At 44.4% G+C, this 235,469-nt stretch overlaps 1 protein-coding gene and 1 long non-coding RNA gene across 2 annotated transcripts; one reads left to right on the plus strand and one right to left on the minus strand.

Moving 5' to 3' along the window:
• Positions 1-18,484: 18,484 nt before the first annotated feature.
• Positions 18,485-49,645, minus strand: LOC141259367 (uncharacterized). The gene is made up of 3 exons (XR_012318409.1): positions 49,516-49,645; positions 24,198-24,402; positions 18,485-19,385 (listed from the first exon to the last, which is right to left on the minus strand). It is a non-coding gene; the product is annotated as an uncharacterized lncRNA (long non-coding RNA).
• Positions 47,954-167,876, plus strand: ECEL1 (endothelin converting enzyme like 1). The gene is made up of 18 exons (XM_073675251.1): positions 47,954-48,138; positions 64,060-64,989; positions 87,663-87,731; positions 89,167-89,277; positions 89,464-89,556; positions 103,299-103,423; positions 122,789-123,011; positions 123,870-123,968; positions 124,151-124,225; positions 142,057-142,160; positions 145,594-145,652; positions 145,818-145,869; positions 148,266-148,333; positions 150,255-150,379; positions 161,295-161,360; positions 161,756-161,851; positions 163,815-163,891; positions 167,019-167,876. Exons 2-18 carry the CDS (start codon positions 64,240-64,242, stop codon positions 167,116-167,118), a joined length of 2,292 nt encoding a protein of 763 aa, XP_073531352.1. The 5' UTR covers positions 47,954-48,138; positions 64,060-64,239; the 3' UTR covers positions 167,119-167,876.
• The last annotated feature ends 67,593 nt before the right edge of the window (positions 167,877-235,469 follow it).

A 235,469-nucleotide genomic window follows, 5' to 3' on the forward strand; every position in this document is an offset into this window, starting at 1 on the left:
TATAGGTGTGCAGCAATGTTGATATAACCCCCAACGGGAGAGGTATGGCCTCAGGGCAGCGGATGTGGGTGATGTTGGGAGTGATGGTGTGGATGTCCCAGCACTAACGGTGCGACAAGGAAGCACGGAGACGCGAGGGTACAGTTCAGGGCCTTTACTGATGGTACAAGGCAAATTCCCCCGGGAGTACTGGCTAGTAGTTGGGGCCTGGTTAGTCTGCGAGTAAGCCGGAGTTCCCCTGGCCAGGTGGAGTTGTAGGCCTTCCCGTTAGTCTGTACCCTTCCTGGCTACCCTGCTTTCAGCGGTTACAAGTAGCCTGGGGCCTCCTGTTAGCCTCCGCTCCGGGATGGCGGTGCTGGTCCCTTCGTTGTGACTGAGCCTCCGGGCTTTTATGGCCAGAGGACCTGGAATCCCCTGCCGGATGGATTCTGCTGCTGGGTATATCTTAGTCCCCACAGCCTCGGACTCCTGTGTCCGGTTTTAGTACCTTCTCCCAGGGCGAGCTCTGCACGGCTCCAGCCCCTGGCGCTTCTCCTTGGCTCCTACAGAGCTCCTGATGTCTATCTGTCCCTGTTTCTGCGTGTCCAGACCAGACTCCGTCTCTGTCTGGAACTCCTCTCTCTAACCCTGCCTCAGCCCCAGTTTATGTAGGGGAAGTTCTTCCCCTCCCAGGACTGGGCAGGAGGTGTGGCATGCTTAGGATTCCTGCCCAGGAGACCTCCCACCTGCTCACAGACGTAAAACTGCTATTACTGTGGAAACCAGACCCCTGGGGTGCCACAGAAGCAAAGCTGAACTTTGGGATTCTGAAAAACGCAGAAAAAAATGTAGCAAGAAAAGCAGCAAAAAAAGCAAGCAAAACCTGTTTTTTGTCTGCTGCTTTTTTTATTGCCAAAAGATCAGCTTTTGGCTGCAGAAAAAAAGCAGCAATAAAGCAACGTGTGAACATACCCTACATAAAAATAGATTCACCCTGGTGTTGAAAGTAAGGATAATAGGAGAAGTCAGTGGTTTTTCAGTCAACCCTTCGTGTTCTGTGAAAAGCCAAAACATTGGATAGAAAGTATGAACTTGAACAAGATTGGAACTGGACACCTCTCAGACAAGCATGGCCACCCCTCCATTAGGCCGGGTTCAGATGTCTATAATTCACAGTACATACATGGACCACAATGCCCGGACAGATTACGGGTCTCTTGACTGAAACTTGCCGCCTAATAGACGTACAGTGTATCAGACTATAACTTAAAGCCTGGGGATTGTGGTTTGTATGCAGACAGTGAATCAAAATGGGGAGCCTTATTATTAGAGTCCCAGAGATTAGACTGGTATTTATTAGCCATATCATGTGAATATGCCATAAATGCCTAAAATAGGATTACCACTACAAGTATAACGTAACATAAAGTATATGTGATTTATCCTAAATATACTATATTCCTGATCGGAAACACAGTTGGTCTCCCATGGTCCTTTAGCCCTCCGCTGCTCCGGCGGTAAATAAATTAGAGTGTTTTTTCTATTTAATCCAGATAAAATATTGTATGTTCAGTAACAAATTTACCAGGCAGTGTATTTAATTTTCTTTTTTCATGAAAACTGTTAGAAAATTGAGGATATTGGCTCCTATAATATAATGACCCTGAAAAGTGAAATTAGTTATAAGTCAGTGGGCTACGGCACATTAAAAGAAATCTTTTTATTTAATTAAAAGCATGTGGTTTCAATCATTTTCATCTATACTCGCTCAATATCTAGCCTTGTGAGCCAGAACTTATTTATTCTCGTCATCAATTCCAGTCTGAATAACCCTGTATCCTACTAAAGGAAATGATATACACGTGGGCTGCTCCTTCAAGCCTCTCTTAAGAGCAAACAAACCCAGGGACGTATAGCATTATACCCGTCTCTCAACATTCAGCCTCCAAAGACCTCCTATCCTGGTAACCAGTATGGACCACAGGCAGGTCATCTAGAAGTAAGATGCACAAGGAAATGACAATGATAAACGTAATGGCAGTGGTTACAAGTGCTAATGTCATGTCCTGTAACATTACATAGCTGCCCAGCTATGGTGTTAGGCTTCAGGGCTGAAGTAGTTAATAGGAGCCACTCGGTAAGATGTACGCCCTGCACATTTATTGCTGCTGATGTCACTCTGCTAAAAGCCTGCACATTTCTGCTATTAATATGTGACTCATACCACAACGTATCTCTCCCATACCTTACCGAGCACGATTAGAGGTCCTGAAGCTCGTATTGTAGAACATGCGCGATGCTTATTATGATTGACAATCTGTCTATATTAAGGGATGTGCTACCTTATGGAAAAAGCATACCATATTGCATCTTCTCACCTTGTATATGTCGTTTTACAGGGTTTTTCTATGAATCTTTATTCAAATGCTTAAACTTATTGCAGCAGATTTACTAATTCTATCTAATATTTAGTGAAATCTCAGACAAGACAGCCTGAAAATGTGCCAATGTCATCAGAGTGGATCATGCAGGATGATAAACTTGGCATATCTTTAGGCTACGTTCACACACTGCGTATTTGCTGCTTTTTTTTACGCGCGGGTATTTTCCTGCAGTTTTTACCTGCATTTTTTTTCGCAGGTAAAAAAAACACCTCCATTCACACACTGCGTTTTTTGCTGCGTTTTTTTACGCATGCGTTTTTTTCTGCAGTGTACACTACAAAGACAGACAAAGTTTGTTGAAAAAAAAAAAAGTGTCATTGATGTCATTTCCTGTCTTCTCTACTGAGAAGAGATTATACACTGGAGTATACAGCATGGCTAATCTGGCAGCTGCAATGGCCTTGAGTCAAAGACGCCTCAGCAGGAAACACAGCAGGCAAACCTTACTCCTTTCCTCTACATGTCAGCTGGTCATCCATGCAACTCGGGTGTGAGTGTGAGGGAAACCTTCGCTAACTATTTTGTGAGTCCCGAAGGTGCCGTGTCCTGGCAATACTCCTGTGTCGGTGTTGAGCAGCTGGACACGCAGAGAGCCCTTGAAGAAAATACCACACCCAATACATAGGACTTCAAGTCTCGGCAGTGGTGAATATGTTGGTGACATTTTGCCCCGGTGGACAAAGAAAAAAAGCAGACAACATTGTAGTTCAAATTTTTTATATTTCTGGAACTGTTTTTACTTGCAAAAGTATTTCTTCTGGTTTTCAAAAATGTTATAAAAAATGTTTCATCTACATAAATTGGTTTGATTTTTTCTTGTAAACTTTAACATGTTAACATAAAGTGCAAAGCACCAAAAAGTGGTGCGAACATTTTAAACCCACATGGATGTCCAACTCCACTCATCAATGGCCGCCAAGAGGGTATGCTTCCTGCTTTCATTAGTATTGCCCAAGGTCCTTTACTCGTCACCACTGACGGTGAGTCATTCAGCACTTGGGCAACACTAATCAAAGCCGGAATCATGCCCTCTTGGCGGCAACTGAGGAGTGAACTTGGACATCATGGCATTGTAACACCATACAAACTGTCTTTAAAGGCAAGACTTGGAAAGTGATCTCTAGACTGTGCTGCTACTCTGGCACCATTTGAACCTGCAGTAGCATTGGGTACAGATGTCATAGATCTCAATGCTGCTGTAGGTGCAGTACAACTTGCTGGCTCAGGCTGCAACAAGTCCTCTAACGAGGACACAACTTTTGTCAAGGAGGGCTTGCGGTTAGGGTGTTCTGCATAGTATGTCACCACCATCGATAAAAATGACATGCAGGACTCTCTATTGTCAGGGGTTAAATTCCTTACATGTCCGGCTAGCGAGCTCCCAAAGGTGCTATACTCATCATCCTCTGGCTGTTGTTGGATCAAGGCCATAGCCCGTGCCAGAGCCACCTTTTCCTCCTCCTGCGCTGGTGACTACCTCTTGAAGCTCATCAAGAGAATGCCAAGAGTGTGCAAAGCAGTCATCAAAGCAAAAGGTGGCTACTTTGAAGAACCTAGAATATAAGACATATTTTCAGTTGTTTCACACTTTTTTGTTAAGTATATAATTCCACTTGTGTTAATTCATAGTTTTGATGCCTTCAGTGTGAATGTATAATATTCATAGTCAAGAAAATACAGAAAAATCTTTAAATGAGAAGGTGTGTCCAAACTTTTGGTATGTACTGTACATATACTTACCGCCTCGATGAGGACACCGACATTGATGGACATTCTGTTGAAGGTGTCCATGCTCATCACACGTGAGCAGCGGCGGGGAACCAGGAACAAAGAATCCCAAAATAGTGGGATTTTCGGTTCCTGTTTTCCCTAGGGCTGCCCCCGTGTGACGTCACATCCTTCATTTCTCCTGCACCTCCATAAAAAAGCGCTGGAATTACGCAGTGTGCGAACACCGCTGCGTAATTCCATCGCTTATAATGGGCACAATATGGGAGAAAGCGCAGGCCGCGGTGCGTAAAGAATTGACATGTCAATTCTTTACGCAGCTGCGCTTTCGCGCTGCGTAAAATTACACAGTGTCTGAACGGCAAAGTGAATTTCCCATTCACTTTGCCGGCAGACACAAGGCACATTGCGTATTTTGAAAAAGCGCGCGCAAAAAAACGCGCAAAAATACGCAGTGTGTGAACGTAACCTTAGACACTTTTCTTTAACTCTACACTACCTATGGGTTGGCTCCTTTGGGGTATGGCTCACATTATGATATATCAGAATTCCTCTATGGTATTAGTAGAGATTAAAGGGGTTGTCCGGTCAACAGTGATAAGTCTGCACTAACTCTGTGTGACTTGTGAATTCCCCCAGCGCAGGCACTGTGCGCTGCGGGGATTCGCTGGTTTCAGACAACCCCCGGCCAGTCGGCGCGTCCTCACTACTTACACTTGTATGGAGCGAGGCCGCGCCCTGTCTAGTGACTTGGAAGGCCAGTGGGCGCGTCCGACTAGAAGGCGCGGCCTCGCTCAATACAAGTGTATGGAGAGCGAGGCTGCGCCCACTTGCTGGGGGTATGTATAACACATATGTGACACCCCAGGGGTCTGGTTGCCACAGTGACAGAGATGTTATGTCTGAGAGCAGGTGGGAGGTCCTTTGGTCAGGGATCCTGTGCATGCCACACCTCCTGCCCAGTCTTGGGAGGGGAAGAACTTCCCCTATATAAACCCGGGGCTGAAGCAGGGTTAGGAGTCCAGGAGAGTAGAGACAAGAGACAGTCATAGGAAGAAACAGCTGGAGCTCAGTGGGAGCAATACTACTACGAGTCAGGGGCTGGCAGCTGCAGAGCTCGCCCTGACTGAGAAGCTTTCTTACCGGACCCGGCGTCCGAGGCTGTGGGGGCTAACTCTTACCCAGCAGCAGAAGCCGACCGGCAGGGGATTTCAGGTCCTCAGGCCCAGAAACCCGAAGGCACGGTCACACGTGTGGGACCAGCACCGCCATCGTGGAGCGGAAGCCAATAGAAGGCCCCGAGTCACTGGCCATATGGGTGAGCACCACACGGTACACTCAGGGACGTGGGCTACTTATATCCGCTTCTAGCAAGGTAGCCAGAAGAGTACAGTCAGTTTGGGAGGCCTACAACTCCGCCTGGCCAGGGGAGATCCCATCTGCTCAAGGACTGACCAGGCCCCGTTCGCTAGCAAGTACTCCGGGAGGGTCTATCGTTGTTACCAGTAAAGACCCTGAATTACACCGCACCGTCTCTGAGTGGTTCCTGCTACCCCCATCTTCCACGTCGGCTGCCCTGAGGCCATACCCCTCCCGTTGGGGGTTATACTATCACGCTGCACAATTCTACACCGGCCTCAGCAGTCTGCCCTGCAGCGGCAGCTCCATAGCTGCAAATCAACGGGTGGCGTAGTCGACACTCAAATAACATCTATCAAGACTGCCACACACTGAGTCTGACCCCCTGGGCACGGACCGGGTCCCCGCCACTCGGAGACTACAACCCTCATCTGATCCGGTTCCGGGTAAGCCCCCGTGCGCGAGACGCTGCGCGACACAGCAGGCCCAGGGGCGCGTCAACTTTGGCGTAGTCGGCAGGATTTCGTGCCCGCAACCACCGGGTACTGCGTGCCTGAAAAGCAAAGACTGTTCAAACTTACCAGTGGTGAGGTTTCCCGCCATCCGGCGCCATCTTCTGCCTTCTTCCCGCCATCCGCGAAGTTTTCCCGCCATCCGGCGCCATCTTCGGCCTTCTTCCCGCCATCCGTGGAGTTTTCCCGCCATTGGACGCCATCTTGAGGACGCCGCGCGGGAAGAAGAGGGGCGTGGACTTCGAAAGCGCGCGAGAACTGAAGCCCCGCCTCACGTCCGGACGTTGCGTAAGGTCCTGGAAGGAGCCCAGCAGACGCCGACGTCACCGGAGCGCGACGGAAGGTCCTCAACCCTGACGATCTACTGCGGAGCCGCGGCCTACGGAACAGGATCATCGCAAGGTAGGCCACGGTCCACTAGGGGGGAGGAAGATGTCGGATACGGAGGAGAGCTTCACTGCCTCAACCCCCGCCAGCGCCACCGCTGCTGCAGTTATGCCCTTCACCATGCCCTATATCCCGGGAGCAGCTTGGCTACCCCAGTACTCAGGGGAGTCACATACCCTGCATGACTTTAGAGAAAAGCTGGATAGCCTCTTCCAGGTGTACCCCCTCACAGAAGAGCAAAAAGTGAGCATCCTGGTGGCCCAACTAATCGGGGCAGCTAAAAGGGAAATAAAATCCTGGCCACCTGGGAGGAAGACTGTCGCAGGGATACTAACCCGGCTGAAGGATACCTTTGATACCCGCACCTCAGCCGAGATTAAGCTTAGATTCTACGGGTGCAAGCAGCGAGCGCATGAGAGTATAAGGGACTATGCACTAAACCTACAAGAGGCCCTGAGGGCCATTAAGCAGACCGACCCTGATGGAGTGGGAAACGAGGACAGGCTGTTGACTGAACAATTTATAGAGGGACTGTATTGTAATGCCCACCAAACCCAGTTGCGGGCGATGGCCTTACAGGATCCCCATCTGGGCTTTGCACAGTTCAAGGACAGAGCCATCCGGGTGCTCCGAGAACCGGCACCGGGTGGCGTTATGACCCACAGGTGCCCAGCTATTACTTACCACCAGGAGGCGGCGCCCTTGTCGGCAGGGCCTGTGGGAGCTGATGCGCAGGCTTTGGACAATGACCCGGCTCCAGACCTACACCATCAGGTCCAAGAGCTAGCTAAGAGCGTTGCTGCGCTAACCCGAACTGTGCAGTCTTTACAGGTTTCCACCCCAGGGAAGATCCAGCTGGCATCCGGACCGGAGGACATCCCGTGGCGTCGACCAAGGAGGACCCCACCGGCCAGAGGAAGACCCAGTGACCGATACAGCGAGGACGGACGACCCATCTGCCGCCGCTGCAATCAACCCGGACATATGGCAAGGTACTGTTCTTTAAACGGGCACAACCTGGGGTAGAGGGCCAACCCCCAGGAAAAAGATCACCAGGCCCATCGAACTGGTGCGACAGATATGTGGGAGGACGTCCAGTCTTGCCTGTGGTACTGGATGGCATTCCCATGAGTGCCCTACTGGACACCGGGTCACAGGTCACCACCATCCCGTACGTGCTCTTTAAGCAGTACTGGAATGACTCGGATATTACCCGCTACCCTGACGACGACTTGAGTATCATCGCCAGCAATGGCCAGCCCGTGCCACAGATCGGATTTAAAGAGGTGACCATCAAAATCGGTAGAGTCGAACTGGCAGCACAGGGACTGATCATTGTAGATATTGACAAACATGAGAGTCACCCAAAAATAACTCTAGGAACTAATGTAATTGAAAATTGTCTTGCAGAGGTGATTTTCCTTTTGCAGCAGGTTGCCAAGAACGCCAGCTCCGGCGAGCAGCGGGTGCTCCAGAAAGAGATCCGGGCACTGATGCGACGGCAACAGGTGGAACTCTCCGGCGGTGAGATTGGTAGCGTAAGAATGTGTGACCCTTTTCCTATTGTCATGCCCCCAAAAAGTGAAATGATGATTTGGTGCCGGGCAGCTATTGGTCTGAGAGGTAGGGATTACCAGGCAATGGTAGAACCAGTTTACTCAGACAGTAGGCCCACCATTTTGACAGCACGGGGGGTGGTTGATGTACGCCATGGGAGGGTGCCCGTTCGCATAATAAATATCGGGGAGAGGGAAGTGTACCTGCCCCGGTATGCCACGCTAGCCAAATTATATACCATTAACCAAAATTCTATACAATCTGTGGAACCCTTGCCTCCATCTCACCCGGAGGAAGGTAACGGCTCTAAGAAAAATATGGAGGACTGGTGTCAGCAACTACATCTGGGTACTGACTCCACTCCCTCACACCAGAAACAAGGAGTCTATCGGGTGGTTCAGGAGTACGAGAGAGTGTTCAGTAAACACCCGTTAGACTTCGGGCGAGTCAAGGGGGTAGAACACCACATCCCCACGGGAGACCATCCTCCTATAAAAGAGAGGTATCGACCCGTACCCCCTGCCCACTACCAACACGCCAAGGGGATGCTTAGAGACATGAAGGAGGCTGGGGTGATCAGGGATAGCTGTAGCCCCTGGGCAGCTCCACTAGTCTTAGTCAGAAAAAAAGACAACACCATGAGGATGTGTGTAGATTACCGGAAAATCAACCGTATCACACACAAGGATGCGTACCCCTTACCAAGGATAGAGGAGTCATTGGCTGCTTTAAGATCTGCTAACTTCTTCTCTACCTTGGATCTCACTAGCGGGTACTGGCAGGTTCCTGTAGCAGAGGCGGACCGGGAGAAGACCGCATTCACCACCCCGATGGGACTTAGCGAGTTCACCTGCATGCCGTTCGGACTCTGCAACGCACCAGGAACCTTCCAACGACTAATGGAGTGTTGTCTGGGCCACAGAAACTTCGAGACGGTCTTGTTGTACCTGGACGATGTCATCGTATATTCCAAGACGTATGAGGACCACCTGAAACACCTGGCGGAAGTGTTCGAAGCTCTGGCGAGTTACGGCCTAAAGGTGAAACCCTCCAAGTGTCACCTCCTGAAACCAAAGGTGCAGTACCTGGGACACGTGGTGAGCGCTGACGGAGTGGCTCCCGACCCTGATAAGATCACCGCAATTAAGGAATGGCCAAGCCCCTCCAGCGTAAAAGAAGTGCGGCAGTTCCTCGGGTTGGTAGGCTACTACCGAAGGTTTATTCCCGGTTTCACCAAAAAGGCAGCACCTATGCAGGACCTCCTGATAGGCCAGTCCCGGAAGGCCAAGAACCAGAAGCCGCCCTTCAAATGGGAGGAGTTGGAAGAAGAGTCCTTCCGCCAGCTGAAGATGGCCCTCACGGGGGACGAAATCCTGGCGTACCCGGATTATAGCCAGCCCTTTATCCTCTACACCGACGCCAGTAACATCGGGCTAGGAGCCGTACTGTCCCAGATCCAGCAGGGGAAGGAACGAGTAATCGCCTACGCCAGCCGAAAACTGCGACCCACCGAACGGAACCCCGAGAATTACAGCTCATTTAAGCTAGAGTTCCTGGCCGTAGTATGGGCAGTTACCGAGCGCTTTAAGCATTACCTCGCTTCTTCCCGGTTCACCGTGTACACGGATAACAACCCGTTGACACACCTGGACACGGCAAGACTCGGTGCCCTGGAGCAGAGGTGGATGGCCCGTCTGTCCAACTACGAGTTCACAATCAAATACCGGGCCGGACGCTCCAATACCAACGCGGATGCCCTGTCCAGGATGCCCAACCTGCCGGACGAAGGAGAAGATCCGGAGGGACTGGAAGAAGTTGAACTCCTTGCGTTCCACCGTCATGGGACTATCCAGTATTCCCACCGGGTAAGGAGCAAGCAGGCTGCTACGTTGAACCCCTTACCTCACTGCAACTGGGCGGAAACGCAAGACAGCGACCCTGCCGTCCGACTGGTGAAGGAGATGCTGACTCGCCCGGAGGCTTGCCTTGAACCAGACGCTCCGGAGGAAGCCAAACAACTATGGGCAGAGAAGAGTCGACTGTTCCTTTACAAGGGGAAGTTGTGCCGCAGAATGGTTAACTCCCGGACGCATGAACTACTCTGGCAAGTAGTGGTGCCACGAAGAGACGCAGCCATGGTGATGGAGGCATACCACGACGGAGCTGGACACTTCGGGTGGAAGAAGCTGGAGTTCCTGCTGCGCGAGCGATTCCACTGGGTAGGCATGAGGGGAACCATTGAGAAGTGGTGCAGAGACTGTGGCCCGTGCAACCTGAGGAGGAAGGACCGTGCCAGCCAGAAGACTCCCCTGCAGTCCATCGTCACCCGGCAACCGTTGGAACTGGTAGCCTTGGATCATGTAAAACTGACCCCAAGCAGAAGTGGCTACGTCTACGCGTTAACCATCGTGGATCATTACTCCCGGTTCTTGGTTGTCGTCCCCGTCAAGGACTTAACGGCTCAAACAGCAGCTAGAGCCTTCCAGCAGCACTTTTGCCATCCACACGGGTACCCGGACCAAGTGCTGACGGACCAGGGACCTGCCTTTGAAGCGGAGGTCTTCCAGGAATTCTGCAATCTGTATGGCTGCCGGAAGATAAGGACGACACCCTACCATCCGCAAACTAATGGACTTTGTGAGAAAATGAACCAGGTGGTAATGGATCTTTTAAAAACGTTGCCCCTGGAAGAACGCAGTCTGTGGCCTGAGAAGTTGCCCGATCTGGTGGACCTATACAACCACATCCCGGTAGGTTCCACCAACTGTACCCCAGCTTACCTAATGAGGGAAAGACCTGGTAAGTTACCTGTTGACCTGGAAATGGGAGTCCTGACACCCGAGGACACTTCACCAGAAACAGACTGGGACACGGAGAGGCAGCAGCAGTACCGGAGAGTACAGGAGAGCGTGGAGCGAAGTCTCTGTCAGGCTAGGGAAAGACAAGAGAAAACTTACAACCAGTATGCTCCCGCTGTTCCCTTGGTACCCGGAGAGCAGGTCTTGAAGAGGAAGAGACGGCTCGCTCCACAAGTTGGACGACCAGTGGGAAAAGGACCCGTACACCGTACTGCCCTCAAACCACGAGAACCCGAAGGTTTGTACCATCAGTAAAGACGGAGGGGAAACCACAGCTATTGTATCCCGGGACCACCTGAAGAAGTGTCCCGAACAACTGAGGAACCCTGAAGAGGAACAAGAAGACCATCGACCCGTAGAGGAAAGGGAAGATATGGTTAGTACTGTGCTCGGGGACTTTCCTCGGTCTTGGACTCAAGTCAATGGTGCAGTTGTGGTACCCGTACTCACCTTCCTCCAACCAGCATCCCAAGCACCTACGGAGCAACAGGTAGAGCTGGAAGAACAGCCGGTCCAGGAGGCAGAAGACCCCACACCCGCAGACCAGGAGGATCAACCCTCTGCTTGCAGTGAGCCTGCCATATCCCTAGTGAGCCAAAGAGCCGGTAGACAGCTGCCCAGTTTACCCTTGACAGCTCCTACACCCTGTAGTTCAGGGCTAGGCAGTCAGCTCCGTAGGTCCACTAGGGCCACTAGAGGCCAGTTACCCGCACAGTGGAGGATTTGAAGTGTATAAATTGTTTTATTTATGTTTACCTGTGTATTGTTGCTTGTGTATAATTTTGTGTTTCTAGTTATTTGTAGGAGTCCTTGGTGGATTTACCGGGAATCCTTGTACATAGTTGGAGCGTAACCCAGGACGGACTAAAGACTGTTAAGGACTCGGGGTAGGACAAACCCCTACCTGGTTACGTCTCCCTGTTTTGGTGAAATGGACACCTTGCTTTTCTTCAAAGACTGCACCCGGTTACGGACATGCCGTAACCATCTTTATATGTTTTTCTTATTGTATTATTATTGTTTTTATCTTGTTATGTTTTTCTAAAATATGTTTAGTCCCGGAGTACTAAATTTCACTAGCGGGGAATGTGACACCCCAGGGGTCTGGTTGCCACAGTGACAGAGATGTTATGTCTGAGAGCAGGTGGGAGGTCCTTTGGTCAGGGATCCTGTGCATGCCACACCTCCTGCCCAGTCTTGGGAGGGGAAGAACTTCCCCTATATAAACCCGGGGCTGAAGCAGGGTTAGGAGTCCAGGAGAGTAGAGACAAGAGACAGTCATAGGAAGAAACAGCTGGAGCTCAGTGGGAGCAATACTACTACGAGTCAGGGGCTGGCAGCTGCAGAGCTCGCCCTGACTGAGAAGCTTTCTTACCGGACCCGGCGTCCGAGGCTGTGGGGACTAACTCTTACCCAGCAGCAGAAGCCGACCGGCAGGGGATTTCAGGTCCTCAGGCCCAGAAACCCGAAGGCACGGTCACACGTGTGGGACCAGCACCGCCATCGTGGAGCGGAAGCCAATAGAAGGCCCCGAGTCACCGGCCATACGGGTGAGCACCACACGGTACACTCAGGGACGTGGGCTACTTATATCCGCTTCTAGCAAGGTAGCCAGAAGAGTACAGTCAGTTTGGGAGGCCTACAACTCCGCCTGGCCAGGGGAGATCCCATCTGCTCAAGGACTGACCAGGCCCCGTTCGCTAGCAAGTACTCCGGGAGGGTCTATCGTTGTTACCAGTAAAGACCCTGAATTATACCGCACCGTCTCTGAGTGGTTCCTGCTACCCCCATCTTCCACGTCGGCTGCCCTGAGGCCATACCCCTCCCGTTGGGGGTTATACTATCACGCTGCACAATTCTACACCGGCCTCAGCGGTCTGCCCTGCAGCGGCAGCTCCATAGCTGCAAATCAACGGGTGGCGTAGTCGACACTCAAATAACATCTATCAAGACTGCCACACACTGAGTCTGACCCCCTGGGCACGGACCGGGTCCCCGCCACTCGGAGACTACAACCCTCAACTGATCCGGTTCCGGGTAAGCCCCCGTGCGCGAGACGCTGCGCGACACAGCAGGCCCAGGGGCGCGTCACATACATACCCTCCGCTACCGGGTCTGCAACCGGCGAATCCCCACAGAGCACAGTGCCTGCGCTGTGGGGATTCATAAGTCTGCAGTCACACAATTTAGTCCAACTAACAATTTAATCCAATGCCCAAAGGCCAATAAATACTATTCTAACCAAATCAAAATAAAACATTATTTTTAATTAAGTCATGCAAAAATATATACGTATAATGCAAATCATTTGTTAAAGTGATCCTATCATGTCCGATAACGCTATTAGTCTGCAGATATGGGGTTAATCTACAGGTTAATAACATTATGAAGGTGCTCAGCCACTGTACTGAAAGTGCGGCACCCAAGAGAAAATGAACTTTATTTTTTCCAGGAGCCGCCGGCTTTCTGTCATGCAGGCATGCTGAAGCAATTACAGTCACCGCTCACAGCGCTGAGAGAAGCAGCTATAAGCATACCCCGACAGTCAATGACAGTTGGCTCTACATTGCATAGAGCAGACCCAGATGTCAGATAAAACCAGGGCAAGCTTACAGCCGCCACTCTCAGCACTATGAGTGGTGACAGTAGCCACGGCAGCACAACTACATGACTGAAAGCCGGCGCCTCCCAGGAAAAATAAAGTTAATTTTTTCTCGGGTGCCACACTTTCAGTACAATGGCCAAGCACCTTCATAATACTATTAACCTGCAGATTAACCTCATATCTGCTGGTAAATAGCCTTATCAAACAGGACAGGTTCCCTTTAAGGTGCACAAATAAAATGCATTTAATGCCTAAGAAGTAATATTACTTATCACTATTGGGAATAGATATATGATTAATTTCCCATTAGATGTTTAGCTGAATTCCCAACAAGTAAGACGCTAATAATTAATTTTATATTGAAAAATGATCAGTTATTACTGCAAGATGTAGTCGGGTCCAACAGTTTATTGCTACATTGCTATTAGCAAGTGAATCTATTTAGTCTACTGAATTAAGTAACAGAATTAGCAACCAATATTAGATCACAATTAAAACAGTATTTGTATATGGACTTCTAGTGCAACCATCACAAAGACAAGTGTCATGTAACAGAAAACCGTCATCTGTTTAGTCAAGAATTATTACTATTATTATTATTCAGAACACTTATTGTGGTGTTTTAACAATTGAGTTGAAGCATTAGTTAAAAACTCAAAAGAGCCTCCCCGGATAGGATTTATTGGCCTTTGGGCTAATGGATTAAATTGTTGATTAATCTCTACCAATTGATTCAACTGTGGCCATACAGCGGTGTGGGACTGACAACATCACATGGACTGTAGAGTTACATCTTGATATGAATTAATTAATTTCATTGGGACTTTTTGCTATATTTTGACAGATATTATTCTGCATATGCACTTTATTCACATTTTGGCATATCAATTAACAGTTCATATTGCACTTGCACTTTATCTGAGTTTAAATGTCGTACCAGAGCCTTTATCAAGTGAAAAAAAAATGGGTGACATTTGTTTTTTTCACTTGATAAAGACACCGGTGCGGCGTTGAAACGCGTTGCAAATAAAAAACATTTTCTCATTATCATTGTTGAAGAATCGATTTACTCCAGTAGCGCAGCCCACCCTACGTTTTTCATTCAACTGGATACAACATGAACTAATATGATGACACTATAAGCTAAAATAAAGTATAAAGAGTATAAGGCAATTAATTATGATAGGTCTACCATACAAAAACAGAATCCCAAGTCTTAAACAGTAAATTAATACATTAATAAATAAATAACATGCATGTGCCATTATTGTCGTTGTGAGTAAAAAAAAAGCATTTTATCATCATAATTTCTGAAGAATTGATTTACCCCAGGAGTGCTGCTCACGCTACATGTTTCATCCAACTGAACACAATAATTCCTGGAGGATTTATCCATCAGTCACGGGGCAGCAGCTGGTTTTCTTCATGCCTACATAGGAGATGTGCCTGTCACAACTCCACCAGGTGAGCCTAAACAGCCCTTACCCACTCTCCCTCCATTACCCTATTGTGCGCTCTGTCCCCACATCTACATTTATTTATCATATTAGTTCAAGCATTTACATTCATAGTGGTATCATATTTATTATATTGGTAATTATATTTTTTACTTACCTTCTGGTGTTTCTCCTCTGGTCCCTGTTGTTGTTGTTCACATAGCGCTTCTTTGTCTTTTTTTTCTATACTCATTTTATTCATGTTTTTACTTCATTACATTCAATAAAGATTGTTGAATTATACTTTGGTGCATTAGAACTCTTTTCACCCTGTTTTGCCTATTGTATTTTTGACTTTGCATCTGTTGCTACATTCATGAATTATGTACAAGTACTCCCATACTTTTCCTATTCTGACATTTATTGTACATTGATTGTTTACTTTTGCTTTTATTAATTATACCAAATGTTACAAAAATGCCTGCAAAATGCACAAAGGAATTAGCCAGTAAGAAACAATACAGTGCACTCATAGTTAGAAGTCAGCTGTATGTAATCTGTCTGCCTCTCTGTAACATGGTCATCTTGCTGCCCTTATCAGTGATTGACAGCCGTGATGTATACAGGTGAATCCAACCTCAGCTGTCAATCATCGATGAGAAAGGGGGAGCGCTGGGATCAGCAGACTTATGATTTTGTATAGTCTCAATTTTAGCTGCTATTATACAAATAGCGCAATATAATTTTTGTTACATTAGCCCAGATGACCTGCCATTATAATATACTGTATGTCCCTTAATAGGTCGGCATATTCTGATTACAGATTTACTTTGACATTTGCACTTGTAACAGCATGGTTTATCATTACCATCCACCCAAAGCTCAGATTCTTAACAGGCTGACAAGGCTTGTCCACCATAATCCGAATAGTCAACTACAACATTAGAACGATAGCACTGACAGATTCATTATGTACTCGTCTTGTTTTGGGGTTCTGATTTTTATTATGGCTTGGACAGAATGATTAAAACTACAAGCAAGAAAATTATCAGTGGGAAAAAGATTATTAAGTAATTGCCACAAGAATGAAAGATTGAGATCATTAAAACTCAAGTTACCTTTTTCTGGTTTTCACAAACAACAAAGAAATAATAGAGTTTCCATGCCTGGAAAGGAGTTATAGTCTGCTGATCAAGTCCACCTCTCATTAAAGGTCTGGAGAGAAAATACTGGGGCACTGAGCATGCACCAGTCGCCAATTTTCTTAGTTGTGTTATGGACTCACTTTGGCTGTCACCTCAGGATACTGTCCCAGGTTCTATCAAGGAAGCATTTTTGGTAGTTGGCTCTGTTATCTTTGGCTCTGCTCAAATATCCGCTCAGATATTGCATTTGTCTATTCCATTTTAGGAAAAGAAAAATTGTGATCTGTTGCAGTATGCTTCTATTTCCAATTGTCTTTGTAACTGTCCGAGGTGTAGGAGATGTGGAAGAGACTGCTTTGATAGAGACTATTCCCCTGAAAGCAAATAAGAGCTGGGTAAAGAGGGTAAATCCATGCTGCTTGAAGGAGCAGACCTGAGAGAGTACAAGTGCGTGCCACTTGAAGCAGCTTTGACAGCCAAAAACCAAGTGGGAAAAACTGTAGACGGAAGATAACTGTACTTCCAATGCAGAGAAAGCCACTACAGGTATGAAGGCCTGAGGTGCAAATCAGCATCCAGAGGAACCATCCACTTATTCAAGTGGGCACTGTGAGGGCAAAGGCCTGTAGCACATTAAGAGAGAACCACAGGTTGTTCAAGGAAACACTTTAAGTAGAAGGGTTTGGAGCACATGTCAGGAGAGGACCATGGATGTGGAAATGGCTACTGTGAGGGCTGAAGCGCAGATGTAGCATGCCGGAGTGCAGGGCCGAGGCCCCCCAGTATGCCGGGCAAAGGTCGGATCCTCTCTGCAGTCCTCCGTCGCAAGGTCGGTGGTGGCCATGCCCAACGTCTGGCACTGCGGAGGCACATTAACTCTAGAACGCATACCTGGGGCCTCGCAGGCCCGCCCTGTTAATTGTTTTCTATTTTCAGCAAGATTTCTTTAGTTAGAATTTTGAAACTCTAGGTATTCCTCAGCTATATAGTTGTTTGTCATTTCCAGTTGGTCATTTATTTATTATTTGCACACGGGCCTAAAAGGCCCCAGGTATGTGAAAGTGTAGATTTTTATGGTCATGAGTTCTAGGGTTAAATGTGAGGCACGCAGCTGCGGGTGCGCTGGGGTTAAACGTCGTTGCTACTGTCCCCTCAAGGTGGTGTGCGATGTGGTCGATGTTCCCCATGGTGTTTTGGTGAGGAGGGAGACAGGGATTAGGAAGAGGTCAGAGGGAGAGAGATATTGAAGCCAGGAGACTTTGGTAATGGTAAAACAGATGGTAAGCTTTTACTCGTTCGCAGTCCAACAGGGGTTCACAGCCAAAGAGAAGTACAGTACAGTCAAGCACGTGGTGCTAATGGTAAAACAGTTCCACATTGCAGACAACATCTGGCAGCGGAGGCAGAGTAATGGCTAACAAGTGAGGAGCGATTTCAGTAAGCCCCTCCAGGTGTCTAATGCCTGGTGTCCAGTACTGATGCTGTAGAGTTTCCCTTTTAGGTTCTCTGTCCATATGTGGCCTCCTTCATTAGCTATCATATAGCATGAAGTGCCATCGAGTAACGTGATCCCCATAGTCTTCTATGAGTAACCACCACCTGGCCGAATGTTGTTCCTAAGTTCTGGGCACACTTGCAACAGCAATAGACTGGTGTGTGCTCTGTAGAACCAGGCGATCACTCACCCCAACTGGCAGACTTTGTTGCTACCTCATGCTTTCCCTCAAGTTAGGTGCTCCATTTGCAGCCTGATAGGAACACAGGGGAGAGGTCCCCTACATGCTTGACTGTGGCTGTGGCTGTAGTTGGTTCTCACTGATCTTCTCCACTAAACTTCCATTGTGGACTTGTAATGACCGGAGGTCCGAGAGGAATCCAGTGAGTCATAAACTGAGACAGAGACAGAAATAAAGAACACTTTCTTTACTAAAACAGGAATTAGACTAAAATTCAGTATTAAAGAAAAAACTATCATTCCCGAATCTCTAATATAAACAACAATGTGTCTCAAAGAGCAGGGAATTGAATAAAATGTGGAGTCAGTTTATGCAAAAGTGATATATTTTATTTTTTATTAAGACATAATCACAAAGACTAAAAGACAGTGTCAAAAACAGGTTTGGAAGAAGAAGAACTGTTAAAATAGTAAAATGAAGGGTAAAGAGATCTCTATAATACCCAAAGGATCAAAGAGACACAATGAGTCCCTGCCACCGGAGACAGAGCATTAAAGGTGTAAATGCGGGGCATAGATAAAAATACGTTATAGTCACGTTATAGTCACACGACTAGTTTATCATGCCAAAAAGTGAACACAATACAGAAAATATATATAAGAGCATGATACATAGCCGAATATGTATGACCAGATGAAACCCCTCTATGTTAGAAATGCGGAACCAGCCAAAATGATAAATTGCCGGCATTACCTTGAGTCATAGTGCTCCGATGGAGAAGGGAACCCACGTGCAGCCTCGACGCGCATTTCACCTTCCGGCTTCGTCAGGAGGCGTGGTGTGAATAAAAGAATGAGGGCCATTATATATGAATGGAGCAGGGACTAAAGCGAATCGACGCGCTACACGTCATGATGTCCCGCCCCGGGGCGCAGCCAGCCGGCGGTCACAGGAAGTGACGGAGGGGAGGACAGACGCCATCCCCCCCGTCTCCCCGGCAACCCGCCCGGCAAGCGACGCCGCAGGACACGGACAGCGCATGATCGGGTGCGCGTCTGCGCTGAGAGAGTGCAATGAAACAGGTAAATAGAAATGGTGCATGTGCCTGATCTATGAGATGTAGGCATTCTACATGGAAGCAAGGGGGGATAGTGGTGACTGAAAGGTGGCCATCAGATCCCCCACTAGTTACAGTGTATTTCCCCATAAAATGAATCCAATACAGATAGCCAAATATGTACATTACAATTGCTCAAAAAATAGACGAGTATATATAGCATTTAGCCCAAGTCATTACATTTTGCATAACCATATTAACTTCGCACATATGGGATAATACATATATTAGAAGAAACATGTGCCATAGTATATCCCGATTATATTAACCGACTCTCTTTCTGCAGTCGTGCAAGAATGCTTGCAAAAAAACATATTATAAGAGGGTATACTATATCAATACTGCCCAGTAAAAATAAGAAGGTCCAAACATAAGGACATAATTAGGTCATGCATACAGGGCAAAGTAGTATGTCGAATTCTTCCCAAAAACGTGCAGAGAGAGAAAGTCCTTTTTATGTATGCTCATCTTTTATGGGCTGTTCAGACATGTAGACGGATCCAAAGGCTCATGCGTTCTTTCATTAAATAGATCTTACTCCCCCGACGACGATAGAAAGTATCACAGCATAAAGTGCCAGCTCTAAAGAAGATAAGATAGACATAATCAAAATCCAAAATAGGACACTAGACACACCTAAAACAAAAGGTTAAAAACATATGACCCCCATGATAAAAACACAAAAGCACTGAAGAGGAGTTTACAAAAAAGATTTGAAACTAATTGCCTCACTGAGGCCATTGGGGACACCCGTATCCAAAACAACCATCCACTTAGTTTCCTTTTGGAGGAGTTTCTGCCTGACGTTCCCGCCCCTAATCCCCATATAGACGCGATCTATACCACAGGCCTTAAGGCCCTTAGGGTTGGAATTGTGGTAATCAAAAAAGTGTCTGAGGATGGTCTTTAATATCTGGGGTTCCTTGCAATTAACAGCATTCTTTATGTCACGGATGTGTTCTTGAATCCTAATTTTTAGGGCCCTAGTGGTCATACCTATATATAGGAGACCACAGGGGCATCTAATTAGATAGATCACAGCTTCCGTATCACATGTGATGTGATGAACGATTTTAAAATCTTTATCGTGTTTAGAATTGGAGAAAGATTTTGTTCTCTGAATGTATTGGCACACTGAACATTTCCCACAGGAGAAGCAGCCCCAAGGTGGACCTGGGCCATCAAAAAGAAACTTACTTCTAGGCGGAATGTAATGACTTCTGCAGAGTATGTCACCCAGTGTACGTGACTTGCGCCATGTAATGGAAGGGTATTTAGGGAGTTCATATTGTAAACACCTGTCTGTCCGCAATATCGACCAGTGTTTTGATAGAATGTCTTGTATTTCCTTCCATTTTGAATTGAAGGTGGTAATAAATCGTGGGGGGACAGACTTTGCAGGGGATTTTTTCTTATTTTGACCTATGATAAGTGTCTTTCTGTCGGTTCCTTTGGCGCGATTGAAGCCCCTACAGATATCCCGTTGTTTATACCCCCTATCCTTAAATCTAGTGCATAGCTCCTGAGCTTGTTCGCAAAATCTTAGATCGTCAGAGCAGATACGACGTGCTCTTAGATACTGACTAATTGGAATAGATTTCTTCAGATTGGGTGGATGCGAGGATTCGAAATGTAGGAGGGAATTAGCTGATGTCTCTTTTCTGAAAATGTCAGTATTAATGGTGCCATCCAGAGACTTGGTAATCAATAGGTCCAAGAAATCAATCCGTGTCTTGCTATATTTCCAAGTAAGCTTCACATTGATGTCATTAATATTGAGCAGGTCAAGGAAGTTGTCAAGCTGCGGCGCGGAGCCCTGCCAAATGAATAGTATATCATCGATATACCGCGACCATGAGATCACATGATCATGACCAGGTGTACCGATGACCACATCTCTCTCCCACAGCCCCAGGAAGAGATTGGCGTATGAGGGCGCACAAGTGGCCCCCATCGCCGTCCCCTGGAGCTGAAGGAAGGGGCGGTCCTTAAATACAAAAAAATTATGTGTCAAAACAAATTGTAGAAGTGAAACAATGAAAGTGATCAGATCGGGCTCCAAATTAGTCATACTCAAATAGATTCTAGCGGCCCTGATCCCATGGTCGTGGCATATCGACGCATAGAGGGACTCCACGTCGCAGGTGACTAACCACATATCATCATCCAATGTGACCCCCTCCAATCTCCTCAATACATCGGTAGTGTCTCTAACAAATGAAGGCAGGGTTTCTACACATTTTTGCAGATAGAAATCAATGAATTGACAGGCGGGTTCACAAAGACCCCCAATCCCAGATACTATGGGTCTGCTGGGTGGGCGTAGGGGGTCTTTGTGAACTTTGGGAAGTAGATAAAAAGTCGGTATAACCGGGAATACCGGTAGTAGCCCCTCTCCCATCTTGGCAGAGATGATGGAGAGGTCTACTCCCTCATGAATTAAATCAGAAAGTTGCTGTTGGAATGTGCATAATGGAATGGAGTCTAATTTCTGGTACCAGTCTTTTCTATTTAGTTGTTTAAAAGCTTCAGCTTCTTATAGATCAACAGGCCATAGAACCACATTGCCACCCTTATCTGCTCTTTTGATGACAATGTCTCTAAGTTTCTTTAAGTCCTGTATAGCTTTCCTACATGGCCGTGAAAGGTTATCATGAATGATGCCTGTGTCTAATTGAAGAAAATCCTCCTTGACAAGTTTGACAAAAATGTCTACCGATGGACAGGTAGACAGAGGGGGAAACGATTGTGATTTTGGATATAGGAATGTGGGCATAGAAGGGTTCGCAGAAAATGTATTTTCTGCTGCCAGTGACTCCAGGTCATGTAGGGCTTGGAACTCTGTATCCGTGGTAAATGATGCCAAGTCTGGGCAAAAATGTTTTCTATTTTCTGCAAGATTTCTTTAGTTAGAATTTTGAAACTCTAGGTATTCCTCAGGTATATAGTTGTTTGTCATTTCCAGTTGGTCATTTATTTATTATTTGCACACGGGCCTAAAAGGCCCCAGGTATGTGAAAGTGTAGATTTTTATGGTCATGCGTTCCAGGGTTAAATGTGAGGCACGCGGCTGCGGGTGCGCTGGGGTTAAACGTCGTTGCTACTGTCCCCTCAAGGTGGAGTGCGATGTGGTCGATGTTCCCCATGGTGTTTTGGTGAGGAGCGAGACAGGGATTAGGAAGAGGTCAGAGAGAGAGAGATATTGAAGCCAGGAGACTTTGGTAATGGTAAAACAGATGGTAAGCTTTTACTCGTTCGCAGTCCAACAGGGGTTCACAGCCAAAGAGAAGTACAGTACAGTCAAGCACGTGGTGCTGATGGTAAAACAGTTCCACATTGCAGAAAACATCTGGCAGCGGAGGCAGAGTAATGGCTAACAAGTGAGGAGCGATTTCAGTAAGCCCCTCCAGGTGTCTAATGCCTGGTGTCCAGTACTGATGCTGTAGAGTTTCCCTTTTAGGTTCTCTGTCCATATGTGGCCTCCTTCATTAGCTATCATATAGCATGAAGTGTGTAACATACCTGGCGGCGTCCTTGCATAGTGGTCCATCTCCCACTGTGCAAGAGCGCGCACTTGATCTCCAGTCCAGTCTGCTAGCCTGGCTTCCCTCCATGCTGTCTGCTTGCCTCTGTTTCTGCAGCTTAAGGGCGGCACCCGATCACTTCCTGTTTCTTGTACCTGCTGCAGACACACCCCTGATGCGTCCTCAGCCTATTGCTGTCTGTCATCTGGTATTTAACCCAGCTCCTCCCAAGAAACCCTGCCTGAGCATTGTGTTTCATTCAGTGTGCTCTTTCACTCTGAATGTGCCAGGTCCCTTTCTGTGTTTGCTTGCCTGCCTTTCCTGGAGGCTGTATTTCCAGGCCTGTCTGAACTCGCTCCTAGCCAGTTCCTTCCGCCCTCTAGGGGCTGCATACCTAGACCCGCTCCTGTATCTCGTCTGTCCTGTCTGAACACGCTCCTAGCCTGTTCCTTCCGCCTTCTAGGGGCTGCATACCTAGACACGCTCCTGTATCTTGCTACTGTGTCTGTTCTTGTCTGAATACTCTTCTAGCCTGTTTCCTGTTTTTCTCTATGTCCGTACCTTTCCTTTTTCTGCAGAGTCTGTACTCGTACCTAACTCCTACTCGTTGTCCCTGTACTCCCGTTTGTGAGTTTGTGGTCCACTCTCTACTTCACTGCAAGTACCCTGTGGGTATCTGGTTCTGCCTTTCCCTTCCTGTCTGTTCCGTGTGAACAGAGCCCTGTCCCCCCTGCTCTGCCTTGCTCACCGCTCCGGCGGTTCTTGCCTGCTCTGCCTTGCTCACCGCTCCGGCGGTTCTAGCCTGATCTGCCTTTGCTCACCGCTCCGGCGGTTCTGGCCTGCTCTGACGCTTTGCTCGCTGCTCCGGCAGTCTCGCTCTGCTCTGACCCTTTGCTCGCTGCTCCGGCAATCTCGCTCTGCTCTGACCCTTTGCTCGCTGCTCCGGCAGTCTCGCTCTGCTCTGACCCTTTGCTCGCTGCTCCGGCAGTCTCGCTCTGCTCTGACCCTTTGCTCGCTGCTCCGGCAGTCTCGCTCTGCTCTGACCCTTTGCTCGCTGCTCCTGCAGTCTCGTTCTGCTCTGACCCTTTGCTCGCTGCTCTGGCAGTCTCGCTCTGCTCTGACCCTTTGCTCGCTGCTCCGGCAGTCTCGCTCTGCTCCGACCCTTTGCGCGCTGCTTCGGCAGTCTCGTCCTGCTCCTCTCTCGCTCACCGCTCCAGGCGGCCTTGTCCTGCTCTTCTCTCGCTCACCGCTCCAGGCGGTCTCGTCTTGTTCTGCTCTTGCTCGCCACTCTGGGCGGCCTCACCCTGCTGTTTGTCCACCGCGTCTGCGGTTCTGTTCCTGAGTCCCAGTCTGAACTGGGTCCTATCCACTCTGTGCTCCAACCTGTCATACTAGCCAGTACCTCCTTGCCTGCATACCAGTCGTGCTCGCCAGCATCCACCCATCTGTATTCCAGCCGTGTCTGCCTATACCCACCAGTCGGTGTGCCAGCCTAACCTGCCTGTTCCAGTATTCCCCTGTGTGGGTCAACAGCCGTGTCCGGGGTCTGAACTGGAGTAGCACCTGGTCCCTCTGCCCGGTTCCTCCCTGGTGCACTGGCGTCGTATGCCGCCGTGCGACCTTGGTCGGATCGGGCAGATACTTAGTTACGCCCCTCCAGGCACTCTCCGGTTCATGGCACAGTGGAATCATTAAACACGCACACGCCAGTCAGTCCGGGCGTGTGCATTACAAAGTGCCATCGAGTAACGTGATCCCCATAGTCTTCTATGAGTAACCACCACCTGGCCGAATGTTGTTCCTAAGTTCTGGGCCCACTTGCAACAGCAATAGACTGGTGTGTGCTCTGTAGAACCAGGCGATCACTCACCCCAACTGGCAGACTTTGTTGCTACCTCATGCTTTCCCTCAAGTTAGGCGCTCCATTTGCAGCCTGATAGGAACACAGGGGAGAGGTCCCCTACATGCTTGACTGTGGCTGTGGCTGTAGTTGGTGCTCACTGATCTTCTCCACTAAACTTCCATTGTGGACTTGTAATGACAGGAGGTCCGAGAGGAATCCAGTGAGTCAGAAACTGAGACAGAGACAGAAATAAAGAACACTTTCTTTACTAAAACAGGAATTAGACTAAAATTCAGTATTGCATGAATCAGTCTCAGGTTCTACCTGGGACACTGTCTGTACTAAATACACACAATCAGCAAAAGCTGAAATCAATGTGCCAATCTCAAGGTTTCCAGTTTATGTGAATTATTCTAAAGATCTGGAACAATTTTACCTAAACACTGTGTTAATCTTGTGAGGGTGTTCTATAGGGACCCCTGAGATGGCACACTGAGTACAATCCTACCACTATTAACAATAACAATGCATGAAACTATACCAATTGCTCTTATTCCCCTAGTATAGGGATACCCGGGTATCTTAAAGTTACGGTACCGTTAACCTCAGATGTGGTTTATCACAGGCCTGTGAATCGCGGTGGCTGCAGTTAGTCCCGGAAAACTTTGCCGCCAAATAAAAAGCAACGTTCACAAAACAGCAAAGGTTCCTTGTCTTGTCGGCCGATGCCGAGCCCACACGCCGGGGACGTTAGTCCTGTAGCCTCAGGTCAAGGTCTGGGAAGAACTCTTCACAAGGCTTGTCAGTATCTCAATGTGAATGGCACCCGACCCCTTCTCTCCTCTCCCAGTCACTCACTGTTTTCCAGACCACCGACCACACGCTCCGTCACAGAGATGATATCCTAAGTCTCTTTCCCTCTCACTCGACACCTTCAGCACAAAGTCTCTAGTCCACTCCGCATGGACTTCCACAAAACTCCAAAGAGCCACACAGCTTTCCCCAGCTCAGCACATGTTCTTAAGCAGGGACACAGCTTCACCAGGGCCAGGGGTTATCAACCCCCACAGGAAAGCTTGTAAAGAGAGAGTCTTATTGCAGTTCAGTCCTTGCAGTTCTCCTCAGACGCCCCATCCAGCGTCTTACACAGCAGACACCCTTAGAACACACAGGGTCTCCTGCTCTGCCCCTGCTCTGAGCTCATCTAGGCAAAACTCACAGGGTCCTAATGCTCTCCTGCTGCTATCACAGTTCACACTCTCACAGACTCTCTCTTCCTCCTCCCTTCTCCGTATTCTCTACATCTTCTTCTCTCTCAGACCAAACTGTATTCTACTACTTCCCTAGACAGACTAAACTAAGCAACTATAATATGTGTCTTACTTTTGTACACTAAAACCCCACCCACCAACTGTTCTCTACCTTGGTGAGTATATTAAAAAAGTTGTCCACTACTTTGACATTGATGCCCTATCCAATTTATGATTGGTCGGGGTCTCAAATGCGGCACCCCCGCTGATCAGCGGTCATCGGTGCCGGGGGCAACGTTCGCGGACCAAAAGTCCTTGCCTGCGGTGCCTGGCCTTCAAGTTATGGTGGCCGCCGCTTGTAACTGCACATCCGCCTCCCATTCAATTGAATGTGCAGTTACAAGCGGTGGCCACTACAACTTGACTGTCAGGCACCGCAGGTAAGTGTGGCGCTCCTGAGGGTTCAGTCGCCACAGAGGTACTGCACCTCACCCAGAGGTGTGGTGTCTCCTTCTCTCAGGTAAGGAGGGAGTGCTGCCCGGAACCCCAACACCTGCATCCAACACTACACTGCTCCAGGCCAGCTGGAAGGGCAAGACGCAATGTAGGTTTCTGCTGAGCCCTGCCCCTGGCTGGAGTGGGGGGAACCCAGAGGTAGGGGGAACCAGTAGTGGGTGTGGGTGGAGGAAGTAGTTAGGGGGAGCACTTTGGTAGGAGATATAAATAGGGAAGTCATCTTAGGGTGGTAGGAACAGTAGTGAGAGGACAGTTCAGAAGAACAGTCTGGGAGCAGAGTCTCAGTAGGAGCTCTGCTCCACAACTAGGGCCTAGTGTTAGAGGCCCAGGAGGTGAGCAGGGAGTAGGCTCCGTTCTGTTGAAGGGATCCTAGGGGGTACGGCGAGTGTGGGACGGCACCCGTACCCCCGAATCTGTCAGAAGACAGAGGGATCGTAGGCCGTAAGAAGGGGACCAGCCCCTGGCCCAGTCATGTACTTCAAGTCCCAGCTGGAAAAACCGGAGGCTTCTGGCTTATATAGTCAGTTGCCGAAACTGCATTCTAATCCCCGTGAGGGTCAAGCAGGTCTGTGAACTCCGACGGACAGGAGGGACTTCAGAGCATCCGAGCAAGTGTGGCGCCCCTGAGGGTTCAGTCGCCACAGGGGTACTGCACCTCAGATAGAGGTGTGGTATTTCCTCTTCCAGGTAAGGATGGAGCATCAGGGTCGAGGAAACACTTACAGGAAGCACTTATAGAATCATTTATAATAGGTGGCCATCTTAAGTTCAAGGTCCTTTGATTGTAGTCTTCGGTCAGGGTTCAGCAAGAGTCTGTAGCTGGCTGAAGATTCACGGTCCTCGTTCTCAGGCCTTGAGACGAGGAGCGGGTCAGAGTTAACCAGTGTCTCTGCCCGGTCAGAGTCCCGTTCTAAGAAGGCCTTGAAGGGGAGCAGAGGAGATAGGCTCCACAGGCAAAAGGATCCCAGGGGGATACGGACGGAGCAGAGTCGCCACCTGTATTCTTCATTCTGGCCTAGCCAGAGGGATTCCTGCAGCAAGAGGGGTGACCGGCCCCCGATATCTGACTGTGTACTTCACGTCACTGTTGGAAAAGCCTGGCGGCTTAGTGGATCCCAGGGAGGGACACAAGCAGGAGGAGAAGGAGAAGGAGATGAACACACCAACGGGGTCTTGACAGGTGCTCCTGGTCTACCTGGGAAGTGCTGAACCCCCTTCCTGGTGGCCGCAGGGTGCCACGAGAAGCAGAGAGAAGCTTTGCAGCTGCTACTTCACCAAAGTGAGTAAAGCTTGGATGACTTCACTTACTGCCTCCGTTTGTTCATTCCTGCGCGGCACTGCACCCACCACTACTCTCCAGATCTAACACTGCCCTGAGGCCTACTCCGCCTGTGGGGAGTAGTACCAACCAAGCTGCCAGAACATCGGCCTCGGAGGACTGTTGCGGCGCTGGTGGCCTTCACCGGAAACCACAGGTGACGTAGTTGAACAACCACTCAACCAAAAGCCCATTTTTTTTATGTGACAGCCCTGGGCACGGACCGGGTCACGGCCGCGACGACATCCCACACCACCACCATACATTGGCCCGCCACCGAGTAAAACCCCAACGCTCAGGGAGGGCGTCACAAAACTGGCGTAGTCGGCAGGATTGCGTGCCCGCAGCAACGGAAGAAGATAATCCCCATTTCTGCCGGGTACTGCGCGCCTTTCACAAAAGACTGTCGTTACACACTCAATGTGGCGCCCACCCAAGAAGAACGGACGCCATTATGTGCAAAAACAACAGCAACCTAAGACCTCCCATCGTGGGCCTGGCTCCCCAATGGCGCCAAAAGTGCTGACCGCCCCCTCCAGCAGAGACTGTCCGCATAGTAGTGTCCGTCAAGACGGATGGGACGTCCCAAGGAGTGCCCGTCAGCCAGCCGCCCTGGAGCCGCCCCGAAAAGAGGAGGAGAAGCAGACCGCACCCTGCAGCAGAGATGGACGCAGCCAAGGAGATGCCCTCCGTCACTGGCCCACCAGCTGCTACCTCCCTCAATATGGATGGAATCCACCTGACCGCGGAGGAGGCCGAGTTCCTCCACGGTGAAACGCAGGATCTTACCCGGAGGGTCGAAGAGGCCCAACGACTGGCCGCCACTGGTTGGAGGGAAGAGATGCTGTGGAAGATTAAAGCCCGCCGCCAGAGCTCGTCGCACCTGAATATGGAGGCCTCAGCCCAGGTGGAGGAAGCCCAGGAGGCCCTGTGCAGCCCAAGAGTGGGTAAGGACGAAACCCCTATCCCGGGCGTGGGACGCACCGAGGCCCTCCTAGATCTCCTGCCGTCACCCCTCTCTCCGGGCGCCCTCGTTTGGGAGCAACTCTTGACTCCGGAAGCCCAAGCCCAAGCCACCGACACACCTGGAGGCCTGCTACGCCTCCTGACTCCTGACCCGGAGAACCATGCACTCACCTGGGTGTACACCTGCCCCAACCCGGACTGGTCTGCACCAGTAGAGGGCCCGCAACGACCCCCACTATTGCCGCTTCCCGCACCTCCGGTCGCCTGCCCGGCGGCAGAAGAGTTTGCCTGGGACAACCAGGGGGGCGACTTGATGGGCTTCCCCCAGGAGACCCAGTCCGAAGCGTGGAGGCGGGAGGAGTTCTGCCGTAAGGAGCTCCTCCAGCTCGACAAAGAGCGGCGAGGGAGGAGGATCCGCTGCGAGCGCCTGGAGGTGCGCACCAAGGCTACCAAGTCACAGGCCCGTCAGGCGGAGGTCACCCATCCAAGCCCCCTGGAAGAAGGCCTTATTGTGCGCTTCCACCAGGAGGCAGGATGGGGCTTCATTCGTAGCCCACAGTTCAGCTGGGACATCTTTGTCAACCGGCGGGACGTTGAGCCGTGGCTGGAGCAGGGCCACACTGGCCGGAACCTCTACCCGGGGGATCTCGTGTCTTACACCCGCCACCACAGGGAGCGTGGGTGGTATGCCCTGGATGTGCATAGGGTATTCAAGGAGGATGCCCTCACCACCTACATACAGAAGACCGTTCAGGCTCCGTTGGAAAGAATGAGCCTTTTCCCCGGTGGGGATACCACTGTTAAGCAGCCCCGGAGGATGCACCTCCCTTTTGTGTGAACGTTTTCTTTGTTTTCTAGTTTCCTTTTTTGCACCCGGTTATCTACAAACATTTGTCCCTGCGGATGCTGAGCATGAGACAGACTCACGTTGTAAATAGTTTGCACCTATTTAGGTGCCCCTTATTGGTTTTATGCAGAACCACTTCTACTTCTACCTCTGACCTCAGAAGCAAAACCTGTCTGGTGTGGCTCTACTGGAGGTCCAACTCGGGATCTCCATGCCCTGCAGCCACCCCAGGGCCTACGTGTAGGGTTTTGGGCAGGTCCCTCATGCTGCTGAACTAGCACTTTCTACAGTATTTTCTACATGCATAATGCCTTCTTAATGTTTTATATATTTATACAATATATATCTTGCAACATTAAAAGTGTCCAAACCTCCCATAAAGGGAAGATTGTTTTATTGTTTACAAGAACATTTAAAATTCTGAATGTCTGTACCAATACTTTGCTCTATTGCAGCCCGCGGACGTGCTGTGTTTCACCATGGGGGAATGTGGCACCCCTGAGGGTTCAGTCGCCACAGGGGTACTGCACCTCAGACAGAGGTGTGGTATCTCCTCTTTCAGGTAAGGATGGACCCCACTACCCCACTTCACACTCAACACTACACCACTCCTGTCCTGCAGGGGGCCTAAATGCACCAGGGTGCTGCCCCGGTCCGGGATAGAGGAGATGGGGGGAACCAAAGATAGGGGGAACCAAGTAGTGGGTGAAGGTGGAGGAAATACTTACAGGAAGCACTTATAGAATCATTTATAATAGGTGGCCAGCTTAAGTTCAAGGTCCTTTGATTGTAGTCTTCGGTCAGGGTCCAGCAAGAGTCCGTAGCTGGCTGAAGATTCACGGTCCTCGTTCTCAGGCCTTGGGACGAGGAGCGGGTCAGAGTTAACCAGTGTCTCTGCCCGGTCAAGGTCCCGTTCTAAGAAGGCCTTGGAGGGGAGCAGAGGAGATAGGCTCCACAGGCAAAAGGATCCCAGGGGGATACGGACGGAGCGGAGTCGCCACCTGTATTCTTCACTCTGGCCTAGCCAGAGGGATTCCTGCAGCAAGAGGGGTGACCGACCCCCGATATCTGACTGTGTACTTCACGTCACTGTTGGAAAAGCCCGGCTGCTTAGTGGATCCCAGGGAGGGACACAAGCAGGAGGAGAAGGAGAAGGAGAGGAACACACCAATGGGGTCTTGACAGGTGCTCCTGGTCTACCTGGGAAGTGCTGAACCCCCCTTCCTGGTGGCCGCAGCGCGCCACGAGAAGCAGAGAGAAGCTTTGCTGCTGCTACTTCACCAAAGTGAGTAAAGCTTGAATGACTTCACTTACTGCCTCCGTTTGTTCATTCCTGCGCGGCACTGCACCCACCACTACTCTCCAGATCTAACACTGCCCTGAGGCCTACTCCGCCTGTGGGGAGTAGTACCAACCAAGCTGCCAGAACATCGGCCTCGGAGGACTGTTGCGGCGCTGGTGGCCTTCACCTGAAACCACAGGTGACGTAGTCGAACAACCACTCAACCAAAAGCCCATTTTTTTTATGTGACAGCCCTGGGCACGGACCGGGTCACGGCCATGACGACATCCCACACCACCACCATACATTGGTCCGGCACCGAGTAAAACCCCAACGCTCAGGGAGGGCGTCACACAAGATTGAGAGTGGGCAGCGCAGGGCAGGAGGGAGAAAGACCCAGCGTAAAGTCGGTCTAGCTAGGAACACAAGAAAGTGGGGTTCTGTCAGGTACTCCTAATCTGCCTGAGGAAGAACTGAATCCCTGCCTGGTGAACGCAGCTCGACGCGGGAGGCTGTAAGCTGACAGTGCACCCTGAGGAACTAAAGAACTGTGAGTAAAGACTCGGATGACTGCACCGCACTACCTCTGTCCATTATTTCGTCTGCGCCATCTTTCCCCCTGCAGTACAACGCCCAGTGCAACCTTCACTGCCTTACACTGCCCTGGAGCTAGCTCTACCTGTGGAGAGCCACACCATCCCTGCTACCGTAACACCAGCTCCAGAGGACTGCTGCGCAGCGCCGGCTCCCTTTGGCCGCATTCCACAGGTGGCGTCACGAACAATCCCAAAAACCCCATATAAAAATAGCCCCTTTTTTTGCACTGACCGCCCTGGGTCACGGACCGGGCCAGCCACCGTGATATCCCCCAACCGGCATCGAGGGGCCCGGCTGCCGAGTACCCCACGGCCCTGGGGGCGCGTCATAAGAACTTCTGGCTGGTGGCCACTGCCGACGGCACCAATGCCAGCTGATCGGCGGGTGTGCCGCGTGCGACATCAATGTCAAAGTAGTGGACAACCCCTTTAATTGTTTCCTTACAACTAACATAATAATTGCTGAGTCACAATAAAATTAATATACATTTAACCTTGTGGCAAGCGACTTGCTCAGCTCTCCGGAGGCAGACATAGGTCACACGGTTTGGGTAAACTTCCTGTGGGTTTATTGTGTGGTATAAACTCCAGCAGCATCCCATAAAAATAAACAGTCCCTCTTGGGGTTAACGGGAAAACAAAAGATGAAATATAACAGAGTCCTCTAGCCAGCAAGGCCTTTGCCGGCTGCAGATAGTCCTGTGAAGTTTCAGCAACACCAGTCCTCCGGTGTTGCTCTCTGGCATCAGCCACACACAGCCTGGAGACTTCAATCTCCAGACCACACACTCCACACAGGAAAACAAACTGACTGAACATTTAAACCCTGTTCAGCCACACCCTGAGGGGGAGGTATGGGGAATGACTTCCCTTCCATCTCTATGTCATTCCTATAAAACCACACCCTTTTAAAGAGGTAACCCCCAGCATATAACATGCTGGCAGAAATTCCGTAGGTCTTAGTTCAGACAGGAGAGCATCCTAAGTGACACATACCTCTCCTCGCATATAAAACCAGTGTCTCTGTCACAACCTATACAGAGTTTTCTAGGAATGCCCAACTCTGGGGTATTACACCGAGACATAGAGAGCAATTGATGTAAAGAGCATTCACAAATACCAGTGTAAGTGTGAGCTTCACCGGAACCAGAAAAGAATTGGTGCCTGTGACCGATTGGGTAGATTAGGTGTGCCAGTAAAGGTGGAGAGACCAGAGACTGCATATATTTTTAGAAAAGTTCTCACGTTGTGTAACATAAAGAGTATAAGTACCTCTATATTGGATGAATGTAAAAATGCCAGGTTAAAGGGCATTTGTCAGTAGGATCAAATCTCCTCCTGTCTACATGAGCATGCAGGTCATAGAAAGTTAAAGGGAACCTGTCATGTCAGTTGGAGCATGTAAACTGCCCCCAGGTTGTTGTTAGTGATGAAATGTGCATCACTAACACGCTTTTTTCATTAAAATTGGCGCTATAATCTTTTCTAAAAAAGCACTTTATGTACTTATACCATACCTGCGCGTTTAGTCATAGGGGTGTTCTTCACTTCATTCAGTCCGGCTTGTCACCGCCCACTGCCGACGTCATATGAATATACCTGTTGAAATCCCGCGCTGTGTACTGTCAGCCACGATTGCGCAACATGTATTTTAAAGACGCGCTTGCTCATTCTTGATTGGCGATCTGCGTGTGCACTGTGACGAGCGGCTCCCGCTCATTGAAGCTGGGGACTAAACACAGCTTGACTGTGCACGCGCAGGAGCCGCTCATCACAGCGCAAAGTGCTTTTTACAAAAGATTATAGTGCTGATTTTAATGAAAAAATTGTGTTAGTGATGCACATTGCATCACTAACAACTTGGGGGCAGTTTATATGCTCCAACTGACATGACACGTTCCCTTTAAATAAAATAATACGTTGACATATGTGATCTGATGTTTTATTCCCGAGAAATCCACATTTTTGTTATATGCAAATGGGCCAGACACTGATGTGCATGAAAATCTGCCTCTAGATTATTTTACATGAAGGGGGAGTTACCTGTGTGATGAGCAATGGGCGCTCTCTGCTCTCCTGATCTCACTGCAGAGCTGTGTGTGATTATACCTGACACATCTACAGATTCCTCTCAGCTTCAGCTTCTATCTCACAGGCCAACAGGGTTGCATTACAGCAGAGCTGTGAGAGCTGCAGCTACAAATGTGCTCAGTTCTACTGTTCTGTGTTAGTTATATGTCTCACACTGCTAGCTCCTTTAATTTAAAACAAGCTCTGGAGGCAGATTCTCATACAGATGGGTGTCCAGCCCATAGATCTTAACAGCACATTTACATATAAGAAAAATGTGAATTTCCCTGGAATAAGACATCAGATTACAGATATCAAGTATAGTTTTTTCAGATTCCTATGACCTGCAGGCCCATATAGATGACTTAGGAGGGTTGATCCTACTGACAGATTCCCTTTAAGCTGTTCCTATAGTTTGATTTCTGTTTGGGCCGTCAGTGTGTGCTTGGTATACACCACAGACACTACAGAGAATGCAGTAACTTTCGGCTTGCCCCTCTTACAATCACATTGTTAATAATTGTTTAGTTGCATTGGGAATATATCATTAGCCTTTTATTATAACATAATGAAATTGATATGTAATTATTTTCATTACAGCAGTAATCTCACTGTCGCCTCTTACTTATGAAAAATGCAATTGAGCAACTAAAGATTTACTGTATAGCATCAATACATTTCTTATGCTCCTTGTAGGTCCTATTCAATTTAATATTCTCTGCACAAGAAATATGGTTGCTGCATATTTAATTATTTTCTCTACACCCTTAAGTAACATCAAAGGTTAAAATGTAATACATAATGAATTAATGATTCGAAAATCAGCCCATCCTTATAATGTTAACGGTTCCATATGATTGTGAGAATAAAAGACATTTCAGCATCAGGTGCCTCTTCAATTACCCTCCAATCTTCCCTCATTTAGTTCCAGTGCCCTCTTCTCTGCCCTGTGCTTGCAAGCCGGCAGATGTATTAATACTCACTAGATTTATACAGGAGGTGGAGTGAACATTTATAGTAATTGATGAACGATAAATCTGGAATGTGCTCACCCCCTGGTGACAGGAGCACACAGTACTATTTATGTTTATATTCCTCTGCAATGCAGTTTAGCATGGCCGTGGATTATAGAGCAGTTTACATTCATGTGTGTATTGGGAATATACAGAACGAAAGTTAATGTTGGTGTGAAAGATCTACACAGTGCGAATATAGCTCCAGGGGAGAGGGCTACTTATGTATCCTGGGCACAAGCTCATCGGAGAGAGGACACTTGTGACTAGGAATTGACATAAAGCTGCGTTAACCGCAGGGCACAAAACTACTCTGCCAAGTCTACTTGCAGAATAGCCCAATAGGTGTCTGAGGAGTTGTTAACTAACTTCTTACCTATCTGTAATATTTGTATTCTCTCTATCGCAATAATTGAACATTGTACTCGGTGATAAACACATCTAATAATTCATCCTGGCAAGTTTACTTGACAACCACATCTCTACCTCAAACCACATTGACGCACAATAGAAGATGCGCTCTATAAGTCAGCACCATTGCGCCGTTACTTTTTTCAATTCCAAAAGTTAATAGCATTACTCTCATTTTACACTATTAATATTTCTATGACTCAAATAATATAATTCAGGTAAATAAATGCTTTAAAAAAACATTTATAATGTCCCTGTTTCCTGTGCTAATGAAGGCTTTGACTAGTCGATGGGGCGCTAGTTGCCCCAGACAAGTCAGCCCTCTTTCCATGTTATCACGCCCCTGTGGGCATGATAACATAATTTGCACGAGCCGTCCTCATCGCCAGCTCATGCAAATCTAGGCATACTGTGCATGACCAGAAGCCATCTTCTGAACTTCCGGTCATGAACAGTGTGTCTCTGAAGCTGGGAAGCGTACATCCGGCTTCACAGACGCATTGACGCTGCCGAAATGAGCTGTGCGCATCCAGATGTAGCTGAGTTGGGATCTTTGTTGGACAAATGGATTATTGGCGGACAGGTGAGGAATATGGTGTTTTATTATTTTTTATACAGTAATAAATGGTAAAAGAGGGTGGGGAGTATTTATTTCAAATAAAGGACTTTACTCTGTGTCTTTATTACATTTGACTATGGGGTTAGTAATGGGGGTGCCTTATAGATGCCTCTCCATTACTAACCACTGGGCTTAATGTCAGCGGCCATAAAACAGCTGACATCAACCTCACAACTATTATCCCACATGTCACTGCAAGTGGGAAGAGCGGAGGCTAAGTGCCAGAATTGGTGCATCTGATGGATGCGGGCTGATGGCTGAGGGCTGATGTCTTTAGTCTGGGAGGGGGCCAATATCCATCGCCCCTTCCTAGGCTATTAATATCAGCCCACAGCTGTCTGCCTAGACTTAGCTGGTTATTAAAAATAGGGGGGCCGCTAGCCATTTTTTTGCTGGGTCACCCCTTTTTAATAACCAGTAAAAGCTAAGTGGACAGCTGTGAGCTGATAATAATAGCCTAGGAAGCTTTATGTTTATTGCCCCCTTCCCAGACTATAAACATCAGCCCCCAGCTGTCCGCTTTCCTCCAGCTGGTTAAGAAAATTAAGGGGGACCCTACACAATTTTTTTCTTTTAATTCTTTAATTATTAGCTACAGTAAATACATGAACAGTAAGCTACACACACTGCAATGATGATATATCTCACTGACATATTATTTTCTTTATCTATCTATCTATCTATCTATCCATCCATTATCTACCTATCTATATCTGTATAAAATACTGTTTTCTTAGTTAGAAAACTAGCTTTAAATGACAGAAAATTACTGTATGTAAAAGCTGATGTTAAAAACGCATTGCATACGTATTGCATGTCACACAGATGTCATACGGATGGTAGGTGAGAAAAATCACATGACACTCGCATGACACTCGTCCTACTTTTCAGGAACAACATCGAACCGATTTTATTTATGCTGATGAGTATGAGCTTTAAGCCTAGTAAACCTGCTGCTATGTAGTCCTCCATATTCATGATCTCTCTAAAACCCACTACCGATTGGCAATTTTCAGCCTATGCACAGTGTACACAGACAGCTGCCAATCTGGTGTGGGCGGGATTATACAGCACTCAGTATTCAGAGAACTGGTAGATCTGCAGCAGATAAAATAATGATTTTATCAAAACTGCAGCAAACAGCCCAGTAAGTGATTCATCGCTGAAATTACGATCTCTTCCCCTACAACATGTTGCTCACAGATGGAGTAGCGAAAACCTGCTAACACATTCCCTTTAAAGGAAATGAGCAGCAGAATTGTTTCTGTATCTCTCTATCTAAAGATTCTCGATATTGTGCTAAGATCACGGATGTTCAGTCATGTACACTACTCTACTGTGATCACTTTTGGCAGCAAGAGAGTTTAGGGCTTTAAGAGCTTATGGTTAGTTTTTTTTGGCTCTGTCCTCAGTGCCTTTTTCCTTTTCCTTGGTCTGCCAGTGATCTACATTTATTCCCATATCCATTCAGTAAAAATTGCCCAAGTAATTCATATTTTTGATGTGCTAAGCACATTTGCTAATTATGACAGTATATCCAGTCTGCAGGCAGGTCCATAAGCCACATACCAATAGCGCTGAATTTTTGTGTAGAACTTGAATGCATATGTGGCGCCCCTGAGGGTTCAGTCACCACAGGGGTACTGCACCTCAGATAGAGGTGTGGTATCTCCTTTTCCAGGTAAGGATGGAGCATCACCCAGGACCCCACTTCACACTCAACACTACACCACTCCTGTCCTGCAGGGGGCTTAAATGCACCAGGGTGCTGCCCCATTCCGGGATAGAGTAGATGGGGGGGGACCAAAGATAGGGGTAACCAAGTAGTGGGTGAGGGTGGAGGAAACACTTACAGGAAGCACTTATAGAATCATTTATAATAGGTGGCCATCTTAAGTTCAAGGTCCTTTGATTGTGGTCTTCTGTCAGGGTCCAGCAAGAGTCTGTAGCTGGCTGAGGAGCGGGTCAGAGTTAACCAGTGTCTCTGCCCGGTCAGGGTCCCGTTCTAAGAAGGCCTTGGAGGGGAGCAGAGGAGATAGGCTCCACAGGCAAAATGATCCCAGGGGGATACGGACGGAGCGGAGTCGCCACCTGTATTCTTCACTCTGGCCTAGCCAGAGGGATTCCTGCTGCAAGAGGGGTGACCGGCCCCTGATATCTGACTGTGTACTTCACGTCACTGTTGGAAAAGCCCGGTGGCTTAGTGGATCCCAGAGTGTGACACAAGCGGGAGGAGAAGGAGAAGGAGAAGGAGAGGAACACACCAACGGGGTCTTGACAGGTGCTCCTGATCTACCTGGGAAGTGCTGAACCCCCTTACTGGTGGCCGCAGCGCGCCACGAGAAGCAGGGAGAAGCTTTGCAGCTGCTACTTCACCAAAGTAAGTAAAGCTTGGATGACTTCACTTACTGCCTCCGTTTGTTCATTCCTGCGCGGCACTGCACCCACCACACTCCCCAGAGCCCACTCACTGCCCTGAGGCCTACTCCGCCTGTGGGGAGTAGTACCAACCAAGCTGCCAGAACACCGGCCTCGGAGGACTGTTGCAGTGCTGGTGGCCTTCACCAGAAACCACAGGTGGCGTAGTCGAACAACCACTCAACCAAAAGCCCATTTTTAATGTGACAGCCCAGGGCACGGACCGGGTCACGGCCACAACAACATCCCACACCACCACCATACATTGGCCCGGCACCGAGTAAAACCCCAACGCTCAGGGAGGGCGTCACACATACTGTGAGGAGCTGACGTTGTTCTAAAGACTACTGGATCAATGGACGTAGAGCGGAGTCCGCGGCACTAAAGGATGCAGGGTTTTTCCAGCCCTGAGCACCGGTTACGTCAATCTTATTGTTGTGTTTTATTAGAGATATGGTTGGTCTTTAGAACAGCCTCAGGAATCAATGTTTCCATTCAGTGACAGTAAGCAGAGGAAGACGTGCAGGCTGGATCTTATGCATACATAAGGACAGACCCAAGATTGGTAATCAAGGAAAGCAATCATTCCATAAATCTCGTTGGATACACCCGTGAGTACTGCAGGAATTAAGTAATGTCATAGATAGACCATTATTTTTAATCTTTAAAGATTCCATAATAACAGGGCATGTACCACAGGACTGGCGTATAGCAAATGTGGTGCCAATATTCAAAAAGGGGACAAAAACTGAACTTGGAAATTATAGGCCGGTAAGCTTAACCTCTACTGTGGGTAAAATCCTGGAGGGTTTCCTAAGAGATGCTATGATAGAGTATCTGAAGAAGAATAACCTCATGACCCAATATCAACATGGGTTTACGAGGGACCGTTCCTGTTAGACTAATCTGATCAGTTTTTATGAGGAGGCAAGTTCTGGACTGGACCAAGGAAATGCAGTGGATGTTGTGTATATGGACTTTTCAAAAGCTTTTGATACGGTTCCACACAAAAGGTTGATACATAAAATGAGAACAATGGGGATAGGGGAAAATATATGTATGTGGGTTAAGAATTGGCTCAGTGATAGGAAACAAAGGGTGGTTATTAATGGAAAACACTCAGACTGGGTCTCAGTTAACAGTGGGGTACCACAGGGGTCAGTATTGGGCCCCCTTCTTTTTAACATATTTATTAATGACCTTGTAGGGGGCATACAGAGTAATATTTCAATATTTGCAGATGACACTAAACTCTGCAGGGTAATCAATACAGAGGAGGACAATTTTATATTACAGGAGGATCTATGTAAACTAGAAGCTTGGGCTGATAAATGGCAAATGAGCTTTAATGGGGATAAATGTACGGTAATGCACTTGGGCAGAGGAAATAAAATGTATAATTATATGCTTAATTGTAAAACACTGGGCAAAACTGTAACTGAAAAAGCCCTGCGTGTATTGGTGGACGACAAGCTCACGTTTAGTGGCCAGTGTCACGCTGCTGCTGCAAAGGCAAATAAAATAATGGGATGCATTAAAAGAGGCATAGATGCTCATGAGGAGAACATAATTTTACCTCTATACAAGTCATTAGTGCGACCACACTTAGAATACTGTGTACAGTTCTGGTCTCCGGTGTATAAGAAAGACATACCTGAACTAGAGCGGGTGCAGAGAAGAGCGACCAAGGTTATTAGAGGACTGGGGGGTCTGCAATACCAAGACAGGTTATTACACTTGGGGTTATTTACTGTGGAAAAAAGAAGGCTTAGGGGTGATCTTATTACTATGTACAAGTATATGAGGGGACAGTACAAAGACCTTTCTACTGATCTTTTTACTCTGAGGCCTGAGACGGGGACAAGGGGGCATCTTCTACGTCTGGAGGAAAGAAGGTTTAATCATAATCACAGACGGGGATTCTTTACTGTAAGAGCAGTGAGACTATGGAACTCTCTGCCGCATGATGTTGTAATGAGTGATTCACTGTTAAAATTTAAGAAGGGCATGGATGCCTTTCTTGAAAAGTATAATATTACAGGTTATAAATACTAGATTCCTTGATAGGGCGTTGATCCAGGGAACTAGTCTGATTGTCGTATGGAGTCGGGAAGGAATTTTTTTCCCCAATGTGGAGCTTAGTGTTTGCCACATGTTTTTTTTTTGCCTTCCTCTGGATCAACAAGTTAGGCTATGGGTTGAACTAGATGGACTTAGTCTTCCTTCAACCTTAAAAACTATGTTACTATAAAAACTATGTTACAATCTCAGGGGCCTCAAGCCATTATTCTCCCAGGGACTAGTCTCATTGTGTGGATGGGGATAGTAGATCCAGCGGAGCTGTCACCACAGGAGGTCTCACATGGAGTCGCAGGTGATGGGTTCCACCAATGCTCAGTAAGCTTTGGGGGGGGAGAGTGTGAACACTTCTGCCCATTAAGGGGGCTGATCCCAGGGAGGGAGAACAATTAAGCCACGTGTTTATTGAAGAGTTGATGGAGTGATGTTAAGGGACGAGGATCTAGGCTGAGGTCTGGTGCCCTTGAATGGATGGCCTATGAAGTTTTGGAGATCAGTTGCCGGCTGGGCTGCTTCCCCCTGCTACTGTTGAGGGATCTGTCTTCTGGATTTGAGGAACTTTCTTAAGGAATGTTGCTGCTGGATACATGGACTTCTGTCGTGTTATCTGTCGTCTAATTGTGGCTAATTCTTATTTGAGGCACGTTGACTACCATTCTTGGGACAGATGTAGTCAGTCACACTGATTTTCTATTATTTCCTGTTGATAATCCATAAAACTTTATGTAAGGGAAAATCCATTGGCACTAAGCAGCAAGTGAAACTCTCATATGGTTGGGGTTGCTATGCATGAGCATACTTAATGAAGGCTACTCGCTACCAAACTGTCAAATTTGATCGGCAAGGTATTCCTCTCAGCAGTGGGGTAAATAAAGTAGACGTTGTACTGAAATGCAGAAAGAATGTCTTGGAAATAAAGCAGAGCATAGAGGTTTTTATGTACAACAAAATAAGCAATCGATTAATTCTGTAATGCCAATTCAAAGCATACTTCACCACAAAACCTTCTAAAGAGTATGGTCTTGCTACCTTCATCCACCACAGCAAGTTTAAAATGTTATTATGCACATCCCTATCTAATATTCCAGGAACTATCCAGATTCTCATGCTGTGTAACTTGTCATCTACTCTTTTTGAGTGAGAAGTTCCTCCTCATCACCATTCTGACAGAACTATAGGTGCTAGAACTTTCTTTCTGCTCAATTTCCAGCAAGCATTGTGACTTCCAATGTCCAATTGACTACGTGCCCTAAACTGAAAGCCCTCTTCTCTGCTATACTTGTATGCAGGTTGACACTGAGGAGAACAGGAACAGATAAATAAAGATCTGTCATCATTTCCTGCAATCTGTCTCATGATCTCTGTTGCTAAAGATGGATTATACTTGACAACAGGCAGTGGAATCAAGTTAGACAGGAGAGAGATATCTTGCAACCAGAACTTTGGTGTGGTGTTGTTTTTTGGGGCTAAAACAAAATTTGGGGATATTTCTGAAGTTCCCTGCACAACGATTATGGGATTAACTTGTACATTTTTCTGCAAACCTTGCTTTGGCAAAAATGTACTATTTTTTGCCCCTTTTGCTTAGTGGGAGAGGCGACACCGGTGGTCCGATACATTTTTTATAATTTACCGTAGAATCTGGGGAACATTATAGTGGATAACTATAACGGTTTGTCGTGGCTTGCCAAAATGCAACAAATCTATTACAAGGCATTTTACCCAGTGGTCTACAGGGAATATGACCAGTAAATGAAAAGCAAATGTGCAACAACATTTTTAAATAAAGTAATTTGTAAACTGCCTGGTTATAGCATGCTTTCTAAGGGGATCGAATTGTCAAAATGTACAATGTCCATCTAAAATGCAAGGAAGCAATCCATGCAAACAAAACAACATATAAAAGGAAAGTTGCAGGAATGTGTATGCAAGCTAAAAAAATCCTTTACTAATATGATATGTATCTGAAGCAACATTTACTATATAATAAAGCCAGTCATGTGTGGCCTGGACACAGTTCTCACTGTCTGGAACTGAAATGTGATGTACAGGCAAGATAATGAAAGGAAGCAAAAATATGCAGAGTTCAAAAAGAACAAAGTGTATGCAAGAAAGAAGGGGAAATACATTTGGAAGGAAACATTTCATTTTAGTTTAGGATTGATGTCATTAAATAGTACACTTACAGACTATGAATCCGATTATTATCATTATTAATGCTTACAAAGCAAACATGAGGTGCTATGGAGTGTGACAGACTATTGGCCAGGCTTATTCTCACAATTACATAAATGTAACAATTAGAAGGCTCTATATAGTAGGAGGGAAAACAGCCAAAAATGTGGAGTACACTTATTTGGTAAGGTTAGAGTTCTTTGACACCATCAATATCCTATGACATAAAGAAGAGAGAAAATCAGAAATCATGAAGCTGTGCATGAGAAGTGTTGCAGAGAGAGATGATCATTAGAAGAGAAAAAGTTTCTTTAGGCAGACTACTTGCCAAGAAGAAAGAAGATATTGTGCTAGTCTCTCAGTGAATGACTTTTGGAAGAGCCTTAATCATGCTGGATAATCAATTTTGTAATATTATGTAAGAGAAAGGGAGATATAGGAAATATGGTATTCAACTGCAATACTTGAAACATAGTGTCTGACTACAAACTGACATTTTCTTCACCGGCGTTTTTTGGAGGTTACGGTTTTAGGTAGAATTCTGTACTCAAAAGTTTGAATTCTTTGTTGCCAACCTCAACGATGGTGACATCTACAGTGACATCGCTGGCAACAGCATAAAATATTATCCGAAATTGTTGCCCCGAGCTCTTCATCTACAGACGAGCATCACAATTAATAGTATCCATATTCCAAAGGGCATAGAACCATGTCTGCTCTCTTAAAGGAAATCTGTCAGCAGGATTTTGCTATGTAATCTGAGGATATCATGAGGTAGGGGTTAAAACACTGAACTCGCCAATGTGTCACATGTATATTTGTGTGCTGTTGTTTACTTACACTGAAGCTTTAATCACCTAGTGATTTTCATTGCTTGGACTACAGCAACTACAGCAGTGCATGAGCCCTAGTCTGACTCCGCCCCCTGCTGTGATAAGCAGCTCACTTTTTATAGCTATATACATACAGAGCCTGGTGGGGGCGGGGTTAGCTTTCTCAACTCTGCTTCATTCTAAATCTAAAAACTCAGAATGTGTCAGAACAGCAGCACCCAGTAATCTAAGTGATACATTTTTGGATTCAGGGTCTCTTTGCCTCTGATCTCAGATGAGGTAGCAAAAACTTGCTGACAGATTCCCTTTAAGCATCCTGGACTTACTCAGAAAATCAAGTTACATCTATCGAGGTGAAGACATGGTGAACTGCGAGATCATGGAGGAATCAGATTACACTAACCATTGAAATCAATAGAAAAGGGAGGGTCAAGGAGGAAGTATCAGAGTGAGAGAAAAGAAAAACTAACAAAAAGTCACTTTCTAGTAGGTTTTTAGCTTACCCCATAGTTGGATACAGTTACACTGCTCAGTACCATTCTATAATGTCATCCATGCTGTTGCTCACCGCACCGGGCCCTGCCTCCGCCCGTTAGCACCTGCACTGCCCGGCCGCCTGCACAAAATGATGGAGGTTGAAGCGTCTGCTGATGCTCCCTCCTCCATCATCATTGCTCGCACTGGCGGTTGGAAGGGGGTCCCAGTGCGAACAATGATGATGGAGAAGGGAGTGTCAGCAGACGCTTCCACCCCATCATTCTTCCTCTGCGTCTGACGTCTCACGCGATGATGTCATTACAGGGTGCCCGCTGCTCTGAGATGTAAGGCGCTTCACACTGCATTCTGAGGAGAACCAGGAAAGGTGAGTATTGTACTTATTTTTTTAAAATCAGTGACCAGTGGCCATAATACAGTATGGGTGGTGCATTATATTGTGTGGAGGACCATGGGGGGTGCATTAGACTCTATGAAGGACTATGGGGGTGCATTATACTGTATGGTGGACCATGGGGGTGCATTATATCGTATGGAGGATGATGGGGGTGCATTATACTGTATGAAGGACCATGGGGGTGCTTTAGACTGTATGAAGGACTATGGGGGTGCATTATACTGTATGGGGAACCATGGGTGTGCATTATACTGTATGGAGGACAATAGGGGTGCATTATACTGTATTGAGGACAATGGGGGTGCATTATTCTGTATGGAGGACCATGGAGGTGCATTATACTGTATGGGGGACCATGGGGGTGCATCATACTGTATGGAGGACCATGAGGGTACATTATTCTGTATGGAGGGTCATGGTGCATTATGCTGTATGGAGAACGATGGGGTGCATTATCCTGTATGGAGGACCATGGGGGTGCATTATACTATATGGAGGACCATGGGGGTGCATTATGTTGTATGGAGGACCATGGGGGTGCATTATCGTGTATGGAGGACCATGGAGGTGCATTATATTGTATAGAGGAATATGGGGAGTGCACTATATTTTATGGAGGACCATGGGGAGTGCATATTGTTATATGGAGGACCATGGGGAGAGCATTTTATTATATGGAGGACCAAGGGAAGTGCATTACATTCTATGGAGGACTATGGGGAGTGCACTATATTTTATGGAGGACCATGGTGAGTGCATTATACTATATGGAGGATTATGAGGGGCGCATTATACTATATAGAAGGCTATGTGGGACCATTATAATATGTGGGGGTACATTGTACTGTATGCAGGCAATTATAAAGTGTGAAGGTTTGTGTGGGTCCCTCATACTGTGTGGGGGCCATTATACTATATGTATGGCCATTATACTGCATGGAGGGCTGTGTGGGGGTCACAGTTGGGGGATTATACTGTGTTGGGGTCAACATACTTTGCCTTGGGAGTTGAGGTGGGGTACAGTAGGGTAATTATACTGTGCATGTGGAGGAATTCACCATGGGGGTATCATACTGTATTTGGGGGCACTTTTGTTTGCATAATACTTTATGGAGGCAATGAAAGAGGAATCTAGGACTGCAGCAGGAGGAAAATAACTATGCGAGGGTATGTGCACACGATGCAGAAATGAAGCAGAAAATTTCTGCATCATTTCTGCATCTCCCTGGCAGAAAAAACGCATGCAGATTGTGCATGCGTTTTTCCTGCAGAATACATGCGGATCCACATGCAGATTCACATGCGTTTCCGCATGCAGATTGACAAGCGCTTTCCAGGCGATTTTAGCATCACCTGGAAAGTGCTTGACAACTAGGTCACACTATATAAATCCATGCAAACAGCATGGATTTATATAGTGTGACCCGAGAGAGTGTATATACTTACCTCCGATGGCCCGCGCTGTCCTGCTTTACACTCCGTTCTCCCGGCTGCCGGCAACTTTGAATTGAAAGACCTGCCGACGTCAGCGTCACGTGACCCGTCACATGACTCTGACGTCAGCGCAGGTCCTACAACTCACTGCAAGTGCCGGGAACCAAGCGGGAGCGCTGTGCGGGCCGACAGAAGGTAAGAATACATTTATTTTTTATTTTATTCTTTTTTTACAGCTTTTTTAATGGTACCTGGGTGTGGATGAGACTCTCCTCTCCTCCACACTCGGGTACCATCCGCATATTAGAACGCGCCAATAGCGCAAGTACAGATGCTGTCTTGCGGAATTGGAGCGTTCTAATGCAAGTCAATGGCGGCGAAATTGCCGCGTTTCCGCAAAATTAATTGACATGCTGCGGATTTTTGACCGCAGCGTTCACGCTGGGGAAAAATCCGCATCATTTGCACAGCACATGCGGATTTCCATTGGGGAACATTGCTTCCCTTCTACCATGCGTTTTTCATGCGTTTCCGCGGCGTTTACGCAACAGCAAAAACGCCACGGAAAAGCATGAAATACGCATCGTGTGAACTCAGCCTGAAGGCTGGAAAGTTGTGAGATCTGCTCTTCTGTGACCCTGACAATTATTTTATTTTTTTTTTGGGGGGGGGGCAATTGGAACATCTGCTATGGGGCCCCATGATTTCTATGTAAGCCCCTGTTTGTGTGGGCTCTGTATGGAAGATATCATCTAGTCCTCCACCCAACAACTGAAAATTAGAGATAGAGCCTGCAGATTGGAAAACTGGTGAAAAATACAGGATAAAAATCAAACAAAAGCATGAACTAGTATTATTCCTCATGTACATGTACAGTACATACACCACCTTTTAGTTCTAGAGGTTTTAATTTTAGCAGAAAGCAAACTAATAACTTTACTATTACTCAAAACTCGCATTGTTAAAAGTTAGGTGGTAGAACATTTTGTAAGATTGTGCCCAAATGTGCAATTATTCTGGGGAAAAAGTGCCAAGGTGCCAACAAGGCTGCTACTGCATAGCAGTAAGTTAAAGTACAAGAGGACCTTGCAGTCTTTACAATGGGGATGATAAGAATAATCAGTCACAGGACCCCCCTAACATTGGTAACGAAAAAAAATACAGCTTGAATGATACTGTCATGTGTCAGTAAAATTATCATCCAGTTATTACCCACTGGTAATGAAAGATTTTGGATGAGAAAAACTTTTTTGCTTTTCTCATCCAAAATTACAGAATTACAGAGCTGGGTTAACCTGTTTTGCAGATCCCACCAAATACCTGGAGAAAATGCTGAATTGTTTTATTTTTCTGAGAATGGTCAGACAAGAATGAAGAGGCTAAAAAGGGTTTAGATTAGGAGGATAGAGAAAAACGTTCCACAGGTTGCATGTGGTATTGCCTCTCAGACCCATTCATTTAGAGATAAGCTGCAAGACACCAGATACCAGATGTTTCTCTGTAAATTGGTTCTTTTAGCGAAACTAGACTGGAGAGAAGAAAGATGTGCAGGAAAAAAATATTTTTTGGTCAAACTCTAGTTTTGTTGAAAAAGAATTAAAGACATTTTTCATTGAATGAACTTGCGGAAATCCTGAAATCCAAGAAAAGGGAGAATTCTAGTTTAGTCCATGATCTGTCATATGGCAAATTCTGAAACATACTACCACCTGAAATGGCACAATAACTTCCTCGCGTATTTGTGTGCTGCTATCTAGACTTTGATGAAGAAAAGTTTAGTTCTCCCTCTCTTCTCTTCTGCACATTGTCATCATGGGAGTGAATAACCTTTCACTATGCTCAGAAAATGAGACCTTTGAGCCTCTTGGGTAGAAGAAACCCAGGTGGCCAACTTGCAAGGTCACTTGTCTCTTCACAGCAGCAGGCAAGCGGGAAGAGATACAGGATGTGGAGATAAGAAGAGATGATGGGAGACAAGGAACCTCTCAGCAAGAGGCATCATTAACCTAATTATTTCCAATAATTGTGGGAGGAAGAATGTTTTTCTCTATGTTCCCATTAACGGAAATTATATGGGACAAAGCAGAACAAAAGAGGCAGCTTGATTATTCTCATTGAACGCACACAATGGATGATCATGGTCCTGATGTTGGATTTTATTGTCACTGGGCAGAAATTGATGGCCGTCATCTGTTATATAAAAAAGGGCACAATTTATTGCTTGTGCAATTTATGAAATTGACTCCTAACATAAAACACTGAGCTCTAAAAGTATGGACGTATGAATTCCCCATGCACAGATATTGGAGAAGTTTACATATGGTCTGAAATCTAGACTCTAGATGGTAAATATATTAGTGATATACTGTGCAATGTATAAATTATAGAGTAACATAAGGTTTTTTTTGTGTATTTCATACATAATAATAATAATAATTTTTATGTAGCGCCAACATATTCCGCAGTACTTTACAATTAAGCAGGGACATGTACAGACAATAAATTCAATACAAGGTAAGACCGTTTAAACAGTTACATTAGGGGTGAGGGTCCTGCTCGCAAGCTTACAATCTACAAGGAAATGGGGGGACACAATACATAGAAAATTATTTCAAAACACAAATGTAGACATGAAAACTTTATAAGAAACGTAACACAGTGTCATCACGCCATTAATTTTACATTTAAATTCATGGTCTAGAAACGAATAATAATAATATATTCTAAAACTACTAGATTGGGGTCATTTTTTTGCAACTATTTAGATGCTGACTGGTGGAGGCTAGCAATAATATAGCATTATTAACCAACTCAGCTCTAGTGAGATCAGATGTTCCTTAGTGCATTAACGTCTCAGATGATGCCCTTCTTAAAAAACAAGTCATTCCCCAAGGTTGGACTATGAGGTAAGACTACTTGGAGCCCACAAACAAAGATTAGCATAATGGGAATAATAGGAATAATCTGCTTTAGTGCTGGTGTAGACTGCAGGGACAGAAAGTGAGTTATGTGCCGACATTGTCCCACCTCCCTATGTCCCCCTCCCCTCCACTTCTCTACTATGATCCCAAGGCTCCTATGTGCTGCAGCACAGCACACAAAGGCAGTGTAGTGACAGGTACAGCAGAGCAGAGCGCAGCTCCAATACAGAGCGCAGTCTGCATGGAGCACTAGTGCCTTCCACAGACTCCGCACCGCACCAGCATCAGTGGAGGAGAGGAGCTGCCTGACACCATCACTCCTACCAGGGTAAGGCAGAACTTTTAATCCTGTCTGTGATATCTGATTTCTGACATACGTCTTATCTGGAGTCACCATTTAGCATTTCAGGGAAAACTGGCATCAGGGAGGGAGCAATACATCTATACAAGCAAGTACTCTGTAGTTTAATAAGTAGAATCGCCTACATGTAAGTGCATGCAGTTTTATCCATCGTAGAAATATATATAGGATATATATGGTCATTCCTTGTTATACGCTCAGCACTCTATATTGAATACATATAGAGGATATGTTACGTCCATGTAATAAGATTAATTGCTTTCAAGTCTATAAACTATAGAGGATGACAAGCCAGAAACATTCCCCATCCAGGAAGCCGGATACCATAATTAATGTCATATATGAGTATAGGCGGTAATGACAGATGATCTGGAAGGACATCATACACTGAGGTTACAATGTGGATGCGAAGGGAATAAAGTCAGTGTTTTGCATATGAAAAGTTTCAGGATAGGTAAAGCAGAACTGTGACAGATATTGTTACTTATGGCCGATCTTCATAACACTTAAAGCTAAGCACCCTGTGATCTCATTGTATATGGTATTTAAACTTATTAATGAATCTGAGATCTGATACATCCGCAATGGTTGAACTCACTGAGCGTACACTAGTGTCTAAGACATGGTGGGGGTGAGCAAAAACTTTTTCCTTCCTCCATAACACAATTGTAGCTTCAGTATGGGCACTTTGTATTGCAAGGGTGTAACTTTTATTCTGGAACCAACAGTGCCCTGGAATTTAGCAAGAAAAAGGCGAAACAAAAATGTAAGTATTTTTTTAAGAAAAAAACTGCAGTGAGATCTGCTGGTAACATAGTAATAAAAATATTTCTTTATGGAAATGTATCATATATATATATACATATATATTTATATATATGATATAATTTGCGAAAAGCTATTTTAATTACTATGTTACCAGCGGATCTCAAATATATTATATATGTGTATACTGTATAGATTACAGTATATACTAACATTATACAGTTATACATTAATTAGGTATAGGGGCAGGGCAAGCCCTTTCTCATAACTTGTTCCTCGCCAGTCCCCACAATGGAAGAATCAGTATCCAGTGTTTGCTTTTTGAGAAATGTATAAATTGCTGCCATATAAATTCATGTTACTCTTCACAAGAAATAATGGTTTTGTTGTCCCCTGGGTAAACGGCGCTTTACAGTTCCTATAGAGGAATTAAACATAGTTGAATCCTGAATAAAGTTATTGCTTGTCTGACTCCAGGCGTTGTGTAAAAGTATTATACATTGCTCCCTCAACCTCCTATGAGATGTATGACTTGTGCGAATGCTGGATGGGAACTCAGGGGAATGAACATTTACTTACCAAGCTGGCAGGCGAAAATATTGATTTATCATTTACTCTTGCAGCCAATGTCCCTACCAGTTGTATAAAACCATGGTCACTGAAGAGTAACCGTCACACATTGTGATAGGAGGTGCCACTAGTGGACTAAATATTCAGCCAACCAATATAACCAGAAATAGTGACATAAGTAAGATTTGATGTCATTGCCACTGAGTGAGGTGATAGGCTGGTAGTCTTGTGAATATAGAAAATGTCAACTAACCAGCATCTCCCATTATGAGAATAAGCTAAACTGCTCCTCTGATCCCACTGAAGACTTCAATTCTGTTGAATGTAACAATAAAATGATGTACTCTTTAAAAGTGTCTCTAAACCTAAACCTTCTGAATGAAAAGCTTACAAAAACACAGCTACATCCATGTATACGTAAGAATGTAAGCTACATCCATGTATACGTAAGGTTGTAAGCTATATCCATGTATACGTAAGGTTATAAGCTATATCCATGTATACGTAAGGTTGTAAGCTATATCCATGTATACGTAAGGTTGTAAGCTATATCCATGTATACGTAAGGTTGTAAGTAAATCACAAGGTAGGTGGCCTAATAAAGGACAATCTCAATCACCAACCATCTACAATCAGCCAATCTCCTGCAATGTAGTGATACAGACCAACAGGTTGCTGACATTGATCAACCTTAGCGTTCCTCTAAGCCTTCTGACATAATATTGATTTAACAATTATGCAAAATATGTGAACAAATACTATCAGAACCAGTGAGATTTCATTATGTCAAAAGTGGGGGAGTGATAAAATGCAAGAGAGTATTAACTCCCTGCGAGGGGGGAATTCTACTATACTTCAGTGCAGGGAAAGGAGCAGACAAGAGCTTTGTTCCAGTGGTCAATGTATGGTGCAGAAAGCGTCTGGCAGTCACTATTCCATATTTTAAATGTTATTTTATGATTAGTACTATACTTATGGATCTAATACATATCATTCCAAGATCAAATATACTATATTTTTTTTACCAGATAATCACTTCATGTGTGAAAATTGCCACAACTGACTAGTGTGCTTAACCTAAGGGTATAAAAATTTCATGCCAGTTATCCCCATGGTGCACATCAGATCTATGTCCAGTTATCCCCATGGTGCACATCAGATCTATGTCCAGTTATCCCCATGGTGCACATCAGATCTATGTCCAGTTATCCCCATGGTGTACATCAGATCTATGTCCAGTTATCCCCATGGTGCACATCAGATCTATGTCCAGTTATCCCCATGGTGCACATCAGATCTATGTCCAGTTATCCCCATGGTGCACATCAGATCTATGTCCAGTTATCCCCATGGTGCACATCAGATCTATGTCCAGTTATCCCCATGGTGCACATCAGATCTATGTCCAGTTATCCCCATGGTGCACATCAGATCTATGTCCAGTTATCCCCATGGTGCACATCAGATCTATGTCCAGTTATCCCCATGGTGCACATCAGATCTATGTCCAGTTATCCCCATGGTGCACATCAGATCTATGTCCAGTTATCCCCATGGTGCACATCAGATCTATGTCCAGTTATCCCCATGGTGCACAACAGATCTATGTCCAGTTATGTTAATTCTATCTATACAGACAAGAAACAATTTCCAATAAAGGAGAATACGTCTATAGTGCTGCTTCCAAAAAACCCACTAACTTTTTTTCCCCATTTTTCAGCTTTTCTGAATATGAAAAAACTTGACTCATTGTTACTTTAGCTTTTCTTTGGTTGAGGACAGTGCAAGGTGTCACATTGTCAAAGTGATATGATCTTCCTCCTGCCTTTCCCTCCTTGGGAGACAAAAAATTAATAAAAACCGTGTTTCCCAATCCCAGCCTTATAATATTATTACAATTGGCCATAAGCTCTTAAATCCAAAGGCAAATATTGCAACATAAAAGATAAAGACTGCATTAGCATTAGCTTTCCCCAAATCCAGCGAATGACCTATTACCAGCATGTCCGCTACCAGTCCAGACTCCATCGTAAATCTTTAGGATAAAGAAGGCACTATTATACTGATAAATAATTTCTCACTACCTATTTCTTGGAAATATACTTAAGGGCACAGTGCTCAACCATAAAATGATTTTTAATGAAAACGATATGTTTTTATATTAAAATACATTGAAAAAACTCTTCCAAGCTGAGCCCTTTAAATAAACCATTGTTGGCTTCGACTCATTACTTGTAATATATGTGTCACTTGTTCTCACTTCTTGTATTATTGATTTTCTTGTAATTCACTGAAAAATCTTTTATTTGAAGATGTCCCTAAAACAGAAATTCACATTATTACTGCCAATAAAACGCCCACCAGTGGGAACAAAGGGAACATTACATACAAATAATTTAATAAAGACACAAAGCAGCAAATATCATTTCACGTTTTCTGTTGCACCCATAACAAATATGTATACAAATTTATTACAACAATGATTTAATTTTGCTCTGAAGGTGCAAAAACTTATGGGGAAAGCTCTATGAGTCTATACATATTAAGTGTACAATCATGCAATAGTCTGCTTTCCTGTGGAGCATAATGGGTTAAGGTTAATTTTCATTAACCCTCTCAAGAAGACCACATTGATATTCTGGCAGCCATCTGCAGCTCTGTCTTCTTGGGAAGGGCCGTGAGGTTATTCTATTTCGGTGCGAGTGCCCGGGAATGTTACATATTTATAGGAGGAACAGGAACAGCATAAAGTGAAATGATGTGAGAGTATTATTACTGATATAAATCAGGGATGTGCACAGCTCTAGTCAGCTCAGCCAGACTGCCTGTGACCGGGTCTATGGAGAGCACGGCTGGGCTACGGGAAAGGACGCTAGCCCTGGGACCAGCCATATGTGACCTCACATTATGATGCCAATAGCATGTAGATTAGATCTTCATAGTAAGAGAAAACTCATCTGACAATAGAGTTTTTTTCCTTTTCTTGTAATATCTTTCCTCTCTCTGTATCTCCATCTCCCACTATAACCACTTAACACATGTAGAGATATGAAGGATTGTCCGGTATATTTTCCAAGGATGTAAACATTTTTCTTTCAAGGACTTTTCGGAAAATCTTCATCTCAGGCTGCAGTTTGTTCTAAGAAAAACAAACCACTTTTTGCTCACTGTCTCTGGTGCTGCTCCTGGTGTATGGTATTGGCTGCAGTGCTGACGTCCTGTCACAGCGCGGCAGCCAATCAGTTATCTCAGCAGATCTAAAGGGGACGTTTTGTCTACAGCGGCAGACCGCTGAGCTCAGTGATTGGCTACCAACATGATGTCAGCACACCTTAGCCAATAACTAGAGAAATGCAAGAGGGTCTTATCCACATTCAAAAGTTGATAATTACAGGTAGAACCACTCACCTTATATGATTGTGTGAGACACAACACTTATAAAGCCTTAAAACCAGATGCAGCAGCTTTCATGGACAAAGTAAGTTTAAATAGCAGGATTGGAAGTGTTTCTGCGCTCTCCAGAGTATGACACAAATAGTGGTGAATAGTGATGAGCGAGCGTGTTCTGTTAACTCTTTCCACGAGCATGCTCGGGTGCTCGGCAAGTATTTGCAGCATGCTCGAATGTTATGTTTAAGTCACTGTTCGTGCATGATTTGCCATTGTTTGACAGCTTTAATACATGTGAGGAATGCCTAACAAACAGGCATTCCTCACATGTATTAAAGCTGTCAAACAGTCGCAAATCATGCACACGGAGTGACTCAAACATAACATTCGAGCACACCGAAGAGACTCGGAAAACACTCGAGCATGCTCGTAAATCTCGAGTAACGAGCATGCAAACTCATCACTGGTGGTGAATAAAATTGTAGGTTTATTGTCAACGCATTTCAGAGTCCACTGACTCCTTCTTCAGGACAATGATACATAAATAAGGTTGTATTTATGTATGGTTGTCCTGAAGAAGGAGTCAGTGGATTCTGAAACGTGATGACAATAACCCTACAATTTTATTCACCACTATTTGTGTCATACTCCGGAAAGCGCAGAAACACTTCCAATCCTGCTATTTAAACCCATAGCCAATAATGGACAACTGAAAGCAGTGGCAGAGACTTAGCACTGGACATGGGGGAGGTGCAGCCGGTGGCAAATATTTTCTGAAAGGGGACAACTTCTTTACATGGCTATACACAACTTTTAAAGGTATCATCACCTAGACACAACACTAAGCGTTTTCTAGCAATCCCATAGAAAATGAAAGGAGCGAAGCCCATTATTAGGATGAGTGGGGTTCCCAGCAATCGGATAACTACTAATCCTGCAGATAATAACTAAATATTGGCTATTATAACTTTCAACAGAAAGAGCTTTAGTTCCACTGTACTGACATTTTCGGTTCATAGAGTCATATGGCACGAACATACTATCATGCTTTTATTATGGAGCTGGGAAGATCGGCTATAAAACTGAAAGTCATCAGATTTTTACATCAGTGATGTAATAATGACTAGTTATTGGGCTTCGCCTACTGATTTGTGCCTTATTTCTATGATTTGCTGTGTGTTATAGATACACTAGAGATGAGCGGATCTGGAACAATTTGAATTCTCCAAATCGCAAGGATTTTAATGGAAAATTTGATTTGCCGCAAAATTATTTTGTACAATTTGAATGTTCCTTATAATATTCTGTGATCTCTACAGAACCCAGAGCATAATAAACGTAGCATGTAAAAAAAACAAAAAACGAAATAGCTAACTATTAATAATAAAAAAAAATAATACTTCTCGGTTCACCTGTCCCAGCACCCCCACTGCGATGATCGGGATTCGGAGGTCAGAGCATGTTCACCTAAAGAAGTGTGTCCATTACTTTAGCTCACAGGTGTCCAGTAAGCCTCCTCTGGAGTATATGGATGATGCAGTTGACATGAACTTCCAAACAGCAGCCAGCACACTGTCCTTCAGTTACAATCATTCCATATTTATGTTCTTTATATTAAAATCAAAACTTCATACAGTACAAGCAGCATATGATAAAGCATGGCAGAATTCAATGAAACGCTATAACTGCAGTTTGTTTCAGAACTACATGGTCTCTGTCTCAACTGGACTCATTGGCTGCAACTAATGTTTGACATTCAGGACCTGGAATGACAGACAGAGACAACCATAGTTAGGGATCAGATGTGATTTCTGTTGTGGAACCTATGCTCCGACCCTCTCTTACAATGAAGTACCTTCCATATTTACTGTATATCAATGAGTTCCATAGAATATTTTGTAGCGCAGTAGAAAAGCAGAACATGCTTAACTTCTTCTGCCTTTTTTGACCCATCTCCCTACAGCACGAGTGTGTGGCTCCTATGTTGTTCCGTAGAGATCATTGATCTCTATGTAATCTATATGCAAGTATTCCTCTCCCCTCTTTGCCCTTGTCAAGAAATAGAAAAAAAAAGGAAGACGGTCCACAGAGTACTCTTATGAATAAAGGCTTAAAGTTGCTGCTTGTTGTTCTAAAATAGACAGCATAAGACCTCTGTCAATATTGCAGTCTTTTGGTACATTATCAGAATGTGTGCATACATTTCCTGTTAATACCTCATTCATTAGAGCCTGTGGCAGCCCTTGAGACGGGAATGTCAGATATGCTCAGTAAAATGGCGTGAGGAATAAATTGCACAGCTCTTCATAAGTGAAATTGGTCAAACATTAGAACATTGGTCCCTGAGCTATCAGAATACTCGCAGTAATGCATGAAGGAGCTCAGTACTGCATGATCACCAGCGATAAAACGTGAAGCTGATGGGCTTCGGAGAAAAATCTCAAACAGGAACCCCAACTATTACAGGACTTTAGTAGTATTAGCCTTCTCATACGAGCCAAAGGGTATTTACACCATCCATAGACTTCAGGAACCGGGTGTGACTACAACATCTCACATCCCTGATAGTCACTGTTATGAAGTGGGTACAATAATTTTAATGAAACTGAAAATGACTAGCTTGGGATGGAAGAATTAGAAGGAAGTAACTAAATCCAACACAATTGCACCATTGGATCTTATACTATAACTGCACAAATCTCTGGTTTTATTGATTCTCAAAACCTAAGATAAAAACAAAATGAGCATATCCCTGCAGTAAGTAAATAAAAAGTAATAGTAAATGTAAATAACATAGGTTACTTAGTTTACACTGTTTTGATCCAAAAAGCGTAAAAGCCATCCCAAAGCGACAAGGTGTACCCAATTGGGATGGTCCTATATCTATTATTAAATCCTGTTAGCAGGATTGTGCTCAGTAAACCACATACACTGTCAGGTTGGCGACATTACACTGATTAAAATGATACCTGGGTTGATGAAATCCGTCCTGTGGTTCTTGTGTAATCTTTACTTTTAGTTTGGAGATAATGATATGCCCGTGCTCTGGGGCGGCCTGTGGGGGGCGTTCTATCTGGTGCTCTGCTTACATATTCATCTGTATGCTCTTATGACAGCTCACTGTGCTTTCAGTGACCTGCCTCCTATTTTAAATACTGTTCTTGCACAGTTCATATTGTAGTCTTTTGAAAAATGATAACCCCAGCAAAATGGCTCCGCGTAGTAGCAGATATTGCTTGCTGATAGATGTTACTGCGCACACGCTGTGGCCATTTTGCTGGAGCCAAATTTTTTTTTTGCTCCAACAAAATGAAGCGATAGATACTACTGTGCATGCGTGGGCGCCAGAGCCATTTTGCTGGGGTTACATTTTTTTAAAAAAGACTACAATACGAACTGCGCAAACGCAGTATTTAAAATAGGAGACAGGTCACTGGAGAATTAGTGACCTGTCATTTAAGCCACAATAATGAAGATAATGCCAGAGCACCAACGAAAGCCCCGGCCACAGGCCGCCCCAGAGCACGAGCATATCATTATCTCCAAACTGCAAATAAAGATTACACAAGAACCACAGGACGAATTTCATCAACCCAGATATCATTTTAATCAGTATAACGGCGCCAACCTGACAGTGTATGTAGTTTACTTACAATCCTGATGACAGGTGTGCTTTAAACCTCACCCAGTGTTAGCAGACATCAATGTAGATTGGAGCAGAGTATGACCCAGGCCCGACTGTTCAGACACCTTCCCGTTGGAAGCTATATGTACACAAAATGCACAGCCAAAAAAGGGGGGAGCCACAGCCCTGTTTGTACAAGGTACAAAAAATCTAAAGCAAAACCAAAGAAATGAGCCAGAACATATGTTGGTGTAAGTGCAACGTCTAGGTACACGTTCACACTGTCGCCACCTAACAGACAAAACAGATTCTCAACATAACTAAAGATTTCAAGGGATCTGCAGTACCTTGCTGTAACTTTTGCTAAGGACTCCAAATTACCATCATGCAAATTCACTATTGCAACATGCAAGCAAAACACTGAGACTTCAATCTACATCACAGCCATTGGGTGGCGAAACACAGACACATGTAGTGTAAATATCTCCCTGAGGTATATGACAAACTCATGTTTTTTCATAGCTGATGATCTCACACCACTCATCCAGGAATATATCAAGGCAAGATTATGTAAGAGTAAGGTAAGGAATATATATCTATACGTCTGCATTAGGAGTATGTAGGTATGTTTCTTACATTAAGCAGGACAAGAATAATAATCAGATTACATTTGGCTGAGTTAAAGGGGTTTTTGACTTTCAGAAAAATGGGCCCCAAAGATTGTAAAATACCTAAAATAATAAACAGAGAATGTACTCACCTTCCCTGGGTCCAGCACCAGCCTAACACCACTGCTCAGGTCTGCATCAGTGACGTCCTGTTGGCGTTGAGCATCACCGCTGTAGCCAATCACTAAGCTCGGTTGCTCGAGCTGTCTACCTCGGCATGGCCACTGAGCTCAGTGAATAGGTACAGCAATAATACTGTCTATCGATGTGACATTACTACTGAAGCCAACATACTGAGACCACTACCATGGAATCTGATACCATTATTCTGGTCCTGATTAACCTAAGGAACATTCCTTACCTTACTCTTACATGGCCTTGGCTTTATACATTCCTAGATGAGTGATACGAGATATGGGTAAAATAAATAAATACTTATAGAGTTATTAAGACTCTCAAGGTGCAGTTACACTACACAATTATCGGTATCGCTTGTTCCTGATAATCGTGCGGAGTAAACAAGCTGCCGATCAACCGATAAATGAACAAAATGCTAAATGTTGGGAGAAATGATCTTCTGGTTTACCTAAACCTTTCATTGTACTATCCACCTTCCCAAACACCGACTTTTATTAGCGTGAATCACTAAATTTTCAACATGATAATGAAGCTTTTTGTGTAAATGGCCTCATTAAAGACACCACATTCCAATATATAACCTCACACAGGACACAACGCATTAAAGCTATAAAACATTGTCACAGCATTACTGCATGTAGAATGCACCCATAAATCCAAGTCTAAAATGCTCCGCACATTAGGAATTCATTCAACACTGATCTGTCACATGAAAAGTAACAATGAAAATATATTTTTCTGGTATTTCACTCCAAAGGTTTTTCTCATTATGGGGATTTTTTAAAGAAATCAATAGAAACACAAATAATACCTTAATAGTAAATGTCTCCATTTATCCCTTTATCATGACAGTCATGTAAAAAAGTATCCGGTGAGATGAGATGAGAACTGTTTTCCACTGTAACTTAAATCGAACCTGTCAGTAATATTTTCACAAAAAAATAGAAATATTGCAGGATGACATAGGATGAAACATCTCCAATGATATTTATATCGTCGTCCTCCTGTGCTGCATAGCACCGAAATTTTATAAGAAAAGGGAGGAGAAAGGAGTATATGGTATAATAGAATTTTTTATTAAATACAATGAAGACAGTCACATAAAATGACACAATTTAAGAACAGACATCTCCCCTTGAAAAAGCGACAGTTCATCCACACAAAACGCGCGTCGGGGTTTAGTGGGGGTTCCTCCCCACCCAGTTCTGTTTCTGTCCAGTCTACACTTGGGTAAAAATGTCTTGCTACTTCTTTGAAAGGCCACTGGGCATGTTAGTATTGATTAAATGGCATTATGTCTTTTGAAGCATTATTGCCCCTGTGGTTGGTTCACCAGTACACTTTCTAGTCCATATCTATTACAGACCTAGCCAATGGTCTGGCTAGGAATTTTATACTTTCTGCACTTCATTGAGCTTCACAGCTCAAACCACTAGGGAAACTGGTAAGCCTTCAATGGCTGGTTCGCATTTCTATCTGTCCTGTTCTTAAATTGTGTTATTTTATGTGATTATCTTCATTGTATTTAATAAAAATGTTCTATTATACCATATAATCCTTTCTCCTCCCTTTTCTTATACAATGTTTTGGAGTGGTATTTCTCTATGGGTCGCGGTCCGCATAGTGATGCTGCGGACCCATAATCATGTTACCTATGGGTTTCTTGTTTTTCATAGCACCAGAATTTGTCTATTATTCATATGAAAACTATCTTTGCAAGTGCACAGGTGGGCATATCAGTGCACTTGCAGTCTATGACTCCTCTTAGCTTCTCCCCACCAGCACTGCCGACATTATTGATTAACAGAGAGCCAAGGTTACGCCATGCAGCATAGCTTCTGTCTCCACTATCAATCAAGATGTAGGGATGGTGCCAGCGGGAAGAAGCTAAGAAGAGCCGAGGACTGTAAGTGCACGGATACGCCCATTAATGCACTTGCAAGCTTAATTTGCATATGAATAATAGACAAATTTCGTAAAAATGCAGCACTGGTTGGCAACTAAAGGCAATCTGTCAGCAAGCTTTTGCTATGTAATCTGAGGACAGCATGAGGTAGGTGTTAAAACACAGAATTCAACAATGTGTCACTTATCAGGTTGTGTGCTGTTGCTTATTTACAATGAAGGTTTTATCACCAGGTGACTATCATTGCTGGGACTACATGGCATGTGCTTGCTAGTCTGACCACGCCACCTCCTGTAATAGGCAGCTCACTCTCAATAGCATTGCACATAGAGAGCCTGGTGGGGGCGGGGTTAGCTGTGGTGTGGGCGGGGTTAGCTTTCTCAGCTCTGCTACTTGCTGCATCTAAGAACTAAGATTGTGTCACAACTGCTGAACCCAGTAAACTTAGTGATACATCTCTGGAATCAGGGTCTCTTTGCCTACATCATGCTGCTCTGAGATGAGGTAGCAAAAACCTTCTGACAGATTCCCTTTAAATGGGTATTGTTGAGGGTGTTTCACCCTGCCATAGCCTGGTCAACACTGATATCTTAGTGAAGGTTTTACTGAGAGATTCCCTTGAAACCCCAATGTCCACATCACTGGCGTTATCACTGGTCTTATTTTCTTAATTCATTTAGATATTTGGTTACTTCCTTCTAACCACAATGCCATCAAATGTATATCTGCAAAATATACCACTAGTCATCTGGATAATCCTTTGTGTTTACGACCACAACTTTGAAAATTGAGCAAAAAAAAAAAAAAGTGGAATAATTGAAAGCTACAGTCCTGTTTAATATAGGGTTATACAATACAAGGAATGCTTATAACTATAACACTGAAGCAGCTGGAGAAAGACTGATTGGCTATGCCTTAATAATATCTAAATCTAAATTATTCATATAAATGTTCACATTACATTTTGCGCTCTTATAGAAGTTGCATTAATTTACTTATTGGCCAAAATGACACCAAAAGGTCCAAAATGCGGAGAGCATACAAAGCAGCAAACCGATGAAACTGATATTACGCAGCACCTACAGCTATCTGCACCACTCCGCTCACCCCACTAAAATACTAGCTCTTGATGACGAGCTGCTGTCTATGAGCCTGACATGCCAGATATAAAGGTGCTATGGGGTGGAATCAGTATAATTATAATTTTTATGCAATTTTTGTATGAATATTGTCTCTATCCAGAGGTATCTGTCACTGTAAGATACATCACAAAGAGTTATATAGAATTTATATGATAAATATTTCCGGTTCAGGTTATAAACGGTCAGGCTTGATATGGGAGTTGACATACTGCCGACCAAGCAGTACTCATTCAGGGACTCTTATTTATACAGATTGGCCCAGACTTGCACCCACTGTCTGTCATTTGCCGTCATCTTGTTCACTGTTAAACACAGAGACAGACGATTTCGTAATGATACAAATCAGTGATATGAGGCCGTGATTCTACGCCATTCACCTAGCAGCTCATCCCACATTGGGAAGAGCAGCCAGAATCCATAGAACAGTCCGCAGCCCTTGTGATCGAGTCTTTGGTGCTATTCTAAGAACAATCCATGTCCCCATAACTGACACCGTGTGCAGTGCTAAGTACAGTTTTTAGCCAGTCACCAGGTGAAACCATAAAGTATAGCATTTTCTGCTGCACTTACTGCTGGTATGGTGTCTGTGCTGACTGTGACTATGAATGAGATTTACATATCTCCTCACTACAGTTTTCCATGAAATAGTAGTATAACCTCCATTAATTGAAAACTGCGCCAGAAAGATTTCTTCTACCTGTCATAGCATTTCACAGCCCACAATCGTGTGAGACTCTTTATTAAATCAGCCAATGTGATAAAGGACGCAGTTTACACATCTGGATATAAACCATTGTATGCTGCAGTGCACATTGTATTCTAGACTCCCATACTTGTCAGCTGTTTCTTGGAGACGTTACTGCACTGTATATGGTCAGAGATTGCTTGCAAACCGCTCCCGGGTCTTCATAGTGCCTCTTTTTGTGTCTAAGTCACAGGTACTGGTTTAAAGGGAACCTGTTATTGGGTTTTCTTGTTGTAAATGGATGTTGTATTGTGATAGTAACGCTGTTCTAACACATTTTTACATTACTACTGCTGCCCTGTATACCCAAAATAATGGCAGTGATTCACTAATGTGCTTTTGCCAGAAATCTGCCACCAACAAGTAATTAGTTGTAATATTTGTGCGCAAAAATATTGCAACTTTTAGCATTTACCCGCCAGTCCCACGGCAGCTATGCCAACATGGGCATGGTGTTTGCGAGACATGGGAGGAGTAGGACGTGGTTATGCTCATCGGTCAAATTCATCATAAGTTACGGCACAGTGGGGTAACTTACTCCACAAATGTTCTCCAGACTCCAGACGTACATCTCTGATGGTGGCACACATTGAGCACCAAACACACTTTGATTCATTAGGCGGTGAATGGCGATTGATGAATCTGGTCAGTGCACTCCAGTGAGCGCTTCATTAAGACTGGCGTGCACTATGCCAGTCTTAATCAATCAACCCCAAAGTGTTTGGCTCTTATTCATCATTGCTGTTCTGTAGTTTTCTGGAGTAATTTGCTCCTTTTTAGTGGCTTTAGAATTTGCGCTTCACGCGTTTTGTGCCACTTCTTAAAGAGAACTTGACATATGATGCATGCTGTCCAATCCGTGGGCAGCATACATCAAATATTGGCTGTGGCATTTCAGAGAACATCATACTTCTCCCTGCCTGCGGCCCTGGACTGACAGGTTTCTGCCTATAAACGCACTTAGGCAGAGACCTGTCACTCCAGGGCAGTGGGCGGTGGAGAACCTCCAGGGACCCGCCCGTCCGACTAGTCTACAGTGCAGTCTTGGTTCCTGGTGGCTTTTAAGGTTTGATTCTGTCTGCAACACTGCAACTTTCCAGAGTCAAACATACCTAGCTAAGATAATACAGCCAGTGCCTGATACAAGATGCCCACGGCTTGGGTAGCATGTATCAGCTATCAGGTTCACTTGTTATTCTTTTTTAAAGGGGTTTTCCCACGAACAAAAGTTCATTTTAAGTCATGGCTGTGTCTGACCGAGTACGGAACATGGTCTGATCATACCACAGCTCCTGGGCAGGAGAAAAAGCAAAAGACAATACAGATATTACAGCAGGGGATCACAGAGGATTCATTTTGTGAGGTGAAATATTGTTTAAAAACAGGCAGTGAAATGTTTTACCTCACAAAATGATTCCTCTGCGATCCCCTGCTGTAATGTCTGTATTGTCTTTTGCTTCCTCCCTTGTCCAGGAGATGTGGTATGTTCTGTACACGGTCAGACACAGACAATTATTAAAATGAACTTTTGTTCGTGGGAAAACCCCTTTAAGTCTTTTTTGATTTTTCCTTAACAACTTTACTTATCCAGATGTTTTACACAAATTCATGACTTCTACAAATGTTGCATTTTTTGGCACTTCTCACTCCAGTCCATGCTTGGAGAAAGGTTCTGGATCAATTTGCAATTTTGGTGACTTTTCAAAAGATTTGCGACTTTTAGTGCTGAAAAGTCGAAAAAAATAGTTGAAGAAAAAATGAAAGCGCATTTTTGATATGACACTGAATTCATGAACTGAGTGCACGATTTAGAAGAATTTGCCACAAAAAACACTAGCGAATAACACAATGCAAAACAAGAAAAGTGACTTTAATAAATTGCAAATGATGAATCGGGCCCTGAATCCGCATCATATGTTAATTGCTGCCAAGTGGTCTGATGGGCGGCACCGGATGCCCCCATGCTTTTATTGATGTCATCCACATTGGGTTGTCTACCTTGCAATTTTGTTAACTCCTCAATAACAATGCATACACATTGTCAGATGCACATGAGGTATAAGAAAAAGTGCATCAGTCTGATGTGGATGGCGCAGGGACATTATACACATCAATCAAAGCAAGGTGGCTGAATTATAAAAGATTGCGGGAGGTACCGAGGATGATCTGGGGCCGCTTCTCAGAGTGTTTTTTTTTTTTATGATATGCTAGACTTCGATAGTGTGGTACAAATATTTAATATATAAGGGCATCACAAAAACCTCACTGCAGTGGGGCCAATTATAACAGGGTAAGCTTGTTAACAGGTTCCCTTTCATTCAGATTCATGCACTTATTGGCATATTAGGAGAATATGTTTAGTCTCTCAAGTGCAAGTATCTAGTACACATTGGTCGCCAGTTGAATGCTAAAATGGATCTGTTACCAGATTTAATAATAGAAACAGTAAAAATTATTAAATATATTTCTTACACCTGGTGAGACTGGTGTAATTACATTGAAAGTGCATATCAGAATGGCTATATAATTATAAAATTACTATGCAAGAGATTTAATAGTAAGGAGGGAAATTTTCAAGGGTTATAAAGCCGTATAAATCAGAGCGAGATCTGAACGCAGTGCACGGACTGGCCGGCGGCTATCCCAACCTGAGCATGACAGCTGCATAGAAATACATGAAGCTGTCAGGTTCAGGTCGAGAGAGCTGCCGGCCAGTCCGTGCACTGGGTTCAGATCTCGCTCCGATTTATTCATTCCGTCTGACTGTGGCCCTATATGGATTCTGAAGGTAAGTATACCAGCCTTATCAGGTGTATAAGATCTGTTTAATAATGTATACTGCTTGTATTTTAAAATATGGTGACTGATTACAATTGTATTCATGAATAAGTGTGTGAAATAATGCAAATAATAATAATAATAGTAATGTATTTTTACAGGTCTCTACCCCTGGATTTGAGGAACACCAAATCAACATTTCAAAACAGTTGCATTAGATTCTCTTACTCTCATCTTTTTTCAGTGACTTAACAGTGATATGAACTTTGACCCCTCATTAATCTTGAGGTGTGTCTGTAATATTATTCTCTCCTTATACTGATACGTAAGTCTTCAGAGACATGGAAAAGACGTATTCTCTGACAGCCCACTATGATGAGTTCCAGGAAGTCAAATATGTTAGCAAGTACAATAGTAGCAGCACACTTTCCAATGGCTTCAACATCCAAGTAAGCTCCAAAAAGCAGTCAAAAGGGATACCACGCTGGAGCAGGAGGGAAACTTGTCTACTTTCTGGACTGGTCTTTGCAGCTGGTCTTTGTGTCATTTTAGGGTGCATGTTGGTGTTAAAGTATCTGTCTATGGACCAGGATGGACAGTGCTTGGAAGAGTGCCAAGAAAGAAAAGCTTTTATGAGGGCTTCTAAATTTATCAGCAACAATATAGATCCAACTATTCCCCCTTGTACAGACTTCTACTCATTTGCTTGTGGAGGTTGGCTAAGAAGGCACCGGATACCAGAGGAGAAGCTGATTTATGGCACTATAGCAGCTATTGGAGAACAGAATGAAGAAAAGTTGCAGCATCTTCTTTTACAACCTGTCAGGAGGAAGCATCGGGGATCTTCTGAGAGGAAGGTGAAAGAGTTCTTTAGGTCATGTCTCAATATGAAAGAAATTGACCGTTTGGGGGTATACCCAATGCTGCAAGTTCTTGAGGATTGTGGAGGTTGGGATCTGCCAGAACACTCCAAACACAAGTGGGACTTTAATGAACTGCTTTATAAGACACAAGGAGTGTACAGCACAGCTGTCTTCTTCTCACTGACGGTAAACTTAGATGACAAAAACTCCTCCAGATATGTCATCAGGGTAAGTCTATGGATGGAAAGCTCTTATCTGACAAATCCACTTGTAAAGTTTTTGAACACTGATTTCTACTCTTGTGATCGGTTGCGCTGAAGCCACTATCAGGTCTAGTTCAGTAAATATGTAAAAACTGTCTTTCTTAAAATGTTTCGTTTATTGAGTTAGCAAAAATTTAACCAGTCTAACGCTTGTAGCCTTTGAAATACCTATAGTAAACTCCCGTGCTATCTACCAGGAGATAATAAGGTCATAAGGAATATTTTTAGGTGCAATAATCATTTGTTCTCTTTCAAGTTAGTCATATTCCATTACTCCGTTTAAGACTAAAGAATCAAGATATATTGATGATCTAACCCTCATTTAATTGCATTCAAAGCCTAGTCTGCTATGTGACCTTCAAAGTGATGAATGTTCCCAGTACTAAGTACTTTTCTGTGGAATTGATCATTTAGTTATTTATTGAGGTTATCTGAACTGATTTATTTAATTTTAAATACAGTATCCTATCAGTTATCATTGAAAATATAACAAGTACAATGATATACTAGATATTTTGCACTAAGAACAGTCTTCTTGTGTGAAGTTCTAATATGATGATAAAGATTATACCAAAATGAAAAGTTTATCAATTCTGAAAATTATCTTTGAGGGGTACAGTCAGGATGAGCACATAAAAAATATATTTTCTTTAATTAGTTTTTTAAGGCCTCCCAAAAAAAATTCTTCTACAGTATGTGTGAATTAGCGAGGTGATATACCTAGAGAAACGAAGACTTCAGGATAAGGAATTCTGAAATTATTAATTTGTAAAGCTTGAGTCATGGTGTATATTGAATTAAGATGTTACAACGAGTCGGCTGATGTGTTAAATTAGAATTTTTCTCTACAACTTCCATTTCCAGATGAATCTTTAACCTGCTTCTATTAAATCACAGGAGTTGTATGGTAAAAGCAATGTAGACAGTAGCACAGGGAAATAGAGTAACTCTGCCTCAGAAATATGCAGTTCCCGAATGAGCAATGTTCAGTTCAACCAGCAAAGCCACTGGCACAAGCCACCACACCCATCCGGTCATGCCAACTCTGGAGCTATTCTCCTTTTTGTCGTGCTTCATGACTGTTATAATCTGGCTACCCAGTAGTATATCCTCTATATATACAAGTATAAGTAAACTTCGTTCATGCAATGCTTTAGCTTTCTACTGTACAAATGATTGCACTTAGTACTTGGGCTCAGCATGTAGCTTAGACCAGTGTTCCCCAACTCCGGTCCTCAAGGTCCACCAACTGGTCATGTTTTCAGGATTTCCTTAGTATTGCACAGGTGATAATTCCATCACCAGCACAGGCAATAATTCTATCACCTGTGCAATACTAAGGAAATCCTGAAAACATGACCTGTTGGTGGACCTTGAGGACTGGAGTTGGGGAACCCTGCCTTAGACCATAATCGAATGTATCATATATTTCTTATTGAAAAGTGACACGTTTGCCACAGACAGTTTTTGGAATAAAGCATCTGGCTGCCTTTTTTTTCCTAATTTGCTACAAATTAATACAAAACTTTTTAAGCCAAAAACATGTCATCCAACCTAAAGCAGATTAGACCATACATAAATTGTATAAGAGATTTCTAAAGGGTAGAACTTGTTTATATCCTATATGATACATAAGTTAAAGGGGTTTTCTGGTGAAAACTAGCTATTATCACCTATGAACAGGATTTATTTATTTATTTTACTCACTTATACAGTGCCATTAATTCCACAGTGCTTCACAGACATTATTGGCACTGTCCCCATTGGGGGCAATCTAAATTCCCTATCAGTATGTCTTTGGAGTGTGGGAGGAAACCAGAGAACCTGGAGGAAACCCACACAGACATGGGGAGAACATACAAACTCCTTGCAGATGTTTCCTTGGTGGGATTTGAACCCAGGACCCCAGCGCTGCAAGGCTGCAGTGATAATCACTGAGCCACCATACTGCCCAGGATAAATGATAACTTGTTGATCATTGGATGTCCGACTACTGGGATCCCACTGATCGGCAGAACAGGAAACTTTTGTCCCAATAGGACAGTTTTATCATAAGAAATTGAGCAGCAATCTTTAAAATTGAGCAGCAATGCGCATATATGACCAGTGCTTCATTCATCATCTATGGGGTTGCAGGGAAAAAGCCAAGTACGACACTCGGCGGCACCAAAGGGAACACTGGTTGACCATGCAAACTCTAGATGGGATAAAGTGCCCCTTTCTGTTGATTGGTAGATGTTGGATTCCCAAAAATCAATAAGTTCTCTGGATAGGTGATAACTTGTTCTCACTGGAGAACCTCTTTAATAATATTGTGCGTTCTATAAGACATCTCAGAGATTCCTGATTCAAAGCTTTTCACCTAATATCAAAATATCTTTCTTCAGATTGAATGAAATTGTAACAATTGTTGTTTATTATTATAACACGTATTAATTATTTTCTGTGCATAGTTTTCATATCTGCAGAGTTAAAAAAAATGTAATAACATAAGCCTAGAATATCTTTTCTAATATATGACTACATTTTATATTTCAATATTATTATTCCTTAAAGAGAACCTGTCACTTCCAGAAACTCTATTTATATGCCGATATAGTGGAAATCTATAAGAAAAATAGCGTTTAAATAATGCATGGCTGCCTTACTGTAGAAGTGACTACTGGGAGAAAATTAAGTTATATCCTCCCTGCAGCCACTTGCTTCCAGTCATTGAGGCAGTGCAGGGAGCGGTTACATTCACCACAGATAGTGCACTGTAGATACTCACTGGCACAATGATTGACTGTCTTGCAGTGTGTGTGCAGAGCAAGCTGTCAATCAAAGTGCTGGGGAGGAATTATAGTGCACGTGGTGACTTTAACAGATCACTGGATGTGAGCTGCTGCAGGGAGGATATAACTTTATTTTATCCCTGTGGCTGCTGCTCCACTAAGGTAGCCATGCATTAATTAAATGCTATTTGCCTGCAGATTGCCACTATATCTGCAAGTAAAATTTTGTGGAAATGACAGGTTTCCTTGAAATAGGTTTTCCTATTTTAGAAAATTAAGTCCAAAAGATCAGATAGTAGTAAAAAACAGATATTACTCACCCACCCTCAGTCCAGCACTGGTTCCCCGACGCTCCATCGGTGTCTGTGTTTTGGCTTTAGCCGTGACGTCACAACTACAACATGCATCACCACTATGGCCATACACTGAGCTCAGTGGCTCGGCTGTTGTTAAAGAAGCACTCCCATTATGTTTTTTATTCATTGAAGGGGATATCTGGGACTTTGTGAAAAACAAAAAATCTGCCTAGGCACTAACAGGCCGGTAGTTGCTACCTACTTGCCTGTTGTGCCTGCCTCCTGCCAGATATCCAGCTGCCTCTGCTGATGTCACGTCAACAGAGCAGCGGCTTCTTTTGAGCTCCGCTCTGTTAATGGGGCGTGGCTTCTGACGTCATTCTGATTGACAGTTGGCTCCCCCAGTTAGGCAGCAGGTATCCGGCTGTTAATCAGAATGACATCGAAGTCCCACCCCTTCAACAGATTGGCGTGGTAAAGAAGCTGCCGGCCTGTTGACGTGATGTCAGCACAGGCAGCTGAATCGCCTGCAGGAGCAGTCTGTGCCCGCTCTGTGCCAGGGAAGAACGGCGCCATGCACAGCAGGAAGGTAAGTAGCAACTACCTGCCTGTTAGTGCTTAGAGACATATTTTGTTTTTCACAAAGTCCCAGATATCCCCTTTAAATGTATGTATATATGCATGTAATGTAGTGTGAGTGTGTTGATACACTCACCTACTGCAGCTCTCTTTGGGATCCAGTGCCGTTCTGCTCTTCTTCTCAGTGACTTGACCACAATTGAGACTGGTTGGCTCATCTATGCTCTATGTGTGAGATGGAAGTCTCTTTTACAATGTAAGCCAGTGGAGCCTTGTTCTGATGCCCCATAGCCTTACATTGTAAAAACCACTTCTGGGTCATGCAGAGTGCAGTGTGACCCGGAGAATCTGCAAAGAGATGACATCACTCAGAAGAGAAGAAGAACGGAGCTGGACACAGGAGAGAGCAGCGCTAGGTGAATATATTATTACTCTCACACTTCACTACATGCATATATACACACATTTAATGAATAAAAAATGTAATGGGTGTGCTTCTTTAATGGTACTAGCTTCCCAGCTTAAAGGGGTTTTCCCACAAACAAAAGTTGATTTTAATCAATAGTTCTTGGAATAATTATAACTTCCACAATTGGATGTGTTTAAATAAAATGTCCCTGTGCTGATATAATCTTATAAATGTGCCCCTGCTGTGTACTGTGTAATGGCTGTGTCTGACTGTGCATGAAACATGGTCTGATCATACCACATCTCCTGGGCAGGGGAGGAAGCAAAAGAGTATACAGACATTACAGCACGGGATCACAAATGATTCTTTGAAGTAAAACATTGTTTAAAATCAGGCAGTGAAATGTTTTACCTCACAAACAGAATCAGCTGCAATCCCGTGCTGTAATGTCTGTATACTCTCCTGCGTCCCCCCTGCCCAGGAGATGTGGTATGATCAGGCCATGTCCCTGCAAGTTCAGACACAGCCATTACACAGTACACAGCAGGGGCACATTTATAAGATTATCTCAGCACAGGAACATTTTATTTAAACATATCCAATTGTGAAAGTTATAATTATTCCAAGAACTATTAATTAAAATCAACTTTTGTTCATGGGAAAACCCCTTTAATGATTAGCTGCAGTGCTGATACAAGCTGTTGTCATGATGTCATCATGTTGTCATTGGGCAAGAATGAGCACTATCTTTTTTGTTTTTTACTAGGGTCCACTTTTCTAAATGTGGAAAACACTTTTAATTCATTTAGAAATTGTCCTTATTACCTAGACTATAGCAATGTTCAGTATTCGCACTTAAGAATTTCACAGAAAAGAATGGCATCTCCACCTTGTGACCTGAAGCAGTATTACACAAGGTTAAATCACATTAATTTTTTCTCCTAGGACACTCTCCGTCAGCAAATAGTTGCGGATTAACAATTAATATTAAAGTTTTTTTCGGTTCATTAAACTTTTTGGCCAATCTGTAGGATAGACCGTCTGACTATCACCTATTTGAAGGACCTGAAGAACTTGTAGTGGTTGATATCATTGTTTATTAGGCACGACTTTTTTTTAAAGTGGAAACATATGGCCAGAGTCAATATGGGCATATAACATACACGAGATGAGAAATTTTCAGAAAAGAGATGCTGCCAGACTCCTCTGGTGGCGGGTTATCTTTCCGAGAACAAAAAGATCAGTAGTCCAAAATCGGACATGCTGAATCCCTCATTATTATAACTGGGGGAGAATCAGGTGACTCCCAAACACATTAATCTGTTGGCTAAGCCTGTCGATATCAACCAGTTTGGCCACTACTAGCCTAATGTGTATGGGGTCCTTTATAGTGTCTCTGCTGTGCTTCCAATGCATTTCATCTTGCCCCACACATGCCACAGACTCACCAGTGTGGAGTAAACCTTGCCTTAGGGAATGCACAGAAATATTATTACTATATACTGTAGTTTAAATTTGTGCTGCCATTAGTGAAATGCACATGGAGACACGGTTATGCTCTTGTGTCAACTGTACCTGATATTACAGCTTTTTGGAATAATAATAATAATGTTTTTTAAATTATTTAGTGCCCACATATTCTGCAACACTTTACAATCAAAAGGGAACTTGTACAAACAAGATAAGACATTACGGTGTAACACATAGTTTAATACATACTAAGAGGAGTGAGGGTCCTGCTCGTAAGCTAACAATCTATGAGGGGATGGGTAGGGACACAAAAGGTAAAAAGAAAAGTGCTTGTATTGTATGGTCCATTCATCAATCTAATATATAGGGGTATTCAAATAACGCTGTATGAACCAGTCTTCAGCCAATATGTGTACAAGTACAAATACAAGGTGCTTTTCAGTGCAAGGAAGGGAGAACAGGGAATACTTAGATTAGTGAGGTGAAGTGATAGGTCAGTCTAAAGAAATGTGTTTTTAGGGCTTGCTTACAACTGTGGATACTGGGAATTAACTGGATTGTCTGGAGTAGTGCATTCCAGAAAACTAGTGCAGCATGAGAGAAGTCCTGGAATAAACCGCAATACCGAGAACAGCCACTACTAATGTATAGAGCTGTATCGATCAGTGTAAATATTGAAGGTGATGTCGTGCTCCTTTAAGATAATTGGTGTGCTGCCAAAAAGTTAGATCTCCACCCATTGGAGCAGGAAATGGATTATAAGGGTGTTCTACAGTATATGACCACAATCTGTTTATACACAGATAGGATCGCTCCTGATTTCTTGTGACTGCCAAGAGAGTAGAGTCACAAGGGAATGAAATTCCATACAACTGCTCTGTTGGCGCCATCAACTAAATATGACTCAGGCCATAAATTTGTCTGGATATTAATTGAAACTTCTCCAAAACTCTCTGAGAAGATGACCCATTTATTTAGACAAGATTTTGTGACCGATTTTCATTTTACTCATATCCTATGTATATAGACCCACTTCTTTGAGAGGACCACCCCTCTTGATGAGGAGTGGTGTCTCAAAGTCACAATGGCGACTGAACATAATGTAAAATCACAAGGTCCTAATCATATAATATAGCATTTAGACTCCTTTGTTGGCTGGAGACCCTCATGAGGGCCACATGAAATACAGGGATGTATGGGCATGCATGTAGTCACTCTCATTTTTGGAAGGTACAGGGATTTCTGATAATACTTTCTTTCTGCTTTGACGTTCGATGTGAACCTCTTAGCAGCTAAGCTCTGAATTTCAGAGTCCTATTGTAAAATATCAGAGACACTAAATAATGGAACTGTAACGTTACAGTGACAGCCACTTGCGACATTTCCATGCCTCATAAATGTCCAGCGAGGTCAAGACTGAGTCACGGAGAATTTAGGGCTCCCCGAGGTGACGGCAACAGTAAATGTGTATAGTAAGGCGTCATACTGACTACCTATACTGCCATCACCCTGAACATACAAGAAATGGCAACGCAGCCACTAGTGTGCCATAGGAGGACATTAACCCCTTAAAAACAAGGTGAACTGTGCTGCACATCCTTCATTACCGCATAGTGCTGCCTGTGCACGTGTTGGATTGAATGTTTAGCACTAATTGCCTCTTCAAGCTGAAGTGACATTACAGCCGATGGCAGTTTATTTCCATAGCAAATGGTGGATCCATCAGGGACCTGGAAATGGCTCTTAATGTGCAAATTTACATGACTGATACTAGGAGGAAGTTAGAAAAACCTGTTTTGATCTGTGTAATTGTGCAATTTTAGCACAGAAAGCAGAGTAAATTATTGCCAGTTGGAGACAGGAAAAATAGAGGGGAAACGGGTAAAGGAAATAGATAATGAAAGAAACTGTGAGGTGAGGGAATTCATTACTGTCTGATGGTTCTCCAAAGCCCACTTGTCATTGCCTTAAAGAGAAATGCAAAGTTTCTGCATTAATAATGCCTACGTTCTGTGGTGCTTGTATCACAGTCGTCCATGTCCTGTACATGTGTTATATGATGATGTCCACAGAAATGTTCAATGGCAAAATGTTTACATGAGGCAAAAAGAGCCATATTCATCCTTAGTGTCGCTGGATCCTTAGGAATTGATGGGAGCAAGCACATGAATTCTCATCATCACAAAGAGCTGCCTATGATAACCTTGCAGTGTACTTTGACTGAAACGAGGTGCGGACCCCCATTACAGCTGGTATCCACTATCAGATTAATTGGTGGATTACTTATTTAATGAACGTTATGAAAATTAATTACATATTTGCCACTTTTGCTCTATTTTTGTTACACTCATTTTAGAGAAGGAAATATTTTTATTACACTTTTTATATAGTTGGTTCCCTCTTTTTCTTTCATTAACCCCTTTACGACCTTGGGTTTTCCACTTTTGCATTTTCGTTTTTTGCTCCCCTTGTTCCCAGAGCCATAGCGTTTTTATTTTTTGGTCAATATGGCCGTGTGCAGGGCTTATTTTTTGCGGGACGAGTTGTACTTTTAAACACCATTACTAGTTTTACCATATCGTGTACGGGAAAACGGGAAAAAAATTCTAAGTGCGGTGAAATTGCAAAAAAAATGCAATTCCACAGTTGTTGTTTTTTTTTTTTCTTACCATGTTCACTGGATGCTAAATCTGACCTTCCATCATTATTCTCCAGGTCATTACGAATTCGTAGACACCAAACACGTATAGGTTCTCTTTTATGTAAGTGGTGAAAAAAAATCCAAAGTTTGCTAAAAAAAAAAAATAAAAAAAAAGATGCCATTTTCTAAGACCCGTAGCGTCTCCATTTTTCGGGATCTGGGGCCGGGTGAGGGCTTGTTTTTTGCGTGCCGGGCTGATGTTTTTATTGATATCATTTTGGGGTAGATACAATGTTTTGATCGCCTGTTATTCCATTTTATTGCAATGTTGTGCAACCAAAAAAACGTAATTCTGGCGTTTGGAATTTTTTTGTTGTTATGCGGTTTACCGATCGGATTAATTCTTTTTTTAAATTGATAGATCGGGCTATTCTGAATGCGGCAATACCAAATATGTGTATGTGGGGTTTATTTTTTATTATTTTATTTTGAATGGGGCAAAAGGGGGGTGATTTAAACTTTTATACTTTTTAAATTTTTTTAAAAACATTTTTTTTACACTTTTTGCATGCTTCTATAGTCTCCATAGGAGACTAAAAGCAGCAACTGTCTGATCGCCTCGGCTACATAGAGGTGATGAGCAGATCACCTCTATGTAGCAGAAATGCTCCTGTACTATGAGCGCCAACCACTAGGTGGCGCTCATAGCGATCTTTACATGACAGCGACTGGGGTCTGCTGCAGACCCAGGGTTGTCATGACCACCCATCAGTGACCCGTGATCACATGATGGGGTCACCGATGGGCAGGGTAAGTGACGCGCTTCCGGCGCGGCGCTGTTAAATGCCGCTGTAAGAGATTGACAGCAGAATTTAACTGGTTAACAGCCGCGGGTGGATCGCGATTCCTCACGCGGCTGTTGCGGGCTCATGTCAGCTGTAAGAATCAGCTGACATATGCCCGGTTCAGTGCAGGCTCAGCGCCGGAGCCCATGCTGAACCGGGGGTGATGGCCTGGGGCGTACCAATACGCCCCAGGCAAGTAAGGGGTTAAGGGCTCATTCAGATGTTCATGATCATCGGTCCGATGTCAGACTCAACCCAATCATGACAGCTTCATATATTTCTATGAGGCTGTCACCCTCGGTTCGGAAGATATGCGGTCAGTCAGTGCATTACCATCTGAGATCGGACAAATGATCATGGACGTCTGAAAGAGCCATAAAGGGAACCTGACAGGTGATACATGCTGCACTATGCATCAAGTATCAGACACTGGCTGTATGATTTCAGACATGTATGTTTGACTCTGAAACGCTGCAGCAAAGACGGCCAAGGACCAAGACTCACAGGTGCATGTATAGGGTTATTATATATTGTAGCTTGCGAGCAGCACCCTCGCTCCTCCTGTAACTGGTGAACTATGTGTTACTTTATGATGTCTTTATTGTCTGTACATGTCACCTCTCTATTGTAAAGTGCTGTGGAATATATTGGCGCTATAGAAATAAAATTATTATTATTATTACCTGTCAGTCATTGCAGCAGATGGGGATCGCAGCTTGGTCCTGGGCTGGTATTTAAAGAAAGTTTTCTTCAAAAACGCTGCAGCATTTCAGAATCAAATATACATGGCAGAAACTATGCAACCAGTATCTGATACATGCAGCCTGTGGTTTGGGCAGCATGTGTCCGCTGTTAGGTGACCTTTAAATATCTTAAAATGTATCTGGAATATAAATATAGTGAACTTATTTATATACTTTTAGTTAGTTTATTAGTATGGTCCTGGGTCCCGACAACTGTACTTCCTATATCTGCACGGCACAGGAGAGCATTTCCTTTATGAGGTGTAATCATAGGCGGATTATAATGAGGGCAATCTGGGCTACCTCCCGGGGCCCGGGCTCCGGGGGGCCCATGGCCAGATGGCCAGATTGCCCTCATTATAATATGTGGGCGCCAATGCGGCACATAACGGCAGGCAGAGGCGGGGGGGACTCGGACTGCTCCCCCAGCAGCGGCGCACGGCCGCTGCTTCTTCTTCGGCCGGGCCAGCACTGCACCTGTTAACTTGCCTCTGTGCTGGCCCGGCCGCGTCACAGCTAGGAGACATGGCCCTGTGCGCGGCACTGCTGCACCGGAGAGGAGCTGGACGACTGGAGCCGAGCCAGGGGATGGTGAGTGAGTGAGTGTGTGAGTGATTGAGTGTGTGATTGAGTGTGTGTGAGTGTGTGATTGAGTGTGTGTGTGTGTGTGAGTGTGTGTGTGAGTGTGTGTGTGAGTGATTGAGTGTGAGTGATTGAGTATGTGATTGAGTGAGTGTGTGTCTGTGCAGGCAGTATCATTGTGTGATGTCTGTTTATATGTATTTTTGTGTTTCAAATGTGTTTATGCATGTATGTATATGTCTGTGTGTATATGTATGTATGTATATATAGGAGTATATGTTTGTGTGTGTGTGTGGCCTCCCGCTGTGTATAGATGGCTACGTGCGGCCTCCCGCTGTGTATAGATGGCTGTGTGCGGCCTCCCGCTGTGTATAGATGGCGTCGTGCAGCCCCCTGCTGTGTATAGATGGGTGCGCGCGGCCTCCCGCTGTGTATAGATGGCACCGTGCGGCCTCCCGCTGTGTATAGATGGCACCGTGCGGCCTCCCGCTGTGTATAGATGGCGCCGTGCGGCCCCTGCTGTGTATAGATGGCTATGTGCGGCCTCACGCTGTGTATAGATGGATACGTGCGGCCTCCTGCTGTGTATAGATGGCTACGTGCAGCCTCCCGCTGTGTATAGATGGCTACGTGCGGCCTCCCGTTGTGTATAGATGGCTACGTGCGGCCTCCCGCTGTGTATAGATGGCTACGTGCTGCCTCTCGCTGTGTATAGATGGCTACGTGCGGCCTCCCTCTGTGTATACATGGCTACGTGCGGCCTCCCGCTGTGTGTAGATGGTGCCGTGAGGCCCCCTGCTGTGTATAGATGGCTACGTGTAGCCTCCAGCTGTGTATAGATGGCGACGTGCGGCCTCCTGCTGTGTATAGATGGCTACGTGTGGCCTCCTGCTGTGTATAGGAGGGTTGTGGCAGCTCATATTGTTTGTAGCGTCTCATACTGTATATAGGGGATGTAAGCATACTTAATTGTGCTTAATATTAAGTCATACAATTAATATAACAAAAATTATTATAATTAATATATTAATATTGTGCCAAATTAATTTCACATGAACTATCACATGATCTATCACAGGGGATCATGTGACATGTCACGTGATACATCAGGTGTTTGTGTGCGTGTGTCTGTGTGTGTGTGGGGGGGTGCGCCTTCTAAACTGCCCGAGGCCCTTGCTACTCTTAATCCACCCCTGGGTGTAATGTGAAGTGGCTGGCTGACCAGTTCATTCCAATAGCTAGCCAGCCCCCTTCTCAATCACAGTGGATGCCTAAACGAAGATGAGCCACCTATTGTCACGGGTGTGTCAGATGTGACAGACAGTCGCTCTGCAGTTGGTTGCAGAAGATCTCTTCATTTGGCATTACAGACACCTTCTTAGATCTGTATCACTCTAGGACCCAGCAGCTACCTCCCTCCTTCAAATTGACACCCAGGCCTATACTTTCTGTTTGCTACAGGGAGGCGCCAGTGATATTCACATGTTTCCTTGTTAAGGCTTGGAGCTACTGCAGTCTGTTTTCTTCCTCTCTGGTGCTAGGAGGACGTGTAGTGTAATCTCTTTGAAGTCGGCTCAAGCTAAGTTACTATTCCCCCGTGTTTGTCTCACTTGTTGTCTTTAGTTGTTAGTGGCGACTGACCCTATCCAGGGCCAAGCTCCAGGTAAATACATGGTTTAGGTTCCTGTGCGGCGATTGGTGAGGAACCAATATAGGGACGTTAGGGGAGACATTAGAAGTTAGGGGTGATATCAGATCAGCCTAGGAGGTTTCCTCTCCCCCTTTCCCTAGAGTCTGGACTCCCTTCCCCTCATCCCTTCGTGTTACACTTAGTCTTTCCCACACCTTCCGTGACACCAGGGCCGGCTCCAGGTTTTTGTGGGCCCCGGGCGAAAGAGTCTAAGTGGGCCCCTTTAACGGATACCACGATTCATGATGCACAGATACGGCGAAGAAATATTTATATACAACACAGGGCCCAGGCTGTCCCCTCATCCTTCACATATGCAGACATGCACATGGTATGCAGACATTCACGCACACACAGTACGCAAACATGCACGCACACACCGTATGTATACATGCACGCACACACAGAATGCAGACATGCACGCACACACAGTACACAGACATGCACGCACACACAGTACGCAGACATGCACGCACACATGCACACAGTACGCAGACATGCACACACACATGCACACAGCACGCAGACATGCACACACATACGCACGGTACGCAGACATGCACGCACATGCAGATATGCGTGCACACACATACGCAGCACACAAATATGCACACATACATTACGCAGACGCACATACACAAACATATACCCAGGTATGTGCACATACAGACATACATACATATTTGAACATAAATGCTTAAAAACACATATAAAACAGACATAAATGTATATACACAGTCAAGCATGCACACACACGTTAGAAATATATTTAATATAGGGATTGGGGAAGCTGGCAACAAGCCTCACTTACCTGCCCAGGCCTGTGTCCCGTCCAGCCCTGCAGGGCCGCAGGCAAGTCTTTGGCCATCAGAGACATGGCCCTGGATCATCGGGGGGGCCCAGTCGCCGTCAGGGCCCGGGCGCTGCTCCCAGAGGATCTCTGCAGGACTGCCGGTGCTGCTGCTTGATTGTCGCACTTCCCCAGACATGGTTGCATGCAGTGCGTTGTGCGGCTGTGTCTGGTAGTAATGTTACGGCAAGGGTGACACACAAGCACATCAGCCACATCATTACTACCAGACACAGCTGCACAGCACACTGCACGCAACCATGTCTGGGGAAGTGCCGGCAATTAAGCAGCAGTGCCGGAGAGAGGTCCTGCAGAGATCCTGGGGAAGCGGCGTCTGGGCCACTATTGCGAGTGGGTCCCCCTGATGGCCCAGGGCCTCGGCACTTGCCCGGATACGCTGGGTGCTGACGCCAGCCCTGCGTGACACCTATCTTACATGCTCTCCTCTGTCAAGCACAATGTAGAATTGGAGTTGCCAGAGCTGAAGATTGAAGCACGTTTGAGATGAAAAGTATGGTAGTAAGTTCAATATATTTATAACACAAACACATTTTAAGATAATTTTAGTACCTACTCCTTTAAGTATAGTTTAAAGTAAATTAAAGATACAAACTTCAGAATTACAGAGCACAATATTGGTGCCCATTTCTGGTATAAGCAGAAGTAAATAGCCCCCCAGAAGTCCTCTTTGCCACTGGCATAAGATAATTAGGAGTAAATGAGCTGAACACTAAATGAAGTGAACATTGAAGACTCACAGCTGTTCAGAGATACATAAGTGGAGCATAAAGATGTAGAGGACATGTGGCCTCCCAAAGTCCCAGGACACCTCTCTTCAGACTCAGATGTGCACTGACTATTCATCAATTTCCTTATAGAAACACATTACTGAATATATTGATACATACATTAAAGATTAGCTCATTAAAATGAATGCAACATAAGGATGATTAAGTTGTCTGCTAGAAGTGATTGAAACATTAGACAGTGGTGACCTTAGGAGCAAACAGAACATTTTGAAGATATGTTCCCTTAAAGTATTAGGATTATCGGGATGTTTTCCTGTTGGTTATCACAGCATGCTGGGACCATTGTGCCATATGGAGTAGCAATCAGCTGCCTATCAATTAGGCAGGCATTAAACTGCCACTGGCTTGGCCTTCTGCCCTAGAATAATGTATCTAGGACAGCCAGGGGAACAAGGTTATCTGCTTGGCTGGAGCTGGATAGTAATTTGGCATCTTTTAATATACCAGTTCCAAATGAAATTATTGCAAACAAGTGATTAACTAAGATAATACTACAGATCTTGAGCTGTGCTTATGAAATACACATCTAATTATTAGACATCGTTATGTCATATATTATGTGCTATAGTCATAATGAATACTCAGGTATTCATTATGCAATGTATTGAGGAACTATGGACATTAAAAGTATAAGGTGGTGCTTTATATTGCGTTGACTGATGTTTCATCCACCAAACATAAAGGGGCTGTGAGTGACCAAGAGGCTGTCAATTCCTGGCCTAGGTCTATGTAGAAGTAATGCCAGGGGTACTCTAGGTATCATGCCCCTTGCATTGCCAATGAATCTAGCTTCTGCCCTCACTGTGCCTTTTTCCTCCCCATCAATCCCACTATTTCAAGAATTTGTTGACACTCATTTATGGACCTATACACAAGTAAAAAAACACTAAAAGTAGGGTTTATCCCGAACGGCTACTCTGTCACATCACGTTGTGGCATAGTGTGGTCCTAGCTGCCCTTGCTCTATGTCACACAGTCAGTCATAGCTGTTAATGATGACTTTCTGGGCGCTTGCAGCCATCACTGGGGGTGCTCGTTGCATATGGATTTCTACAGCTACTATTCCAACTAATGGGAGCTGGAAAAGTCTCATTGCTGGGAGCTCTATTTAGTTGTGGCGGCAGATAAACACTAGGGCCTGATTCATCAAGGTGTTTACGCCCGAATTCTGTCGTAAAACAACTTGAAATGTCACAAAATTTTTGCACATCTTGTAGTTGAGCAAAAAAATTGCTACATTTGTTGTTTTAACACTGATGCTGACCAGCTTCACCAAAGTGGTGACTGGAGAGGAGTAACATTTCTGGTGGAGGAAAATGTTAGTTGTAACATGGACTATGTAGAACAGCCAGGTGAGAATTAATAAAACGTAGCTTTTAATAATGAATATATCAAAAGAGCTACGGTAATATGAAATGAAAATGCCTACCGTTTTACTGAGATATAGAATAAATTAAACAGACAGCCACAGTAGTGTGCAAAAAATTTGTATATGTATAACAGACCTGTAGAGTGATACTCCACAAACATTACCTGAGAATGACAGTGGTCATATACAGTATATATGAAGTGCACAAGGAAATCTCTCACCCCATAACTCCTTACAAGGGCAGCCCACAGCTTTCCCTCAGCTGGACTTGTCCAATATATCCCTGCGTGCCTCCCGACGCGTTTCTCCTAATACATCATCAGGGGAGGACATATGCACGCATTGTATAAGATCAAGGCTGAGTGTCCACTGCTCACCCTGCTGTTTGCTAAGTTTTATTCTTTCTCACCTAGCTGCTATATATTTCCATTATTTTGTGAGTTTGGGAAATACAGACATCCCCTTTATCCTGTGCTATTTCTAACATGGAGTATGCACAATTGCCTCTTCAAAGAGGAAGAGGAGGCTTGTTAAAGAGTCAATATTGACTTTTAGGATTGCTACTTCCTATAGGTGGCACTAGAGTTCTAGTCCCCTTCATCTCTGAAGAGGCAATTTGCATATTTAATTTCCCAGAGGAGCATGCATGGCGTATAAGTCTCCTCACTCTGACTTACCAGGCCTTGCTTGTCACTCTCCACAAGGAGAAACCTTATCCCTTAGATCAGGGGTGGGTAAACTGCGGCCTGCGGGATACATCCGGCCCCCTGGCTGTTACAGTCCGGCCCGCGGGCTGCACCGTGCACAGCGCAGATCATGACTGCAACCAATCACTGAGCTCAGCGGCTCAACCTGTTTACATTGGCACAGCCGCTGAGCTCAGTGAATGACTGCAGCAGTGATGTGTGCTGTAGTCCTGCACTTGTAGTCACCACTGCAGCCAGTAAACATAGACTGTGGCAGCGTTGATCACAGGGGAGAATGAGTAATATCTGATTTCATTTTTACAATTTTAACCCAATGCTTGCCAAAGTCCAGATAGCTACAAGGAGGAAACCTATCCAGTATAAGTGTCGCTTGAAGCTACATGACCTTTCTGCAAAATTAGATCAGGACCCAGTTGTATGCAGTAACTTCATGTAGCATCTATCCATAAGTTCAAAAATGGTAGTATCTACTGTACAGTAACATCTCAGGCTCTACGGCCCAGGTACAAATACTACAACTGCACCTCTGTAGCTATGCCCCTGGTTATTACATTATCATGATGAAAAGCCATCACACAATAGGGCAGAATTTGATCCAAGCACTGAGGCCCCATGTGTGACTGCAATCACTGCACCAACATACTGTATATAGCCACACCACTGCCAGGTACTACAGGGTTAAATGCAGACAAGTATGACAGTCTGGGAAATGATGTATTGATTTTTGCTGCAGATATAATTTGTGAGGTCGGTACTCTGTCCCCAGAATTAGTTTAAACATGATGTTCCTCCCCATCACTATAAATGTCATACTGGACTTACTGGAATTTGCAGAAAGGACGTACTTCCCAGCTGAAAGCTTTTCTGTATGATGCAGATACAGTGCTAAAACATGAGCATTTACATTTCCCAGTGACAAGAAAATGCATGCATCTCCAGCTATTAGTGTCCTTCCTAAGAGGAATGTAAGAAGATGTAATATATTAATGGCCTGCAGTTTTAACATTGGTAGCCTGTCCAGGGTAAATTATTAACTACATAAATACGTTCAAGAATATGCTTTATAATTGCTGATTACAATATGAGGCATCATGAAATTAATGCTGGAATACAACAGTTTATTAAATTGTTCTGTGTGACTGAGACATGGATAGATAACATGGATACACATATACAGTACATAGTGACCACAGTGTCCACGGTCATGTCACTGACCTGCTGTGTAAAAGCTGAAAAACTTATTAAACTGAAGATACAATGAAAGAACTGGCTCCTCGCTGCCAGGTCCAAGAAGTAAGAAGGGAGGAGAAATATAAAGTAGAGCCAATTGAGAGGGGGTGTTCTGGCACACTCCCCAAAGGTCATCATGACCTTCAGAATCACTTTATAGATTATCTTTTTTCATACTGTATAATTTGTTCTAATGTCTTGGCTGGCTTCCCTCATGATCGCAGGCCAAGTAGTAAAGAAGAGATGTGGGAAGGGGACGATTGTTTCAGATTGTGAGAGAAGTGGTTTGAGAGAGTAATGACCACAGAGGAATCTGAAAAACTCCAAGGTAATCTTACCATATACGAAAGCACTCACAACCATTCACTTATATGGGATCATGACATTCCCTATTACACGACCAACATTCTATTATTGGTGTCCTAGTTCAATATCAGCTGACAGCAGTCCCAGATACTATAAGCTTTGATATTCTTATTACCAGATGCCATGGTATAGGGTTTTATTTTCTTTTATATTACTCCATCTTTTGCTATTGTGACTTTTTTTCTACCATACCTTTTTACTACACTAAAATTAACTCTTATTTTTTGAATCACAATTTCCCCCTTTCCAAAAAAGAGTAATCAAAAAAATGATAGATAAATGCCAAAATAATAACAGCATCAACAGGCTGCAGTATTTTTATGGCATGTATGTGTGCCGCCGGCCACTGCAGTCATGGTACTGGTGCACAGTAGTCCAAGTGCTCATGAAGTCCGACCAAGGGGCGCACGCCAGTCTTTGCCAATGGTGAACTTAATAATAAAATAATTAAAAGGTTTGTGACGCCAGTTGGGATGTTCGTCCTGGTATGGCCGGGCACTGATGAAGGTCCCTGGGAGTTAGGTGATGATCAGTGCCAGATGATTAACCCTTCCCAACCAGGGGGGTTGGAACAGGAATGATGCAGCAGAGAAGAATCAGCATTAGACGGGGTAATAATCAGTTTGTACCTTTTACTGAAGTTCTGCAAACCGTTCCAGAAGATTCCATACAACTGACACAAAGGGTTTTTGGTCAGATCTGCACAGTGAGGGTTCAGTTTCTCTGCTGTGAGGTAATGTAGCCTTCCTGCTGCTAATCATATCTCTGGTAAAAGACTCCTTGGACCCCAGGGATCCAAGGTGAATAATTACTGGGTCCGTGATTCCTTCCAGCGAGCAGGCAGCTTGAATCCTGTGGAAAACACTTACTTTCTCTTGCAGCAGCGTGACTGATTTTATTTGCTACTGAGCTCCTGGGCAAAGTAATTCACTGCTCATTATATGAAGACCGAGCAGTCTCTCAGTTTCACCACAGACTCTGGAAGTCTCTGTGCCTCTAGGGATTCACACCCTGCCTCTTGCAGCTTGTCCTTGAAGAGAGCACGCTGCTCCTCTTCATCCGGACCTCCATGTTGCTACTTCTCCTCACATCTTCACTACTCAGAAGCACCTACTCCCCCCTGAGGGATCGTGCACACTTTCTGGTTTAGGCAAAAGTGCATAGTCCCTCAGTAAGGGATTGGGTAGCAATGTGTGGATGCAATTATAACAGCAGAGAGATTAGCCCTCACCATAGCTGGCAATACAGATAAATTATATTACACTTGCAGGCATTTTGTGGTGCTATAGACACGGGCGCCACATATGTACATCAAAATTAGACTAATAAAACAGATGTGCAAAAAAATCAGTAATATGCAAATAGACTCTTCAAAGAGAAAGAGGACTGGAACTATACTGTCACATATTGGAAATAGCAGTCCTAAAAGTCAGTATCGGCCACATGACTTAGGATAACAAGGTAAACTAGAAACTTAATTTGGAGAAACATGTTTCAGTGTGTTTGCCTCTTATCAGTGCAAACCAGGAGAGCTAATTTAGCTGGGTGAGAGGGTTCTAACAGGTGTTCTAAGGGGTAACGTTTCTGGGGATTGCCAAGTCTACATTAGGAGATTTATAAGCGATGCAATGCTCCTTTGGAAATTTAAATATACATATAGCCTCTTCAGAGAGGAAGAGGACAGGAGCTCCAGTGCACCTATTAGAAGTAGCAATTAGAGATGGTAGAATCGATTCACTTCACAAGACTCTGGTCCATCGGATGGGTCAGTACTCCTTGATCACTGGAAATGCCTGCAAATCTCCTTACCTCACAGCATTCCCAACTTTTCATTTGATTAGCTAGTCTGGCGCGATGTTGTGTGTACGTCCTTCAGCAATGATGACAGGTAAGGAGATTCGCTGGGCTCCCATCCAGCGGTCACAGGCTACTGATCTGGCCGGTGGACCAAAATCCTGTGAATTGGTTCTCCTATCTCTAGTATCCCTTTAAAGAAACTTGCCATGAGACTTAGAATAAGAAGACAAACCAGTCACTCCATTTGCAGACACGTGTTTCAGAGTGAAGTGTGCAAATTGTCTCTTCAGAGGGTGAAGTGTGTGACACACTATTTGTTAGGCAGTGACAGTTAAATGACTATACTTTGTATTTTTATTTCTCTTTTGTATTTTTAACACAATTATTGCAATTCTCAATCCAAAAAAGAAGAAACCAAGAAATGCTAGGGAAATACCCATAAATAACTGTATTAACAGGACACAGGTAGCAATGTTGGTGTGGTGTGTGCATATGTCAAATTAGACTACAGGTTTGTAAAGAATCAGTACTGTGTGTGACCTTCACACTTTACCTGCCTCACAGTCTTGATCTGCTCTCCTTTCTTTCTCCCTATCAATCTAATCTGTATTATTCTTTTTTCCTCACACACTAATCTTCTTCATAGCTGTACTGTCACACACTGTCTGTACAGTTTCTTTAGTGTTTTATAGCTTTCTCTCCCTATATCTATGGCTAAGCTGTGATCTGTGACGTCCTCTCACTGTTCAGGTTCACCATCAAATGGCTGATGCATATCCTACTTCTGCTTTTTTTACAGACTTTAATAGTCCGTCCTGACTGGCTGTGCTATACCAAGTCATGTGATAGCTGCAAGACATTATGGGAAAGCCCACACCAAAGAGCTTGTGTTTCTTGTATGGCTGATGCAGTTTTCTGCAATGTGTAAAATGTCGACGGCCAATTTAGGAAGTTTCCACTAAACAAATTGACTACTGTTTGAATTTGCTGGCTTTAATGGATTTATTTATTGTTCTTGTTTATATAGCACCATTAATTCCACAGTTATTATCATCCTTGTCCCACTTGGGATTCACAATCTACATTCCCTATCAGTATGTCTTTGGAGTGTGGGAGGAAACCGGGGAACCCGGAGGAAACCCACACAAACACGGAGAGAACATGCAAACTCCTTGCAGATGTTCTTCTTGGTGGAATTTGAACCCAGGACCAAGCGCGGCAAGGCTGCAGTGCTAACCACTGAGTCACAATGAAATCGATGCAATTAGCTCTAATGTTGGTGGCATCCATAGTCCCAAAATGGTCATGCATCCAGGTACATGTGCCATGAGCTCTGCCTATAATCCTGTACTGACCATACAAGATCATATTTTTTCAAATAGTCTGTTCCTGACATAGAAGCTCATTTAGTTGTTTATTCACAGTCCAAACATGTCTTCCAGCGCTGGAAATAATAGGATCATTGTGCTCTCCAAAATGCTTTTTGAAATGATACAGCACAAACATTTGTGATAAAATGAAGGTAGTATAAAAGAGAACGATGTAACAGTGTGCACTGTGTTCCAGTAAAATAAAATCTCACAATAAGTTCTATAAATATACCTGTGCAGAATTCAGATAGAGCCCGCCAAATATTCAGCATACGACTTCTCCTTCCTGTGGTTTTCCTATAAGACTTTTCTGTCTGGACACTAACTTTAATATCTTAGCTTCTCTTTAAGATTTTTTTTTTATTGCTGCCGGTAATTTCTTTCACCAACTGCTGCTGTTCCTGGTTCCCCGCTGTTTGCAAAGCATTCTGGGTCAATTAGGCACCAGCAGGGAAATATGAGAAGCAGCAGCAGGAAAAGGAAAAGAACAGCCCAAAATCCAACCACAAAGTATTTGTTCAGGAGGAGTTTACGAGAGAATCCGCGGCGATTCAACCTATTTACAATTTATTCATCTATTTCTAAGACTGAATTATAGAAAGGAATATTTCACGGCTTCGTTAGTTTGCAGTTTTTATCCAGTGACTTTTATACACTAAATAATGATGTAGTCCGGGAGCAGTAAAAATATACAATCTATTCTGCCAGGCAAATTTCAGGAAGTAAAAACAGTCAAAAGATATCATAATGAATTAAGCTATACATTTCTATTCAGTGGCCTTTAGATCTTTAAATCTGCGACGCATTGCTTCGCAAATTTATGCATTTACTATTTTCAATAATATTCAAATAAAAATGATTTAAAAAAAATGTTACAAAAAATGACATGCTTGTGGATTCATTTGCAAAGATCATGTATATTGTGATACATGAAGTCCCCTGGATCCAGCCATAGACACTTCATGGGCGCCAAATGGTTCTTCCATGAGACACCCTATTCTCCATTACATGATATGATGGAATATGTCAGGATTTTTCAAGGATGGTGTATAAATCAGGAAAAAATACAAGCTGCCTATGTATAAACTCACACACATGTAAAGGTGCTGTATTGGTCCATACCCATACATTATGGACCCATGGGCTTTGTGTTAGGGATCTGTGCAATGCTAATTCATATCATCGGCATGTGCATGGGCCCACATTGTGTTGGAAAAAGTTTCAGACATAAGTATTTAAAAAGGTTATCGAGTTTAATTATTTTTTACTCCGATGGCTTCCTGTACTTAAAAAAGCACATCTGATCAACGTTTTTATCCTCTTAATATATTGCAGTCATCATATTATATAGCACTGTGTACTTACAATTGCTCATTTTGACTTTCTACCCAGTTAATCATTCTCTTTTCCATTAGGTCTATGATCACGTGATTTAAAACTGTCTAGCTGAATCCTTCTAAGCTCTATGAGCAAACAGGAGGTCACTTTTCCCTGCATGACTCACAAGTCACTGCAAAAGTCCCTGGTAGTGAGGCAGGGGGAGCAGTTAGGTCAGGAGTTGAAGAGGGGAATGATTTCTGCAGGGAAAAGAGACTTCCTGTTTCTACATAGAGCAGAGAAAAGAGAAGAATTAGCTGGGTAGAAAGGCAAAAAAGAGCAATTGTAAGTACACAATGCTATATACTGTAATATGATGACTGCAATATATTAGGAGGATACAATCTATGATCGGAGTGCACATACATTTATTCAAGTTGCACATGTAAATTCTCATAATTTGATAATGCATATCTGTGTGAAAATGTAAAATTTACCACTTAAATTTGTTTTCTGATTAATTTGTTTGTTTTATTCTCTAACATTTATTAGCATTTTTTGTTTTATGGTGACATTTTTGTAAAATCAACAACAAGAGCAGCAGCCATATTGATATCACCTTAAAAGTTACCTAACAGCTGATACATGCTGCCCGATCCATAGCCACCATGTATCAGGCACTGGCTGTATAATCTCAGTCATGTATATTTGAAGCATTGAGTAAAATATTTTATGTTTTTGGGCCATTAAAGCCTCTAAAATTCATTTCTCTTTGCTTTGTCCTAAATTTACAGATTGATCAAGATGGCTTGACTCTGCCAGAGCGTACACTTTACTTGGGTCAGGATGAAGATAGTGAAAAGGTATAACCCTCACCAAAGTGTTTGTCACTATGAATTAAAAAATTAACAGGATAAACATTTCAGTTTGTGAATTGTGACAACAGTTGTACTATGGAATATGTTGATATCATATCAGCAACAAATCTGCTTACAGGGAATCTGTCACCAGGTTTTTGTTCCTGTGACATGCAGAAGTAGTGCTGTTGCAGAGTGTGACATGCAGAAGTAGTGCTGTTGCTTTAGAAGCATTCAGCAACTATTAGAAGTAACACAAGCACAGGAGACAGGAAGTGTTATGCTTCAGAAGCATCCAGCAACTAGAGGGGTTAACTCACAGGAGAAGGGGAGTGTTTTTAGCAGAGCCCCAGGGGGATTGTGGGGAAGTTGTTTACTGTCTGGCCGGAGCCGAAGAGAAAGGTGGCTTATGATCTGTATCTCACAGAAGTCAAGGGAACCAAATTCAGGTCAGGAGGGAAGCTAAGCAAAGGTCAGTTAGACTCCCTGAGCTAACAGTGTGGAGTATTATTGGCCAGGAAGATAAGGACTGGAAGGAAGCCTGTCACAGAGATCATCTCCCTCATCACACTCTTCCCCCCCTCCATCTCCATGCAGGATAAAGAATGCTGTGTACTATTGAGTCCTTGTGAAGGAAAAGCCTTTGGTTGTGTATGCATTAAAACTGTGCTGTACTATGCTACCGGATAATAGACTGTGTACTGCTGTGCTGCAAAGGAGACTGTACTTTTATTACTGGAGCCTGTTGCTCAAAGAGACATTTGCATTGCACTAGCCGTGCCTCATTAAATGTTACTGTTCTACCGTTTATGAAGACTCTTGTCTGATGTGTCTGGTCAGCAACTGAATCTATTGTGTGCCTGAGAGAAGCTGCAGCCTATGGTCGCCCTGAGTAATGGTTCCCCCAGGATTCCAACGAATTCATGTAACCGGTCTCGCCCCTATCTGAACTTAGGCGGCGTGCGTATAACATTACCTTAACTCAGAGTAGCATAATGTATAGGCAGAGACCCTGATTCCAGCTATGCATCACCTTCTGCGCTACCAGTTGTCTGAATGCTGAGCTCTGTATAACCCCGCCCACACCACTGATTGACAACTGTCTGTGTACATTGTGCATAGCCAGAAAGATGACAATCAGTAGTGTGGGAGGTATTATACAGAATTTATAAATATGGAGAACTACATGGCAGCAGATTTACTAGTCCTCTAGTGATAATCTCCTGCTGATAAAATAGTGATTTTATCAAAACTACAGCAAGCAGCCCAGCAAGTGATATATTGCTGGAATCAAGGTCTCTACATTATGCTGCTTTTAGATTAAGCGGCAAAAACCTGGTGACAGATTCCCTTTAAGCATTTGGTCTGATATTCATTATTAACAATGGAGGATTGAAAAGTAAACTTGAGTCTAAAAAAACATTTATATTACTGTCCACAGATTTTGGTAGCTTACAAAGAGTTCATGCAGAAAATCCTCAGCCTTCTGGGTGTCGAGAACGCGCAAAAAAAGGCACAGGAAATACTACTACTAGAACAGGATCTCGCCAATGTAAGAATCCGTGCCATTATGACTTGACATTGCAACTGTCCCAATATTGCTTGCTGCTTAGATTGTAGCTCACTGTTCTTGATGACTAAATATACTATAAAAAAGGTTTATTCTAACAGTTTGTCTTACCAGCTATTGAAAGAAATCGTCTGTTCCATTATTATTTACTGTTTTTGAACATTTTAGATCACAATCTCGGAATTTGATGACATCCGACGTGACATTAGCACTATGTACAATAAAGTCACCATATCCCAACTGCAGCAAATTGCCCCATATGTGAGTATGTCTTCTTTAAACATATTTTGCCGTGAGTTTTAAGTTTTAGGACTTGCTTAATGCATGATGTAAGGATTTCCAGTATTTCCAAGTCTTTTATTCAGCATGCGAAAATGATTTTCAAGGAAAAGCTGGTCATACATAAACTGTACAGTAAGATACCTTTTGAGATTATTTCCTGAAACCCATATAAAGGGCTCAATCACAACACCATATAAATCAGTCAAATGCTATCCGATTCTTTCAATGGATAGCAGTGGAGTTGACCAATTTGTCTCACTGACAGAATCTGTTTCTTAAAAAAATCGCAGCATGCTGAGATTTCACTCCGAAATAAGATGGGTGCGAGAATAACATCGGATGCTGTATGGAGACACAGCACAGCATCCAATTTTTACAGATACATTACAAGTCTGTAACATAGGAAACTGTAAATGGTTGTGTAAATGATTAATAGTTGCTGCTGTAAAAAAAACAGATTGCATACACACCCACCATAGTACATTTAAAGGAAAACTCCTTTAAACATGCAACTCTAACTCTTCAGTGTATGCGTTTTTCGGGGATTTAATTCTTGAAAAGATTTGTTCAAAAGGAGTACGTTTTTGTGCAGCTTACCAAATCCTAATGTGATATGCAGAAGTAATGTTGTTGCTTCCAAAGCTTCCAGCAACTGTGACAAATAACAGAAGCACAGGAGACAGGAAGTGTTGTGCTTCAGAAGCATCTAGCAACTAGAGGGGTTAACACAGTCACAGGAGACAGGGAGTGTTTTAGCAGAGCCCCAGGGGGATTGTGGAGAACTTGTTATTGTAATCTGGCTGAAGCCAAAGAGAAAGGTGGTGTGTTATCTGGATCTGACAGAAGGCAACAGAACAGGATTCAGATCAGGAGAGAAATTAAACACAGGTCAGATAAACTCCCTGAACTAACAGTGCAGAGTATTATCAGGCAGGAGGATAAGGACTGGAAGGAATTGTGTCACAGGGATCATCTCTCTCATCAAACCCTCCCCCCTCCATCTCCATGCAAGATAAAGAATTCTGTGTACTATTGTGTCCTTGTGAAGGAAAAGCCTGTGGTTGTGTATGCATAGAAGTGTGCTGCTAAGAGATCTAATCTATGCTGAATTATGCTACTGAAGAGACTGAAATACTGTGCCTTGTGAAGAAACTACTGTATTTTTACTGGAGCCGGTTTCTCAAGAAACTCAGACTGTACTGTAATGAAGATTGTTGCTGTAATATTCCTGAATTGCACTGGCCGTGCTTCAGTTTAAATTCCACTGTTAAACTGTTGAAAAAGACTCTTGTCAGATGTGTCTGGTCACCAATTGAATCTATGCCTGAGAGAAGCTGCAACCTATGGTTGCCCTGAGTAACGGTTCCCCCAGAATGCCAAAGAATTCATGAAACCCGTCTCACCTTATCTGAACCTAGCGGCGTGCGTGTAACATTGGTGGCCCGTACGGGGAATCCTGAGCAGGAATTAGCATGTAGAGGGAGAAGAGGAAAAGGTGTCTGGGAAAACACAGCAGCACAGCACCTCAATTCAACTCTGCTACACCAGTTAAAGGGGACCAGCCCTAAAGAAAACTCACTAGCAGCAATGGATGTGGAAATACAAATGGACAGAATTAGTAAGCTGCTTCTTCAGTTAACCTGTGAAGAATTGAGAACAGTAGCAGAACATATAAAGATGTCAGAAGAACAGAAGCACACAACCGCAGGCAACTGTTAGCTGCCATTAATTTAAAAATGGATGAGCTAAAGATGTCATGGGAACGTTACTCCAGGAGCTAACACAGTTTCTAACCAGGTTGAAGTTGGAGGATGGAGGGGCGGCACCAATTACCAAAAGCGGGAATTTCCATCCGCAGACAGAACTACAGAAATTGAAAGAACAATTCAAAGCCCTAACAACAGCCCTGCAGGAATCAACCAAAACCTCTGAACAGGTGACAGACTGAGACAGAACCTTTACTCTGCTCAGGTTAGATAAATCAGGAAGACAGTCCTCACTAACACCACAAATCACCATAAGGAAAGAATTCAAGATCCTGGGACAGATTGGAGAGTGTGAACAAAAAGAGAAACTGTCTTATATGAACTTGTTGCACCAGATCGATGCAGGCTTACAGAAAGGCTACCAGCCAGATGAGATCATCGAGGGGGTGGTGAAAGCGATCAGCCCAGGACTGAACCTCTGTAGTATGCTAGAAATGAAGAGTCAACTGACCTTGCAACAGCTGAAGATGATTTTAAAAGGGCACTATAAAGAAGAGAGTCCTTCAGAATTGTTCCACTGACTCATTAACCTCTCACAGAAAAATAATGAATCACCTCAAAGTTTCTTGATCAGAGCAATTGAACTGAAGGATAGACTGTTGTTTACTTCCAGAGATGTAGAAGAGGAGGTGAAGTTTGATGCTGGACTAATCCAGAAAAAGTTCTTGAGATCATTGGAAACGAGTTTAATCAGAAAAAACATCAAGTTGCAGCTGAAACAGTACCTAGAAGATCCTGGCATTCTTGGAGACCCCCGGTGGCCAGTCCGAAGATCATCATGGAGTCCCTCCGGTGCCACCTCCAAGAGGGAACCTTAAATCATCAACAAAAGAGAGGACCGCCAGCGCTGACTGTGAGGAGGTATTAGGAGAACTGCGAGCCGAGTTGATTGAGGTGAAAAAGTTGATTAATTCCAGGCCAGAACCTGTATCCCTCAAACCCAGGCGTGGGTTCAAAAACAGAAGATACCAGGCTTGTGAAGCGTGCCGTTCATCAAATCAGAGTACGGTGTGTGTCCACTGTCTAAGATGTGGTGAGGAAGGACATTATTCCAAGGAATGCCAATGGTCACAGTCGTTTGGGTTAAAAGACAGGAGGTTGCCAGTGCAGGGCGACTGGTAACCGCGACACGGAGGAGGCCCCAGAAGCAAATCCAAATCTCGCCAAACCCCAGAGCGGCGTGAGGTAAAACGGCTGCGTCAGTACTATCCCCAAGTGTGTTCCCGTCTACAACAGCTGCAAGAGAGACAGTGGCATCAGTTACTTAATGCCCAGTGCGGAGGTCAAACGATGTACTCCTGGTAGGAGGATTCCTCTGTCAGTAAAGATAGCCTCATCAGCCTAATCGGTGAAAGGTGCTTTATACATTGCCAGCTAGATGGACTCCTGGTAAAAGCACTGTGAGCCACAGGAGCCCAAGCGAGCCTTTTAAATGAAGAATGGAGAAGGCGCTACCTGCCACATACCTGCCTTCGGTCGCTAAAAGAACTCTTAGAAGTGGAACTCCACGGCAAAGCTGTCAACCAGACCGAAATCCCTTTCATAGGCTGGGTGGAAGTGACTTTCCAACTGAGGGCCACGAAAAACAGCAACACCATTGAGCTTTTGGTACCTTTTCTCGTGACCAGTGATCAGAACGTGGCAGAGGATCCTATCCTGGGTTATAATGTAATCAGGGAGGTCATCATGAAACACAAGTCAGGGACGCTGTTGGTGGATGCAATTGCCAGATCACTTGCCATACCCAACGCCGTGGCGGAAAATGTGATTCATAGAGTAAAGAAAGCAAAGAATACAATGGACCTAAAAGAATTCAATGTAGGTTGGCGCCCAAGCATTATCTCTGCAAACCAAATGGTGGGGGTGAGGTGTGGAGTCCGGGTAGAACCGGAAAGAAAAGTCCAGAAAAGACTGTTCGTGCCAAAAGACTCCTCAGAACTTCCAGAAAGCCTAGTTCAAGGTGAGACTGTGCTTACGATTCCTACTGGTGGGTTTGCTTGAGTGACAGTACCGGTGATGATTACTATGAAACACAAAATTAGACTGGATCCAAAGACTGTGTTAGGTCGCATTGAAACCATTAAAACTGTATCTCCAGCCAGTGTGAGACCCACCCAGGGGTCTACCGTGAATTCAGTCTCCCCACCAAGGAACAGGAGTTGCCCAGGGGAGGAAATTGTACGACCCAGCTCAGGGTCCTAGGATCCCCCAGTATTCCTGGAACACTTGTGTGCTGAAGATATAGCAATAGCAAAACAGATGCTGAGAGAAGAGTGTCATGCATTCTCTAAAGATGACTCTGATATAGGCTGTATCCCGTCGTTGCAGTTGAAAATCAATTTGAAAGACACGACCCCAGTAACCAGAAGTTACATGTCTGTGCCGACACCATTACACCGTGAAGTGAAAGAGTATTTACAAGATCTAATCAACAGAGGTTGATCCAAAAGTCGAAGACGTCTTATTCCTCTCCTATTGTTTGTCTTAGGAAGAAGGGCGGTACATTGAGACTGCTGTGATTACCAGGAACTAAACCAAAAGTCAGTACCTGATCGGCACCCGATACCAAAGATTCAAAATATGCTGGATAGTCTATCAGGAAGTACTTGGTTCGGAAATGGAAGGAACGGATGGCAGATGCATACAACATAGCGTCCAAAGTGGTTACGCAAGGACAGAGCAAGAGTAAGGAGTACTATGATCGAAAATGTTATGGAGCAGAATTGGTACCGGGAAGCCGGGTGCTAATCAAGAACGTACTTGAGAAAGGTGGTCCAGGAAAATTTCGTTCGCACTGGGAAGACAAGGTGTATGTGATCATAATGAGGAAAGCCGATGACAGTCCAGTGCATGAAATCCGATTGGAAAGAGAGGACAAGAACACCAGAATAGTCCATCGGAATTTATTACTACCCTGAGATTATCTCCTACCATAACAAGACTTCTGGTAAGGTGTTCTATGTGCATATACTATCCATGGGCACATCTTAATGTGGTGACTGACAGCAGTCTTACAAATATATATTGGTATCTGCCCTTAGGTTGATGTTTATTCACATTTTCACTTTTATTTAGGCTTCCCCAACCCACTGTGTATTTATCAGCTGTGCGTATGGGGTTGTAAGCTGCTTGGTGCTGGATTCTCCTGATCCTGGGTGTCTCTGTTTGTCTGTGCTGTGTCCGAACTATTTATTGTACTAAAAGTATTTAATAAAGATTATTATTTTTTACCGTATTGCTCCTTAGCTTTTCCTCCTTCTTGACATAACAAGACTTCACAGAAGCGGACCGACATAGACTGAGATCGACTAAGGGACCACCACAGGCTGAAGCTCTGGAGGTGGATAGTGACCTTGAGAGCTCGGATGAAGAACAGCATGCTGTTCTCTTTCTTGGACTGGCAAAAAGAGGGATGTACCATCCTCAGGAGAGTGAACTAAGTCCCAAAGCACCAGAGTACCAGAGTTTGTACCAAGGAATACAGATGAAATCCAATCCAGATCTGACGATCGAACACCGGTCATTGAAGAGACCAATCGACACTTAGCAGAATTACCAGACCAGGTGCAAACGGACGATTCAAGAGAAGTACAGGAAATTACAGAGGCAGTTCCAAGACCATCTGACGACGTACGAGTAATGAGTGCGGCAGAAGAAACTCCTATAACCAAAGAACCCGTGGTATCTGAGGAACAACCCACCAGGAAGATGTCGGCTCGAGAAGTCAGGAGGCTTGTGATGCTGACGTACGAGACACTTGGAGAACCGAGTCAAGTGCCAAGGGCTGTCGACTGGAAACAGGTATCTCTCCCTGCGGACCAGGTAAGCCCACTTGAGTGGTATTCACCACCGAGAGACAGTATGGACAGTGCTACCTGGTGGAAAGACTTGTTTTGGCCTAGTGAGAGAGAGAGCTGGTTGAAGACGTACGAAAAGCTCCAGCGGAAGAGATGCTGATTGTTTTAATTGTGTTAATTGTTTATTTTTTACAGGAGTCCTACAAGAAAAAGGTCGTAAGAATAGGTTGCTATCAATGTTTATAAATGTTATACCAATTTGGCAATGACAAATTTATCATGCAAATTTAAGCTTTCACCACTATCTCAGAATTGGTCAGATTGACCAATTAAGACGAATGTCGAGGACGACATTCAAAAAGGAGGGAAGACATGCAGAAGTAGTGCTGTTGCTTCCAAAGCATCCAGTAACTGTTACTAATAACACAAGTACAGGAGACAGGAAGTGTTGTGCTTCAGAAGCATCCAGCAACTAGAGGGGTTAACACAGTCACAGGAGACAGGGAGTGTTTTAGCAGAGCCCCAGGGGGATTGTGGAGAACTTGTTATTGTAATCTGGCTGAAGCCAAAGAGAAAGGTGGTGTGTTATCTGGATCTAACAGAAGGCAACTGAACAGGATTCAGATCAGGAGAGAAACTAAACACAGGTCAGATAAACTCCCTGAACTAACGGTGCAGAGTATTATCATGCAGGAAGATAAGGACTGGAAGGAATTGTGTCATAGGGATCATCTCCCTCCAACTCCACGCAGGATAAAGAATGCTGTGTACTATTGTGTCCTTGTGAAAGAAAAGCCTGTGATTGTGTAAACATAGAAACGTGCTGCTAAGAGATCTAATCTATGCTGAATTATGCTACTGAAGAGACTTCAGATTAAATTCCACTGTTCAACTGTTGAAAAAGACTCTTGTCAGATGTGTCTGGTCAGCAATTGAATCTATCGTGTGCCTGAGAGAAGCAGCAACCTATGGTTGCCCTGAGTAACGGTTCCCCCAGGATTCCAAAGAATTCATGAAATTCATCTCGCCCTATCTGAACCTAGCGGCGTGCGTGTAACACTAACAGTGTGCAGTGTACACACCATTAGGATTCGGCTCCAGTTGGCAACTTAAGCGGTCATCATGCACTGCAAGTTTGCAAATCGTTTACTTGTAGTCGTGTGATGACAGCTGGAACAAGTGGAGTCCAACGCCTTTAATGACCAAGGAATCTTCCATTTTTGCTCTTTAATTTTTTTTCCCTCTCCTTTTTCCAATAGCCATAAGTTTTTTTATTTTTCCTTTGACATTTTGTAATTTTGAAAAGTTAACATTCATTTTCCCACACAATGTACTGGAGAATGGAAAAAATGAGAATAAGAATGCAATTCCGCAATTGTTTTTTGGGCTATGTTTTTACTGTGTTTATTGTGTGGTAAAGAATGATTATGGTTATACTAAACTTGTCCAATTTTTTGAAATTATATTAGTAGTGAGATTTTTATTGATATTATTTTGGGGTACATATTCCATTTTTATAGCTTTATATTGCACTTTTTGTGGGGAAGTGCAGCAATTAAAAAATGGCAATTCTATCATTATGATTTTTTATTTCTTTTCAACATTTAACTTACATTTTAAATAATTTTATAATTTGATAGAACAGACTGTTTTAGATGTGATGAAACCTAATAAAAAATTAACTTAATTTCTTCCTTTTTGAAGAAAAAAAGGAAGGGATGATATATACTGTATGTACAGTACAGACCAAAAGTTTGGACACACCTTCTCATTTAAAGATTTTTTGTATTTTCATGACTTTGAAAATTGTACATTTACACTGAAGGCATCAAAACTATGAATTAACACATGTGGAGTTATATACTTAACAAAAAAGTGTGAAACAACTGAAAATATGTCTTATATTCTAGGTTCTTCAAAGTAGCCACCTTTTGCTTTGATGACTGCTTTGCACAATCTTGGCATTCTCTTGATGAGCTTCAAGAGGTAGTCACTGGAAATGGGGTTGGGACCATCAGTTGTGTTGTGCAGAAGTCAGGTGGATACACAGCTGATAGTCCTAATGAATAGACTGTTAGAATTTGTATTATGGCAAGAAAAAAGCAGCTAAGTAAAGAAAAACGAGAGGCCATCATTACTTTAAGAAATGAAGGTCAGTCAGTCTGAAAAATTGGGCAAACTTTGAAAGTGTCCCCAAGTGCAGTTGCAAAAACCATCAAGCGCTACAAAGAAACTGGCTCACATGAGGACCGCCCCAGGAAAGGAAAACCAAGAGTCACCTCTACTTCTGAGGATAAGTTTATCAGAGTCACCAGCCTCAGAAATCGCAGGTTAACAGCAGCTCAGATTAGAGACCAGGTCAATGCCACACAGAGTTCTAGCAGCAGACACATCTCTACAACAACTGTTAAGAGTAGACTTTGTGCAGCAGGCCTTCATGGTAAAATAGCTGCTAGGAAACCACTGCTAAGGACAGGCAACAAGCAGAAGAGACTTGTTTGGGCTAAAGAACACAAGGAATGGACATTAGACCAGTGGAAATCTGTGCTTTGGTCTGATGAGTCCAAATTTGAGATCTTTGGTTCCAACCACTGTGTCTTTGTGCGACGTAGAAAAGGTGAACGGATGGACTCTACATGCCTGGTTCCCACCGTGAAGCATGGAGGAGGAGGTGTGATGGTGTGGGGGTGTTTTGCTGGTGACACTGTTTGGGATTTATTCAAAATTGAAGGCATACTGAACCAGCATGGCTACCACAGCATCTTGCAGCGGCATGCTATTCCATCCGGTTTGCGTTTAGTTGGACCATCATTTATTTTTCAACAGGACAATGACCCCAAACACACCTCCAGGCTGTGTAAGTGCTATTTGACCAAGATGGAGAGTGATGGGGTGCTATGCCAGATGACCTGGCCTCCACAGTCACCAGACCTGAACCCAATCGAGATGGTTTGGGGTGAGCTGGACCGCAGAGTGAAGGCAAAAGGGCCAACAAGTGCTAAGCATCTCTGGGAACTCCTTCAAGATTGTTGGAAGACCATTTCCGGTGACTACCTCTTGAAGCTCATCAAGAGAATGCCAAGAGTGTGCAAAGCAGTCATCAAAGCAAAAGGTGGCTACTTTGAAGAACCTAGAATATAAGACATATTTTCAGTTGTTTCACACTTTTTTGTTAAGTATATAATTCCACATGTGTTAATTCATAGTTTTGATGTCTTCAGTGTGAATGTATAATTTTCATAGTCATGAAAATACAGAAAAATCTTTAAATAAGAAGGTGTGTCCAAACTTTTGGTCTGTACTGTATATTATTTTTTATTTCTTTTACTTTACTTTATTTTTAGTCCCCGTATGGGATTTGAACATGCGATTATTTGATCGCTTGTGATGCATTCTGCAATAACCGAGTATTGCAGTATATAGCATAATTACTGGTCTCCTATGAAGCCCAGCCTATGACTGGGCTTCTCAGCAGAATGAAATGTCAGTTATGGCGGCCTTTGGTAGGCTCCCGTCTGCCATGGTAGCCCATTGTTTGTTCCCTATGAATATAACTGGTATTATTTACAGAGATACAAGCAGAGGGCAACAGAGCAGGAAGCCTGTGCAGTACAGCTTCAGCCAAAAGCTACAGAGCACAGAGGGATGTTAGGGAAGGGCGCAGATTGGGCACATAGTCCTGTACAGTCCCATAACATGCACCTCTGTTATTATTTTATGTGTAATTAATGATTTATTATCTACAGATCACCTTGGAAATCTGAATTTAATAGACTAGAATGAAACAATTGAAATGTTAAATGAACCAAGTAGCAATTTGTACTGATTATTTTACAAAATTAGAAAATGTACTCAAAGTTTTTCATTGTACACAAATTCAGTGGGTGAAAAAAGTATTGAAAACGTCACCAATCTCTAAGTAAATATATTTCTAAAGATTCACATGAAATTCTCACCAGATGTCAGTAACAACCCATCCAATCCACACAGGCAAACAAATCGAATCATAGATGTCCATAAATTATGTATAATAATGAGAAGTATTGAACACGCTTACTGAAATTTAATTAATATTTCTTACAAAAACCTTTGTTGGTGATGGCACTTCAAGACACCTCCTGTACGGAGAAACTAGTTGCTCAGGTGTGATTTTGGTTCATTCTTCTACATAAATATTCTTCAAATCCTGAAGGTTCCGTGGGCTCCTTCTATAAACTCTGAGCTTTAGGTCCTTCTTAAATTTTCTACTGGACTCAGGTCAGGTGATTGGCTGGGCCATTCTAGCAGCTTTATTTTCTTTCTCTGAAATCAATTGAGAGTTTCCTAGGCTGTGTGTTTGGAATCATTATCTTGCTGAAATGTCCACCCTCGTTTCATCTTCATCATCCTGATAGGTGGCAGCAGATTTTTATCAAGAATGTCTCAGTACATTTGTCCATTTATCTTTCCTTCAATTATATGAAGTTTTCCAGTGCTGTATGCTGAAAAACATCCCAACCCCATGATGTTCCCAGCTCCAAATTTCACTGTTGGCATGGTGTTTATGGGGTGATATGCAGTGCCTTTTTGGCCTCCAAACATGGTGCTGATTTATGGCATCCAAAGAGTTCAATTTTGGTCTCATCTGACCAGACTATTTTCTCCCAGTATTTGTTAGGCTTGTCTAAATGTTATTGAGCAAACTTGAAGAGTGCTTGAACATGCCTTTTGTTCAGCAATGGAGTCTTGCATGGTGAATGTGCACACAGGCCATGGAGGTTGAGTGCATTATTTATTGTTTTCTTTAAAACAATTTTACCTGCTGATTCCAGGTCTTTCTGTGGATCTCCACAGGTCGTCCTTGGCTCTTGGACAACTCTTCTGATGATTCTTTTCATTCCTGTCTGAAATCTTGTGGGGAACACCTGGTCGTGGCTGGTTTATGGTGCAATGATGTTCTTTCCAGTTCCAGATAATGGCCCAAACAGTGCTCACTGGAACCTTCAGTAGTTTAGAAATTCATCTGTATACAATGCCATCAGAATGTTTTGCAACACTAAGGTTGCGAAGGTCTTGAGACAGCTTACTTGTTTTTACCCATCATGAGATGTTTCTTGTGTGGCACCATGTTAAAGAGACACCTTTTTAAAGGCCATCAGTTGAACCAGCTGATTTTATTTTTCAATAAGTGCCAGGATTGCTTTCTAATTACTGATAGATTTTATCTGGTGTCATGACTTTCCATGGCTTTTTGCACCTCTCTTTCTTCAGGTGTTCAATACGTTTTGCCTGAGTCATTTCTCATTATTACACATAACTTAATTTATGGACATCTATGGTTTGATGTCTTTCCCTGTGTGGATCGGATGGGTTGTTTCTGACATCTGGTGAGGATTTAATGTCAATAGCACCTTTAGAAATATATTTACTTAGGAAATTGGTGACGTGTTCAATATTTATTTCACCCGCTGTATATCAATCTTAGATATTAATGTAATTTAAAAGGAACCTGTCACATTGGATAACATTATTAACCTTCAGATATAGTGTTAATCTGCAGATTAATAGAGTTAGGAAGGTGCCTGGCTGCAGAACTGAAAGTGCAGCACCCAGGTGAAAATGAAAATGATTTCTTTATTTCATTCGGGAGCTGTCAGCTTTTAGTTATATGGGTGTGTCAACGCAGCTACAGTCATCGCTCACAGCACACCCCGACACTTTGACTGATGGCCGGCTCTGCAGTGCATCTGTGTAAAGTGAGCTGTCAGGGCATGTTTACAGTGCTGTGAGCTAAGACTGTATTCACACCGGCACGCCCGTATAACTGACAGCCAGCGGCTCCCGGGAGGAATAAAGTTCATTTTTCTCCTGAGTGACGCACTTTCGGTACAGTAACCGTGCACCTTCATAACATTATTAACCTGCAGATCAACCCTATATCTGCAGGTTAATAGTGTTATCCAACACGACAGGTTCCCTATAACAGTGAAATGAAGAAGACTAAGGCCTCCAAAAGTAATAAATAGTTCTGACTGTTCTTAAAACAACCTACGAAAACTGCCTAGTAGGATCTGCAGCTAAGATTTGTTCCGATCCATTACATACAAATAACTCGGGTATTCCTCCACTTTTCTCAGTCTACAGTTACCAAAACTTTGTAAAAAGAGATATTTCAAAATAGTAACAATTCACCAGTTTAGCAGGAAAATGATTTGCCATCACCCTTCAGTGTTATGGAATCTGCTAAAGTCTAAAGAAAATCTATTTGAAAGAAGTAGTATGGAAGATCCTTCAAAGCTACAGCTTAGAATATTTCAGGAACTGACATATATAACATTTTCTGTAAATGACCAAGATACATATTGGCATTAATAATAGTCCAGTAAGAGACTAGCTAGCTGAGAAGCTACGGGGAACCCTTGCAATCAAATGTCATTTTCTCCAGAGAGAAATGCTCTATGTAACTGCTTTTCACTTCTGGTAATTGATGGACATTACTATTGATGGACCCCCCTCTAGAATACCCTAATAGGGCATTTAATAATGGTTTTTGTAAACAAGACAACGCCTTTTAACGTGCCATAAAAATGTGAACTTTCCTTTGAAGTTGATTAATATATGGTGGCTGCCAGGTTCCCACACACGGCTGAGGTGCGCTTGCATCCTGACAGTCACAGCCTCCGTGAAAAGGTTCAAGGGGAAATTAGTTCAAATTAACATAGTAGTTGAGTAATCAATTATACTCATGTCTCTATAATACTTCATAGGCTATGTGCCCACGATGCAGAAATGCTCCGGATTTTTCCTGAGCGTTTCTACATCTCCCTGGCAGAAAAAACGCATGCGGATTATACATGGGGATTGTACATGCGGATTGTACATGCGTTTTTCCTGCCAGGGACATGCAGATGTGAAGCGTTCTTCACATGCATTTCCGCATGCGGGTTGTCAAGAGCTTTCCAAGCAATTTTAGCATCACTTGGAAAGTGCTTGACAACTTGGTCACACTATATAAATCCATTCAACCGCATGGATTTCTATAATATGACTGTAAAGAATGGTAAAAAATAAATATTATACATACCTTCTGATGGCCCCCTGTGTCTTTATCCGATGCGTCTTGGCTTGCTGGCAACTCGTGGTAGACTAAAGGACCTGTCGACGTCAGCGGTCGCATGACCCGTCACATGACTAAATGACATCATGGCAGGTCCTTGAGTCCACCGCCAGCTGCCAGCAAGCCGAGACAAAGACACCGGGGGCCATCAGAAGGTAAGTATAATGTATATTTTTTATTTTATTATTCTTTTTTTTACAGATACTATGGTACCCGGGTCCGAAGGAGAGTCTCCTCCTCTCCAAACCAGGGTACCATCCGCACATTGAAAAGCATGGATTCCGCATGTACAGATGTAGTCATGTGGATGTTATGCGGTCCAATGCAAGTCAATGGCGGCGAAAACGCTGCGCTTCCGTAAAATAATAGGTAATGCTGCGTATTTTTCCGCAATGATAATCTGCAGCGGAAATTTCTGTAGCATGTGCACAGCACATGCGGATTATCATTGGGGAATATGGCAGACCTTCTACCAAGCGTTTTTTAAGCGTTTCTGCAGCGGAATTGCCGCTGCAGAAATGCTTAAAAAACGCATAGTGGGCACACAGCCTTACAGACACTACAACTGTCCTCACTTCAGCCAAGGCTGGCTTTGTACCACCACTATTGTATGTTCTCCCTGTTTTTGCGTGGGTTTCCTCTGGGTTCTCCGGTTTCCTCCCACACTCCAAAGACATAATGATAGGGAATCTAGATTGTGAGCCCCAATGGGAACAGTGATGATAATGTCTGTAAAGCGCTGTGGAATATGATTGTGCTATATAAGCAAAGTATAATAAATAATGTAGGGCCAGAAACAAAGCTTGTCAGGATACATACTGGTTGGTTGACAGGGATTCCTAAACTATTGTATTTAGCAAGAGGCAATTAAAATCAATTATTTTATTGGTTAATATAATTGAAATTTCTGGTACTTATTATTACTATTCTTAATTTTTTCAATCATTTTTAGAATAGGTTCTATGAGGTTTACGAATGAATATGTGGGTGTGTGTGCAAAATTTGCAGGCAAAAAAATAACATATTTTCTTCTACCATGTCCAATTTTATTGCTCATTTTAGATTAAATGGAAACGCCTCCTGGACAGAATATTTCATGAAAACTTTTCTGAAGATGAAGAAGTTGTGGTGTTGGCCACAGATTACATGCAGAAGGTATCTGATATGATACACACTACACCAACAAGGTAACACCAATGCTGTTTACTGCTTTATCTGCTTTTTGTATAAGCTAGGTATATAGAAAAGAACATTTCTGATAGGCAGGATTGTATGGTAATATTGGATTGTTTAGGTTAGCTCACAATTGGCACTCACCTGGAATGCTATAAGCATAGCACAAAATACTCTTGGATGACTGCTCCTTTCTCCGGCAAATAAAGTGGGTGTAGCATCTGTGCCGATTTCTGCTTCAGCCGCTTGGCAGCTCTGCTCCTTTGTTGCGGGTGATGCTTGACTGCATAAATCTTATAATATTTCTGGGACTTATGGCTCTGGCCGGTCCAAAAGCTATGGGGTTAATCTGGTTCATTTGTTTCTATTGTTTGGTTTCTATCAACTGTCAGCACTGGGTGGGGCTGTTGCTATATAAACCCCTGAGAGACAGTTCTCACTGCCAGTCAATGTCTGTGCTTCCTGGTTTACCTACTGTATGCGCTGTGCACCTGGTGTTTCTTCCTAACTTAACCTGTTCCCTGACCTTGGCTAGTTTATTGATACTTCTCCTGCCTGATGATTTTGTACCTACCGTACCTCCTGGATCTGACCCGGCTATCTGACTTTCTTCCCAGCTTGTGTCATCGAACAGCAGCTGACTCTGTGGCCCTTACCCAGAGACCCCTGTGTAAGTCCAGGTCCCTGTAAGGCCAGGGCAACCTCTGGGTTCTGAGAAACGGAGTAGCTTGCGTGGCACCCCAGGGGTCCGGTTGCCACAGTGGCATTGCCTCCCTCACAAGAGGTGATGCCATGCCTGGAAGCAAGCAAGGGTCCCCTAGTCGGGTATACTAGCATGCAACACTTTCCTGGTTCCAAGCCAGCAAGGGGAGCTCCTCCCCTTAGCAACTGGAATATGGAGGCGGGGTTAGTTAGGGTTAGTGAAAGGAGTTGAAGTCAGGACTAGTGTTGAGCCACCCCCGTAGTGTTCGAGTTCGGTTCGGTTCGTCGAACACCCGTATGTTCGCCGAACTGTTCGTCGAACTGTTCGTCGAACACCTTCGAACACTGTTAAAACCAATGGCAGGCAAACAAAAACACATAGAAACACATAGAAAACACCTTCAAATGTGTCCAAAAGCTGACAAACTGCTCAGAAGACACAACTAACACATGGAAAAGTGACAAGTACATATAGTCATGCGAAAAGAAAAGAGGTGGAGGAGTAAAAGGAGGGGGAGACCCAGATATAGGCATGTCATGCCCTTCTAAAACCAAAAAAGTGCGAAGCCGACACGGCCAGTCCGTTCCTGCCCGTGCGACCTCCGTGTCGCCGGCTTTGTGCCAGAGCTGCGGTGGACCCTGATGGCCAGCCCCCCTCTCCCAATACTGGTGCCTGTCCGCTGGTGGGTCGAGCGAGCCCCCCTGTGGTGGAGGCAGGTCTAAGCTTTTTAATTTAAATTGTCTCTCTAATTTGAATGAATACACTTTAAATCCTTTTACAAGGATCTATTGGAGGGCAAGTCTCATGCCAGCAGCCGCGTAATTCCAGCTCCAGTAGCGTCCACTAAAGCTGCTGCAGTAAAAAAGCTTTTATAAGGATCGAGCTCGGCGGTCCACCGCAAGACGTCCTACCGCCAGTCCCAGCCCCTATGCCTAGGGGTGCCTCCTGATGCTCTTCACTGAGTATCCCGGGGTCCCGAAGCATTTCCTTTGAAAAAATTAAGTGTCCAAACTACAGGTGGTGTAGCTTGCTTAACAGCTGGGATAATCCGCTGACTAGCAGACACTGCTACTAGGCACAAAGTATTTCCTGGGCTAGATGCAGTTAAAAATTTGTAATTAGATACTCTCGTTGGATGCTGAGAAAGCATTCCATAGAGTCTCCTGGCACGCCATATATTATTCTCTTAAAAAGCTTGGGGTAGGGGTCTAGGGGACCCTTTTATAGCCAAAATCACGGCCCTGTATCGCAATACGTCACCTAGGCTGAAGATAAATGAAACTGTAGCACCCCGAGGGCTCGGTTTCTACAGAGGTATTGCACCTCACCCAGAGGTGTGATATCTCACTCTCAGGTAAGGATGGAGTGTGGATCAGGACCCCGACACCTGCATGCATTATACCACATTGCCGTGGGGCAGGGCGACCAACATGCCCCTGAGATGGGCACGACAGTCCCTGTCCCTGGCTGGAGTGGGGGGAGGGAACACCGAGGAAGGGGAACCCTGTAGTGCAGGAGCAGGGAGGAAGCAGTTCCTGGGTGCATTGAGAAGGGAGTATAAAAGGTGGGCACCATCTTAGTTCAGTACAGAGAAGTCTGAGCAGAAGTGACAGGGAGCAGGGGCTCTGCATGAGCTCTGCTCCGGAGGCGGGCCTAGTAACAGAGGCCCAGGCCTGTTAGAGGGAAAGGAAGGAAGAGGAGCGGAGAAGGCTCCAGGAACGAGGAACGAAGGGATCCCAGGGGTGCGGACGGGCGAGTCGCCACCGCACGCCCGAATCCACCTGCGTGGAGGGGTCAGGCCAAAGGGGGAGACCGGTCCCCGAAACTAGTGGAGGCGGGAAACTACCCTCAGCTAGAAACCGGAGGCTGTGACATTTTATGTGGCGCAGCCCCTCGCTACACCCGCTAGGAAGGCACCACATAGGGTCAGGGAAACTAGCGCCAAGTTTACCAAGAGGAGGCCCGAGGCAGCCGGACAGAAGCATTGGTAAGAAAGGCCAGACAAAGGACACACAAAGGGGGTCCTGTGAAGCGCTCCAAAGTTATCTGGGAGTTGTCTGAGCCCCTCACCTGGTGAGCACAGTACGACGTGGGCAGCCATTACCTGCAGAAGTGGTCTGGATAATAAGAACTGTGAGTAAAGGCCCTGGACTGCATCACTGACTCCGTGTCGTTACTGCTGCTGCCCTGCACCATCACCCCCATCCTCCGCATACACTACCCTGAGGCTATAATCCTCCCATGGGGAGTTATACTACGCTCTGCTGCACCCACAACACCAGCCTCAGCGGTCTGCCCTGCAGCGGCGGTTCACTCTGACCGCAATCCACGGGTGGCGTAGTCGGACATTTAAACATCAAAACCACATAAATAGTTCCGCCACTGGTTTGACTGCCCTGAGCCACGGAACCGGGTCGTCGCCACGGAGACTACAACCACCAGCATCCACCAAAAAGGGTCCGGCTTCGGGTGTCCCAAGGCCCAGGGGGTGCGTCAGAACATTTTCATCACCTTTCATAATCACCAATGGAACAAGGCAGGGATGTCCTCTGTCCCCTCTCTTATACATCCTAGTGACGGAGCACCTGCTCTCATCAATTCGCCATAACCCCAATATTAGGTGGATTGAGGTGGGAGGCACCGAGTACAAGTGCCCTGCATTTGCTGATGATGTCCTAGTATATATCACTCAATCACATATATCCATCCCTGCTGTTATGGCTGAAATAGATCACTTTGTTACATGGTCAAATTTTTAAATCAATGCAGCGAAGTCTGAGGCCCTCGATGTCTCCCTCCCCAAATCCATACAGGATTCCATCCAGTCCAACTTTCCCTTTGCCTGGCCCTCACAGGGTATCAAATACTTAGGAATTCCTGTTCATAGAGACCTCTCCCGTCTATGTTATCTTAATTTTGGGCCCTTTATTGAACAACTCCATACAGACCACGGTTGGCAAGTTAGAACTGTAAGATTCACTACGTGAACCACTGGTGTATTGTGGAAAAGCACATGTACACTGTGTTCCAAATTATTATGCAAAAAGTGTTTAGGAGTGATAAGGGAAGAATTTGTTTGTTTGTCAGTTAAACTCATTGATGGTGATGTGTGTCAGGGCTCTTTATATCACTGTAAGCAATTGCAGACACCTGTGCTAATTAGTTTGGCAGGTGTGTCCAATGAAAGGCAAGACTACTTAAGAAGGCTGTCCCACATTATTAAGCAGCCTACATTTTCTGCCAAAATGGGAAAGAAAAAGGATGTGTCGGCTGCTGAGAAGCAACAAATTGTGGAGTGTTTAGGTCAAGGCATGACTACAATCAACATTGCCAAGACACTTCATCCTGATCATCGCACAATCAATAAGTATGTATCTGATTCACAGTACACATGTGTGCGTGCTGATAAGGTAAAATTTAGGACTCTTTCCTGCAGGCAATTACGTCAGGTTAAAAGAGCAGCGGCAAAAAAGCCTTGTCATAGCAGCAGACAAGTTTTTGAAGCTGCTGGTGCCTCCAACGTCCCCCGAACAACAAGATGCAGAGTCCTTCAGAGGTTTGCAGCTGTGCGTAAGCCATCCTGTCGACCTCCTCTATCCACTGCACACAAGCAGAATCGGCTCCAGTGGGCCAAACAATACATGAAGACTGACTTCAAAACTGTTTAGTTCACCGATGAGTGCCGTGCAACGCTCGATGGTCCAGATGGATGGAGTGGAGGACGGCTGGTTGATGGACACCCCACGCAAACACGGCTACAGCGCCAACAAGGAGGAGGTGGAGTAATGTTTTGGGCTGGAATCATGGGGAGAGAGATTGTCGGCCCCTTTAGGATCCCTGAAGGGGTAAAGATGAACTCCATAATGTATGTGGAGTTTTTCAAACAGCACTTCCTGCCATGGTTCAAGAAGAAGAACCGTGTATTCCACAGCAAGATCATTTTCATGCATGATAATGCACCGTCTCATGCTGCAGATAACACATCTGCATCTCTGGCTGATATGGGCATAAAAAGGGACAAACTTATGGTGTGACCCCCATGCTCCGCTGACCTCAACCCCATTCAGAAGCTCTGGAGCATCATCAAAAGGAGTGTCTATGATGGCGGGAGGCAGTTCACATTTAAGCAACAGCTCTGGGACAAATTTGACAAATTCAATGGACGAGACAGTTCAGAAGCTCCTTTCGAACAAGGGGTCCTATGTGCAAATGTAACATCACCTAGAATAAAGTTTTGAGTTGAAAACTGTTTGATTTCAGTTTCTAATAACCTGCTAATGCTTATAATTTCAAAAATGACCATTTTTTGTTCTTTATTAAAATGAAAAGGTTGATCGAAGAGTGTGGGGGATCTAAGAGTGTGGCAACCCAGTAGTCAGGATTACTTCGAATTCTGACAATCTGAGGGTCATGTTGCAGATAGTGCAGCAAGAAGGCACTCATGTGTCTTGCGCATCTAGGAGACCCAAAATTATTTTCCGGGCTAGATGCAGCTAAAAATTATTATTAATTTGAAAGCTCGTGGAGCTTAGTATAGATGGCCTAATAGAATCAGTACTACACACTGCTAGAAAGCCCAAATTATTTTCCAGCCAAGATACAGATAAACATGATTAGTAATTTTAAATCTGGTGAAGCTTAGTATAGATGGCCTAATAGAATCAGTACTGCACACTGCTACAAAGCCCAAATTATTTTCCAGCCAAGATACAGATAAACATGATTAGTAATTTTAAAGCTTAAAATGGTTCATGAGGTGATTTTAACAAATCATCAAGCTTTTACTCTCCCCAGGATGACACAGGGGTAGAAAAGTCGTTTCGGATCCATGATTTGTTCATCTTTATGAACGTGAGTCTGTCTATATTATCAGTGGAGAGCCGCGTGTGCTTATCTGTCAGAACACCACCAGCAGCGATGAATACACGATCAGACAGAACGCTGGCTGCGGGGCATAACAAGATCTCCAAGGCGTAAGTGGCGAGCTCCGGCCATTTATTCAGATTGGAAGCCCAAAAAGAGCAAGGGTCTAGTGACACAGTCATGGCTTCAATGTTTACTTGGAGATACTCCTGTACCATCGTCTCTAGGCGTTGACTATGTGTCAGACTTCTTGTCTCCTGTGGCCTTGCAAAGGATGGGCTAAAAAAGTGGTGAAATGATTCCGCAAAATTGATGTTACCAGCAGATACTGTGTTTCTGTTACGGTTTGAGTGCTGAACACTCGACGGTCCCACGGTTGGCAAGTTGGAACTGTGAGATTCACCACTGGTGTTTTGTGGAAAAGCACATGTAAGATTCTGCAACAGTCTCTGCTGATACTCCTGCATGCGTGCATCCCTTTCTATGGCAGGAATAATTTCTGCAAATTTACTTTTGTACCGGGGATCTAACATTGTGGCAACCCAGTAGTCAGGATTATTTCTAATTCTCACAATTCGAGGGTCATGTTGCAGGTAGTGCAGCAAGAAGGCACTCATGTGTTTTGCGCATCCAGGAGCACCAAGTCCCTGTTGTGTTGGTGGCGAGGTAACAATCATGCTTCCTTCCTCTGTCCTCTCCCCCCAACCTCGCACAACAGAAATGTGATCAAGGTCTCCCTCATCTGATGAGTCTTCCATCAGTTCGTCCTCCACTTCTTCCTGGGCTCCTGCACCTTCCTCACTAGTTTAGCTGCTACCATGCGCCCTGGTAAAACCATCTCCCCCACCCTCACATGCCTGCCGCCTTGGTGCTACCGACCGTCTGGACCTTGCAGATGTTAGCCCTTCCGCATACAACTCCTCCTCCTCTACTTCCTCCACCTCCTCTTGTGCCACCACCTGACTCCGAATTCTGTTTAACATGTGCTCCAGCATGTAAATCACCGGAATAGTCATGCTGATAATGGCATCGTCAGCACTAAACATCTTCGTCGCCATTTCAAAACTGTGCAGAAGGGTGCATAGGTCCCTGATCTGAGACCACTCCTCCAGCGTGATTTGCCCCACCTCTGGATCTCGTTGGCCCAGGCTATACGTCACAACGTATTGCACCAGGGCTTGTCGGTGCTGCCACAGTCGCTGCAACATGTGCAGAGTTGAATTCCACCGGGTAGGCACATCGCATTTTAGCCGGTGAAGTGGCAGGCCCAACGACTTCTGTAGAGATGTAAGTCGCTGAGCTGTGGGATGCGAACGGCGGAAGTGAGCACACAGCGACCGTGCCCTCTGCAGAAGGCCATCTAGTCCGGGATAGTGGGCTAAAAATTGCTGGACAACCAGGTTCAACACGTGAGCCATACAAGGCACGTGTGTGACGTTGCCCTGGAGAAGGGCCGCACCCAGGTTTGCAGCATTGTCGCACACGGCCTTCCCTGGTTTCAGGTCCAGTGGAGACAACCATTCATGAAACTGGGTCTCCAGAGCTGACCACAACTCCTCAGCTGTGTGACGCACATTTCCCAGACATTTCAAAGTAAAAACCGCCTGATGACGTTGAGCCCTGCCAGCATAGTAAGGAGGTGTGCAGGATCCCTTTTGCGCAGTTAGAAAGCTTGTGGCATGACCAGACAGGCTTTGGGTGCAGGTGGAGGACCGAGAGGAGGTTGAGGAGGCAGAAGCAGTGGAGGAACTTTGAGATAAAGAGGATTGACCCACAACTCGTGGGGACAGCAAGACTTGGACAGCAGCCCCTTGTCCTGCTGTCACCATAGTTACCCAGTGCCCAGTCAGCGACATGTAATGCCCCTGTCCATGCCTACTCGTCCAAGTGTCTGTGGTGAAATGCACCCTGTCACACACAGAGTTTCTCAAAGAAGCGGTGATGTTGTGTGTGACATGCTGGTGGAGCGCCGGCACACCTTTCTTTGAGAAGTAGTGCCGACTGGGCATCTGGTACTGGGGCACTGCGACGGACATAAGGTCTCGAAAATCCTCTGTGTCCACCAGGCGGAAAGGCAGCATTTCTGTAGCCAAGAGCTTGCAGATGGTGAAATTCAACCTCTTATCTTTCTCATGGCTAGGAGTAAATGGTCTTTTACTTGTCCACTCAGCAGCACATAGGGCCCAGCACCGCCACGTGGGAGCGACACTCCAGGAAGGCTCGAGCTGCCTGCTATACGGGTGAGCACAAAGACGTTTTACTCAGGGACGAGGGCCACAGCATAGCTACAAGCAGCAGGGCCAAAGAGATTAGCGCAAAGGGAAGGCCTACAACTTCACCTGGCGAGGTGGATTCCCAACTTGCTTCCAGGCTGCCCGGACCTCTACTACCAGCTAGTACCCGTGCCCCGGTCTGCCTAACCACCGCAAGTAAAGATAAGAGGAAACCGCCATTAAGTTGCGGACTCATTATTAACTGCGCCATCCCCTGTACTACACTGCACAGCAACATCTATAAAATCACCACTTCCTGCCCCGGAGCTAAGCTCTGCCTGTGGAGAGCTGAACCAACTCTGCTGCGTCATCATCAGCTCCAGAGGTTCTGCACCGCAGCGGCGGCTCCATATAGCCACATACCACAGGTGGCGTCATGAACATTATATAAAAACTATATTCCCTTTTCTTTATTCCCCTTTTATTGACCGCCCTGGGTCATGGACCGGGTCACCGCCACTGTGACATCTCCCAGCTTCGACCGGCCCGGCTACCGAGTACCCCACGGCCCAGGGGGCGCGTCACTTGCAACAAGCCTGATCATGGCAGCCATTTTGGAGCTGCCAGGTGACTACGAACAGTGCTCGAGTGATAGAAGGGAACTTTCTTGTGGAAATGGAAATTACAGATAAGCAACAGCGAGAGATTCTAGTTTATGCCACTGTCAATGGTATTGTAACAAAAGCCTCATTCCAAGTTGTAGATATAATATATTTCTTTTTAAATGAAACCAGTTTTCAGCCCTGAACCAGTAGCTTCATTATGTGCAAAACATGCATAACACAAGCGACCTAGTGTAGCACAATCTAGTGTCCTCAGGAGCTTCATTACTGATGACTTTATTAAGAGAAACCACACTCTTTTCTATGAAAGCTACTTCCTTCAAGGGGACATATCTGATGAAACGCTCTTCTACTCACTTGACCGCTGCAGCCAATCACAGGCTTCAGCAGTCCAGCAGTGACTTCCTAAAAGGAACAGGCGTCACTTCTAAGCCAGAACAGACCTCCAGAGCAGCCTGCACTGGATCCACAGGGCTGCTGGTAGGTGAGTATGCCTTTGTTCTCTATTTTATGAGCATTCTTGCTAAAAAAAACTCCAAACCTCTTTTAAAAAGTTTGAAATAAAATATACACTATCAGCGTTCAAATGTTAGTATGCTGAGGTGAGCTATGAGCTTTCATATTCTACAGTTTCAGAACCTACGCAGTTCTACTGAAACACATTTAGGTCACCATTGAATTTAACAGTAATCTACATTTAATTAATTAAATCAAGGAGGTGTCCAAATATTGGTCTATGGCTGGGATTCCTGGGACGTCAGAGTACGCATTTGAGGTGAGGATGTTTTGCATGGAGTACATGTCTGAGGTGAGGCTGCTAAGAAGTCGATTCCTAAAACTCTTCTTGCAGTTTCTCCAAAATCATATAGCCACTAACAATAGTCAAGGGCCAGGCCTTTGTCTCATCTTTTGTCATTTTCTATTTATGTCTTGGGATTTTATGAACCGCTATCCAGATGACATCACCACAATATAAATGGTTTATTATTTTTACTCTTATTATGCCTGTCCTATATTTATTAAAAACTAGATCCCCTTAAAGACAGAATTTATGCATTATACAATTTGACACTCATAAATTAATAGCAATGACTATATAAACCCGAAGCCTATACTTAAGATTCTGTTCTATTTAGTATAGTATTTCCTTTATTTAATTACTATTATATTTCTATCTGCTGTTATTTGGCTTGCAGCACTCTACATGGCTTGGTAATAAAAATTCTCTGTGCCTGCTTTGACAAAAACAACTAAAAAAAATACAAGATTAAATCTGGAGCTAGAAAGGATAGCGCAGCAACATATTTGTGCCTTCTGGCATTACCTATGTGTGGAGATGCAGACTGATTTGTACACAGTCATAGGAGCAAGATGTAGGCAATGAGTGAAGGACATAATTTCTATCCACAGACAGCTGTTTTTCTCTTATTAGATGTTCACATGGTTTTGGGCCTTTTAGAGGCAGGTCCTCCAATTTAATATAAAAATAAGTTATGTTATACTGTAATATGAGAAGTACAACTTTACAACATATTTAATTTTAAGTTCCAAAAAATCAAAGGGGTACTTAAAAATTGTGAAGACTTTCTACAGTAAATTGCTTGTCTAGTCATGCCCAACCATAAAACTTAAAATGCTACATAAGATGGCTGCAGCATAGGAGACGTCCTGGAGGCAAGAGTGGGGAAAATAGCTGTAGGTCACTGGCTGAATAAAAGAGTATCTGTAAGTTAGTAAGCAGAGATGAGAGAGGAAGCTTAATAAGATGCCGCTTTGGAGGCAAGTAACAGAATCCTGACTTTTATTGAAGAAGAGGAAGGTATCAGTGCAACCAAAGACATAACCTAAAGTCCCCGATATACAAAATCTATAACGGGTTCCCAATAAAGATATGGAATTTATTACACTGGTGTCTTCTTATGTGGCAGAGAGAACTTTGGGGTCCTACAGCCACCAGGACCTACATTGCCTTCTACCTCAGCACCACCTACAAAAGTGGTGGGGAACCTCAGGCCCTTGGGCCATTTACGGATCTTATATTCGGCCCCAGGCAGATTCTGCGATGCCCTCCCAGGGCTATGGGGGATACTCGGAGCCGGGCCTTCCGGATGTTGTGGGGGAAAGCAGTCGTGGCCTTGACCCGTTCCGTGCCCAGGGCTGTCACATAAAAAAGAGTTGGGCTTTTGAGGTTGAGTGGTTATTCGACTACGCCACCTGCGGTTCCTGATGATGGCCACCAGCGTTGCGACAGTCCTCTGAGGCCGGTGTTCTAGCAGCACAGTTGGTACTACTCCCCACAGGCGGAGTAGGTCTCAGGGCAGTGGGTTGGAGGACTATGTGGAAGTATGGTGGGTGCAGTGCCGCGCAAGAATAAACAAGCGGAGGCAGTGTATGAAGTCATCCGGGTCTTTACTCACTTCAGATGAACTTTCAGCCGCAAAGCTTCTCCTTCTCCTCCCGCTTGTGTTCCTCCTTGGGATCCACTAAGCTGCCAGGCTTTTCCAATAGTGACGTGAAGTACACAGTCAGATATCGGGGGTCAGTCACCCCTCTTGCAGCAGGAATCCCTCTGGCTATGCCAGAGTGAAGAATACAGGTGGCACTCCGCTCCGTCCGTATCCCCCTGGGATCCTTTTGCCTGTGGAGCCTATCTCCTCTGCTCCCCTCCAAGGCCTTCTTAGAACAGGACCCTGACCGGGCCGAGACATTGGTTAACTCTGACCCGCTCCTCGTCTCAAGGCCAGAGTACGAGGACCGTGTATCTTCAGCTAGCTGCAGACTCTTGCTGGACCCTGACAGAAGACCACAATCAAAAGACCTTGAACTTAAGATGGCCGTGAATTATATAGATTCTATACGTGCTTCCTGTAAGTGTGTCCTCCACCCTCACCCACTACCTGGTTCCCCCTATCTTTGGTTCCCCCCCCCGATCTCCTCTATCCCGGGCCGGAGCCGCACCCTGGTGCATTTAGGCCCCAATCAGGATAGGAGTGATGTAGTGTTGAGTGGTGAAGTGGGGTCCTGTGAGATGCTCCATCCTTACCTGGAAGAGGAGATACCACACCTCTATCTGAGGTGCAGTACCCCTGTGGCGACTGAACCCTCAGGGGCGCCACAATTCTGAGGGACCACAGTACTTGGGCTGGCAGCTGTATTTTGCTGGCCACCAGCCCATAAATTTCTTCTTGCTCTGTGTGCACGTGCACGCAGTGTTCATTACTGAATGCGGAGGTGCATATAGTGAAAGTTTATGTCCTGACATCAGTGCTAGCGTCAGGATGTACTTTGTGGGAGAAGTTAGAGCGCAATTTGTACGGCCCCCGAAGGATGGTATAAATATTCAAATGGCCCTTGGCAGAAAAAAGATTCCCCACCCCTGACCTACAGTATGCCACTGGGTATAGCGACTAACTGAGAGCAGAGGTGTTAAAATAATCATTGCAGAGAGAGAGATCAACAGGGGGCAGACATACCATTGGTTCAACCCGTGCAGCCAAACAGGGGTCCAAGAAGTAAGGGGGACCACTTCCACATGAAATTGTGCATTACGGTGAGATATTGGACTGTAAAGGGCCCATACATGGTGGCTCAGTGGTTAGCACTGTAGCCTTGCAGCACTGGTGTCCTGGGTTTAAATCCCACCAAGGACAACATTTGCAAGTAGTTTGTATGTTTTCCTCGTGTTTACATGGGTTTCCTCGGGGTTCTCCAGCTTCCTCCCACACTCCAAAGACATACTGATAGGGAATGTAGATTGTGAGCCCCAATGGGGACAGTGCCGATAATGTCTGTAAAGCGCTGTGGAATTAATGGCGATATATAAGTGAGTATAATAATAATATATTGTTCTTCTGTCTATATCAGCACCCAATCACAAGCTGATCTCTCTGTAAATTATTTTCATTGTAAGGCTGTGTGCCCACGATGCGTTTTTTAAGCATTTCCGCAGCGGCAAAAACGCTGCAGAAATGCTTAAAAAACGCATTGTAGAAGGCTTGCCATGTTCCCCAATGATAATCCGCATGTGTTGTGCACATGCTGCGGAAATTTCCGCTGCGAGTTATCATTGAAGAAAAAAAACAGCACTACCAATTATTTTGCGGAAGTGCTCCGTTTTCGCCACCATTGACTTTCATTGGAACGCATGGATTACGCATCACTGGATCTGTACATGCGGAATCCAAGCGTTTCAATGTGCGGATGGTACCCGGGTGTGGAGGAAAGGAGACTCTCCTCCGGACCCGGGTACCATAGAACCTGTAAAAAAAAGAATAAAATAAAAAATAAATATTAGATTTGCCTTCTGATGGCCCGCGGTCTCCTTGTCTTCACTTGCTGGCAGATCTCGGTGGACTCAAGGACCTGCGCTGACGTCAAAGTCATGTGACGGCAGGTCCTTCAGTGTAGTGTACCGCAAGCTGCCGGCAAGCCAGGACGGAGCGAAGCAAGACTGCGGGGGCCATCGGAAGGTAAGTATAGATTTTTATTTTTTTTTTACCATTCTTTCGGTCATACTATATAAATCCATGCAGTTTGCATGGATTTATATAGCGTGACCAAGTTGTCAAGCACTTTCCAAGTGATGCTAAAATCGCTTGGAAAGTGCTTGTCAACCCGCATGCAGAAATGCATGTGAAGAACGCTTCACTTCCGCATGTCCCTGGCAGGAAAAACGCATGTACAATCCGCATGTACAATCCGCATGTACAATCCGCATGTACAATCCGCATGTACAATCCGCATGTACAATCCCCATGCGTTTTTTCTGCCAGGGAGATGCAGAAACGCTCAGGAAAAAATCCTGAGCATTTCTGCATCGTGGGCACATAGCCTAAAAGTTTTTTCAAAATCATGTACACAAAAACAATTGATTTCCCAGTTTCGAAACAGTGACAAATGAAAGACTCTTGTCTAGTGACATCCTTGTGTCCTTGAGAAGATAAAGCATAGTGTTTGCGAAAGGGAATCTGTCAGCCCAAACTAATAGTGTAAGCTAAGCACATAGCCTTGTAGGGGCAATAGCTCGTGTAAAAATTTCACATTTAGGGTATGTTCACACATCACGTTTTTGACATGTTTTCTTGTGTTTTTTCCACATGTTGTTGCATGAAAAAAAGCAGTATTTTACTGTCCCAACAAATGAAATGTGATTTTTCATGCACATGTTGTTTTTTTTACCTTCCAGATTTGAAGCAGTTTCAAACCTGCAGCATATAAATTCTTTCAGCCTTTTTGAGCCATTTAAATGAATCAGAAAAACGGAACAACAAAAAGCATCAAAATCTTCCTGACAAGAGACACGATTTTGATGCAGAAATGTCTGCAGCAAATATTTAAATTTAAACTGTCACCAGGTTTTTGCTATGTAATCTGAGAGCACCAAGATGTGGGATCTGAGACCCTGATTAAAGTGATCTTTCACTTACTAGGCTGTGTTTTGCTGTTTCAATACAATCAGTGTTTTATCAGCAGGAGATTTTCACTACATGACGAGTGGCCTCGTGCATCCTAGTCCAACCAAGACCTCACCACTGATTAGCAGCTCTCTATCACTATACAATATACACAGAAAGCTGGGGTGTGAGTGAGGTTACACACAGCTCAACAAGCTGAGCTGTGCTAGAACTGCAGCAGAGAAAACTGAGACTCTATCATAACCCAAGAAATTAGGAGATACATCACTGGATTCAGGGTCTCTGACCCTATATCATGCTGCTGTCAGATTCCATAGCAAAAACCTGCAAAAAAAATTCCATGTAGGCGGTGCGTTTTTGGTGCATTTTCGCAACGTTTTTTCAGCGCGGAATTGGGCCAAAAACGCTAGGGAATCCTTCTGACAGCTAATTCAATGACAATGCTGAAGTGCTGTACACATGATCAGGAATTTTCCTGTCAGGATTTACAGTGTGTTTAAATCTCCAGCATGTCAATTTTTTGTGCGGTTTTGCCGTGTTTTCCACCCATTGACTTCAATTGAGTGAGTCAAAACCGCAGCAAAAATGCAGGTGTAAAAATGTTTGTGGATTTTCTGTGGATTTTTGCTGCGGATTTGACTGACTTCTTTTTTCAACTATCTTTATTTAGATCCAAAAAGCATTAATTGCTGTACAAATACGCATCAAAAAATGCATGCAAAAACGCACCAAAATTGCTTGTTTTTTCCACAGCATTTTTGCTGCCAAGAAATGCAGAAACCTTGCAGAAATTTCTGCAATCAAATATTCAACATGCACACATAGCCTTAAAGTATGCGCACATACCCTTGGTCTTCTAATTGCATCTGTTCTGCAGAAACTAAACTTTAATCAAACACTCTAATTAGGGTGTTCGGTGCACCTATGGCATGGTCAGGAGGCTAAATGCACTGTAACGCCCGCTGGTTTTGCATGCCGCCGCCTTCCTTACTGGTAATTGACTGCGCTAACTTGCCTGGAGTGAGCATTATGCGGAGAGAGCTCAGGCAACTTAGCACTATCGATCACCAAGGGAGGTGAGGATAGGTAAAGCCAGTGGGTGGAGTAGTGCATTAAGAGTTAGCACTCTAATTAGCAAATTTTGTTAAACTTCAGTTTCTACAGAGCAGAGACAGTGAATAATATACTAATGGTATGATTTTAGAGGGGCTATGTGATTAAGGTTAAAATATCAATTTGTGACTTCCCCTTACATGCCCCCTTACACAAACTGCTGATTGTTAAGGATCTTGGTTGTGAGAACCTCAAAAAAGGTCTACTGCTCAGGAAGCTCAACCACTCAGCTACTGCATGCAGTGTGAGCACAGAGCAGTGTACAGTAGAAACTCCATGGATCTATACACTGCTCTGTGCATGGGCTCATTGACATTCTGCTGAGCCTGTATGCATCTATGTGAACATGCTGCATGCAAGACTTGAGCGCTTCAGCCTCTTTAGCAATGTACTTCAGAATTGTTTTTTAAACGATTGGTTTTCAGGACCTAGACCCCAATAAGCAGCAGCAGCAACCATGTTTTAGGGGGCATAACATTTTAAGAAAAAAAAACAAATGATAAATAGACTTTAATGATTATCATACTGAAGCTAGTCATCCAACAAACTTCATATCTTCTCTGCTTTCTGGAGATGCTCATGACAAAGTCACTTTAATAGTCCAACATTTAAAGACGGCTTATTTGTCATAATCATGGCATGTATTTACCCTGTGTGAATGTCACTGTTCTCTTGAATATGGAGCTGTTTTTCTTTTTGTTCCTTTACCTCTCTGTTCTTCTGTTCCTGGGATATGGACCATTCGTCCCTGTATGTAAATCTGGTTTTGTTAGCCAAGTGGATGTGGCTATCAACTCTTCTCTGTGGATGTCTTCATGAGGCTAAAAGACTATTGTTATGAACGTGTACACACACAGTAATGGAAAAAGGGAAGTTTAACCACAGGGAGATGCCTCACCTATACCCAACTGGTCCATGTATAGACTAGAAAGGCCCTAGCCGCACAACTAAAAACACCACCTCGGATGTAACTCCCTAAAATGTCGTCCAGGGATTGCTCATACCTCCTGAGTTGCCAGAGGGGAAGCCACAACACACTGGAAACAAAGGAAAAGGAAAGTGTGAAGGAAGATACAAAAACCCAGGGTGAGAAACTAAAACATGTTCATATTGAATAGAGAGGGAAAACTAAGGAGAACCAAAATTAAAGGAACAAATAACCTCCTGGAAACCTAACAGTGGTGAAAGAAGGAAACAGTGGTGGAAAAAAAGCAAAGAAACTCACTGCAGGAAAACAACAGGAGTTTAGCAAACAAGGTAAACCCCTTAGCTGAAGAGCTGAAACACCAGAACACACATCCACCAAGAGGTATAGCCAGTAAGGAAGTGCAGTGAAGGGTGAACATATAAAACCCCACCCAGAATGTGAGAGGGCAAAACCAAAATGGGAACATAAGAAACACCTGGAGAAGAGAAAACCAAGAAGAAAACAAAAGACAATAGAAACCATCAGCATTTGGACAGGGAACAAAGGGCAATAGCTCAGCAGACAGAGAAACTGGCCATGCAGCAACAGGTCACTGGATCGAGTCCCCAAACAGAGCCATGACTATAAGATTTAAATACAGGGAAGTGGGGGCCAAGTCTCAGGAATGGAGAAATGCAGGAATAAAAGTAACATCAGTGACAGATTCAGGAGAGAAGCAGCATTTACACCAATTTAAAAATTTATAAATTTATGTGAAGTGACAGGTTCTCTTTAAGACAGCAAATGAGAGCACACATTGAGGTTAAAAGAATGGGCTAGCCTACTTTTCTTAGAATATTAGTCACTGCATCCTGTCAATATATTTAATTTCTGAAAAGTAGACTTGTTCTGCATAGAAGCTGAAGAAATTATTTGTTTTCTAAAGTTTGGTCATTTATGGTATGAACTTTTATTCATTTATTTTGGGGAGGGGTCTCTTAATTCACATAATTTTCTCTTGTCCTCAACCATGTCATTTAAATATATTCCCCTTTTTTTCTGTTTTACAATCGATTCCCTCAGCATTCACGTTTCGCTGGTGACCTGCGTCTTTTGCTTTCCAGCCCCCATCTCAATCATTATTCCTCTCTGTATCTTCTTCCTTCCCTTTAATGTCACACACAGCCCTGGGCTGACTCATATCTGACATGCCACAGCCTTTTCCAGACTGGACTCTATGGATGGAGCATTAAGCTAATGGTCATTGATCTAGTGAGGGTTTGCTGTGTTCTGAATGTCAATGTTTTGAGTTTCATAATAATTGTCTGAGCAGAGGAGCTACACAATATGCCTGTACTCAGTGCAAGTGCTGGAATTGTAATGCAGCAAGAAAAATAATTACATTACTTTATGTATAGCTCTACTGTATATTCCTGCAGAAGTAGAAATAAGACAATGCTGTATTTATGATGTGCAGCCATGGAATAATGTATAAGGAATCTTCTTATAACAGCTCTTTGTGATGTAAGGTGCACTGTCTTATACAAATCAGTGAAATAATACAAGTTTCATTTGAAGAAAGTGCTGTCTAGGGTTTTCTATGAAAATCTTTCTATTCCATGTGGAATCTTTCTCATTACTATCATGCACATATGCAACTGTGTTTGTAAATGCTGAACAAAGCTCCCAGAGTCTGGAGAATGTGTTTATTAGGAAACTGGAAATTACTCATACATCATTGTAATTACTAGGATTATAAAGGTTCTAATTAATTTGTTGATTGAATATGCCAAACGGCTAGCTCCAAGGGGCTCATGAAAATGAGTCTGTAACGCTGGTGGGTGTGGACCACTGTGCTTCTGGCTTTGAGGGGCGCAACTAAGGTGATTAAGTGGCTACTTGGCCTTCACTAGCGCCTCTGATGGTGAGGTTAGACTTGGGCCGCAGGATAGTCACCATGTGCCACTCCAGGGCAGTGTCCTGACCTGCAGCAGCTGACTCACGGGTCAGAGCAGATATGCGAGGTACATCCCTATGCAAAACAGAAGAGTAGTCAGATGGTCCGGGGTGGGGGCAGGCAGCACAAGTTCACAAACAAAGCCGGGGTCAGGAACGGAGAGATCAGAACAGATGAGTAGACAAGCCGGGATGATAACAGAGAAGACTAAACAGAGGTACACCTTTGTAAAGTGGCCAAGAGCGGTAGTCATGACCATGCTGCTGTCCTGTTACGCTCTGGCACTTTACAGAAAAACAGTGTCCCAGTCCCAGTGTGCAGTTAGGTTAGGAGTGCATCATACTCACTTGTAGGCTCCAGGCCTCCATCTTCAGGAGCCACAGCACACAACTCAGGGGACACCAAGTTCATTGCAGCAAGCACACGTTTATTGGTCAGTTCAAATTCATCAGGTTGTAACATGTGGGATAGGGCACAACACGTAATATTTCTTACTTCCTTAGTACAACATCTCTTCAGTATCTCAACCACTCATTCGTTCTGGACTATCCCTAAGCCCACTGACTCCGTCAGCCTCACGAATTTCCTGTCCACCTCAGCAATGCACTCGGAATTCATTACCTTCTGTCTGCATGGGTCCCCATCCATCTTCATCTGTACGCCAGAGGACACGTTGTGCCCGGCAGCCCCTATGCTAGACCTTGGGCTCCGCACGTGACAGGAGCGTTCGCTCAGGATTCCAGTATGGCCTCCCACTGCTTCGAACAACTGGTACATGCCAGCCATAGCAGCCCACTGTACTTGACCTTGTCAATGCACTTCCTTATCTCCCTTACTACAAGGAAGTGCCCCCTTTTTACCATCACTAGTCCCTACCCACTGTGGGCTAGTCCTGTACATTAACTGTATCTTATCTTTCTAACATCAACTAACTACCATCAATGTACACTAAGCATCTTGTCACTATGTTGTGTCTATGTCTAATCCTATTCTTACCCTGCACTATACACTACTCACATTGTACATTAACACGTTACATTACTTGTACTCTGTACATTACCATAACACAATATAAGAGACACACATCACTATTCACATTACATGTAAAACCGCATGACACTGCACACATGGCGCGATTGTTGTCTTCAGGGGCAGGAACTTAGCAGAACAGTCCACCACTCTTGCACCTTAGAACCTAAGCTCAGGCAAGGTCTGGAGGGCAGCGCTGCCTGATATAGCACCTGCTGGTTGGTGATTGGCTGGGGAATCTAAACCCTGTAGGACGCAGCAGGGTTAAATTCCTTTAGGATCTGGTCGTGCCCCCCTATAGCCATGTGTAAACATCAGGAATATACAGCAAAGTTGGAAGTGCGAGGTGGCCTGACATGAGGATAAGCAGAGCTGTGAACGCAACGAGTAGCAGGGTGCTGGGAACACGTGTGAGTTACCGCCGTGACAGAGTCACTTTCAATGAATATTTGTCCAAAATCAGTAGTTGTGTAAAATTTTATCTTCAGTAATACTTTGACCTTCATAGTCTAGGAGGTATCAACCTTGTTCTTTATTTGATGCTATGTTCCTTGCAGTGTCCTACACAATTACATGCTATGGCGACTTGTAGTAGTCCTGAGTGAGCATCTTTCCACTCCTTTCCGAGATGCACTTCATGAGTTGTCTAAGGAGATGGAGGGTTCGGAGAAGCAGCTGGAGCTGGGAAAAGTCTGCCTTACACAAGCCAATAAACATTTTGGGATGGCACTGGGAGCCCTGTTTGTAGAAGAGTATTTCTCATCATCCAGCAAAACTAAGGTAACTAAACTTGATTATATTTGACCACAAAAATGGTAACAGAAAAAAAAAAAACTGGAGAGCTTACAATATGTGTTAATGTGGTTACCTGATCCTGATTACCAGATACATCAAAATAATAATGGAGCAGCAGGGCGCATGCATTGCCTGCCACTCCATTCAACTACTTCTGCCCAGGGTCTTTTGGCCAGGCTAGAAGGGTAGAAAAAAAATCCAATGGAAAGGTAATCATTTATGCAGACTGGAATAGGGTTAAAAGTATTAGGTTTGGGCCGGGTCACACGAGTGATGATTCTCTCTTCTGAGAGAATCAGATTGAATATGGTAATGACATTCTGCTCAAACTCTGATCCGGTTTTGAGCTGAGGGTCAGTTTACTGTGATACGATTCTATTGGATGAGAGAATCATATCCTAGGTGCAGGGAAGGCGGAGAACTTAATTTCTCCATCTTCTCCACTGTCTGAGTCCACGTAATCGGACAGCACTCGGATTACATCCGAGTGCAGTCTGATGTTTTACACACACCCATAGACTTGTATGGGTGCGTGTGATTCAAATTGCGGAGCCACTCGCAGCATACTGCAATTCTTTCCACAGACCAATTCAGTCTGTAGAAAAAAACGCAGATCCGCACTGCCCCATAGTAAAACATTGGTCCGAGTGCTATCCGAAAAAACATAGCTAGCACTCGTCCAAATTATACGCCAGTGTGAGCAAGCCCTTGTATGGGTTGTTTGAAGCTATAATCATCCTTCTCTAGGTCTGGCTTTCTGTTTTTCCACCTCCATTATGTTCTATAAAACAATCTTGCAGATTGAGGTTTAATACAGGATTATGTCATTTTTCCTTTGTGCAGGTACAACAGCTTGTTGAAGACATTAAATATATACTAGACAACAGGCTGGATGAGTTAGACTGGATGGACAAAGAGACCAAAGAAGCTGCAAGGGCCAAGGTAAACGGCAAAATCCCAGAGTACATATTGCCATATTTATCACAGCTGGGAGTTTGCACCACTTTATCCAGTCTCGACATTGCTCTGTTAACTAAACCATGCACAAATCTCTCCTGTGCCCTGGAAGTTTCGCTGCAATATATCAGTGTACTGTAGGTAACAAATGTCGTTTCACCTTGCAGCTGAAGCACATGCTGGTGATGATTGGATACCCTGACTTTCTGCTCAAGCCAGACACAATGGATAAAGAATATGAAGTAAGCTTTATCCTCTAATCCATGGGATTCCCATGGACTTTTAGCAACACACCATCAGCTCACAGGCTTTTCACATCTTAATTGACGTGCCACTTTCCAACAAGAAAAGCCAGTGAATCTTCACTTCGGGATCATGATCCCGGGGCTATTATTGCCTAACAGCATTCATCTACCTCATGCTAGCAAAGATATAGCAGAGGGAATTGAGCGCTGTCAGTGTTTGTTGCGAAGAAATAGATTAAAGCCTAATATTTGGTCTATTAGACAATCCATCAGTGTAGGCTATGTGTGCACAATCAGGAGCTGCTTGCAGAAATTTCTGCAGCGTTTCTACACCTCTTGGCAGCAAAAATTCTGCGGAAAATCCGGAGCATTTTTGATGCGTTTTCATGTGTTTTTTGTTCGTTTTTGCCTGTGGATTTGCCATGCGTTTTTTTCAATGCATTGTATAGGAAAAACGCAGGCAAAAAAAAAAAAAGAATTGACATGCTGCTTCTTTTTCTGTACATGAAATTCTGTAAGGAAAATTCCTGATCATGTGCACAGATCTTGCCAAATCTCAAAGGAAATGCTGGGATAAGGTTTGCAATGCGTTTTTGGGGCCAAATCCGCTCAGATTTGCCGCATCAAAAACACATAAAAAATGCACTGTGTGCACATAGCCTAAGGCCTCATTCAGACTTCCGTTTTATTTGGTAAAAGCAAACAAAATGATACGAGTGTCGTCGGTGTTTTGGTCCAATTTTCATCAGTGTTTGGTCAGTGTGTCAGTTTTTACAATTAGGATTGGATTAGTATTTGTGTGTCATCAGTGCTTCATCAAAGATTTTCACATTTGGATAAATAAATAAATGACAAAGCTTTTCCTATCCTTTGCAATGTTACGGACAGCACACTGATTGTACACTGATGCCATCCGTGAGCTGTCCGTGATTTTCACAGACTCATTGACTTGTATTGGGACTTTTCATCCATGATGCCAGTAGAAAACAGATATATGATTTTTACAGTCCACAAAAAAAACAGGGACCTGTGAGCAGCCCCTTAGGCTATAATGGGTACATATTCTATCCATGAAAATCATGATATAATACACTGTTCAAAAAAATAAAGGGAACACTCAAATAACACATCCTAGATCTGAATGAATGAAATATTCTCATTGAATACTTTGTTCTGTACAAAGTTGAATGTGCTGACAACAAAATCTCACAAAAATCATCAATGAAAATAAAATTTATTAACCAATGGAAGCCTGGATTTGCAGTCACCCCCAAAATTAAAGTGGAAAAACACACTACAGGCTGATCCAACTTTGATGTAATGTCCTTAAAACAAGTCAAAATGAGGCTCAGTATTGTGTGTGGCCTGCACGTGCCTGTATGACCTCCCTACAACGCCTGGGCATGCCCCTGATGAGGTTGCGGATGGTCTCCTGTGGGATCTCCTCCCAGACCTGGACTAAAGCATCCGCCGACTTCTGGATTCCTGTGGTGCAACGTGACGTTGGTGGATGGAGCGAGACATGATGTCCCAGATGTGCTCAATCGGATTCAGGTCTGGGGAACGGGCGGGCCAGTCCATAGCTTCAATGCCTTCATCTTGCAGGAACTGCTGACACACTGCAGCAACATGAGGTCTGGCATTGTCCTGCATTAGGAGGAACCCAGGGCCAACCGCACCAGCATATGGTCTCACAAGGGGTCTGAGGATCTCATCTCGGTACCTAATGGCAGTCAGGCTACCTCTGACGAGCACATGGAGGGCTGTGCGGCCCTCCAAAGAAATGCCACCCCACACCATTACTGACCCACTGCCAAACCGGTCATGCTGAAGGATGTTGCAGGCAGCAGATCGCTCTCCACGGCGTCTCCAGACTCTGTCACGTCTGTCACATGTGCTCAGTGTGAACCTGCTTTCATCTGTGAAGAGCACAGGGCGCCAGTGGAGACTTTGCCAATCCTGGTGTTCTGTGGCAAATGCAAAGCGTCTTGCACGGTGTTGGGCTGTGAGCACAACCCCCATCTGTGGACGTCAGGCCCTCATACCACCCTCATGGAGTCAGTTTCTAACCGTTTGTGCAGACACATGCACATTTGTGGCCTGCTGGAGGTCATTTTGCATGGCTCTGGCAGTGCTGCTCCTGGTCCTCCTTGCACAAAGGCGGAGGTAGCAGTCCTGCTGCTGGGTTGTTCCCCTCCTACGGCCCCCTTCACGTCTCCTGGTGCACTGGCCTGTCTCCTGGTAGCTCCTCCAGCCTCTGGACACTACGCTGACAGACACAGCAAACCTGCTTGCCACAGCTCGCATTGATGTGCCATCCTGGATGAGCTGCACTACCTGAGCAACTTCTGTGGGTTGTAGAGTCCGTCTCATGCTACCACGAGTGTGAAAGCACAACCAACATTCAAAAGTGACCAAAACATCAGTCAGAAAGCATTGGTACTGAGATGTAGTCTGTGGTCCCCACCTGCAGAACCACTCCCTTATTGAGGGTGTCTTGATAATTGCCTATAATTTCCATCTATTGTCTGTTCCATTTGCACAACAGCATGTGAAATTGATTGTCAATCAGTGTTGCTTCCTAAGTGGACAGTTTGATTTCACAGAAGTTTGATTTACTTGGAGTTATATTCTGTTGTTTAAGTGTTCCCTTTATTTTTTTTGAGCAGTGTACATTATGTGGAAAAATGAATGTCTGAACGAGGTCTAACACTGACAGGCTTGATCATGCTCTGCACTACATGAGTAGTACAGGGTGTTATCAATGTGATCAAAGGATCGCATGTTCAAGTTCCCTTATGTGACTAATAAATATTGTAAAAATAATAAAAGAAAAAAATGTTTTTAAGTGTTTTAAAGTAATTCAATTTTTCAGAATAAAAAGTTTTATCAAATTAAAGACAAATGACAAAAATACACATCTGGTATGACCAAATCCATAATGACCAGTACAATAAAAATACATCATTATTTATCCCACTTGGTGAAAAAAAGTAAAAAAAAAAATGATGATAGAATTGTCATTAATTAAAACAAATATCAAAAAGTTAAATGTATCCCAATATGGTACCAATCAAAACTAAACCTTGTATGTAAAAATAAAGCCCACATTAAGCCCTGTACTCAGAAAATGAAAATGTTAAAGCTCTCAGAATGTGATGCAAACAAATAATTATTCAAAAAGTGATATTTTTTTTATGCAAAAGTAGTTAAACATAAAAAGTGTTATAAATTGGGTATCACTGTAATTGTATTGACCAGTACTGTAAAACTATATTGTATTATTTATCCCAAACAGGAAACTCAGTAAAAAAGTACAAAAAATACTATTGTAGTTTTTTGTTCATCTTGCTTACAAAAAAATGTAATAAAAAGTCATATGTACCCAAAAATGGGTAACAGTGAAATAAACACTTTGTCCTGCAAAAAAATAAACCCCCCAAAAGCCTGTACATGAAAAATATAAACGTTATGAGCCTAAGAAGATGGTGACCAAAACAAATTATTTTTTTTGAGGGGGGAGCAAAAGAAGTAAAAGATTAAAAAACTAAATCAATGGGGTATTTTCATTATTGTATTGCCCTGCAGAAAAAAAGTGACATATTAAAGAATCACTCCAAACTTTTTATTGCTTAAACCTGTGTAAATGTTCTTATAGTGTAGTTGCAGTAATACTCACTGACATCCGTCTTACTTGGTTTCCAGCGCCCCCTCAGGACCTCTTCTGAGTCCCGTGACAGTTATTCCGACTCACCCGATCACACATGGCTCTATATGTGAGCCGGAAGTCGCTTTTACAGTACAAGTGTGTATGGAGCTTGAGAACGAGGTCCATAGACTTACAAGACGATCATCAGTTAGTATGTTACTGCACCCACACTGCATTACATATACAGTACATTTACACAGGTTTTGGCAATAAAAAGTTTATCGGGAGAGCTTCTTTAATTACTAAATGGTGAACAGTGTTTAAAAATAAAACAAAAAATCTAGAATTGCTGTTTTTTTGTTAATTGCACTTCCCGAAAAGTATAATAAAAAGTGATCAATAAATCATATATACCATTGAAACTCTACATTTTCTAATGCAAAAAAAATAAGCCCTCAGAAAGCTCCAGTGCTGGAAAAGTATTAAACTTATATTCAGAATATGGCGACAAAAAATGTTTTTTCTTTTTCAAAATCCTATTTTTGAATAAAAGTAATAATAACACATAAATTAAACTACATCAATTTGGGGTAGAAAAGGCATTTAAATTTAAAATGTAAAAAAAAAAAAAATTGTGTTTCTTCTTCTATTTCTTTCCATGAAGAGTTAGTAAACGTTAGGTATTAGATTGTATGAACCCCTAAGTCATGCCACTGGCAAATACAACACATCCTGCAAAAAACAAGCCATAATATAGCTACATGTACAAAAACTAACAAGGTTATGGCTCCTTCAAACTCCTTCAACAGGACAATTGAAAAATGAAAAAAATGTGTGTACATTGAAGCAAAATTAAGCCTGGTTCTTAGGAGGTTAAAGGGGTCGTCCACTGCTCAGACAATCCCTTTTCAATTACTATATTCTCCTGTGTAAAATAAAAATAGCCTAAACTCACCTCCGGTGCCAATGCCATCCAGCGATGTGTGCGCCGAGGCCCTAGATGTTATGCCTCATGAGACACAGGGTTTCCCACAATATAGGCTTCACCATCATCTTTACACAGTCCAGCTCCTGACCAGAAGCTGCCAAAGTCGAGTGAACCACATAAGTAGGTCGGGAGTGGCAATATATACATAACAAAATCTAAAGGGCTCCTATTCTTCACCAGCATTGTAGCCCCTTAATTTTACTGTGGGTCCCAGTGGTCCGGACACAATAATTAGTAAGTTTTGGCATATAATGCTTACATTACAGTATATGCCATATGTATATACAGTTATATGAAAAAGTTTGGGCACCCCTATTAATCTTAAGCTTAATGTTTTCTTAAAATTGGTGTTTTTGCAACAGCTATTTCAGTTTGATATATGTAATAACTGTTGGACACAGTAATGTTTCTGCCTTGAAATGAGGTTTATTGTACTAACAGAAAATGTGCAATCTGCATTCAAATAAAATTTGACAGGTGCATAAGTATGGGCACCTCACCAGAAAAGTGACATTAATATTTAGTAGATCCTCCTTTTGCAAAAATAACAGCCTCTAGTCGCTTCCTGTAGCTTTTAATGAGTTCCTGGATCCTGGATGAAGGTATTTTTGACCATTCCTCTTTACAAAACAATTCCAGTTCAGTTAAGTTTGATGGTCGCCGAGCATGGACAGCCCTCTTCAAATGATCCCACAGATGTTCAATGATACTCTGGTCTGGGGACTGGGATGGCCATTCCAGAACATTGTAATTGTTCCTCTGCATGAATGCCTGAGTTGATTTGGAGCGGTGTTTTGGATCATTGTCTTGCTGAAAGATCCATCCCCTGCATAACTTCAACTTTATCACTGATTCTTGAACATTATTGTCAAGAATCTGCTGATACTGAGTGGAATCCATGCGTCCCTCAACTTTAACAAGATTCCGGTTGCCGGCATTGGTCACACAGCCCCAAAGCATGATGGAACCTCCACCAAATTTTACTGTGGGTAGCAAGTGTTTTTCTTGGAATGCTGTGTTTTTTTGACGCCATGCATAGCGCCTTTTTATATGACCAAACAACTCAATCTTGGTTTCATCAGTCCACAGGACCTTCTTCCAAAAATAAATTGGCTTCTCCAAATGTGCTTTTGCATACCTCAGCCGACTCTGTTTGTGGCGTGCTTGCAGAAACGGCTTCTTTCGCATCACTCTCCCATACAGCTTCTCCTTGTGCAAAGTGCGTTGTATAGTTGACCGATGCACAGTGACACCATCTGCAGCAAGTTGATGCTGCAGCTCTCTGGAGGTGGTCTGAGGATTGTCCTTGACTGATCTCACCATTCTTCTTCTCTGCCTTTCTGATGTTTTTCTTGGCCTGACACTTCTGGCCTTAACAAGAACTGTCCCTGTGTTCTTCCATTTCCTTACTATGTTCCTCACAGTGGAAACTGACAGGTTAAATCTCTGAGACAGCTTTTTGTATCCTTCCCCTGAACAACTATGTTGAATAATCTTTGTTTTCAGATCATTTGACAGTTGTTTTGAGGAGCCCATGATGCCACTCTTCAGAGGAGATTCAAACAGGAGAACAACTTGCAAGTGGCCACTTTAAGTAGCTTTTCTCATGATTGCATACACCTGGCTGTGAAGTTCAAAGCTCAATGAGGTTACAAAACCAAAAAAAGTGCTTTAGTAAGTCAGTAAAAAGTAGGTAGGAGTATTTAAAACAAGAAAATGATAAGGGTGCCCATACTTATGCAAATTTTGTTTGAATGCAGATTGCACATTTTCTGTTAGTACAATAAACCTCATTTCAAGGCAGAAACATTACTGTGTCCAACAGTTATTACATATATCAAACTGAAATAGCTGTTGCAAAAACACCAATTTTAAGAAAACATTAAGCTTAAGATTAATAGGGGTGCCCAAACTTTTTCATATAACTGTACCTCTATAGTAAAAACACTTAAAGGGTATCTGTCACCAGGATATTGCTACCTCATATGAGAGCAGCATAATGTAGGAGCTGAGACCCTGATTCCAGCGATGTGTCATTTACTTGGCTACTTGCTACAGTTTTGATAAAATCACTGTTTTATCTGCTGCAGTTCTCTGAATGCTGAGCTCTGTATAACCCCGCGCACACCACTGATTGGCATAGGCAGAAGGCGGTCAATCCCAAAATGTAGTAGCTGTAATAATACTATTAGCAAATAACTCCAATTAGAAATGTAGTATAGTTCTTCTGATTCGCTATATCGCTTACCTCATGTGCGGGGCATTGCAGTAGCTTAGGTATCCATGGTTACGACCTCTGATATAGTGACAGTTAGTTAGTTAGATAGTTGCTAGTGGTTGTAACCATGGATACCTAAGCTACTGCAATGCCCTGCACATGGGGTAAGCAACATAGCGAATCAGAAGAACTATACTATATTTCTAACTGAAGGTATTTGATCATTTTATTATTATTACACCTACTACATATTGGGATATCATCTTGGAGATAGGAATACCCCTTTAAGTCTGCAGACTCAGTGATCCCCACAGAACAGTGTATCCTGCACTTTTAGCATGGCTGGTGCCCAGACTGAAGAAAAGGAACGGCAGAGGTACATAGTGAACTCCTGACATCTTCCACCGTGATGGAGCTGTAAATAATACTGAGCAGCACAGAGATAAGTCAGGAAAAGAGGCAGAGATGCATGCATCTTTGCTTATCTTCCTGCACTCCTCCTGCCCGGCCATTCCACTGCACAGTGCTTTCTACAGCTCTATTGTGGAGTGTAGGAGTGCCGTGTCTCTTCTGTCTGGACGCTGCAATGCCAATTGACATTTTCAGCTACTTTGCAGTCACTGCAGCGGAGGTCGAGAGGGCATTGTGTATCTCCGCTCTACCTCTTCTGCAGTCGGTTTCTTCATACTGTGTGGAGGGCTGTGGGGGCATCATACTCAGTTGAGAGATTATATTGTTTAGGAGCCATCATACTGCATGTGCGTTGGTGTGGGGCCATCCTACTGTGTGTGGTGGGTTGTGTATGTATCTTACTGTTAGGGGGCCACCATAATATCTGGGGTCATCAAACTGTGGGGGGCCATCATACTGAGTGGGGGGCTGTGGGAGCATGATACAGTGTGGGGGCTTTGGGGGCATCATACTGTTTGGTGGTCAGTCATACTGAATGAGGATCTGTGGCGGCATCATACTGTGTGGGCACCATCATGCTGAGTGTGGTGGCCATCATAGTGTGTGGGGGGCTTTGGGGCATCATATTGTACGGTGGTCAGGAGTAACATCATACTATGTGGGTTCCTATGAGGGCTTTGCATTGAGTAGGGGGGAGTTATGGGGGCATCGTACTCTGAGAGTGGCTGTGGCCTGTGGGGTCATCAGACTTTTCTGGGAGCACTGTGGGATCATCATACCTTGCGTGTGAGTGTAACTATGGGAGATCACTGTAGGGGTATAATATTGTGTGTGTGGGGACATTTTTGTGGCTATCACATTCTTTCCTATGTAGGTGCCGCAACACATGTCCCTCACCCTGCCTTTAAAATTTTGAAGGTATGCTCTTCTGTGACTGTGCTTACTCCTCCAAATATTTTTTGGATGGGTAGAGGAGGGAATAATTATGACTTTTGCTATGGGTCACAACGATTTCTGTGTACACCCCTGCAGCAGATGACAAGGGAAACTAACGTATGCGCAGTGCAGTGCACAATGTTGTTCAATTATTTTTTGTATGTTGGTTTTAAGGCATTCACCATGTGGTATAAATGACATATTACCTTTATTCTGTTGGTTACTGTGCTTCTGGCTGTACTGAAATTATCTAGAAATGTTATTTTTTTATTGTTTTATTACTTTAGTCATAACTTTTTGATTTTTCCATTCAAGGCTGTATGAAGGATTCTTTTTTGTGGGATGCATTGTTCTTTTTATTGGTAGATTTTTTTTTTCAAATTTGTTAATTTACTTATGTCCTTGTTTGTTTAATTTGTGGTGATCATCTTATGGGTTAACGCCTTAACGACCACCGTAACGCATTTTTACGGCGGCAGTTAAGGGTACTTATGGCTCAACAACGCTCTTTCACAGCCATGAGGAATAAGTGAATAGCGCCGCCCGGCGGAGGCGGTTCCCGCGGGTGCCAGCCTTCCGGGTATCGATGCCGATCGGGGCTGATTAACCCCTTAAATACCACTTTCAATCGTGAAAGCGCTATTTAAGTAGTTACAAGGGGGTTGCAAGACCCCCTTAGTAACCATCGGATCCCCTCAATGAGAATCTCTGGTCTCAATGATTACCATGGTACCCTGAGATCATGTGATGATCCCAGGGTACGGTGGCCTGTGAGATCCAGCAATAAACTGGGTCTCACAGGCACAGTCAGGCTGAGTCGGTGACTCCCTGACAGATCTCATGCACTGCAATACATGAGTACTGTATATGAGACCAACGATCAAAGTGAAAATTACACATGTCCCACAGTGAGACTTGGTAAAGTAAAAAGAAGTGCCATAAAATATGTAAAGTAAAAAAAGGACAATAAACTATGTAAAAAAGTAAAAAAAAACTAACAAAAAGTGCACACAAATCACTAAAATCCATTTCGCTGTTCAAAATGCAGCGTTTGTGATAAAACAAAAATAAATGAAAAAACGTACACATAATTAGTATCACCGCATCCGGAACGACTGGTTCTATAAAACTGTCACATTATTTATTCCTTTTGGCGAACACACCAAAAATGACATTTTTTCATCATACTGATTCACAAGTCGTACGTAAAAAATATTATATGAATAAAAACTCCAAACCATCCCGAAAAAAACAAGCCATAATATGGCTCACACGGCAAAAAAAATAAAAAATTTACAGCTCTCAGAATATGACAATGCAAAATCAAATTCTTTTTTGTAAAATACTGTTTTTAGTGTGTAAAAATAGCAAAGCATAAAAAAAATATATAAATCTGGTATCGCGGTAATCGTGCTGATCCAACGAACAAATCAGTCTCATCACTTTTACCGCACAGTGAACGGCGCAAAAAATAAAAACAATTACTGAATTGCTGGTTTTTGTTCATTCTGTGTCTGAAAAATCTGAATAAAAAGCGATCAAAAATCACTATGTGCCCCATAAAATTTGGACCCGTTGAAGCACCAGCTAGGTGCGAAACGGCGGTCGTCCATTAAGGATTCCCGCTTCCCCAGCTCCAGGTTTTAATGTGTGAATAAGGACTAAAGGTTCTTCATTTGAAATTGCTTTCTGGAATACCGCCTTTTGCCTACTTACAAAATATTCTATCAGATCTATGCGCCAAAAGCCAAATAGTGTTCCATCCTTCTCAATACTGACACGTGGCCTAACAGTAATTTTTGATGACATATGGGGCATTATCGCATTCGGGAGAAATAGCATAACAAATTATGTGGTCTGTTTTCTCTTATTATCCATTGTAAAAATTACATATTTGGGACTAAAACGACATTTTCGTGAAAAAAATGAAAATTTTCAATAGGACAACCTAATGTTATCAAATTCTGTGCAGTACCTGTGGGTTCAAAATGCTCACTATACCCTGGATAAAATCCTTGAGGGGTGTAGTTTCCAAAATGGGGTAACTTGTCGGAGTTTTCCACTGTTTAGGCACATCAGGGGCTCTCCAAATGTGACATGAGATCTGCAGACCATTCCATCAAAGTCTGCCTTCAAAAAGTCAAACTGTGCTCCTTCCCTTCCGAGAGCTGCCATGCACCCAAACATACCTATGAGGTATCGGCATGCTCAGGATAAATTGCACAACAAATTTCATGATCCATTTTCTCTCGTTACCCTTGTGATAATAAAAAAATTGAGTCTGAAGTAAACATTTTGTGAAAAAAATGTTCATTTTTTCCTTCCACTTTGCTTCAGTTCCTGTGAAGCAACTGAAGGGTTAATAAACTTCTTGAATGTGGTTTTGACCACTTTGAGGGTTGCAGTTTTTAGAATGGTGTCACTTTTGGGTATTTTCTGTCATATAGACCCCTCAAAGTCACTTTAAATGTTATGTGGTCCGTAAAAATATGGTTTTGTAAATTTTGTTGGAAAAATGAAAAATTGCTGGGCAACTTTTAACCTTTATAACTTCCTAATAAAAAAAATTGTTTGTGTGACATATCTCTCTGATTTAAGGGCATAAGAATTCAAAGTTTGAAAATTGCAAAAGTTTCAAAATTTTTGCCAAATTTCCGTTTTTTTTTCAAAAATAAACACAAGTCATGTTGAAGAAATTTTACCACTATCATGAAGTACAATATGTCACGAAAAAACAGTCTCAGAATCAATGGGATCCGTTGAAGTGTTCCAGAGTAATTACCTCATAAAGAGACAGTGGTCAGAATTGTAAAAATTGGCCTGGTCATTAAGAACATAATTGGCTGTCAATAACATTGTTGTCATATAGTTCTAGTAAAAAGACCGATTATGTTTTTTTTTCTTTTTTACTTAATGATAAAGCGAGGATTTTACATTGTGATTACCTTTATGACAATAGCAAGTGGTGAGTGAGGACACCAGAGGAGCTGTGCTTTTAGTTTTCTAACTAGTTATAGCCTACAAAGAACAGAGCTTTCTGATTACATTCTAATTCTTGGACGGCGATTTGGTCCTTTCCTGCTTTGTGTGGTTTCTTAGAAACTTACAGATTGTCACAAGCCAAATATCCATTTCAATGCACTGAATTGTTTGTAAAGATTTTGATGGTGCAGTATATCAGAATATAGAGACACAGTTTGTCTAACGGATCACTCGCACTGGCGTATAATACGGAGGAGAGCAATGCGAGAAAACATCGCAGTGCACTCTGACCAACGTTAGAAAATGACCCAGTGCTCATCTGCAAGTTTTTTCTCAGCTCGAATCAGACTGAGGAAAAAAACGCAGCATGTTGCGATTGTCTACGAGAATTGGATCGCACTCTCCAATGCAAGTCAATGGGTGTGAGAGAAAAAAAATCGCATGGCGCACTGACCATAGTACAGTAAATTCACAGCCAGAACTGTTAGAATAGAATAGATAGACAGATAGATAGACAGACAGATAGAGAGATAGTGGATAAATAGATAGCTACAGTGGCATATAAAAGTTTGGACACCCCTGGTCAAAATTACTGTTAAGCATGGGAAACATTTCACGGGTAGAGGGAAGAATGGATTCAATGAAATTTCAACAAATTTTTGATGCAAACATAACACCATCTGTAAAAAAGCTGAAGTTGAAAAGAGGATGGCTTCTACAAATGGATAATGATCTTAAAGACACATCAAAATCCACAGTAGACTACCTCAAAAGGCGCAAGCTGAAGGTTTTACAATGGCCCTCACAGTCCACTGATCTGAACATCATTGAAAATCTGTGGTTAGACCTCAGAATAGCAGTGCATGCAAGACGACCCAGAAATCTCACAGAACTGGAAGAATTTTCCAAGTAAGAATGGATGAAAATCCTTCAAGCGAGAATTGAAAGACTCTTGTCTGGCTACAAAAAGTGTTTACAATCTGTGATACTTTCAAAAGGGGGTGCTACTAGGTACTAACCATACAGGGTGCCCAAACTTTTGCATTGGCCCATTTTCCTTTTTGTAATTTTTAAAATGTAAAAGGTGAAAATATACCGTATACAGTTATATGAAAAAGTTTGGGCACCCCTATGAATCTTAAGCTTAATGTTTTATAAAAATTTGTGTTTTTGCAACAGCTATTTCAGTTTGATATATGTAATAACTGTTGGACACAGTAATGTTTCTGCCTTGAAATGAGGTTTATTGTACTAACAGAAAATGTGCAATCTGCATTCAAACAAAATTTGACCGATGCATAAGTATGGGCAACCTTATCATTTTCTTGTTTTAAATACTCCTACCTACTTTTTACTGACTTACTAAAGCACTTTTTTTGGTTTTGTAACCTCATTGAGCTTTGAACTTCATAGCCAGGTGTATGCAATCATGAGAAAAGCTACTTAAAGTGGCCACTTGCAAGTTGTTCTCCTGTTTGAATCTCCTCTGAAGAGTGGCATCATGGGCTCCTCAAAACAACTGTCAAATGATCTGAAAACAAAGATTATTCAACATAGTTGTTCAGGCGAAGGATACAAAAAGCTGTCTCAGAGATTTAACCTGTCAGTTTCCACTGTGAGGAACATAGTAAGGAAATGGAAGAACACAGGGACAGTTCTTGTTAAGGCCAGAAGTGGAAGGCCAAGAAAAACATCTGAAAGGCAGAGAAGAAGAATGGTGAGATCAGTCAAGGACAATCCTCAGACCACCTCCAGAGAGCTGCAGCATCAACTTGCTGCAGATGGTGTCACTGTGCATCGGTCAACTATACAACGCACTTTGCACAAGGAGAAGCTGTATGGGAGAGTGATGCGAAAGAAGCCGTTTCTGCAAGCACGCCACAAACAGAATCGGCTGAGGTATGCAAAAGCACATTTGGAGAAGCCAATTTCTTTTTGGAAGAAGGTCCTGTGGACTGATGAAACCAAGATTGAGTTGTTTGGTCATACAAAAAGGCGTTATGCATGGCGGCAAAAAAACACAGCATTCCAAGAAAAACACTTGCTACCCACAGTAAAATTTGGTGGAGGTTCCATCATACTTTGGGGCTGTGTGGCCAATGGCGGAACCGGGAATCTTGTTAAAGTTAAGGGACGCATGGATTCCACTCAGTATCAGCAGATTCTTGACAATAATGTTCAAGAATCAGTGACAAAGTTGAAGTTACGCAGGGGATGGATCTTTCAGCAAGACAATGATCCAAAACACCGCTCCAAATCTACTCAGGCATTCATGCAGAGGAACAATTACAATGTTCTGGAATGGCCATCCCAGTCCCCAGACCTGAATATCATTGAACATCTGTGGGATCATTTGAAGAGGGCTGTCCATGCTCGGCGACCATCAAACTTAACTGAACTGGAATTGTTTTGTAAAGAGGAATGGTCAAAAATACCTTCATCCAGGATCCAGGAAATCATTCAAAGCTACAGGAAGCGACTAGAGGCTGTTCGTTTTGCAAAAGGAGGATCTACTAAATATTAATGTCACTTTTCTGGTGAGGTGCCCATACTTACGCACCTGTCAAATTTTGTTTGAATGCAGATTGCACATTTTCTGTTAGTACAATAAATCTCATTTCAAGGCAGAAACATTACTGTGTCCAACAATTATTACATATATCAAACTGAAATAGCTGTTGCAAAAACACCAATTATTATAAAACATTAAGCTTAAGATTAATAGGGGTGCCCAAACTTTTTCATATAACTGTATATACAGTACAGATCAAAAGTTTGGACACACCTTCTCATTTAAAGATTTTTCTGTATTTTCATGACTTTGAAAATTGCACATTCACACTGAAGGCATCAAAACTATGAATTAACACATGTGGAATTATATACTTAACAAAAAAGTGTGAAACAACTGAAAATTCAAGAGAATGCCAAGAGTGTGCAAAGCAGTCATCAAAGCAAAAGGTGGCTACTTTGAAGAACCTAGAATATAAGACATATTTTCAGTTGTTTCACACTTTTTTGTTAAGTATATAATTCCACATGTGTTAATTCATAGTTTTGATGCCTTCAGTGTGAATGTACAATTTTCATAGTCATGAAAACACAGAAAAATCTTTAAATGAAAAGGTGTGTCCAAACTTTTGGTCTGTACTGCATATATATACATATATATATATATATATATATATATATATATATATATATATATATATATATATATATATATATATATATATATTTATATATACTAGATGGTGGCCCGATTCTAAAGCATCAGGTATTCTAGAATATGTATGCGGCCGACCGGGCGCAATCAGCAGAACGTTTAAATTTGGCGCCAAAATCACTGATTGGTCGCGGCCGGCAACCGCGACTAATCAGCAAAACGGTGTTTAAATTTGGCGGCAATATCGGTGATTGGTCACGGGTGGCGGCCGCGACCAATCAGCGAACTATGTTAGTGAGGACCGGAGAGCTTGTTTAAATTTGGCGATAAAATCGACCAATCAGCAGAGCGTTGTTTAAATTTGGCGGCAATCTTGTTTTTGCCGCCCATCTCGCTGATTGGTCGCGGTTGGCCACCGCGACCAATCAGCAGAGCGGCGTTTAAATTTGCCGCCCATCTCGATCATTGGTCGCGGCTGGCCACCGTGACCAATCAGCACAGCGGCGTTTAAATTTGCCGCCCATCTCGCTGATTGGTCACGGCCGGCCTCCACGACCAATCAGCACAGCGGCGTTTAAATTTGCCGCTCATCTCACTGATTGGTCGCGGCCGGCCACCGCGACCAATCAGCAGAGCGGCGTTTAAATTTGCCGCCCATCTCGCTGATTGGTCGCGGTCGGCCACCGCGACCAATCAGCACAGCGGCGTTTAAATTTGCCGCCCATCTCGCTCATTGGTCGCGGTGGCCGGCCGCGATTATTCAGCAGAGCGGCGTTTAAATTTGCAGGCCATCTCGCTGATTGGTCGCGGCCGGCCACCGCGACCAATCAGCAGAGCGGCGTTTAAATTTGCCGCCCATCTCGCTAATTGGTCGCGGTCGGCCGGTCACCACGACCAATCAGCAGAGCGGCGTTTAAATTTGCCGCCCATCTCGCTGATTGGTCGCGGTGGCCGGCCGCTACCAATCAGCAGAGCGGCGTTTAAATTTGCCGCCCATCTCGCTGATTGGTCGCGGCCGGCCACCGCGACCAATCAGCGTCGTATTAGTGTGTGCCCGGGAGCGGCGCTGCTTGTGTGGCTCCGTATTAGCGAGGACCGGGGAGCGGCGCTGCCTGTGCGGCTCCTTCTGCTGCGAGAAGCCGGGAGATGAGCGGCTGCTCGCAGCAGAAGCATCCCGACTGGCGGCGCCGCTCCCCGGTCCTCCGTTCACACTTGCTGTCGGGAGATCAGCGGGCCAAGCCGCTGATCTTCCGACGTTAGCCACATGGAGATCAGCGGCGCCGGTCGGGGTAGTTGTGCTGCTAGCCCCGCTCATCTCCCCGCTGCATCGCCGCTGACCTCCGTCCGCCAGATGAGCCGCTAACGGCCGCCATCTTTTTTCAGAAATCCCACAGCGCTGATTGGCCGCTGCCGGACCAATGAGATACGCGGGATTTCCAGGACAGACAGACAGAAAGACAGACAGATAGGCAGACAGACAGACAGACGGGATAAGACAATTATATAGTAGATATATTTATATATGTATATATATATGTGTGTTTTGCCTAAAATACAAAGGAAATGTGTCATTTTTAACTTTAGGCCTTTTAGATCATTTCATCTTCAACTTGCTTAACTGTTCACAATAACAAACTTTTACATGCCACTGTAGTATTTGCAGATAGTAGGAAGTATGATCACACTAGTTATTTAACCTGGTAAGGGAGGTTTCACTTGTAGAATTTAAGTCCTTCACGCCATGGCCATTTTCCTTTTTTTTTCAATTTTTCCTCCCCTTCTTCCCAGAGCCATAACTTTTTTTATATTTCGTTGGTCGTATCAGGGCTTGTGTTTTGTGGGACGAGTTGTACTTTTGAATGGCACCATTGATTTTACCATATAATGTACTGGAATATGGGAAAAAAATCCAAATGCAGAGAAATTGCAAAAAAAAGTGCAATTCCACAATTATTTTTTGTGCTTTTAATTTACCATGTTCACTATATGGTAAAACTTACCTGACATTATGATTCTCCAGGTCAGTATGAGTACGCAGATACCAAACAAATGTAGTTTAATTTTAGTAAAGTAGTGAAAAAAATTCAGAAATTTATCTAAAAAAATGTTTTTGTCGCCATTTTCCAAAAAACATAGCCTTTTTTATTTTTTGGGACCTGGGGCTGGGTGAGGGCTTATTTTTTGCACGCCAAGCTAACGTTTTTATTTATACCATTTTATGTTACATAAGATGTTTTGATTGCCTCTTATTGCATTTTATTGCAATGTTGCAGCGGTAAAAAACATAATTCTGGCGTTTTGATTTTTTTTTCTCATTACGCCATTTACTGATCTGATTAATTTAATTATATTTTGATAGATCGGACATTTCTGAATGCAGCGATACCAAATATGTGTATTTTTTAAAACAGTTTTATTTTGAATGGGGCTTTACTTTTTACTGTCTTCAATAGTCCCCATAGGAGATTTGAAGCACTGCGATGTATAGCAGAAATCGCAATTTCCTATGAACGCTGTCCATGAGTCGGCATTCGCAGGTGTATCATAATGACAGGCACGGAGGTCTTCAGCAGACCTCCAGCTGTCATGATAACCTATTGGCGCCCCCGATCATGTGACTGGGGCACTGATGGGCGGGATTAATGTCGTGCTTCTGGCTGGCGCGTGTTAAATTTGACTGGTTAATGGCCACAGGTAGAGCTCTGATCCTCCCGCGGCTGTTAAAGGCACATGACAGCTGAGTCATCAGACACAACATATGACGTGAACATACGTTATATGTCGTGAAGGGATTAAAAAAAAATGACATGATTTTTGCAGCATTTTTCCTGGTGTTTTTTGCAGCATTTTTTGCCACCAGGTGTTAGCATAAAGTTAAAGATGAAATAGCTGATAGATGAAAACTAGAAACAATGCAGTGTTCTTGTGCCTTTTGTTTATGGTATGGCATTTTTACAAGGTAAAAATAAAAAAGAAAGCATAAAAGCTGGAAAATTCTAAGATTTTTTTCAGATTGCCTTCTAATAGTAAGTGAACAAACACATATATATTGGTCATCAACATGAGTTAATGAGATTTCTGTTTACCATGAACACCAAATGTTTGATTAATAGAATATATAAATGACCTAATGACTCACTAAGTACAAGACTAGTGAGTAATTCAGCCAGGGATTTGTTAATAAGTTACATTAAATCTATGATGTGCGTTCTCTCAAAGTAAAAACAGGTAAATGCCACCAAGGAAATGTAATTTATATCACACCTACAGACAAGCGTCTCATATCTTTCATGTCTCCTGCAGAATGTGTAATACTTTAATGATGCTAATATTTTCTGTATTTTTATTCTACTCATTATTGTCTGCTTTGATCAGCTCAGTACACTGTATCATTCCTTAAGTTTTATGGTCAGTTATGTTATCATCTTTATTTCCTGGAGACTGATTCTCTATTTTCTGTTTTCTTTCAACCCATTAGTTTGAGGTTCATGAGAAGACATATTTCAAGAACATTCTGAGCAGTATTAGATTTAGTATCAAACAGTCAGTAAAGAAGATCCGTCAGGAAGTGGATAAGTCCGCGTATGTATACCCGTCGTTATATTATAGAATAGTCACTTTGCCATTTTAAATCCATTTTTAAAAAAATAAACACAAAACCCGCTCTAATTTCAAGACATGTAGAAATAAATTGAAGGAAAACCAACATAATATATCTGTTTGCTCTCAAGAGTTTACTAAACCCCACTAATCTAGAAATGTATTTTTGTGCAAATGCTACATCACGGATACAAAAAATATTCTGCACATAAACTTGTGAGAATGTCAAAAATAATGGCTTCATACAATAAAAACGTATCGATGAAGGCACATTCTGTATATTAGACTCGTCGATTACAGCACTTGATTAGACTGATGGCGGGGAAGTTGGTAAATTATCACATATCTAATCCACTTCTAATAAAACTTTCCCCAAAAAAGGATGTTGATTATTTTTTTTTTACAATGTAGTTGTCAAGTTCAGCTTCTAAATTGTCCAGTAAAGTTGTGACTGGCCGAACATTTTCTGTGCTGTGGCCACACTGAGTAAATGTTTGATCACAGGCCGACTATTCTAATATAGTGGGCACAGAAAGTATTCAGACCCCTTTACATTTTTCACTCTTTATTTCAATGCAGCCATTTGGTAAATTCTAAAAAAATCATATTTTTTCTCGTTAAAGTACACTCTGCACCTCATCTTGACTGAAAAAAAACAGAAACGTAAAAATTTTTGCAAATTTATTAAAAAAGAAAAACTGAAATATCACATCGTGATAAGTATTTACACCCTTTACTCAGTATTCAGTAGAAGCACCCTTTTGAGCTAGTACAGCTATGAGTCTTCTTGGGAATGATGCAACAAGTTTTTCACACCTGGATTTGGGGATCCTGTGCCATTCTTCCTTGCAGATCCTCTCCAGTTCCGTCAGGTTGGATGGTGAGAGTTGGAGGACAGCCATTTTCAGTTCTCTCCAGAGATGCTCAATTGGGTTTAGGTCAGGGCTCTGGCTGAGCTAGTCAAGAATGGTCACAGAGTTGTTCTTAAGACACTCCTTTGTTATTTTAGCTGTGTGCTTAGGGTCATTGTCTTGTTGGAAGGTGAACCTTCGGCCAAGTCTGAGGTCCAGAGCACTCTGGAAGAGGTTTTCATCCAGGATATCTCTGTACTTGGCCGCATTCATGTTTCCTTCAATTGCAACCAGTCGTCCTGTCCCTGCAGCGGAAAAACACCCCCATATCGTGATGATGCCACCACCATGTTTCACTATTGGGATTGTATTGGGCAAGTGATGAGCAGTGCCTGGTTTTCTCCACACATACAGCTTAAAATTATCACCAAAAAGTTCTATCTTCGTCTCATCAGACCAGAGAATCTTATTGCTCATAGTCTGGGAGTCCTTCATGTGTTCTCAAGTAAACTCTATCCGGGCTTTCATATGTCTTGCACAGAGGAGAGGCTTCCGTCGGGCCACTCTGCCATAAAGGCCCGACTGGTGGAGGGCTGCAGTGATAGTTGACTTTGTGGAACTTTCCTCCATCTACCTACCGAGGCTCTTCTCCCACGATTGCTCAGTTTGGTCTGATGGCCAGGTCTAGGAAGACTTCTGGTGGTCCCAAACTTCTTCCATTTAAGGATTATGGAGGCCACTGTGCTCTTAGGAACCTTGAGTAATGCAGAAATTCTTTTGTAACCTTGGCCAGATCTGTGCTTTGCCACAATTCTGTCTCTGAGCTCCTTGGACAGTTCCTTTGAGCTCATGATTCTCATTTGGTCTGACATGCGCTGTGAGGTCTTATATAGACAGGTGTGTGCCTTTCCAAATCAAGTCCTATCAGTTTAATTAATCACAGCTGGACTTCAGTGACTGGACAGCATGTGACTTAAATATGAGTGTCTGAGCAAAGGTTCTGAATACTTATGACCATGTGATATTTCAGTTTTTCTTTTTTAAAAAATTTGCAAAAATTTCTACATTTCTGTTTTTTTTCAGTCAAGATGGGGTGCAGAGTGTACTTTAATGAGAAAAAAAATGAACTTTTTAGAATTTACCAAATGGCTGTAATGAAACAAAGAGTGAAAAATGTAAATGGGTCTGAATACTTTCCGCACCCACTGTATATAGCCAAACATTTAAGGGCTCATTGAGACGTCCGTGAAACTCGGTCCGAGCACTGGCCGCAATCCACGGACTGGTTACAAGTATCTTGACCCGAATTCAGAAGCCAAATCTAAACATAAGAGGCTGCTAAGTTCAGGTCAGCGGACCCGCGGCCAGTGCATGGTTTGCGGTCCGTGCTTGGACTGAGCTTTACGGACGTCCGAATGAGACCCGTTTTGTGGCTTAGCAAAATCTAGGAGTCTGAGCAGGCAAAACGTTTTAATATCAAATGAATAAAGATTATCTTATCTTATTAGAACAGTACAGGATTTGTTAAAGCATCGCCCAGTTTAGCATGGTTTTAGTTGAAGCATTTGAATGGGAGAACAATGTTATTCATTGTATTATTGTTATCTTTCCCTGTACACGTTCTCTGTTTTACCCAACTTTATGCTAAAATGAACAGCTAACTATGTTAATGTTCATTCTTTAGAGATCTAATACAAGCCAAGCAATGGACACATTCATTAAAAAAGCACAACCAAACTGTAATTTGCAAAAAGGTTTCTAAAATAGCAAGACAGATTTAAAGGGGTTGTCTCAACTTATCAAATGGGCAAAATTGCAAAGTGCTTGTAAAAACTATTTTTCAACTTAGCTAATTAAAAGTCCTCTCAAGAATGGAGGGATTTTAAACGTATAGTTTGCAGCTTGTTGTTTAGGTTCCCAGCCACCTTTGTAGTCTATCAGGAGTGTCCACTACAGCTTGCAAGCGCAGGACAGATCCCCCTGTGCTCCCACAATGCTGCAAAGACAAAGCTTCCTCTGCTTGCAGCATGGGAGAGCGCAAAGTTTTGACCAGCAGCGCGACCATGATGCTGGTCTGCACTGTCAATCTACAGGAGTGCACCAACCACAGACAGGCAGGAAGCAGGGAGGCTGGGGAGTATTGTGCTCCTGAAGAAAGAAGGTTAGACAATCCGTTTAAACAAGTAGTAAACACAGCCATTATTGTACAGACTGAATTTTGCTAAAATTTGCAAAAATTGTGTTTTAATTATTAACAATGAAGAAGTGAATAAAGTGATGGCTGAGCATAGGCATTACTGTATTAGTCACACATTTTGGGATCACCTAGAATCAGTGGGGGTTTCAGCTGTCGGTCCCCCAGGGACCATGCATTTATTACGTAACCTGTGGATCCTGAATCCTGTACAATTATAAGTAAATGAACAAAAATGACTTATAATATTCTTCACAACATGATGACTGAGAAGTAAAATTTCTTGTTAGTGTATATATATACCTATTCTCTAATTTTAGCAACTTTTCTTGAACAAGATGTATTTATTTAACCCTACTTTTCCTAACAGGTGGTTGCTCCCTCCACAAGCCCTTAATGCCTACTATCTTCCAAACAAGAACCAAATGGGTGAGTACTAAGGAGCCTCATCTGCTGCTTTTTTAATGGAATTTCCACACAAATATGTAAAGTATTGTATAACATGTGTATCTGTCTGTGTGTGTATGTACCTGTATATGTTCAATTATTTTAACAACCTTAAAGATTATGTTATGGCACCTTTATCATCCACAGTATTTCCTGCGGGTATTCTGCAACCTACGCTCTATGATCCAGATTTTCCCCAGTAAGTTTTAGAGAAATCAAATGAATGTTTAGTATATTTCTGTTGTGCTCTCAGAAACAGCCCCCACAAGGACCCTTCCTTACATTGCTTGTTATTTTTCAGAAACTTTTTCTCCATATGACAAATGATAGTACTAACAGTGAGGTTTCTTTATCAAGACTAGTGTTGAGCGAATTTGTTCGGCATTTCAAATTCGGGTTCGTGTTCATGGGTTCCGGCTTGTTCGTGCCAAAAAATTGGCTCCACCCATGAACATCCCAGATTTGCCACACTGTCACGCAGATGTTATCTGTTAAAAACTAGTGACTGCCTCTGAAGGAAATAATATTCTTAAAGTCGCCATAGGTGTAAAGATTAAAAAGGAAACTTTTTAATCATGGACCTTTACTGTCTCAATCAATGGAAATGATCATTTATAAAACCATACACATAAGGAAAATCATTAACAGTTGGCAAATTTTACAGATCATTAATCACAATCAACATGTCTATGGCTAGCACTATAGGATAATTTTTTGCTCCAATTGTTTGTGTTCAATTTTTAATAGCACAAGAGCTGTCAGACAAATGTGAATCTCCTCCAGCTCCACTGAAATAATATCCACAAGTGGGACACATGTTAACAGAGAGACTCAAGAATTAAAACTGGGGCCCCTAGTCATTAGGACAGGCATTGTACATGCCAGTCTTAGGCTATGTGCCCACGATGCAGAAATGCTGCATATTTTTTCCGCTTCTCCCTGGCAAGAAAAACGCATGCGGTTTTTACATATGTTTTTCCCGCCAGGTAGAAGCGTTTGTCAAGCGTTTTTGCATGCATTTCTGCATGCGGGTTATCAAGCGCTTTCCAAGCGATTTTAGCATCACTTGGAAAAGTGCTTGACAACTTGGTCACACTATATAAATCCATGCAACCGGCATGGATTTATAGTAGTGTGACCAAGTTAGTTAAAAAAAAAGAATAAGAATAGTAAAAATAAAAAAAAAAGATTATACTCATCTTCCGATGGCCTCCCGGTGTTTTCTCCGCTGCGTCCGGTGTTTTGGGCGGCTCGCAGTGGTATGAAGGACCTGCGGTGACGTCATTGAGTCATGTGACAGGTCACATGACTCAATGACGTCATGGCAGGTCCTTCACAACCCCGAGACCCATGCAGCAGACCAGACGGAGGGGATAAAACACCGGGAGGACATCGGAAGGTAAGTATAATCTTTATTTTTTATTTTAAATTCTTTTTTTTACAGTTTCTATGGTACCCAGGTCTGGATGAGAGTCTCTTCTTCTCCAGACCCGGGTACCATCCGCACATTAAACCGTGTGATATCCGCTTGTGCAGATGCAGTGAGGTCCACGAGGTCCAATGCAAGTCAATGGTGGCGATTACGCTGCGTGTCCGCAAAATTAATGGACATGCTGCGGATTTTTCCGCAATGATAATCCGCAGCGGAAATTTTCGCAGCATGTGCACAGCACATGCGGACTATCATTGGGGACCATGGGGCACATATTACCAAGCGTTTTTTAAGCATTTTCGCTGCGGAAATTCCGCTGCAAAAACGCTTGAAAAACGCATAGTGGGCACGCAGCCCTATTGAATGGCGTCATGAAGTAAGAGGAGTGTGATTCTTTAAGAGGCCACGCCACTTAAGGAATCATGTGCATCTTACAAGTGGCATATCCGTTGCCAGAAATCTGACTCCAGTTAGGGACCGGAGCAACATTTCTGTCGAAAGGTGCGCCATATCTAGTCATGAAATAGACGGCTGGGCATTACCAATTCCACTAATCACATAAGAGAAAGAGGTGTGGACAACCACAAAAGGATATGGATTAATACTATCACATTTTATTAGAAATAATAAAAAAATCACATAATCAGTCAGCCAGTGGTTGGCATCAACTATCAGCAGAGATAACAATGTAAACAGGAAGTGTGTCCATGATTTCTGTATATAAATATGCATAATGGCTAAGTAGCATAGGATAATATATGGCAAGTAGTCTCCCAATAAGGTACAGAAAATCATAAAAACATAATCCAACAATGTGCAGTATATAGTAGTTACTAGAGCATAGAGAGTGATGTCAGCGTCCCCTACGCGCCTTTCAGCGCTAGAGCCGTCTTCCAATTTCACGTCCAGCCAGGACACTAAAGAACTAGTCAGGACTCCAAAAGTCAAATCATTTTGTTACTTTTCAAAGTGTTTCACATCATGAAACTGGCACAAGAACTTTCATGTATCGACCCCTTTATGAACTGTATGGCCATCATAAAAAATTAGACTTTCCTGAACAAATCGAGATATTGACATTTGTAGGTATCTATTGTTTTGGAGGAATGTTTCTGTTAGTGGCACTAGTCTCTGCAGCATATAACATGTTAATATATCTACAGATCTTTGAACTATGGCGGCATTGGCACCATCATCGGGCATGAGCTCACACATGGATATGATGACTGGGGTAAATATTATCGTCAGTGGTGGACTGTAGTACATGATCTTTTCAATGTCATACCTGTAACATTTTAAAGGCGCAATAGTAAAATATGATTGGTTAGTAATGCAGCCATTATTCTGCAGTGATAGCGTATATAGTGTATGCAGTTCAATATGTGATCATAGTGAATGCCGTCTAGTGCTCAATTGGTGGTTTATATCACAATCGTTACACAGGATGACAAAATCAGCAAATGGAATAAAGAAGCTTTCTGAAGCTTCTACAAGAAGACAGTGCAGAAAATCTAACTTCAGATGTAAAAGTCCAACATTTCTTATGTAGTTAGAAGGGTTGTCCACTACTATTCAAAATAGCCCAATGTATTTTTATGATGAAAAGAAGCAGAGGGAGGTAATTAGAAAGAAGCTTCTATTTATCATTAAGGCTGTGAGCCCACGATGCGTTTTTTAAGCGTTTCCGCAGCGGCAATAGCGCTGCAGAAACACTTAAAAAACGCATGGTAGAAGGCCTGCCACGTTCCCCAATGATAATCCACATGTGCTGTGCACATGCTGCGGAAATTTCCGCTGCGGATTATCATTGCGGAAAAAAACGCAGCACTACCAATTATTTTGTGGAAGCGCTGCGTTTTTGCCGCCATTGACTTGCGTTGGAACGCTTGGATTCCGCATCAATGAATCTGTACATGCGTATTCCATGTGTTCCAATGTGCGGATGGTACCCGGGTGTGGAGGAGAGGAGACTCTCCTCCGGACCCGGGTACCATAGAATCTGTGAAAAAAAGAATAAAATTAAAAATAAATGTTATATTTACCTTCTGACGGCCCCCGCTGCGCTCGTCCTCCCATGCCGGCAGATCGCGGCGGACTGAAGGACCTGCGCTGACGTCATAGTCATGTGACGGGTCACGCGACGCTGACGTCGGCAGGTCCTTCAGTGTAGTGTACCGAGATCTGCCGGCAGCCAGGACGGAGCGAAGCAAGACACCGGGGGCCATCGGAAGGTAGGTATAGATTTATTTTTTTATTTTTAACCATTCTTTGGGGTCACACTATATAAATCCATGCCGTTTGCATGGATTTATATAGTGTGACCAAGTTAACAAGCACTTTCCAAGTGATTCTAAAATCGCTTGGAAAGCGCTTGTCAACCCGCGGAAATGCATGTGAAGAACGCTTCACATTCGCATGTCCCTGGCAGGAAAAACGCATGTACAATCCGCATGTACAATCCGCATGCGTTTTTTCTGCCAGGGAGATGCAGAAACGCTCAGGAAAAATCCAGAGCATTTCTGCATCGTGGGCACATAGCCTAAAACACATTGGCATATTTTGGATAGTAGTGGACAACTCCTTTAAATGGTTCATCAGTAGTTTACAATGAATGAAAGCGTACAGCAGCCTCTACTCTGCAAGTACAGGTTATTCTCTGTTTATACAGGAACTGTACTTTACAGAATTACTACAGTTCGTTATAATAAGTATTATGATAAGAATTTAAGCCTGGATACTACTAAATACCTGGTTAAGTGATTTGTCAATATAAGGCTAGGGCTACACTGTGACTTTGGCCACAACACAGGACGCACGGCAACAATTGCTGGGTAGCTCAAAAAAAAGTGAATGAAGCCACATTGTTACCCTGATGGTACCACAACTGCATCAAGCAAATCTACAAAAATCTGATCCGGTTACATTTCTTGCTGGCTTGTCTCTTGACGCTCAGGGTTGCAATGTCACCTTATTCACTTGTATTGATCTGCGATATAGCAGTGACACTTAGCAATCTCTGGCCGAGCGATCTGTGTTGCAGCTAAATTCGCCATGTAGCCCTAACTTTAATGTTTTATATTTCCTATTAATCTATTTGGTACTTTCATATTTTATATTATATTTATTTAATAACTCTTTTTTTTTAACTGTAGGGGGTCAATATGACTCCTTTGGCAACCTGATCCACTGGTGGACTGAGGAATCCTACAGCAAATTCCTAAAGAAAGCAGAATGCATTGTAGATCTGTATGAAAACTTCACTGTGTACAACCAGCGGGTGAGAAAACCATATGTAATGGCTGGAGGGTTTCATGGTTTCAGCCTGGACTGTCATGAAATATGTGAAATTTGTTTACCCCAATGTAGAAATACACTGCTCAAAAAAATAAAGGGAACACTTAAACAACAGAATACACTGTGTGCAGAATTATTAGGCAAGTTGTATTTTAGAGGATTATTTTTATTATTGATCAACCCAAAAGACTCATAAATATCCAAGCTTAATATTTTTGGAAGTTGGAGTGGGCTTTCTTTAGATTTGGCTATCTTAGGAGGATATCTGTTTGTGCAGGTAACTATTACTGTGCAGAATTATTAGGCAACTTAATAAAAAACAAATATAATCCCATCTCACTTGTTTATTTTCACCAGGTAAACCAATATCAGTGCACACAATTTAGAAATAAACATTTCTGACATGCAAAAACAAAAACAAAAAAAATTAGTGATCAGTATAGCCACCTTTCTTTATGATGACACTCAACAGCCTTCCATCCATAGATTCTGTCAGTTGCTTGATCTGTTTTCGATCAACATTGCGTGCAGCAGCCACCACAGCATCCCAGACACAGTTCCGAGAGGTGTACAGTTTTCCCTCCCTGTAGATCTCACATTTTATGATGGACCACAGGTTCTCTATGGGGTTCAGATCAGGTGAACAAGGGGGTCATGTCATTATTTTTTCTTCTTTTAGACCTTTACTGGCCAGCCACGCTGTGGAGTAGTTGGATGCATGTGATGGAGCATTGTCCTGCATGAAAATCATGTTTTTCTTGAACGATACTGACTTCTTCCTGTACCACTGCTTAAAGAAGTTGTCTTCCAGAAACTGGCAGTAGGTCTGGGAGTTGAGCTTCACTCCATCCTCAACCCAAAAAGGTCCCTCAAGTTCATCTTTGATGATACCAGCCCAAAACAGTACCCCACCTCCACCTTGCTGGCGTCTGAGTCGAAGTGGAGCTCTCTGCCCTTTACAGATCCAGCCTCTGGCCCATCCATCTGGCCCATCAAGAGTCACTCTCATTTCATCTATATATATAATCGTCTTATCCCGTCTGTCTGTCTGTCTGTCTGTGTGTCTGTGTGTCTGTCTGTCCAGGAAATCCCGTGTCGCTCATTGGTCCGGCAGCGGCCAATCAGCGCCGGGGGATTTCTAAAAAAAGATGGCGGCCGTTAGCGGCTCATCTGCGGGACGGAGCTGAGCGGCTATGCAGTCGGGAGATGACCGGCGCGAGGCGCTCATCTCCCGGCCGGCAACAGCAGAAGGAACCCGACCGCCAGACCCATCTGCGGGACGGAGATGCAGCCGGGAGATGAGCGGCGCGAGGCGCTCATCTCCCAGCCGGTAGCAGCGGAAGGACCGCCGGCGCCGCTGACCTCCATGCGGAAGGGAGGACCGGGGAGCGGCGCTGCGGGTCGGGATACTTCTGCTGCGAGCGCCCGCTATGTCCCCGGTTATCGCTGCGGAAGTATCCGCACAGGCAGCGGCGCTCCTCGGTCCTCACCAAGACGATTCGATGATTGGTCGCGGTCTTCGGACCCGACCAATCACTGATCTTAGCGCAAAACTTAAACACTATTGTGCTGATTGGTCGCGGACGCTGACCGCGACCAATCACCGATTTGGGCGCAAAATTTAAATATCGGCCGCGACCAATCACCGATTTGTGCCCCAAATTTAAATATCGGCCGCGACCAATCACCGATTTGGGCCCCAAATTTAAATATCGGCCGCGACCAATCACCGATTTGGGCCCCAAATTTAAATATCGGCCGCGACCAATCACCACAGTGGTGTTTAAATGTGGAGCCAAGATCGGTGATTGGTCGCGGCCGATATTTAAATTTGGCGCCCACATCGGTGATTGGTCGCGGCCGATATTTAAATTTTGCGCCCAAATCGGTGATTGGTCGCGGTCAGCGTCCGCGACCAATCAGCACAATAGTGTTTAACTTTGGCGCCAAGATCAGTCATTGGTCGCGGGCCAAGACAGCGACCAATCACCGATTTGTGCGGCAATTTTAAATAGCGTCCGCGACCAATTGGATGTCAGCGCCGCTGCCTGTCCGGATACTTACGCTGCAAGAACCAGGGACATGAGCGGGCGCTCGCAGCAGAAGTATCCCGACCCGCAGCGCCGCTCCCCGGTCCTCCCTTCACACCCTAGCCGCTGATGTCCCCACAGTATCTGCATGGTGTTACAAAGGTCCGGACATTTGTGTTAAAAATCGCTGATTGGTCGCTGGCGCTGCCCGCGACCAGTCGCCTATTTGGGCGCCAAATTTAAATATCGGCCGCGACCAATCAGCACAGCGGTGTTTAAATGTGGAGCCAAGATTGGTGAATGGTCGCGGCCGATATTTAAATTTGGCGCCCAAATCGGTGATTGGTCGCTGGCAGCGTCCACGACCAATCTTCACAGTAGTGTTTAACTTTGGCCGCAAGATCAGTGATTGGTCGCGGGCCAAGTCCGCGACCAATCAACGATTTGTGCGGCACATTTAAATAGCGGCCGCGACCAATTGGACCTGCAGCGCCGCTCCCCGGTCCTCCCTTCACGCCCTAGCCGCATGGATGTCAGCGGCGCTGCCTGTGCGGATACTTCCGCTCCGAGAACCCGGGACATGAGCGGGCGCTCGGAGCAGAAGTATCCCGACCCGCAGCGCCGCTCCCCGGTCCTCCCTTCACACCCTAGCCGCTGATGTCGCCACAGTATCTGCATGGTGTTACAAAGGTCCGGACATTTGTGTTAAAAAACGCTGATTGGTCGCTGGCGCTGCCCGCGATCAATCACCGATTTCGGCGCCAAATTTAAATATCGGCCGCGACCAATCACCGATCTTGGCTCCACATTTAAACACCGCTGTACTGATTGGTCGCGGACGCTATTTAAATGTGCCGCCCAAATCGGTGATTGGTCGCGCACAGCGTCGGCGACCAATCAGCACAGCAGTGTTTAACTTTAGCGCCAAGATCACTGATTGGTCGCGTGCGGAGAGCGCGACCAATCAGCGAATCGTATTGGTGAGCGGGGAGCGGAATCGTATTAGTGAGGACCGGGGAGCGCCGCTGCCTGTGCGGCTACTTCCACTCCGAGAAGCCGGGAGATGAGCGACTGCTCGCAGCAGAAGTATCCCGACCCGCAGTGCCGCTCCCCGGTCCTCCCTTCACACCCTAGCCGCTGATGTCCCCACAGTATCCGCATGGTGTTACAAAGGTCCAGACATTTGTGTTATAAATCGCTGATTGGTCGCAGGCGCTGCCCGCGACCAATCACCGATTTGGGCGCCAAATTCAAATATCGGCCGCGACCAATCAGCACAGCGGTGTTTAAATGTGGAGCCAAGATCGGTGATTGGTCGCGGCCGATATTTAAATTTGGCGCCCAAATCGGTGATTGGTCGCGGGCAGCGCCAGCGACCAATCAGCGATTTTTCACACAAATGTCCGGACCTTTGTAACACTATACGGATACTGTGGAGACATCAGCAGCTAGGGTGTGAAGGGAGGATCGGGGAGCGGCGCTGCGGGTCGGGATACTTCTGCTGCGAGCAGTCGCTCATCTCCCGGCTTCTCGAAGTGGAAGTATCCGCACAGGCAGCGGCGCTCCCCGTTCCCGCACTAATACGATTCCGCTCCCCGCTCCTCACCAATACGATTCGCTGATTGGTCGTGCTCTCCGCACGAGACCAATCAGTGATCTTGGCGCTAAAGTTAAACACCGCTCTGCTGACTGGTCGCGGCCGCTGCCGCTCAACAACCTGGTTCTTCCTTTCTGTCTTGCCATTAGACTCAGGATGATATCCAGATGAAAACGACAAATGGACTCCCAACCTGTCACAAAAGGCACGCCAAAAACGAGCCACAAACTGAAGTCCCCTATCAGAAACAATGTCAGTAGGAACACCATGGAGTCTGACAATCTCCTTGACAAAGGCCTTAGCGAGTGTCTTAGCACAGGGCAGTTTGATGAAGGGAACCAAGTGACACATCTTGCTAAAACGGTCCACGACCACCCAGATGACCATGAAACCCTCAGAGGGGGGAAGGTCAGTAATAAAGTCCATAGCCAGATGTGTCCAAGGTGCACTAGGAACCTCCAGAGGGCAAAGCAACCCCGCAGCAGGAGTATGTGAAGACTTAGATCTAGCACACACAGTACATTGACGCACCCACTTAATGACTTCCTTCTGCCATCCAGGCCACCAAAAACTGCGACCCACAAGTCTCTTGGTCTCAGAAATTCCAGGATGACCTGCCAACCGAGACTCATGACACTCAACAAACAAATCTCTCCTAAAGGTCCTAGGCACAAACAACCTCCCATGGGGAGTGTTGGATGGGGCATTCTCCTGTGCTTTAAGAATCTCATCTTCCAAAACGGAGTCCAATGCAGCAATCACAACACCTTCTTGTAAAATGCTCTCCTCCTCCTCAGCACTGACCATGGGAGAAAAGCTGCGAGACAAAGCATCAGCTTTAACATTCTTGGTAGCCGGGATGTAAGTAACGGAAAAATTAAACCGCGAAAAAAAAAGTGCCCACCTAGCCTGACGGGCATTCAAGCGCTTGGCAGCATCAAGATAGATCAGATTTTTATGATCAGTGAAAACCTGAATGGGAAAATCAGCACCTTCCAAGAGATGACGCCAGTGTTCAAATGCGAGTTTAATAGCCAGCAATTCCCGATTACCAATATCGTAATTAAGTTCAGTCTCAGAAAATTTTTTTGAAAAAAAAGCACAGGGATGTACTCCATCCTTGTTTTTCTGAGACAACACCGCACCGACCCCCACAGAAGAAGCATCAACCTCAACCAAAAACGGCTTAGTTACATCAGGCTGCATAAGGATGGGGGCAGAGCTGAACCTCTCCTTTAGAAACACAAACGCTTCAATGGCCTCAGTAGTCCACTGAACCGTATTAGAACCTTTCCTGGTGAGATCGGTCAGTGGTTTAAAAATAATAGAAAATTTTTTAATGAATTTTCGGTAATAATTGGTGAAACCCAAAAACCTCTGTATCGATTTCAAACCAATAGGCCTAGGCCATTCCTGCACAGCTTGAACTTTCACCGGGTCCATCTCAAAGCCCTCGCTGGAGATAATGTAGCCCAAAAAACGAATTCTCTGTACAGCGAACTCACATTTCTCCAGCTTAGCAAAAAGCGAATTGTCAATCAATAACTGCAATACCTCACGTACGCTCCGCCAATGAGACTCCAGGTCAGGTGAGTAAATCAAAATGTCATCCAAATACACAACCACATTTTTGCTGATCAAAGGTCTAAGGATGTCATTAATAAGATTCTGAAAAAATGCTGGTGCATTGGTAAGACCAAAAGGCATAACCAAATTCTCAAAATGACCCACAGGAGTGTTAAAAGCAGTCTTCCATTCATCACCCTCTTTCATGCACAACAAATTGTATGACCCCCGGAGATCAAGTTTAGAGAACCACTTGGCCCCCACTAACTGGTTAAACAAATCAGGAATCAATGGCAGTGGGTAGGGATTGTGTACAGTAATTTTATTAATCTCGCGAAAGTCCAAACAAGGACGTAAACCGCCGTCCTTTTTTTTAACAAAAAAAAATCCAACAGCCACAGGTGACTTAGAGGGTCTGATATGACCGGCGGCCAAGCTCGTCTGTATGTATTCCTCCAAAGCCTTTCTCTCAGGAATAGTCAGATTAAATAAACGACTTTTAGGAAGAGTCGCTCCAGGGACAAATTCAATGGTACAATCGTAGTCTCTATGGGGAGGCAAAATTTGCGACTCCTCCTCAGAAAAAACTTTCCAAAAATCCTGAATAGGTACAGGTAACTCCCCTTTATCCACAGCAGCAATGCGCCTGTTACAACACTTGTCATAACACTTAGGGCTCCAGGACTTAATTTCATTGGTAGACCAATCCAGTACAGGATTGTGCAATTTTAACCAGGGCAACCCCAAAACTACTGGAGAAGGCAAATTATTTAATACCACCAAATCCAAATTTTCTTGGTGAATACCATTAATAGTGAGGGGAAATTCATAAACCTTGTGAGTAACACATTTCAAGGGAGTGCCATCGACAGAAACCATGGCAATAGGGGATGACAAAGGTTTGGGTTTTAAATTAAGTTTTTCCAAGAATCCCCCATCAATCACATTCAGAGTTGAACCACAATCCACAAATACCCGAAATTCAATTAATTCTTCCTGAGCTGCGGTAGTAGCAGAAAGAAATACCCCCTTAGTATTTAAACAGGCTATACGGGCGTAACTGACCTTTTTTTTTCTTTATTCATACGAAGCACACAGTTCTTAATGAAATGGTCAGATTTGCCGCAATAGAAGCACAAACCTTCAGAAAACCTGCGGTCTTTTTCCTGAGAGCGGGGTGACATCGCCCCAATCTCCATTGGCTCTCCAGTGTCAGTACAGACCCTCTCAAGACTTGGAGCTGACATGGCAGAGGATTTACTCTCATTAACCCTTGCACGCAGTCTCCTGTCCACCCGTATAGCTAATTGCATTGCCTCCTGCAAGTTTCCAGGTGTAGGATAAGCAATCAGCAGATCCTTAACCCTTTCACCTAGCCCAGCTAGAAACAAACTTTTCAGAGCTGAATCGTTCCACCCCACCTGAGCCGACCACCGACGGAAGTGAGTACAATAATTTTCCACATTACCTGATCCCTGCCTCAAATGTCTCAATTCCGTCTCAGACACGATCAGGATCATCATACAACAACCCCAAAGCAGAAAAAAAACTATCCACTGATCTAAAGCACGGATCACTAGGTTGGAGAGAAAAGGCCCATCCCTGAGGTTCTTTGCGCAAAAGTGACATTATGAACCCTATGCGCTGTGATTCATCACCAGAGGATCTGGGTCTCAAACGAAAATACAATAAACAAGCATTTTTAAAGGAAAAAAAATCTTGTTGTTCACCAAAAAATAAATCAGGCAATCGTACCTTTGGCTCCACAAAATGCGCTCCAGAACAGCTACTCACGTGTTGTTGGAGCTCGGCCACCTCCAGAGAGAGTCCCTGCAGGCGTTGAGCCAAATCCTGAACCGACACCATGATGGAAACTGGAGGTCTTTCCTTAGAGAAAATTTTTGGGCTGAACTTACTGTTATGATCTGCTACAAGCACTAAGGAAACACAGGATATCTGTCCCTACAATAGAACTAAGCTAGATCCCTACGATGTAACGGGGAACCTGATCCTGTGATCAGACCCGCTAAAGTCGTCAGCTAGTCTGAACGAAGACCTATAGATGTGAGGGAGGGATCCCTACAAGAACTAGGGACTGGGAGAAAGATGGACACCTCCTAGCAGAAATTGTAGCAGTAAAAGACAAACAAACAACATAGAACAAAGAGGTCAAAAGACCTAGCTAAACTGACTGAGAAAGGTAACAAAGCACCTGGCTAGCTTAAGAACTGCTAGCGGAGCAGGATTAAATAGGCAAAAACGGTCATGTGACCAGCATAATAGAAAAAACCTAACAGGAGAGTTCTAACATATTTGCCATGAAACGCTTGATTGTTCGGTGATCACGCTTCAAAAGTTTGGAAATTTCAAGACTGCTGCATCCCTCTGCAAGTCATCTCACAATTTTGGACTTTTCAGAGCCTGTCAAATCTCTCTTCTGACCCATTTTGCCAAAGGAAAGGAAGTTGCCTAATAATTAAGCACACCTTATATAGGGTGTTGATGTCATTAGTCAACACCCCTCCTCATTACAGAAATGTACATCACCAGATTTACTTGATTGGTAGTTGGCTCTCAAGCCTATGCAGCTTGGAGTAGGACAATATGTATAAAAAGTATCAAAGTGATCAAAATACGCATTTGCCTAATAATTCTGCACGCGGTGTATAACTCCAAGTGCATCAAACTTCTGTGAAATCAAGCTGTCCACTTAGGAAGCAACACTGATTGACAATTAATTTCACATGCTGTTGTGCAAATGGAATAGACAATAGATGGAAATTATTTAAAGGCAACTTTTCTTGTCATTTGTATAATTTAAACTGTCCCCAGGTCACAATTAGTGATGCAATGTGCATCACTAACATGTTTTTTCCATGAAAATCAGTGCTATAGTCATTTGCCTAAAGCACTTGACATAGTTATAACTTACTCGGTCGTTCAGTCATAGTGGTGTTCTTTACTGTATTTAGTCATGCTGGTCGTCGCCAACTCAATTTGAATTCTAATTCCGCGCTTGCGCACTTTGCTGTATCAGTCAGCTTGCTCAGTGTGTTTGTGACATTACCTGTGCTTGCGCAATGTGTAAGTTTGATCCACGCTTGCGCATTGTTCCTGGGGTCCCTGCACATGCGCCGTGACGCGCGGCTCCCCCGCTCGTGCACCGTGACACGCGGCTCCCCCCCCAGTTTCCGCATTTAGTTCACAGCTTCACTGACTGGGTGCGCACGCACAGGGAGCCGCGAGTCACAGCGCACGCGTGGGGGAGCCATGCATCATGGTGCCCCCATGCATCACGGCGGTCATGGAGCACGCGTGGGGACCCCAGGAACAATGCGCAAGTGAGGATTAAACTTACACATTGCGCAAGCGCAGGTAATGTCACAAACACACTGAGTAAGCTGACTAAAACAGCAAAGTGCGCAAGCGCAGAATTAGAATTCAAATTGAATGGGCGGCAACCAGCATGACTAAATACAGTAAAGAACACCCCTATGACTGAATGAGCAAGTATGTTATAACTATATCAAGTGCTTTTGACAAATGACTACAGCGCCGATTTTCATGGAAAAAGCATTTTAGTGATGCACATTGCATCACTAATTGTGACCTGGGGACAGTTTAAATTATATTAAATACATTCAATTGTGGAACTTATTATTATTCCAAGATCTATTGATTAAAATGAACTTTTGTTTGTGGGAGAACTCCTTTAAGTATTCGCTGCCCCCTGTACCTCCACATCTGTTACTGCAGGCACGATGTCAAGGTCCGGAAGCGTTTGGCTGCTGGTGTCTATGTATTCCTCTACTATGATACAATTTTGGCATAATATACATTAAAGCATGCCCAGTAGAACAAATCAATTAAAAGTCTGAACCAGTTTCATCCAATGATTTGTCATCCTTAATAAGTGGAAGATAATGTAAGTCTTTGGAGCTGCAATTTATATCAGTAATCAGAATATGGGAAATATAATAAAAGGATTTTGCAGATGCCACAAAATCCATGTGTGCCTATGTAGAAAATCAGAGACAAAAAGTGTTGTAGTATGTGTTTATAGCAGTCTATGGATGTGATATTATAGATCTGTAAGTATCTCTAAAGCCGCCTGTTTACACATGCTCTAAATAGTTGGGCCTGTTTTTTTTTTTTAAAAAAGGGGAACCTGTCACCTTCAGACTAAATAATGGGAATCTGTTTGTATATTGTGTTTATATCATGCCAGCAGGTTTACTGAAGAAGCGGCTAAAGGGAGAAAATTACATTTTATGACATTTGATCCTCCATGCAGCTTCCTATCATAATGGCGGTTCAGGGTGCTCTTACATATACCTATCACTACACAGTGGCCCAATTCATTAAGAGGTGTGCACCGCTTAATGACTCCAGCTTGCCCCATCAGCAAGACCAGCATGAAAGTTTGCAGTTGTGTGTGCTGCAAGTCCGTGTGCAGGGCAGGCTGTCAATCAATGTGCTAGGTAGTGATTACCATGCACTCAGTGATCGGTGACTGTTACAGCTCCCAGCACCGCCCCAATGCCTGGAGCGAGCACCTGCAGGGAGAATAAAACTTCATTTTCTCCCTGTGGTCGCTGCTCCAGTAAGGCAGCTAGGCATGATTCAAAGGCTTTTTACCTGCAGATTACTGCTATATCCTCAAATAAATAGCATTTCTAGATGTGACAGGTTCCCTTTAAAGAAAAATGGATATCCTGTATATACTAAACGGTAAGACATGGTTAATTCCAAATATATTATAATGTATAGTACATTGCGGGAGCTGTGTAAAGCAGAGCAGCAAAAAATGACATTTTAGAATTATGCATCAGAATCTTCTTCAAAGAAATGAATACTAAGACTCTGGAGATAAGAGGAGGATGCATAAAGTACCATTATTACTTCTAACTTATGAAGACTAATATTCCAGTCCCACCATAGCTGCATCTGCTCTATTAGAAGCTAAATAAAGTCAGTTATTAATGCGATTTCAGGGAGTAGATTCCATGTATATTCATGCAATGCAATGTACGGTAACATCACATGGCCAGATAAGACGCAGTATAATTTACTGTATCTAATCTGTGTCATTTTATGCATCATTCTGTACAGTGTGATATTTACAGCCTGGAGATAATTTCTAATATATTAATATTATACAATACAGGTAATATAAACAGAGTTACTAGATCAGCTTCTTTGCCTTAGAAATTCACAATACTTATTCATTTATACATGTTTGTGTATTATTCTGTCTGGATCTTATGGTTTTGTTCTGTAATATTAGATTGTGTTATATGGGTTTTCTATCGCATGAAGTGATGTCACATTACTAGGTAAAGCCACTACTTTACAATCAGATGATCAGATTGCAGCCCCTTTACTGTTCTCCCAGCACTGCAGCTCCTTCACTGTTCTCCGGCATAGCAGCGCTGTTGGCCACCCGGCCAGGCGGGAGACAGAAGTCGGCACAATTCACTTTAATCAAGTTGTGTTACAGTTTCCCTGCACAGCATGGCATGGGGGTCCCAGAGGTGGGATTCGAACTCTGCATCAACTGATGCTATAGCTTTGAGAAATTACGAAAGTTTTTGAGATGGAAATAGTCAGTAAAGTCTTAGGTCCACCAGTTAGAATAGAACGCTGTCAGTACTGTTACAAGAGAGATGGACTGGAGAAAAATGTGACTGTGTGCTGTTTTTCAGGTAAATGGAAGGCTAACTTTGGGAGAAAATATTGCAGACATGGGTGGCCTTAAATTAGCATATTATGTAAGTATGGTATATTGTTTATATATTTGACTTTAAGTTGATCTTAATTTTAGTCCATTTATATTCTTTTAACCGTCCTCTTCCAAGGTCATACATATAAAGGTATCTGTAATATTGGAGCTATTGTTTTCCATGTTCAGCGCTGGGCACCAGCTCAGTTTGGCATGAGCCCCTCTCCCTGGGGCAGTTCGAACCTATACAGGGCAACCCTCCCATTGGTACTGCAGCATTTCCATATTCAGTATAGATGGCGCCTTTAGACTGTCTTTGTCTAAAACAGGAGAACAAGCTTATTCTGTAACTGTGTGCTCTGCCTCATGTGCCCTCCATTATTGAGGTTGTATAATTGTGCTGACTGATGTCACAGCCAATATTTCTGATTTATTGTTTTCCAGGCTTACCAAAAATGGGTAAGAGAAAATGGTCCCGAACGCCCATTACCGCGCCTGAAATACACTCATGATCAGCTGTTTTTCATTGCATTTGCCCAGGTCAGAAACAAACACAACTCTGATATATATCTGCTCCCCTTCCCATGAAGGTTTCGTCTTTTTTATAAATTTGGAAAATAAATATATAAAGACACAAGAAAAAAATACAATCAAAACTACAACTTTTGGTGATCTCTAGGATTACCTTTGTGTGTTTACTGCATAGTATATGTAAAAGTACCAGGAATTTATCAAAACTAACAACTCAGGGCTCTGATTCCCAGTAATCATATTGGATATAGTCAGTCTGTCAAAGGTGCCAACATCTTAATTTCCAAATTGGTAACGTTGGGGTGGGATAAACGTAAGCTCCAACGTTTTACTGGTTAGATCACAGGGTTTTCACACCAAAATTAGGAATATTGGCAAGTATGATAGCTACCAAAGAGGAGATCCATGCGAAAAGGAGGCTGCACATCACCAAGTCATGGATAAGAGTATGAGGCAATTAGACAGACGACAGGACATGTCATGGTGCCTGCAAAGTCTGCCTGACCTGTATCTTCTTCTTAGGTAGCGGTTGTATTGCTTTGGCATCTACATACGTAGCTGGCTATATTTTAATGTTGTGGTGCCCGCCCAATCTGCTTGATACATTATGTTAGCACGTATGTTCTCTGTTAAGGGAAAAGTTGTCAACAGGGCATTTAAACCACATAAGTACATAGACTAGGCCTCTTGGATGCAGGGCTGTGGAGTCGGTAAGCCAAACCTCTGACTCTGACTCCTCAATTTCCATGACACCAACTCCGACTCCATGACTCCGACTCCCTTTACTGTAGCTCAGATTCATCTCAGCTAAAAGTCTAGACCCTTAGATCAGGAATAGGACAGACATTTATAGGACATTTCATACCTTTCCCAAATTCTTATGAAAAAATATTCCCCACAAACTGCATTGAACTAGTGTACCCAATTTATTATATATTTTAGGAGTCGGTCCATTTTATACCGACTCCGACTCCACCAAAATGGGCTTGGACTCCACAACTCCGACTCCACAGCCCCGCTTGGATGTAGGCGTACCTTACAAATTATATTACATAGTATTTATTAAAGGGAACCTGTCACCACCTTTTTCCAATATAAAGTACGGCCACCGCCTTTAAGGCATCTTTTACAGCATTCTAGTAAGCTATATGTAAGTCCCCCAATCCCCTCTGCAAGGCACAAAAAAGACCTTTTATCATACCCCTATACAGTGCGGTCCGGTCCAATGGTCTTCGCTGGTCTTAATCTGGCGCCTCCTTTTTTCCCACCATCACCGTCCTCCTGTTCATGTGGATGATGCATCCTATGTCATTCACACAGTGTTCCCTGATCTCGCTCCTGCGCACTTCTCTCTGCCATGCTGAAGGCAGAACAAAATACTGTAATGCACATGTGTCAGGAAAGGACAAAGAGCTTTGATGATCCGAAAGTAAAGCCGGTGCATGTCCACTACAGTACTGTGCCCTGCCCTCTGCAGGACAGAGAGAAGTGCGCCTGCACAGGAGTGCAATGGGTGACAGTGTGTGGATGACGTAGGACACATCATCCACATGAAGTAAGGAAAGTGGACGGCAATCGTAAGAAGAGATGAGGCGCCAGATCAAGACCAGAAACGCCCATTGGACTGGACTGCACCGCACCTTATGGGGGTATAATAAAAGGTCTTTTTTGTGCTATACAGAGGATATTGGGGACTTACATTCTAGAATGCTGTAAAAGAGGCCGTAAAGTTGGTGGTTGTAATTTATATTGGGAGAAACCGGTGACAAGTTGCCTTTAAGGTCAATATTTTGCTTTTCTGTGTAAACTCTGAAGAAGTTTGTACCAGTGTATATTATAGAAAAGCATCAAAACCTAAATATCAGATTCACTATGCGAGTATGCAATGCAAAACACTACCTGTGACCTCTGTAATGTGACCTCTTACAAATGGGAAAATTAATTATTTATTATTACACTCTTTTTTTTCTAGAATTGGTGTATAAAGAGAAGGTCTCAGTCCATATACCTGCAAGTGTTGACTGATAAACATGCTCCTGAACATTACCGGTATGACTAACACACAATTACAGTAACGAACGATTTGATGACTTGTAACTGACCACATCCCACTGAATGTCATCTATGTCCTCAGAACGTCAATGATTACTCACATTATTGCTGTTTGCTTCTTGTTTATCAAAATATCAGTTAAAAGTCAATTAAAAGCATTTGGTATGATTCAGTTCCCGCAATGACTGTCATAAAAAGGTCATAAAGAGGAGATTATTTCACGTGATAGAAGACTGGCACAGCAGTGAAGTTTATACCGCAGTATCCACAGTGCTGTGCAAAAGTTTTAGGCTATGTTCACACTAGGCGTTTTTTCAGTGGTTTTTTTCTGCAGCAAAACCTGATCTCTTGGCAGTAAAGATTGTGCCTCAAAAAAGCAGGTTTTGCTTAGTTTTTGCTTGTTTGTTTTTTGCGTTTTTGTCACCGTCTATTTGTCTCTTTATGCATGCTGATAAAGTTTAGTGGCAAAAAAAAAATTGCCTATTCAACTTCATCAGGTCTTGCACAAAAAACGCAGCAAAACCTGATACCTGTGTTTTTGCAGCGTTATTTTCAGTGTTTTTGTCACTGCCCATTACTTTCAATGATTGAAAAATGCTGCAAAACTGCTGAAAAAACGCTGAAAGAAGTGACATGGCGTATTGTGCAAAAAAACTTACAAAGCACAAAATACTGATGACAAATAAATCAATGTGTGTGCATGAGATTTCCGAAATCTCATAGACTTTGCTCATACTGTAAAATGCAGGTAAAAAGGTGCAGAAAAAAAACACTGAAAAAACGCCTAGTGTGAACACAGCCTTAAGCAGGTGTGGAAAAAATGCTGCAAAAAAGTAAGAATGCTTTCAAACAAAAAAGTGTTCATAGTTTATTTTTTATCAATTAACAAAATGCAAAGTGAAAGAACAAAAGACACAAGTAAATAGTTAGCGCACCCAGATTAATTATCACAAGATTTTATTGGATCACAACACAAAAAAGCTTTTACAAAGAGACTTTACATTTTAGAGGGATTTTCCGGGCTCAGCATACATTTCTACAATGACTTTAGGTAATTGCAAATTGCAGAATCCTGACAGTGTACAATGTGCACAGTGGCAGGATTCCCCACTATTTGCAGCTTGAGCGGGCTGTCTCGTGAGGGCAGGTTAGCAATTTTTCCTGCTTCTCTCAAAGTTCGTTTTTTGAGAATTGGATAAGAAGTTTGTCGGCACATTTGGCAATTTGTCAAATCATTTGTAGATTCTCTCATCTGAGGGAATCGGGTTGATTATGCTAATGGCACTCTGTTTGATCAGAGTATCAGCATCGTGTGATACAATTCTCACTTCGAAATAAAATGAACTGTCGTGAACTATCAGTACTGAAAACTGTGACACCACAGCTGTGGTCTTCCAGTTCGGTTCACTGTCTGCTTACACCTACTATGGGACCCGCTAATAGCTGAACACTGGGCGTCCAACACATTTATTTATTTTACTCTCTTATGTAGCGCCATTAATTCCACAGCCCTTTACAGACATTATAGGCACTGTCCCCAATGGGGCTCACAATCTAGATTCCCTATCAGTATGTCTTTGGAGTGTGGGAGAAATGAAATTTGAAGGCAGTGAGGCAGGACCAGGAAGTGTCTGAGTGAAATCCAAAGTGGGCACTAGGACCCAGCGTGCCTGAGCCAATCAGACCGTGCACAGGCTGAACCAAACTCAGGGCTGCTGCGCAGCCAAGCTCCTCAGGTCAGAGACAGCTGACCTGCCCTGTACACTGCACGGAGTAACCCTCTGCTACTGGCCATTGTGGTAGCCCGTGTGCAGAGTCAGACAGGAGAGCATGAATTTTGCAGCCTCTCCCTGACAGCTCAGAGTGCCGTGCTCTGCCTCATCATAGAAGAGGACCTAGCTCCGGGTGGGCCCCTTCATGTGACAGGGCCTGGGGTAACCGTCCCCTCTGCTCCCTGGTAGCAACGCTAATGCCAGGACCCCAGCACTGCAGGGCTACAGTGCTAATCACTGAACCACCATACTGCCCACGGCATTAGTTTCGAAGTCCTGGACAAACCTGTTAAACCTAGACAATTTGATTCAAATGGTTATTTAAACTATGTGAACATTTATCAAACCTTCCATTTGTAAATGTATCAGATATGATGATCATCATTAGGTTAAAGATGCTTTAAGCAGTGCACACTATTAGGCTATGTGCTCACAATGCAGAAATGCTGCATATTTTTCCCCTTCTCCCTGGCAGGAAAAACGCATGCGGTTTTTACATGTGTTTTTCCCGCCAGGTAGAAGCGTTTGTCAAACCGGCATGGATTTATAGTAGTGTGACCAAGTTAGTTAAAAAAAAAGAATAAGAATAGTAAAAAATAAAAAAAAAAGATTATACTCACCTTCCGATGTCCTCCCGGTGTTTTCTCTGCTGCGTCCGGTATTTTGGGCAGCTCGCGGTGGTATGAAGGACCTGCGGTGACGTCATTGAGTCATGTGACTGGTCACATGACTCAATGACGTCATGTCAGGTCCTTCACAACACCGCGACCCATACAGCAGACCAGACGGAGGGGAGAAAACACCGGGAGGACATCGGAAGGTGAGTATAATCATTTTTTTTTATTTTAAATTCTTTTTTAACAGGTTCTATGGTACCCAAGTCTGGATGACAGTCTCCTCTCCTCCAGACCTGTGTACCATCCGCACATTGAATCGCGAGATATCTGCATGTACAGATGCAGTGATGCGGATGTCACGCGGTCCAATGCAAATCAATGGCAGCAATTACGCTGCGTGTCCGCAAAATTAATGGACATGCTGCGTATTTTTCTGCAATGATAATCCACAGTGGAAATTTCCGCAGCATGTGCACAGCACATGCGGATTATCATTGGGGACCATGGGGCACGTATTACCAAGTGTTTTTTAAGCGTTTTCGCTGCGGAAATTCCGCTGCAAAAACGCTTGAAAAATGCATAGTGGGCACTCAGCCTGAAGATGATCCTAATCCAATGTTATTGTCACTAGAAAAGTTAATTTCAAAATGGAAAAGAAAAGAAAAAATCAGCTTTGCTATATCAGTGTTTTATTATTTTCTTTCTTGCCAAATACTCTTTTTGCTTCCATTTTAGGGTCATGGGCAGCGTTTCTCAGTTTGAAGAGTTTGGAAGAGTATTCCACTGCCCAAGAAATTCCCCTATGAACCCGGTTCAGAAATGTTCTGTGTGGTGATCCATAGAGGGATTTGCTAATGTTCTCTCCACCACAGCACAAATGCTCCTTGTGTCTAAATCAGGAGAAGAATGTCTAAGTGTGCCTTGTATACTGGCAAAGGGATACTGATCCCTTGTCACTCCCTGAAGTGTGTGTTTCATCGAGTTCTGACATACACAGAAGATCATTTCCAGACGCCAACAAAAATGACATTTTAGTATCTTCCATCTCTACAGAATCGCACTATGGGTTTATAACCATAGACAATTTGGGGCCAGTGACTCATGACGTGATTAGAATTAAATATGGCGTATTTTATCTTCAACTCAAAAGGACAATGGCCAACTAGAACACCGAAAGTCTCAAATAATGCATTGTTCCTTTAACCAACAGCAGAGGGTAAGGACATAGACAACCAACCATGAATTTCTAAGCCTTTATGGTTCACATCAGAACAGAAAGTTGGTAAGAAATGGGTCATAACAAAGATGTGAAGACATGCGGAGACTAGTTACTGAGCCACCAAGGTGGAGTTGTCGAAGACTTTGAGGTTATTGAGCACTTTACTCCCCGAATGGGCTTACATTTTTTACATAACCCCTGATGGTAACCACTTTGTTTGCATCCATGTAATGCAAGGAACCGAGTCCCTTCATATCTACAATGACAAATATTGCAGAGCTCTTCTCGTGCATAGACTACTGTATATTGGTGATATTCACATCAAAAAGCCTATTTTTGTTCATTTGCCAAATAAAAGATTACTTTCTAAGGCATTCATATAAGCAGATAGTATGTTGCTGGAATTTTAACCACAATGAATTTTCTAGCTATTGTACAGATTTTGAATGGGTTAATATAGTCATTTCCATCTTATGGGTGAGGGGAGGGGGTTAAAATTTGTTTGAAGATATTTTGAATGTTCTTCATTTTATACGAATGAACCTGCTGTGCCAAGTAAAGTGTTACTATTCTTTTAGTCATTACTAAACACCAGAATATTCCATATGGAAATCATTCACAGAGACCGATATGGTGACCAAGTGTCATAGGTTCAACTTAATGAGATCATGGTAAATCACTAATCGCACCACTACGTTTTCTGAATTGTAGCATTTCATAAATTAGTGAAAGTGCCAAATATTTTTTATTCTGTAAATTTGTTATCATCTCCACGCCCAATAATACCACTCTTATACTCTATAATATGTAATATATTAGTTAATCTGTACCCAGCTATTGTTTTTTATGATGAGAAAACAATCACAATCCTCTCCATAAACAATTCTATTATATGGTTCTGTTTTCCTGACCATTGGACACACTAAAAAAAGATATGGCTGCAATACTGATGAAAGCACCGAGACGCAATGCATTTATTAACTCAATCCTTTCCTTGATTCATGGACCATGTTATAATATAATTTTGGGGACTTACAATTGAAATATTGGGATAATGTTACTAGATGCTGATTGTTAGAATAAAATAACCTACATAGCTATGTTAGATTACCATAAGGGGCTTTAACCTGTAATCCCTTGCATGCTTGATCCATACAGTATACTGCTGTATTGCAGTGTAAAGAGAAAATTACGTTCTCTTATGAAGCCCAGCTACAGGCTGGTTTTACTGAAGGGCTAAGATGTCAGTCATGGTGCCCATTAGCAGGCCTCTGGCTACCATGATAACCCATTGGCACCCCATGATAACAACATTAGGCGGGCAATGGCAGCCAGTGCGTGTGCGTACCATTAATCACATTACAGTAGGTACGGAAAGTATTCAGATCCCTTTAAATTTTTCACTCTTTTTTTCTCATTAAAGTACACTCTGTACCCCATCTTGACTGAAAAAAAAACAGAAATGTAGAAAGTTTTGCAAATTTATTAAAAAAGAAAAACTGAAATATCACATGGTCATAAGTATTCAGACCCTTTGCTCAGTATAGTAGAAGCACCCTTTTGAGCTAGTACAGCCATGAGTCTTCTTGGGAATGATGCAACAAGTTTTTCACCCCTGGATTTGGGGATCCTCTGCCATTCTTCCTTGCAGATCCTCTCCATTTCCATCACGTTGGATGGTGAACGTTGATGGACAGCCATTTTCAGGTCTCTCCAGAGATGCTCAATTGGGTTTAGGTCAGGGCTCTGGCTGGGCTAGTCAAGAATGGTCACAGAGTTGTTCTGAAGCCACTCCTTTGTTATTTTAGCTGTGTGCTTAGGGTCATTGTCTTGTTGGAAGGTGAACCTTCGGCCAAGTCTGAGGTCCAGAGCACTCTGGAAGAGGTTTTCATCCAGGATATCTCTGTACTTGGCCGCATTCATGTTTCCTTCAATTGCAACCAGTCGTCCTGTCCCTGCAGCTGAAAAACACCATCATAGCATGATGCTGCCACCACCATGTTTCACTGTTGGGATTGTATTGGGCAGGTGATGAGCAGTGCCTGGTTTTCTCCACACATACCGCTTAGAATTATCACCAAAAAGTTCTATCTTCGTCTCATCAGACCAGAGAATCTTATTTCTCATAGTCTGGGAGTCCTTCATGTGTTCTTGAGCAAATTGTATGCAGGCTTTCATACGTCTTGCACTGAGGAGAGGCTTCCATCGGGCCACTCTGCCATAAAGGCCCGACTGGTGGAGGGCTGCAGTGATAGTTGACTTTGTGGAACTTTCTCCCATCTCCCTACTGCATCTCTGGAGCTCAGCCACAGTGATCTTGGAGTTCTTCTTTACCTCTCTTACCAAGGCTCTTCTCCTATGATTGCTCAGTTTGGCTGGACGGCCAGGTCTAGGAAGACTTCTGGTGGTCCCAAACTTCTTCCATTTAAGGATTATGGAGGCCACTGTGCTCTTAGGAACCTTGAGTAATGCAGAAATTCTTTTATAACTTTGGCCAGATCTGTGCCTTGCCACAATTCTGTCTCTGAGCTCCTTGGGCAGTTCCTTTGAGCTCATGATTCTCATTTAGTCTGACATGCACTGTGAGCTGTGAGGTCTTATATAGACAGGTGTGTGCCTTTCCAAATCAAGTCCTATCAGTTTAATTAAATACAGCTGGACTCCAATGAAGGAGTAGAACCATCTCAAGAAGGATCACAAGGAAATGGACTGCATGTGACTTAAATATGAGTGTTTGAACAAAGGGTCTGAATACTTATGACCATGTGATATTTCAGTTTTTCTTTTTTAATAAATTTGCAAAAATTTCTACATGTCTGTTTTTTTTCAGTCAAGATGGGGTGCAGAGTGTACTTTAATGAGACAAAAATGAACTTTTTAGAATTTACCAAATGGCTGTAATGAAACAAAGAGTGAAAAATGTAAAGGGGTCTGAATATTTTCCGTACCCACTGTATTTACATGTTATTGCCAGTAATTCACAGTGGCATTTATATGGTTAAACATGATTAATCAGAGCAAGCTCTAGTTGCTGCTTTTACTGGCAGATGCCAGCTGTGTAGTACTGCTGGCATTTGCTGAGCATAGTGTGGGCTCACCTCCTAAGCCCGCTTCATACATAGGGACCCCATGTTGGAAGCATTATTATGTCATACATCAGTAAGAGGTTAAAGCACTGCAATCAAATCAACAAGATGCAAATTTGCCATTTATGCCCTTATATCCCTGTTATAGTAAATTAGTTATATCATTTTTTTTGCCACAATAATGCCGTTACTATTACTAATTATATCATTATCTGCTATGTTTTACAGCATACTTTACTAGACATCATTATAGGTTTCATCATCCTCTCCTAATGACATTACTTGATTATCTTTGTGTACTAGAGTACAACACTCTCGATACAGCCGTATATTATTATCATTATAGCACTACTCTTCTGTACCATTCAATCATCTTCTCTTATACTGATGATCATTAACATTACGTACATTCAACTGCAGCAGATAGGTTCATTCTGCACTCAGTATGCTTATAGTTGGGAATTTATTTGCCTGGTCCAAAATTTGGTAAATGTTTTCATAAATGAACTCTCTGACTACAACAGGTTTGTAACAGTTACAACTGACTGTACAACAATATACTGTATATTGGATGAAATGATTGCTGGCTAAGATCTAGTAGGAAGACAACCCATTAGTGAAAATTAAAAATTCCCTGCGAATTATCTAATCATTGGTAAGTCAAGGTTTAGAAACCACCAACAATCAGTTGTGATCACAGATGGAAGCTGTGGCAGCTCAACGGTACAACTCTATGGAAACACTACACACAAGACTTTCACCTAAGCCCCGTGCACACAACTAATAGACGAGTGCTAATCGTGGTTTTCATGGATAGCACTCCTACCTATGATATTCCATAGATCAGTGCAAATGTCTGATTTTTTTTCCTCTGATCGAGTGATCCGCGGAAAAAGTAGGAGCCATGTCCAATTTTGATCCGAGTTTCTGATGAAGATTGCAATGCAAGTCTATGGATCCGTGAAAAACATCGGACCACACTTGGATGACATTTCATGGACTGACATAATGAACAAGGTGGAGAACCTTTTTTTACCTCTCCACGTCCGAGAAAAACTGATGCCACTCTGATCAAACTCTGATCAGAGTCTGATCAGAATAATTGGTCTGTTTTTCCTGGATGTGGAGAAAACAGTCCTATGACCCTACCCTTGGAGAAAGCTCATCTAAGAGCAAGAGCTGCTTTTTTTAGTGGTTTTTCACATTGGCTAATACAAGGGGCATCAAAATAAGCCACATTGAATTGGGTTTTCTTCATAGCTCATAAAAGATTTTATTTCTTAATGGCATTCTGACTAATTGTGACACTAAAAAGCTATAGCTATGCAAATAACACACTGTGTATATCAGCGAACTGACCGATTCATCAGATAGTCTACTAATATTTGATCTGCGGGGGCCTAACCTGTTAGAACCTTGCTGTTAGGTTTTTTTTCCTTTGCTGGTCACATGACCTTGTTGGCCTATTTAGTCCTGCTCCGCCCTTCTGGCTTTGCTGGACTTCATTGTATATCTACTTTCTAGCTAGCCTGTGCTCTGTATCTAACTCTGTTAGTTTGCTTGGTCTACGGACCTCTATGTTCTATCTATTTTGTTTGTTCGTCTGTCTGCTACTATTTCTGTTAGGAGGTGTCCCATATTCCTCCCAGTCCTTAGTACTTGTAGGGATTCCCTCCCCACATCTATAGGTCTCCGTACAGACTAGATTAGGACTTTAGCAGGTCTGATCGCAGGATCAGGTTCCCTGTTACATCGTAGGGATTCAGCTGAGTCCTATAGTAGGGACAGATCTCCTCTCTTTCCTTAGCTTTGGTAGCAGAACATAACAGTAAGTCCAGCCAGCAAATTCTCTAAGGAAAGATTTTTCTGTTCCATCATGGTGTCGGTTCAGGATTTGGCTCATCGCCTGCAGGGACTCTCTCTGGAGGTGGCCGAGCTCCGTCAGCACGTGAGTAACTGTCCTGGAGCACATTTCTTGGAGCCTAAGGTATGTTTGCCGGATTTATTTTTTGGTGAACACCGAGAATTTTTTTCATTTAAAAATGCTTGCTTATTGTATTTTCGTTTGAGACCTAAGTCCTCTGGGGATGAATCCCAGCGTGTAGGGTTCATAATGTCACTTTTGCGCAAAGAGCCTCAGGAGTGGGCCTTTTCTTTGCAACCTAGTGATTCATGCTTCAGATCAGTGGATAGTTTTTTTTCTGCTTTGGGACTATTATATGATGATCCTGACCGTGTCGCATCAGCTGAGACTGAGTTGAGACGTTTAAAACAAGGATCGGGTAATGTGAAAAAATATTGTACACATTTTCGTCGTTGGTCCACTCAAACAGGGTGGAACGATTCTGCTCTGAAAAGTCTATTTCTTGCTGGGCTCAGTGAAAGGGTTAAAGACCTGCTAATTGCTTATCCTACACCTGAGGATTTGCAACAGGCTATGCAATTAGCTATACGGGTGGATAGAAGACTGCGTGCTAGGGTTAATGAGAGCAAATCCTCTGCTATGTCAGTTTCTGGTTATGATAATGTGTGTATTAACAGTGGTGAACCGATGGAGATTGGATCGGTGGCACCTCGCTCTCAAGAAAAAGACCGTCGTTTTTCGGAAGGCTTGTGTTTCTATTGCGGAAAATCTGGTCATTTGATTAAAGGCTGTGAGCTTCGTATGAAGAAAGAAAAAAAAATGGTCAGTCACGCCCGTATTGCCTGTTTAAATTCCAAGGGTGTATTTTTAGCTGCTTCCACGATTGCTCAGAAAAAATTGATGGAATTTCGGGTGTTTGTTGATTGCGGGTCTACACTGAATGTAATTGATGGGGGATTCGTGGAAAAACTCAATTTAAAACCTGAACCTTTATCATCCCCCATTGCTGTGGTTTCTGTGGATGGCTCCCCTTTGAAGAATATTACTCTCAAGGTCAGTGAATTTCCTCTCACTATTAATGGTGTTCACCATGAGAAATTGGATTTGGTAGTGTTGAATAACTTGCCTTCTCCAGTAATATTGGGTTTGCCCTGGTTAAAATTTCACAATCCTGTACTGGATTGGTCTACCAGTGAAATTAAATCCTGGAGCCATAAATGTTATGACAAGTGTTGTAACGGGCGTATTGCAGCTTTGGATAGGGGAGAATTGCCTGTTCCTATTCAGGATTTTTGGAGAGTTTTTTCTGAGAAAGAATCGCAGGTTTTGCCTCCCCATAGAGACTATGATTGTTCTATTGAATTTGTCCCTGGAGCGACTCTTCCTAAGAGTCGTTTATTTAACCTTACTATTCCTGAGAGGAAGGCTTTGGAGGAATACATACAGACAAGCTTGGCCGCCGGTCACATTAGGCCCTCTAAGTCTCCTGTGGCGGTTGGATTTTTTTTTGTAAAAAAAAAGGACGGCGGTTTACGTCCTTGTCTGGATTTTCGTGAGATTAACAAAATTACGGTACGCAATCCTTACCCACTGCCATTGATTCCTGATCTGTTTAACCAGTTATTGGGGGCCAAGTGGTTCTCTAAAATTGACCTTAAGGGGGCATACAATCTGTTGCGCATGAAGGAGGGTGATGAATGGAAGACTGCTTTTAACACTCCTGTGGGTCATTTTGAGAATCTGGTTATGCCTTTTGGTCTTACTAATGCTCCTGCATTTTTTCAGAATCTGATTAATGACATCCTTAGACCTTTGATCGGTAAAAATGTGGTTGTGTATTTGGATGACATTTTGATTTATTCGCCAGATCTGGAGTCTCATTGGCGGAGCGTGCGTGAGGTATTACAGTTATTAATGGACAATTCGCTTTTTGCTAAGCTGGAGAAATGTGAGTTCGCTGTACAGAGAATTAGTTTTTTGGGCTACATTATCTCCAGCAAAGGTTTTGAGATGGATCCGGTTAAGGTTCAGGCTGTGCAGGAATGGCCTAGGCCTATTGGTTTGAAATCGATACAGAGGTTTTTGGGTTTCGCCAATTACTATAGAAAGTTCATAAAAAAATTTTCTAGTATTGTCAAACCTCTGACTGATCTCATGAGGAAAGGTGCTGATGCGGTTCAGTGGTCTTCTGAGGCCATTGAAGCTTTTGTGTATCTCAAGGAGAGGTTCACCTCTGCTCCCATCCTTATCCAGCCTGATGTTACTAGGCCGTTTTTGGTTGAGGTTGATGCTTCCTCTGTGGGGGTTGGCGCAGTATTGTCTCAGGATAACGGGGATGGATTACATCCCTGTGCCTTTTTTTCAAAAAAATTTTCGGAGACTGAATTGAATTACGATATTGGTAATCGGGAATTATTGGCTATTAAACTCGCATTTGAACACTGGCGCCACTTCTTGGAAGGTGCGGAATTTCCCGTTCAGGTTCTTACGGATCATAAAAATCTGATATATCTTGATGCTGCCAAGCGCCTGAATGCCCGACAGGCTAGGTGGGCACTGGTTTTCTCGCGGTTTAATTTCTCCGTTACTTACATCCCTGGTACTAAGAATGTTAAGGCGGATGCTTGTCTCGCAGTTTTTCTCCCATAGTCGGTGCTGAGAAAGAGGAAAACATTTTACAAGAAGGTGTTGTGATAGCTGCTTTAGACTCCGTTTTGGAAGATGAGATTCTTAAAGCTCAGGAGAATGCCCCATCTAACACTCCTCATGGGAGGTTGTTTGTGCCTGGGACCTTTAGGAGAGATTTGTTTGTTGAGTGTCACGAATCTCGGTTGGCAGGTCATCCCGGAATCTCTGAGACCAAGAGACTGGTGGGTCGCAGTTTTTGGTGGCCTGGATGGCAGAAGGAAGTCATTAAGTGGGTGCGCCAATGTACTATATGTGCTAGATCTAAGTCCTCACATACTCCTGCTGCGGGGTTGCTTTGTCCTTTGGAGGTCCCCAGTGCTCCTTGGACACATTTGGCTATGGACTTTATAACTGACCTTCCCCCCTCTGAGGGTTTTACTGTCATCTGGGTGGTCGTGGACCGTTTTAGCAAGATGTGTCACTTGGTTCCCTTCGTCAAACTGCCCTGCGCTAAAACTCTCGCTAAGGCCTTTGTCAAGGAAATTGTCAGACTTCATGGCGTTCCTACTGACATTGTTTCTGATAGGGGTCCTCAGTTCGTGGCTCGTTTTTGGCGTGCCTTTTGTGACAGGTTGGGAATTCATTTGTCGTTTTCGTCCGGATATCATCCTGAATCTAATGGCCAGACAGAAAGGAAAAACCAGGATGTTGAGCAGTTCTTGCGTTGTTTTGTGGCAGACAATCAAGAGGGGTGGTCTGAGTTTCTGCCACTTGCCGAATTTGCTCTGAACAATCATACATCTTCTTCTGCTGGTTGTTCGCCTTTTTTTTGTTGTTCTGGGAGACATCCGTCGTTTGGGTCGTTCTCCAAGTTGGGATCTGCCGTGCCTGAGGAGGAGAATTTTTCCGGTGATTTGGAAAGAGTTTGGACGGATGTGCGTGGTAATCTTCAGGAGGCCAACAGAAAATCTAAAGACTACTTTGATAGGAAACGACAGGAGGTTTTGCTCGCTGTTGGTGACATGGTTTGGTTGTCCTCTAGGAATCTGCGGTTGAGGATTCCTTCTAAGAAATTGGGTCCCAAGTTTGTAGGGCCCTTTAAGGTGCTTCAGGTTGTCAACCAATCTGCTGTTAGGTTGGAGGTTCCTACCTCCTGGAGAATTAATCCGGTCTTTCATGTCTCTCTGTTAAAAAAAGCTGTTGTGTCGGATGGTGACGCCTCTGCCTCTGTTCCTCCGGTGGTGGAGGACGGGGAATATGAAATTTCTCGCATCCTTGACTCTAGACGGTATAGAGGTAGTTTGCAGTATCTTGTGGCCTGGAAAGGTTTCGGACCCGAGGATAACTCTTGGGTGAGGTCAGATGATGTTTCCGCGTCCAGACTTATCAGAGCGTTTCACAGGAGATTTCCTGATAAGCCTGGTCCTAGGGGATCCGGAGGATCCTCTTAGAAGGGGGGGTACTGTTAGAACCTTGCTGTTAGGTTTTTTTTCCTTTGCTGGTCACATGACCTTGTTGGCCTATTTAGTCCTGCTCCGCCCTTCTGGCTTTGCTGGACTTCATTGTATATCTACTTTCTAGCTAGCCTGTGCTCTGTATCTAACTCTGTTAGTTTGCTTGGTCTACGGACCTCTATGTTCTATCTATTTTGTTTGTTCGTCTGTCTGCTACTATTTCTGTTAGGAGGTGTCCCATATTCCTCCCAGTCCTTAGTACTTGTAGGGATTCCCTCCCCACATCTATAGGTCTCCGTACAGACTAGATTAGGACTTTAGCAGGTCTGATCGCAGGATCAGGTTCCCTGTTACATCGTAGGGATTCAGCTGAGTCCTATAGTAGGGACAGATCTCCTCTCTTTCCTTAGCTTTGGTAGCAGAACATAACATAACCCTCAGCATCCCTGCCAATCTCCTCAGCATTACTCATTCTGTTTCTCTATATAAAATACCCTGCTCCTATCTATGTTCTGAGACTTTCCTTACATTGCTAGGAAATTGAAACCTTAGTTGCTGTGAAATCGAATAATCTCAAAGTTTATTGGCTGCTGTGTATCCTACTATATCATGGAGCTACAGGAGCTGAAACTGTCTCCTTCATAGAACTGATTCTGAACAGCAAGTTTATACAAAAAAAAGTTTCTAGGTGAAAAATGCAAAACACAAAGTATTTTGAAGGAAGGAGTCAAATGTATAGATTTAGAATACTAATGTTTTCTCAGCTGACTTTTTTTTTAATTATTATTGTCATATTCATACTTGAATGTAGAATTACTGATCCAAAAGTTTATAGTCTGGGAGCGATTAATGAATGTATTATTTTTTAAATTGACGCTTGATGGTTTCGGTAGTTCATGTCTCTACTCATTTTAGTAAGCACCTAGATTGTATTCATTTTTCTCCTGTTCCTACACACAGTATGAATGTGAACATACTCTTACCAGCAAGTACATGTATATCTAAGAGTGGAACATTCTGCTAATATAGTGCATTAGTACAGCAGCGGAGGAGTTAAATATTTCACATTTACCTTGGCAAACTGGAATGTTTGTATATACTTGACCCACAGTATATAAATGATGTACTATTGATCTCACCTGGCATACAATGAAGTGTTTGCTAACTGCTACATTATTGAGATTAGACTTGTACAGTATGGGTGACTGAATTGCAGTCCAGGGTGCATGATTGTATAAATTGTACAACCCTCACTTTGTGTACATTGGGATTACAGAATAAAGCTCTTATATTTTTTAAGCTGTGTCATTTAATTTTTTTTCGAGATACACTACCGTTCAAAAGTTTTTGGTCACCCAGACAATTTAGTGTTTTCCATGAAAACTCATACTTTTATTTATCAAATGAGTTGCAAAATGACTAAAAAATATAGTCCAGACATTGACAAGGTTAGAAATAATGATTTTTATTAGAAAGAATAATTTTCTCCTTCAAACTTTGCTTTCGTCAAAGAATGCTCCCTTTGCAGCAATTACTGCATTGCAGACCTTTGGCATTCTAGCTGTTAATTTGCTGAGGTAATCTTGAGAAATTTCCCCCCATGCTTCCTGAAGCCCCTCCCACAAGTTGGATTGGCTTGATGGGCACTTTTTGCGTACCATACGGTCAAGCTGCTCCCACAACAGCTCAATGGGGTTGACATCTGGTGACTGCGCTGGCCACTCCATTACAGATAGAATACCAGCTGCCTGCTTCTTCCCTAAATAGTTCATGCATAATTTGGAGGTGCGCTTTGGGTCATTGTCCTGTTGTAGGATGAAATTGGCTCCAATCAAGCGCTGTCCACAGGGTATGGCATGGCGTTGCAAAATGGAGTGATAACCTTCCTTATTCAAAATCCCATTTACCTTGTACAAATCTCCCACTTTACCAACATCAAAGCAACCCCAGGCCATCACATTACCCTCACCATGCTTGACAGATCGCATTAGGCACTCTTCCAGCATCTTTTCAGTTGTTCTGCGTCTCACAAATGTTCTTCTGTGTGATTCAAACACCTCAAACTTTGATTCGTCTGTCCATAAAACTTTTTTCCAATCTTCCTCTGTTCAATGTCTGTGTTCTTTTGCCAATATTAATCTTTTCCTTTTATTAGGCAGTCTCAGATATGGCTTTTTCTTTGCCACTTTGCCCTGAAGGCCAGCATCCCGGAGTCGCCTCTTCACTGTAGACGTTGACACTGGCGTTTTGCATGTACTATTTAATGAAGCTGCCAGTTGAGCTGTGAGGCGCCGAGACTCTAATGTACTTTTCTTGTTGCTCAGTTGTGCAGCGGGGTCTCCCACTTCTCTTTCTACTCTGGTTAGAGCCTGTTTGTGCTCTCCTCTGAAGGGAGTAGTACACACCGTTGTAGGAAATCTTCAGTTTCTTGGCAACTTCCCACATGGAATAGCCTTAATTTCTAAGAACAAGAATAGACTGTCGAGTTTCACATGAAAGTTCTCTTTTTCTGGCCATTTTGACAGTTTCATAGAACAAACAAATGTAATGCTCCAGATTCTCAACTAGCTCAAAGGAAGGTCAATTTTATAGCTTCTCAAATCAGCCAAACCGTTTTCAGCTGGGCTAACATACTTGTGCAAGGGTTTTTTAGGGTTTTGTAAACATCTATTAGCCTTCTTACACAGTTAGCAAACACAATGTACCATTAAAACACTGGAGTGGTGGTTGTTGGAAATGGGCCTCTATACACCTATGTAGATATTGCAATAAAAACAAGACGTTTGCAGATAGAATAGTCATTTACCACATTAATCAGTGTATTTCTGATTCATTTAATGTTAGCTTCATTGGAAAAAATGTGCTTTTCTTTAAAAAATAATGAAATTTCTAAATAACCCCAAACTTTTGAACGGTAGTGTATATAGCAAGACACTTCGTTTCAAAACTGAGGTTTGGAGGTATTCGTTATGGAAAAGTGATATAAGGCCAAATGTGAAAGCAGTTTTGGGGTAGCCTTTTTTTCCAGGTCAGCCACCCCCTAACACATGCAAAACCAGACAAGCCCATTGGTGCTAACCACTTTCTCTTATCCATTAGAAACAACACGGAAAAAGTGCCAGCAAACAGTATTTCTTAGTGCCATCATGACATCACTGGAACACACCGCACAACGTGTCATTTCACACTATTCCAGCATTGAGCCTCCTTTTCTTTGCCAAAGAGCAGTGAGATGTCATCCACATTGCACATTTACACAAGCAACTGAGCCAAAAGAGAAATAAAATAATATGACAAATATATAACCTACATATTAAAGGGAACCTGTCACTAGATTCATGGTGCTCGAGCCACGGGCAGCATGAATCCAGGGCTGTTTGTGCAAATGCAGCCAGGTATTCTTTACATTGAAGCACCGCATCATGTCATAGAATGAAAAGCTGGCACGAGGACTGTAAGGAGAGACTTGACTAGTGTGGCACAGCCCCAGCGGCTTCTCCCCGCACCACTCCAATTCTTTAATAGGTCTCTCCCAGGTGTGTACACCTGTCAATCAACTGGACTGGGGTGGGGAGGAGGCGACTAGGAGCGGAAGCCAAGTCTTTCCCTACAGACCCTGGCTGTTTTTCAAGCTAAGTTTTTTTTCTGAACCACTGCGACATTTCAAAATAAAACAAACCTGTCTGCAAAATTTAGGTTGATATTTTTTGCATTTATTTATGAAAATATCGAAAATGTTGAAAATTCTGCAATTTTTAAACTTTTAAAGTGCCCAAAACCACATTCAAGAAGTTTATTAACCTTTCAGGTGCTTCACAGGAGTAAAAGCAATGTGGAAGAAAAAAATGAACGTTTTCCTTTATCCAAAATAATGTTTCTTCTGCCCCAAAGTTTGCATTTTTACAAGGGTAAAAGGAGAAAATGGACTGTACAGTTTATTGTGCAATTTCTCCTGAGTACGCCAGTACCCCATATGTGGTGGAAAACTACTGTTTGGGCGCACGGCAGAGCTCGGAAGGGAGCACGATTTGACTTTTGGAGCGCAAAATTGGAGGCCTTTTATCTGCTTAATTGAGAATGACATAACGAAGGGATTGCCCACACCTGTCCATGAAGTAGCCTTGGAGTCAATTGTCCAATTACTTTTGGTCCCTTTAAAAACAGGGTGGCACATGTTAAGGAGCTGAAACTCCTAAACCCTTCATCCAATTTTAATGTGGATACCCTCAAATGAAAGCTGAAAGTCTGAACTTCAACTGCATCTGAATTGTTTTGTTTAAAATTCATTGTGGTAATGTCTAGAACCAAAATTAGAAAAATGTTGCCTCTGTCCAAATATATATGGACCTAACTGTATATCTCCTGGATACTGTATATGACACGCCCCCTGGGCCGTGGGGTAGTCGGCAGCCGGGCCTCTGTGGATGCCGGTGGGGGATATCACGGTGGCTGGCCCGGTCCGTGACCCTGGGCGGTCAGTAAAAATGGGGATTTGTTTATATGGGGTTTGGAATAGTTTGTGACGCCACCTGTGGAATGCGGCTAAGGGGTGCCGCCGCTGCGGAGCAGTCCTCTGGAGCTGGTGTTACGGCAGCAGGGATGGTGTGGCTCTCCACAGGTAGAGCTAGCTCCAGGGCAGCGTGGGGATGGTGTGAAGGGATGCAGGAGAGATGGGACCCAGCCGGGTCAAAAGAAGAACAGACACACACACCGGGGCTAGTTTCAGTACCTTTACTGCAGATGGTAGTCAGGTACGGTCTGGGGCACTTGTAGGTGGTGTGCACTTCTGGTCTTGCTCTCCAGGGAGCGGGTGTAAGGCCTCCTTTCTGTATCTTCCTGTCTCTCTCCCTGGAGCTTCTGACCTGCCTGGAACAGGGTCTAGCTCCCTTGATGTTTCTCTCACCCGTCTTGCTCGGCTCAGTATGCCGGATTCCCTACTGGGCATAGAGATCCCACTAGGCTCAGGCCCGGTGCCCGGCTTGCATCAGGGGACGAACTCTCTGTGGTTCCTCTGTCCCTCATGGCTCTTCTCTTCTCCTTACCTTCTTGCCCACTCTAGGCTCTCACTGGCCAGACTAGCCCGCAGCTTGGGCCTAGCCTGGCTTTCAGCCACACAGACTTCAGCTTGTCTAGTGCTGCAGCATCGTGTCACACTCACTGCTTCCCACTGAGTGACTTCTTTAACTCCACCCCCCAGTATATATATACCTGACAGGGCTCCATCTAGTGGACTTGGGTGGAGGTGTCTGCATGTATTGAGGCCACTGGGGAGAATCCCATCTGTGCCACACCCAGGAGTTCTGTGACAGCCTGCAGCCGCAGGGTGTCACATATATAAGTAGACATATGCGGGAATGAGCAAAAAACAACAACAAAAATCCGAAAAAAAGGTCAATGATTCACACATCCAATAAAAATAGCAAAACTTTATTAAACACACGAGTAGGTATGTGGTGGCTGAGTACACAATATTAAAACCAATGAGACAAACAAAGTAAAATAAACATATATGGATGGAACCTGCTAGCTATACGTGTGAATATATGAATAGGCATACATAGTAATCCGGGCCAAGAGTTCGCTAATGAGGACAATGAAATTAGGAAACTAGTCAACTTATTAGGTAAAGTGCTAGGTGTGGGGATCACACAGAATCTGTGCATAAATGTCCCTAATTACTTGCATTCGCTAATGAGGACAATGGAAATTGGATATATAGTCAACTCATCAAAATCAAAGTGAGGACAATGTAATTGGATAAATAGTCAACTCACAACTGATATTACTGCATTCGCTAATGCAGACAACAGAAATTGGATAAATTGTCAACTAGGTAATAGTGCTACAGGGCTAATCAAAGTGAGGACAATGTCATTGGATAAATAGTCAACTCACAAATGGTATTACTGCAGTACAAAACACACACGAATTGTGTGCATGTACTTCACTAACGATTCAATTCACTTAAAGGATTGTATTTCTATATATGTGCGCCAACAGTTGTAAAACCTCTCTGTTAAGATGTAATGGAGAGAGTATGAGTATAGTACAGTTGTATATTATAGACAGAGAGTGCATGTAATAGGAGTTGGCCAAAGAGTGACATAAATAAGAAAATAGCACAATAATCATATCATGATAGCATGCAAAATATCACATATGTAAAAAGGTAGACCAGAATGCGAACAGATGAATAGCAGTATACCTTAGTAGGTACAACCAGGCGCCCACCCAGGCGAACGTTTCAGTGAATACCTTCATCAGGGAGTGGCATCATAAAACTGTTTACAGCCAATGAGAAGACATCGGATATGGGCTGACACATGCGATCGCAGGAGGACCTGGAAGTCAGCCAAAACCCACGTCATGCGACGCACGACGTCATGACCTGTGATGTGACCCGACGTCACGATCACATAGAGCTACAGGCTCTGAGGGAAAACCGGGGCACAGCAAGCACATTCATACAACCAACCCCTTCAAATTGGTGTTGATTGGTATATGTTGATATCAAGGTGCATACATAAGTTGGCATGCATATAAATGACTCATATCAAGGATATACAGTGGTGTGAAAAAGTGTTTGCCCCCTTCCTGATTTCTTATTCTTTTGCATGTTTGTCACACTTAAATGTTTCAGATCACAAAACAAATTTAAATATTAGACAAAGATAACGCAAAATGCAGTTTTTAAATAAAGGTCTTTATTATTAAGGTAAAAAGAAATCCGAACCTACAGGGCCCTGTGTGAAAAAGTGATTGCCCTCTGAACCTAATAACTGGTTGGGCCACCCTTAGAAGCAACAACTGCAATCAATCGTAACTGGCAATGAGTCTTTTACGACGCTCTGGAGGAATTTTGGCCCACTCATCTTTGCAAAATTGTTGTAATTCCGCCACATTGGAGGGTTTCCGAGCATGAACTGCCTTTTTAAGGTCATGCCACAGCATCTCAATCGGATTAAGGTCAGAACTTTGACTAGCAACTCCAAAATCTTAATTTTGTTTTTCTTAAGCCATTCAGAGCTGGACTTGCTGGTGTGTTTTGGATCATTGTTCTGCTGCGGAACCCAAGTGCACTTCAGCTTGAGGTCAAGAACAGATGGCCGGACATTCTCCTTCAGGATTCTTTGGTAGACAGCACAATTCATGGTTCCATTTACCACAGCAAGTCTTTCAGGTCCTGAAGCACCATAACAGCCCTAGACCATCACAATACGACCACCATATTTTACTGTTGGAATGATGTTCGTTTTCTGAAATGCTGTGTTACTTCTATGCCAGATGTAATGGGACATACACCTTCCAAAAAACTAAACTTTTGTTTTGTCAGTCCACAGAGTATTCTCCCAAAAGTCTTGGCAATCATCAAGATGTTTTCTGGCAAAACTGAGACGAGCCTTTATGTTCTTTCTGCTCAGCAGTTGTTTTCGTCTTGGATTTTTGCCATGCATGCCAGTCTGTTTCTTATGGTGGAGTCATGAACAATGACCTTCACTGAAGCAAGTGAGGCGTGCAGTTGTTTGGATGTTGTTGTGGGGTGTAACATCCCTGGCGGTGTGCTGGCATGGCTTACCACCTCCCACCATGCAAGACCGCCATCTTACCTATCAGTCCTGGCTGCACACTTTGCTCCAGTATCTGCTGTGTGCATGTCTCTTGTCTGATTGCGTAGGGCGGCCGTGCGGTTACTGTCTGATTCTTATAGTTACTGTGCGCGAACTCCTAATGCATCCCCAGCCTATTGTTGTGGGTCACTGGATACTTAAACCCCCTCCACCCAGTAGGAGGTGCCTGAGAAACACTTTCTTTCAGTGTGCTCTGTGCAACTGAGTTGTCAGGTCCTGTCCTGTATCTTGTCTGTTTCCGCCATCCTGGGGGCTGAGCACCCAGACCTCTTACCTGCATCTGTGACTTCTAGTCTGTTACGCCACCCTGGGGGCTGTATACCCAGGAGCGTTACCTGTATCTGTGACTTCTAGTCTGTTTCCGCCACCCAGGGGGCTGAGTTCAGTTCCTATCTGAACAGTGTCCTAGCCCGTTACTTGTTTGTCTCTATGTTCGTATCTTCCCTTTTCCTGCAGTGTCTGAACCTGCACCTAACTCCAATTCGCTTTCTCTGTACTTCTGTTTGTGAGTTTAGTGTTCACTCGCTACTTCATTGTAAGTACCTTGTGTGTATCTGCTCTGCTTGTCTACCGCACCTGCGGATTTTACTCTGCTCTGCTTGTCTACCACACTTGCGGGTTTTGCTCTGCTCTGCTTGTCTACCGCACCTGCGGGTTTTGTTCTGCTCTGCTTGTCTACCGCACCTGCGGGTTTTGCTCTGCTTTGCTTGTCTACCGCACCTGTGGGTTTTGCTCTGCTCTGCTTGTCTACCGCACCTGCCGGTTTTGTTCTGCTTTGCTTGTCTACCGCATCTGCAGGTTTTGCTCTGCTCTGCTTGTCTACCGCACCTGCGGGTTTTGCTCTGCTTTGCTTGTCTACCGCACCTGCGGGTTTTGCTCTGCTTTGCTTGTCTACCACACCTGCGGGTTTTGCTCTGCTCTGCTTGTATACCGCACCTGCGGGTTTTGCTCTGCTTTGCTTGTCTACCGCACCTGCGGGTTTTGCTCTGCTCTGCTTGTCTACCGCACCTGCGGGTTTTGCTCTGCTCTGCTTGTCTACTGCACTTGCGGGTTTTGCTCTGCTTTGTTTGTCTACTGCACCTGCGGGTTTTACTCTGCTCTGCTTGTCTACCGCACCTGTAGGTTTTGCTCTGCTCTGCTTGTCTACCGCACCTGCGGGTTTTGCTCTGTTCTGCTTGTCTACCGCACCTGCGGGTTTTGTTCTGCTCTGCTTGTCTACCGCACCTGTGGGTTTTGCTCTGCTCTGCTTGTCTACCGCATCTGCGGGTTTTGCTCTGCTCTGCTTGTCTACCGCACCTGCGGGTTTTACTCTGCTCTGCTTGTCTACCGCACCTGCGGGCTTTGCTCTGCTCTGCTTGTCTGCCGCACCTGCATCTCTGTTCCTGTATCCCAGTCTGTACTGGTCCCTATCCTGCCTGCGTTCCTACCTGCCAGTACCCACCTGTCTGCATACCAGCCGTGTCTGCCAGTACCCACCTGTCTGCATACCAGCTGTGCCTGCCAGTACCCACCTGTTTGCATCCCAGCCATGCCTGCCAGTACCCACCTGTCAGTATGCCAGCCTAACTTGCCTGTTCCTACATTCTCCGGTGTGGGTCAACAGCTGTGACCGGGGTCAGACCTGGAGTAGCACCTGATCTCTCTGCTCGGTTCCTCCCTGGTTCATGGAGTTGATTAACCCGCCATACGACCTTGGTCGGACCGAGTTGATACTTAGTCACGCCCCTCCAGGCACTCCTCGGTTCATGGTCCAGTGGGATCACTAACCATGCTCACGCCAGTCAGTCCGGGCGTGTGCGTTACATGGGGTCTTTTGTGACCTCTTGGTTGAGTCATCACTGCGCTCTTGGGGTGATTTTGGTCAGCTGGCCATTCCTGGGAAGGTTCACCACTGTTCCATGTTTTCGTCATTTGTGGATAATGGCTCTCACTGTGGTTCACTGGAGTCCCAAAGCTTTAGAAAATGGCTTTATAACTTTTTCCAGACTGATAGATCTCAATTACTTTATTTCTCTTTTCTTACTTTTGTTCCTGATTTTTTTTGGGTTGCATCATGTTATCTAGCTTTTGAGGATCTTTTAGTCTACTTCACTTTGTTAGGCAGGTCCTATTTAAGTGATTTCTTGATTGAGAACAGGTGTGGCAGTAATAGGGCCTGTGTGTGGCTAGGGAAATTTAACTCAGATTCCCAAAGATGTGATAAATCACAGTTAATTTATATTTTAAGGTGGGGGGGCAATCACTTTTTTTCACACGGGGCCCTGTAGGTTTGGATTTCTTTTTCACTTAATAATAAAGACCTTAATTTAAAAACTGCGTTTTGGGTTTACTTGTGTTATCTTTGTCTAATATTTAAATTTGTTTTGTGATCTAAAACATTTAACTGTTACTATCATGCAAAAGAATAAGAAATCAGGAAGGGGGCAAACACTTTTTCACACCACTGTATATTGGATGACATACATGTGACGCGCCCCCTGGGCCGTGGGGTACCCGGTGCCGGGCTGGTAGATGCTGGGGGCTGTCACAGTGGCGGTGACCTGATCCGTGACCCAGGGCGGTCAATAAAAAGGGGTTATTGATAGGGGATTTATAGTGATTGTATAACGTTTGTGACGCTACCTGTGGTATGCGGCTAAGGGAGCCGCTGCTGCGGAGCAGGTCCTCTGGAGCTGATGTTACTGCAGCAGGGATGGTGTGGCTCTCCACAGGTAGAGCTTAGCTCCAGGGCAGTGTAGATGTTATGGGTTATGCTGGGCATTGTAGTGCAGGGGTTGATGGCGCAGCAATAATCAGTCCACATCTTAATGGCGGTTTCCTCTTATCTTTACTGGTGGTGATTAGATAAGCCGGGACTAGGGTACTGGCTAGAAGTGGAAGTCCGGGCAGCCTGGAAGCAAGTAAAGAATCCTCCTTGCCAGGTGAAGTTGGAGGCCTCCCGGACTGATGATACGTTTTTAAAATTAACAATTAACAAGAACTATTCACATTACAAAATAGTTCACAAAGTCAAAAATTACAAAAACCCAAGCAAAACGTACAGCAGTCACTGCAGCGCTTAGTCTTTACGCCACAATCCGGGAATTGTCTCTTTTCCGGATAACTAAAGTTTGGCTGGTGGGAACCGCATCAACACACTTTGTATATCGTCCCTGGGCATGGCTTCAGGGCACTCTTTTGGTGGGCCTGGTATTCAGCCACGCCTGCGGTTTATTTTCCAGGCCTATTAGTAACTATATCCAACATTGTCCTGACCACACCTAGTCCTGTGGCCCAATTGTCCATAAATTTAACAAATATACATTTCCAAGACCATTTAACAGGTACAACTATATACAACATACACTTTAGTTCTCTTACACTTTTAGTTCCTCCAGCGGGCAGGGAGCTGACCTTTTGTACTCCTGGTCGATCTACGTAGTACATTGGTGGTCACTGTCCTATCCTGGTCCCTAGTGTCTACCCCTGGTGCGGTGGGTTCAGTGTGAACTACACTGCAGGTAGTCTGAGGTAACACCGGTAGGCTGGGTAATCTCCTACTAATTCTTTGGCTCACCATGGGTATGACAGGTTCACTGCTAGCAGAGGGTCGATTCTCCTGGTCTGCTGATGATGAAACCTCTGTCTCTGGGGCCGACTGGTCTTACAGCTGTTCTGTGACTTCTGCAGCTTCTGGTGAGGCCGCTTGGAGAAAGGTCAAGACCGGTACCACAATTGCTTTGTTCACCTGAGTCCAAGACCGGGGAAATTCTCCGAGGGCTGTCTGAACCGTTTCCTCCACTTTTTCTGTGGGCCGAGGGCTGTCTTGATCTTCTTCTGTGTGTTTCAACTGTTCAGGACATATCTTCAAGTGATCTCTTGAGACTGCCGCTGAAGTTTCCCCTCCATCTTTGCTGATGAGGCACACTTTGGTGTTGTCCTAATTCGAGGGTAGGACGGTGTATGACTCAACCTCCCACTGGTCATCTAATTTATAGACTTGTCTCTTCCGCTTAAGTACCTGCTCTCCAGGTGATAAGGAAACGGCAGGTGCGTGCTGATTGTAAGTTTTCTCTTGCTTCTGTCTCGCCTGGGACAAACTTCTCTCAACACACTCTTGCACCTTGCGGTATTGTTGCTGCCGCTCGGTATCCCAATCCGCATCTGGTGATGTTGTCTCTGGTGCCAAGACTCCCATGTCCAAGTCAATGGGTAGCTTACCAGGTCTTGCTCTCATCAGGTAAACGGGTGTACAGTTGGTGAAGTACACCGGTATGTGGTTATACAGGTCCACCAAATCTGGTAACTTCTTTGGCCACAGGCTGCGCTCTTCAAGGGGCAACGTTTTCAACAAATCTATCACCACCTGGTTCATCTTTTCACACAACCCGTTGGTCTGGGGATGATACTGCATCATCTTGATTTTCTTGCAGCCGTACAAGTTACAGAATTCCTGGAACACCTCTGCTTCAAAGGCTGGACCTTGGTCGGTAAGCACACATTCAGGGTAACCGTGCAGGCGACAAAAGTGCTGTTGGAACGCTTTGGCTGCCGTCTGAGCCGTCTGGTCTTTCACTGGCACTACTACCAAGAACCGGGAGTAGAGGTCTACTATGGTTAGAGCTAGACATAGCCTGACCTGCTTGGGGCTAGCTTCATGTGGTCCAAGGCTACCAGTTCAAGAGGTTGTTTAGTGATTATGGGCTGCAGGGGAGCCCTCTGGCTGTCACAATCTTTCCGCTTCAGGTTGCATGAACTACATTCTCGACACCATCTCTCGATTGCTTTCCTCATGCCAGCCCAGTAGAATCGATCAAGTAGCAGGACTTCCAACTTCTTCCACCCAAAGTGTCCTGCTCCATCGTGGTACGCTTTTAAGACCATTGGCGCATCCCGCCTTGGAACCTGCCAGACCAGTTCATGTGTCCAGGAGTTGATGCTTCTTCGACACAGCTTTCTCTTGTAGATGAACAGCTTGCCCTTCTCCTTCCACAACTGTTGGGTTTTCTGTGGAGCATCTGGATCAGGGTGCGAATCAGCATGTGTCAGCAACTCCTTGACTAGGCGGACAGCCGGGTCGCTATCCTGCGTTTCTGCCCATCCATGGTGGGGCAATGGGTTGAAAGTGGCCTCTCTGTTGGCGGAGCGCTTGTCCCTTACAGAGTGGGAGCACTGGGTCACCCCGTGACGATGGAAAGCGGGTAGCTCTATCTCCTCCGGCTCTTCCGGGTCTTCTCCCTCATCTGGCAAGTTGGGCATCCTGGACAGCGCATCAGCATTTGCATTTTTATGCCCCGCCCGATACTTGATGGTAAACTCATAGTTAGACAGTCAGGCCATCCATCGTTGTTCTAGGGCACCAAGCTTCGCAGTCTCCTGGTGCGTCAGCGGGTTGTTATTTGTGAAGACTGTAAATTTGGAGGAGGCGAGATAGTGCTTGAAGCGCTCTGTTACAGCCCAGACTATGGCGAGAAACTCCAACTTGAAGGAACTGTAGTTGTCGGGGTTCCTTTCCGTGGTCCGGAGCTTCCTGCTGGCATAGGCAATCACTCTCTCTCTGCCTTGCTGTACCTGGGACAGCACCGCTCCCAATCCCACGTTGCTGGCTTCTATATAAAGTTTAAAGTTGGCCATAGTCGGGGTTGGCCAGGACTTCGTCTCCGGTCAGAGCCATCTTCAGTCGGGTGAAAGATTCGTCTTCTGGTTTGCCCCATTTGAACGGAGGTTTCGGGTTCTTGGCCTTCTTGGACTGGCATACCAGGAGGTCTTGCATGGGTGCTGCTATCTTGGTGAAACCCTTGATAAATCTCCAGTAGTAGCCTACCAGCCCGAGGAACTGCCGCATTTCCTTGATAGTGGAGGGTCTTGGCCAGTCCTTGATTACGGTGACTTTTTCAGGGTCTGGCGCTACACCTTCGGCGCTTACCACATGACCTAGGTACTGCACCTTGGGCTTCAACAGGTGGCACGGCTTTACCTTCAGGCCATAACCAGATAGGGCTTCAAACACCTCGGCCAGGTGCTCCAGGTGGTCTTCATATGTCTTCGAGTAGACAATCACGTCATCCAGATACAGCAGGACAGTTTCGAAGTTCTTGTGTCCTAGGCAGCACTCCATTAACCGCTGGAAGGTTCCTGGGGCGTTGCAGAGCCCGAAAGGCATGCAGTTGAACTCGCTGAGGCCCATTGGTGTTGTAAACGCCTCTGCCACAGGAACCTGCCAGTACCCACTGGTGAGATCAAAAGTGGAGAAATAATTAGGAGATCTTAGTGCAGCTAAAAACTCCTGAATTCTGTGTAATGGGTAGGTGTCCTTATGTGTAATGCGGTTAATTTGCCTGTAATCAACACACATCCTCATTGTACCATCCTTCTTTCTAACGAGAACTAATGGAGCTGCCCAGGGGCTACAACTATCTCTGATCACCCCAGCCTCCTTCATCTTCCGTAGCATTCATTTGGCACATTGATAGTGAGCTGGGGGTACAGGCCTGTACCTCTCTTTGATGGGCGGATGATCTCCCGTGGGGATATGATGTTGGACCCCTTTTACCTGCCCAAAGTCTAATGGGTGTTTACTGAAGACCCGCTCGGTATACTCCATGCTTTTGGTGCAAAGAGGTAGAGTCAGTGCCCACTTGTAACTTCTGACACCAATCCTCCATCTGTCCCTTGGATCCATTATCCTCCCCCGGTTTGGATGGAGGCAAGGGTTCCACTGTCTTTATTGAGTTGTTACTGACAGTGAACAGCTTAGCAAGGGTAGCATACCGGGGTAAATGGACCTCTTTCTCCCCACAATTCAGGATGCGTATCGGTACTCTCCCCTTGCGGACATCGACCACCCCTCTGGCTGTCAAGATGGTGGGCCTACTGTCAGAGTACACGGGCTCTACCTGGACCTGATAATCTTGACCCCTGAGACCAATTGCTGCTCTACACCATATAAACATTTCACTCCTAGGGGGCATTGCAATGGGGAACGGATCACTCATCCTGACACTGCCAACTTCCCCTCCAGACAGCTCTACCTGTTGTCTTTTCATCAGGGCTCTGATTTCTTTCTGCAGAACCCGCTGCTGACTGGAACTGGCAGTCTCTGCGACCTGTTGTAACAAAACAATAATTTCTCCAAGACAATTTTCTATCATGGGATAGAAATTTTCTAAGGTTATCATGGGATGACTTTCTCGGCGATCAATATCAACAATAATCATTCCTTGTGATGGCAATTCTACTTTGCCAACTTTTATGGTCACCTCTTTATGCCCCACCTGAGGCAAGGACTGACCATTGCTGGCATAGATGTTAAGATATTCATCTGGACTGTGGGTAATGTCTGAATCAGTCCAGTATTGTTTATAAAGGATATATGGCATCGTGGTCACCTGGACCCCAGTGTCCAGCAACACGTTCATTGGGATGCCATCAAGCACGACAGGTAGGACCGGCCGTCCTCCCACGTACTTGTCTAGCCAACTTTGTGGGCCTGGTCATCTTACTCCTGGGGGTTGGCCCTCCGCCCCAGGTGTTGCTCGTCTAAATTGCAGAATCTTGCGTAGTGTCCCGCCTTTTGACAGCAGCGGCAGATGGATTGTCGGTCCTGGTCGTAGCGATCCCTGTTCCTCCCTCTGATCGGTGGAATTCTCTTCTGTTGTCGCCACGGGACGTCATCTGGACTGGAAACCAGCTGGATCTTTTCCTTGGGGGACACTTGAATGGCCTGCACGGTTTTGGTTAACGCAGCCATACTTTTGGTCAGCTCCTGGACCTGAAGGCGCAGGTCTGCAGACGGGTCATTGTCCAGAGTCTGCGCGTCAGCCTCCACAGGTTCTGGGGAAAAGGATGCCACCTCCTGGTGGTAGGTGATAGCTGGGCGCTGGTGGGATGCAGCACCTCCAGGTGTTGATTCCCGCAGCACCCGGATGGCTCTGTCTTTAAATTGCGCAAAAAGTCCAGATCAGGGTTTTGCAGAGCCATAATGTGCAGCTGTGTCCTGTGAGCGCTGGACAGGAGCCCCTCAATAAACTGCTCAGTTAGCAATCTGTCCTCATCATGCACACTCTCAGGGTCTACCTGTTTGATGGCCCGCAGCGCCTCCTGCAGGTTTAGAGCATAGTCCCGTATACTGTCCTGCACCCTTTGTTTGCACCCATAAAACTTCATTTTAATTTCTGCTGCAGTGCACGTGATAACACAGTTCAATAAAGTCTATGGCACACAGGACCCTGTTATACTGGGCTTCGTGAATCCTGTTCATGACGCCAAGATGACGCGCGGGCCGTGGGGTACCCGGTGCCTGGCCGGTAGATGCTGGGGGCTGTCACAGTGGCGGTGACCCGGTCCGTGACCCAGGGCGGTCAATAAAAAGGGGTTATTGATAGGGGATTTATAGTGATTGTATAAAGATTGTGACGCCACCTGTGGTATGCGGCTAAGGGAGCCGCCACTGCGGAGCAGGTCCTCTGGAGCTGATGTTACTTCAGCAGGGATGGTGTGGCTCTCCACAGGTAGAGTTTAGCTCCAGGGCAGTGTAGATGTTATGGGTTATGCTGGGCGTTGTAGTGCAGGGGTTGATGGCGCAGCAATAATCAGTCCACAACTTAATGGCAGTTTCCTCTTATCTTTACTGGTGGTGATTAGACAAGCCGGGACTAGGGTACTGGCTAGAAGTGGAAGTCTGGGCAGCCTGGAAGCAAGTAAAGAATCCTCCTTGCCAGGTGAAGTTGGAGGCCTTTCCTTTCCACTAAACTCTTTGGCCCTGCTGCTTGTAGCTGTGCGGTGGCCCTCATCCCTGAGTGCAACGTTTCTGTGCTCAACCGCATGGCAGGGAGCTCGGGCCTTGCTGGTGCGTCGCTCCCACGTGGCGGTGCTGGGCCCTCTGTGCTGCTGAGCCTCCGGGGGTCTGATGGGGCCAGGAGACCTGCAGTCTCCTGTCCTCCGGTTTCTACTGCTGGGCCTTCAGTGCCCCACAGCCTCGCACTCCGGTGTCCGGTTCTTCTGTGTCCCTCTGGGGTGAACTGCCGTGCAGCTCCACTCCCCAGCTCCTCTCTCATCGACGTCCTCACTTCAACTCCTCACACTAAGACTAACTAACCCCGCCTCCAGATCCCAGTTGCCAAGGGGAGGAGCTCCCCTTGCTGGTCTGGAGCCAGGAAAGTGTTGCATGCTTAGTAAAACCTGATTAGGGGACCCCTGCTTGCCTCCAGGCATGGCATCACCTCTTGTGAGGGAGGCAATGCCACTGTGGCAACCGGTCCCCTGGGGTGCCACACATGAATGGCATAAATACAAAATAACCTGCATTAGGGGGAGATAATATAAAACAGATATTGTATTGTACAAATAAATTGAGGAATAATATTGACATATTATAATATAGATGAAATACACCTATGCAAATAGAAAGGTATACTAATATAACAAGAACACATATCATGTCTCAGAGTCAAAGTAAATATCATGTCTCTGGGTCAGATATGAGACTACATGTATATATTCATTTCTATGACACAGAATACAGTACACGTGTAAAAATTGCAAGGACGGGACAATCATAAATATACATATGACAGCAAGAAGACCATGAATAGACCCAGAATCACTATGTGAAAATGGTTAATAAGCAAATATATCTAAAGTATGTGTTTAGACTAAGGATAAAAAGAGAATGAAAACTAAACAGGCGAGTAATATGCTAAAGTCTAAATATTGTGCAAAGAAAATTAGGAGCCATAAAAATGGCAAATGTACGTGTAAAATGAAAACACTTGCAAATAACAAATAATGGAGGAAAAGTGTATAGCAAATTAAAAAACAAATATGTGAATATAAAATACTTACCGTGAGGAAAAGGTAATGATTGGTGATGTCCAGTATACCTAGTTATAAGGCATGGTGTCATAATGGTGTCAGGGTATTAGACCTTTAGGGGTGAATAAAAGTTCTTTGCTTTTTTTTTGCTAAAATTATAATTTTCAGAGAAATGTCACTAACCCCTTAATATTCCGAGGAGCCATATTCAGTTGAAACCAGAAGTTTATATACACTATATAAAAAGACACATTTGCATGTTTTTCTCAATATCTGACATGAAATCAGAATAATCCTTTCCCGTTTTAGGTCAATTAGGATTGCCATAATTTTTAATATTTGCCAAATGCCAGAAGAATGAGAGAGAGAATGTTATAAGGCATTTTTATTATTTACTGCAAAGTCAAAAGTTTACATACACTAAGATTACTATGCCTTTAAAAAATTCTAGACTGCCCATATGATGATGTCATGTGTTTGGAAGTTTCTGATAGTTTTTTTGCCAATATCTGAGTTAATTAAACACATGTGGATGTATTTTAATGCACACCTGAAACACACTGCTTATTTGTATAGCATCATGGGAAAGTCTAAATAAATCAGCCAAGAAATCAGGAAGAGAATTGTGGACTTGCTCAAATCTGGCTCATCCTTGGGTATAATTTCACGATACTTGAAGGTGCCTCATTCATCTGTACAAACAATTATACACAAGTACAAACAAGGAGGGAATGTCCAGCTACCATAGCACTCAGGAAGGAGGCGGGTTCAGTGTCCAAGAGATGAACATGCTTTGGTCCGACATGTGCATATCAACCTAAGGACAAAAGCAAAAGACCTTGTGAAAATAATGGAAGATATTAAGATTGTGTCAATATCCACAGTGAAACAAGTACTGTATCAACATGGGCTGAAAGGCCACTCTGCCAGGAAGAAGCCATTACTCAAAAAAACCAAAAAAAAGCAAGATAAATGTTTGCAAATGCACACAGGAACAAAGACATTAAATTTTGGAGACCTGTGGTCTGATGAAACTAAAATTGAACTTTCTGAGCATAATGACCATCGTTACATTCGGAGGAAAAAGGGAGAAGCTTGGAAGCTTAAAAACATCATCCCTACTGTGAAACATGGGGGTGGCAGCATCATGTTGTGGGGTTGTTTTGCTGCAGGAGAGACTGGTGCACTTCACAAAATAGATGGCACCGTGACAAAAGAAGATTATGTGGCAATACTGAAGCAACAGCTCAAGATATCAGTCATGAAGTTAAATGGACATTGACCCAAAGCATACTGCCAAAACGGTAACCAAATGGCTTAAGGATAACAAAGTCAATGTTTTCGAGTGGCCATCACAAAGCCCTGATCTCAATCCTATTGAAAATTTATGGGCAAAGCTGAAAAGGTAGGTGCGAGCAAAGCGACCGACAAACCTGGATCAGTTACAACATTTTTGTGCCGACCAGCTATTGTGAGAAGCTTGTGGAAGGATATCCCAAACATTTGACCCAAGTCATTCAGTTTAAAGGCAATGGTACCAAATACTATTGAAATGTATGTAAACTTTTGACTTTGCAGTAAGTAATAAAAATGCCTTAAAACATTCTCTCTCACTCATTATTCTGGCATTTGGCAAATATTAAAAATTCTGGTAATCCTAATTGACCTAAAATGGGAAAGGTTTATTCTGATTTCATGTCAGATATTGAGAAAAACATGCATATGTGTCTTTTTATATAGTGTATGTAAACTTCTGGTTTCAACTGTATATCCATCATTACTAGTAGGTCATATGATGTATATATAATGTATGTCATACACTGCAACCAGGGCCAGCTCCAGGCTTTCGTGGGCTCCAGGCGAAAGAGTCTCAGTGGGCCCCTTTAACATATACCACGATTCATGATGCAAAGATAAGACAGAGAAATATATACACTAACGTTCAAAAGTTTGGGGTCACCAGGACAATTTTGTTTTTTCCATGAAAACTCATACTTTTATTTATCAAATGACTAGAAAATATAGTCCAGACATTGACAAGGTTAGAAATAATGATTTTTATTTGAAAGAATAATTTTCTCTGTCAAACTCCTGCTTTCGTCACAGAATGCTCCCTTTGCAGCAATTACAGCATTGTAGACCTTTGGAATTGCAGCTGTTAATTTGCTGAGGTAATCTTGATAAATTTCACCCCATGCTTCCTGAAGCCCCTCCCACAAGTTGGATTGGCTTGATGGGCACTTTTTGTGCACCATACGGTCAAGCTCCTCCTACAACAGCTCAATGGGGTTGAGATCTGGTGATTGCATTGGCCACTCCATTACAAATAGAATACCAGCTGCCTGCTTCTTCCCTAAATAGTTCATGCATAATTTGGAGGTGTGCTTTGGGTCATTGTCCTGTTGTTGGATGAAATTGGCTCCAATCAAGCGCTGTCCACAGGGTATGGCATGGAGTTGCAAAATGGAGTGATAACCTTCCATATTCAAAATCCCATTTACCTTGTACAAAACTCCCACTTTACCAGCACCAAAGCAACCTCAGACCATCACATTACCTCCACCATGCTTGACAGATGGCGTCAGGCACTCTTCCAGCATCTTTTCAGTTGTTCTGCGTCTCACAAATGTTCTTCTGTGTGATCCAAACACCTCAAACTTTGATTCGTCTGTTCATAAAACTTTTTTCCAATCTTCCTCTGTCCAATGTCTGTGTTCTTTTGCCCATATTAATCTTTTCCTTTTATTAGCCAGTCTCATATATGGCTTTTTCTTTGCCACTTTGCCCTGAAGGCCAGCATCCCGGAGTCGCCTCTTCACTGTAGACGTTGACACTGGCGTTTTGCGTTTACTATTTAATGAAGCTGCCAGTTGAAGAACTGTGAGGTGTCGATTTCTCAAACTAGAGACTCTAATGTACTTGTCTTGTTGCTCAGTTGTGCAGCGGGGAGTCCCACTTCCCTTTCTACTCTGGTTAGAGCGTGTTTGTGCCCTCCTCTGAAGGGAGTAGTACACACCGTTGTAGGAAATCTTCAGTTTCTTGGCAATTTCTCGCATGGAATAGCCTTCATTTCTAAGAATAAGAATAATAGACTGTCGTAACATGAAAGTTCTCTTTTTCTGGCCATTTTGAGAGATTCATAGAACAAATAAATGTTATGCTCCAGATTCTCAACTAGCTCAAAGGAAGGTCAATTTTATACCTTCTCAAATCAACCAAACCATTTTCAGCTGGGCTAACATACTTATGCAAGGGTTTTCTAGGGTTTTCTAAACATCCATTAGCCTTCTTACACAGTTAGCAAACACAATGTACCATTAAAACACTGGAGTGGTGGTTGTTAGAAATGGGCCTCTATACACATATGTAGATATTGCAATAAAAACAAGACGTTTGCAGCTAGAATAGTCATTTACCACATTAACAATGTATAGAGTGTATTTCTGATTCATTTAATGTTAGCTTCATTGAAAAAAATGTGCTTTTCTTTCAAAAATAATGACATTTTTAAATGACCCCAAACTTTTGAACAGTAGTGTATATATAGTACAATGCTAACATTTCACTCAATTCTTACATTACATGAGTAATGTCTATTGTAAATTCAACAACATCTCAGAAACCGTTGAATCCTCGCAGTGCACAGTGAAGACCTGACAGTATAGTCCTCCATTCAATATTATGGGCACCACATAGTCCTCTATACTGTATTATGGGCACCACATAGTCCTCCATACAGTATTATGGGCCCCATATATTGCTCCATACAGAATAATGGACCCCATATAATGCTCCATACAGAATAATGGGCCCCCATATTATGTTCCATACAGAATAATGGACCCCCATATAATGCTCCATACAGAATAGTGGGCCCCCATATAATGCTCCATACAGAATAATGGGCCCCGTATAATGTTCCATACAGATTAATGGGCCCCATATAATGCTCCATACATAATAATGGGCCTCATATAATGCTCCATACAGAATAATGGGCCCCATATAATGCTCCATACAGAATAATGGACCTCATATAATGCTCCATACAGAATAATGGACTCCATATAATGCACCATATAGAATAATGGTCCCCATATAATGCTCTATACAGAATAATGGTCCCCATATAATGCTCTATACAGAATAATGGGCCCCATATAATGCTCCATACAGTATAATGGGCCTGATATAATGCTCCATACAGAATAATAGGCCCCATATAATGCTCCATACAGAATAATGGACCCCATATAATGCTCTATACAGAATAATGGACCCCATATAATGCTCCATGCTGTATGGGCCCCATATAATGCTCCATGCTGTATGGGCCCCATATAATGCTCCATGCTGTATGGGCCCCATATATTGCTCCATGCTGTATGGACCCCATATATTGCTCCATGTTGTATGAGCCCCATATATTGCTCCATGCTGTATGGGCCCCATATATTGCTCCATGTTGTATGGGTCCCATATTATGCTCCATGCCTCCAGACAAAAAAAAAAATCAAATAGTCACCTCTCCTCGCTGCCGCTGCTTTGCTCCGGACTCCTCAGCGATTCCATCTTCTCGCTCTCTGCACTATGACTGCTCAGCAGAGGGCGTGCCTTAAAGACGTCATCGCGCCCTCTGACCTGAGACGTCGCAGAAGATGTGGAAGAGACAGGACTTGCGGAAGAATGAGGAGAGGTAAGTATTGTGCCGGGGCCCTGAGCAAGCGGCAGGGGGCCCAGTCGCGGGCCCTGGCACCGGACTCCCCCGCTCACAGCACGGGCCCCATAACCCCCCGCCTGCTCAGGTTCCCCCCACTTGCCCGGGTGCGCCGGGTGCTGACGCTGGGCCTGACTGCAACTGTCTCTCTGTGGAATCGCAAGGTTACAGAAATGTAACGATGGCTGTCATACACAGACAGTCATTACAGCTAGGAGTTCGGTGACAAGTCAGAGCGGTCCCCATGTGGCGAATGCTGTGATTGGTCTCAAATGTGACTGAGCAATCACAGCATTGTGCAGGCAAGGCTTTACCAGTGAGATCTCCCAACACAGCAGTTGTCTCATTGGTTATTCTAGAGAGAGTAGATGAGAGCTAAGCTGAAGTTCAGAGCACCTGAAGTGTCCTCTGCCACCCCAGCCATCACCCCCAGTACCAGTCACCACTTCCCACCTCCCTGCTCCTTCCATCTGCCTTCTGTAAAAAATAATACATTTAAAAAACTAGTGTAGAGTTAGATAGTGGGTATTATCAGTTAGCATTAGACTGCATACATATATCCATGTCTATTTTAACATCCATTTAAAATGGACCATTTTGTCTCATGTGTCATCCATTTTGCCTCCATTTTACATTTTGTTTCTCATTCGTTTATAAGAAAATACAGCAAAAGGATGCGGTGATATAACCGACCCTGAGGTAACTCTCAAAGTACAAATCAGAGTATTCAGCAGGAGAGAATATTGTACAACCCCTGGCAAAAAAATATGGAATCACCGGCCTCGGAGGATGTTCATTCAGTTGTTTAATGTTGTTGAAAAAAAGCAGATCACCGACATGGCACAAAACTAAAGGCATTTCAAATGGCAACTTTAGAGCTTTAAGAAACACTAAAAGAAATCAATAACAAATTTGGTACTCAGTAAGGGTAATTTTTTTCAGACCAAGCAGAGGGAAAAAATTATGGAATCACTCAATTCTGAGGAAAAAATTATGGAATCATGAAAAACAAACACACCAAAGAACACTCCAATACACCACTAGTATTTTGTTGCACCACCTCTGCCTTTAATAACAGCTTGCAGTCTATGAGGCATGGACTTAATGAGTGACAAACAGTACTCTTCATCAGTCTGGCTCCAACTTTCTCTGATTGCTGTTGCCAGATCAGCTTTGCAGGTTGGAGCCTTGTCATGGACCATTTTCTTCAACTTCCACCAAAGATTTTCAATTGGATTGAGATCCGGACTATTTGCAGGCCATGATATTGACCTTATGTGTCTTCTTTCAAGTAATGTTTTCACCGTTTTTGCTCTATGGCAGGATGCATTATCCTCTTGAAAAATGATGTCATCATCCCCAAACATCCTTTCAATTGATTGGATAAGAAAACTGTCCAAAATATCAATGTAAACTTGGGCAAGATGTAATGACAGCCATCTCCAAAGTGCCTTTACCTGACATGCAGCCCCATATCATCAATGACTGTGGAAATTTGCATGTTCTCTTCATGCAATCATCTTTATAAATCTCATCGGAACGGCACCAAACAAAAGTTCCAGCATCATCACCTTGCCCAATGCAGATTCGCGATTCATCACTGAATATGACTTTCATCCAGTCATCCACAGTCCACGAATGCTTTTCCTTAGCCCATTGTAACCTTGTTTTTTTCTGTTTAGGTGTTAATGATGGCTTTTGTTTAGCTTTTCTGTATGTAAATCCCATTTCCTTTAGGCTGTTTCTTACAGTTCGGTCACAAATATTGACTCCAGTTTCCTCCCATTCATTCCTCATTTGTTTTGTTGTGCATTTCCTGTTTTGGAGACATATTGCTTTAAGTTTCCGGTCTTGACGCTTTGATGTCTTCCTTGGTCTACCAGTATGTTTGCCTTTAACAACCTTCCCATGTTGTTTGTATTTTGTCCAGATTTTAGGCACAGCTGACTGTGAACAACCAACATCTTTTGCAACATTGCGTGATGATTTACCTTCTTTTAAGAGTTTGATAATCCTCTCCTTTGTTTCAATTGACATCTCTCGTGTTGGAGCCATGATTCATGCCAGTCCACTTGGTGCAACAGCTCTCCAAGGTGTGGATGCAAACTAACGAGCAGATCTAATTTGATGCAGGTGTTAGTTTTGGAAATGAAAATTTACAGGGTGATTCCATAATTTTTTCCTCTGAATTGAGTGATTCCATAATTTTTTTCCTTTGCTTGCTCTGAAAAAAATTACCCTTACTGAGTACCACATTTTTTTTCTTGATTTCTTTTAGTGTTTCTTAAAGCCCTAAAGTTGCCATTTGAAATGAAAAAATGGTTTGGTCTCACCACTTGTAGTGCACTTCGGGGGATGGGTGGCCAGATGTCCAGGAGCCGAGGGTAATGTATACAGGGCAAGGAAATGTAAATCAATCACTACACTCCCCTGACGTGCCCCTTCATTGCTCCCGCCCTCACAAGGGCAGTGTACAGCTATATACATGTAACACACCAAGATGAGAGAGTTTGTCCCATATGTAGGTGTAATCCCATGTAGATATAATCCCTACCCGTTTCCTCCTTTGTGTAGAGGATAAAAATCATTTCTCACTAGCTGTTACTACACTGGCCAGACTTTTTTCTAGTTACCTGCCACTGCAGGAATCTGCATCTATGACCTGCTATCCCCTGAGGCATCCTCAACACAGAGGAGGAAATGCGTAGGGATTATACCTACATATGGGACAAACTCTCTCATCTTGGTGTGTTACATGTATATAGCTGTACACTGCCCTTGTGAGGGTGGGAGCAATGCAGGGGCACGTCAGGGGAGTATAGTGAATGATTTACATTTCCTTGCCCTGTATACATTACCCTCGGCTCCTGGACATCGGGCCATCCATCCCCTGAAGTGTACTACAAGTGGTGAGACCAAACCATTTTTTTTATTTTGGTTATGTATTTGAGCACTTGCAGTTTATAAGTCCTCTTTTTGGCCTTGATTCTTGGATATTGTCTTTTAGTACAGTGGGTACGGAAAGTATTCAGACCCCTTTAAATTTTTCACTCTTTGTTTCATTGCAGCCATTTGGTAAATTCTAAAAAGTTCATTTTTTTCTCATTAAAGTACACTCTGCACCCCACCTTGACTGAAAAAAAACAGATATGTAGAAATTTTTGCAAATTTATTAAAAAAGAAAAACTATCACATAGTCATAAGTATTCACACCCTTTGCTCAGTATTGAGTAGAAGCACCTGTGGCACCCTGCTGTTCACAGGTACCACAGGACCCAAAAGGGTGCATGGATGGACTTCTCCACAAGAGGCCCTCATTACAAACGAACACCTCCACCCTTCCACCTCAGACCAACAGAGGGAGCCCTGTTAGGTCCTGAAGGTGGACCCAGGGAACTATAGGCCGGTGAGTCTGACTTCTATACCAGGAAAGATCTTTGAACAAATTATTAAACAACATGTATGTAAGTACATGGATAAGAATGAAGTGATTAACAAGAGTCAGCATGGGTTTGTAACTAACAAGTCATGTCAGACTAACTTAATTTCCTTCTATGACAGAATCACTGAATGGGTGGATCAGGGAAATGCTGTAGATATAGTATATCTTGACTTCAGCAAAGCATTTGACAAAGTATCTCACACCATCCTTATTGAAAAAATGACCAAGTATGCAATGGACCAGGCAACTGTTAGGTGGATTCATAACTGGCTTAGTGATCGGACTCAAAGGGTGGTTGTAAATGGCTTCACATCCAGCTGGATGAATGTCTCAAGTGGGGTACCACAGGGCTCCGTCCTGGGACCTGTATTGTTCAACATCTTTATCAATGATTTAGATGAAGGAATTGAGGGTAAACTGATTAAATTTGCTGATGACACAAAGCTAGGAGGGATAGCTAATACTAGAGAAGAGAGAGAGAGGATTCAAAAAGACCTAAATAAGCTGGAGCAGTGGGCAGCAACCAACAGAATGGTTTTTAACAGGGAAAAATGCAAAGTACTACATCTGGGCAATAAAAATGAAAAAAGCATATACAGAATGGGAGGAATAGAGCTAAGCAACAGTACATGTGAAAAAGACTTAGGTATACTAATAGATCATAGACTGAACATGAGTCAACAGTGTGATGCAGCAGCAAAAAAGGCAAATACAATTCTGGGATGTATTAACAGAAGCATACAGTCTAGATCACATGAAGTCATTATCGGTCTTTACTCCTCTTTGGTCAGACCTCATCTGGAATACTGTGTACAGTTTTGGGCACCACATTTTAAAAAAGACATAGACAAACTGGAGCAAGTTCAGAGAAGAGCGACCAGAATGGTGACTGGTCTGCAAACCATGTCCTATGAGGAACGGTTGCAGGATTTGGGAATGTTTAGCTTGCAAAAAAGAAGACTGAGAGGAGACTTAATAGCTGTCTACAAATATGTCAAGGGCTATCACATTGTAGAAGGATCATCTTTATTCTCATTTGCACAATGAAAGACTAGAAGCAATGGGATGAAACTAAATGGGAGGAGACACAGATTAGATATTAGAAAAAACTTTTTGACAGTTAGGGTGATTAATGAGTGGAACAGGCTGCCACGAGAGGTGGTGAGTTCCCCTTCAATGGACGTCTTCAAACAGAGGCTGGACAGACATCTGTCTGAGATGATCTAGTGAATCCTGCTTTGAGCAGGGGGTTGGACCAGATGACCCAGGAGGTCCCTTCCAACTCTACCATTCTATGATTCTATGATTCTATGATATATATATGGAGGGTGGAGCCAGGCAGTTCAGTCAGAAGGTAGTTGTTTAGAGAGTGTGCTGCCACTGAGAGCAGTGAAGACGCAGCACATCTGCTGCTGTATTGAGGGCCCCAAGTGTGGCCAGAGGCAAAGAGGAGAGGAGAGAGGAGTTGAGGGGGCAGAGGAGCATCATAGGCTCACCCCAAGACACAAACCAGACACCGGGTCCGCGCCTACAGGGTCCTTTATACCCAGTAGGGATCACCGGCATACCAGGAGGACTACAAGTCCCTGGTCAACCTGGAGCCAAACCCTTGACAGGACTAGGAACCACGAAGGCCCCGGCGTCCAGGGATAGTGGTTGCCAGAGAAAGGTCCTACTACCAAGCGACAGGTGAAGGAACAGCACGACACAGAAGCTAGGCCCAGTTGCAGGCTGGCCAGGAGCTTAGAGAGAGGGAGACACGGATCAGGAGGCCTTATACCCGCTCACTGGGGAGAAGTCCTGAAGTGCATCCTTCCTACCGAGTACCCTGGACCGTACCTGACATCCGCACCAGTAAAGGTACTGAAGTCAACCCCCTGTCTCTGTCAGTTACTCCTGCTGCGCCATCTCTCCTGCACTACATGCCCCAGCATCACCACCATCTGCACCTACACTTCCCCGGGGGCCCGGTCCGCCTGTGGGGAGCAGAAACATCCCAGCTGCCATCCCACCACCCCCAGAGGTCTGCAGCAGCGTTGGTAACCATTACCGGAAACCACAGGTGGTGTCACGAAACAAACCATACACTAAAATCCCTTTTAAAAGAGAGACCCAGAGTACGGGCCCAGGAGCTGACTGCCATGACATCCTAAACAAGGTAAAAGGCCTGGGGACCGAGTCCCCTATATTCCCCCTGGGTGACACAGCTCTCTTTCCTGGCGTCACGAACAGGATTTCATGCCCATTGCTACCGGGTACTGTGTGCCGTAATTGAACTGTGTTTTAACTGTGGTGAATATCGCCGCCATTACCGCGTCACCGCGCGGGAAGAAGAGGGGCGTAACCTCGGGAACCAGAGAGGCGTGACTGTTGGAAGTGTGGTGCCCCTGCTGCGCATTGGTGTCACAGATTCTAGAGGGGTGCATGGACGGATTCCTCCACAAGAGGCCCTCATAGCATACACACACCTCCACCTTCCACCTCAGACCACCAGAGGGAGCCCGGATAGGGATATAAAAAGGGAAGGTGGAGCTAGGCAGTCAGTTCCTGCAGTGGAGGAGCCTGAGAGGGGTCAGCCTGCAGTGGAGCTCAGTCTAGAGAACAGTTTCCTCAAGGGACAGAGGTAGTTCCAGTCTCTCTAGAGAGAGTTCAGACTCAAAAGCTCAGTCAGTGAGCCTAAGGCGTGCAGACGCCATAAGAGCGGTGAAGAGTAGCGAGGCCTACTGCCAGTGTGAAGCCTAGTCAGGGCCCCGAGCGCAGTCGAAGGCAAGTGGAGTAAGCGAGCTACGTAGGGGACAGAGGAGCTTAACCAGCTCACCCCACAAGCATTTACCGGACACCGGGTCCGTGTCTGCAAGGATCTCTGGGACCAGCAGAAACAACCGGAATCCCTGGCGAACTATATGTCCCAGGAACACCAAAAGCTGACTGTAATACCAGGGTCAGGAGTCACTGAGGCCCAAGAGACCAGGGAGTGTGAACTCCAACAGAAGGCCCTACCACCAGGTCAGCCGGTGCAAGACAGAGACCAAGTTAGGCCTAGCTCCAGGCAGGTCATAAACTTAATAGGAAAAGGCAAGAAACAGGAGGCCCCACACTCGCTCACTGGGGAGAGTCCCGAAATGCACCCTTCACCCTACAGTGCCCTGGACCGTGCCTGAAACACCACCAGTAAAGGTACTGAAGTGAACTGTCGTGTGTGTGCCTATTTTTCCTCCGACCCGGCTGGGTTCCCTCTGTCCTGCATCCCTTCTCCTACGCTGCCCTGAGGCCCCGATCCACCTGTGGGGAGCCGCACCATCTAAGCGACCTGATCACCGGCCTCAGAGGACTGTAGCAGCGCTGGTGATCCTCACCAGACACCACCGGTGGCGTCACGAACTTTCCCCTTTCACATACACCTTTTCCCACCATTCCTTCTTCCTTTTAAAGACTGACCTCAGGGTACGGCCTCGGGAGCCGGCCACCGCGGCATCCCCCAAAACTAACAGCAAGGCCCGGGCGCCGAGTCCCCATCCCTTGGGCGCGTCAGAAGCGCGCGAAGCTCAAGCCCCACCTGGCGCTCTGACGCAGCACCAGGAAGCGTCAGGTCCCGGAAGGAGACCGTCGTCTGCGGAGCTGTGGCCTACCCGAAAAAGAAAGAGAAGGTAGGCTACGGTTTACTAGGGTGGCGCAACCATGGCTGACAACCAGCAAAACGCCGGAGCACTGGTTAACGCTCCTGATGCTCAACTCGCGCCCGGCGCTGCTCAAGCCGGAGCAGCCACCCCACCAGCAGGGGTCACGATTCCAGTCATGCCCATGACCCTGCCGTACATCCCCCGAGCAAAATGGCTTCCCCAGTATGATGGCAAGCCAGACACCCTGTCTGGATTCAAGAGAATTGGACATGTATTCAATGACTGGTAGACAGAGAGCCGTTGTTGTGCTGCGACAATTCACTGGTGCCGCAGAGCGGGAAGTTGAAACCTGGCCAGCCGCAGACCAGGAATCAGTATCCATTATCTTTAAGAGACTGCAAACTGTCTTTGAAAACCACACTGAGACAGATCTCCGCATGAGGTTCTACCACTGTACCCAGAAACCTGAGGACAGTATCCGGGACTATGCCTGGCGCTTACAGGAAGCCCTGCAGGCCCTGAAACAGGTTAGTCCAGCCAGCATACAAGATGAGAATAAAATGCTGACAGAACAATTCATCCGGGGGTTGAGGTCCCAGGAGGAGAGCAGAACTGTACGGTAGTGGGCCTTAGATCATCCAAATGCCCCCTTTGACACCCTGAAGGACATGGCTATTAAGGGTCTGCAACCCCTGGAACCATTAGATACGGTTATCCAGCGTTAACAGGGTGGGGCCACCCCAGTGCCCACAGCACCCACTGCTCCTTCATTAACGGCTGATACAAAAGTGCAAACAGTGCCCCCTAGTGAGCTGGACAGCCTGCGCTCTGAAGTGCGTCAGCTAAGTAAAACCCTGGCCACTGTCCTGAGCACCCTGCAGCTACAGACGGAGCCCGAGCCGGAAGGAAGGATCCTACTCGCTGACAGTCCTGAAGATGTCCCCTGGATGAGGAGAAGAAGGAGGACAATGCCACCCCGTAGGAGGACAACGCCACCCCGTGGAAGGACCAACGACCAATGTCGCCCTCAAAGAGAATTCATCTGCTACCGTTGCCACAAGGCAGGCCACACCGCGCGGAACTGTCCTTTAAACGGGCAAACCTTGGGGCCAAGGGCCGACACCCAGGAGTAGATCAATCAGGCCCATCAAGCTGGTACCACCGGTTTGTGGGAGGAAGGCCTTTCCTGTCCATCGTGCTGGACGCCATAGCAACACCTGCATTACGGGACACCGGCTCACAGGTAACCATTAGTGTTGAGCGAGCACTAAAATGCTCGGGTGCTCGAAGCTCGGGCCGAGCTCACTGTGATACTAGGGTGCTCGACCCGAGCAACGAGCCCAATGTTAGTCTATGGGAGACCCGAACATTTTTGCGACGGCACCCCCGGCAGTCTGTAGAAAGCCTAAAAAGTGCCCAAAACGATAGTGACAGTGCTCAAATGACATGGGGACAGCATGGGGATCGCCCCTGGAAGCATTTCTGACCCCCAGGTCACTGCTGTCAACAACGTGGTCAGAGGTATTAAGCCACTTTTACAGGCTCACAATAAAACATTCAAAAACGAAAGTGAAAGTGCTTTCCTGTGAAATATGTTAACCCTTTAACGACCATGGGTCTTTCTGTTTTTGTGTTTTCCTTTTTTGCTCCCCTTCTTCCCAGAGCCAGAACTTTTTTAATTTTCGTTCAATATGGCCATGTGAGGGCTTATTTTTTGCGGGACGAGTTGTACTTTTAAACACCATCACTGGTTTTATCATATCGTGTGCTGGAAAATGGGAAAAAAATTCCAAGTGCAGTGAAACTGCAAAAAAAATGCAATTCCACAGTTGTTTTTTGGGTCCTTTTTTTACCACATTCACAGATTGCTAAAACTGACCTGCCATCATTATTTTCCAGGTCATTACGAGTTCATAGACACCAAACATGTATAGGTTCTTTTTTATTTAAGTGGTGAAAAAAAATCCAAAGCTTGCTAAAAAAAACAAAAAAAATGGCGCCATTTTCCGAGACCCTTAGCTTCTCCATTTTTCGGGATCTGGGGCCAGGTGAGTGCTTATTTTTTGCGTGCCGGGCTGACGTTTTTATTGATACCATTTTGGGGTAGATCTGATGTTTTGATCGCCCGTTATTGCATTTTATTGCAAAGTTGTAGCGACCAAAAAAACTTAATTCTGGCGTTTAAAATTTTTTTCTCGTTACGCCGTTTACTGATTGTATTAATTCTTCTTTTATATTGATAGATCGGGCGATTCTGAACGCGGCGATACCAAATATGTGTATGTGTTTTTTTTTTTATATATATTTATATATTTTATTTTGAATGGGGCGAAAGGGAGGTGACTTAAACTTTTATATATTTTTTATTTTTTTAAAAACTTTTTTTTTACACTTTCTGCTTGCTTCTATAGTCTCCAGAGGAGACTAGAAACAGCAGTTGTCTGATTGCTTCTACTGCATACAAGCGATGAGCAGATCGCTTGTATGCAGGAGAAATGCTCACTTGCTATGAGCGCTGACCACTAGGTGGCGCTCATAGCAATTGAGACATGACAACCACAGGCGTCTGCTGCAGACCCTGAGTTGTCATGCCCACCCATTGGTGACCCACGATCACGTGATGGGGTCACTGATGGGTGGGGCTTAGGACTCCCGGAAGCGCGAGTTAAATGCCACTGTCAGAGATTTAACATGTTAACAGCCGCGGGTGGATTGCGATTCCAATAATCAGCTGACATGTGCTCGCTTCAGTGCGGGTTCACCGCCGGAGCCCCCGCTGAACCGGCCTTCCCGACCTGGTGCGTACTATTACTGACCAGGTTGGAAAGGGGTTAAGGAACATCCTTTCCAGGGTAAAGACTTGTGTATAAGGTAAAATAAATAACCAAAAACAAAAATACTCCTCCACACCTTGGGCTATGTTCACAAGTAGCATTTTTTATGCGTTTTTGCACGTTTGTATTGCTTTCAACCGTGACAAATGCATTCACCGGGAAATGTCATTTTAACATTTTACAACCTTATCTGGCCATGTGCTGTGTGACACATGCATACAGTGCTAAAAAGACATGGGAACAGCATGGGGAAGACCCCTGGAAGCATCTCTGACACCCAGGTCACTGCCTAAAAGTGTGCCCATCAGAAGTGATCCTTGCCGCATCAGAAGATGCAGACTTGCAACTATCCCCGTGCAAGTCCTTGTCCCAGGGCAGTGTTCAATTGTACCTCCCCTATAACTTGCAATACAAGCGCAAGTATGCAGCCTGCCACCCACCCACCCCCAGGCTGCAATACCATACTGCTAGCTTGCTTGCACTTGAAATTGGGCCTTTTAGGCATGTGGAGGTGGAATCTGGCCACCACGTCATGGCTGCGTCGGTAGTCTGGTATTCATACTCAGTCCCCAGCCACCCGGCGGCCGGGTGTCCACGCTTGGTCCCCAGCCGCCAGGGGGCGGCCGGGTGTCCATGCTCAGTCCCCAGCTGCCCCGCGGCCGGATGCCGACACACAGTCCCCAGCCGCGTGGGGGTGGCCGGGTGTCCATAAACGGTCCCCAGCCGCCCCTATTTGTCCCGGTGCGCCTTATACACAAGCGCGCATACCAAAACATTATCTGTGCCCTCCCCAGTGCATTTAGTGGGAAGGACAGCCTAACCACAAACACGTGGACAAGTGAATGTGGCCAGGAATGGTCCATCTCACTGACGCCTTCACACTGGGTTAATATTGTGGAAGCCGGGACACAGTTGGACACTCGGATGCAACACGTCCTCCAGACATAGAGGATTGCGGGTCCTGGGTCAATCAGGCTTCAACACAAAGTTCAGAAGGTAGACAGCAGCAGTGGTCGGCCTCCTACACAGCGAGTAAATTATTCATGATCATGAGGCCATCCACCTCCTTAGCTTTCTGTTCCTTGGAATGCAAGCGCATGTATGTAGTAGCAGCTAGGCCTGAGGTGGTCAGCGTTTTGGCGCATATTCTACCTCCTTCGAGGATTGCTGGATGTTTTCCTGCTACTATCCCAGTTCTATGACTCCCGTTAAAACAAAGCTTCAGGTGATGAATGATGGATGAGGTGGTGGCAAAGGAGAAAGAGCAGGAGGAACAGGGACCATTCACATCAATATCAGGCCAGCCAACCACACATGTCTTGTAGGATATGTTTCTGTACCAAAAGGAGCGGTTCAGCTACACAGTTATAAGGCATACAGTGAATGCAATGCCTACCAAAAATTTCGAGGCACTCCAATGCCCCTTGGAAGTGACATGGAGGTCAGAGGGCCTTAACTAAACCATTTTTTCCATTTATAGCAACTGGGTCTCCTGTACACTGTTGGCCTAAGCAGGGAATGGAAGGCTTTCCAAAAATTATTAGGCACTGCAATGCCCCTTGAAACAGACGTGGATTACAGCGTATTAAAAACCTTCTACCCATTATTGGGGAGTGGGTCTCCCTTAGTGTTCGCCTATGCATTGAAAAGCAAAAGCTGACAAAAATTAGGAGGAAATGCAATGCCCGTTGCAAGAGTCGTGGAGGTTAGAGGTAATTAAAAACAACATGTCAATGCCCCTTGGAAGAGCTGTGGAGTTCAGAGTGGTTTAACAAGACAGTTTTAATGCCCCTTGGAAGAGTGGTGGAGTTCAGAGTGGTTTAACAAGACAGTTTTAATGCCCCTTGGAAGAGTGGTGGAGGTTACAGTGGAATAAAAAGAAAATATCAATGCCCCGTGGAAGAGACGTGGAGGTCACAGTAGCTTAACAAGATGGTTTTAATGCCCCTTGGAAGAGTGGTGGAGGTCGCAGTGGAATAAAAAGACAATATCAATGCCCCTTGGAAGAGTGGTGGAGGTTACAGTGGAATAAAAAGACAATATCAACGCCCTGTGGAAGAGACGTGGAGGTCACAGTAGCTTAAGAAGACGCTTTTAATGCCCCTTGGAAGAGTGGTGGAGGTCGCAGTGGAATAAAAAGACAATATCAATGCCCCTTGGAAGAGTGGTGGAGGTTACAGTGGAATAAAAAGACAATATCAGCGCCCTGTGGAAGAGACGTGGAGGTCACAGTAGCTTAACAAGACAATTTTAATGTCCCTTACAAGAGCCATGCAGTACAGCATATTAAAAACATTATTCCCATTATTGGGGAGTGGGTCTCCCATAGTCTTTGCCTATGCCTTCCAAGCAAAAGCTGCCAAAAATTAGGAAGGGGGAACTTGCAATGTCCCTTACAAGAGCCATGCAGTACAGCATATTAAAAACATTATTCCCATTATTGGGGAGTGGGTCTCCCATAGTCTTTGCCTATGCCTTCCAAGCAAAAGCTGTCAAAAATTAGGACAGAGGAACTTGCAATGCTGGCAACATGGACCACGGTCACCCTGGTGGTATAGTGGTCGTGGAGGCTGAGGATAAGGAGAAGAGCAAAAAACAGCCGAAATGAGGAAGCGTATACCCATGTGTGGGTGTGAAGCGATGCATGGGAATACACCTCCCGAAATAACACAGTGGATTTGACTTTATGTTACTCTGCTGTCATTTGGTGGTGATGAGAAGTCTGGCCCAATCCAGCCCTTGTTCATTTTGATAAGGGTCAGCTTGTCAGCATTGTCAGTTGACAGGCGAGTGCGCTTATCAGTTATAATTCCCCCAGCGGCACTAAAAACACGCTCCGATAACACGCTAGTGGCAGGGCAGGCCAGGACCTCCAAGGCATACAGAGTGAGTTCATTCCAAGTGTCCAGCTTGGATACCCAATAATTAAAAGGCACAGAGGAATCACGGAGGACGCTGGTACTCCCTCACCATCTTTTGAAACTTTCCACTCCTTGTGAGAGTACCCTGCGCCTCATGGCCTGTAAGCTGGGCAGGTCTCAGAAAACTGTCCTAGAACATTGACAGTGTTCCCCTGCCTCTGCTGGATTAGAGTTGCGTCTCTCTCGCCTGTATGCCTTAGTTGGGCAGCGAACTGTGACCTCTGCCGCTACCGTGTTCAGATGGGAATTTTTTTAATAGTTCTGCAGCAAGGGCCTTCTGGTACTGCCCCATTTTTGTAGACCTCTCCAACTCAGGAATAAGAGAGTGAAAGTTCTCCTTGTAGAGGGGGTCTAAAAGTGTCATCAACCAGTAATGACTGTCACCCAACATTTTGACAATGCGAGGGTTACGGTTAAGGCAGCGTAACATAAAGTCAGCCATGGGTGCCAGACTGGTAACGGGCAAGACTTCCGTGTCCTCACCAAGATGACGACTGATAGTGTTGAGCGATCACTAAAATGCTCGGGTGCTCGAAGCTCGGGCCGAGCTTACCGTGATACTCGGGTGCTCGACCGAGCCCAATGTTAGTCTATGAGAGACCCGAGCATTTTTGCGGCAGCACCCCCGGCAGTCTGTAGAAAGCCTAAAAAGTGCCCAAAACGATAGTGACAGTGCTCAAAAGACATGGGGGCAGCATGGGGATCGCCCCTGGAAGCATTTCTGACGCCCAGGTCACTGCTGTCAACAACGTGGTCAGAGGTATTAAGCCACTTTTGCGGGCTCACAATAAAACGTTCAAAAACGAAACTGAAACGGTTTTCCTGTGAAATATGTTAAGGAATTTCCTTTCCAGGGTAAAAACTTGTGTATAAGGTAAAATAAATAACCAAAAACAAAAATACTCCTCCACACCTTGGGCTATGTTCACAAGTAGCATTTTTCATGCATTTTTGCACTTTTGTATTGCTTTCAACCGTGACAAATGCGTTCACCGGGAAATGTCATTTTAACATTTTACAACCTTATTTGGCCATGTGCTGTGTGACACATGCATACAGTGCTGAAAAGACAAGGGATCAGCATGGGGAAGACCCCTGGAAGCATCTCTGACCCCCAGGTCACTGTCTAAAAGTGTGCCCATCAGAAGTGATCCTTGCCGCATCAGAAGATGCAGACTTGCAACTATCCCCATGCAAGTCCTTGTCCCAGGGCAGTGTTCAATTGTACCTCCCCCATTCCTTGCAATGCAAGCGAAAATATGCAGCCAACCACCCACCCACCCGCAGGCTGCAATACCATACTGCTAGCTTTCACTTGAAATGGGGCCTTTTAGTTTGGAGGAGGCCGAAGCTGGCCACTACCTCATGGCTGCTTCGGCAGCGAGGTATCCATACTCTGTCCCCAGCCGCCCGGCGGCCGGGTGTCCAAGCTCGGTCCCCAGCCGCCAGGTGGCGGCCAGGTGTCCATGCTCGGTCCCCAGCCACCCTGATTTCTCCTGTCACCTTCCCCCACACTTTTCTTAGCCTGGCCTGCTTTAGGGCAGCATTGGACGAGCCCACCAGAGAACCAGACTCCTCCGGTGGGCCCTGGCTTCTCCATCAGGGGAGTTGAGAGTGCCTAGGTGAGGAGCATGATGATGATGATAGAAGTTAGCATCTGCTTTGTTTTCTTGGAATGCAAGCGCATGTATGTAGTAGCGGCTAGGCCTGAGGTGGTCCGCGTTTTGGCGCATATCCTACCTCCTCCGAGGATTGCTGGATGTTTTCCTGCTACTATCCCAGTTCTATGACTCCCATTAAAACAAAGCTTCAGGTGATAAATGATGGATGAGGTGGTGGCAAAGGAGAAAGAGCAGGAGTAGAGATGAGCGTTGTTCGACTCGAACTGTTCGCCAATCTCAAATTCGAGCTGTTTTGGGCGGTGTTCGAGCCGTTCGGCGAACACGAATGATTTGAGAAAAATTCGGCTGTTCGAGGTTATGTTCGATAACTGTTCGTGCACCAAAATCATAACTGGATTTTTTCTCAGTAATGATGAAAATTAATGTTAATACGCAGTTTGAGTGTACAGCGGGGTGGGGGGAGGGGCAGGGGATGGATCTCTGCAGGAATAATGAAGATCTCCATTTTTTTTTCTCTTTCCCGCATTTACAGTGGGGAGGTGCAATCTGTCAGCCTATCAGCAGCGCACACACGGAGTGAAGTGCTTTTTTTCACACAAGCAAGGGCATGTGTCATTGGCAGTGTATGTCACATGTCCTTGCCCTATAAGACCAAGCCATTTTCCCCGTCGCCACCATTTTCTCACTGCTGCAGCTGCGTGTTAGACGGCACCGCTGTTGCTGTGTGTGCTATACCTTGTTAATTTCAAGCCAATTTTCGCACAAATCTACAGATAACTTGGGAGTAGGGAATAGTTGTGATTGCAGTCCTTTTAAGGACTAGGTTACAGCATTTCCTACGACTTTTATCAGGCAGGTCTGTGCTCTTAAATAGATAGATTGTGGGAGTAAAGACTAATTGTAATTGCAGTCCTTTTCAGGACTAGGTTACATCAGTTCCTATCAGTTTTTGCCAGGCAGGTCTGTGACAGTGCTGTGCAAGTTTTTTTCACAGCATTTGGCTGAATCTAGCAAAGCTAATCCTTTTTGGCCTATTGCAGAGTGTGTTAGTCAGTGGAGTAGCCTATCTGTGTTGCAAGATATACCACCTGTGTATAGAATACCAATTTTTTTACTGCACCTAGTGAAGTAAAATCTTTTGGGCATAGCATCATTCTATTAGTCCATCTATACTGACCTCCATCAGGTTGCAAACTGAATATAATTTTTTTCTGCATCTAGCTCTGAAAAAATATTTGGGCTTCTAGCAGTGTGTGGGACTTGTTCTATTAGTCCATCTATACTGACCTCCATCAGGTTGCAAATTAAAAATAATTTTTATCTGCATCTACCTCTGAAAAAATATTTGGGCTTCTAGCAGTGTGTGGGACTTTCTCTATTAGTCCATCTATACTGACCTCCATCAGGTTGCAAATTAAAAATAATTTTTTGTCTGCATCTAGCTCTGAAAAAATATTTGGCCTTCTAGCAGTGTGTGGGACTTTCTCTATTAGTCCATCTATACTGACCTCCATCAGGTTGCAAATTCAAAATAATTTTTTGTCTGCATCTAGCTCTGAAAAAATATTTGGCCTTCTAGCAGTGTGTGGGACTTTCTCTATTAGTCCATCTATACTGACCTCCATCAAGCTGCAAATTAAAAATAATTTTTATCGGCATCTACCTCTGAAAAAATATTTGGCCTTCTAGCTGTGTGTGGGACTTGTTCTATTAGTCCATCTATACTGACCTCCATCAGGTTGCAAACTGAATATAATTTTTTTCTGCATCTAGCTCTGAAAAAATATTTGGCCTTCTAGCAGTGTGTGGGACTTTCTCTATTAGTCCATCTATACTGACCTCCATCAGGTTGCAAATTAAAAATAATTTATATCTGCATCTAGCTCTGAAAAAATATTTGGCCTTCTAGCAGTGTGTGGGACTTTCTCTATTAGTCCATCTATACTGACCTCCATCAGGTTGCAAATTAAAAATAATTTTTTGTCTGCATCTAGCTCTGAAAAAATATTTGGCCTTCTAGCAGTGTGTGGGACTTTCTCTATTAGTCCATCTATACTGACCTCCATCAGGTTGCAAATTAAAAATAATTTATATCTGCATCTAGCTCTGAAAAAATATTTGGCCTTCTAGCAGTGTGTGGGACTTTCTCTATTAGTCCATCTATACTGACCTCCATCAGGTTGCAAACTGAATATATTTTTTTTCTGCATCTACCTCTGAAAAAATATTGGGCTTCTAGCTGTGTGTGGGACTTGTTCTATTAATCCATCTATACAGACCTCCATCAGGTTGCAAACTGAATATAATTTTTTTCTGCATCTAGCTCTGAAAAAATATTTGGCCTTCTAGCAGTGTGTGGGACTTTCTCTATTAGTCCATCTATACTGACCTCCATCAGGTTGCAAATTCAAAATAATTTTTTGTCTGCATCTAGCTCTGAAAAAATATTTGGCCTTCTAGCAGTGTGTGGGACTTTCTCTATTAGTCCATCTATACTGACCTCCATCAGGCTGCAAATTAAAAATAATTTTTATCTGCATCTACCTCTGAAAAAATATTTGGCCTTCTAGCTGTGTGTGGGACTTGTTCTATTAGTCCATCTATACTGACCTCCATCAGGTTGCAAACTGAATATAATTTTTTTCTGCATCTAGCTCTGAAAAATTATTTGGCCTTCTAGCAGTGTGTGGGACTTTCTCTATTAGTCCATCTATACTGACCTCCATCAGGTTGCAAATTAAAAATAATTTTTTGTCTGCATCTAGCTCTGAAAAAATATTTGGCCTTCTAGCAGTGTGTGGGACTTTCCCTATTAGTTCATGTATAATGACCTCCATCAGGTTGCAAACTGAATATATTTTTTTTCTGCATCTACCTCTGAAAAAATATTTGGGCTTCTAGCTGTGTGTAGGACTTGTTCTATTAGTCCATCTATACTGACCTCCATCAGGTTGCAAACTGAATACAATTTTTTTATGCATCTACCTCTGAAAAAATATTTGGGCCTCTAGCTGTGTGTAGGACTTGTTCTATTAGTCCATCTATACTGACCTCCATCAGGTTGCAAATTGAATATAATTGTTTTCTGCATCTAACTCAGCCAATAGTTTTGGCCTAATACCACAATTTGGCCACTCAGCTCTGCTCGGTTCCCATCCATTGTTTTTTTGTGCAAACAACTCCAGAGTTGTGAATTAGTTAACCACCAAAATGAGTGGAAAAAGGCCTGCTGCTGGTGGAAAGGGGAATAGGCATGTTGGGAAGGGGAAAAAAGGTTGTGTCCGTGGGGTAGGTGTTAAAGCAACAGTAACATCTGCAGAAGAAAGACCATCTTCCAGCCAAACTAAAATGTCTACTTCTTTTAGCGGACAATGTGATAAGATCCCTTTCTTACGGCCACGCCAATCGCTACAAATTCCAGATGAGGCACAAAAACAGCAGGTGCTTCAACGGATATCAAGTGCTCCTTTAAGTGGGCTCTCCTCCACATCAACTTCAACATCACAAATACTCCAGTCCTCAAAGGTGTCACCCCAATCGCACTTGCTTCCTCACAGCTCCCAAATCTCCAGCTGCCCGTCTGAGTATGAGGTAGAACAGATGGTTGAGTCTGCAGAGCTGTTTACTCATACTATAGCCTGGGAATCAGAGGTCGACTCCAGCGCTTCTGTGAATCCAGACGAGGAAATGATCTGCACTGATGCCCAGAATCTTTATGAGTCGGATCCAGGACCAGACGCAGAAGGTTCTGACCATAATGTAGACCCTCATTCCCAAACTGTAACTCCTGTTGGTGGAGACAATGAGGAAGACGATGATGAGACTCAAATACCTGATTGGAGCGACAACTTTAGTTTTTTGTCAGGGCAGGAACAGGTTGGCTCTGAGGACGACGGGTGTGATAACGCACAGGGTGATGATGATGAGGTTGGAGATCCCACTTACTGTCAACCCACAGTCAGCCAAGAGATGAGGTCAGCAGAGGAGGTGGAGGAAGATGCTAGTGACGACGAGGTCAGGTTGCGCCTTCCTGGACAGAGACGTAGTACTGGAAGCACGTCAACAACTGCATCCTCAAACACAACTCTGCCTTTCACCACAAGTCGTGGTGGCTCTTCAGGTCGCATGGGTGCTAAGCCTTGCATAGCCTGGGCATTTTTTCAGATCGATAAAGATGACCCAACTCGTGTTATCTGTAACATTTGTCAGCAAAAGCTAAGTAGAGGCCAAAAAATACATAGTTTGAGTACTTCATGCATGAACCGGCACATGGACATGAAGCATAAGTTGCAGTGGGAAGCTCATTGTGCTACAATGCGGCCTAGCCGGCCGGGCCAACCACCGTCTGCCATATCTTGTGCATCCGCGGCCTCTTCATCCTCTGTGACTGGGGGGACAGCAGTCACACCTGTTTTGGGGCACAGACCTGCCACCTCTTTACCCGCAACAGCCAGCGTGATTGGCAGGTCATCATTTTCTTTGGAGGTGGTAACACCAGCTGGTGTTGAGCGCTGTCCGACATCGATAGCACCACCTTTGGATCAAGGCAACCTAACATGTCCGCCTGCATCTTCCTCACAGACCGGCAGTTTGCCGGGGACACCCTTATCAACCCCGGCTAAGCACAATAGCCAGCCCTCGGTCCCTCAGATGTGAACAAGTAAAAGACCATTTCCTCCTAGCCATGAGAAAGCTAAGAGGTTGAATTTCACCATCTGCAAGCTCTTGGCTACAGAAATGCTGCCTTTCCGCCTGGTGGACACAGAGGATTTTCGAGACCTTATGTCCGTCGCAGTGCCCCAGTACCAGATGCCCAGTCGGCACTACTTCTCAAAGAAAGGTGTGCCTGCGCTCCACCAGCATGTCGCACACAACATCACCGCTTCTTTGAGAAACTCTGTGTGTGACAGGGTGCATTTCACCACAGACACTTGGACGAGTAGGCATGGACAGGGGCGTTACATGTCGCTGACTGGGCACTGGGTAACTATGGTGACAGCAGAACAAGGGGCTGCTGTCCAAGTCTTGCCGTCCCCACGAGTTGTGCGTCAATCCTCTCTATGTCAAAGTTCCTCCACTGCTTCTGCCTCCTGAACCTCCTCTCGGTCTTCCACCTGCACCCAAAGCCTGTCTGGTCATGCCACAAGCTTTCTAACTGCGCAGAAGGGATCCTGCACACCTCCTTACTATGCTGGCAGTAGGGCTCAAAGTCATCAGGCGGTTTTTATTTTGAAATGTCTGGGAAATGTGAGTCACACAGCTGAGGAGTTGTGGTCAGCTCTGGAGAACCAATTTCATGAATGGTTGTCTCCACTGGACCTGAAACCAGGGAAGGCCGTGTGTGACAATGCTGCAAACCTGGGTGCGGCCCTTCGCCGGGGCAATGTCACACACGTGCCTTGTATGGCTCACGTGTTGAACCTGGTTGTCCAGCAATTTTTAGCCCACTATCCCAGACTAGATGGCCTTCTGCAGAGGGCATGGTCGCTGTGTGCTCACTTCCTCCGTTCGCATCCCGCAGCTCAGCGACTTACATCTCTACAGAAGTCGTTGGGCCTGCCACTTCACCGGCTAAAATGCGATGTGCCTACCCGGTGGAATTCAACTCTGCACATGTTGCAGCGACTGTGGCAGCACCGACAAGCCCTGGTGCAATACGTTCTGACGTATAGCCTGGGCCAACGAGATCCAGAGGTGGGGCAAATCACGCTGGAGGAGTGGTCTCAGATCAGGGACCTATGCACCCTTCTGCACAGTTTTGAAATGGCGACGAAGATGTTTAGTGCTGACGATGCCATTATCAGCATGACTATTCCAGTGATTTACATGCTGGAGCACATGTTAAACAGAATTCGGAGTCAAGTGGTGGCACAAGAGGAGGAGGAGGAAGTAGAGGAGGAGGAGTTGTATGCGGAAGGGCTAACATCTGCAAGGTCCAGACGGTCGGCAGCACCAAGGCGGCAGGCATGTGAGGGTGGGGGAGATGGTTTTACCAGGGCGCATGGTAGCAGCCAAACTAGTGAGGAAGGTGCAGGAGCCCAGGAAGAAGTGGAGGACGAACTGATGGAAGACTCATCAGATGAGGGAGACCTTGATTACATTTCTGTTGTGCGAGGTTGGGGGGAGAGGACAGAGGAAGGAAGCATGATTGTTACCTCACCACCAACACAACAGGGACTTGGTGCTCCTGGATGCGCAACACACATGAGTGCCTTCTTGCTGCACTACCTGCAACATGACCCTCGAATTGTGAGAATTAGAAATAATCCTGACTACTGGGTTGCCACACTGTTAGATCCCCGGTACAAAAGTAAATTTGCAGAAATTATTCCTGCCATAGAAAGGGATGCACGCATGCAGGAGTATCAGCAGAGACTGTTGCAGAATCTTACATGTGCTTTTCCACAAAACACCAGTGGTGCACGTAGTGAATCTCACAGTTCCAACTTGCCAACCGTGGGACCGTCAAGTGTTCAGCACTCAAACCGTAACAGAACCACAGTATCTGCTGGTAACATCAATTTTGCGGAATCATTTCACCACTTTTTTAGCCCATCCTTTGCAAGGCCACAGGAAACAAGAAGTCTGACACATAGTCAACGCCTAGAGACGATGGTACAGGAGTATCTCCAAGTAAACATTGAAGCCATGACTGTGTCACTGGACCCTTGCTCTTTTTGGGCTTCCAATCTGGATAAATGGCCGGAGCTAGCCACTTACGCCTTGGAGATCTTGTCATGCCCCGCAACCAGCGTTCTGTCTGAACGTGTGTTCAGCGCTGCTGGTGGTGTGCTGACAGATAAGCGCACGCGGCTCTCCACTGATAATGTAGACAGACTCACGTTCATAAAGATGAACAAATCATGGATCCGAAACGACTTTTCTACCCCTGTGTCATCCTGGGGAGAGTAAAAGCTTGATGATTGGTTAAAATCACCCTACCAACCGTTTTAAGCTTTCAAATTACTAATCATGTTAATCTGTATCTTGGCTGGAAAATAATTTGGGCTTTGTAGCAGTGTGCAGCACTGATTCTATTGGGCCATCTATAATAAGCTCCACCAGATTTAAAATTACTAATCATGTTTCTCTGTATCTTGACTGGAAAATAATTTGGGCTTTGTAGCATTGTGCAGCACTGATCCTATTAGGCCATCTATACTAAGCTCCACCAGATTTAAAATTAATAATAATTTTTAGCTGCATCTAGCCCGGAAAATAATTTTGGGGCTCCGAGATGCGCAAGACACATAAGTGCCTTCTTGCTGCACTACCTGCAACATGACCCTCATATTGTCAGAATTCGAAGTAATCATGACTACTGGGTTGCCACACTCTTAGATCCCCCAAACTTTTCGATCAACCTTTTCATTTTAATAAAGACCAAAAAAATGGTCATTTTTGAAATTATAAGCATTAGCAGGTTATTAGAAACTGAAATCAAACAGTTTTCAACTCAAAACTTTATTCTAGGTGATGTTACATTTTCACATAGGACCCCTTGTTCAAAAGGAGCTTCTGAACTCTCTCGTCCATTGAATTTGTCAGGTTTTGGATGGTTTCTGCTTCAATTGTTTTGCATGAGGACAGAATACCCTCCCAGAGCTGTTGCTTAGATGTGAACTGCCTCCCGCCATCATAGACACTCCTTTTGATGATGCTCCAGAGGTTCTGAATGGGGTAGAGGTCAGGGGAGCATGGGGGTCACACCATAAGTTTGTCCCCTTTTATGCCCATATCAGCCAGAGATGCAGATGTTTTATGTGCAGCATGAGATGGTGCATTATCATGCAAAAAAATGATCTTGCTGTGAAATACACGGTTCTTCTTCTTGAACCATGGCAGGAAGTGCTGTTTGAGAAAATCCACATACATTATGGAGTTCATCTTTAGCGCCTTCAGGGATCCTAAAGGGGCCGACAATCTCTCTCCCCATGATTCCAGCCCAAAACATTACTCCACCTCCTCCTTGTTGGCGCTGTAGCCGTGTTTGCGTGGGGTGTCCATCAACCAGCCATCCTCCACTCCATCCATCTGGACCATCGAGCGCTGCACGGCACTCATCCGTGAACAAAACAGTTTTGAAATCAGTCTTCATGTAATGTTTGGCCCACTGGAGCCGTTTCTGCTTGTGTGAAGTGGATAGAGGAGGTCGACAGGATGGCGTATGCACAGCTGCAAACCTCTGAAGGACCCTGCATCTTGTTGTTCGGGGGACGTTGGAGGCACCAGCATCTTCAAAAACTTGTCTGCTGCTATGACAAGGCTTTTTTGCCGCTGCTCTTTTAACCTGACGTAATTGCCTGTAGGAAAGAGTCCTCAATTTGCCCTTATCAGCACGCACACGTGTGTACTGTGAATCAGCTACATACTTCTTGATTGCCAAGACACTTCATCCTGATCATCGCACAATGTTGATTGTAGTCATGCCTTGACCTAAACACTCCACAATTTGTTGCTTCTCAGCAGCCGACACATCCTTTTTCTTTCCCATTTTGGCAGAAAATGTAGGCTGCTTAATAATGTGAGACAGCCTTCTTAAGTAGTCTTGCCTTTCATTGGACACACCTGCCAAACTAATTAGCACAGGTGTCTGCAATTGCTTACAGTGATATAAAGAGCCCTGACACACATCACCATCAATGAGTTTAACTGACAAACAAACAAATTCTTCCCTTATCACTCCTAAACACTTTTTGCATAATAATTTGGAACACAGTGTACATGTGCTTTTCCACAAAACACCAGTGGTTCACGTAGTGAATCTTACAGTTCTAACTTGCCAACCGTGGTCTGTATGGAGTTGTTCAATAAAGGGCCCAAAATTAAGATAACATAGATGGGAGAGGTCTCTATGAATAGGAATTCCTAAGTATTTGATACCCTGTGAGGGCCAGGCAAAGGGAAAGTTGGACAGGATGGAATCCTATATGGATTTGGGGAGGGAGACATCGAGGGCCTCAGACTTCGCTGCATTGATTTTAAAATTTGACCATGTAACAAAGTGATCTATTTCAGCCATAACAGCATGGATGGATATATGTGATTGAGTGATATATACTAGGACATCATCAGCAAATAGATGTACTCGGTGCCTCCCACCTCAATCCACCTAATATTGGGGTTATGGCGAATTGATGAGAGCAGGTGCTCCGTCACTAGGATGTATAAGAGAGGGGACAGAGGACATCCCTGCCTTGTCCCATTGGTGATTGTGAAAGGTGATGAAAATGTTCTGATGCACCCCCTGGGCCTTGGGACACCCGGAGCCGGACCCTTTTTGGTGGATGCTGGTGGTTGTAGTCTTCATGGCGGCGACCCGGTTCCGTGGCTCAGGGTGGTCAAACCAGTGGCGGAACTATTTATGTGGTTTTGATGTTTAAATGTCCGACTACGCCACCCGTGGATTGCGGTCAGAGTGAACCGCCGCTGCAGGGCAGACCGCTGAGGCTGGTGTTGTGGGTGCAGCAGAGCGTAGCATAACTCCCCACAGGAGGAGTATAGCCTCAGGGCAGTGTATGCGGAGGATGGGGATGATGGTGCAGGGCAGCAGCAGTAACGACACGGAGTCAGTGATGCAGTCCAGGGCCTTTACTCACAGTTCTTATTATCCAGACCACGTCTGCAGGTAACGGCTGCCCACGTCGTACTGTGCTCACCAGGTGAGGGGCTCAGACAACTCCCAGATAACTTTGGAGCGCTTCACAGGACCCCCTTTGTGTGTCCTTTGTCTGGCCTTTCTTACCAACCCTTCTGTCCGGCTGCCTCGGGCCTCCTCTTGGTAAACTTGGCGCCAGTTTCCCTGACCCTATGTGGTGCCTTCCTAGCGGGTGTAGCGAGGGGCTGCGCCACATAAAATGTCACAGCCTCCGGTTTCTAGCTGAGGGTCGTTTCCTGCCTCCACTAGTTTCGGGGACCGGTCTCCCCCTTTGGCCTGACCCCTCCACGCAGGTGGATTCGGGCGTGCGGTGGCGACTCGCCCGTCCGCACCCCTGGGATCCCTTCATTCCTCGTTCCTGGAGCCTCCTCCGCTCCTCTTTCTTCCTTCTCCCTCTTCCAGGCCTGGGCCTCTGTTACTAGGCCCGCCTCCGGAGCAGAGCTCATGCAGAGCCCCTGCTCCCTGCCACTTCTGCTCAGACTTCTCTGCACTGAACTAAGATGGTGCCCACCTTTTATACTCCCTTCTCAATGCACCCAGGAACTGCTTCCTCCCTGCTCCTGCACTACAGGGTTCCCCTTCCTCAGTGTTCCCTCCCCCCACTCCAGCCAGGGACAGGGACTGTCGTGCCCATCTCAGAGGCATATTGGTCGCCCTGCCCCACGGCAATGTGGTGTAATGCATGCAGGTGTCGGGTCCTGATCCACACTCCATCCTTACCCGAGAGTGAGATATCACACCTCTGGGTGAGGTGCAATACCTCTGTAGCAACCGAGCCCTCAGGGTGCTACAGTTCCATTTATCTTCAGCCTAGGTGACGTATTGTGATACAGGGCCGTGATTTTGGCTATAAAAGGGTCCCCTAGACCCCTACCCCAAGCTTTTTAAGAGAATCATCTATGGCGTGCCAGGAGACTCTATGGAATGCTTTCTCAGCATCCAACGAGAGTATCTAATTACAAATTTTTAACTGCATCTAGCCCAGGAAATACTTTGTGCCTAGTAGCAGTGTCTGCTAGTCAGCGGATTATCCCGGCTGTTATACACCACCTGTAGTTTGGACACTTAATTTTTTCAAAGGAAATGCTTCGGGACCACGGGATACTCAGTGAAGAGCATCAGGAGGCACCCCAAGGCATAGGGGCTGGGACTGGCAGTAGGATGCCTTGCGGTGGACAGCCGAGCTCGATCGTTATAAAAGCTTTTTAACTGCAGCAGCTTTAGTGGACGCTACTGGAGCTGGAATTACGCGGCTGCTGGCATGAGACTTGCCCTCCAATAGATCCTTGTAAATGGATTTAAAGTGTATTCATTCAAATTAGAGAGACAATTTAAATTAAAAAGCTTAGAGCTGCCTCCACCACAGGGGGGCTCGCTCGACCCACCAGCGGACAGGCACCAGTATTGGGAGAGGGGGGCTGGCCGTCAGGGTTCACCGCGGCTCTGGCACAAACCCGGCGACACGGAGGTGGCACGGGCAGGAGTGGACTGAACGTGTCGGCTTCTCACTTTTTGGATTTTAGAAGGGCATGACATGCCTATATCTGTGTCTCCCCCTCCTTTTACTCCTCCACCTCTTTTCTTTTCGCATGACTATATGTACTTGTCACTTTTCCATGTGTTAGTTGTGTCTTCTGAGCAGTTTGTCAGCTTTTGGACACCTTTGAAGGTGTTTTCTATGTGTTTCTATGTGTTTTTGTTTGCCTGCCATTGGTTTTAATGGTGTTCGAAGGTGTTCGACGAACAGTTCGACGAACAGTTCGGCGAACACACGGGTATTTGACGAACCGAACCGAACTCGAACACTACGGGGGTGGCTCAACACTAAGCAGGAGGAACAGGGACCATTCACATCAATATCAGGCCAGTCAACCAGATATGTCTTGTAGGATATGTTTCTGTAACAAAAGGAGAGGTTTGGCTACACAGTTATAGGGCATACAGTGAGTGCAATGCCTACCAAAAATTTCGAGCCACTCCAATGCCCCTTGGAAATGACATGGAGGTCAGAGGGCGTTAACTAAACCTTTTTTTCGATTTATAGCAACTGGGTCTCCCGTGCACTGTTGGCCTAAGCAGTGAATGGAAGGCTTTCCAAAAATTATGAGGAACTGCAATGCCCCTTACAAGAGCCATGTGTGGCACCCCAGGGGTCTGGTCACCACAGTAATAGAGATATTACGTCGGAGAGCAAGTGGGAGGTTTCCTGGTCAGGATCCCTTAAACATGCAACATCCTCCTGCCCCAGTCCTGGGAGGGGAGAATTCTGCCCTTATAAACTGGATCTGGGGTGGGGTTGAGTGAGTCAGAGAACAGTCAGAGTCAGAGTGAGAGCAAGGGAAAGTAACAGCAAGGAGCTCTGTAGGAGCTAGGAGCTAAAGACCAGGGGCTGGAAGCTGAGCAGAGCTCGCCCTGGCAGAATACAATCGGAACTGGACACAGGAGTCCGAAGCTGTGAGGACTTATATATCCAGCAGCAGAAACCAGCCGGCAGGGGATTTCAGGTCCTCTGGCCATAGAAGCCCGGAGGCTCAGTCACAAGCAAGGGACCAGCACCGCCGTCGTGGAGCTTAGGCTAACAGAAGGCCCCAAGTCACCAGCCATACGGGTGAGCACTACACGGTACACTCAGGGACGCGGGCTACTTCTACCCGCTTACAGCAAGGTAGCCAGGAAGAGTGCAGACAGACGGGGAGGCCTACAACTCCACCTGGCCAGGGGAACTCCTGCTTGCTCACAGACTGACCAGGCCTCTTATGCTAGCCAGTACTCCCGGGAGGGTCTACCTTATAATCATCAGTAAAGACCCTGAACTGCACTGCAAAGACTCTGAGTCGTTCCTGCTGCGCTCATGCACCATCACCCCCATCATCCACACTCACTGCCCTGAGGCTATACTCCTCCCGAGGGGAGTTATCCCATTCTATGCTGCGCACACAACACCAGCCTCAGCGGTCTGCCTCACAGCGGTGGTACTCCCTGACCGCAATCCACGGGTGGCGCAGTCGGACAATTAACCTCAAAACCTAAGAAAGACTGCCACTGGTTTGACCAGCCTGAGCCACGGGACCGGGTCACTGCCACGGAGACTACAGACCCCAGAGACCCGGCACCGGGTATCCCACACACGTGTACACACAGCCCAGGGGGCGCGTCACATGCAGTACAGCATATTACAAACATAAGTCCCATTATTGGGGAGTGGGTCTCCCATAGTATTTGCTTATGCTTTCCCAACAAAAGCTGCCAAAAATTAGGACGGAGCAACTTGCAATGCCCCTTACAAGAGCCATGCAGTACAGTATATTACAAACATAAGTCCCATTATTGGGGAGTGGGTGTCCCATGGTATTTGCTTATGCTTTCCCAGCAAAAGCTGGCAAAAATTAGGACGGAGCAACTTGCAATGCCCCTTACAAGAGCCATGCAGTACAGCATATTACAACATAAGTTCCATTATTGGGGAGTGGGTGTCCCATAGTATTTGCTTATGCCTTGCAAGCAAAAGCTGCCAAAAATTAGGACGGAGCAACTTGCAATGCCCCTTACAAGAGCCATGCAGTACAGCATATTACAAACATAAGTCCCATTATTGGGGAGTGGGTGTCCCATGGTATTTGCTTATGCTTTCCCAGCAAAAGCTGGCAAAAATTAGGACGGAGCAACTTGCAATGCCCCTTACAAGAGCCATGCAGTACAGCATATTACAACATAAGTCCCATTATTGGGGAGTGGGTGTCCCATAGTATTTGCTTATGCCTTGCAAGCAAAAGCTGCCAAAAATTAGGACGGAGCAACTTGCAATGCCCCTTACAAGAGCCATGCAGTACAGCATATTACAAACATAAGTCCCATTATTGGGGAGTGGGTCTCCCATAGTATTTGCTTATGCTTTCCCAGCAAAAGCTGCCAAAAATTAGGACGGAGCAACTTGCAATGCCCCTTACAAGAGCCATGCAGTACAGCATACTACAAACATAAGTCCCATTATTGGGGAGTGGGTGTCCCATGGTATTTGCTTATGCTTTCCCAGCAAAAGCTGGCAAAAATTAGGACGGAGGAACTTGCAATGCTGGCACCCTGGTGGTATAGTGGTGGTGGAGGCTGAGGATAAGGAGAAGAAGATTAAACAGCCGAAACGAGGAAGCGTATACCCATGTGTGGGTGTGAAGCGGTGCATGTGAATACACCTCCCGAAATAACACAGTGGATTTGACTTTATGTTACTCTGCTGTCATTTGGTGGTGATGAGAAGTCTGGCCCAATACAGCCCTTGTTCATTTTGATAAGGGTCAGCTTGTCAGCATTGTCAGTTGACAGGCGAGTGCGCTTATCAGTTATAATTTCCCCAGCGGCACTAAAAACACGCTCCGATAACACGCTAGCGGCAGGGCAGGCCAGGACCTCCAAGGCGTACAGAGCGAGTTCATTCCAAGTGTCCAGCTTGGATACCCAATAATTAAAAGGCACAGAGGAATCACGGAGGACGCTGGTACAATCGGCAAGGTACTCCCTCACCATCTTTTGAAACTTTCCACTCCTTGTGAGAGTACCCCGCGCCTCAGGGCCTGTAAGCTGGGTGGGTGTCAGAAAACTGTCCCAGAACGTTGACAGTGTTCCCCTGCCTCTGCTGGATTGGAGTTGCATCTCTCTCGCCTGTACGCCTTGGTTGGGCAACGAACTGTGACCTCTGCCGCTAGCGTGTTCAGATGGGAATTTTTTTAAGAGTTCTGCAGCAAGGGCCTTCTGGTATTGCCCCATTTTTGTAGACCTCTCCACCTCAGGAATAAGAGAGTGAAAGTTCTCCTTGTAGCGGGGGTCTACAAGTGTCACCAAACAGTAATGACTGTCACCCAACATTTTGACAATGCGAGGGTCACGGTTAAGGCAGCGTAACATAAAGTCAGCCATGCGTGCCAGACTGGTAACGGGCAAGATTTCCGTGTCCTCACCAAGATGACGACTGACCATGCTCTCCTCCCCCTCCTCCTCCTCCTCTTCCTCCTCCCCCCTGTCCTCAGACCACCCACGATGAACCGACGGTATGACACTTGTACAGGTACTACCGTCTACAACGCATGATAGCAGCTCCTGTTCTTCCTCCTCCTCCTCCTCTCCCTCATTGTCCCCCAATGCACGTTGGGATGAGATGAGGCTGGGCTGTGTGTAATCGCCCGCTACGGCTTCTTGATCCATCTCATCATACTCTGGCTGCAATGCCTCCTCTTTACTTCTCTGCAGAGAGCGTTGCAAAAGACAAACAAGTGGGATGCTGACACTAATGATGGTGTCATCGCCACTCACCATCTTGGTGGCCTCCTCAAAGTTTGTCAGGATGGTACATATGTCAGACATCCAGGTCCACTCCTGAGGTCTTATGTGTGGAGTCTGACCTGAATATCGACGGCCTTGTTGCAGCTGGTACTCCACAACTGCTCTCTTCTGCTCACAAATCCTTTGCAACATGTGGAGGGTAGAGTTCCAACGTGTGGGGACATCACACACTAGTCGGTGTGCCGGAAGCTGCAAACGCTGCTGCAACACAGCAAGGGCGGCGGAAGCTGTAGCCGACTTGCGAAAATGAGCTGACAGGCGGCGTACTTTCACGAGCAGATCTGGCAACTCGGGGTACGATTTAAGAAACCGCTGAACCACGAGGTTAAGCACATGAGCCAGGCATGGTACGTGTGTGATCTCACCTCGCCTCAGAGCCGCCACCAGGTTACGGCCATTGTCACACACGACCATGCCGGGATGTAGGTTCAGCGGTCTCAGCCACAGATCTGCCTGCTCTTTCACAGCTGTCCACAACTCACAAGCAGTGTGAGGTTTATCACCTAAGCTTATGAGTTTCAGCACAGCCTGTTGCCGCTTGGCGGAGGCAGTACTGCAATGCTTCCAGCTTGTAACTGATGTGGTGATATCTGAGATGGAGGCTGAACATGAGGAGGAGGAGGAGGAGGAGGATGCGCAGGAGCTGTACACTGTGGGGGCAACTCTGACTGACATAGGGCCCGCAATCCTCGGTGTGGGAAGGTCCGACTGGGTCCCGGCTTCCACTATGTTTACCCAGTGTGCCGTCAGAGAGATGTACCGTCCCTGGCCACAAGCACTTGTCCACGTGTCCGTTGTCAGGTGGACTCTCCCAGTAACTGCGTTGTTGAGGACACGGCAGATGCTTTGAGACACGTGCTTGTGTAGTGCTTGGATGGCACACCGGGCAAAATAGTGTCGGCTGGGGACCGAGTACCGAGGGACGGCCACCGCCATAAGATTGCGGAAGGATTCCGTCTCCACCAGCCTAAAAGGCAGCATTTCCAATGCAAGCAGTCGTGAAATGTGCAAATTTAGGACTGTGGCCTGTGGGGCGTTAGCTGCGAATTTCCGCTTTCGTTCAAAGGTCTTGGATATGGACAATTGAACGCTGCGGTGGGACGTGGACGTGGACGTTGATGCTGTTTCTTGAGAAACTGCCATAACAAGTGAAGACTGAGAGGAGGGGGCATCTTTACATGCAGTATGGACAGGGGATTGCCTTGCACACACAACAGGGGGTTCTATTGCACGCACAACAGTGGAAGAAGCAGTGGTGACACCCGCTGACACTGGTCGTGGACCCTGGGTTTCGCCCCACAAAGTCGGGTGCTTTGCTGCCATGTGCCTGATCATGCTGGTGGTGGTCAGGCTGGTAGTTTTGTCACCCCTGCTGATGCTGGCATGGCAGGTGGAACATATGGCCTTTTTGGGGTTATCAGCAGAGTCTTTAAAAAAATTCCAGACTCTGGAAGACCTACCGCTTGTACTGGCAACGTCCCTCGTGTTGGTGTTACGGGGAACGGTTGCCTGCCTTCTGTCTGCGGCCACCACACTGCTTCTTCCTGCCTGTTGGGGTACTCTGCCTCCCTCCCCCTGTGTGCTGCTGGCCTCACTCTGCATGTCCTCCTTCCACGTTGGGTCAGTTACTAGATCATCCACCACCTCCTCCTCTTCCACTTGCGCACCACGATCCTCCTCCTCACTTCCTGGCAATTGTGTCTCGTCATCGTCCACCTCTTGTGACAGATTGCCAACGTCGACTTCCTGTGGCCGTGGCTGTTCAAATATTTGGGCATCGCAACATGGGATCTCCTCTTCCACCACTTCAAGCGTATCAGGCGAGGGGCCCAAATATGGAAATGGACCAGTGAACAGCTCTTCAGAGTGTCCAAGTGTGGGATCACTTGCTGTCTGACGACACTCGGCATGGTGGGAGGAAGGAGCATCAGGGTGAGGAGGAGTATGCGGTCGAGACTCACGGCTACTAAGAGTTGACCGTGTGGAAGACAGACCGGAGGTGGTGGTGCCCAGGTAACTGGAAGTATTGTCTGCTATCCAATTAATAACCTGTTCACACTGATCAGTTCTCAATACTGGTGTTGTTCTGTGCTTCCCTAGTAATTCGGTCAAGAAGTGGGAGCGAGAAGATGTGGCTGTTGGTTGTGGCACATTTTCACCTTGGCCACGGCCCCGTCCTCTGCACGAACCATCACCAGAACGTCCACTTCCACGTCCCTTGCCACGCGCCTTGCCCATTGTAGATGAAGTAAAATAGCTTACACTTGCACTATCAATGGAAAAAGGGTAATAAAGAGTAGATTAGAACCGTGAAAGAGGAAAACCACAGTTATTGTTTACTGGGGTATACCACACTTTTTTAAATAGAGATATTTGCGGCTGAACAGTGAGCGACACACTCAATCTGCTTTTTTTTTAGATACCAAAGGCCCAAAACTGGATAGTACAGCGATTTGACCCATGGAACTGCGAAACCACACTGGGATGTCGGGCCTACACAAGACTATTTTCAACAGATATATTTTTGTGTCACAACAGTCAGGAGACACTACTGTTTTTCTTTACGGAAAAAACTACCAAAACCTGAATAATAGAGATTTTTTACCGTGGAACAGCAAAACCACAGTTATAATTTACTGGTGTATACCAGGCTTTTTAAAATATATATATATTTGCGGTTGAACAGTGAGCGACACACTCAAACTGTTTTTTTTAGATACAAATGGCCCAAAAGTGGATAATACAGAGGTTTGTACCGTGGAACTGCAAAACCACACTTGTATTTCTCGGGCCTACACCAGACTATTTTCAACAGATATAGTTGTGTCTGAAAAATCAGGGAGACACTATTTTTTTTTTTTTACAGCAAAAAATGCAAAAAGCAGGATAATAGAGATTTTTTACCATGGAACAGCAAAAGCACACTTCTGTCTCTCTGGCCTACACCAGACTATTTTCAACAGATATATTTGTGTCTGAAAAATCGGGGAGACACTATTATTATTTTTATACAGCAAAAAATGCCATAAACAGGATAATAGAGATGTTTTACTGTGGAACATCAAAACCACAGTAATAATTTACTGGTGTATACCAGGCTTTTTAAAATATATATATATTTGCGGCTGAACAGTGAGCGACACACTCAAACTGTTTTTTTTAGATACAAATGGCCCATAGAACTGCAAAACCACACTTCTATTTCTCTGGCCTACACCAGACTATTTTCAACAGATATATTTGTGTCTGAAAAATCAGAGGCACGCTTTTTTTTTTTTTTGGGGGGGGGCACCAAAAGGTTAATAAGATGGGTATTTGTACATTGTGAAGGAGAAAAAAAAAAAGAGGATTTAGATAAAAAAAAAGGATTTTTCCTGGCCCCCGGGACCTGGAGCTAAGTCCAGCAATTTCAGCAACAGGAGCAGCACACAGGACTGTAATGCAGCGTTTGCTGGTATAACCACTGCGTCTCCTATACAGCCTGCCTGCTTGATATACCTGGGATGGATATTAGTCCTGAGAAGGACTGTTTGTTTGATCTGGCAGCCTTTACAGACCCTACACTAACTATTTTGCAGGATATATCTCTCCCTAAATCAGCAGCGCTGTCCCTACACTGTCTGATCCGAAGCGACTGTGTCCAAGATGGCGGCGCCCGGTTTTAAATACTCGAGGTGACGCTGTGCGGCCAGCCAATCACTGTAATGCCCACAAACAACATGGCTGCGGCATTACAGTGACTGGCTGGCAATCCCTGCATGTTCATTGGCTCTGTAAAGAGAGCCAAACATGCAGGGCGGAGACCCGAGCTCCCGCCCGAGTAACCCGGAAATGCTCGGTGCTCGCCGAACATCCCGAGTAGCGTGATGCTCGGGCGAGTACCGAGCAGTGTCGAGCATGTTCGCTCAACACTAGTAACCATCATACCTGATGTCCTCTACAAAAGGTACTGGTCCATAGATGAACTCCACCCGCCAGCCCCGAACCTCTCTGTGTATGTCTCTAACGGCCTTCCTCTTAACCTAGTAGGGGTTAAGGACGTGACAGTGAAGGTGGGAAGAGTGGAACTAAAAGACCAAGGACTAATTGTCATAGAATCTAACCCTGGTGATACCAATCCGTATATGATACTTGGTACAAATATTGTTGGTTTCTGTTTGGGAGAAGTGTTGTTTTTATTCCAACAGATTGCTGACACTGCCAAACCAGGGCAGAGGAAGGTGCTCCAGAAAGAAATTCGAGGCCTTCTGTACCAGCAACAGGTAAAGCTAACAGGTGGTGAGATTGGTAATGTACGGGTGACAGACCCGATACCCATTGTGATTCCCCCAATGAGTGAAATGCTGATTTGGTGTAGGGCAGCAATAGGTCTCAAGGGACAGAACTACCAGGCGGTAGTGGAGCCCATCAGTTCAGAACACAGACCTACACTCTTGACTGCTAGAGGGGTAGTTGATGTACGCAATGGAAGGGTACCTGTACATCTCCTAAATTGTGGGGAGGAGGAAGTTAAGTTGCCACGATACGCCACTGTTGCCCGACTGTATGCTGTGAATGATGATGCGATACACACAGTGGAATCCTTGACCCCACCAGACACAGTGGAGGACAATGACTCCGAAGCTCAGCTGGAGGATTGGTGTCAACAGCTCCATGTTGGAACTGACGCCACTACTGTCCATCAAAAACACGGTGTCTACAGAGTGGTTCAGGAATATGCACATTACCAAAAAGCCAAAGAAATGTTGCATGATATGAAAAAGGCAGGGGTAGTAATGGATAGCTGTAGCCCCTGGGCAGCTCCCCTGGTCCTGGTCAGAAAGAAGGACGGTAGCATGAGGATGTGTGTAGATTATAGACAAATTAATTGAATAACACATAAAAATGCATACCCTTTGCCCCGTATAGAGGAATTCCTGGCTGCGCTAAAATCTGCCAATTATTTCTCTACATTGGATCTCACTAGCGGGTACAGGCAAGTCTCTGTTGCTGAAGAAGACCGGGAAAAGACAGCCTTCACCACCCCGATGGGATTATGCGAGTTCAACAGTATGTCATTTGGGCACTGCAACGCCCCCGGAACGTTCCAGAGGCTGATGCAGTGTTGCTTAGGACACCGGAACTTTGAGAGAGTGCTGCTGTACCTAGATGACGTTATCGTGTACTCGAGGACGTATGAAGACCATCTGAAGCACCTGGCGGAGGTATTTGAAGCATTGTCCCGGTATGGGATAAAACTAAAACTTTCTAAATGCCACTTGCTCAAGCAGAAGGTTCAGTACCTGGGACACGTAGTGAGCTCAGAGGGAGTAGCACCAGACCCGGAGAAGGTCACTGCCATCCAGAAGTGGCCTGAACCGAGAAGCATCAAAGAAGTACGGCAATTCCTGGGACTGGTCGGGTACTACAGGAGGTTCATAAAGGACTATACCAAAAAGGTAGCAGCTCTACAAGATCTCCTGGTAGGACAGTCAAAAAGAGGAAAAAGTCCCCCATTCCAGTGGGGCAAAGAGCAGACTGAGTCCTTTGCATCAATGAAGGAAGTCCTAACCGGTGAAGAAATCCTGGCTTACCCTGACTACAGCCAGCCTTTCCTGTTGTACACTGACGCCAGCAACGAGGGACTGGGAGCTGTGTTGTCCCAGAAGCAAAACGGCAGAAAAATGGTAATTGCTTATGCCAGTCGGAACCCGGAGAATTACAGTTCCTTCAAGCTGGTGTTCCTGGCCTTGGTCTGGACTATCACTGAAATATTCAAGCATTACCTAGCCTCAACTAAGTTCACAGCCTTTACCGACAATAATCCCTTGACACACCTGGAGACAGCCAGGTTGGGAGCCATGGAACAGCGTTGGGTGGCCAGACTGTTGAATTATCAGTTCACAATCAAGTATCGGGCTGGTCACAAGAATACCAATGCTGATGCCTTGTCAAGGATGCCCCACCAGTCGGACACCGAGGATGAAGTGGATGATCTCGAAGAAATTGAACTACCTTCTACTTCCTTTCCACAGAACTGGAATGGTCCAAGAACAGCACGCCTCCAGAAGATGTCATGGTAGGACGCCAAACCCTCTACCTCATCACAGCTGGAAGGAGACCCAGGACAGTGACCCGGTTGTCAGCCTCATCAAAAGACTGATAAGCCAAGAAGGTTCTCACCTGGAGAAGAATGCTTCCCCACAAGCTAAACACCTGTGGAATGAGAGAAGCCGGCTGTTCATCTACAGAGAGAAGCTGTGCAGAAGATATGTCAACCCCAAGACCCATGAAATGGTGTGGCAGATTGTTGTACCTAGGACAGATATCCAGATGGTGTTAGAGGCCTACCACGACCAAGCAGGTCACTTTGGCTGGAAGAAGCTGGAAACCCTGCTGAAGGACCGGTTCTATTGGGTTGGAATGCAGAGTTCCATAGAAAGGTGGTGCAGGAATTGTAGACCCTGTAGCCTCAGAAGAAAAGACTACGACAGCCAGAAAGCACCCTTGCAGTCCATCAAGACAACCCAACCCCTGGAGATTGTCGCTCTGGATCACGTCAAACTGTCGCGCAGCAGATCAGGCTACTCCTAAGCCCTGACCATGGTGGATCACTATTCCCGGTTCCTGGTGGTAGCCCCTGTCAAGGACCTGACAGCAGAAACTGCAGGAAGAACGTTCCAAGCCTACTTCTGCAGACCCCATGGATATCCGGAAAAGGTACTCACAGATCAAGGCCCTGCCTTTGAAGCTGAGCTATTCAAGGAATTCTGCCACCTGTATGGATGCAAGAAGATCCGAACTACGCCATATCATCCGCAAACGAACGTTATGTGCGAGAAAATGAATAACATGGTCATAGATCTGTTGAAAACCCTACCTTTGGAAGAGAGGAACCAGTGGCCAGAAAAGCTACCTGACCTAGTGGACCTGTATAACCACATACCCGTGAGTTCTACAAATTGTACCCCAGCGTACCTCATGAGAGCAAGACCTGGAAAATTGCCCATGGACCTGGAGCTCGGAGTGGTAGAACCTGCTGCAGATACGTCCACTGAAGATTGGGACACAAGTCGGCAAGAGCAGCACAGGAAAGTACAGGCCTGTGTCGAAGACAGTCTAAACAAGGTGAGGGAAAGGCAAGAAGAACAGTACAATAAACATGCACCAGCAGAACCCTTGGCACCTGGAGAAATAGTGCTAAAGCGGAAAAGAAGAGGTCACAAGCTCAATGACCAGTGGGAAAGAGAGCCCTACACTGTGCTAAATTCCAGATTTGACAACAGTAAAACCTGTCTGATCAGCAAGGATGGAGGTAAGACAACTGCAACAGTCTCAAGAGACCATTTGAAAGTGTGCCCAGGTCTACTGAAGACAACGGAGGAAGA

Source organism: Phyllobates terribilis, unplaced genomic scaffold, assembly GCF_046119375.1.
Source record: "Phyllobates terribilis strain yellow unplaced genomic scaffold, ASM4611937v1 Scaffold_3__8_contigs__length_932513732, whole genome shotgun sequence".
NCBI lineage: Eukaryota > Metazoa > Chordata > Amphibia > Anura > Dendrobatidae > Phyllobates > Phyllobates terribilis.

Excerpts from the sequence above, each read along its gene's own strand:
- ECEL1 (XM_073675251.1), top strand. The coding sequence starts at position 64,240 with ATGGAAAAGACGTATTCTCTGACAGCCCACTATGATGAGTTCCAGGAA. Across the intron at positions 123,969-124,150 it reads AAGAAGCTGCAAGGGCCAAG|CTGAAGCACATGCTGGTGAT; the intron begins GTAAACGGCAAA and ends TTCACCTTGCAG. Across the intron at positions 145,653-145,817 it reads TCCAAACAAGAACCAAATGG|TATTTCCTGCGGGTATTCTG; the intron begins GTGAGTACTAAG and ends TATCATCCACAG.